This window comes from Mus caroli, unplaced genomic scaffold (assembly GCF_978045245.1).
Source record: "Mus caroli unplaced genomic scaffold, Mus_caroli_1 scaffold_6, whole genome shotgun sequence".
In the NCBI taxonomy this organism is placed as follows: Eukaryota; Metazoa; Chordata; class Mammalia; order Rodentia; family Muridae; genus Mus; species Mus caroli.
In genome coordinates, this window is record NW_028227261.1 from 8,539,040 (window position 1) to 8,827,397 (window position 288,358).

Consider the following 288,358-nt stretch of genomic DNA (forward strand, 5'->3'; position numbering starts at 1 on the left):
AAGATTAGGAACAATTACATTGTAGGGTGTTATTACACCAGAGGGTATTATAACCCCAAAGCAGAAGCAGAGAGCAAGATTAAGAGGAGGAAGAAGGACAGTAGAGTAGAACTTAGAAATTAAAAGGGAACTTAGAAATTATGAGAGTAATACACAAAGTGCAGAGAGGAGGGAAAAAGAAGAATCCATATAGAGAGTAGAGAGAGCAGGCAGGCTTCTCCTTATTATGGGTGGGAACAGGTTTGTTTGTTTGTTTGATTTTCGAGACAGGGTTTCTCTGTGCAGCCCTGGCTGTCCTGGAACTCACTTTGTAGACCAGGCTGACCTCGAACTCAGAAATCCACCTGCCTCTGCCTCTGCCTCCCGAGTGCTGGGATTAAAAGCGTGCGCCACCATAAAATACATTTTATGGATGTCTCTACTTCTTAGGGTGTTAGTGTTACGTTAGTGTAAATACAAAGAGTCAAAAGATGTTTTCCAGAACATAAATTAATGTTGTTTAGATATGCAAAGTGTGATTACATTACGTGACTGTATAGCCATAAAAAGGGGTAGTGATGCTGGTATAATCTCAGAATTCAGATCCCTGGGGCAGGTGTATTCCCTTTCATTTGAAGCCAGACTACTCTACATTAAAGTGTCATTCCACACCATGGGCGTCAGTGTCCTCTGGCTTTGCATGAACACTGCACATGTCTTGAGGTGACTTCTCCTTCACATTGTATGCAAGTGTATCTGTATTTTCTTATGTTGATTGCTATATTGTCAGAGAGCTAAATGCTAGCAGGATCTGGATATTGTCATTTTTATGTTCCATCACCAGCCTTACTTTTGTAAATACTTGTCTTCCCAAGCCTGCTCAGATACTTGAAGGTCAGGTCATTCTCTATGCCTAGAGGCAATCTAAAGATGAACTTCTCTGCCTAGAGACAATCCACAGAAGTTCTGGTGATGTCTCACACCTGGGAGATTGTAAGAAAAACGTGACATCCAATCCCTGGGACACGAATTGGAGGGTGGAACTCCTCAGCAGAGAGGGATGCAGGCAGGGGAAAGTGGGTGGAAGAGATGTCATAGGGGACAAAGAAGAGGACAGATAGGTGGGGACAGGAGCAGAGAGGTAAAGAGCTAGCCACATGGTAGGTCATAGGCTTGAATAGTCTTGTCTTTAGCAATGAGGACTTCTGTCAGTTTGTGGAGACCAACCCCTTTTTCATGGGCCTGAATTGTTTGGGTATTTTTATAAAGTCCCTTTGGCCCACAGTTCCGTTGGATGTAACCCAGGGCCTGTACGTAAAGGTTCTTTTCTGTACAAGACAGGATCATCTGGAACTCCAGCTGCTTCACCACTCAGAATTCATTAGAATCACATTAATATACTTAGAAGATAGCACTTCCCATTCCCCTGGCTGGCAGCGCCGAGGCCACACGATTTCTGGAGTTACTGTAAAAGACTTTAACCAGCAGGAGTTCGTCAGAGCTCTGGCAGCCTTCCTCAAAAAGTCCAGGAAGCTGAAAGTCCCCGAATGGGTGGACACAGTCAAGCTGGCCAAACATAAAGAGCTTGCCCCATATGATATGAACTGGTTCTACACACAAGCTGCTTCCACAGCACGGCACCTGTACCTCCGAGGTGGTGCGGGGGTTGGTTCCATAACCAAGATCTATGGAGGACGGCAGAGAAACGGTGTCAGACCCAGCCACTTCAGCAGAGGCTCTAAGAGTGTGACCCGCCGGGTCCTCCAAGCCCTGGAGGGGCTGAAAATGGTGGAAAAGGACCAAGATGGGGGCCGCAAGCTAACACCTCAGGGACAGAGAGATCTGGACAGGATCTCTGGACAGGTGGCAGCTGCCAACCAAGAAGCATTAGAACAAAGGATGCTGGGTTAATAAATTGCCTCATTCATAAAAAAAAAAAGATAGCACTTTTCAATTTTTATTTTTTATAAACATCTTACAAAGAGTAGGCAGCAGAATTCCATGGAGTCTTGCTGCATGGTGTTTTCCTATGCATTGACAGAAGTGTGGCAATGCAATATTATGCAAGTATCTTGCATTGTAAGAGACTGGGACTTTAACTGAACCTCACAGCCAGAGTTAATGCAGCTTGAGGAACTTTAAGATTTAAACATGATAACCTGCTGTGTATTCAACTTGATTGTCTTAAAATGTTTTTCAAAGAACAATGAAAAAGCAAAATTGATTTTCCTTGGATATCTCATTAACTTTCTTTTTAAAAAAGACTTATTATCTATTATATGTAAGTACACTGTACCTGTCTTCAGACACTCTGAAAGAGGGCATCAGATCTCATTACGGATGGTTGTGAGCCACCATGTGGTTGCTGGGATTTGAACTCAGGACCTTCGGAAGAGCAGTCGGTGCTCTTAACCGCTAAGCCATCTCTCCAGCCCTTATTAACTTTCAAAACCAAAACTAATGCATAGCTATAACCATAAGGTATGTAATTTTCCATGCCCCTTATCCAGAAAATGCATGTGTATCATTTGCTGAAAGCATCAAGTCCAGAAGCCTAAAACAACCTTGTAAGATGAACGTGCCTTTATGGATATTGGTTGATTAACAGTGATGGGGTTGGTTTGCCATCTTGATCACTTGGAGCCAGTGACCTAATCCTTTGTAAAACTCTGTTAAAGATTTCCCTGGCCGGGTATCCTGTCCCTTCCCCGAGTGATGCTTACCTTGCTGTCCCATGAAGACTGCAAAGCTCTTAAGGCCTGCCAGGAAGATACAAACAGACAACAGACAGACCCAGTACACAGGTACATACACAGAGAGACAGAAGGCAGGCACACAGGGAGACACACAAGACAGCCCTCCAGCAGTCACAGATTCAAACTCATGTTCTAGATAGAGACAGAAGGCACAGGGAACATGAAGTAGAGAATTCAAATTTGGACTCACTCTTAGCTAAATGCCTCCGAGGGAAAGGCTTTCTTTTCTTTCTTTAACTCGGATGCATTATTAATTGCCACTGTGTTTAATCTATTCACATATGCAGATTCTATTAACTGGTGATAAAATTTTTTGCATAAGCAAACTATGGGAAAGAATAAAACAACAATGGGAAACAAGGAGCCCTGCCATCCGAACGGTGTCCATGGGCTCGAACCCTGTGCTTTAAGGACAGACCCCTAGCTCTGGGTTTGTGTTTTTGAGCTGTCACCTCCATCCTGAGGTGGGATCTCTTTTAACCTCTCACAATAATGACAACACTTTTTGAACCTCAGACCCCACCAGAGAAACCTGGTCCTCAGTAACTACATTTCTTAGGTAGAATTTCTAAAGAAACTTGGCTAATTCTGAAGCTTTTCCCCAGTCTATGCGGATATGCATGGGTGCCTAGAAGCCTAGAGAACAATCAGGAAACCATCTAAGAACAAATGGCTGAACAGTGTAGTATCTCCCTCCCTCCCTCCCTCCCTCCCTCCCTCCCTCCCTCCCTCCCTCCCTCCCTCCCTCCCTCCCTCCCTCCCTCCCTCCTACCCCTCTCTTTCTCTCTCAGAAATCTCTAGTCAGTTTTCCAAAGGGGTTGGTCTATTTTTATTCACCCCCTACAAGGATTAAATAATACTGTGCCTTTCCTAACATTGTGAGTCATCAGTTTCTTTAACTAAGGCTCCAGCCCCTCTAACTTGCGTCCAAGCCTGTTAGTCTTTCTCCCGCAGTATCTTTTTGAGTTATTTTTTTATCCAGCTTACTACATTTTCATTTCTGTTTTTCATTTCATTTATTTTGTGGGGGGAGTGTTTCTAACCATTTACTGAACTTAATTTTCATATCCTAAATTGGCCTCATTTCCTTCAGGCATGTTATTATTTTCTTTGTTTTTTTTTTTTTTTTTTTTTTTTTGAGGAGAACTTTGAGGTTTTATTTATTTATTTATTTATTTATTTATTTATTTATTTATTTATTTTGGTTTTCCGAGACAGGGTTTCTCTGTGTAGCCCTGACTGTCCCGGAGCTCACTCTGTAGACCAGGCTGGCCTTGAACTCAGAAATCCACCTGCCCCTGCCTCCCAAGTGCTGGGACTAAAGGCGTGCGCCACCACTGCCCGGCTTTATTTATTTTTTATTGGATATTTTATTGATTTACATTTTGCCACGGACTGGGCCCAATGGGCCCTCCTCAGTCCGTGGGAATCAGGGTCTTGGACAGATGGGCATAGAGTTGGCGAAAATGGGGTGACAAACAGACAAGACACAAGGCAGTGTGCTGAATCCGAATGTAATTTGTCAAATCGAGCATCATACTTTTTTTATACAGAAGAAAATAGAGAAGTTAGTTGACACATTGGCAAGGTACAAATGAGGTTACTGGATGCTTAATGACTCTTACACAAAACAGAAAGGAATGTAAACACAAAGACTGGCAGGAACCGGGCAATAAAACAACTGACAGAAAGTCAGCTCTATCTAAGGTCAGCTATAGTCGTAGAAGCCAGGTGTGAGGTCTTTACACTCCCAGGGCAAGGGCTTTCATGCTCAAGTCATGGTTCTAATTAGGGAGTTCGACTCTAGCTAACCATCTCATAAATAATGCAATACTCTAAAACCACAGCCCGATCTACTTCCTAAACCATTGTAAATTCCTGTATATGGGAGCGACTTGGCTTTTATTCTAAGTGATAGTGGGGGGGGACTTTCTACTAATAAGTAATTGTAGTCTGCCATACATAACTATAATAAGAATTCTAAACTTACGTTGCTAAGCTTGCCCTGAGATTTCTAACTCTATGTAGTAGATAGTAATGCCTGATTTCTTTCACTAGCTCTCTTACAATACTAAAGGCAATTCTGAATGTCACTGAATAGGCAACATTCTTACTGAATTCCAAGCCCAGGGTCGGCTCAAGGACTACCTAGGGCATTGGTAGCAACGGCCAGGAAGCAAAGTTCGATTTTGTTTAGGTATTTGGCAAGTCATTGTTTGGAGGCACCTATAACAAAACAATACTGAAAGGAAGCACACAGATCCATTTGCAAGGACAAAATTGGAGCATACGTGCTATGGAATGCCACAGTTCCAGGAGACTAAATTTCTGTGAAACTCCTCGCCTCAGGACTGCATCCAGGCTTTTGGCCTGTCATGTGTGTCACTACTGGAGTGGATGTAGCAACATTTCAAATGTTATCCCCTTTCCAGTTTCTTCTCCACAAACTCCCTATCCCACCCCACCCCCTGCTTCTATGAGGGTGCTCCCTCACCCACCCACCCACTCCCACTTCACCACCCTGGCATTCCCTTACACTGAGGCATCAAGTCTTCACAGGACCAAGGGCCTCTCCTCCCATTGATGCCAGATAAGGCCATCCTCTGCCACATATGTGGCTGTCCCTTCATGTGTACTCTGGTTCGTGGTTTAGCCCCTGGGAGCTCTGGGGCAGGGGGAGGTCTGGTTGGTTGATGTTGTTGTTGTTCTTATGGGGTTGCAAATCCTTTCAGCTCCTTCAGTCCTTTCTTTAACTCCTCCGTTGGAGTCCCCGTGTTCAGTCTAGTGGTTGACTGTGAGCAACCACCTCTGTATTTGTCAGACAGTGTTGGAGCCTCTCAGAAGACAGCTATATCAGGCTCCTGTCAGCAAGCACTTCTTGGCATCTGCAATAATATGTGGGTTTGGTGTCTGTATGTGGGATGCATCCCCAGGTGGGGCAGTCTCTGGATGGCCTTGTTATATGTTGGAGCATCTTTTGGGTATATGCCCAGGAGTGGTATAACTGGGTCCTCAGTCTAATTTTCTGAGAAACCACCAGACTGATTTCCAGAGTGGTTGTACAAGCTTGCAATTCCACCAGCAATGGAGGAGTGCTCCTCTTTCTCACCATCCTCGCCAGCATCTGCTGTCACCTGAGTTTTTTATATTAACCATTCTGACTGGTGTGAGGTGGAATCTCAGGGTCATTTTGATTTTCATTTCTCTGATGACTAAGGATGTTGAACATTTCTTTAGGTGCTTCTCAGCCATTAGATATTCCTCAGTTGAGAATTCTTTGTTTAGTTCTGTACCCCATTTTTTAATAGGGTTATTTGGTTCATTGGAGTCTAATTCTTGAGTTCTTTGTGTAGATTGGATATTAGTCCTCTATCAGATATAGGATTGGTGAAGATCTTTTCCCAATCTGTTGGTTCCTATTGACAGTTTTGTCCTATTGACAGTGTCCTTTACCTTACACAAGCTTTGCAGTTTTATGAGGTCCCATTTGTCTATTGTGGATCTTAGAGCATAAACCATTGGTGTTCTGTTCAGGAAATGTTCCCCTGTGCCCATGAATTCAAGGCTCTTCCCCACTTTCTCTTCTATTAGATTCAGTGTATCTGGTTTTATGTGGAGGTCCTTGATCCATATGGATTTGAGCTTTGTACAAGGAGATAAGAATGGATTGATTTGCTTTCTTCTACATGCTGACCACCAGTTGAACCAGCACCATTTGTTGGAAATGCTGTCTTTTTTTCCACTGGATGGTTTTAGCTCCTTTGGTTTTTTTTTTTTTTGTTTTTGTTTTTTTGAAACAGGGTTTCTCTGTGTAGCCCTGGCTGTCCTGGAACTCACTTTTGTAGACCAGACTGGCCTCAAACTCAGAAATCTGCCTGCCTCTGCCTCTGCTGGGATTAAAGGCGTGCGCCACCACTGCCTGGCAAATATCCATTCTAATATGGAATCTTCCTCTGCATGAGAATTCCTGTAGGGGAATGAGTAGAAGGTAAGATAACTAAGATGCAGGCCATCTTTGGATCAGTATGATCCAGTTGTATATCCTGCAATTTTCTTTCTTTTTTTTTTTTTTTTTTTTTTTTTTTTTTAAAGAGAGCAAATTTTATTTGGTGAAGGCAAACATCATCCAAAAGAAACCAGATGGGCAAGGTGCTGTGACAGGGGGGCCTCTGGGGCCACACAGAAATCACACTGGGCAAGGAACAGGCTCGGGATACACAATGTCCTCAGCCATTCAGCACCATCCGGACAAGCTCTTCATAGTTGATGCAACCATTGCTGTCCTCATGCCCCGCCACTAGCATCTCTACTTCTTCCTCTGTCATCTTCTCACCCAGTGTGACTAGGACATGACGGATTTCAGCACCCATGACGGTGCCATTTCCTTCCTTGTCAAACACACGAAGGCCTTCAACATAATCCTCATAGGTTCCCTGGTCCTTGTTCTTGGCCACGGTCTGCAGCATGGGCAGGAAGTGCTCAAAGTCCAGCACCTTCACATTCATCTCATCACTCTTGGGGTTCCCCAGGACCTTGAGCACCTCGGCGTTGGTAGGGTTCTGGCCCAGGGCCCGCATCACATCCCCACACTGGCTGTACAGGATCTTGCCATCGCCTGTTCGGTCAAACAGCTGGAAAGCCTCCTTGAATTCTGCGGTCTGGTCCTCGGTGAAGTCACACATCTTGGCTGCTGAGCTCTGCGGGACCTTTTCCGGCAGTAATCGCAATTTTCTTTCTACCAGAAATAACTCTACAGTCTAGGCTGATAATTTTTCTCAGGCTATTTAAACTTTATCACCCTGTAAGGTTTGAAGTATATTGCTTAGCTTCTTGAGTGGCCAAGCCAATCCAAGACCACAGCCAGTTAATATCTCCTGGTAACTTCTGAAAATCGTTAGAGTCCTTAATTGGTTTCACCTGATTTCCACCTTTTGTAGCCTAACCTTTGCAGATTTATTTATTCTATATCCTAGATAATTAATAGAATACCATCTTTTTTTTTGGGGGGGGGGTTTCGAGACAGGGTTTCTCTGTGTAGTCCCGGCTGTCCTGGAATTCACTCTGTAGACCAGGCTAGCCTCGAACTCAGAAATTCGCCTGCCTCTGCCTCCCAACTGCTGGGATTAAAAGCGTGCGCCACCACGCCCTGCTTATTAGCGTTCTTTATCTTCTGTCTCTACCTGAGCATTTTCCTTAATTAAAAATTTAAACTCCTCCCTTCAGGTCTGTGACCATGCTTCATCTATCTCCTTTTGTTGCTACTCCTGATTCTTGAGTTCCTGTATTCTCTGTTCAAGGTTCTGCCTCCACATTAAAAATTTTCTTTATAGCTGGGCATGGTGCGCACGCCTTTAATCCCAGCACTCGGGAGGCAGAGGCAGGCAAATTTCTGAGTTCGAGGCCAGCCTGGTCTACAAAGTGAGTTCCAGGACAGCCAGGGCTATACAGAGAAACCCTGTCTTGAAAAACAAAAAACAAAACAAAAAATTTTTTTCTTTATATTGTAATTCTGATATTCTGTTCTCCATTTTATTTTGATTGATTAATTGTAAAAGGTTGTATTTTCTCTTTGCTGTCCAGTCTGATCTGTGAACTGTTGAATCTCTTATTCCAGCACCTTTTCCACCTCCTGTCTCCTGTCTTCATTTTCATCTTTCTATCTCTTCCTCTGAAGTATCATTTCCTGAGTCTTCAATTCTAGTGTTTCTTCTAGGCCACGTTGCCAAGTCTCAAATTTTCTTTCTATTGTTCATGCTGCTCTATAAATTCCTGTATCTTATGTTCTTGCTTCCATATTTTTAGCTTCTCTTTATGTTGTAATTCTGATATTGCAGCATCTGCCTTATTTTGATTTATTGGCTTTAGTAAATTATCCTCTAGAGTTTGCTTCCAAATTTAGCTCTATCTGTTTGCTGGTCAGTCTGATCTGTGAATTGTTGAATCCCTTTTTTTCTAGAATCTTTTCCAGCTCCTGTCTCCAGCCTTCATTCTCCTCTTTCTGTTGCTTATTTTGACCTATAAAATCCTGAACCTTCAGCTCCAGTGTTTCCTCTAAGCCATGTTGCCAAGTCTCAAGTTTATCTATCTGTTGCTCAGTCTCATATCAGAACTTCTCCAGTGCTTCCTCTAATCTCTTTTCTAAGACACATAATTTTTAAATCTAGGGCCCTGTATTTACTGTGTTTCTCATCTTTAAGTATCAAAACTACATACATGTGGTTTCTGGGATTTGAACTCAGAACCTTCAAGAAGAGCAGTCAGTGCTCCTAACAACTGAGCCATCTCTCCAGCCCCTAATGTATGATTTTTATTGCCTAATTTGGAACCCTTTGTACATTTGTCTCCCTCTGCTGTTCAGTTTAGGACACTGCAGTCCTCTTTTTTTTTTGTTTTTGTTTTTGTTTTTGTTTTTGTTTTTGTTTTGTTTTGTTTTTTATACTGCTACAGCTTTCTGCCTTAGCCTCTGTGGAGCTGAACAGAAATCTGTCTTGTTTTTCCTACTGAGTTTTCAGTAATTTTTTTTTTAAATGAAGAGAGGATCAGTGTATCTCATCACCATTCTCAGCCTCTCAACGTCAACTTTTTGTTAGCTCTGACATGCAGGTGAGACCATGGTAATGTGTCTTTTTAGGCCTGTCTTATTTCACTTAGCAAAATGTCCTTCTGCTTTGGCCATGTTGTCTCAAGTGATAAGATTCCCTCCCCCCTTTTAAGGCTCAAAAATATTCTGTTGTGTTTATAGAACATGTTTTTTAAATTCCCTCTTCTGATAATAGATACTTATTTTTTTTTATTGAATATTTTCTTTACATTTCAAGTGTTATCCCCTTTCCTGTTTTTTTCCCCTCCCACCCTTGAAAGCCCCTATCCCATCCCCATTCCCCCTGCTTCTATGAGGGCGTTCCCCCACCCTCGTGCTCTTATCTCCCTGCCCTCCTATTCCCTTATACTGAGGCATCTAGCCTTCTCAGGACCAAAGGCTTCTCCCATTGATGCCTGACAAGTCCATCCTCTGTTACATATGCAGCTGGAGCCATGGGTCCCTCCATGTGTACTCCTTGGTAGGTGGTTTAGTCCCTGGGAGCTCTGGGGGATCTGGTTGGTTGATATTGTTGTTCTTCCTATGGGGTTGCAACCGCTTCATCTCCTACAGTCCTTTCTCTAACTCCTCCACTGGGGACCCCATGTTCAGTCCAATAGTTGGCTGTGAGCATCTGCCTCTGTCTTTGTCAGACTCTGGCAGAACCTCTTAGGAGACAGCTCTATCCGACTCTTTTATTCACAGGAAGTGGCTGACTGTAGAAAGACCAGCAGCTTCTTTCCTTCTGAGCCAGCTCTCTGTCTTTTGTTTGGGTTGCAGCTGGGAGCATGTGCTTGTGTGCTGATGTCAGGCAGCCTGCAGCACAAGCAGTCGGGAGATCTGGTCTGACTGCTCCATGTCCTGTGTGAACTCATGGGATGTGAGGGGACTGAGCACAGAAATGTCCTTAGATGCCCCAATCAGCTCACTGTGTCTGCCAGATAACAACCTCCCATGCAGTTGCTGTCCAGGGCCCCTGACCTTCCCTGGGAATCCAATGTGCTGCTGCATATCTATCAGAAGATGGCCTAGTCGGCTATCAGTGGAAAGAGAGGCCCATTGGTCGTGCAAACTTTATATGCCTCAGTACAGGGGAACGCCAGAGCCAAGAAGTGGGAGTGGGTGGGTGGGGGAGTGGGTGGGGGAGCGTGTGGGGGACTTTTGAGATAGCATTGGAAATGTAAATGAAATAAATACCTAATAAAACAAAACAAAACAAAAACAAAACAACAAAAAAACCCCTGACACCCAATTCCTGGGACAAGAATTGGAGGGTGGAATTTCTGGATATTAAAAAAGATGTAGAGAGGAGAATGCAGATGTAGGAGATTTAGTGGGAGACAGAGAAGAGAACAGATAACTGAGAACAGAGCCAGGGAGAGGTTAAGAGGTATCTATGTATGAGGTCATAGGCTTGAATTGTCTAAATGATAGCTGGGAGACTGCTCCAATGAAAGTTTTATGCTTCACACTATATAGAAACCTCCTTTTCATTATTTATAACACTGGTGTGTCCACAAACACTCCCAGTACACTCATGACCAAGCACCCTTGTGTATATAGATATATAACATTTAACCAGAGTGCTTTTGGTATTTAAGTCAAATTAGACATTGATTGGTTATCCCCAGTAAATTCATGACATCATTGCCCTAAGCATATTTTGAGGGAAGGAAAAATTATAGATCAACGTCTTTCTGGTTGGTTCTGTGTATATATTTCACTTTGTGTACCTTTCAAAGCACCTTCCATAAGGTGCAATAAGAGTCAATGTTCTTGCAGGCACCCATTTGCCCTTTTCATATACAGTGTTTTATGTCAGCCCTGTCTTTAGCAATGAAGACTTATTGTCAGTTTGTGAAAAGCAACCCCTTTTGTTGTCAGTGGTCTGCATTCTTTGGATATTTTTATGAAACCACTTTGGCTAACAACTTTCTTGATGTAACACAGTGGAAAAGACAAGATCAACTGGAACTCCATCTCTTTCAGAATTCAGAACTTCATTTGAAATGCCTTCATACACTTATAAGCTGGTGCTTTAAAAAAATTTTTTTTTGCGAACATCTTACTAAGACTACATAACTCCATCATAACTCCATGGAGTCTTGCTCCATGGTGCTTTCCAATGCATTGGCAGAACCATAAGTGTGACAATGTATTATATAAAAGATCTTACCTTCTAATAGATGGGGAATTTTCCTGGACCTCACAACCAGTATTAAGGCCACTTGAAGAAATTTAAGATTTAAAGCTGTGATACTACTGTTTACTCAACTTGAGGGTTTAGCACACTTTTCAAAGAACAATGTAAAAACTCACATTATGCCGGGCGTGGTGGCGCACGCCTTTAATCCCAGCACTCGGGAGGCAGAGGCAGGCGGATTTCTGAGTTCGAGGCCAGCCTGGTCTACAAAGTGAGTGCCAGGACAGCCAGGGCTACACAGAGAAACCCTGTCTCGAAAAACCAAAAAAAAAAAAAAAAAAAAAAAAAAAAAAAAAAAACAACAACAACAACAACAAAAAAAAACTCACATTATTTTCCTTGGACTTCTCTTGATATCAACTTTTAAAACCTAACTTGATGCATAGATACAATGGTAATTTATGTACTTTTTTAAGTCCTGCTCAGAAACTGCATGAGTGTCATTTGATGAAAGCATGAAATGCAGAGGCTTAAAGCATAGTTCAAAAATGCATATACAGTTATGGGTATTGGTTGATAAAAGTCATGTTTATAAATGTTTGTTGTCTTGACCACTTGGAGCCAGTTACCTAATCCTTTATAAAAGATTATTGTTCACTATCCCATTCTTTCCCCATGTGATGGTTCCCTTGATGTTCTAGAAGCACTCCAAAGCTCTCTCTCAAGGCCAGTCAGAGAGATACAGACAACAGATTACACAGATAGACACAAACATGGAGACAAAAGGCAGACAGAAAGGGAGAGCTATACAAGCAGCCTTCAGGAAGTTACAGATTTAAACTAACTGAACAGACACACAGAGGATGGAAGCACAGGGAACATGAAGTAGAGAATTCAACTTTGGACTCACACTCAGTTTAATGCCTCTGAGGAAAAGGCTTTTATTTCTTTCCTTAACTCAGATTCATTATTAATCATTAGTATGTTTAATCTACTCACATATGAAGAATCAATTAACTTGTGACTTTTTTTTTTTTTTTTGCATAAGTACAATATGGGAAAACTAAAACTCAACTCAATGGGAAACAAGTAGCCCTTCCATCTGAAAGGTGTCCATAGGCACAGAACCCTGTTCTTTAAAGACAGAACCCCAGGTCTGGGCTTGTGCTTCTGAGCTCTCCTCCATGCTGAGCTAGAATCCATTTTAACCTCTCAGGATCATCACAACAGGTTTTGAACCCTGGAGGTTACATGAGAATCCTGGAACTCATTACAATCATGAAAAGAGTTGACTTCCTAGCAATAGTCTAATGAGACTTGGGTAAATCTCGAGTCTTATTTCCACAGCTTATACTGATATGCATGGGTGTCATAGAGTGTTACAGTGAACAATCAGGAAACCATTTATCAACAAACAGTGCAGTATGTATTGTAATTTTGTTCTAGTTTTCTTTCATCCTTTCTCTCTCTCTCTCTTTCTTTCTTCCTTCTTACTTCCTTTCCTTACTTTTTTTTTTTTTTTTGACAAAGATCAGGACAGTTTTCCAAAGGAGTTTCTCTTTATTGCCTCACCCTTCAAGCAGTAAATAATATTGTGCCTTGACCTAACATCATTTTAATTCACCATTTTCTTTGATTGAGGCATCCACCTCCTCTACTTTTTCTTTAAGTCTGATAATCTGTCTCCCACAGGTTCTCTATGTATCATTTTTATTTGCCTTACTGCATTTTCTCTTCAGGATTTTTTTTGTTTTTTTTGGCATTTCTAAGCACCTGTTGAACTCAATTTTAATATTTTATATTGTCATTTCCTTCAGGAATCTGGTATTATTTTCTTGCCCATGATTTATTTTGTTCCTCTCTGAGTGGATTTACATGGTTTACAAACTTTAATGTCCTTGATCATGATTGTGGGTTTTCTATTCTTTGTCTTGGATATCACATAAATTGTGCTCCTTATAGGATACCTATATGGTTTGCGGTTTGAGCCAAGGACATTTTATCTAAGTTATTGTTTGTTCTGGGTATCTGTTCTGAGCATCAGAATTCAAAGGGATTGCTTAATTGTGTGCATTTTTAGCCCAGAGGAAAAGACTCACAATATGAGAAGTTAGTATGCGTTGTATCTGAAGGGTTCAGAACTCAGGTGCAGTTTCCTACTACATCCCGTTCTGGTCTAGTCTGGCAGCAAACTTTTGAGGAAGCTGTGTAGAGTAGGTCCTGGGAAGTTGTGTGGAAGGCAGCCTACAACAGAGTTGGAGGAGTGGTTCCTGATGGGGAGGGTGGGCCTCCAGCCTGATTAGATGAGTTTAAGAAAAAGACAAATTAAAAGCAAAGGAACGAGCAAGCAAGCAAGCAAGCAAGCAAGCAAGCAAGCAAGCAAGCAAGCAAGCAAGCAAGCAAGCAAGCAAGCAAAAATTCAAAACACCAAACATTGCTGTGAAGAATTGGGAAGCTAATTAATTAAAAGGTCCCGAAGTAGGTAGGCTTAGAAAAATTGCAGGAAGCTGCTGAATACTGGGCGGATCCAGAAGGCGGGGCTAGGCAGAAGTGAAGGGAAGTTCCGCGGTTTCATCTTTCTTCTTGCATCTCGGCTGCCTCGTGGTCAGGAAGTTATGGAGGGAGACTAGCGCCTAGTATTTGTGGAACCTGAAAACTTTCTTATGCAGCAGTTGTTGTGCTGGCCTCCTAGGACATTGAGCAGCTGGTCCTGTCACCTTCCAGGTCAGAGGAGTTGTTGGACTGGGGAACGGGCAGGAGCTGGGCAGGGGCGTGGAGCAGGGGTGCATTTTCTGCCGTCCCTCTCACAATTCAGTGTTTGCGGAACCTGAAAACTTCCTTAAGCTGCAGTTGCTGTGCTGGCCTCCTAGGACATTGAGCAGCTGGTCCTGTCACCTTCCAGGTCAGAGGAGCTGTTGTACTAGGAAATGGGCAGGAGCAGGGCAGGTGTGTGGAGCAGGGGTGCGTTTTCTGCCGCCACTCTCCCAATTTTGTTGTGGATATCTTACCATTATCAGGAAGTTTGAGATCCTGTGAATTGGGTTCATGGTGATGTTTTAATTAATTTTATGGTTGCCAGAATTTTTTTTTTTTTTTTTTTTTTAATAACCCCGTATATCCTTGGCCGTCTCTGGAGTTTGTGTACCGGGATGGTTGTCTTTGCAAAAGCCTTAATAAAGCTCCTCGAATTCAAATTCATTCATGCTTTCTTAACTCCCTTGTTCCTCCATTTGCCATTTCATTTCCCTTTCTCCAGGGAACTGAGTAGGCATCCCGAGAGAGCTTTGTAGGTATTTGTCATATGGGGACCAGTGCAGATTTGATTGAATTCGAAAATATTCCTTATAAAGACCCGTTGAAAGACCCAAAATGTGTGAACTCTTCCACGTTCTGACTCAGGAGAGGCGACACCCCAAATCACTTGGAGAAACGGTTTTGATGCAGATTGCAAGAGGACTTGTATTTCAAGAGAGCTCTCAGGCCCAGTCATATACCATGCAGGGCTAGAGGACTGTGGTGTGCTGAGTAAGGGTAAGGGGGTATTTAATGGAAGAAACCACAAATCAAGGGGGGTGGGGAGGGCGTTGTTGGAAAATACCAAAAATACCAGTTAAGTGGAAAGTCAAGATAGTTGTCTATGAGCCTCAATAACAATAGCACATTTGCATAGTGGGTTCCAGGAGTGGTCAGGGTGAGTCAAGGTGACTTTCTTTGAATGAACACCCAGGAAGCAGGTGGGTGGAGGAATGTCACTATCTGTTTTATGATTAGAGGCTTTCATAAAAAAAAAAAAAAAAAAAAAAAAAAAAAAAAAAAAAAAAAAAAAAAAAAAACCTTGGGGGCTTTGAGTCACAAAGGTCTTATTCTTAAGCCTGGGCCTAAAGGCCTACTTTTTGTTTTTATGTTTCACTTTTTAACTGTCATGTCGCTTTACATATTAATATTAACCTAGCAAAGTTATAGTCTCCATTAGTTTAACACTGAGGTATATGCAGTCTTTGATGTAAATACAGCATTGAGAAATGTGTCTTCATAGGCTCAGTTATTAATGTTACACCTTAGGTTTGAATAAAACATGAAGACAGGATTGCAGCAAGGTACAGATGAGGAGAAGATACATAGTAGGTTCTGTCAACCCTGAGTGTCGCCAGAGAAAAACTAATTGTACCATGTGGGCAAGTTTTATAAAATAATACATCCTGACCAAGAGATGGATTTGGTCACATGCTACAGGCTGTTTAATAGGCCACTGTATTTTCCCATGAGGCTTTATTATTTTCCTAAGACATGCAACTTGCAGCAACGCACAACGATACCTGGTTCTTGTGCTGGTGGTGCAGTTAATTTTTGGCATTTCAGTCTGAGGGAGAAAGCATTCAGAGATATCTGGCTGGTTCCAAACTGTACCAGGCCGTCAGGTGGGGGGAGAGGAATTGAGGATGATATGGAGGATAGAGGGGCAGGCCAAGAAATAACCAGGAGCCAAGAAAACACCTACTCAACTATGACTTTATTGATATGTTAACAGACACCCCAGTTAGCCATTCCTCCTGAATTTCTTTGAATCCTTCCAAGGTTCTGCCCAGCATGCTGTGAGAGATTGATTTCAGGCAAAGATATTTTTATAAGTGGAAAACTTACTATGGATTAAGACAAAATTAGACAGCACCTTTTGAGTAATTGCAATTGCTCACTTACATAAGAAAAATGACTCCTTGCTTCATGAAAAGCCCATGCACACTCATGGTCTGTTGAGTTCTGCACTGTGGACTTCTTGCAGGTGTGTGAATGCTTAGACCCTGCACTCAGGGCTTTTTTTCAGAGCCCTCTTGCTGGAGAAGTCCAACTGTCTGGATTGTGTGGATCAGAATAGTTTACTTCCAGTCTTCCCTGATCCTCTTCTGTGTTGCTTGGAAAAGGACTCTGTATGTGTGTTAACTGTGTGACTGACTTGCACATTGTTAGGGTAATCTGAAATACTCAGAGAAAAAGACATTTTCATAATACCTTCTCTTTCCTTCATGATTATCCTTTTATCATGTATTGACATCTCTCATTTGTGTTCCATGAAAAGTTCCAGGTTCATTCTGAATAATATTTTCCCATTTTCAGGTATTCATACGCTCAGTCAAATGTGCATAAGTGTAAATCAACACTAAGAGCTCTGGAAGGTTAAAGGTCCAGATCCTCTCACAAAGGATCCAGGTATGTTAGAGGTATTGAACAAGGGGTGGAGTGGGGCTCACCTGTTAGTAGAAAGAGGACATGTATTTGATTTTTCCAGATTCTATTTCCTTAATGATTCTGGAAAGGAATATTATTAGATGTGATGATATGAATTTTCCATGGTGGGCAGTGCTTTCAGTCGTCACTTGATGTCAATATTTAATTGTGATGCTGGGAAATTGCTGTTTCCCATTGTAATCAAAGTTTCTTTTACCCAGATTGAAAGCAGCATTAGGCTATGGGTGTGACAAGGGCAATTTATACATAAAGCAAATGTTAGCAGTAGATGCCCTCCTAGGGCCTGTGACCTTCCTTATGAATTTTCAGGCAGATTTTCACTGTAACCTATGTATTTTTTTTCTTGTGGAGCTTGAACCAGAAAACCTTCTGTTACCCACAGATAGTAAAAACTCCCATGCCTTGTCTGGCAGATTCAGATTGCAGCAAGTAGGTTGCAAACCTGAGTAAGACATTGATAACTCTCCTTCCTGCCCCAATTTGCCTAGCAGTTTTTGTCACTATGGAAATTACCACCAGGGTGTCTAAGATGTCTGTTTAGAGTGAATGGTCTGATATGAGGTGGTTTTCTCCAGAAGGTCTACTTGCTTTCTGAATCACCTATTCTGTCCACTCTAAATGTTTTCCTGTCCTTGACCTGTGTTCTTATTGATGTTCTGTGTTGCATTAGTCCCGATTAGAGTGAAATAATTATTGTTGACCTTCTCCATACTGTTTGCTTTAGTTTTGAGTACGTTTGTCTTATTTCTTATGTATATTTCTTCTCTTATATTCTTGAGAGCTTTTATACTGAGCAGTGTCTACTTTTTACCACAGGGCTGTATAAGTAAGTTTCATTCTCCTATTGTCACTGTAATTTGGGAGGATTCCTGCCTACATCTATTAACCTAGGCCTAGTCATGTAAGCTTCTGCTCTCCATACAGTATTATCTAGGCCTGGTGTGTTTTCAGCCTCTGAAATTTGCTGCTGAATAAGCCCCCAGCCTTTCTTACTCCTTCTCAATGCTTACCTGGCTGATTCAATTCTGTTTTTCCAGCTCACACTCCTCTCCCAGCTGAGTTCTTCTTTCAGACACTGAATTGTTCCACTAGGCCTTAAATTAACTGTCGAAATCTTTTGTAATCCTCTGGCTCCTTCTCTTTCTCCTGCTCATTCTGTCTTTGCCCATGCCTAGCATGTTCTATCTTCAGTCTGACTCTGTAAAACTCTCCCAGTAAAACTGTGTCCTTCTCCCTCTCTGTGGCTCTACTCTCTCAACTGTACTGTACTGCAGCCCATGCACTTTATTGTATTCCTTTATTATTCTCTTCTTTGTGTAATGTCTTTCTCTGTCTCAAGTAGCTTCTCTTTCCTTCTCATTACAGTAAAGTTGGGCATATCCTATTCTGTCAGATCTTTCTCTAATATTCCATATTTTCTGTCATTCAATTAGACATCACTTTCAAACATGGGTGTGTTCTTCTACAAATAAACTGTAGTTTTGATATTTTGGATTAGAGTGAATACTAAGGTCTTGCCTGTACTAAAACCAGAGCGATTAATGTTGTATGTCTTGGGCTGAACTGCACCCTAAGTCACAACAGGTTCAAGTATCCCTACCCAGTGTGATGTCAGTTTAGTTCTGTACAGTTTCTTCTTCTGAAATGAAAACTAAGATCTACATATACTACTCTTCAGTATGAATATATCTGTTTCATTTTTTCTGGCTTCTACTAGAGATTTTATTATAATGTTCTTTGAAGATCCGTCAATGACATTCTGTCCTTTATGAGAGTATGTTCCTTAGGATTTTTAATCTGGGAGATTTTGCTGGCAGTGTAGGTGGCAAAGTATGTTTACTTTGTTCTCAATTCCTTGTGCGCAATAGAGCTTTACTGTGTTGTATATGAGGAGTATTTACTAGTTCTCTTGTATTTTTTCATTCTTAGCAAGAAATTTCTTATTTCCTATGATCTCAGTCCCAGTGTCTGAACACACTACCCATTACTATTATAGTTTGTCCACTTTCAAAATATTGGGATGAAAGAAGTGATAGTAAAAATGGACTGGAAGGCTGATAAGGACATAGTAAAGTCTGTTCAGAATCAGATGTGAATTTGAGGAAATGCCAGTGTCAAGTTTTAAAGTCAAAGCCCTAGTATTCCTATTGACTTCTTGGTGGATGTGAAACCATGGGTTATTCTTTCCATCCTAGAATGAGCTCTTGTTCAGTCTCCATGAGATGGAAGATGTACTTTTCCTGTTATACACATAGACTAAATAATTCCATGATATACATTCATTCCATGTTTTTACTATTGTTGAAACTAACGCCCAACATCTCTTACTGGGGCAGGAATTTAGGATCTGTTGTTGTAAAGTTGACAATACTCAGCCTGTATGTCTCAGACAAGATTCATAAAGTGACATGCTCTGCAAAAATGTCCTGATTATTCCCTGAATATTTATGAATTCATATGCCACCTTTTCTAGCCCACTTGATGTTGTCTTCAAATGCCTGGGTCGTAGAGATTTACATATTATAAATGTATTACAGCATTATATTTTTCTCCAAATCTACATTTCTGTTGTACAGAAATTCTGTTTGTTTATTTATTTATTTATTTATTTTATTTATTAATGTGTAAGTACACTGTAGCTGATGTCAGACACTCCAGAAAAGGGCGTCAGATCTCGTTACAGATGGTTGTGAGCCACCATATGGTTGCTGGGATTTGAACTCATGACCTTTAGAAGAGCAGTCAGTGCTCTTACCTGCTGAAAGATCTCACCAGCCCCAGAAATTCTTCTTGCCACTCAATTTTCCATCACATGAATTAGGGATTATCTTCATTTTTTATGCATATTACAGCTGTTAGAATATTTACAGGGAAACATTCTGGTAGAGTATTTGTATTATCTGTTTTCTTTGCTATTGCAGATATTACAAAGCTCCTAGAGTTTACTTTAATCTCTGCTATCTAATTCTCCTGGTGCTAGCATTTTCAGGTGAATGGTGTTTGTACAAAATCAGTGTGGAGGATTTGCACATCCTTGTCTCTCTAGTTAGTAGGATAGAATGATGATAGATGTCTTCAGTTTTTGTAGTGATAGGTTTAAGATGATGGCTACTATGTTTATTAGACTGAGTGATATTCTTTTTCTCTTTTTTTAAAAGATTTATTTATTTCATGTATGTGAGTACACTGTCACTATCTTCAGACACACCAGAAGAGGACATAAGATCCCATTAAAGATGGTTATGAACCACTATGTGGTTGCTGAGAATTGAACTCAGGATCTCTGAGTGATGTTCTTTCTCTTCCACATTCTTCAGAGATTTCATAGTGATCCACTGTGATATTTCGCCCTAGGCCTTTCATAGATACACTGACATGGTTGAGAGCCTTCTCTTACTGATTGTATGTACTTTGTGCCTTGAGTTATTTGGTTTGTGATTCTTGAAACAGTCTTGCATCTATGGCATGAAATCAAGTTGAGTTCATTTTCTGTATCCATTAGAGAGAATTTTTTTATTATTTTATTCATGCATATTTTTATGGTCATTTGCTTTTGGATCCCGGTACAGACAGCTTTGTGTGATGACTGCACCACATTCCCTTTCTTTCTGTATTCTGCAATATTCTCTGTGCAAGATGATTGTGGGATTTTCTAAAGAAATTTGTGAATTCAGTGCTGCACATATTTAGTTCTCAGACAGTGTTAGAAGACACTCTGCAGGTCTGGGTTTCCACACTTGCTTAATGCCTGCCTAGAGTTAGGACATAGACAGTTTTCTTGTTCACTTCTTCCTAGGATATCATTTTTTTCCCTGTTAGTTCTCATCAATTGTGTATGACTTTCTACTGCATTCCATCATCTGCTATGTCCCAGTTTTAGTATAAACTAATGAGGCACCAAGACAACAGGGCACATATAGTACATAGATACACTGTATCTGCCTGTGAGAATGAAATGGAATCTCATCATAGGGTTAGGTGTGGTATTCTAGTATGATGTCTAATGAAACACTGTTCAACTGTAGGCATCATTCATGGTAGGCACTAGCCATTTGTCCTTGACTCTAGTCCCAGGAAGATAAGTTCTCAGTAACAACCCTGATAATAGTGTTTTACAGCCTGGATGCATATGCTCTGTGTTTATGTTCAGGTGCCCTCTGAAGTCAGAAAGAGTCCTCAGATTATACTTATATTCCTTACTACACTAAATATGTCACTCCATGCTCTCATGTCTGTAGAAGTGTCGACAAGATTCCTTGTATCATCTTGCTTTTAATGTCCTTTTATGTGGTTTATTATTGTCTATTACGTTGTTGTAGTAATTTCATTTTTGTATTTTTCAAACCCTGTTGTGAAACTTCAAGAAGAGTTTCAATATTTGAAACTGGGAAAAAAGAAAAAGAATGGGTTGTTCTCTGGTAAACACTCCACAGGTCAGTGTGCTGTCCACATTTCTTTGAAAAATCCTTTTTTCATTCAAACCACTCCATAGTTCTGTTATCTATATGTGGTCATGTTATCTAAGTGGATTTTTTTCTAATGTCTTCATTTTCTTCTGGGATGAGGAGAATTTAACGGTTTGGTCTTTTCACATATATAACTCCATTATATTTTCCGTAAAATTTCCATGGACTGAAAACCTGCAAATCTCAATGGTAATATATTGTAAATGATGCTCAAAAAATATATTGATTGCGAATTTCCATTTTGGATTGAATTTTGATCTTTTATATTAGTGTGCAAGGAAGGTCTCATGTGTCACTTAATTTGCATTGGGGTTCCTGTGCTCAGTCTGATGGTTATCTGCAAGCACCACAAATGGATTTGTATTGTTTAGACTGTGGCATAGCCTCAGTGGATAGCACTACCAGGCTCCTATCAGCAAGTGCTTCTTGGCATCTGTAATAGTGTCTGGGGTTGGTGTCTGAAGATGGGATGGATCCTAGGTGGGGCAGTCTCTGGATGGCCATTTCTTCAGTTTCTGATCCATTCTTTGTCCCTGCATTTCCTTTGGAAAGGAACCATTCTGGGTCAAAAATCTTGAGATGGGTGGGTGGCCGCTTTCTTCACCTGTGGTCCTTGCCTATGCACTGGATATGGTCTCTACAGGTTCAGAACCCCCTTTGTTGGGTATTTCAGCTAATGTCATCACAGTTGGGTCCTGGGGACCTCTTGCTTTCCTGGCATCTGGGACTTTCTAGAGTCTACACCCAGTTCCACACCCTGCAGTGCTACACACCTCCATTCAATTTTCTGACTCTCTGTACTTCTCCCCTGTCTCCTCCCACTCATGATACACCCCCACCCCATTTCTCTCCCCCTCCTCTTTTCTTTCTTTCTCTCTGTCTCGTCTCTCTCTCTCTCTCTCTCTCTCTCTCTCTCTCAGGTTCCTCCCTCCCTTTACTTCCCTTTATAATTTTTCTCCTAAGTAAGACTGAAGCATCCACAGTCCTTCTTGTTAGGCTTCATATGGTTTCATATGGTCTATGAGTTGTATCTTGGGTATTCCAAGCTTTGGGGCTAATATCCACTTATCAGTGACTGCATACAATGTGTATCCTTCTTAGGATGATATTTTCTAGTTCTGTTCACTTGTCTACAAATTTAATAAAGTAATTTATTTATTAGCTGAGTGGTAACCCTTTCTGTAAATGTACCACGTTATCTGTATTAATTCCAGTGTTAAAGGACATCTGGGTTGTTTCCAGCTCTTGTCTTTTATAAATAAGTCTCCTATGAACATAATAGAGCATGCGTACTTGTCATATGTTGGATCATCTTTTGGATATATGCTCATGAATGGCATAGCTGGGTCCTCAAGTAAACTATTTTCAGTTTTCTGAGGAACCACCAGACTGTTTTCCAGAGTGGCCATACCAGCTTGCAATGCCACCAGCCATGGAGCAGCATTATCTTCCCCTTTCTCCACATCCTAACCAGCATCTGCTGTTACCTGAGTTTTTGATCTGTTTGCATTTCCCTGATGACTAAGAATGTTATTTCTTTAGGTGCTTCTCAGCCATTCAAGATTTCTCAGTTGAGAATACTTTATCTCTGTATCCTATTCTTTTTTCGTTTTTGGTTTTTTTTTTTTAAAGATTCATTTATTTATTATATGTAAGTACACTGTAGCTGTCTTCAGACACTCCAGAAGAGGGCATCAGATTTCATTACGGGTGGTTGTGAGCCACCATGTGGTTGCTGGGATTTGAACTCGGGACCTTTGGAAGAGTAGTCGGTGCTCTTAACCACTGAGCCATCTCACCAGCCCCTGTTTTTGTTTTTTTTTTTTTGGTTTTTTCGAGACAGGGTTTCTCTTTATAGCTCTGGCTGTCCTGGAGCTCACTCTGTAGACCAGGCTGGCTTCGAACTCAGAAATCCGCCTGCCTCTGCCTCCCGAGTGCTGGGATTAAAGGCGTGCGCCACCACGCCCGGCTTGTTTTTGTTTTTTTTTAAGACAGGGTTTCTCTATATAGCCCTGGCTATCCTGGAACTCACTCACTTTGTAGACCAGGCAGGCCTTGAACTCAGAAATCCACCTGCCTCTGCCTCCCTAGTGCTGGGATTAAAGGCATGCACCACCACGCCCGGCTCTATTCTTTCTTTTTTTTTCTTTTTTTTTTTACATATATATACATATACATATATATATATATATATATATATTTAGATATTTTCATTTACATTTCTTTTTTCTTTCTTCTTTTTTTTTTTTTTGTTTGTTTGTTTTTTTTGAGATAGGGTTTCTCTGTGTAGCCCTGGTTGTCCTGGAACTCACTCTGTAGACCAGGCTGGCCTTGAACTCAGAAATCCACCTGCCTCTGCCTCCAGAGTGCTGGGATTAAAGGGGTGGGCCACCTAGCCTGGCTCATTTACATTTCAAATGCTATCCCCTTTCCTAGTTTCCTCTCTGATAATCCTCTATCCTCTCAGACCTCCCTCTGCTCCCCAAACCACCCACTCCCTCTTCCTGGCCCTGGCATTCCTCTGTACTGGGGCATAGAATCTTTGCAAGACCAAGGGCCTCTCCTCACACTAAGCCATCCTCTGTTACATATGCAGCTAGAGACACAGTCCAATCATGTGTTTTCTTTGCCTGGTGGTTTACTCCAAGGGAGCACTGTTTGTACTTGTTAGTTCATATTGTTGTTCCTCCTATAAGGATGCAGACCTCTTCATCTCCTTGGGTAGTTCTGTAGCTCCTTCATTTGGGACTCTGTGCTCCATCCAATAGATGACTGTGAGCATCCACTTTCTTTCTTTCTTTCTTTCTTTCTTTCTTTCTTTCTTTCTTTCTTTCTTTCTTTCTTTCTTTCTTTCTCTCTCTCTCTCTCTCTCTCTCTTTCTTTCTTTCTTTCTCTTTCCTTCTCTTCTCTTCTCTTCTCTTCTCTTCTCTTCTCTTCTCTTCTCTTCTCTTCTCTTCTCTTCTCTTCTCTTCTCTTCTCTTCTCTTCTCTTCTCTTCTCTTCTCTTCTCTTCTCTTCCTGTTGCGTCCAACTCAGCCAGCAAGAAAAACGCAACCACCGGTTCTTCTTAAAGCAGTTTACTCAGGCAGCTTCTCTCTTCAAATCCCCCAGCCTCTCATGTTACAAGTGTTTTTTCCACTCCAGCCACAACCACGCCTCAACCAATCACCACAGGTCACATCACCTCACCAGGCAGGCTTGCTCAGCCAATCAGGGATTAAGGGCGAGCCATCCACCATATATGGGCTTGTTTACTGCCTGGTATAGATTTCCGTCGGCTGGCCAGGGAGTCCAGAATGGCTTCCCACAATTCCCCCTTTTATATTCTTTTGAAGCAAGCTCCGTGGGTGAAGATAGAGGTCTCATCCCCAGTGTGTAGAAATAGGAGCCATGTTACAGGATTGACTCTTAGGCTCACAGGTTTTTACCCAGAGCAACCCTGACCTGCTCCCGTGCCGTTTTTCCTGGGGGAAGGACACTAGGACACTCAACCCTCATGCAATCAGACATACCTCCCAGAGATTGTCAAACAGCTTCCAGACTAACCTCTGTGCAGCCTTACAGTCCTGCGGAGCGATGGCTTCATTGTTCATCCTTCATGGCAACAAGCCAAATCTGAGGTGACTGCCCTGCTTCCACTGTGGCAAAAGCTTGCACCACCATGGCAGCAGTGCAGACCTGGGCATTCTGCAACTGACACATACACCATACACACAACATGCATGTCAAAACAAGGGCCACAGCGAGGGCACCTATCCCAGCCCATTCTTTCCCGATGCCAAGCCAGGATCCACTCGGGTAGAATTCACAGTGACAATCGCCGAGCGAAGCTCATTTATCTTGCCATCAAAATTTGCAGTCCAATTTAAACACCGACAGTATCCCCCATCTGGGTTCCGCACCCATCAGGGGCAGACACATGCTCATCACCAGCAAGATCAGCTTCTTCATTTTGACAGCGTCGCTCTGGAACCCACACTGGCTCTGTGCGATTCTGTGGAAACATGCCAACAGACCCTATTGCCCAGGCCAACACAGGATCTGGACTATTCCATGATCCTGTATTAGCATGTCGTTCAGCAGCAGAGCGACCTTCCTTATCCAATTGTCTTATCTTTGGGGTATGGCCATAGCCTATTCCCCCTTTTTGTTTTATTAATAATTCTTTTAAGGTTCTATGTGCTCGTTCAATGATTCCTTGGCCTTGAGGATTATATGGCAGGCCGTGTTTAACTTGCACTTCTATCTGTTGACAAAAAGACACCAGGGTTTTGGCAGTATATGCAGGGCCATTATCTGTTTTAATTTGTTGGGGTTTACCCCAAGCTGCCCAGGCCTCCAAACAATGCTGTATAACATGGATGGCCTTTTCCCCTGCCATGGGAGATGCATAAACTATTCCTGAACATGTATCAGTGGATACATGAACGTATTTCAATTTGCCAAATTCTGAAAAATGTGTCACATCCATCTGCCACACCTGTAGAGGGAGCAATCCTCTAGGATTTACTCCATAAGAAGGTAGGTGTTGAAACTCAAGGCAACGTCCACAGGTAGTGACTACATCCCGAGCTTGTGCTCTAGAGATTCCAAATTTCCTCTGCAGAGTTTTAGCATTAACATGAAATTTATAATGAAATTGTGAGGCTAACTCCATAGGGGATGCTAAAAATATAAACTCCATACGAGTACAATTATCCACAATATCATTTCCCCTACTTAAGGGTCCTGGAAGCCCACTATGGGCACGGACATGTCCAATATATAATGGTTGGTGTCTTTCCCACAGCAACTTCTGTAATTGTAAGACCAAGGCTTGGATGGTACTACGAGCTTTTATTTGGCTTGCCACTTCTAGGGATAAAACTAAATTAACTACATATTGTGAATCTGAAATTAGATTAAAAGGAAAATCACAATCCTTAATGACCTCAATAACTATTTGTAATTCCACCATCGGCGGAGTACAGGGATAATACTGCCTGACCACAGGATCTTTCCCTTCTACCATATATACTCCACATCCGGAACAAATTAACTGCATCCTTAATGGGTGTTTTCCTTACCACTTGAGGGAAAATGACTAGGTCATTAAAGTATGTTTGGGATAATGATTATCAAATGGGCCCTCATTAATACAGGCTAAAATAGCCATCAATATTTGCTGTTAGGACCTTTTGCTGATATCCATCATAAGGGATTACAATAGAGCTGGGTTTTATACCAAAGAATTGTAAACAATGCTGAATTCCCAACAAGGCTAAAGAAGCCACTGTTGTAGGGTAATAATCTAATGTCCTCCCAGCGGATCTCTTCTCTTCTCTTCTCTTCTCTTCTCTTCTCTTCTCTTCTCTTCTCTTCTCTTCTCTTCTCTTCTCTTCTCTTCTCTTCTCTTCTCTTCTCTTTTCTCAAGACAGGGTTTCTAAGTTTTGCTCTGGCTGTCCAGGAACTCACTTTGTAGACCAGGCTGGCCTTGAACTCAGAAATCCTAATGCGTCTACCTCCCAAGTGCTGGGGTTAAAGGCATGCTCCATCACCTCCTGGCTGAGCATCTTCTTTATTTGCCAGGAACTGGTATAGGTTCAGAGAAGACAGGTATGTATATCAGGGTCCTGTCAGCAAAATCTTGTTGACAGTTGAAATAGTGTCTGGGTTTGGGGGTTGTTTATGGGATGGATCCTTGGGTAGGGCAGTCTCTGGATGACCCTTCCTTCAGTCTCAGCTCCAAACTTTGTCTCTGTATCTCCTTCCATGGAAGTGTACCCTATTTTTTTTTAATATTCATTTATTATATGTAAGTGCACTGTTGCTGTCTTCAGACACTCCAGAAGAGGGCATCAGATTTCATTACGGGTGGTTGTGAGCCACCATGTGGTTGCTGGGATTTGAACTCAGGACCTTTGGAAGAGCAGTCAGTGCTCTTAACCGCTGAGCCATCTCACCAGCCCCCGCATACCCTATTTTTAATAGGGTTATTTGGTTCTCTAGAGTCTAACTTCTTGAGTTCTTATTATATAGTGGACATTAGCCCTCTGTCAGACAGAGGAATGGTTAAGATGTTTTACCATTTTGTGGGTTGCTGTTTTGTCCTATTGACAGTGTCCTTTGCCTTACAGAAGTTTTTTAATTTTATGAGATCCCATTTGTCCATAGTTGACCTTCGAACTTGAGCCATTTCTGTTCTGTTCAGGAAAATTTACTCTTTGCAGATGTGTTGAAGGTTTTTTTTTTCCCCCTTTCTCTACTATTAGATTCAATATATATGGTTTTATGTGGAGGTTCTTGATCCACGTTGACTTGATCATTGTACAAGGCGGTAAGAGTGAATCAATTGGCATTCTTCTAAATGTGTACTGACACTTGAACCAGCACCATTTGTTGAATATGCTGTCTGTTTTTCACTGGAAGTCTTTGGCCATATATTTTCTTCTGTTTACCTGTTTGGAGTGTAGATGTACACCAACTTTGTATGATGTCTTTCTAGTGTTTCTCTTCTTTGCCTTTTACACAATATTATCCTTTTGGCATTAGTATAAGGTTTGCCTAAGGAAAGAAGAATTCCATGCTAATCTGTGCAGTCCTCAGATACTGTCAGAGGAAACTTTTCCTGCTTCAAACTGACCCATCCTTGATGTGTGTCCTACTTCTGTAATGTAGAAGGTTGATATTTTTTTCCCTTTTTTTCTAGGACTCAACATGTCTTCTTCATGCTCCGGGGTACTGGTTAGTTCATATTGTTGTTCCACCTTAGGGTTGCAGTTCTCTTTAGCTCCTTGGATATTTTCTCTAGCTCCTCCATTGGGGGCCCTGTGATCCATCCAATAGCTGACTGTGAGCATACACTTCTGTGTTTGCTAGGCCCCGGCATAGTCTCACAAGAGACAGCTTTATCAGGGTGCTTTCAGCAAAATCTTACTAGTGTATGCAATGGTGTCAGCGTTTGGAGGCTGATTATGGGATGGATCCCCGGTTATGGCAGTCTCTAGATGGCCCATCCTTTTGTCTCAGCTCCAAACTTTGCCTCTGTAACTCCTTCCATGGGTGTTTTGTTCCCAATTCTAAAAAGGGGCAAAGTGTCCACACTTTGGTCTTCATTCTTCTTGAGTTTCATGTATTTCGCAAATTGTATCTTATATCTTGGGTATGCTAAGTTTCTGGGCTAATATCCACTTATCAGTGAGAACATATCATTTGAGTTCTTTTGTGATTAGGTTACGTAACTCAGGATGATGCCCTCCAGATCCAACCATTTGCCTAGGAATTTCATAAATTCATTCTTTTTAATAGCTGAGTAGTACTCCATTGTGTAAATGTACCAAATTTTCTGTATCCATTCCTCTGTTGAGGGACATCTGGGTTTTTCCAGTTTCTGGCTATTATAAATAAGGCTGCTATGAACATAGTGGAGCATGTGTTCTTATTACCAGTTAGAACATTTTCTGGATATATGCCCAGGAGAGGTATTGCTGGATCCTCCGGTAGTACTATGTCCAATTTTCTGAGAAACTACCAGACTAATTTCCAGAGTGGTTGTATAAGCTTGCAATCCCACCAACAATGGAGGAGTGTTCCTCTTTCTCCACATCCTCTCCAGCATCTGCTGTCACCTGAATTTTTTTTTTTTTTTTTTGGTTTTTCGAGACAGGGTTTCTCTGTATAGCCCTGGCTGTCCTGGAACTCACTTTGTAGACCAGGCTGGCCTCGAACTCAGAAATCCGCCTGCCTCTGCCTCCCAAGTGCTGGGATTAAAGGCGTGCGCCACCACGCCCGGCCTGAATTTTTGATCTTGGCCATTCTGAATGGTGTGAGTGGAATCTCAGGGTTGTTTTGATTTGCATTTCCCTGATGATTAAGGATGTTGAACATTTTTCTAGGTGCTTCTCAGCCATTAGGTATTCCTCAGGTGAGAATTCTTTGTTTAGACTGAGCCCCATTTTTAAATTTTTTTTTTATTTTTTATTTTTTGGAGTCCATCTTCTTGAGTTCTTTATATATATTGGATATTGCTCCCCTATCTGATTTAGGATTGGTAAAGATCCTTTCCCAGTTTGTTGGTGGCCTTTTTGTCTTATTGATAGTATCTTTTGCCTTACAGAAGCTTTGCAATTTTATGAGGTCCTGTTTGTCAATTCTAGATCTTACAGCACAAGCCATTGCTGTTCTATTCAGGAATTTTCCCCCTGTGCCCATATCTTCAAGGCTTTTCCTAAACATAATAAAAGCAATCTACAGCAAACCAGTAGCCAACATCAAAGTAAATGGTGAGAAGCTGGAAGCAACCCCACTAAAATCAGGGACTAGACAAGGCTGCCCACTTTCTCCCCACCTATTCAATGTAGTACTTGAAGTCCTAGCCAGAGCAATTTGACAACAAAAGGAGATCAAGGTGATACAAATTGGAAAGGAAGAAGTCAAAATATTACTATTTACAGATGATATGATAGTATATATAAGTGACCCTAAACATTCCACCAGAGAACTCCTAAATCTGATAAACAACTTCAGTGAAGTAGCTGGACATAAAATTAACTCAAACAAATCAATGGCCTTTCTCTACACAAAGGATAAACAGGCTGAGAAAGAAATTAGGGAAACAACACCCTTCATAATAGTCACAAATAATATAAAATACATTGGTGTGACTCTAACTAAAGAAGTGAAAGATCTGCATGATAAGAACTTCAAGTCTCTGAAGAAAGAAATCAAAGGAGAAATCAGAAGATGGAAAGATCTCCCATGCTCATGGATTGGCAGGATCAATATAGTAAAAATGGCTATTTTGCTGAAAGCAATCAGAGTCAATGTAATCCCCATCAAAATTCCAACTCAATTCTTCAACGAGTTAGAAAAGGCAATCTGCAAATTCATCTGGAATAACAAAAACCTAGGATAGGAAAAACTCTTCTTAATGATAAAAGAATCTCTGGTGGAATCACCATGCCTGACCTAAAGCTGTACTACAGAGCAATTGTGATAAAAACTGCATGGTACTGGCATAAGGACAGACAGACCAATGGAATAGAATTGAAGACCCAGAAATGAACCCACACACCTATGGTCACTTGATCTTTGACAAGGGAGCTAAAACCAGCTTTTAAATAGAAAACTGGTTCAATGCCCAATCCCCATGGTGCCTGACAACCACCCTAAATGTCAGTTTGGGACATCTGATGCTTTTTTCTGAGTACAGTTAGCAACAGGATAGAGTGTATACACATATGCTCTGTAAAGAAGTAAACCTCCGCTAAAATTTAAAAAAAATAATTGAAAATGTATGGAAATTTTCTTCTTCATATCCTGTCTCTATAATCAATTTTGTATGAAACTATTTTAAATATTATTTTCCTATTTCAAGATTTATTTTCAAGATTTTCGTAATGACCATGTAATTGACTTTCTATATAAGAATAAATATTAGGTGGTTTATAATTTACTGAACTGTGCATATGAATGACGAGATCACCATTTTATTCATATCTCTTCGTATGTTAATAAACATAGAAATGATAATTTTAATGCATTGTAAAATTAGGACAATTCATATTTCTATACTTTTTTGGTCTGAAATATTTGGAGAATTCTTTAGACAATCATCATTTCACGTTGCAAGCAGTATATGCATATACACATGTCATGTTTCTATTTTCTGTTTTCCATGTAAATGAAGGTCTTCCTATTCTTCATGTGTATCTTTTAGATTGAAGTTATTTGTTCATATTAGATCACAATATCAGCCCTTTCTCTTCTCCCTATAACCCCTCACAGGGGTCTCCCCTCATTCTACTTGTCTATTATATGTAGAACAAGTGAAGATATTTGCCTAATCTATAGGTATCCTGATCATGCTGTCTTTTTTTTTTGAGACAGGGTTTCTCTGTATAGCCCTGGCTGTCCTGGAACTCACTTTGTAGACCAGGCTGGCCTCGAACTCAGAAATCCACCTGCCTCTGCCTCCCAAGTGCTGGGATTAAAGGCGTGCGCCACCACCGCCCGGCTCTGATCATGCTGTCTTTTGACTTACAGAAGGGTTTCACATTTATGGGGTTCCATTTCTTAATTATTGATTTTAGTGTCAGGGCTATGGGTGTTCTGTTTAGGAAGTTGTTTCCTATTCCAACGAGTTCAAGGCTATTCCCCACTTTTTGTTCTATTAGATTAAATGTGTATAGATTCATAATGAGGTCTTTGATTCATTTGGACTTGATTGATATGCAGGGTGATAAATATGGATCTATATGCATTTTACTGCATTTTACTGCATGAAGACATCCAGTTAGACCACATCATTCATAGAAGATGCTCTCCACTTTCAATGTATGGTTTTAGCTTCTTTGCCAATAATTAAGTGTCCGTAGATGAGTGGGTTTATTATGGTGTGTTCTATTGAATTCCATTGAGCCACCTATCTAGTTCTATACCAGTACCATGCAAAATTTTATTACTATTTTTTGTGCTGTAAAGCTTAAAATTACAGATATTGATGCCTCCAGAATTTCTTTGTTGTTGTTAAGAAATATTTTATCTATCCTGTGTTTTTTTGCTTTTCCATATGAAGTTGAGAATTTTTCTTTCAAAATCAGTAAAGAATTGTGCTGGAATTTTGAAGGGAATTGCACTGAATCGCTAAGTGCTTTTTGGTAAGATGGACATATTCATTATGTTTATCCTATTGATATATGAGCAAGGGAGATATTTCCAACTTCTGATATTTTCCTGTTTCTTCAGATACTTGAATTTCTTGTCATGTAGCTTTTCACTTGCTTACTTAGAGAAATGTGAATGCATTTTATTTATTTATTTATTTATTGCTAATGTGAAGTGTTCTGTTTCCCTACCTTCTTTTTTTTTTTTTTTTTTTTTTTTAGATTTATTTATTTTTATTATATGTAAGTACACTGTAGCTGACTTCAGACACTCCAGAAGAGGGCATCAGATCTCATTACGGATGGTTGTGAGCCACCATGTGGTTGCTGGGATTTGAACTTTCGACCTTCGGAAGAGCAGTCGGGTGCTCTTACCCACTGAGCCATATCACCAGCCCTTCCCTACCTTCTTTTTCAGCCTGTTTATTTGTGTGGAGCAGAATTCCTTCAAGTCAATTGTGTATGCAGACACTTGCTACATTTATCACTGTAACGTTTTGGTAGAATTTTTCTGGCTCACATATATACTATCATATCATCTGAAAATAGAAAAATCACTATTTTTTCTTTCCAAATGGTATTCCCTTAGTTTCTCTTAGTTGCCTTATTGCTTGAGCTAGAACTTCTAATACTATATAATACTATAACTTCTAATACTATATCTAATACTATAGAGACATGGGGACAATTGACAGACTTTTCTTGTGTTAGAGAATTCTTTCTTTAAACCTTTGGTATTAACATGGAATTTTTTTTATGTAATTCCAAAGCCTTCAGTACACTTCCTATCAATTAATGGTCAATTTCATTATTACTCTGTGCCAGAGAGCCTGGCAAATCTGTATGGGATCTTATATGTGTTATATGTAGTCAATTACTCTTATTTGTTGTAGTTGAATAAATAGTGAAGTCATTCAGAATCATCCTAAATAAGATCAACAGGCTCTATGTGTAAAACAAACGTTTCTGTATATTAAGAGTCAGTTACTATGTTAAGACACTTGAAAATCTGAGAACACCATAAGTATTGCACATAATTAAGATTTTTGAACTAATTTCTAGGGACTCTCAGCCACCTTAAATCTTCTGCCTTTCCTGATTTATTAGCCTCAGTGTAAAATGTAGCGGCTCCAGATATTGGAATTCCCTTTAGTGTATGAGGGAAAATCCAAGTAGTCCATTTTATGAACTGAAGTCACTTGTTTTTAGGGTATCTGTTGTTAATAACTCCCAGAAATTACTGCACGCTTTTTACCAACGTTCATGTTGTGTCCATAGTGAGGCAATCTCTGAATTAATAAATGGTACCACGATTTCAGCTGGATCCATTCCAACTAATTTTTGAAGTCTCTTTTTTTATTTTTAATAACAATTCAGAGACTATCTCCATGTAGGCTTTTAATTTCTTACCCTGTTTATGTGCTAAAAATATCCACTCTAATATACAATCTTCCATCTGCATGAGCATTCCTGTAGGGGAATGAGTAGAAGGTAAGATAACTAAGATGCAGGCCATTTTGGAACAATATGAACTAGTTGTGTATCCTGCATATTCCAGAGCTAAGACTTTCTCATTCTTGGCTGGTAATTTCCTTAGGCTATTTATATCTTTATCACCTTGTAAGGTTTGAAATAAATTGCTTAGCACTTGATTGGCCAAGCCAATTGTAGGCCACAGCCAGTTAGTATCTCCCAATAATTTCTGAAAATCATTAAGAGTCCTCAAATGGTCTTTCCTGATTTGCACCTTTTGTGACCTAACCTGTTGTAGACTTATTCTAGGTAATAGACCATTAATAGAAGCCACTCATTGTATTTTTTTCAGGGGTGATTTGCAATCTTCAGCGAGGCAAGTTATTTGGGTGTTTGTTTGTTTGTTTTTGTTTTTTGGTTTTTTTTTTCATCAAACATTCTTTCCATGATATTTAAATCTGAATTAGCAAATAGAATGTCATCTATATAATGACAGATAATGGATTGGGGAAATTGCGAATCATCTGTAGTGGTTGTACTAAATCTTGACACATGTAGGGCTATTTAACATTCCTTGTGGCAGGATATTCCAATGATATCTTTTTACTGAGCAATGTCTATTGAAGGTAGGTACTGAGAAAGCAAACTTTTTCTTATCACATTCATGTAGAGGAATTGTAAAATGGCAGTTTTTAGGTTAATCACTATGATAAGCCATTCCTTAGGCAACAAAGAAGGCAATGGGATTCCAGGCTGCAAGGAACTCATTGGCTGAATAATCTTTTTAATTGCTCTGAGATCTCTTAACAACCTCCATTTTCCAGATTTTTTAAATGACAACTACCTGAGAATTCCAAGGGATAGTAGACTCCTCTATAGGCTGAGCCTCCAGCTGCTCCTGGACTAGCTGTTCTATTGCCTGTTTGTTTTCTTTTGTCATACACCATTGATCAATCCAAATGTGTGGGTCAGTCAATCACTTTAGTGGTAAGGCTGTTGGTATCTTATCAGCAGTGGCTCCTTGATGGAGAGGTAAAATGTCAGCCTCTGCTGTGTCTTATTTATGGATAGCCTAGATAGTTTGTAAATATCTTTGATAACATTCCTTAGCTATTTTTTTTTTATCTGCCATCATGGCTAGGGACCCCTGATGTTGGATCACACTGGCAGGGGAGCATAAAAGTTTGCCCAATACCTGCAGTAAAGGAGTCTGCTTTTGCCACTTGCCTGACTCCCAGAGTCTGTGTCTTTGATTATATGACATCTTACCAGCAACCCAATGGTCTCCGTTGGGGTCGCAAGCAATAATCATACAAGTGAAATGTGTAGTTTTAAAACTATGTTGTGGTATAGCCTTTTAACTACAGAATTTGGGAAGTTTAATCAGCTAATCAGCGGGGGGGGGGGGGGGGGACGACAAAGCTATTGCCTTGGAGAACAACAGACTGTCATCAAGGTGACCTGTGTAAAGACAGCATGTCACAGAAACATTTTTGTAAGGGGCTGAAGATGCAACTGTGCCAGGTTCTCAAGGTCCCCAAAGAGACCACCAGGGACCACAACTCTGATGCATGCCAGGAGAGTTTTAATTGAAACTCCAGCTTGGGCCAAAAACATTCCTGATAAAACAGGATAGGAGAGTGGTCCCTTGGGTAATGGGATTTATAAAGGATAAAAGATAAAGGAAAAAAAAGAGGAGATTTTTCAAGCTGTAAGATTATGTGATTGGGTAAGAGGGTAAAGAATATTGGCCTAAATCAGCTTAAAAGCTGATTGGTTTATATTACCTTTATATTTATATCTAACTACAAGGAGGGACCACTCATCCAAAAGGAGCACTATGATCTGGAAATGGTTCTTGTTTCCTGAGCCCATCCCATTATTTTCAGTCAGCCATGGCTGTTATGTATATTTTCCAACTGGCAGGAATATATCATGTTTTTTCCCCCAGAACTCAAGGGTACAGGCAAGTCATTGTGAAGATAAAATCTTAAAATCAAGTCTAAATAGCAAAATGGAGTTTGTCTGCTACCTCAGTCCTTTCACATATGGACCAACAGCTTCACAATCTATTCATAGTTATTCCCAGTCCCAGCAGATTAGATTTTCATAGCTCAAAAGGCCTGCACCTCCTTACCTGTGCACATTGGCTCCTAAACTCATCAAAGCATGGCATGGAGATTTCCTCATAGCTCCCTACAACTTCATCAGAGTTCTCCTAGAAAGAACACTGAAGCAACCACACACTGGTACTCCACATTGCTAGGCCTGCTCAGAGTCCCTCATTAACTTGTACCATGAAGCTTGGCCACAGGACAGCAGTAGATCCTCTATTTGGGGGATTCAAGAAATCAAATGACTCAGACAGCTGGGGCATTACTAGCTCTGCACTGCCACCCTAGGGACAGACAGAACCCTAGTATGGGAAATACTTATTTTAGGAGAATTTTCTTGTCTCCAAGAGAACTTCCTTTTCCTCTTACAAAGCACAAGGTACTTTGTGTACATATTCTGTTACACACTCGATGTCCACTGCTGCAATCTCTACCTAAGTTGAGAAGTCCTGCAGGGTAACTTCAGTCAGCGTCAAATGGTAACAACTACTAAGGCAAAGAGTGGCCATGAATTTGAAAGCACTGTGTATTTAATGCAAGGTAAATGAAAAAGAAATGAAATAACATCTGATTGGCTCTCCCGGAAGACCCGCCCCCTTCTCATCTCGCCACCTGCCTCCCTCAGCGCGCCCACAGAGGCGGGCGGAACGGAGCGCGCAGGCGCGGTGCTGCCTCTCTCTGCTGGTTTCCCGCCCTCCCTCCTTCCCTCCCCCTCCTCTTTCCCCTCCTCAGGCCCGCGAACGCGTCTTCCTTCCTCAGGCGCCATCTTTAGCTGAGCTCTCCCCGGGGCGCGCCTTCCTTGTCCCTCCCGCAGCGGAGCTTCACGCTCGCGGTTCCGGGGGAGGAGCGTGTACCACCAGAGCACGGGGGAGCCGGCCGCCCTGCCGCCCGCGCCTCGGCGACCCCGCGGGACTGAGGCGACGCCGCACCCGGCAGCCTGAGCGCTCAGCCGGCCTTGACCCGGAGCTCGGAGCCGCGAGCGCCGCCCCCACCCATCCGGACCGCGGCCTTGGCCGAGACCGAGGAGCGGAGCCAGGACAGCTTCTTCGCCTAGAGGGACGAGGAGGAGGAGGAGGAGGAGGAGGAGGAGGAGGAGGGGAAGGGAGGAGGGAGGAGGAGGAAGAAGGAATGGAGCAGTTGGGCGGCCAACGCGGCAAGCCTCACGGGTGGGAGCAGCGCCGCAGCAGGAGCTCCGGGCTCAGGTGCCAGGTCCGGCTACGTCGGGAGCTCGGGTTCTGGTGCTAGGTCGGGTCCTAGCTGTAGGTTCATTCATTGTTTAGCCAGCTCTTGACATTCACCTTCGAAATATTTTTGGTAATAACTTGAAGACGCAGGAGAATAGCCAGTAATGTAGCATTTCTGTTGTTCGTAATTTCAATTTAACTACCTAATAGTATTTGTCTCTCAGAAGAGGTTACTGCTAAATTTCTTCCTACCTAATGAACTAGCCTCTCAGTTACCTACTCTGTCACTACATATGGTTCAGTACACATACTCTATGTTGGCATATGACTATGTGATACGATAGTACTGCCTGGGTTTCTCTCTGTAAACGAATCCCTTTGCCAAACACAGTTCAGCCTTGCTCACTACTAACAGGAGTGGAACAGGAAATGGATGTTTTCCCAGCTTGAGAGCATGTTTAATGGATTTAGGGCAGCAGTGTGGGAAGCAGGAGGTGGAGGCCAGTGTCTCCTACCAGACTGTATGCCACTTCTGGGCAATAGTGTTGGCACGATCTGAACCAGCCAGGAGGAGGTGGGGTGATTAGAGACTTGAGATTCTTAGTTAAACTGAAGACTTCATTTGGGCACCAGAAACCTTAACAAATAATCTCACACCTTGAGCCACGCTTTACCCCAGCGTGACACACAAACACACATTCTGTTTGGGGTTATGGTTTAAGATGTGAGCAGAAACATGATGAGGTTTGTTTAACGGCATACTGTACTGGAACTGCAGCAGATGTAAATTCCAAGTCCTGTTATCTATTTTTTTTTTTTTTTTCGGTTTTTCGAGACAGGGTTTCTCTGTGTAGCCCTGGTTGTCCTGGAACTCACTTTGTAGACCAGGCCTGCCTCAAACTCAGAAATCCCCTTGCCTCTACCTCCTGAGTGCTAGGATTAAAGGCGTGTGCCATAATGCCCAGCTTTTGTTATTTTTTAAGATTGTGAAATTATTAAAATGCATATGAATCAAGTTTTAATACACTGGGTGGATGAGGCTGTCCATTGCACAATTTCTATCTTTGGGTTCTCAGGCATGGTTCCGACAGTGTAAGAACTCTGTAACATTATAACTTTAAATAAACAGTAAACCTTTGAAAAAAAAAAGAAATAAAAAGGAAAGGTTATGGCTTCTCCTAAGTATGGTGAAGTAGAATGTTTCTTATCATCAAAAGAAAGAGAATAGCCGGACACAGGAATAGTCTATAATGGACAGAACCATGAGCCTCATGAGGAGAGGGAGCAGGAAAGCCAGACCAAGAGGCCAGGAAGATAAATGATCAGTAAAAAAGACCAGGTAGCCAAATGGATGCATTACATGAAGAAGAGCAGCTGGCAGGACGTTTGCCCAACATCTATGCTAGGGGTCTGGAAAGGACACCATTGCACTGTAACAGGTAGGGATAGAGGACTGTTTGGAGAACCTGGAACCAAGGACTGATTTGATTTGTTAATTAGGCACCTTGGTCTTTTGTTCCAGGGTTTAATATTCATGAGAAAAAGCAATGTCGTTGTACCAGGGGGCACAGACTGGGATCAAGGTGACTTGAGCCACCACAGCTTATCTCAGAAACATTATTGTAAACTTTTCTTTTTGTAAAAAGACTGCAGATAAAGCTGATGGAAATACTATACGTTGCCAGAGTGAAATCACTCCATATACAAGCATAAGATGAATTAAGGAAAGTTGCTTTAGTGACTGTGTGCATTCATGACAGGCTAATTATCAGACTAATCAGCCTAGCATAAATTTGAATTCAACATATGCTGTCAGTCTTTAGTTTCTTTTAGGTTGAGTTCCCAGATTATGCTTTGAACAAGTTAAATATGGACTGGAGACTGCATATCTAGGCTCTTAGGCAGATGGAAGGTTTATATAATACAGATATTGTAAGAGTCATTTCTTACATAACCATTTTCCTAAAAAAACCCCACAAAGATAGCAGTATACAATTTTCATTTGCACATGAGATTTATTCCAATTGTTTTGTTTTCCTCCATGTTGGGATGACCATATGTTTGTAAAAAAGACAATATTTTGGTATAATTCCTAACCATTTTTGAACATCTGTTAGAAGTCTAGAGTGAAATGTCTATAGGGTGCCAATCTAACAACCTGACCTTGACAAATGTCCATATTTCCTCCCTTGACTATTTTGTTACCCATCTAGGTAGGACTAAAGCATCCACACTTTGATCTTCCTTTTTCTTGAGCTTCATGTGCACTGTGAATTATATCTTGGTTATTCTGAGCTGTGGAGCAGAGAATGACAGAAAAGCAATCCAGACATTGACCCACCTGGGAATCCATCCCATGTACAAACGTCAAACCCAGATACTAATGTGGATGCCAAAAAGTGCTTGCTGAGAATAGCCTGATATAGCTCTCCCCTGAGAGGCTCTGCCAAAGCCTGACAAATACAGAGGTGGATGCTTGAAGCCACCCATTGGACTGAGCTTGGGTGCCCGATGGAGGAGCTAGAGACAAGACTCAAGGAGCTGAAGGGGTTTGCAACCCATGGGAAGAACAACAGTATCAACCAACCAGACCCCCCCAGAGCTTACAGGGACTAAACCACCATCCAAAGAGTACACATGGAAGGATCCAAGGCTCCATCGGTCTATGTAGCAGAGGATGGCCTTATTAGGCATCAATGAGAGGAGAGCCCCTTGGTCCTCTGAAGGCTCCATACCCCAGTGTAGGGGAATGTTAGGGTGGGGACGCAGGAGTAGGCGTGTATGTGGGAGCACCTATATAGCTAAGCACAGGGAGGGAGGATGGGATAGGGGGGTCCAGAGTGGAAAACCAGGAAAGGGAATTACATGAAATATAAATAAATAAAATATCAGCATCAACCAAATTTAGCCACTGTGAAAATTCTCTGGCATTCATTTGCGGTTCTGAGAATGAAACAACTATTTAGACTTAAGTATGAACTAATACACTTGAAAAAATGTATTTGAAGCATAAAAATATAATTGAAGCATTAAAAAATGTCCAAAGTAGATTCCACAAAGTTGTGTTCCAATTAGCACATATCTCTCCTGGCCGAAATCCTTGTAAAAATACACACATACACCATACACACACACACACAAACAAACATTTACTAATGAATGCATTCATTCCTGTTAAGGTTTCTTAAAGCCTATCTACAGAATTTGTCTTCAGCATGAATTTGTTCATGTAACAGATACCAAGCAACAAGGCTTCAAGTCAGAAAAGTCAATCCTTAACGAGGCGTGGTGGTGCACACCTTTAATCCCAAGCACTCAGGAGGCAGAGGCAGGCGGATTTCTGAGGTCGAGGCCAGCCTGGTGTACAGAGTGAGTTCTAGGACAGCCAGGGCTACACAGAGAAACCCTGTCTCGAAAAGCAAAAAAAAAAAAAGAAAAAAAAAAAAAAGAAAGAAAAAAAGAAAAGTCAATCCTTCCTCAAGAGTGGGATCATAATATTTGAATAGATTGTTGACCCTTACCAGACTCCTTTCTTCAGAATCAATAACCTTTGTTACTGGATATAAGTGTGTTACCTACGAATATTAGCAAATCCTTTCAAGACATGTATTCCCCTCAGTATGCATTTTTTTCAGATGCTCAATACTACAGTAATATGCAAAATATCTTAACAGGTTCATTATGCACTAAAGTTTGTACTCTTGTGTAAAGGTATCAGGAGGTACAATTCAGGTACAGGTTCGGCTCTTTATTGGAAAAGTTAACAAAAGCAGTTTAGTCAAAAAGACCAAAGCCCCTGTCATCTTCGGATTCCTCAGACTCTTCCTTCTTTTCTTCCAGTTTCTTCTCCTCAGCTAGGGCGGCAGCAATGGATGGAGCAGGACCACCAGAAGGTGCAGCTCCAGCAAGTGGAGCGGGCCCACCAGCCCCAACATTGCAGATGAGGCTACCAGTGTTGACATTGGCCAGAGCCTTTGCAAACGAGCTAGGCCAGAAAGGTTCAATGCTGACACCAGGTGCTTTAATGAGGGCATTGATCTTTACTTCTGTGACCATCACCTCGTTGTCTTGCAGGATGAGGGCGGAGTAGATGCAGGTGAGCTTGGAGAGGGACACCATATTGTGGATTGCTGGCATGGTGCTAGTTGGTGGATGAAGTGAGGGTCTCACCCCAATGCGGCATTAGAAAACTGAACACATTAACAGGATTTCTCTGTAGACATCCCAATGGCTATCTTAGGAAGCTGGCAGTGACCTATGGGGACCTGTGCTGCCCCAGGCCCATGTATGCTTCATCCGTGCAGTTCCTTCCTGGCTATGTTAAATCACCAGTGCTGTGAACTGGACTCAGTCAGCCCCTCAACTCACAGGGGCCCCTCAACTTTCAGGAGAATCAGGGTCTTGTTACCCAGGCGTGAAGGAGTCGGCGGGGTGACAAACAGATGCAAACATAAGAGAGTGTTGATCTGAATGCAATTTCTCAAAGGAAGCATCAGACTTATGATACAGAAGAAAATAAGGAAGTTAGGTGACACATCACCCAAGGTACGTTGAGGTTACCTGATGCTTAATGACTCTTTACACAAAACAGAAGAATGCATACATAAAGACTGACAGGAACTAGGCAATGTAACAACTGAGACACAGTCATCTCTATCTAAGGTCAGCTATATTCCTAAAAGCCAGGTGTGAGGTCATTATGTTCCCAGGGCAAGTCCTTTCTTGCCTAAGCCATAGTTCTAATTCCGATTTTTGTTTAGCCCACCGCTAGCCTATAGTAAATACCTAACTATGCTATGCTTCTGGGCTAGTGAAAGTATGTGCTAGGGAGTTCTGCTCTAGCTAACCTTCTCATGAATAATGCAATACTCTAGTTCCTCCTTAAACCACATCCAGACCTACTCTCTAAACCATTGTAAATTCTTGTATATGTGAGTGACTGGGCTGTTATTCTGAGTGATTTTGTCGGGGACTTCTATTAAGTAAAGTGTCTGCCATATATAACTATAAGATTTTTAAACTTACTTTGCTAAGCTTGCCCTGAGATTTTTTAACTCTATTTAGTAGATAGTAATGCTTGATTTCTTTCACTGTCTCTTTTTCAATACTAGAGGCAATTTGTCTTAATCGGTAACATTCTTATGAAATCCCAAGCCCAGGGCCGGCTCAAGGGCTGGCTAGGACATTGGTGAAGGCCAGGAAGCAAAGTTCAACCTAATTTAGGTATTTGACAAATCATTCCTTGGAGGCACTGATAATAAAACAATACTGAAAGAAAGCACACAGACCCATTCACCTATTAACAAAAGGACAAGTTTGGAACATTCATGCTATGAGATGCCAAGGCTCCAGGAGACTAAGTTTTCATGAAAGTTTTTGCCTCAGGACTTCGTCCAAGCTTGTGGACTTGCCACACAGATTTCACTGGAGTGGCTATGGCACACCAGCACCTGGATCTGTAAGGTTCTGTAAAGAAAGGCTTTCCACGTTCACTCTTCTGTCTTACCAATCTTGATTTCTGAACTTATAAATTTGACCATAAGCTACTTGTGAAGTAAAAGATATTTAATCGAACAGAAGAGTGAGGGTTGGTGATGACTCAGAAGTTAAGAGCAGGGGTGGGTGTGGGGGTGGGTTTGCAGGGGACATAGCTCAGCGGTTAAGAGTGTTGACAGCTCTTCGAAAAATCCTGAGTTCAATTCCCAGGAACCACATGGTGGCTCACCACCATCTGTAATGGGATCTGATGCCCTCTTCAGGTGTGTCTGAAGAGAACTACAGTGTACTCATATACAAAAATACAAAATTTAAAAAAAAGTTAAGAACACTGGCCTTCTTTTACAGAAGACTCAAAATTGATTCTAAGCATCAACATGGTGGCTCCCAAGCATCTGCAGGGACCAGATTCCCTCTCCTAACTTCTGAGGGCACCAGACACCAAGTGGTGTACATATATGCAGGTTGGCAAAATGTTCACATTTGACAATAGACCAGAGAAAGAAATTTGAAAATGGACAGAAACATAATAATAACACTAATATAATAAATCTTGAAAAATATATGAATAAAGGCTTATAGTTGAGTCATTGCATCAGACTCATTTATGAAGGGGGATACCTGCAGCAGATACCCTCAACAAACTCCCTGGCACATTTTCTTACATCACACCAAGAAAACACTCCAGACTTGACCATGTGTCCCCTAAGAGTTTGACATTGGGCATCAGGGACAGAATGCTCAATACCACAAATGTGTCTGCTTCAGAGCTCTGTCAAGTAAGCTCAGTCAGCATTTACCTACACACACCCCATAAGGGATGGGAACACAAAGCAGACTGTTCTCAACTTTGAAATCTCACCTCTTGGAGAGCTACAGCAAGAGAGCCTGGTTCAAAGCCAACATACTTAAAAGCTTGTGGTCTTAGACAAACTCATCTGTCCTTCCACATACATGTATGTAGTACTGGTGTGTCCCAAGCAGTGAACTAGCCAGGGCACTAGGGAGAGGAATGGACAAGATCATCATTCCCAATGGCATGCAGCTGACATGGTCTATAACAGTTTCCCCACCAAGGATGGTATGGTGAGACTAGAAACCAAGGACAGGTGGCCATAACATTACTGGATTGATTACTTTTATAGGGTTTGGCTTTAGTGTGAATTCTTTTCTTTTTGTAGTCTCTAGAGACCAGTTTTTTTTTTCCATATTGTGTCGCAGTCTAATCTTGTAGGACATTTGTCTGAGGGAAATGCAAAGGCAGATACAAATTAACACATTCTCGTTTCCTTGGAAATGTCAACTTAAAGGAAGCACAAAAGTATTATGCAAATTTCCATTAATATGCAGCATTGATAAAATGAGTTTCAATAACAACAATGACAACAAACAGACTCCTTAACAGAGGTGAATGCTCCTCATGTGCAAAATTTAATATTTGTAACCCTTGTGACTCACGCAGTTCTGTTGCAAAATCATGTTTTGCACATTAGTAATACTCACGAACCTAGTTTGAGAGGCTGAAGTATGCTCATGTCATTGTGGACACTTTCAGAACAATTACCCTTATGTACATTGATGCAAAATATTTAATACAATACTCAAATACCGAATCTAGAAAACATCACTAAGAATCTATCCAAAATGATGAAGATTGTTTTCTCATCCAATATATCTTGAAGAGTTCCCATTCCCTCTACTCTTCTCAGTTCCTCTTTTCATTTGTTCTGGATCAGACCCCTTTCTGTCTCTCAGTAAGAAAACAAACAAACAACAACAAAAATCCACAGACTCACTAATTGACAAATCTGTCCCCAAAAAGCTAAGGTAAAAGTTATAATATATTTCAAAATAACTGGTGTAGGCATTAGTATTTGTACATCACAAATTCTAGTCTCAAATTTCTTGTCTATATTTGGGCAATTTTGTGTGAAGCATTTTGCTTGATGTTGATAAAGTATATTTTCTATGGGTCGTTATAAGTGAATATATCAAAAAGCTAAAATTTCAAAGGGGAAGAAATTTCTTGGCTCAGCTCTGAGTTCATTATTCAATTAGAATGAAAGACTATGATTGATGTTTACTGGATAGGTGATATAAATGTGGGAGTCTCTGCAACCACTAGTTCTGGTAGTGTAACAATCCATGAGACAAAAAAGAAATTTCAATACCGCTCTGTAATTATTTCAGCACTGGTTGTGGGTGTGTTGTGGGTTATAGCCAATGAAATTCATACAGCACTCAGAGAAAAATCTTTCCCAGTACCTGTGTTAACATCTGAAGTAAAAAGTCTCCTGGTAGTCAGAAGGCAAGATAAACTACAAAGCCCCATGGGACAATTAACCACACACAATATAATGACTGGGAACAACACTGGATGGAGCCTGCCCCTGCTCAGGTGAGAAGCAGAAGAGAAATGAGTGGGAGGCAGGCTTTGTATAGGGTTTAGTTGTAGGTGATGGATTTTCAGGATTGGAAATATCTGCGGTTGGAGATTGCTGGTATTTTATGTTCTGAGCTTGAGCAAACTCAGGGATTTCTGAGCAGTTAAAACCTGTAAGTATGCTATCCATTCTCCCTGTAGACAATGTTGAGTGTAACTTTAGATTCTGACCCCAGAGTGGCTTATTTTAGTAATAATTAAGCACAGTATAATTTTGGAAAGAAAGTTCTTGGTAATAATTGTCTCAATCCTCTGTGCACAGTGAAGATGAAAGTGTGACTACCTCAAAAGTCTTTTGCAACGTACATGTGAGTCTTTCTTAAAGTTGGATTCTAAAATTAAAGGGCCTAGTGGAGGATCAAGCATACAGTGTAGAGGACACCAAGCTACAAGATACATGTCACATCTCCTGCAAGGCTTGTTTGTATTACCTGAGAAACAATCATCAAGGGAAGATTGTCTGGGACAATTTTATAGCTTGGGACTTTCAGGTGTTTTGTGGCACTACATCTAGCACAGCTCACCATGCCACTTGCTACCTACATTCCCTCACTTCTGGTCAGAAAAAAAGTGGACTTCTCATCCCCTGAAGAGAGAACTCTGGGGTTTTATATTCCTGGTTACCTTAGAGCTTATTTTTGACCACAAGGTCCTTTTGCTCTCTACAGAAAAAAGTATATTTTTTATGGATGTTTCTAGTTCTTAGGATGTTAATGTTGTGTTAGTGTAAATAGAAAGACAGTCAGATATTTTTAAAGAATATAAATTAAGTTGTTCAGATATACAAAGTGTGATGACATTGCTGACTCTATAGACATCAAACATGCAAGTGCTGCTGGCATAATCCCAGCAATCAGAACATTGGGGGAGGTGTATTATTCTTCATTTGAGGCCAGACTATTCTAAATCAAAGTGACTTTCCACCCTGTGGGACTCAATTTCCTCTTTTGGCCTTTCTGAACTCTCCACATGGGTCGAAGTTAATTTTCTAAACTTTTATGCAGGTGTGTCTGTGTATTTTTTTTTTTTTTCTCGAGACAGGGTTTCTCTGTATAGCCCTGGCTGTCCTGGACCTCACTTTGTAGACCAGGCTGGTCTCGAACTCAGAAATCTGCCTGCCTCTGCCTCCCTAGTGCTGGGATTAATTATAAAGGCGTGCGCCACCACTCCCGCCCCCTGTCTGTGTATTTTTAAATGTTTATTGCTATATTGGTAGAGAACTAAGTGCTAGCAGGATCTTCATATTGTCATTTCTATGGCCCATCACCAGGCTTACGTTTGTATATTCTTGTCTCCACACCTGCTGAGATATTTGAATGGCAGGCAGCTCTCTATGCCTATAGGTAATCCACAGAATTCTGGAGATGTCTCACACCTGATTGATTGTAAGAAAAAAATCTAACATCCAATCCCTGGGACAAGAATTGGAGGGTGGAATTTCTGGATGGAAAAAGTGATGTAGGGAAGAGAAAGCAGGTGGAAGAGATTTAGTGGGAGACAGAGAAGAGAAGAGATAAATGGGAACGGGGCAGAGAGGTAAAGAGCAAGCTACACATAGGTCATAGGCTTGAATAGTCTGAAATTTAAATGATCGTTTGTAGACTGCATCAGTGAAAGGCCTATGCTTTAAACTATATAGAAACCACCTTCTCATTATTTATAACACTGGTGTGTGCAGAAGTACTCCCACTACACTCACGTACATATGCAATGTGCATATATGTTTATATATATATATATATATATATATATACATATAGATACACACACACATACATATATATGTATATATACACACACACATATATATATACATGTGTATATATGCACACACACATATATATATTATATATATATATATAAATTTTAACAAGCGTGCTTTGGGTATTTAAGTCAAATTAGATATTGATTGGTTATTCACAATAAATTCATGAATCATTGACCTAGCATATTTTGGAGGAAGGACAAATTTTAGATGAATGTCTTTTTGGTTGGTTCTGTGTATATATTTCACTTTTTGTAGCTTGCAAAGCTCTTCACATAATGAGGACTGTGGAATATAAGTGCCAATGTTCTGGAGGCACCAGCTTGACCTCTTCATACACATTGAGTTGTGTAAGTCTGCTCATTAGCAGTGAAGACTTATTGTCAGTTTGTAAAAAGCAACACCTTTTGTTGTCAATGCCCTGCAGTGTTTGTTTATTTTTATGAAACCACTTTGTGGAACAACTCAGTTGATAAAACCCAGTGGAAAAGACAAGATCAACTGGAACTCCATCTCTCTCAGAATTCAGAGACTTCATTAGAATCACCTTCATACACTTAAAAGCTGGTTCTTTAAAAAAAAAAAAAATCCAAACATCTTACTAAGAATACAGCCAGCCGAACTCCATGGATTCTTGTACTATGGTGCTTTTCTATGCATTGGCTGAACCACAAGTGTGGCAATGCAGTGTACAAAAGTTCTTACCTTCTAATAGATGTGATTTTTCTTGGACCTTACAACCAGAGTTAATGCAACTTGAAGAATTTTAAGATTTAAAACTGCAGTTCTACTGTGTACTCAACTTTATGGTTTAGCATTTTTTTTTCAAAGAACAATGTAAAAACAAACATTATTTTCCTTGTATTTCTCTTGTTATCAACTTTTAAAACCTAACGTGATGCATTGGTGCAATGATAATTTATTGGTAAAATGGTTTTTTTTTTTAAAGATTTATTTATTATATGTAAGTACACTGTAGCTGTCTTCAGACACTTCAGAAGAGGGCATCAGATCTTTGTTACAGATGGTTGTGAGCCATCATGTGGTTGCTGGGATTTGAACTCCGAACCTTCAGAAGAGCAGTTGGGTGCTCTTACCCACTGAGCCATCTCACCAGTCCCAAAAATGATCTGGAAGTGTTGTGTAGGACACAAGAAACAGTACAGGAAAGAGAGTGAGAGGAAATGTGAAGCCTGGATATGTTAAAGGACAGCTGACCCTTCATATCAATATTTTACCAATTAGGAAGGATCCCTATGTATGATAAAAATATTTTGTATCCATGGAACCCAGAGCTGGGGACTCTTATGTGTTCATTGTAATGTGAGAAAAGAAGGTTTATCCTATCGATGAAGTATTTAGGTATTAACTTTTATGAGGAGGCACCCTAATTCTGAAGGAATTTATAATACCTGAAAATGCTGTTATCCAGCATCCTATCAACCAAGAAATCTGGTGCAGAAGGAAAATGAATTGTATCAGATTCCACCATTTTCCTAATGTAAGGTGTAAGCATGAGACTCAGATCTTAATCCTCACCACTGATTAGTCATGTTCCCACACTATAAAACAGTTCATGGTTATTAAACAAGAACCATTCACTAATATAAATTGGGTTATATGTTACATGTTTAGAGATGGATGAAATTTGAAGAGAAGTTGTTGCTCTTGCAGAGGAACAGGATTAGACTGTTAGCACCACATCACATTTCATAACCACTTCCAGTTTGTGGGAATCTGACTCTTCTTCTGATGTCCACTGAGAGAAAGCATGCAAGTGTGGCACACATATACACATACAGGAAGAACATTCATAAATAAGACTAAACAAAATAAAATGAACAATTTAATATTAAAATTGTCTAAAACCAGTCTAGAAGAATTGTATGGCATGCTTCTGCATGTGTATGGGAAGGTCTTTCCACAAGGCGTAGGGAATTGCAGAATTGTTTAGCCTAATCAGTTAAGAGTCCATGTGTTAGCTCATAATGGATCTGTTTGTTGGAAACTTGTAGAGAAAGCAGGAAGCAGATCTAAGAGAGGATATAGTCACAGGGACAAGCTTAAGAGGATGCTCTTTGGTGCTATAAGGTCCTGAATACTAATTTCTCTCTGGCACTCAGTAGCTGGATTGTCCTATATATCCAACAATGATTTAGCATTCACATGAAGTTTTAAGCAGATTTTTATGAGATGAATTGTAATATTCTATCTTTTAAATAGCCCAGGTAAGTTTCAATTGATAAATGACCTCACACCAAGTTTTGCATGCAAGTAAAGCAGAAACAAGTCCATCTTGAAGGAGGAGTAAGTTAGAAAGCTACACTTTTCTTCTCAACAGTGTGCATTAGACACTGATATGAGTGGTTATAAGTAAATAAGATGACAAGTTTATCATATTGAAGAAATCCATGAAATTTGCCATTTAGATTGAGTCATTGCCTGAGGTGGTTTTCTGTAAAAAAGTACAACACACTTAATAAATACATGTACTGTTTCTGCAGGTCAAATGAAATAAGGTGAATTCTAAGTATGTTCTATTAGGTAGAAATGCTCCCAGCAATTTTCAGATAGGCTTTAAGCATTCTGATTGCTATCTCTATGTTGTATCATGTGGTTTATATCAGTAAGAATTTTCTATAGATATTAATGGGATACAGTGCTGAAGACTCCTATTCAAAAGCATTTAGGAATATCCCATTTAATGACTTTGCTCTTTTATTTTGGAGTTATAAGGCTCTCCTACTCCATGTTTTTCCCCTTCCTGTAGCTATGGTTCATGTAGGTTGAGATTCTGAAGAGCAGTCATGGTGGACAGATGCAGAGAACCTGCCTTAGGTGGGAAAGAGTCCTAAGGAGCTAATGGGAGTGGTGGGAGAATGACTTGTTATTAATGATGGATGCAAGCTGACAGCTCTGTACTCTGTGGAGACAAGTCTCTAAATAGCTCTTTGCAGATGAAACCTCCTTTGCATGAGCTACTTCCTTAGGAATTATAAATCATTACAATCATTTACTCCAGGTTCTCTCTTGATTATTCTGAGTCAGCACTTTAAAACCTTAGCACCTTTACTCCTGTGGGGGGTGGGGGGGAACAGAAGTACATTTGTTTTTGTTTGTTTGTTTTGTTTTGTTTTTAAACATAGCAGCTCCTATGTATGTTGCTTGGATGCAATTTCTGGACATAGAGATTATTTTATTATTACTCTTTTCTTTCTCTTTCTTCCTTCCTTCCTGTCTTCCTTCCTCTCATTTTTTCCACACTCTAGATTTTATGGCCCTCCTGGTCCATCCTCTAACTATTCCACATCCCACATTTCCCGCCCACCTGTCTGTCTCTATAAGGATGTCCCTTCCTCCTCCCCACCTGACCAGACCTCTAAACACCCTGGAACCTCCAATCTCTCCAGGGGTTAGATGCATGCTCACTTATTGAACCCAGAACCAGCATTCTTCCACTGCATATGTGCTTGTGCTTCTGAGCTCTCACCTCCATGCTGAGCTAGAATCCATTTTAACCTCTCAGGATCATCACAACAGGTTTTGAACCCTGGAGGTTACATGAGAATCCTGGAACTCATTACAATCATGAAAAGAGTTGACTTCCTAGCAATAGTCTAATGAGACTTGGGTAAATCTCGAGTCTTCTTTCCCCAGCTTATGCTGATATGCGTGGGTGTCATAGAGTGTTACAGTGAACAATCAGGAAACCATTTATCAACAAAAAGTGCAGTATGTATTGTAATTTTGTTCTAGTTTTTCTTTCTTTCCTTCTTACTTTCTTTCTTTTATTCTTTTTTTTTTAAATTTTTTGACAAAAAACTAGACAGTTTTCCAAAGGAGTTTCTCTTAATTGCCTCACCCTTCAAGCAGTAAATAATATTGTGCCTTGACTTCACATCATTTTAATTCACCATTTTCTTTGACTGAGGCACCCACCTCCTCTACCTTTTCTTCAAGTCTGATAATCTGTTTCCCACAGGTTCTCTATGTTTTTTGTTGTTGTTGTTTTTGTTTTTTTTTTTACCTCACTGCATTTTCTTTTCAGGTTTTTGTGTGTGTGGTTTTTTTTTTTTTTTTTGGCATTCCTGAGCACCTATTGAACTCAATTTTAATATTTCATATTGTCCTCATTTCCTTCAGGCATCTGGTATTATTTTCTTGTTCATGGTTCATTTTGTTCCTGTCTGAGTGGATTTACATGGTTTACAAACTATAATCTCCCTGATCATGACTGTGTGTTTTCTATTCTTTATCTTGGATATCACGTAAATTGTGCTCCTTATAGGATACATATATGGTTTGCAGTTTGAGCCAAGGACATTTTATCATAGTTTCTGTTTGTTTTGGATGTCTGTTCTTAGCGTCAGAATTCAGAGGTATTGCTTAATTGTGTGCATTTTTAGCCTATGTTGCTAGACTCACAATATGAGAAGTTAGACAGGATTAGTTGTATCTGAAGGGTTCAGAACCCAGGTTCAGTGTCCTAGTACATCCAGCTCTGGTCTAGTCTGGCAGCAACCTTGTGGGGAAGCTGTGCAGAGTAGGTCATGGGAAGTTGTGTGAGAGGCAGCCTGCAACAGATTTGGGGGAGGGGTTCCTGATTGAGAGTGTGAGATTCCTGCATAAATTGATGAGTTTAAGGAAAAGACACCTTAAAAGCAAAGGAAAAAGCAAGCAAGTAAGCAAGCAAACAAAAATCCAAAACAACAAAAATTAGTGTGAAGAAGTGGGAAGCTAATGCCTTAGAAGAATTCCAGGAAGCTGTTGAATACTGGGCGGGTCCAGAAGGCGGGGCTAGGCAGAAGTGAGGGAAGTTCCATGGTTTCATCTTTCTCTTTGCATCTTGGTTGCCTTGTGGCCAGGAAGTCCTGGAGGGAGACTCGTGCCTAGTATCAGTGGAACATGAAACCTTCCTTAAGCAGCAGTTGCTGTGCTGGCCTCCTGGGACATTGAGTAGCTGGTCCTGTCACCGTCCAGGTCAGAGGAGCTGTTGTACTGATTAATGGGCAGGAGCAGGGCAGGCGTGTGGAGCATGGTTGCATTTTCTGCCTCCACTATCTCAATTCTGTTGTGGATATCTTACCATTATCAGGAAGTTTGAGATCCTGTGAATTGGGTTCATGGTGATGTTTTTTTTTTTTTTTTTTTGCCTATCAGAAACCTTAAGAACAGTAGTTCATTGCTGAATATTTGCTGTCCTGGAACTCACTCTGTAGACCAGGCTGGCCTCGAACTCAGAAATCTGCCTGCCTCTGCCTCCCAAGTGCTGGGATTAAAGGCGTGCACCACCACGCCCAGCGAACTTGAGCTTTGTGCAAGGTGTCAAATGTGGATCTATTTTCATTTTTCTACATGCAGACTGCCAATTAGACCAGCAGTGGTTATTGAAGATGTTTTTTTTCTATTTTCTTTTTTTTCACAATTTTTTTCATTATGTATTTTCCTCAATTACATTTCCAATGCTATCCCAAAGTCCCCCATACTTCCCCCCCCCCTTTTTTTCTATTTTCGAGTGACTCATTTTCATGCTTGTAAGCCCTCACATACATAATTATGTGAAAATGTCTTTCACAACCAGTGTCCCACTGGAAAATTTCTCAAAATATCTTTCTCACCTCACTTATGTGCAAGTGTCTTTCCTGACTGTGCTGGCACTTACCCTGACACTCTTAAGAAGGTAGCCTTCATGCTCCATGAATCCTGTCCCAATATTTATTGATTTATGTCTCCACAGCAGCTAATTGAGAATCAAAGATGTGGCTCTCCAGTTAAGGGCACTTCTTCTTGCACTATGTAGGTCCTGAATATCTTTTACCATTGTCTGGGTGCTATAGCTTCTGCATTTCTGAAGTCTACAGAGCTACATGCAGTCAAAGATCATGTTCACTAAAAAATTGAAATAAATAAACTTTATTTAAAAATTAAAAATGATCTGGAAGTGTTGTGTAGGACACAAGAAACAGTACAGGAAAGAGAGTGAGAGGAAATGTGAAGCCTGGATATGTTAAACGTCAGCTGAACCTTCATATCAATATTTTACCAATTAGGAAGGATCCCTATGTATGATAAAAATATTTTGTATACATGGAACCCAGAGCTGGAGACTCTTATGTGTTCATTGTAATGTGAGAAAAGAAGGTTTATCCTATCGATGAAGTATTTAGGTATTAACTTTTATGAGGAGGCACCCTAATTCTGAAGGAATTTATAATACCTGAAAATGCTGTTATCCAGCATCCTATCAACCAAGAAATCTGGTGCAGAAGGAAAATGAATTGTATCAGGTTCCACCATTTTCCTAATGTAAGGTATAAGCATGAGACTCAGATCTTAATCCTCACCACTGATTAGTCATGTTCCCACACTATAAAACAGTTCATGGTTATTAAACAAGAATCATTCACTAATATAAATTGGGTTATATGTTACATGTTTAGAGATGGATGAAATTTGAAGAGAAGTTGTTGCTCTTGCAAAGGAACAGGATTAGATTGTTAGCACCACATCACATTCCATGACCACCTATACTTCCAGTTTGTGGGAATCTGACCTCCTCCTCTGATGTTCACTGAGAGAAAGCATCCAAGTGTGGCACACATATACACATACAGGAAGAACATTCATAAATAAGACTAAACAAAATAAAATGAACAATTTAATATTAAAATTGTCTAAAAGCAGTCTAGAAGAATAGTATGACATGCTTCTGCATGTGTATGTGAAGGTCTTTCCACAAGGCATAGGGAATTGAAGAATTGTTTAGCCTAATCAGTTAAGAGTCCATGTGTTAGCTCATAATGGATCTGCTTGTTGGAAGCTTGTAGAGAAAGCAGGAAGCAGATCTAAGAGAGGATCTAGTCACAGGGACAAGCTTAAGAGGATGCTCTTTCGTGTTATAAGATCCTGAACACTAATTTTTCTCTGGCACTCAGTAGCTGGATTGTCCTATACATCCAACAATGATTTAGCATTCAAATGAAGTTTTAATCAGATTTTTATGAGATGAATTGTAATATTCTACCTTTTAATTAGCCCAGGTAAGTTTCAATTGATAAATGACCTCACACCAAGTTTTGCATGCGAGTAAAGCAGAAACAAGTCCATCTTGAAGGAGGAGTAAGTTAGAAAGCTACACTTTTCTTCTCAACAGTGTGCATTAGACACTGATATGAGTGGTTATAAGTAAATATGATGACAAGTTTACCATATTGAAGAAATCCATGATATTTGCCATTTAGATTGAGTCATTGCATGATGTGGTTTTCTGTAAAAAAGTACAACACAATAAATACATGTACTGTTTCTGCAGGTCAAATGAAATAACGTGAATTCTAAGCATGTTCTATGAGTTAGAAATGCTCCCAGCAATTTTCAGACAGGCTTTAAGCATTCTGATTGCTCTCTCTGTGTTGTATCATGTGGTTTATATCAGTAAGAATTTTCTATAGATGTTGATGAGATACTGTGCTGAAGACTCCTATTCAAAAGCATTAAGGAATATCCCATTTAATGACTTTGCTCTTTTATTTTGGAGTTATAAGGCTCTCCTACTCCATGTTTTTCCCCTTCCTGTAGCTATGGTTCATGTAGGTTGAGATTCTGAAGAGCAATCATGGTGGACAGATGCAGAGAACCTGCCTTGGGTGGGAAAGAGTCCTAAGGAGCTAATGGGAGTGGTGGGAGAATGACTTGTTATTAATGATGGATGCAAGCTGACAGCTCTGTACTCTGTGGAGACAAGTCTCTAAATAGCTCTTTGCAGATGAAACCTACTTTGCATGAGCTACTTCCTTAGGAATTACAAATCATTACAATCATTTACTCCAGGTTCTCTCTTGATTATTCTAAGTCAGCATTTTAAAACCTTAGAACCTTTACTCCTAGGGGGGGGAAAAAAAAAACAGAAGTACATTTGTTTTTGTTTGTTTGTTTTGTTTTGTTTTTAAACATAGTAGCTCCTATGTATGTTGCTCGGATGCACTTTCTGGACATAGAGATTATTTTATCACTACTCTTTTCTCTTCTCTTTCTTCCTTCCTTCCGGTCAAGAATCCTTCCTTCCTTTCATTTTTTCCACACGCTAGATTTTATTGTCCTCCTGGTCCATCCTCTAACTATTCCACATCCCACACTTCCTGCCCACCTGTCTGTCTCCATAAGGATGTCCCTTCCTCCTCCGCACCTGACCAGACCTCTAGACACCCTGGAGCCTCCAATCTCTCCAGGGGTTAGATGCATGCTCCCTGATTGAACCCAGAACCAGCATTCTTCCACTGCATATGTGCTAGGGGCCTCTTATCAGCAGGTGCATGCTTCCTGGTTGATGATTGAGTGTCTGAGAGATCTTGGGGGTACAGGTTAATTGAGAATGCTGGTCCTCCTACAGGGGGGCCCTTCTTCCTCAGCTTCTTTCAGCTTTCCCCTAACTCAACCACAGGGGTCAGGAGCTTCTGTCCATTTGTTGGGTGCAAACATCTGTATCCAACTGCTCTTGGGTGTTTCAGAAGACAGTCATGATTGTCTTTGTGATTGCTCCATAGCCTCAGCAATAATGTTAGGCCTAGGGGTCTCCCCTTGAAAGGTTACAAGGAAAAAAAAAAAATAAAAAGCCGGGCGTGGTAGCGCACGCCTTTAATCCCAGCACTCGGGAGGCAGAGGCAGGCGGATTTCTGAGTTCGAGGCCAACCTGGTCTACAAAGTGAGTTCCAGGACAGCCAGGGCTACACAGAGAAACCCTGTCTCGAAAAACCAAAAAAAAAAAAAAAAAAGAAAGGTTACAAGGTTGGGGGGAATCATAATCTGATATTGGGTTCGGGAAGAGGACTGAAGCCCTGAGGGCCAGTAGAAAGAATGGAAACAGGCAACTTTGGGCCTCTTTAGCAAATTTGGGATCCTACTTTGGGCCTGTTATTTGACCTTCTTTTCCTCAGGCTCTTCTCCATTTCCATCACTGTAAATCTATTTTTTTTTTTTTTTTTTTTTTTTTTTTTGGTTTTTCGAGACAGGGTTTCTCTGTATAGCCCTTGCTGTCCTGGAGCTCACTTTGTAGACCAGGCTGGCCTCGAACTCTGAAATCCGCCTGCCCCTGCCTCCCGAGTGCTGGGATTAAAGGCGTGCACCACCACGCCCGGCCATCACTGTAATTCTTTCAGACAGGAACAATTATGGGTCTGAATTTTGACTGTGGGATGGCAACCCCATCCCTCACTCAATGCCCTGTCTCTTTGCTGGAGGTGGGCCCCAAAAGTTCTTTCTTGCCACTGTAGGGCATTTAATCTAGTGTCCCTTCTTTTGGGTTCCTTGAGTACCTAACCTACCGGGTCTCTAGTACATTCTGGAGGGTCCCCCAATTCCTATTTCCCAAAGTTGCCTGTTTCCATACATTCTTCTGGCCTTCTGGGCTTCAGTTCTCTTCCCTCAACCAATATCAGATTATGATTCCCCCTAACCCTGTCACCTTTCTCTCCCTCCTCACTTTGGCCCTTCATTTTGTTGACCTGCTTGAGTTCTGTGGGCTATATCTTGGGTATTCTGGACTTTTTTAATGACTAATATCCACTCATTAGTGAGTATTTACCATGCATGTCCTTTTGGGTCTGAGTTACCTCACTCAGGATGATAATGTCTAGTTCCACCCATTTGCCTAAAAAACTTAGGATATCCTCATTCTTAATAGCTGAGTAATATTCCATTGTGTAAATGAACTACAGTTTCTGTATCTATTCTTTTGTCATGGGACATATGGATTTTTTCCCCTTCTGCTTATCACAGATAAGGCCACTATGAATATCGTGGAAAACATGCCCCTGTGACATGGTGGGGCATCTTTTGGGTATATTCCCAAGAATGGTATTGCAGGGACTTCAGATTCTGAGGAAACTCCACATTGATTTCCAGAGTAGATGTAGAGGTTTGCAATCCCACCAGCAATGGAGGAGTGTTCCTCTATCTCCGCATCCCCTCCAACATAGTTGTGACCTGAGGTTTTGATCTTAGTCATTTTGTTTCCTGTAAGGTGGAATCTCAGGGTCATTTTGATTTGCATTTCTCTTATCACTAAGGACTGAACATTTCTTTAAGTGGTTTTCAGCCATTGGGGTGTCCTTAGTTGTGAATTCTCAGTTTAGTCATACACACCATTTTTTGATTGGGTTGTTTGGTTTTTTGGTGGTTATCTTCTTAAGTTCTTAATATATTTTGGATATTAGCCCTCTATTGGATATGGTGATTTTTTTTCCCAATCTTTATGTAGGTTGTTGATTTCCGTTATTGACTATGTTGCTTGCCTTAAAGAAGCTTTCTAGTTTCAGGAGGTCGCATTTATCAACTCTTTTTTGTTTTTTTGTTTTTGTTTTTTGAGACAGGGTTTCTCTGTATAGCCCTGGCTATCCTGGAACTCACTTTGTAGACCAGGCTGGCCTCGAACTCAGAAATCCGCCTGTCTCTGCCTCCCAAGAGCTGGGATTAAAGGCGTGCACCACCACCGTCCTGCTCAATTCTTGATCTTAGAGCATGAGATATTTTAGTTCTATTTAGGAAAATATCCCCTGGTGCCTAATGAGTTCAAGGCTTTTTCCCACTTTCTCTTCTTTTAGGTTGTGTGTATTTGATTTTATGTTGAGGTCCTTGATTAAAGTGGCATTGGGCTTTGTGCAAGGTAACAAATATGGGTCTATTTCCATTTTTCTACATACAGACAGCCAAATCAGACTAGCACCATATCTTGAAGATGCTTCCTTTTTTCCATTGTATATTTTTGACTTCTTTGTCAAAAAAACACGTGTGTGTAAGTATGTGGTTTTATTTCTGGGTCTTCAATTCCATTTCATTAATCAACTTGTCTGCCTGTGTTCCAATACCATGCTGTTTTTTTAACTATTGCTATGAAGACAGAATTAGACTGTTTCCTTTCAGGAATAGCAAATACCATTTGCCCCTGAGTCATCTCTTCAGTCCAGGGATTTACATTTCTGGTACACTTTCATGATAGAGCCTGAATATAATCCTGAGTTCTGTTTTTTAGAAACTGAGTGAATTATTCTAAATGATACTTATATGCCCAACTGCTAACCATGTTAGATGGATGAGCTCAAATAATTAAGAAAAGAACAGGAGGGCCCCCAGTGGAGGAGCTAGAGAAAGTACCCAAGGAGCTAAAGGGGTCTGCAACCCTATAGGTGGAACAACAATATGAACTAACCAGTACTTCTGGAGCTCGTGTCTCTAGCTGCATATGTATCAGAAGATGGCCTAGTTGGCCATCATTGGGAAGAGAGGCCCCTTGGTCTTGCAAACTTTATATGCCGCAGTAAGGGGGAACGCCAGGGCCAAGAAGTGGGAGTGGATGGGTAGGGAGGTGGGGGGCTCTTCGGGACTTTTGGCATAGCATTTGAAATGTAAATTAAGAAAATACCTAATTTAAAACAATAAAATAAAATAAAAAATAAAAAAGAAAAGAATAGGGATGAAGTCAAAGAACCTTAGATGATTCCTTTTTTGTGTAATCTATAATCATGTTAGATCAATGACCTCAAATAATAAAGAGAAGAACATTGCTGAAGTCAAAAGTTTCATATTTTTAGTTGTGGCAGTAATAAACTCATGAGTAATAATGTATCCATAAAAAATGAAGTGTTAGTATGATTCTTATACATCTTAATATGGTCATTTCCATTATAAAAATCATTTTACTTTATCACTTTTTTCACATATATCATTTAGTTATACATGTATGTCTAACCATTCTGAAGGGAAACCACTGTGTAAGTTATGAAATTATTATCTGTATTGATTTTGTCATATAGTCACAAACATTACATTATATTAATGCTACCTATTGCTAACTATTTATATCATTAAATATTCTCAAATTAATTCTTCATTAAATAATCATTTAACTCTTCTTCATATAAAATTCTTATAAAATCATATCACAAGGTATTTGATTGTATGTCTTGTTTGTAATTTTGTTTGTATACACTGACTTTACACTTCCTAACTGCTACAATAGAAAGAAACGTATTTCTTTTAAGTCATTCTTGTATTTGGTCTTCTAACTCTCTTTCTTTCTTCTAGAAAGGATGCTCCATTGTATATAGGTCTTATAATCCAAACTGAGCATCTTAGACTAGCTGTTGACACCCAACTTCAGACAAGAGAGATACAGGGTTCCTATCTGAGCAAAACTGGCAGTTGTAGAATTTGGAAGCACAGTTTTATTCACCGTCACTTTACTATCTGTAAACTAGATGTAACACTGGGATTGTTCTTTTTATCAAAAAAGTGTCCATAAACATATATTCCTGGATGTAGACCTCAAATATATACATTACATTGTCTAAATGTATGCTGTAAGTCTGAGTCCATTAACTCATCTACCTTTTACTGAGAGAAGACAACACAATATGAGTATGAAAATTTTAGATGATACCATTTCTTAAAATGGCCTCATAGTTCCCATGACCTAACATACTTCCTGTTCTTGATTAGATTTCAGAATATGACATGAATTCTCTCTCTGAAAGGCAACCTTAAATCCAATCAGAATATCTTTTACTGTAATTGGTTTTTGTCTGCTGCTTTCATAAAGCACCATGTTCAAGGAAACTAATAGAAGAAAAAGACTACTTTGGGTAAGGCTTCCAGAGGATAGCCATCAACCATGGCAGGGAGGACTGATAGAACATAGCTATGTTGTTGAAGTAGAAAGGTGAAAGATCACATCCTCAACCCCAGTCACTAAAGAGGAAGAGAGAATTAAGATGCCTTGGATCTATCTATTCTTTTTTCGCATAGCCAACCCCCAGTGTCATACTTTATTCACTAATGTTCCAACAACTAAATTCCTCAAAACATTGTGACCCACTGAGGATCCAACATTAAAAGCATTATTCAATAGGAGATTTATTCATTCATACCTAGTAATCAGTCTTCTAATATCCTTGTACTTTTTAAATTGATTTTGATATCAATGTAGAAGACAAAGCTCTAATTTTTTGTATGGGTTTCCTGTTTTGTTTGTTTGTGTGTTTGTTTGTTTGTTTGTAAAACAGGGTCCCACACTCTATTCCTGACTTTCACATGTCCTGATATAGAGACCAGAATGGCTTTTAGGTCACATCCCTGACAGCTAGGATGAAAGACCTTTCGTTGACGAGCTGATTTTTTTTTTTTTTTTGTTTGTTTGTTTGTTTGAATGCTGTATCTTCACATATTGGCCACTGAGTTACCACCAGGCTTACAGAGTTCATTTCTTGTTTCATTTCAGAGTGAGCATTCCTTAGATTTTTATATCTCTGGATAAGATGTTCACTTCCTGCATATGTATAATTATTCTCTTACCCACTTGTAGGAATTCTCTGGAATTTCATTAAGTTTGTTTCTGCCTTCTTTGAATTCCTGTGCTTGTTCCCTCTTTATGTCATTTGTCCACATTGAATGATGTTCAGATTATATTTTGACTTTTGCCTCTTGAGTTTGTTTCATAATTCATTTTGTCATGAGAATTGGTATTGCATTAGTGATTTGGGGTAGGGAAATTTTATTAACATTGTCAAATTGCTGTAGCTACAGCCTCTCAATTTTCTTTTGCTGTGTGTCATTTAGGTCAGATGACAGGGATTTCCATATCAGGTGTTGTGAATAAACTTTGAGACTCTAGGGTGGTGGGAGGAACTAGGTTACAGTTACAGTCTAAATATATCATTACTTACTTTCAAGACTGCACATTGTCAAGATTCCTAGTATCATTTTGCTTTTAATGTTTATATATATAAATGTGGTTTAGCATTGTCTATAATGGTGTTGTATTTATTTTATCTCTGAATCATTCGGACCTTGATGTGAAATTTCAAGAAGAATTCAATCTTTGTTCTTCACAGAGACCCTGGGAGAAGGACAACAAGAAGAATGAGTGAGTCTCTGGTAAATACACCACAGGTCAGTGTCCTTTCCACATTTCTTTCTTTTTTTTTTTTTTTTTTTTTTTTGGTTTTTCGAGACAGGGTTTCTCTGTATAGCCCTGGCTGTCCTGGAACTCACTTTGTAGACCAGGCTGGCCTCGAACTCAGAAATCCGCCTGCCTCTGCCTCCCGAGTGCTGGGATTAAAGGCGTACGCCACCACGCCCGGCTTCCACATTTCTTTTTTAAAAAATCTTTTTTTATTCAAGTCATCCAAAACTTTTAATCTCTATATGTGGAATGGTATCTAAAGGGCTTATTTTCTATGATATATATCTTTTGTAATAATGAGAATTTAATGTTTTCCCTTTCATGCATATAATGGCTTTATATTTTAGCTTGATTTTTATATTGTGAGGATATATAATTCCCTTGGACTAGAGACCTGCATGTCTCAAATAGGATCTATTACAATGATGGTCAAAGAACAGATTGATAGGTATTTTCTATGTTGAATAAGTTCTGTCCTTTTGTATTAGTGTGAAGTAAGGTCTCTTGTGCCACATAAATTGCATTTTAGGGATGGTCAGGTTTCTAAACACAAGCTTGTGAATGAGGGTATAGAAATAAGTATAAATTTATATCACTAAAGAACATATAAAAGAGTAGAATTTGTAGAAGGTAAAAGTATAAGAGATCCACTGTCTTGAATCCTAATAGTAAATATATTATTAGCTCCCAAGGGTCACAGATAATGGAAGGAAAATATCTTTCTTTACCATTAGTGTGATTGTGAGCTGATATAGATTTCAGTATTCTGAAAACAATTTTTTCACACCTCATGTCACACAGTAATCACAATTGACACCTGAAATCTATTTATCTCAAGAGAGATACTATCCCTGTGGAAAATTCACAATATATAGATATTTATCCCTCCTTTTGGTTTCAGAAATAATTTTAAGTACTGTTTTCTTCACCTTTGTATTTCATCACATGAACTATATTAGTAAAATTTTTCTAGAGAGGATAGCTGTGGTGTTGTGCATAAACCATCAATTTTCAAAAATAAATGGATTTCCTTTCTTATTTTTTTGTCTCTTTTTCTTTAGAAGGGAAAGGCTTGAATCAGTCTATGCTAATCCTCTTCAGCCAAGCTGTGCATTACATAGGGAAAACTGAAGGGTTGTGGCAATGTTTCTATATTTCATTACGATACTGTTTTCTTTAAGTACATAAGTGTATATCTGAAGGTTTTTATGTACACTGAATGATACATTATGCACCTAAAACCATGAGTACAGCACCAAGCCCTGGGACTGAATTCAGACATAATAGTGAGCTGCAATATATTTAGAGAGAATTAGATTAGTTTTTAAAGTAGAAACAACAAGTACCTTTACCCTTTAATCATTTGTTCATGGAGCAGGTTTACATTTTTTGAGGCATATTTGAAATAAAGACAATATATAGTCTGTATATTATAATTTTTGATAAACAAAGGAAGAATGATAGATCACACTTCTATGAAAAGTGCATTTCTGATATACATATGGTCAAATTCTGAAGAAAAAAGTTAAAATTAGAATACTGAAATTTTCAGTTAGGTTAATACAATGAGGAATAATTTATTAGATTTTAATGAATATTTAGTATAATTCTCCCTCAATTTAAAAACACAATTTGATCAAAAATTATCATACTTCATTGGAATGCATTGCCACATATGATATTTGCTTAAACATACATATCTAATCATTTTATAGTGAAAGACCATATGGTATTAGAGAAATTGTTATTAAGCATATTTATTTATGTCTTCACAGGAGCTAATTAAGAGTCAAATATGTGGCTCTGCAGTTAAGGTGTCTTCTTCTTGCAGTATTCAGATTCAGTTTTCTGTACCTGCCTGGAGACTTCTTTTCCTTCCAGAACTCTTTTTTTTTTTTTTCGAGAATATCTTTTACCATTGCTTGCGTTTCTCATGTGCACAGAGTTACATGCCAGCAAAAATAACATTCCATATGAAATTAAAGTCAATAAACATTATTTAAAAATTATAAATGATCTGGAAAGATTACATAGGACACAAGAAACATCCAGGAAAGAGAATGAGAGGAAATGTGTAGCCTGAATGAGTTTCAGGACAGCTGACCTCTCATATCAACATTTTATCAATTAGGAATGATCCCTATGTATGATAAAAATGTGTTGTATTCGTGGAACCCAGAGCTGGAGACTCTTATGTGTTCATTGTAATGTGGGAAAAGATTTATCCCATCAATGCTGTATTTCTGTATCAACTTTTATGAGGAGGCACCGTAATTGTGAAGGAATTTATGATACAGGAATACGTTGTTATCCAGCATCCCATCAACCAAGAAATCTGTTCCAGAAGGAAAGTGAATTGTATCAGATTCCACCATTTTTTAAAATATTTTATTTATTTATTATATGTAAGTGCACTGTAGCTGTCTTCAGACACTCCAGAAGAAGGCATCTGATTTCATTATGGATGGTTGTGAACCACCATGTGGTTAAATAATTTTAAAGCTCTCTAAAACTGTTTATTTCTATTTTATGGTTTTGAATACATTCTCATAAATAATTTCCAAAAGCATTTGATTTTCTGTGTCATATGGAAAGTTCAGTGTATGATGCCCTGATGTTGCAGTTCTAATGTGTTTAAAGAAAAAACTTAGTCATTTAGTCCATCCATTATTTCTGCATTTAGTATTCTGTCTGTTTCTTCTAGAACGTGTGTAGCATTGAACTTAGGCCTCAGATTGTCAAATGTTGCAATACAAATGTAAGACACAGCTACACATAAGACTAAGCTAGTGTCCATACTTGAACAAAGTGGACTTTGTAAAATTTGAAAGCATATTTTTTATCATAACTTTACTATCTTTAATGGGTCAGTGGGATTCTGTTTGATATCAACCCATATTTCATAAAGGTACATTACTGTATCTAGACATCAAAAGTACATGTTATATACTATAAATGTTTACTGCTTTTGAAATTACATCATGCATTCTCAGTAAAAAAGAAATATAAGGAAGTCTATTAGTAGTTTAGAAAGTTTCTTTGAATAAAGTCAAAGTTCATTTTTCTTCAATATATGTTGCTTACATTTGCCTGAATGTATGCCTATGTGCTATGTATTCTTTTCCTTTTTTTTTTTTTATTTAGAGAGACTTTCTAAATGTGAGCATTATAGTAAGTCATTCTATAGATTGACAGTGGAAGAGCAGCAATTCGTATCTTCAGACACATCTCAATCACACTTTCAGAAAACATTTATCCTTCAATATTTTCCTTCCTCATTTGCATCAAAAAAGGATATCTTTTTGTTGTTGTTCTTGTTTGTTGTTGTTGTTGTTGTTTTCAAGACAGAATTTCTCTGTGCAGCCCTGCCTGTCCTATCCTGGAACTCACTCTGTAGACCAGGCCTGAAACTCAGAAATCTGCCTGCCTCTGCTTCCCAAGTGCTGGGATTAAAGGCGTTCGCCACCATGCCCAGCAAAAAAGGATATCTTAATTACTTCTTTTTTTAAAGTAGAAAATTATTTGTTTTTTTGGTTTTTTTGTTTTTTTTTTTGTTTTTTTGAGACAGGGTTTCTCTGTATAGCCTGGCTGTCCTGGAACTCACTTTGTAGACCAGGCTGGCCTCGAACTCAGAAATCCGCCTGCCTCTGCCTCCCGAGTGCTGGGATTAAAGGCGTGCGCCACCACGCCCGGCAAAGTAGAAAATTATTTTTGTCCAGTATTAAGTAGGTAGTTTTCCATTCCAGGGTCCGTTAACCTTCAAGGACGTGGCCTTGGACTTCTCACTGGAGGAATGGGAATGTCTCAGTTTTGCTCAGAGGTCATTGTACATGGATGTGATGTTGGAGAATTACAACAATCTGTTGTTTGTGGGTAAGAATGAACTTCTTGTTGAATTCCTGTTTCTTTCTTTCTTTCTTTCTTTCTTTCTTTCTTTCTTTCTTTCTTTCTTTCAGTTTTCCTACTATGTGTTTATTTAAATTCTCTGAGATATCCAGAGACCCCTGAATGAGGGAAATTCTAGTTAAAATCATAACTTTTTCATTGTGTTTCCTTCACATATCTCTGCTTTCTTTGGAAAAGTAATCAGTGCTATATTCTCTGAGATCACTCCTTATCTCTTATCTAGCTTCAGTCAAGTTAAAAAAGCTCAAGTAAAAATTTAAATATCCAGAACAAGAAATTATATTTCTATACATATAATAGTTGCAATTGTAAAAATCTTACTATTGCTATAAAATGTTCCCTTATTTATGAATCTAAAAATATACAAGATTTCAAGTGGATATAGAGCTGTTGGTTTGGGCAATTTTTTTTATTTAACTTTTTGACATTTGATCTCTGTGTTTAGATCTGGGACAGCATAATCATTATCCTAGCATTTTAGATGTTGAAACAAATCTATTCAGTGATTTCCCTGACACTATTGGCTATATCATAAATTTATACCTGACCAAATTTATACCTGATTCAGTGTCACTCTGAATCGAACTGTAACCATAGAATTAGAGATCTATTGTTTAGAGTTCTACTTTCGGGAAATACTACAGATGGATCCTTTATTTGTCCCAGCTTATGCAAAGTACAATTTTGTTTTTTATTTATTGGTCTTTTATTTATCTACATGTCAAATGTTATGCCCCTTCTTCATTTCCTGTCTGGAAACTCTATATCCCACCCCTCCCTCTGGCTTTTATGATGATGCTCCCACCACAGATCCACTTACTTCCACCTCATGCCCCTAGGATACTCCTATGCTGGGATACTGAACCTTCACAGTACCAAGGGACTCCCCTCCTGTTGATGCCACATAAGGCAATCCTCTGCTATGTATAAAGGTGGAGCCATCTGTACTTCCATGTGTACACTTTGTTTGGTGATTTGACCCTTGGGAGCTTTGTGGGTCTTGATATTGATGTTACTCCTATACAGTTGCAAAGCCCTTCAGCTTCTTCAGGCCTTCCCTTAACTCCTTCATTGTGGTCCCCTTGCTCAGTCCAATGGTTGGCTGCAAGTATCTGCATCTCTTTGGTCCAGTCTCTTCAGCCTGGATGGCCTTCCCTTCAGCCTCTTTTCCATTCGTTGTCCCTCTTTTTCTTAAGACAGGAGCAATTCTGGGTTAATATATTTGAGGTGGGTATGATGTCTAATTTGAAAATAAAATTTAGCAGGCTATTATCATTTTCAATCACTTGATATAGATCATATTTGAGGTTCTTTGAGGACACATGTAATAATTCCAAAAAAAAAAAAAAAAAAAAAGGAAAGAGAGAGAAACCTCTCTTGAGAGTACGAATCCATAAGCTCACTGGTTATTGTGTCCCTTGTTCCTTATATAAGTAATTCATGTCGCCTCTAATTGCCCCATTTTGTTTTTGTTTTTTTTTGTTTTTTTGTTTTTTTTTTTTTTTCAGAAAATCATTGCCTACGTGGAAAGTATAGGAAGGTCTTGGATCAAGACAGCCAGTACATTGTCCATGAACACATGAATATTCAAGAGAAGTCTTCTAAATGGGACAAGCTTAGCAAGGTGATTCTTGAATCCCCCCAATGTACATCTTACAAAACTAATCACAGCTCTGATGCTCTTCAATTCTCGAACCAAAAAAGACTTAAGCCCAGGAACACTAAAGAAGTTTGCAAATACAATGACACTGTAAACAGTGTGAGTTTGTTTTCTACCATTAGTCTCAATCAAGGAATCCACATGCAGAAGAAAAAACACAACCGAAATGCAGACTCTGAGAAGGTTTTTGTTTCTAAACATAAAGTCAATGTGAAACAAAACAATACTGGAGTGAACCCTTACAAATGTAGTGAATTTGACAAATATCTTACCCAGAGAGAAAAATTACAAAGTCTGCAGAGAATTTATCATGGAAAGAAACCTTACAAAAGTAGTAAAAGTGACAAATGCTTTACCCATCAGATCCATCTTAGTATTCATCAGCGAATTCATACAAAAGAGAAAGTTTACAAATGTAGAGAATGTGACAAATGCTTTACCCACAAATCCCATCTTAATATTCATCAGAGAATTCATACAGGAGAGAAACCTTACAAATGTAGTGAATGTGACAAATGCTTTACCCGAAAATTCCATCTTAGTATTCATCAGAAAATTCATACAGGAGAGAAACCTTACAAGTGTAGTGAATGTGACAAATGCTTCACTCAAAAATCGCAACTTAATATTCATCAGAGAATTCATACAGGAGAGAACCCTTACAAATGCAGTGAATGTGACAAATGCTTTACCCACAAATCTAATCTTAATAATCATCAGAAAATTCATACAGGAGAGAAGAAACCTCACAAATGTAGTGAATGTGACAAATGTTTTAAACACAAATTCAGTTTTAGTATGCATCAGAGAATTCATACAGGAGAGAAACCTTACAAATGTAGTGAATGTGACAAATGCTTTACCCACAAATCTCATCTTAGCATTCATCAGAGAATTCATACAGGAGAAAAACCTCACAAATGCAGTGAATGTGACAAATGCTTTACCCACAAATCCCATCTTAATAGTCATCAGAGAATTCATACAGGAGAGAAACCTTACAAATGCAGTGAATGTGACAAATGCTTTACTAAAAACGTCAGTCTGAGAATTCATCAGAGAATTCATACAGGAGAGAACCCTTACAAATGCAGTGAATGTGACAAATGCTTTACCCACAAATCCAATCTTATTATTCATCAGAGAATTCATACAGGAGAGAAACCTTACAAATGTAGTGAATGTGACAAATGCTTTACCCACAAATCCCATCTTAATATTCATCAAAGAATTCATACAGGAGAGAAACCTTACAAATGCAGTGAATGTGACAAATGCTTTACCCGAAAATTCCATCTTAGTATTCATCAGAGAATTCATACAGGAGAGAACCCTTACAAATGCAGCGAATGTGACAAATGCTTTACCCAAAAATCCAATCTTAATATTCATCAGAGAATTCATACTGGAGAGAAACCTTATAAATGCAGTGAATGTGACAAATGCTTTACTGAAAAAGGCAGTCTGAGAATTCATCAGAGAATTCATACAGGAGAGAAACCTTACAAATGCAGTGAATGTGACAAATGCTTTACCCGAAAATTCCATCTTAGGATTCATCAGAAAATTCATACAGGAGAGAAACCTTACAAATAGTTTACATGTGACAAATACAATACTGACAATGTCAGTCTGAGAAATCATCAGTTACTTCATACAGTAGAGAATCTTTATAAATGAAGTGAACAAGACAATCCTTTACCAAGATATATCATCTTAAAATTCATTAGAGAATACTTAGAGAAGACAAACTTCAAATATATTGTAGGTATGAATCCTTTCCTTTTGGCCTATGTCCTAGAATGTAACAGTGAATACTTACAGGCTAGAAACTTAACGCATGCATTGTATGAAGAAATATCTTTGACTTCATTTCAGGTCAGAGAAAACATCTAAGAACTTTTTAAGGGAAAGTATTTCTGTTGGGGAAAATGTGGCATATGTTTTATTCACGGTGTATTCTTGACAACACTTGAGGCTCCACACTAGAGAATTAGTATGATTATGAAAATCTTGTGAAAATTTTCATGCAATGTTCAAATCTTGGGTAATGTCAACTATTTATGCTGGAGGACCTCTGTACATGTGAAAATGTAGAAAGCCTTTCATGACAACGTTTACTTGTTCACCCTCAAATGTTACAACATGAAGAAAAGCGGGGAAATCAGAAGATCGTATTGTGTAACACATTGAGAAAGAAATAATCCATTTGAAAGAAAACTTATTAAGGTCTTTAATACAATTCTCACAATATCTTATAAAACTGGTAACATTCTGTATATTTAATTCACATGAGCTAATTCAGAAAAATTTTACTTAAAAGAGTATCTGGCAAACTGAGCCACCCAGAAAGCATATTCTTTTTCCTATAAGTATGCTTACAGATGTTAAGTGTGCTTCGAGTATCCAGTAATCATAGTTCTTCTCAATTGCTTGTTTCACATTATAGGATAACAACTGAGTATGAGTCTCTTGTGATCTGATCAGCCACTTCTTTCCTGTTGTCCTGTAACTAATTCCAATAAAGCTGAAAGATTCAACAAGTTTGCTTTGGTTGTTTTCAATTTGCACTTGGGATACTCAGATAAATATATGTTGCATCTTCCCAGAAATGCCTCACATAAAACATACACGGAAGTCATAAATATTTTTGCAAGGCTGTATCATAAAGTTAATAGTTATTTTCAAGTGATAGATAACAATCCCTTTGGGGTGTAAAGACCCTTTCACAGTGGTTGCTTAAAAGCATAGGAAAACATATTTCCAATTGTCTTAAAACTGAGAAATCATTCATTGAACTGCAGGGTAGTCTGCCCACCTAAGAATAATTTGAATTCAATGTCAGTGTTTAGCATTACAAAAGTTAGAAACACTGTTTTACATATGGTGATTTGTGTTAATTAAAATAGGGAAGATTCAGTTCAATGTTCCAGGCAAGTATTACTAGGTTAAGATAAAAAGACTCAAGAAAGCAAATATGTAGAAGCTTTCAGAGCCTCAGCAGTAAGTCTGCTCTCTCTTGAATTCAAGCATGAGAGAAAAATCTACAAAAATAAATGAAAACATGGCTTCATAGATTTCAAGGATAGCTAGCCAGACTTTGCTGTGTCTCTGCATGGTTCAGAAGTCATTAATACCCATTTATTGAACAAAAGTCTTAAACTCTCAGAAAAATGCTGCCCATTGACACATATTATAAAACATTTTGGTGTCTGGTCCTGTTGTTACTTAATACTCCACTCTACCATAAGGAATGAAATAGATTTCCATTCTTTTTTAAATCATCTACAGAATGTTAATATTTTGCACATCTCAGAATATACATTCTGAACAAAACCTCAACAACTCACTATTAGGGTATTATCTTCATCTTAATTTCATGTATGAGTTCATTCATACAAATATCATGAATCTGTAAATCTCAGAGAAAAATCCTTTTTAGAGTAGATGAGGTGCATACTCATGCACAGTTTAGAAATCCAACCATCCTGGAAATACATTGGGAAGTACTGGGAAAAGTACTTTTACTCCAAGTTCAAGTATATTAGAATATTTATCCTAAATTCAGGAAGTCTCAGAAAATTAGGATCTAAGAAAAAACATTAAATGCTACAATGAACAAATCCATATCACTACATGTATTTTCCTTGATTTAAAAAAAAAAAACAAGGAAATTGTTCAACTTGTGTAAAAGTACTGAATGATAACATTTCATTGGTCTCAATACTGGAATTTGATGAAACAGGATTTCCTCATTAGTAGAATCTAAGTATGAGTAGAAGCAGTAGTGGCCCTTGATTTCAAATGATCCTAGGTAGATTCTTCCAATTGCTCCATCAGGGATGTTGAAACTCACACACCAGCCATATGAAAATTATGGGGCTTGAGTAGCTTTTATCAGTCTGGAAATTGCAACCAGCTAGACAGTCTCTCTTGATTCTCATTGCACATGATCAGTGGATTTATGTCTCACTTCTTAATGACTTAGAGATCATTAACTAAATCTGAAGTGACTTCCAGGTTCATGGAAACATTTCTAGAAGTGCATAAACATTAATACACACACTACTTGTCTGTGGTACAGCAAGCATATGGTGATGGTTGACAAAATAGGTCCAGGTAGACTGACTGACTGAGTTTTGTGGAAGACAACATGTGTAGATTTAGAAAGATGCAAGTCATAGGCTCAGGAAAATTACCATATCATGTTTGAAGAACATGGAGACTGAAGATCAGTGGATTTGGAACATTATCTATTTGTGGAAGAGCATTGTAAGATACGTAATAAGAGCCACACTATAGGAGTCTGATGGGCATTTTTAGAAGACCTTCCAGTGGCTAGATTTTAAGGAACCCACTAGGTCTATGTCAGTACCTTGCAGGGAAAGGAAACTTCTCTTCGGCTTCAGGACAACTGATGGAACATTCTGGGGATGGGAAACACATGGAGCAGGTGGAAAGTGATATTCCTTGGTTGTAATTGATTTTGTTACAGGAGAACTCAGAAGAGGAACTGAGGGCCTGAAGGAAGAGTGGGATCAGCAGCCCATCCTTGTCAGTAGGAATCTGGAGCTGCATGGTGTGGAACTAGGACTAGAGAATACTGCCTTGGGTCTCACAGCCATGTAAAAATTCCCTTCCTCTGCAGTTGTCCCCAAGTTAAGCCTTGTGGAAATTTTCAGTAACCAGAGCAGTGGCAGGAACTGCAAACCAGAAGACTTGGACACTCCAAGGTCACAGAATCTGCTAGGCTAGTGGACAGACAGGCACTGGACCATTATTGAAACCCATTACTCTACTGCTCATAATAACACTGATCCTCAAATTCTAGTGTGCATTTCATAACTGTGTTGTTAAATTGCTGACTATGTAAATGTAACTAATCCTGATTTTTTTTTATTCATTTTATTGTTGCCTGATACTTACATAATAATTTCTGATAGAATGGTCTTGTCGGTTGCAAACATGATTATATTTTTCTGGTGGCAGGTAAAGCTGGTACAATTCACATCCATCCATGTTTTTTTTTTTTTTTTTTTGGTTTTTCGAGACAGGGTTTCTCTTTATATCTCTGGCTGTCCTGGAGCTCACTTTGTAGACCAGGCTGGCCTCAAACTCAGAAATCCACCTGCCTCTGCCTCCCGAGTGCTGGGATCAAAGCCGTGTGCCACCACGCCTGGCTCATCCATGGTTTTTAACGCTGCTATTTAATCACTGTGCTAGTCAAGATCTTTTCCATTGGAGATTATACATCCACTGGAAGGTTTAAATATTAGTCCCATAAGGATCCCTGGAGTTTTCATTGAATCTTAAGCAATATTTTAGCAATTTTTTAAAAGTGAGCTGTCTTTATGTTTATCATTATATAAACAATTATTTTATTTTTTTTTCCAATTTTTATTAGGTATGTTCTTCATTTACATTTCAAATGCTATCCTGAAAGTCCCCTATACCCTCTCTCCCCACCCCCCCTGCTCCCCTATCCACACACTCCCACTTCTTGATCTTGGTGTTCTGCTGTACTGGGGCATATAAAGTTTGCCTCTCTTCCCAATGATGGCCAACTAGACCATCTTCTGATACATATGCAGCTAGAGACACAGCTCTGGGGGTAGTGTTTCGTTCATATTGTTGTTCCACCTATAGGGTTGCAGACCCCTTCAGCTCCTTGGGTACTTTCTCTAGCGCCTACGTTGGGGGCCCTGTGTTCCATCCAATAGCTGACTATGAGCATCCACTTCTGTGTTTCCAGGCACCGACATAGCCTCACAGGAGAGAGCTATATCAGGGTCCTTTCAGCAAAATCTTGCTAGTGTGTGCAATAGTTTGTGTTTGGTGGCTGATTATGGGATGGATCCCCAGGTGCGGCAGTCTCTTGATGGTCCATCCTTTCATCTCAGCACCAAACTTTGTCTCTGTATCTCCTTCCATGGGTGTTTTGTTCCCAATTCCAAGAAGGGGAGAAGTGTCTACACTTTGGTCTTCGTTCTTGAGTTTCATGTGTTTTGTAAATTGTATCTTGGATATTCTAAGTTTTTGGGCTAATATCCACTTATCAGTGAGTACATATCATGTTAGTTCTTTTGTGATTGGGTTACCTCACTAAGGATGATACCCTCCAGATACATCCATTAGCCTAGGAATTTCATAAATTCATTGTTTTTGATAGCTGAGAAGTACTCCATTGTGTAAAAGTACCACATTTTCTGTATCCATTCCTCTGTTGAGGTACATCTGGGTTCTTTCCAATTTCTGACTATTATAAATAAGGCTGCTATGAACGTAGTGGAGCATGTGTCCTTATTACCAGTTAGAATGTCTTCTGGATATATATATGCCCAGGAGTGGTATTGCTGGATCCTCCGGTAGTACCATGTCCACTTTTCTGAGGAACCTCCAGACTGATTTCCAGAATGGTTGTACAAGCTTGTAATCCCACCAACAATGGAGGAGTGTTCCTCTTTCTCCACATCCTCATCAGCATCTGCTGTCACCTGAATTTTTGATCTTACCCATTCTGACTGGTGTGAGGTAGAATCTCAGGGTTGTTTTGTTTTTTTTTTTTGCTTTGCTTTCTAGACAGGCTTTCTCTGTAGCCCTGGCTGTCCTGGAACTCACTCTGTAGACCAGGCTGGCCTTGAACTCAGAAATCTGCCTGCCTCTGCCTCCCAAGTGCTGGGATTAAAGGCGTGTGCCACCACTCAGGGATGCTCAGCGTCATTTGATTTGCATTCCGCTGATGATTAAGAATGGTGAGCATTGTTTTAGGTGATTCTCAGCCATTTGATATTCCTCAGTTGAGAATTTTTTGTTTAGTTCTGTGCCCCATATTTGAATGAGGTTATTTGATTTTCTGGAGTCCACCTTCCTGAGTTCTTTATATATATTGGATATTAGTCCCCTATCTGAATTACGGTTGGTAAAGATCCTTTCCCAGTCTGTTGGTGGCCTTTTTGTCAAGACATTGACAGTGTCTTTTGCCTTACAGAAGCTTTGCAATTTTACGATGTCCCGTTTGTCAATTCTTGATCTTACAGCACAAGCCATTGCTGTTCAATTCAGGAATTTTCCCCCGTGCTCATATTTTCGAGGCTTTTCCTAAACATAATAAAAGCAATCTACAGCAAACCAGTAACCAACATCAAAGTAAATGGAGAGAAGCTGGAAGCAATCCCATTAAAATCAGGGACTAGACAAGGCTGTCCACTCTCTCCCTACCTATTCAGTATAGTACTTGTCCCATTCAGAGCAATTAGACAACAAAAGGAGGTCAAGGGGATACAATTTGGAAGGAAGACGTCAAAGTTTCACTATTTACAGATGATATGATAGTATATATAAGTGACCCTAAACATTCCACCAGAGAATTCCAGACCTTATAAACCGCTTCAGTGAAGTAGCTGGATATAAAATTAACTCAAAGAAATCAATGGCCTTTCTCTACACAAAGGATAAACAGACTGAGATAGAAATTAAGGAAACAATACCCTTCACAATAGTCACAAATAATAGAAAATACCTTGGTGTGACTCTAAGGAAGTGAAAGATCTGTATGATCAGAACTTCAAGTCCCTTAAGAAAGAAACCAAAGAAGATCTCAGAAGTTGGAAAGATCTCCCATGCTCATGGATTGGCAGGATCAATGTAGTAAAAATGGCTGTCTTGCTGAAAGCAATCAGAGTCAATGCAATCCCCAGCAAAATTCTGACTCAATTCGTCAACGAATTAGAAATGGCAATTTGCAAATTCATCTGGAATAACAAAAAACCTAGCATAGCAAAAACTCTTCTAAATGATAAAAGAATCTCTGATGGAATCACCATGCCTGACCTAAAGCTGTACTACAGAGCAAGAGGAAAGAGTCATGAGGACAGTCGACAGCCTTTTCTTGTGATAGAGAATTCTTTCTTGAAAACTTTGCGGTTAAAATGGTGTTTTTTTTAAAAAATGAAATTCCGAAGCCCTTAGTACACTTCCTATCAATAACTGGTCAATTTCATTATTACCCTGTGCCAGAGAGCTTGGCAAACCTGTATGGGTTCTTATATGTCTTATATATAGTCAATTACTCTTATTTCTGATTATTTGAATAAATAGTGAAGTAGTTGAATAAATAGTGAAGTCAATTCAGAATCATCCTAAATAAGATCAGCAGTCTCTATTTGTAAAACAACACTTTCTGTATATTGAGAGTTAGCTACTATATTAAGACTCTTGACAATCTGAGAACATCATGAGTATTGCACATAATTAAGATTTTTTTAACTCATTTCTAGGGACTGTCAGCCACCTTACTTAAATCTTCTGCCTTTCCTGATTTATTAGCCTCAGTGTAAAATGTAGCGGCTCCAGATATTGGAATTCCCTTTAGTATATGAGGGAAAATCCATGTAGTTCATTTTATGAACTGAAGTCACTTGCTTTTAGGCTATCTGTTTTTATCCAAGAAATTACTGCAAGCTTGTTTATCAACATTCACGTTGTGTCCATAGTGAGTCAATCTCTGCATTAATAAATGGTATCACGATTTCAGCTGGATCCATTCCAACTAATTCTTGAAGTCTCTTTTTTCCTTTTAGTAACAATTCAGAGACCATATCCATGTAGGTTTTTAATTTCTTACCCTGTTTATGTGCTAAAAATATCCACTCTAATATACAATTTTCCCTCTAAATGAGAATTCCTGTAGGGGAATGAGTAGAAGGTAAGATTAAGATGCAGGCCATTGTGGAACAATACAAACTAGTTGTATATCCTGCAATTTCCTTTCTACCAAAGCTAAGTCTTTCTCAGCTGTTTCTGGTAATTTCCTCAGACTATTTATATATTTATCACCCTCTATCTTTTGAAATAAATTGCTTAGCACTTCAGTGGCCAAGCCAATTGTAGACCACAGCCAGTTAGTATCTCCTAATAATTTCTGAAAATCATTAAGAGTCTTTAATTTGTCTTTCCTGATTTGCAACTTTTGTGGCTTAACCTTTTGCAGACTTATTCTATACCCTCGATAATTAATAGAGTCCACTCTTTATATTTTTTCAGGCGCGATTTGCAATCCCCAGCAAGGCAAGATTTTTTTTCAACTTCATCAAACATTCTTTCTAGGGTATTTATATCTGAATCAGCCAATAGAATATCATCTATATAATGACAGATAATGGATTGGGGAAATTGTTTGCAAATCATCAATAATGGCTGTTGTACAAAATATTGACACATGTAGGGCTATTTAACATTCCTTGTGGCAGGATATTTCAGTGATACCCTTTTATTGGGCAAGCCTCTATTGAAGGTAGGTATTGAGAAAGCAAACTTTTTCTTTTCACATTCATGTAGAGGAATTGTGTAAAAGCAATCGTATAGATTAATCACTATTATAGGCCATTCCTTCAGCAACAAAGGTGGCAATGGGATTCCAGGCTGCAAGGAACTCATTGGCTAAATAATCTTTGTAATTGCTCTGAGATCTCTCAACAACCTCCATTTTACATATTTTTTTAATGACAAGTACGGGAGAATTCCAAGGACTGGTGGACTCCTCTATAGGCTGAGTGTCCTAGACTAGTTGTTCTATTGCCTGTTTGTTTTCTCTTGTCATACATCATTGATCAATCCAAGTGGGTGGGTCAGTCAATCACCTTAGTGGTAAGGCTGTTGTTGTCTTATCAGTGGCTGCTTCATGTAGAGCTAAATTGTTAGCCTCTGCTGTATCTTGTTTATGGATAGCCTAGATAGTCTCTAAATGCCTTTGATAACATTCCTTAGCTAATTTTTTTTATCTGCCAGCATGGCTAGAGACCCCGATGTTGGATCAGGCTGGGATGGGAGTATACAATTTTGCCCAGTACCTGCATTAAAGGAGTCTGCTTTTACCACTTGCCTGACTTCCAGAGTCCGTGTCTTTGATTCTGCACCTTTTTCCCCTCCATCCCAAGGGTCTCTGTTGGGGTCACAACCAACAATTACACAACTCAAATGTGCAGTTTTAAATTTTTGTTGTGAAGTAGCCTTTTAACTAAAGATTTTGAGAAGTTTAATCGAGAAAAAAATCAAAGCCGTTGCCTTGGGGAACAACAGACTGTCATCAAGGTAACCTATGTGAAGACAGCACGTCAGAGAAACATTTTCTACAAGGCTGAAGATGCAACTGTGCCCAGGTCTCATTACATGTTGCCAGAGAGAAATCACTTTATACACAAGCATAAAATGAATCAAGAAAATTTGCTTTAGGGACTGTGTGCATTCATGACAGGCTAATTATCAGACTATACAGTCTAGCATACATTTGAATTCACCATATGCTGCCAGCCTTAAGTTTCTTTTTTTCTTTTTTTTTTTTGTCTCTTTTTTTTTTTTTAAAGATTTATTTATTATATGTAAGTACACTGTAGCTGACTTCAGACACTCCAGAAGAGGGCGCCAGATCTCATTGCGGATGGTTGTGAGCCACCATGTGGTTGCTGGGATTTGAACTCTGGACCTTCGGAAGAGCAGTCGGGTGCTCTTACCCACTGAGCCATCTCACCAGCCCCTTAAGTTTCTTTTAGGTTGAGTTCCCAGATTATGCTTTGAACAATTTAAATATGGACTGGAGACTGAAAATCTAGGCATTTAGGCAGATGGATGATTTACATAGTATAGACATTGTGAGAGTCATTTCTTACATAACCATTTTCCTAACAAAACCCACAAAGGTATCAGTATATAATTTTCATTTGCACATAAGTTTTATTATTCAAACTGCTTTGTTTTCCTCCATGTTGGTATGAAAATATGTTTGGAAAAAAGACAATATTTTGGTGTAGTTCCTAACCATTTTTGAACATGTGATAGAAGACTCAGTGTGAAATGTCTGTAGGGTGCAATTCTAACAACATGACCTTGATCATCATGTAAAAACTGTCTATATTTCCTCCCTTGAATATTTTGTTCCCCCTTCTAGGAAGGACTGAAGCATCCACACTTTGATCTTCCTTCTTCTTGAGCTTTATCTGCACTGTGAATTATATTTTGGGTATTCTTAGCTGTGGAACAGAGACTGACAGAAAAGCCATCTAGAGACTGCCCCACCTTGGGATTCATCCCATATACAGACATCAAACATAGATACTAATGTGGATGCCAAGAAGTGCTTGCTGACAGGAGCCTGCTATAGATGTTTGCTGAGAGGCTCTGCCAGAGCCTGGCAAATACAGAGGTGGATGCTTGCAGTCAACCATTGGACTGAGCTTGGGTTCCCGATGGAGGAGCAAGAGACAAGACTCAAGGAGCTGAAGGTATTTGCAACCTTTAGGAAGAAAAACAATATCAACCAACCAGACCCCCCCCCCCCCAGAGCTTACAGGGACTAAACCACCAACCAAAGGGTACACATGGAAGGATCCAAGGCTCCATCCACCTATGTAGCAGAGGATGGCCTTATTGGGCATCAGTGGGAGGAGAGGCCCTTGGTCCTGTTAAGTCTCCATGCCCGAGTGGAGGGGAATGCCAGGGTGGCGAGGCAGGAGTAGGTTGTGTGTGGGAGCACCTGTACAGAAAAGCACAGGGAGGGAGGATGGGATAGGGGGCTTCCAGAGGGGAAAGCCAGGAAAGGGGATTACATGAAATATAAATAAATAAAATATCAGCATCAACCAACTTTAGCCACTGTGAAAACTCTCTGGCATTCATTTGCGGCTCTGAGAATGAAACAACTATTTAGTCTTAAGTATGAACTAATACACTTGAGAAAAATACATTTGAAGAATAAAAATATAATTGAAGCATAAAAAAAATCTTCAAAGTAGATTCCACAAAGTTGTGTTCCAATTTGCACATATCTGTCCTGGCCTAAATCCTTGTAAACACACACACACACACACACACACACACACACACACACACACACACATTTGTTCTTGTAACAGATTCCAAGCAACAAAGCTTCAAGTCACAAAATGTCCTGCGCTATTGTTTTTCACCCACGAAAAACATGCACGAAACAAAAGACCTTTCCATAGTTAACCTTTATTTCATAATGATGAGGTAGACAAAAAAGGCTCAGAAACGTGTGTGGCTTAAATACCCCATGGTGTGACGTGTCTAAATACCACTGGCAGTTTTATCCAAGATCTCATATGCCCCGGGGATGAGCTAGTGACTTTGGCGGGCTTTTGCTCCCTGCACATTCACACAACATAGCTTGATCAAAACAAATAGATCGGTTTGGCACAATGGAGGTTTAGCACCATCTAGTGACAGCAAATGATATCACGGCTTCCCACATCTCCCCCTTTTAGTTTTATTAAAACAAGGCTGGTCTAGGCCTCTGCAGTTACGTCCATCTGCTGTGGCTCCTTGTTTTAGGTCGTTCCTCTAATATCACAGCCTTACCTGTCATAGGGAAACCTTATCGCCACCGGGCCCTGTGTCTTAGGTTGGTCTGTGCATGAGGAAAGTTGCCCGTCTTTGGATACCACAGTACTGTGTGACTGTAACTGCTAAATGACCTAGGGCGATCTCTACAAAAGAGGCCAGCCAAAAATGAATTAGTGGAGAAATCATGCTCATCCCATCTCGTGCAATGAGGAGACCTCAGCGATGTATAATGGCTGATCAATGATCATTGAGTCTCTCTCATTCCAGTGGAATGGTTCCGCCGATCCGTGGAATGTAAGAGCAGAGAACTCAGATGCCAATCAAGTCCTGAGCATGGATAGCCAAATTTCAGGGGAGGTGCCTTGCTCTATGGCAGCAAGTGCTTGAGCAATTACCACCTTGTCACGTCTCTGTTGAGATCTGAGTTTGCAAACCAGCCATAGTATAAACACTAATCCACAACACAGGGCTGCGCCAAACAGGCCCACTCCCACCCATTCCTTAAAATATGAGAATGCAGAGGACATCCAGGAAGTAAGTCCTTTGAATCCATTAATCAACGATGGGTCCACACCCGTGGAATTAATCACCATCACTGCTACACATAGCGCCTCAAGCTTTTCATCAAATCCTTCGGACCAGTTACCTGTAAGAAACAAAGACAATTCTTTAGATAGATTAGCTGCATGCGTCCAATTTTCATATTGGACACTAGTAATACATAAGGCTCCTGATTTCTTATCACAGCCAAGCTGGGCCAATTGTAGCAGAATTTCCAGCCTCTCCTCCACCAGATCAATGTGCTGGTTCACTATCATTAGCCCACCTTTTAATTGGGCACTGAGCACTGAATGTTGATCAATCGCATCTGCCACAGAGGAGGACAACTGCTCGATAGTCGTGCTTGACTGGACTGATGTTGCCATAGCAAATCCAGCAGCCGTAGCTGCCGCTGCACTGGCAGCCATTGCCACCACAACGGCTGCAGTGATACCAAAGTCTCGCTTTTGCCTGAGCAAAGATACGGTGGAAGGGGTCTCCATGGGGACAGGAATCCATCGTGGAATCTTGGCAAGCATCGCATGGCTGGCCCAATCAAGGTTCCAGCATTGTGACATCCAGCAGGTTTCATTAGTACAGGATTCAAAGGAACCGTTAGAAAGAATAAACAAGAAAGGGGTGTACACACAAACTGGAGTAGGTGAATTACTAGTCTGATTTTCCAGGGTCTTATTAAATCCAGTGATTTCAGTAGTAGAATTTTGATAAGTGGTTCTATCAGGTAACTGAACTAGATGATACTGAGCGAATTTTGAAACACCATTAAAAATCGCTTTTCCAGCAGCTCCTCCTTGGAGGAAAACCAAGGGATTAAGATCTGTACAGCTACCATTAATAAAGTACCCATTTATGAATAGGATGCATTCTAAAATCCTGTAGGAAGAGTCCTCTTTTCATAGTGTATATCGCCCCTGGATCTACCAACATATTGAGAGAAAAGGTAAAAGTCTTTCCCTGATCAGCCCAACGAGTGATGGAGGATTGACAATCAGACCAAGGCAGGATCAGCCCTTCATCTTCCAAGCTACAATGAGGGGCTATTTTTGGTTGGTGGGGACATTCTTTGTCTGAAAAGTTAGGTGGTAGAAATGTACCATTAACCCAAATTGCCTCCTGCCAGAAGGTCCGATTTGTAAAGGTTATATCTGCGTTGGAAATATCTTTGGTTGTGCTCACCCAACCTCCTCGGTGCTTATTAAACCTCCCCAAAGCTTGGCTGGTGAGTCTGATACAATCTCCCAATTCATTAATTTGGAAACAGAGAGAACCTCGTTCCCTTAGAGAGCGTTTTTCCCCCAGTGGTGCCCAGATAGGATCATATGGTAGGTATGGCAGGCCTAAAGTTTTATTGGTCGTAAAAACCTTGGGGAAAACAGCTGTATTATGACGGACAGGCATGGGCTTAGGGAAGGCATACAGGATTGCCCATCTATACTCTCCAAATATACTAGGAACCCAAATCCACAGAGGCAGCATGAGGGCTAGAGGTAGTTTCCAAGGGATTCACCGGGGAGTCATTTTCAGGTGTCAGAATTCTTCGTGTCAGTCGTTCCGGTAGCCAGAATGGGTTGTCTTCTTCCTGCAGGAAAACACAAACAGCTCCCCTGGATCTTATTAATATAGGATCCGGGCCTTTCCAGAGACCAGTCAAAATATCTTTCCATTTTACCATCTCTTTTGGCCTGTCAGGCTCTGAACAGTGACGTTCGGCCACAGTATGGCCTTGGGCATCAAGATTTAAAAAATTAAGAGTGAAGAGTGCCATAGAAACAGCTACTCTTGGTACTGGGGGTAGAGCCTCCTCAACTCCCCCCTTTTGTTTAATTAAGTAGGACTTGAGAGTGCGATGGGCACGTTCTAAAATGCCCTGCCCTTGAGGATTATACGAGTCACCTCCATCTGGCAACAGAACTGTTGAAATTTTTGAGAGGTATAAGCTGATCCATTGTCTGTTTGGGTTTTCCCCAAGCACTCCATGCCTCGAGGCAATGTTGGATTACATTCGAGGCCTTTTCTCCTGTTAGAGGTGTAGCAAACATGATGCCAGAGCATGTATCAATGGAAACACGTAAATACTGAAGTCTTCCAAAGGATGAGATGTGAGTAACATCTATTTGCCAGACCTGTAAAGGCCTTATGCCATGTGGGTTTATTCCCACATGAAGAACAGGTAAGAATTCACAGCAATTCTGGCATTGAGTAACAATTTCTCTAGCTTCTTTTCTAGTTAATGCAAAGCGGCGATGTAAAGTTTCAGCCGTCACATGAAAGAGCTTATGAAATTATTTTGCAGCTTTTGCCTGGGAAGACAGAGCAACAGCCATAACCTTAGTGGCTTTGTCTGCCAAATCATTTCCCAGAGACATAGGGCCAGGGAGGCCCGAATGTGCCCTGACATGAGTAATATAAACAGGGAATCTTCTATTTAATAAGACAAATTGTATTTGTTGAAAAATGTTGGCAACTCTGCTGGAGGGTTTTATTACCCCAGCTGTCTCAAGAATGTTAACTGTGTTAACTACGTAGGAAGAATCTGATACAATGTTAAGCGGCCCTGGGAATGCCTTAAGAACCTCCAGTACCACTAAACACTCCACAACTTGAGGTGAGGTTTCATTATATTGCTTAGATACTATCTCATTATTGACCACATAAGCACCTATACCGGTTTTTGATCCATCAGTGTACACCACAATCCCATCTGTAAGCGGGTCCTTAGCTGTTACTTGTGGAAACACTATAGCCTGATTCAGGGCAAACTGTAAAATTGGATGTTTTGGATAATGATTGTCAATCTGTCCTGAAAAGGAGGTGACTAAAACTGCCCAATCATCAGATGTAGCTGCCAAGGTCTGAACTTGTGCAGCGGTATAAGGCACAATCAAGGAATTAGGGTCTTGTCCGAAATAAGTAATAGCTGCTTTTATTCCTCGAAGCGCAAGTTGTGCAACTGCATTAGGATACCAATCTATTATTTTAGCAGGAGATGCATTTGGATGAACCCATAATAAAGGTCCATTTTGCCACAAGACTGCGGTTGGCAACTGGGCTGTCTTAAAGACACACAAAGCCGGGCGTGGTGGCGCACGCCTTTAGTCCCAGCACTCGGGAGGCAGAGGCAGGCTGATTTCTTAGTTCGAGGCCAGCCTGGTCTACAAAGTGAGTGCCAGGACAGCCAGGGCTACACAGAGAAACCCTGTCTCGAAAAAAAAAGAAAAAAAGAAAAAAACAAAACCAAAAAAAAAAAACCAAAAAAAAAAAAAAAGACACACAAATCAAAAGGTTGTGACTCATCAATGTGCTGTAGTTGAGCCTTTTGCAAAGCTTTTTCTACTGTCTGCAAGGCCTGATTGGCAGCAGGAGTAAGGGCCCTAGGGGAGGAGATATGAGAATCCCCTTCCAAAATATCAAATAAAGGTTTTAACTCAGCAGAGGAAATCTTCAAAAATGGTCTCAGCCAATTTATATCTCCCAATAATTTTTGGAAATCATTTAAGGTGTGTAAATAATCTCTGTGAATCTCTAATTTTTGAGGAACAATTTTGTCAGGATAAATGAGTGACCCTAAGAAGGCTCCTCTTCAAGCAACTTGCACCTTTTCGGTGGCCACCTGCAGTCCCCATTGCCCTAACGTTTTTATTAATATAGGGTATGCTTCTTGCAATAACTGTAAATTTTTATGACAAATTAGAATGTCATCCATATAAATTATTACAAGTAACGATGGGAAATGATTTCTAACTGACTTAAGTGCCAATTGCACATACAGTTGACACATAGTGGGGCTATTTGCCATCCCCTGAGGTAGGACCTTCCATTGGTATCTATGATCAGGCTCTAAATGATTAATGGCTGGGATGGTAAATGCAAATCTTTGCCTATCTTGAGGGCATAAAGGTATAGAGAAAAAAACAATCTTTAATATCTATAATTATAATTTCCCAATTTTTAGGTAGGGTGGAGAGCAATGGAAGCCCTCGTTGAACTGACCCAAACAAGCGCATTTGTGCATTAATTGCTCTAAGATCATGTAATAAGCGCCATTTGCCAGATTTTTTTCTTAATTACGAAAATAGGTGTATTCCAGGGTGAGGTAGAGGGCTCTAAATGACCTAAGCGTAGCTGTTCAGAGACCAGTTTTGTGGCTGCTTCTAGTTTTTCAGAGAGAGAGGCCATTGAGGAACCCATACAACTTCCTCCGTAAGCCATGGTATGGGCATAGACCCCCCAACGGCCCCTAGAAAAAACCCAAGCCTTGTCTCCCATTATTACCTTCTTGAGGAATAGGTTCAAGCCTACCCTGCTCTCCTTTCCCTAATCCCTTTTCCTCTTTATAGCCCATTTTCTTCATCATTTGAACAGCTTGCGGTGAGTATTCATTAGTCAAGGTCATTCCTATTGCCTGTAAGATGTCTCTCCCCCAAAGATTAACTGGGAGTGGTAAGACATAGGGAGTGAATCGTCCTGTTTGACCTTCAGGTGCCTGCCAGCTCAAGGAACGGCAGCTGATAGTGGGGCAGGACTGATAGCCTAACCCTTGTAATGAATGTGATGACTGAGTAATGGGCCAAGCTTTTGGCCACCAGTGGGAGGAGATGATACTTTTATCTGCTCCTGTATCCAAAATCCCTTTAAATTGTTTCCCTTCTATAACTAACTCTAGGGATGGCCTGGAGTCAAGAGGCATTATTAAATAAGCAGAATCATTTCCAGTAGAGCCAATCCCTCTAGCAGCTTGAGGGACACCAGAGGAGGGGGAGTAGCCATGTAGGCTTGGCAAGATTATTAGCTGAGCTATTCTATCCTCTTGTGAGATAGAAAAAACACCCTGAGGGCAGGAACAAAGAACTTGAAGTTCCCCCTCATAATCTTGATTTACGACTCCAGGGTGAACAGTGAGGCCTTGTAAAGTAAGGGAGGCCCGGCCCAGTATTAGGCCGACACTTCCGGATGGCAGAGGCCCTTTGTAGTCAGTGGGAACGGGCTGCACCCCCATTTGGGGCATCATCATGAATTGGGTGGTGGAATGGAGATCCACTCCTGCTGAGACTTCTGCAGCTCTGTGGACCGTAGTGTCAGTCTGTTATGAGCTGGGGTCCCATATGTTTTGGGGCCCTGAGACCTGGGGCCCAGAAACTCGTTTTTTGAATTGTCTTCACTTCTTTCTGCCTGGGGAGGTCCAGACTGAATAAGTCTGCCTCTGATGTCTTTAAGTGAGCGACACTCACTGGCTCGATGATAACCTTTCCCACACCTAGTACACGGTCCTAGCACTTCCCTTTTTGCGAGGGCCTGGCAGTCCCTTCTTATATGCCCAGGTTTGCCACAGTTATAGCAGACCTTGTGATTACTTGTATTTGAACGCCTTTGGCTCTGCAGGATGGCAGCTGCTAACCCTGCATTAGTTAAGGGGCCTCCAACCTCACGACATACCCTTAACCAGTCCTGCAGTCCTTTACTCTTTCTGGGTGTAATTGCTGCTCTGCATTCTTGTGTGGCTTGCTCATAAATCAACTGTTCCACTAAAGGCATTGCCTGTTCAGGGTCTCCAAAGATTCTGCCTGCTGCCTCTGTCATCCTAGCTACAAAGTCTGAGAATGGCTCCTGGGGATTTTGTATAATTTTTGTCAAGTATCCTCCAGCCTCTCCCTTTTTGGAAAGTGCTTTCCACACCTTAATGGCAGCAGCGGAGATTTGAGTGTATGCTCCCCAATCATAATTTGTCTGATTATTAACATACTGCCCTTGTCCTGTTAACAATTCAAATGTCCAATTTCTCTGATCGCCTTCAGCAGTGGCATTGACTTTGGCCTGCACCTGAGAAGTATCCCAAGCTTTTGTCCCCGCCGGCAAGAACACACTCAGGACAACCAGGGCAAAGCTTTATTGCTTACTTCTCAGGAAGACCCCGACCCCAGAAAATGGAGTCCCTTATATAGCGCTCAGCCATGACGTTTCAGCACCTGATGTGGCGTGACAGCTCCTGATTCGTTGCTCGCCCATCACCCCACTATTACACCCCGAGAATGGGCAGTGACTAGGATTGAGTTCATTCTCGCACTTGCGCACAGGCTTGTTTACTAGTTAGTCACAGCAGAGGCCAGCGCCATCTTATAATGGCGATTGCTTGCGGCATGCGCACGGCTCTCCACAGCGATTGCTGGCGGCATGGCTCTCCACAGAGAAGCATCATACCACAACGCTTTCCACTCCATATATTGCCCCATATTAGGGAGTGCAGCCTTCACTGTTGTCTGCCAGTCTCCTGGAGTCATGGCCAAGGTTATAAATCTTTCAATCTGAGATATGGTAAAATTGGCACTAACTCTGTAATTACGTACAGACTCAGCAAGTTCTTTTATCTGAATATACTCCACAGGCGTGTACGCGCCCTCCCTCAGCAACTTCAAAGACAGGAAATGCCTGATATAGTTTTTTCTTTTCCTCCCTAGAGAGGAAAGAATCAGAATAAAATTTCTCCACATAAGGTGGAGGAGCATTGAGACCAGAAGGCCTAGAGGTGGCCTGCTCTGTGTCCCCAGTAACTTTTAGTTTTTTCTCTGATTTCTTCACTCGCCTTTCATCTGGATGGTATCTTTCTTCTTCATAGTGAGCTGCCTCATATTCTAACTCCTCTTCCTCAGAGGGGCTAAGCTCATCTGTTTTTAAACTATCAAGCCTCAAAGCCTCTAGTTCCTTTACCGGATAAAGGCTTTTCTTTCTCTGAACTTTTTCCTTTTCCTTTTCCTCTCCCTGGGGATTTATCCCCAAATCTTTCACTTCCTCGGACCCAAGGTCTTTGGAAGGGCCTTGCTTCTTATGTGCACTTTTCCTTTTTTGAGCTCTTTACCTTTGACCCCGCTCTGTTTCCGGCATACTGTCTTGTAATTCTTCTAATATCCCCTGTCCTGTTATTATAACTGGGCGACGTCTCTCATCCTCCAGGCATGATTTCACCAGTTTCCATAATGCCATGGTCCCTACCTTTAATTTCCCATTCTGTTGTTCCTTAACTAAGTCTCCCCTTAATTTCTCCCAAGAGGTAAGAGTTAACGACCCTGAACACGCGTACCAAGGTGCCACGTGATCAACTTCCTTGATGAATGTTTCTAAGGTTTTTGTAGAAACTTTTATTTCACGTTGCTTTAAGACAGACTGCAGCGCTGTGATCACAGAATGTGAAGTTCCCATACTGCTCCTTTATCTACAGGAGAGGCTTAAGTATGGGACAGGCACCGCGGCTTATATACGTCCGTCTGACCGTGCCTAGTAGCAGTCAAAATTCAGCACCACCTCTGGTGAGTGCAGGATAAAACCAGGATGAATAGGGTTAACACAGCCAACACGAAAACAAAACCTTTCACTACTGCCTTCCAGTTAAGGGGAGGGATTAAAGGGATTAAAGCCAGACATGTCTCTCTGAGCTTACCTTTCTCCACTACAGTTCAGGTCCTTTCTCTGCTTGGTCCGAGGGTCCCTCTCTGGCGCTGCGTGGTGGTGAGGCATTCCTGGGATTTCAGCACCAATTGTCCTGCACTATTGTTTTTTGCCCGCAAAAAACATGCACAGAACAAAAGACCTTTCCGTAGTTAACCTTTATTTCATAATGATGAGGTAGACAAAAAAGGCTCAGAAACGTGTGTGGCTTAAATACCCCATGGTGTGACGTGTCTAAATACCACTGGCAGCTTTATCCACGATCTCATATGCCCCGGGGATGGGCTAGTGACTTTGGCGGGCTTTAGGTCCCTGCACATTCGCACAACATAGCTTGATCTAAACAAAGAGATCGGTTTGGCACAATGGAGGTTTAGCGCCATTTAGTGATGGCAAATGTTATCACGGCTTCCCACAACAAAAGTCAATCCTTCCTCCAGAGTGGGATCATAATATTTGAATAGATTGTTAACCCTTATCAGACTCTTTTGTTCAGAATCAATAATCTTGTGTGACTGGATGTAAGTGTTTTACCTAAGAATATTAGCAAATCTTTATAGACATATATTCCCCTCACTATGCATTTTTTTCAGATGCTCAATACTACAGTAATATGCAAAATATCTAACAGGTTCTTTATACACTAAAGTTTGTACCCTTGTGTAAAGATATCAGGGGGTACAATTCAGGTACAGGTTTAGCTCTGTATTGGACATGTTAACAAAAGCAGTTTAGTCAAAAAGACCAAAGCCCATGTCATCTTCGGATTCCTTGTACTCTTCCTTCTTTGCTTCCACTTTCCTCTCCACAGCAGAGGCGGCAGCAGTGGATGGAGCAGGACCAGCAGAAGGTGCAGCTCCAGGAGTTGGAGCGGGCCCACCAGCCCCGACATTGCAGATGAGGCTACCAATGTTGACATTGGCCAGAGCCTTTGCAAACAAGCCAGGCCAGAAAGGTTCAACGCTGACACCAGCTGCTTTAATGAGGGCATTGAACTTAACTCCCGTGACCATCACCTCATTGTCATGCAGGATGAGGGCTGAGTAGATACAGGCGAGCTCAGAGACTGATGCCATGTTGTGGACTGTTGGCACGGTGCTAGTCACCGGATGAAGTGAGGGCCTTACCCCAACGCGGCATTAACAAACTGAACACATTAACAGGGTTTCTCTGTAGACATCTCAATGGCTATCTTAGGAAGCTGACAGTGACCTATGGGGACCTGTGCTGCCCATGCCCATGTATGCTTCACCCGTGCAGTGCCTTCCTGGCTGCATTAAATCACCAGTGCTGTGGACTGGACTCAGTCAGCCCCTCAACTCGCAGGGGCCCCTCAACTCGCAGGGGCCCCTCAACTCTCAGGAGAATCAAGGTCCTGGGACCCAGGCATGAAGGAGTTGGCAGGGTGAAAAACAGATGCTAACATAAGAGAGCGTTGATCTGAATGGAATTTCTCAAAGCAAGCATCAGACTTATGATACAGAAGAAAATAAAGAAGTTAGGTAACACATCACCCAAGGTATGTTGAGGTTACTTGATGCTTAATGACACAAAACAGAAGAATGCATACATAAAGACTGACAGGAACTAGGCAATGTAACAACTGAGACAAAGTCATATCTATCTAAGGTCAGTTATATTCCTAAAAGCCAGGTGTGAGGTCGTTATGTTCCCAGGACAAGTACTTTCTTGTCCAAGTCATAGTTCTAATTCTGATTTATTGTTTAGTCAGCCACCAGCCAGCTCTTAGTAAATACCTAACTATGTTATGCTTCTGGGCTAGTGAAAGTATGTGCTAGGGAGTTCTGCTCTAGGTAACCTTCTCATGAATAATGCAATACTCTAGTTCCTCCTTAAACCACATCCTGACCTACTTCCTAAACCATTGTAAATTCCTGTATATATGAATGACTGGGCTGTTATTCTAAGTGATTTTTGTCAGGGACTTTCGTCTATTAAGTAATGTAGTCTGCCATATATAAGTATAATAAGAATTCTAAATTACTTTGCTAAGTTTGCCCTGAGATTTCTAACTCTATATAGTAGATAGTAATGCTTGATTTCTTTCACTATCTCTTTTTCAATACTGGAGGCAATTCCTCTTAATCGGCTACATTCTTATGAAATTCCAAGCCCAGGGCCTGCTCAAGGGCTGGCTAGGACATTGGTGAAGGCTAGGAAGCAAAGTTCAAGCTAATTTAGGTATTTGACAAATCGTTCCTTGGAGGCACTGATAATAAAGCAATACTGAAAGAAAGCACACAGGCCCATTCACCTACTAACACAAGGACAAGTTTGGAACATTCATGCTATGGGATACCAAGGCTCCAGGAAACTAAGTTTCCATGAAACTGTTTGCCTCAGGACTTTTGGGTCTGCCACAGAGACTTTACTGGAGTGGCTATGGCACACCAGCATCTAGATCTGTTAGGCTTTGAAAGAAAGGCTTTCCACATTCCCTCTTCTGCCTCACCAGCCATGACTTCTGAACTTATAAATTTGACCATAAGCTACTTGTGAAGTAAAGATGTTTAATTGAACAGAAGAATGTGGGCTGGCAATGACTTGGAAGTTAAGAGCGGGGGTGGGGTGCTGGGGAGATAGCTCAGCAGTTAAGAGTGTTGACTGCTCTTCCAGAGATCCTGAGTTTAATTCCCAGCAACCACATGGTGGCTCACAACCATCTGTAATGGGATCCGATGCCCTTTTCTGGTGTGTCTGAAGAGAGCTACAATGTACTCATATACATAAATACAAAATTAAAAAAAAAAAGTTAAGACCACTGGCCTGCTCTTGCAGAAGACTCAAAATTGATTCCAAGCATCAACATGGTGGCTCCCAAGCATCTGCAGGGACCTGATACCCTCTCCTAACGACTGAGGGCACCAGACACCAAATGGTGTTCATATATGCAGATAGGCAAAATGTTCACACTTGAAAATAGACCAGAGAAAGAGATTTGAAAGCAGCCAGAAACATAATAATAAAACTAATAATAATAAATCTTGAAATATGTAAGAATAAAGGCTGAGAGGGGAGTCATTGCTTCAGGCTCATCTATGAAGGGGGATACCTGCAGCAGATAACCTCAACAAACTCCCTGGCACATTTTCTTACATCGCACCAAGAAAACAATCCAGACTTGGCCATGTGTCCCCTAAGAGTTTGACATTGGGCATCAGGGACAGAATGCTCAATACCACAAATGTGTCTGCTTCAGAGCTCTGTCAAGTGAGCTCGGTCAGTGCTTACCTACACACACATCCCATGAGGGATGGGAACACAAACCAGACTGTTCTCAACTTTCAGATGTCACCTCTTGGAGAACTGCAGCCAGAGAGCCTGGTTCAACGGCAACATACTTAGTAAAGCTTGTGGTCTTAGACAAACTCATCTGTCCTTCTGCATCCATGTATGTAGTACTGGTGTTTCCCAAGCACTGAATTAGCCAGGGCACTAGGGAGAGAAGTGGACAAGATCACCATTCCTCACAGCAGGCAGCTGACATGTTCTGAACTAGTTTCCCCACCAGGGATGTTATGGTGAGACCAGAAGCCAAGGACAGGTGGCCATAAAGAGCCCAGGACAAGTTGGGACACTGTCAGTTCACTGAGAGTGAGCTACTGCCACCTCACAAGGCATCTCCAATCTTGTCACCACAGCAGACTCAGTACCATTGCAAAAACAACCTCAGAATATGTCTCCAGAATTAGACTTGCTCAACACAAAAATAATCTGAAGTGTGAGGGAATTGAATAACAACTTATGTAAGTAGATACATATTTCCCACAGAATATTAAATTTAAGGACATACAATAACATTTTTTAAAATTTTATTTATTTATTTATTTATTTATTTATTATTATTATTATTATTTTTTTTTTTTTGGTTTTTCGAGACAGGGTTTCTCTGTGTAGCCCTGGCTGTCCTGGCACTCACTTTGTAGACCAGGCTGGCCCTGAACTCAGAAATTCGCCTGCCTCTGCCTCCCGAGTGCTGGGATTAAAGGCGTGCGCCACCACGCCCGGCATACATTAACATTTTTAAAAATTGCATTTATTGTTGGGTATAGTGGCTAATGTCTTTAATTCCAGCCTGCAAGAGGCAGAGGCAGGTGGATTTCTGAGTTTGAGGCCGGTCTGGTCTATAGAGTTCTAGGACAACCAGAGCTAAGTCGTAAGACCCTGTCTTGAAAAAAAGTCAAAACGAAACAAACCTAAACTGAATTTTTAAAAATCTATTTGTGGAGGGGGGACACAGCTTACAGGAGGCCATTTTTCCTTCCTCCAGGGATCAGGGATCCAGCTGGGGAGTAGGTGCCTTTACCCACCAAACCATCTTGCTGGGTCAGGAAAACATATTTTTAAACATGCTACATATAATTCCAGTGTTTACTTGGAAACAGCAGACATTCCATACAAGACTCTGAACCAAGCACTGCTTTACTCCTTTGGATGATGTTTTTATTTTGTTTTTATTTTAATTTTTATTACTCAGGGTGGGGCTTGGGGTGTAGCTTGCAACCCACAGCCTTATGCATGGTAGACAGGTGCTCTACCACTGAGCAACATCCCCAGTCTTCAGGAGTAAACTTAAGCTCTTCAACTCATAGACAAACAAATATGCCCAAGCCTTAGGAAGGGCATTGAAATTCTTGTGTTTACAGATGATGACACTGAGGAGTAAATCTGGCCGTGGGGGTGCACGCCTTTAATCCTAGTGCTCATGTGGCAGGTGAATCTCTGAGTTCAAGGCAAGCCTGGTCTACAGAGTGAGTGCTGGGACAGTCAGGGCTACACAGGGTTTTTGAAACCCTGTCTCAAAAAAGAAAATGAAAAAACTTCTTTATTTTTATTTATGTGTGATGTTTCTTTGCACATATATCAGTGTACCATATGCGTGCCTGGTACTCACAGAGGCTGAAAGAGAGCATCAGATCCCTGGAAACTGCAGTTATAGTTGGTGGTCATGAGACACTATGTGTGTACCTGAGAACAAACTTTTGTCCCCTGAAGAGCAGCCAGTGCTCTTTTTTTTTTTTTTTTCAAAAGAGGTCGTATTTTAATTGTAATGTTTTTTTTTGGTATTTATTTCATTTACATTTCCAATGCTATCCCAAAAGTCCCCCACGCGCTCCCCTACCCACTCCCCCACCCACCCACTCCCACTTCTTGGCCCTGGCGTTCCCCTGTACTGAGGCAGATAAAGTTTGCATGACCAATGGGCCTCTCTTTCCACTGATGGCCGACTAGGCCATCTTCTGATTCATATGCAGCTAGAGACACGAGCTCCGAGGGGGTACTGGTTAGTTCATATTGTTGTTCCACTTACAGGATTGCAGATCCCTTTAGCTCCTTGGGTACTTTCTCTAGCTCCTCCACTGGGGGCCCTGTGATTCATCTAATAGCTTACTGTGAGCAACCACTTCTGTGTTTGCTAGGCCCCAGCATAGTCTCACAAGAGACAGCTATATCTGGGTTCTTTCAGCAAAATCTTGCTAGTGTATCCATCCCATAATCAGCTTCCAAACGCTGACACCATTGCATACACCAGCCAGTGCTCTTAACCACCAAGGCATCACTCCAGTTCCTGGTTCCTCTCTTTAAAATGGGGCTAGCAGAAAGCTTCCTTACTTTGAGTGGTGGGGAATTAAATACAAATTTTTATTTCTAAAGCATTTGGAAAAGTACCTGGCGTCTCTTCTTGATGCTCAGGAGCAAATGCATTATTAGCTGTGAGGTGGGTTCTGAGCACCACAGACTGCACACACCTAGTGCTTTGTAAATCAAGGCTGGGGGCAGTGATCCCAGAATCCTGGACCAGTCATTTTTGGCCTCCTCGTGTTTTAAGAGAGGGTCTCATGTAGCTCAGGCTGGTTTTCCTCAAACTGACTATGTTACAGAGGATGAGCCTGACTGTTTAATCCCTCTGCTTCCACCTCACAAATGCTGAAGGGACTAAAAGCGTGACATGGCTCTGAGCTCTGAACACAAGGTTTGTGGTGACAGACTAGCACATTCCCAGCCTGAGTTACTACTCTCCTTTTAAGGGTTTGTTCTTAATTTATTCAAAACATTTTATTTTTATGTACACGGGTGTTTTTGCCTACATGTGTGTTTGTGCCCCACCGCATGCATGCCTGGTGCCCACAGAGGTCAGAAGAGGGCATTGTACTTCCTAGAACTAGAGTTTCAGTTCTGATCTACCCTATGTGTCCTGGGAGTTGAACCCTGGTCCTCCACAAGGGCAGCAGTGTGTTTTTAATTACTGAGCTATCTCCCCAAGCCTCTAAATCACTTCTTAAAATGCAGGAATGTATATAAACCCACTGGCAGCATATCCTTGGCAATCTCACTAAAACTGTGATGTAGCTCTAAATGTCACACAGGAGGAGCAATGATAAATACTTACAAAAAAAAAAAAGTCTGGAGCTGGACACTTAGAGCTAGCTTCAAAGCAAAAGGTACTCTTCTGGCTTCTGCAGCTACCTGCACTTGTGTGTGTGTGTGTGTGGCATGCATACTGTGTATGCATGTTCGTATGTGTGTGGCATATGTGTGTGCACTTTCATGTGTATGTGCAGTGTGTACAGTGTATGTATGCATGTGTATTAGCAGTGTGGTGTGCATGTGTGCATGTATGTTTCTGTGTGTATGTATATTATGCGCAGGTTGTGTGTCTGTATGCGTACACACGTGTATGTGCCCCTGTGTGTATAACAAAGGTAACAAAAATAAATCTTTTTAAACAATAAGTTGGGCTGGAGATATGGCTCAGTGGGTGGGAGCTCTGACAGTTCTTCAAGAGGTTCTGAATTCAAGTCCCAGCAACCGCATGGTGGCTCATAACCATCTGTAATGGGACCTGATATCTTCTTATGGTGTATCTGAAGAGAGTGACAGTATACACACATACATAAAATAAATAAATCTTTAAAAAACTGAGTCAACATAAATCCTATCTCAAAACTAAAAAGTTGTTTTGGGCTGGGGAATGGCTCTATTGGTAAAGAGGCTGGCAAAACCTAACTGCCTGAGGTTCAGATTCCCAGAACCTACATAAAAGGCTGAACCCAGGCTGGAGGGATGGCCCAAGGGTTAAGAGCACCTGTTGCTCCTGCAGAGAACCTGGGTGGACTCTCTGCACTCACATGACTTCAGAACAGGGGATCTGATGGTCTCTTCTGACCTCCTAACACACCTGCACACGTACAGGTAAAACACATTCATAAACTTTAAAAACCAAAAGAAAAAAATTAAAGAAAAATTTAAAACCTGGACACAGCCACACGCATGTGTGTGTTTTATCCCAGTGTTTACTTTCACTCTGGGACTGAGAAAGCACAGCCTTCCAGCAGTCAGGGCAGATCTGTATGGCAAACACCACTAAATTTCAGTGATGTAGGAAAATCACCACATGATCAAAATCTATGACACTCTCCTAAAGGGATTTTCTCTGCAAAGACATAGGGTGCAAGTTTATAAAATAACTCATATCAAACTTTTAATAACTTTATTAAGAAGGCTGAGGCAAGAGGATAACAAGTGTGATGCCAGCTAGCATTAACATAGCAAAAACTTTTACTTAAAAAACAAGGGTCTGCCTGATATAGCTGTCTCTTGTGAGACTAAGCTGGGGCCTAGCAAACACAGAAGTGGATGCTCACAGTCAGCTATTGGATGGATCACAGGGCCCCCAATGGAGAAGCTAGAGAAAGTATCCAAGGAGCTAAAGAGATCTGCAACCCTGTAGGTGCAACAATATTATGAACTAACCAATACCCTAGAGCTCATGACTCCTGCTGCATATGTACCAAAAGATGGCCTAATCAGCCATCACTGGAAAGAGAGGCCCATTGGACACACAAACTTTATATGCCCCAGTACAGGGGAACACCAGGGCCAAAAAATGGGAATGGGTGGGTAGGGAAGTAGGGGGGAGGGTATGGGGGACTTTTGGGATAGCATTGGAAATGTAATTGAGGAAAATACATAATAATAATAAAAAAAAAAACCAAGGGTCTGAGGATATGACTCTGGTTAGAGCACTGGATGATTTCCCAGAGGACCTGGGTTTGGTTCCTACTACCCACAAGGTCATGCACAGTTCCAGGGAATCTGGTGCCCTCTTCTTGTCTATGTGGGTACTGCATGCACATGGTGCACAGGCACATGCAGGCAAAACACCCATACACACAAAAAGGAAAATAAAAAGTAAATTCATTAAATTGGGCATGGTGGTACATGCCTGTAAAAATAAACAAATACAAATTGACAATGTGTTCAGCAATGTATACTTCTTACATAACGCAACACCATACAAGATTTTAAACCACAGAATGAAAGACTTGGAGAGACAGCACAATGTTTAAGAGCACTCGCTGCCTTTGCAAAGGACCTGGGTTTGAACTCCCAGTATCCACACAGCTCTGGCTCCAAGGGATATGATGCTCTCTTCTGAGCTCTGTGGACATCAGATATTCACATGGTGCACATATGCAAAATAAAACTATAGAAAAAGATTCAGCTGAATAAAATTTAGAGATTTTAAAAAAAGTAAATCTAGGCCAAAAGTTATTGCCCCACAAAGACTGCTCAATGTTTCTAAAGTCTGTGCAGGTGAACGGAAGAACTAAGAGTTGCCGGAGTGATGTGAAACAGGCATTTGAATACCCGGACGTAAGTGAACAGGCAGATCCCGGGTCCCCAAGCCCACCACCCCTCTCTGTCCTGAGCAGTGTTCATGTAGTCTATGTGTGCTCAGTCTGTGCTGTGTGTGTCTAGACAGTATCTGCCTATCCACACAAGGCAGAGCACATAATGATGCAATTAGGTTAAGCATTTCTCCCTTTGACCAACAACATGGCTTACTGTCAGCTACCTCAACTACTACAAGAAGAACATGTGGTGCCTGGAGCCACAACAGCTCTAGGCTACCAGAACACTTCCTGAGAGGTTCAGTCATCCAGTCAGACTTAAGTTGTTTCCTGTCCAGGCCAGGCTTGTGGACAGTGCAGAGCTTGGTCTGAGTATCTGCAAACCACAGCAGTGAAACTTTATCCAGTGCGATGGTGTGTGTGTGGTGGTGGTGGTGGGAGGTCCACCAGCACCATGTTATCATTCTCGGTGACTATCCCTTGGTAGGTGGGCTCGGAACATGGCTTGTGCTTGTTAACTGCATTGGGAGAAAAAGGGAAAAAACAGTAAGATTCAGATCGCTGCTTCAGCATTCTGCTGCCTTTGAAGATGATCATGTGTTATCTGGCTTCTGCACAAGTGCACACACTTACAGGAAAGCAAAGCCAGGCACATAAATCGAGGAGAGCAAAGAGACTGATCATCTGAAAAGGGCAAACTGTGGTTTGATTATGGGAGTGAATCATGTAAAATCTAACCCAGATCATGAAGACAGAAATTGACTCCTTCCCTCCACAAGAGACTCCTAGGACATGAGCTCTGACAGAGTGGCCTCAGGAGGGTCATCATTCGCACCCTTAGTCCCCAAAGCTGCAGCATGGGATGCCTGTGGGCATTGACAGAATCTGGTCAAGCTCACAGCAGCAAGGGCCGGTCTTCATCAAAGGGTTCATGGAACAGAAGGCACCTCAACTATGGAATGGGAGATGGACAACTCACTCACTGCTGAGACCCCAGTATATTTTATATGAACCACACTAGGAAGGAAGCTGGGACAACTCAGGGGATTAACCCGAGGCAAACTGCTCACAAACAATGAAGACTCAGACACATCTCACCATGCTCTAGTTTTAGGGTTCTCTCTGTCTCTCTCTGTCTCTCTCTGTCTGTCTCTGTCTCTTTCTCTGTCTCTCTCTCTCTCCCTAAGGTAAAAATCCTAGTCTGGCTTCAAATTTAACTTTTCTGCTTCTGCCTCCCAAACTGCTGGGATCACAGCTGCACATCACTGAATCCCACTCCAATCATTCATTTTACAAGGCAAACTATTAATTTGGCTTGAAACTAATAGCAACATTTGATACAAACTTGTATCGATGCTTTGTTTTGATAATAAAATTACAAGTATAATAAAATAAAATTGAATTTTATTCCAACATTTGAGTCCACAAGACTCTTAGTTTTAACATGATATCACCTTGTTTTTTCCAGAACCACAGAGATATAAAAATAGTAAGCATAGTGAAGTGTGGGGCACCTGCACTGTCCTAATACAGAATGGGTAAGCTCACTGTAACAGAGAGGCTACAGCTGAAAATGGTTAACAAATTTCAGAGGAGAAAATAACGTTATGGCGATTCATTTCACCACCATTCTGGGAATCCAATTTTGTAATTCACAATTTCTCAATTTTTCCTTTAAGTTGGAAGTATAAGGAGACATATCGCCATTTCCAGAGGCTGAACTTTTCAATAATTAATGAATGATGTTTTTAATATTTCATCACATTCAGTTTACATTATTCTCTTAGTCAGGGTTTCTATTCCTGCACAAACATTATGACCAAGAAGCAGTTGGGGAGGAAAGGGTTTATTCAGCTTAAATTCCCACATTGATGTTCATCACTGAAAGAAGTCAGGACTGGAACTCAAGCAGGTCAGGGAGCAGGAGCTGATGCAGAGGCCATGGAGGGATGTTCTTTACTGGCTTACTCAGCCTGCTCTCATAGAACCAAGACTACCAGCCCAGAGATGGTCCCACCCACAAGGGGCCTGAAACCCTTGATCACTAATTGAGACAATGCCCCACAACTGGATCTCATGGAGACATTTCCTCAACTGAAGCTCCTTTCTCTGTGATAACTCCAGCTGTGTCAAGTTGACACCAAACTAGCCAGTACAATTATGAAACATTTATAGAAACAAGTGACTGATATTTCTGTAACCATCCTCTCTCCAACCACCAGAAGATTATGGGCTGAAAGTCAAGGACCCCATTGGTCATCTCAAAGCCCTAGGGCCTCACTCCACTGCATGCCAGAACATCAAAGCCAGCTACATTCCTAACAGCAAACCTAGCAATCACACCTGTTAGAGTGTGGGTTTTCTGGGTTTACTCTCAGGCAAAAATGATCTTTGTGACTACAGTTCTTTTTTTTTTTTTTGTACTTTTTTTTAGATTTATTTATTTATTATATGTAAGTACACTGTAGCTGTCTTCAGACACTCCAGAAGACAGAGTCAGTCAGATTTCGGATGGTTGTGAGCCACCATGTGGTTGCTGGGATTTGAACTCAGGACCCTTGGAAGAGCAGTCAGTGCTTTTACCTGCTGAGCCATCTCACCAGCCCGTGACTACAGTTCTTAATGACTAGAAACCTGAATTTAGAATCTAGGAATGCCAGGCGGCAGTGGTGCATGCCTTAATCCCAATAGTTGTAGCCTGGTCTACAGAGCAAGTTCACTCAAGAAAACCTTGTCTCAGAAAAAAAAAAAAAAAATCAGTAAGAACAGTGAACCTCAGGGTTAACTTCAAATAAGAAAGTTTATCCCAGCACATCCTAATTTTGTGAGCTAAAGAAGGCTGCCCAAGTCTTCTTCTGCCCAAGTCACATGACCAAGAGATTCTGCCAGGTTATTTTCAGGTCCACTATGTGCCACAGAGCCCCTGACACCAATCACTCAGGACATGTCTTCCTTCTTCTTTCCCTTTATACCTTTTATGTGTAGGAATCCATCGGCTGAAATAAAGACATTGACAATGCTTCCTGTATCAGAATACCTATGCTGACCATTCTGTAAGTTTCAACCATCTTTAATGCATTTTGACTATAAGTGAACCTATAAAATCCAAGACAAACTGAATCTTGGTCCATCAAAAGGCTCTGCAATCCTGGGATACTGCCACCAGGGGGCAGCAGGTGCTTGTGTGTGCATGCTTGATATTATGCTTTGATTAAAAAATAACCTCTAGCCCACCCCCTGGCTCCTAAAGGAGTATCAGCAGCCCCAGTTGAGATGCTAAGGGTGGAAAAGTACCAGTGAATATGTTCTAAATTCCTATTTAGGCATAGCGTCACATGCCCACAGTCTTCTGCAAACTCAGGAGGCAGAGGCAAGAGGATCACAAGTTTCAGGGCAGCAAGGACTTTGAAGCAAGTCTAGTCAAAAACAAGTGAGTACATGTAAGGTCTCTAGCTGACTCTTTATTGCCCAAAATACACTGGAACAGGGCAGGGGCTGGAGAGTCAGCTCAGTGGTTAGGAGCATTTGCTGTTCTTGCAGAGGACCTAGGTTTAGTTAGTTCTCAGCACCCACATGGTGGCTCATCCTCTGCGTGGGCACCAGGCACACACATGGTGTGCAGAATGCATGCAGGCAGCACACACACAAACAAACACACACACACAAACACACACAAATATATAAATCCAAAAACAAAGCTGAACACTAAAACAGGTTGGTACTGTTTGGAGAGCGAGTATCCCCTTAAGGTCTGGATGCTCTAACTTGCTCATCAGCCTGTGGTATCATTGGGAGGTGGCAAAACCTTCAGGAGTTGGGACTGGATGGTAATTTGGGGGTGTGTTCTCGAACAGAATGGTGGCCCCACTCCCTCTGTGTCCTCACTGTTTCCTCTCTGTTTTCCAACCCGTGTGTGAGGGGGGGTCACTTCAGATATGCTGCTGATGTATCAGTTATTTACAGTAAGGTTCATAACAAACAGTAAAATTACAGTTATGAGGGAGCAACTGAAGTTTTATGGCTGTAAGTCACCAAACCATGAGGAACTGTATTAAAGGGTGACAGCATTAAGAAGATTGAAAACCACAGCCCTAGAAGGTCAACAGCCTCCAGGACAGGCCCTAGGCAGTGATATAATCAGCAAGGCTCAGAAAGAAGAGCCAATGGACGGCAGACCGCAACTCTGAACCTATATGCCAGTGCACCTTTCCTCATTTAGGGTGATTTTCTCACACACTTTTCACAGCAACAGAAACCTGACAGAAGTGGGGCTGGAGAGATGGCTTAGCAGTTAAGAGCACTGATTGCTCTTCCAAATGTACTGAGTTCAAATCCCAGCAACCACATGATGGCTCACAACCGTCCATAATGAGATCTGCCTCTCTCTTCTCAAGTGTCTGAAGACAGCTACGGTGTACTTACATATAATGAATAAATAAATCTTTTTAAAAATTAAAAAAAAAAATAAAGAAAGCTGACAGAAGGATGTCTGCAGAGATCCAAACTGGAAAGGCCCACTCTTGGGGCTGGAGATGGCTCAGCCATAAAGTTCAAATATTGCTTTTGCAGAGGACCCAAGTTTGATTTGAAGCATTTTCTGTCCCAACACATACCCACATACAAACACACACAGAGACATAGTTTAAAATAATAAAAAACAAACCTTTATAAAGAAGAGACATTCTCAGGGCAACACAGTTTAGTAGATAGAAGCACTTGCTGCCAAGCCTGACAGCCTGAGTCTCACCCCAGGAACCCACAGTGGAAGAGGGGACCAACCCCAGCCAGCTATCCTTTGACCTTCACATTCACACTGGGGTGCGTACTCCCATACACTTGCACACACACACACCAATAATAACCTTAAGTATAAAATGTAAAAATAAAAAAGACACTGGGCTGGAGAGATAGCTCAGCAGTTAAGAGCACTGACTGCTCTTCCAGAGCTCCTGATGTCAATTCCATTATCTGTAATGGGGTACGATGCCCTCTTCTGGAGTGTCTGAAGACCGCAACAGTGTACTCATACATATAAAAATAAATAATTTTTTTTAAAAAAAAATAAAAAGTAAGAAAAAATTAAAAGACACACTTTCAGGCTTAATACTGTCTTTATGTATAAATTCTGTCCAGTTCAGACCTTGTGATCCTCCTAGCCAGCTGAGTGTCAAAAGTCCTTAACTTCTCATAGCTGTGTGTCACAGGCAATTTTCCACCTCCTGTGCAGAAGGAAAGCTACTAGGTTCTGGGCTCTCAGAACACCCGGGTAGAACCCAAACATCAACTCCAAATGCACTCCAATCTATGTGAGCTCTGCTCATCTGTGCCTATGCCACCAGTGTGGTAGTGAGCCTGCACCCAGTGAGGGCTACTTCACAGTGAGGACCAACACACACAGGCAGCTGCCAACACAAATGTGACCACTCTAATGCCAAGGTCAAGCAGAGCAAAGCAAGATCTCTCTCTCTAGAGAAGCACTTGCTGTGGGTTTGTGGCTAGCCTGATCTGATCATGAGCTCCAGGCCAGCCAGAATGGCACAGTGAATGCTGGGATTAAAGGCAAATACTGCCACGCCAGAACTAAAACATTAGAAAGAGCAGGAGGTCAGAAGAAGCAGGTGCCTTGGGGTAGGAATGGATGGGGTAGTGACAGCATTCTGCTCAGCCTGGTGGTACTGCATGGATAGGAGTGCACAGGAAAGGGTGCCAGCTCTTTATCTTATTTTTCTTTCTGTAGTTTGGTACTCAGGGTCTCATGGATGCTAGGCAGTGCTGGGAGTGAGTGATGCGGTGGTTACTGAGGTAACCACTATAGACCTGAGGGCCGGCAGCCCTAAGACACACATGAATAAAAAAATAAACATCAAGAAGACTTAAGCCAAGTGGTTCTCATGATGATATTTTAAATCCATGTATTTATGCATGGCTCATGTAATACTTTTTAAATAAACAAATGTAGAGATTGTTGGTAATGTCACCTGAGATCTCTAATACTGGAAGGAGGGAGATAGCTCAGTAGGTAATGCCACTGCTGTACAAGTGAAAGACCCACAACGTGAGGACTCCCCCACGTTCTGACTCAGGATAGGCGACACCCCAAATCACTCATGAGAAACGTTTTTGATGCAAACTGCAAGAGGTTTATTAGAAAGACAAAACCTGCAAACACCTGGCAAAAACTGCAAACACTTGGCAGCCTGGAACAATGGGGCAAGTTCTACTCCCTGCCATTAGTGAGGCCTATTTTGGACACAGTTCTAGGGGCTTAAATAATTTTTCACTCTCTCTCAGGATCTTTCAATCCCCACTCTTTCTAGTAAATAGTTCTAATCTTAGAACTAGACACAATTTTCTAACACACATGGAAAAGCAGAAGCATAATACAAGATAAGGGCCTTTCCACCGAATCTCAAGGTTTTCTGTGCGGTGGTGTCTAATGTAGACCAAATCTCTAACTTGGAAGCAGTGTGGGGCTTTCAGGTCTCCTTTCAGAGCAGCATTTACAATTAGCTCCTAGCAGGACTTCTCAAGCCACACTAGACTTCTAACTATAGGTGCAGGGCTCCAAAGACCAGTTGGTACTGTCTGTTTTTTCTCTTTCACCAAATTATCCCCAGATAGTCGGAGAGTACTGCTTTTTCAAACCCGTTCTCTCATGTGTAAATCATCTCTAGTCAGGGATTAAAGCACCTATGAGAATTACCTTTGCTTCTCTAGATTTTCACATAGCTCTAAACATATACACAAAACAGCCGGGCGTGGTGGCGCACGCCTTTAATCCCAGCACTTGGGAGGCAGAGGCAGGCAGATTTCTGAGTTCGAGGCTAGCCTGGTCTACAAAGTGAGTTCCAGGACAGCCAGGGCTATATAGAGAAACCCTGTCTCAAAAAACAAACAAACAAACAAAAAACCAAAACACACACACACACACACACACACACACACACACAAACATAAAACAGAAACCAACAGATCTAGACACACACGACCCTTTTGCGTCCTCCACAAGCAGACCAGCTTCAACAACAGAACTCGGTCCCTCTGACCGATCTCTGGAAACTACCAGACATCCCTGGCTCTCCCCACCTCCCAGGGCATCCCCCAGGGTGGCAGCCTGTGGTCCTCCTAGCAAGTTTGCTGAACACAGTCCTCCGGTCCTTAAGGCCTGAGAGGACAGCTGCAAACAGAAAGCACGCGTTTCAGAAAACACCATCATCTACAAACACAAAGGCATCTTTTTCCACTTCCACTGGGACAACCAAAACCAGAGAAATGACCCAGAGGGTCTCTGAATCACATGGGTGGTTCACGACAAGAGGGTTACAATATCACTACCGACCAACAGATGGGACGAAGGTCCCAACATATGGTACAAAGGTCCCTACAGATGGGCCCTACAGATGGGCCCTACAGATGGGACAAAGGTCCCTATAGATGGGACAAAGGTCTCTACATATGCGGCATCCCCCAGGTCAATTTTTAAACCAAACTCAGGTGGATCCAAAATCAGGCTGATTAGTATAAACTCAGGCAGTGCTGTGATACAGAAACAAAAGACGATACACAAACAAACCAACACAAAAAGCACAGAAAACAGAAAACAAACACTCAGAACAGAGACACCGACCAGTACGAACACATTCCAGAGGGGATCCCCATATCTCCAAGTCTATTCTCCGGTGTGAGGGATGGTCGTGTTTCCCAGCCCATGCACCAAATGAAAGACCCACAACATGAGGACCCCCCCATTCTGACTCAGGATAGGCGACACCCCAAATCATTCACGGGAAATGATCTTGATGCAAACTGCAAGAGGTTTATTAGAAAGGCAAAAACTGCAAATGCCTGGAATCCTGGAACAATGGGGCAAGTTCTACTCCCTGTCATTAGTGAGGCTTATTTTGGACACAGGTCTAGGGGCTTAAATAATTTTTCACTCTCTCTCTCTCAGGATCTTTCACAAGCACAAGGATCTGAGGAAAATAGCTATGTATGGTGGGGTGCACCTGCTTCCCCCTCACCCCAGTACACTGGGAATCCATGGAGATTATTGACCAACTAACTGAACTGTCTCCAGATTCAGAGAAGGACCCTGTCACATAAGGAGGAGAGTGATAGGGAAAGGCATCTGACATCAGCATCTGGCCTCCCTCAGCCACACATAGCTGCCCATGTGCACATGCTACACACAGAGGTGGGAGATCTCAAGTGCTCAAGTGAGTGTATTGCAGATGATGGCCATGGGGTTGATCACTGAGGATATTGAGAATAATGCCAGACATGGGCATTATTCATTATCTCTAGGATAAAGCCTACATGATCTAAGTATTAACATGAGAAGCTCATGGAAGTCTAAGGCTCACCTAATAACCCTGCATAGATCATGAGAGGGTTTAGAGACTTTATAGGGACTAAACTTAGCATAAGCCCAGTCTGGAGTCCAGACGCCTGGGGCATGGTCTGTGCCAGACAAACACATCACCAGTCTTGGACAGGTTGATGTAACTTTTCATGACCCACCTTTACAATGATTTTGCTCTCCTTTAAAAATAAGATTAATTTCAACGAGATGTTTACATTATGTGGAATCCATTCATTAAGGGAGAAGAGGCAAGTTCATGGCAGGAGGTGGTGGGAAGGAGACCTGACTCTCAGGGAAGCTTCCAGACTCCCAACTTTCACTACTCTGCTTGGTAAAAGAAAAAGATTCCCCCAAAAATTCATCCAAATTTGCCTGGATCTGAGTTTTAACATACAGATAAGTTTGTTTAAACAGACATGAAGGCCACTCAAGGGAAATGAATGGCTTATTTCCTTCTCCAGTGCCATGAAGTCATCACTGCTACTGGGTGACTCCCAGGGAGAGGTGAACAATGTCTAGACAGCCCACAGAGAGTTCCACCACATACCAAAGACACCATCCCACCCAGGTAAGACTCAGTGGATCAGGGAGTGTGTGGGGTTACTTGGCAGAGCACAGTGACTTAAAAGATGCTTCAGCATAGAAAACCCCACCCCAGGGCAAGTGAGGATTCCTAAAGGCTACATGCCTGGAGCTTTCTTCTGGACTTGCAGGAGGCTCAGCACAGCATGAAGGCTAATTCTGATTGTCTAGTTGGTTGTATCTGAAATTAACTATGAGACAAATCTCTGTGTCGGTCTATACAGGTGTTTCTACGGTGGATGAGGATTCCCAGAGGAGACAGAAGTTCAAGGAAAGTACACTGCTATTTGTTTGCCTACCTTCATTCCTTGCTGGTAAGTGTGCCTATCTCATTTCTTTGAGAATCCCAGTTTCTTCAGCCTTTCAATATGGGCTGAAGCCCAGAGACTCTCCAGGAGTGCCCAAGGCCTTCAACACCATATTGGAACTGCTAAGGCATCCAGCATCATGGATAGAGGAACCACTGGGTCCATATCATGGAAGTCAATGCAACCTGTCTTCCTTATCATATGTATTCTGTCTCAGATCCTCTCCTAAAGAACCCTGACTAACACATGTGTTATTGTGTGAACTCCTGGAGGGCAGGTGTTCCTGTCTCTGTCTCCCATGTAGGGAGTGGTTATGACTGGCTAGAACCTCCATCTCTGAACTTCTTTGATGCTCCCTTATGGAGCAACAAATGCCACTATCCTTGAATCAGACAAGACAGTATGACATGACAGAGTAGGCAGCTGCCCTTTAAGATGCAATTTCAGCTACTGCAGAAGGAACACAAGTCCACTTCCCACAGCTCCCATACCTACACCTCCCACACCAAAACCTCCCACAACTTCTACTCCTATATCTCCCATGTCTTTACCTCCCACACCTTGGTGACCTCCTACAGTCACTTTGGTTCCAGAGCAAGAGGTCTAGTTCCATTTGCAAATCTGACCTGCTTGCTGAGGTGCTCTCCACCTTACTGTCCCCAGACTGGAAATGCTGGTGACAGCTGCTCTAACTCACTCTCTGTAATATGAGAAGGTGGTACACAGAGTCCCTGCTCCTTGCCTACAACCTCCTCCTCCTCCTCCCTTCCTCTTCCTCCTCTTTTTCCTTCTCCTCTCCTACCTCCTCCTCCCCATGTTTCTCCATCCTCCTTTTAACCTAAAAGAGGTGGATGACTTACAAAGGACAAATGAGTCAGAGATAGGGAAGCAGAAAAAGAGAACAATTTTACTAAGTTATTATTCAGAGATGCTTTCTGAGACAGAGAACAAGAGCAACCCCACAATTCACACAGCAGATGCCTGGGCAGGAGATCTGTGGTGTCAGCCAACAGCCATTGCATAAGCAAGTAGGCCAGGAGACTCAGGCTACCAGCTAGCCACTACAGAGGAAGGAGACTGCTGTGTATGCACAAAAAAGGGGCATTTAGCGCAGAGGTTAGAGAGGACACTGAGGTGGGATGGAAGCATGACCTCATGTGAGAGGATGGAGCCCTAAAACTCTGCATCCCAGCTGTGGCTCTGCAAGGCGAGTGCATCCTAGATGGGTGGATATAAGATTGGGAGAGCATGTGAGATTTTTTTTCTGCTTATATTTTTATTTCATACTTTAAACTTTACTATCATAATTTTGATCTATAGGTTATCGATGAATATTAAGTTGTGATTTTAATCTCCTTGAGGACAAGTTGTTCTTCATGTACATACAAATTCTTTGCAGAGTCCTGTAAATATACAAACAGAGCTTCTCCCAGAAAAACATCAGTCATTTTTATTATCCAGTTATTAGGTCTTTATATTATTAGGGGCTAGAAAAGTTAAAAAAATGGACTTATTTATTGTTCTATAAAGTATTATAAGGAGATCAATAATTATAATTTTACTTTGTAATTTATATGTCTATATCTCTTAAGGTTTGATGAGCTCATTCTACAATAACCTGTCCCTGTGAATTATACGGTATGTCAGTGGGATATGAGAAACTGAGTCAAACACCAATTTTAATATGACTTTTAAGTTTAAACAAGGATATATACAGGAGCTGAGCATGGTGGCACACACCTTTAATCCCAGCACTCGAGAGGCAGAGGCAGGCGGATTTCTGAGTTTGAGGCCAGCCTGGTCTACAAAGTGAGTTCCAGGGCAGCCAGGGCTCTACAGAGAAACCCTGTCTCGAGAAACCAAAAAAACAAAAACAAAAACAAAAACAAAAACAAAACAACAACAACAACAACAAAAAACCATACAGGAATAAGAGCAAACTTTCCAAAGACGGGACATGTATAACTTTTGTCTGTTTTAAATCACAAGGATATAGGCTCATCAGGGGTTAAATACTAAAAGCTAACAGCTTTGCAGGAATGCAGGAGTAGTTTCTCTGAGAAAAATGGTGATTTGTAATGCAAGATCTTGCTAAGTTACCTTCATAGGAAAAGCAACAAGCTTTTGTTAAGAAATTAAACTAATCCTTACCTTCGTGTATATGATCAGAAAGCATAGAATAAACTTGAACATATCCAGTAGAGAAAAGACAATTTCTAAACTGAAGCAAGACTTCTAATTCTGAAAGTTGGGGTTCTGAAAATTGTAAAATATCTGTTCCACAGTTTTTAAGAGGGGTATTCAAGGGTATTGAGAGTATTCAAGTGATGCTTGAATTAATTTTATACTTGCTAGAATATTTTTCTAAATAACCTCTTAGACCCTTGGCAGAATCTGTAGTTTGTACACAGGCATTTTCTTTGCTAAAGCCTCAATAAAGCTCCTAGAACTCAAATTCTCCCATGTTTCCTAACTCCCCTGTTTCTCTGATTGCTACTTAATTTTCCTTTTAACAGGGAACTGAATAGATATTCCAAGAGAGCTTTGTAGATATTAGTCATAGGAGGGACCATTGCAGATTTCACTGAATTAGAAAATGTAGGTTATAAAGCACCACCAAATGGCTGTAAATATACCATTTACTGAGTATCATTACAGTCTCCATTAATTTTACACTGAGGTATATGCAGGCTTTGTTGTAAATACACCATTCAGAATGTGTCTTCATAGGCTTAGTTATTAATGTTACACCTTAGGTTTGTGTAGTGGCTATTCCTGGTTGTCAGCTTGACCATATTTGGAATGAACGACAATCCAGATTGGAAGGCTCACCAGTGACCCTTATCTGGAGGCTTGGAGATAGAAGTTTAAGATTAAATCTCCGAGTTCAAGGTCATCTGGGATTAAAGGTGTGGTGGAACAGACCTTTAAACTGGACTACACCTTTCATCTGGGGTTAAAGGTGTGGTGGAACATACCTTTAATCTGGGCTACAACTTCTGCTGGAGATAATATGAGAACATTGGAAGAAGGGAGTCTTGCTCTTGCTCCCTTGCCTGCTTGCCTTGTGGGACTGAGTAACTGCTAGATCCTTGGACTTCCATTCACAGCTACTACTGAACCATTGCTGGGAATTGTACTGCAGACTGTAAGTCACCAATAAATTCCTTTACTATATAGAGACTATCCATAAGTTCTGTGACTCTAGAGAACCCTAACTAATACAGTTTGAATGGAAAACAAAGACAAGATTGCTGCACAGTATGGCTGAGGAGAAGATATATTGTTGGTTCTGTTAAACCAGAGAATCTACAGAGAAAAAACAATTGCACCATGTGGGCAAGCTTTATTAAATATCACATCCTGACTAAGAGATGGACTTTGGTCACATGCTACAGGGGGTTGTATAGGCTATGAGGATTTATTATTTTCTTAAGACTTGTAACCTGCAGCATTCCAAAAAGATACCTGGCCAGGCGTGATGGCACACACCTTTAATCCCAGCACTTGGGAGTCAGAGGCAGGCAGATTTCTGAGTTTGAGGCCAGCCTGGTCTACAGAGTGAGTTCCAGGACAGCCAGGACTATACAAAGAAACCCTGTCTCGAAAAAAAAAAAAAAAAAAGAAGATACCTGTTTCTTGGGCTGGTGTTGCTTAGAGGTTAGTTTTTGGTGTTTCAGTTTGAAGGAGAAAGCAGTCAGAGTTCTCTGGTTGGGGCCAGACTGAACCAAACCATGAGATGTGGGTGAGGGGTATTGAGGATGAAAAGGGAGGATAGAAGGACTGGCCAAAGGAGAATCAGGAGCCAAGAAAGCACCTAGCCAACAATGTCTACATTGATATGTTAATAGGCACCCCAGTTATCCATTCCTCCTGAATTTTTTTGAATCCTTCCAAAATTAAACCCAGCTGTTCAGGCTCAAACTCCTCTCTAATGATGGAATTCAAATTGGCTTCTCAGCTTTGATTTCCATCTCTCTGCTTGGTCTCATAAGATCTCTGGCAATATGTTCCAAACTTCTATTGACTTATCATTCTCTGGGTTGTTCTGTTTTCACCTATGTCTAGCTTGTCCCCTCTTCTACCTGTCTCTGTAATACTCTCCTGGGAAAACTGCCCCTTTCTCTGTACTGTTCTCCATGAAGTAATTTTCCTTTCCTCTGTCTTTTCTGGACAGTTGAGCATATCCAATTCTGTAAAATCTCTCTCTGATTTGTCACTATATCTGCCACTAAATTAAACATCACTTTCAAACTTGGGTGCTTCCTTTTCCAAACTAACTTGACATTCCTTGTGTACAAAGGGAATATCTATAATCCAGGCAGAAGGACTGAAGGCATGTGCTAAGGGCTGAGCCACACTAGATCATAATCGCTAGTTTCCCTATGTGATCAAATATCCTGCAACCAAGCTCTATTTTATTGTCAATACATTGGGCCCTTAGTGAGTGCCCATAAGGCTTAGGCCCCATGCTGCTACTAGCTCAGCCAGGCATATTCTTGGGTTTAAAATGAGCTATGTCATTCTTCATGTGTGAGGTCCTCACGGAAAGCCTTATTTGATCAGGCTAGACCTCAACTGGATGGTGTTTTTCATTTGCAAAGAGTTGACAATGAAGTGTGGAAAATTACTAACTGCCTATAGGAACATGAACTCTTCACCCTCGAGCCTCAGTCCCCTGCTGAATGACTGTACCCAGAACATTCTTAAGAAAAACATTTCCTGGAACAACCACAGAATGTTCCAACGCCCTCTGCAACCACAGAATGTTCCAACGCCCTCTGTGGAATGTTCCAACGCCCCAGGTGTGTTGCTTAGTGTAGCATATGACCTAACTGTTGAGCAAATTTATGGTTTTGGACTTCCCCTATTTCCTCCCCAATCCTCCCCCTCTTTTGTGTTTTTTGCCTTTATAAGCCTGTAGAGAGTTTGGGTCGGGGTCGAACTCCTCTACCACTGCGTGGTGTATGAGTCTCGACCTCAGCATGCTGGTCTGAGCTCTCATCCCATTTTGCTTCCAATAAACTTCCTCATGTGATGGCAGCAAGTTCGGTCTCAGTGCCTCACTGGGTGCGTGCTATTCCCGAGACTTGAGTGAGGGTCTCCCTTCGGGGGTCTTTCAACAACAGCATACTTTCGCTCTTGTGGCAGACTATGATTTTCTTAAGAGGAAAACTGGACCATTATGGCACAGCAGGCTTAATGTTGGGTGTGACCCTGTATTACCCCTTGAGCAGCTATTTAGAGGCCTGGTTTTTGATATGGTGATGGCCCTAGTGTCTGGATATAAATCAAGGCTGTCTCATTTGTTATTGGTTGGAGTCAAATTTTGTGACAATTCTGGTAAATCAATGTGTATTTCAGCATTCTAATTTCTACCAGCCCTGATTAGCATACTATTTATCTGTGTGGTGTTTTATAGGTAGTACTCCCTCTACTACATTCTACTTGCTGTCACTATTTGTTGAGCCCCATTTTGGCCCTGGTTTCAGCCCCTGCAGGACCAGGACCTCTCTCTTCTCCTTGGAACTGCTGACAAGGAGCCAGCAATTATTATCTAAGCATTTGTAAAACCTTTACAAATCAATTGTATTCTTGAACAACACACTTATTATTTGAGTGTTACCCAACTCATGAGATACTTTTTTGCAACCTCCACCAAATTATGTCCAAAAGGATCTTACTCCTAAATATACAATGCTAGGGTTCCAACTTGTAGAAGACAGTTAGAAATACCACGGCTCTCTAAATTTTGCATCCTACCAAGGAATTTTCTACAAAACCCATCTGCACCAAATGCTCTGTGCCTATGCCGCCCTGCAGAGCCTACCTTTGATTCCAGGGAATAACCAGATTAGACCAGAACAAAACAAAACATCTCTTAGGAGACCACATCCGGCTTCCACTTACCACCCAGACCCAGGGCAGACCCAATACACCAGCTCCAGCTCTTAAGCTGCCTACTGTGAGCAGTCACCCTGGGCTCAACATGTTGCTTGCTACTTCTGAACTTGTCTGAGCTCTACTCACTGCACTCAGTAGGCACTTCTGCTTCTTCCTCCTGAAATCAAAATAGAGAAGTTGTATATGTAATTCCAAAAATTACCTTGTATAGCTCAGATCCCCAGGAACCAGGTTAGTCCTGGGAATGTTGGGTTTTGTAGTTCTGTGGAAATAAGAAAGCCTAATGGGAAAATATGGTGACCTAATTCATTTTTCATATAAGCCCCTGGAATATGTGACTGGTCCCTTCTAACTGGAAATTCTCGGGAATTTTCCTGATGAGGTTCCATCTCTTGGTCTGTATTTGATTACTTTATATATGGCCCAAATTGGTCAAATTGGTTTTCTGGCAAAAATCAGGATTGACAGATAGGGACCCTTACCCATATATTTCTACCCTAAATTTGCTGTTCAAGCCAAATACTGGAGAAGTGACTTGAGCTGCCAGGTCCATGATTGTCCAGTGGACCATTTTTTCCCACCAGGCAGCTGAAGTGAGGTCCTTACAGAAGCAAGTAGTTTCTAATAGAAGCTAAGATAAGCAGTTAGCCACATGATGGCTCATAATCATCTGTACTGAGATCTGCTGCCCTTTTTCTGTCCATGCATTTGTAACTGCTGCAGTCAGAACATTGTATACATAAAAAATGTGTGAAATAATTAAAAAACAAAAAAATTAAAAGTGTTTGAACTGTTTATATGCCTGTGCCATCCTGTGTATGTGGCAGTGAGAGAAATACTCATTGGTGTCTATTGTCTGCCTATACTATGTGAGTTCTAGAGATGAAAACCATGGCATGTTTAGTTTCAAGTGAAATAATTTGGCCATATTTGGGTTAAAAAATTTTTATTTATGTGCTGGAGTGTGAGTATCCACATGCCACAGCCCAAGTGTCAATATAAGAGAAAAGTTTGAGTCGGGCGTGGTGGCGCACGCCTTTAATCCCAGCACTCTGGAGGCAGAGGCAGGCAGATTTCTGAGTTCAAGGCCAGCCTGGTCTACAAAGTGAGTTCCAGGACAGCCAGGGCTATACAGAGAAACCCTGTCTCGAAAAACCAAAAAAAAAAAAAAAAAAAAAAAAAAAAAAGAGAGAGAGAGAGAGAGAGAGAGAAAAGTTTGAAGGAGTAATGTGGGTCTCAACGATTCTGAACTGAGCCCATCAGACTCAGCAACAACCAAGTCTAATCACAGAAAGAATTTACTTTCAAGAACAACTACACAACAGCCTTCACAAAAACTCTTACTTGAAAAGTATGAGTTTATACAGTCTGATATTTAAATAAACAATGGACTACATAGATGATCAGCATCCATGCTATACTTTGCAACAAAAAATAGATCTCCAAGTGAAAATGCAAAAGAAGATAACCAGAATTTATAGAATGCATATAATGACCTAATAAAGTTTTGTGAATAGATTATCTTCATATACATTAAATTTTAATATCTAGTTCAAATATTTCAAAATAAAAACTCCCACAACAAATTGTGATCACCTTCACTACACTGAGTGAACATGGTAAATCATATTCTTCCTTCAAAGCCATGTTGACAAAGAGAAGGAGCAAGATATTTCTCTGGAAACTGTAGACAACTGTGATTTTTTTTTTTTGTTTTTTTTTTTTGTTTTTTTTTTTTTTGGTTTTTCGAGACAGGGTTTCTCTGTATAGCCCAGGCTGTCCTGGAACTCACTTTGTAGACCAGGCTGGCCTCGAACTCAGAAATCCGCCTGCCTCTGCCTCCCGAGTGCTGGGATTAAAGGCGTGCGCCACCACGCCCGGCTAACTGTGATTTTTAAACTCTGTATCAAAAGGTCACATGAATAGTGTTTTTCTCTTGTGTGAGCTCTTTCCTACATTTACTTGTTTGAATATGTTCTTTCCTGTTAAGACATCAAAGGGTCCACCTATATAATTCTTCTTCATCATGAATTTGTTCATGTAACAGAAACCAAGCATGTAGGCTTCAAGTCAGAAAAGTCAATCCTTCCTTCTTGGTAGTATCATTTGGTAAGATTTAGGAAATACTGTCTTGCTGGATGCAATATATCACTTGGAGTGGGCTTGAGGTTTTATATCCATACACCATTTCTAGGTCCCACTCTCTGCTTCATTTTTTAGGTTTGCATATCATCTCTGACGATCCTGTTTTAGCTGCTATATGACACTTGTTGTGATGTGACCTTCTTGGTAACTATATATTCCTCTCAACACTAAGCCAAGGATTTGGTAATATCTTAAGGTAACATAGTTAAATCCAGTTACACAAAATTATTGATTCTGGAGAAACAAAGTCTATAAGAGACAGCAATCTATTTAAATATTATGATCTCATTCTTGATTTTGTTTGCACTTGCAAACTCATATGGAAAAACACCCTAGGAATTTCAGCAAGAATGTAAACACTATTATATGTTGCCTTAGACATTGAGTTTTATCACTGCAACAGAAATGGCTCTGATTCACACCCATAAAGCTTCACACTTGGATGAGTTATTTCATGTAATTGAAGACTATTGTAAAACCTAAAAGGGTTACCTTCTTGTTTAAATTCCTAGGGCGTTTTTTTTTTTATATGAGTTTGCAAGTGCAAACAAAATCTAGAGTAAGATCATAATATTTGAATAGATTTTGACACTTATCAGACATTTTTTTCTCCAGAATCAATAATTTTGTGTGACTGGATGTAACTATTTTACCTGAAGATATTACCTAATCCTTTATAGACATTTCTTTGCTACAGTATGAATTTTTTTCAGATCCTCCATACTCCAGGAATATGCAAAATCTCTAACATATTCATTACACATTACAGTTTGTACTTTTGTATAAAGGTACCAGGAAGTGCAATACATTACCAAACTGGATACATTAACAGGACTTCTCTGCAGTATTGCTTTTCTCATGATTTCTAACATTTGAAGGCTTTATAACATTGCTGATTCATACGGTAAAAGTTATAATATATGCCAGAGGACCAGGCACAAACCTATACAAACCTATACAGACCCTGTGTTTATTGCTTTATTCTCTGTAAATTCACATGAACCTGGTTCATTTGATTCAGATAGTCTTTTCTCCTTGGGTCCTCTATCACATCTGGCTATTTCATTCTTTCTCACATGCAGTTGCCTGATCTATTTTGGGGGAGGTTTGATTTAAAGGTCTGTGACAAGGACTCTTGTCTTTACTTAACATCTGTGGGTAGGTTTCTGCATCTCTTCCTGTCTGACACAGGAGGAAGCTTCTTGGATGGTGACAGAATAAGACACTGGTCTTGAGTATAACAAAATATCATCGGGGATCACATTTTTGATATTTTTCCTTGAGTGGTAGTGTTTGTTTTTTCCCTGGGTGTTTATTTTATCTACTGTGTAGTTCCTAGCTACTCATGCAGAATTGGGTATGAGTTTCAGCTTGCAGAGTAGGATTTAAGTCAAAATGACATTGATATAGCTTTTTTTTTTTTTTTTTTTTTTTTTTTTTTTTTTTTTTTTTTTTTTTGGTTTTTCGAGACAGGGTTTCTCTGTATAGCCCTGGCTGTCCTGGAACTCACTTTGTAGACCAGGCTGGCCTCGAACTCAGAAATCCGCCTGCCTCTGCCTCCCGAGTGCTGGGATTAAAGGCGTGCGCCACCACGCCCGGCTTGATATAGCTTTTCTTATGTGGTTTGTGCTATCATTCCCCTAGCATATCTGGCAGGTAGCCAAGATTTTAGCCAAAGGTTTTGAGGCTAGGTTGCTTTTCACGTTTCTCTTTGTTAGCCTGGTTAATAACTTCTCATAGCAAAGACAACATTATATAGGCGGGAAGGTTCAACTTCTCCATGTCCACTGAGTTCTCTGGATGATATGCATGGTAATGGAGAACTGCTCTCAATTTTAACAGAGCAAAGAGTTATCTTAGCAAGCACCTAGGTTGCTTAGGAATCCAAGGGACCCACTTAGCCAACAACTCAATTGAATAAAACTCAGGTAGTGTACTAGAAAGCTCACTTGAAGCAAATACCAGGTCAGTTGGGACTTCCTTACCCCCATTAGTAGGTCACTGAATTTTGATTGTCTTTATAGCATTTAGGAAGTATATACCACTGTAGGTTTCCATATCATCACTCAAATGCTCCTCTCAATTCCAAGTGTCTCTCAGCATTTTCTCCTTCAACCTTAACTTCCTTCCCACTTTCTACCTCATTCTACCATTCACATCCCCATCTGCCTCCGGTCCATCCATGAAATCTATTTTACTTACTTCCACCAGGGAATCTGGGTGCCACTGTGTGCTCTGAAGTCAACTCTTCTATACTTAATATCTCTGAATAAAATGGGCCTATGAATATCAAGTTCATTGTTTTAGCAGTGGCTAATATCCACACATAAGTGAATATATTCCATATTTCTCCACCTGTGTCTGGCTTATCTCACTAGATAATTTTTTCTAGGTATATCTATTTGCCTGAACATTTTGTTTTGTTTTGTTTTGTCTTTTGAGACAGGTTTTCTCTGTATAGTCCTGACTGCCCTGGAACTCACTTTGTAGACCAAGCTGGCCTCGAACTCAGAAATCTGCCTGCCTCTCCCTCCCAAGTGCTGGGATTAAAGGCATGCGCCACCACTCCCCGGCACCCTGAACATTTTTAATGTGAATATCTATCTATCTATCTATCTATCTATCTATCTATCTATCTATCTATCTATCATCTATCTATCTATCTATCTATCTATCTATCTATCTACCTACCTACCTATCTATCTATCTTTCATCAAGATAATGAACAACTGCTATTAATTAGTAGCTGTCTTTCTAAAAACAGAGAAGTCAGAACTGAGTTCCACATCTAGAGTAAGTTGCCTCAGTTGCTGTGGGAATGCTAGGACAAAAACTTCAGGGCTTTCCTTGTGTCTCAGATTCTTCACTCTCTTCAGGTATCCAATGGTATCTATGAAAGGGAAAAGGAAATTGCTAAACTCCCTAAGCACAGAAAGGTCACAACAACCTTACCACTACTGATGTTAGCTGCTGTACATCACAGCCTCTAATACTAGCAAGAAAAGAAAACCAGTTCTCAAACACCTGTTTCCATTGACCCTTCCTGTCCTGACTGGCTAGCATACAGCCTGTGCTTGACTGAAATCATGTAGATATGAAACAGGAATCCATTCTTCATTAAATTGAGCTTTCAAAAGCAATCATGTACTTTCTTAGCAAGTGTCATGTGATGGTGCTGGAGGATCCTGGTTTTCATGTTCTGCACAGGAAGCTGACATAGATTATTTTTTTCTGGGCTGCCACGATCTTATGGGTTCCTTTCTATGGGTGCCCTGAAGATGTTTAGTTTGTGGTCCACCACCTGAGAATTAATCCTCTCCCTTCCTGCTTCTAACTTAACTGTCTGAACCATGTTCTTTCTCACACCATTTCATAACTATTTCTTTTTCTTTCTTCTTGGATGGTGACAGAATAAGACACTGGTCTTGAGTATAACAAAATATCATCGGGGATCACATTTTTGATATTTTTCCTTGAGTGGTAGTGTTTGTTTTTTCCCTGGGTGTTTATTTTATCTACTGTGTAGTTCCTAGCTACTCATGCAGAATTGGGTATGAGTTTCAGCTTGCAGAGTAGGATTTAAGTCAAAATGACATTGATATAGCTTTTTTTTTTTTTTTTTTTTTTTTTTTTGGTTTTTCGAGACAGGGTTTCTCTGTATAGCCCTGGCTGTCCTGGAACTCACTTTGTAGACCAGGCTGGCCTCGAACTCAGAAATCCGCCTGCCTCTGCCTCCCGAGTGCTGGGATTAAAGGCGTGCGCCACCACGCCCGGCCTATTTCTTTTTCATTGCAAGGTTACACTTCTGTATGTCCAGATGTCCTGACACAAAATTATCCACTTTCTGCCCCAGCTTCTTGTGAGCTGGCTTGGTATATTGACAAGTTTTGGCAAAACTTGTCATACAGGCCATAGATCTTCAGGTGTTCTACTGTGAGAGCAATGAGCTATTGGTCTTCCAGAGTCAGTAGAACTGTGATTGACTGGGAGGCATACCCTACTCAGTTGTCCAGAATGCTCAAAGAAGCATTCTTTTTCTAGCAACATTAATAACATATCTTAGTTTTTAATCAATGAATGTGATGGGCACTTTGAATTAGAATTGTTGCTGTTCCACAGTGACTTGTGTTCCATCCTCAGCTGTAAAGGATGTGGATGTTGCATAGCGTTTCCCACCTATGTCTGAAGTCACCTATGACCTGTGATTGTGGAAGCTGCAATGATGATACTTTCTTCTCCATCACATATGTATTAGTGACTGGCACACCATCACAAAGCATAGATTACTACTGTGTCCATATACTTGTGACATCTCTGGCCTATGGAGACCCTTTGAGAATGGCGCTTGACTGTGTGCATCCTAAGTTTCCCTGCCTTCAGAGATCTGATTCTTGGGATTTTTGTGAATCACCCAGCACCTTCCATTTGGAAAGCCAGTAACCACCCTCTCACCTACATTCTGGGCATTTTCCTCAACTTCTGTTTCCTCGGCTACTTGACATTCACAAGCCATTCAATCTTAGTCACTTTTATTGTGAGCCAAAGCATGTTTGTAGGTGCATAGACTGGGTTTATTTTTTCTAAAGGTTTGGCCAAATTGACCGTGTTTATAGATTTCAGAGTGTTCTTTTACTGATATTTATTCACATTATGAACATCATAATTAATATTTCATGTGTAGGCATTAGTATTTGTATCTCAAAAATTCTAGTCTCTAATTTCTGGTCTTTTCTTTTTTGTATTTTTCTGTGAAACATTTTGCTGACTGCTGATAAAGTATGTTCTCTATGGGTCATTATAAATGAAAAACTTCAAAAAGCTAAAATTTCAAAGGGAAAGAAATTTTGTGCTCAAAACTGAGTTTATTAGTCAGAATGAAAGACTATGATTGATGTTTATTGGTTAGGTGATAAAAGTATGGGGGTCTCTACAGACACTAGGACTGGTAGAGTAATAATCCACAAAACCAAAAGAAATCTAGTTCAATACCGCTCTGTAAGTATTTCAGCACTGGTTTCGGGGTGTTGTGGGTTATTGCCAAGGACATTCTTGCAGCACTCAGGGAAAATCTTTCCCGGTGAATATGTGAACAGCTCTGTAGTAAAAAGGTCTCCTGGCAGTCAGAAGTCATGCTCTACCACAATGCCCCATGGAACAATTAACCACACACAAGAGATTTAATGGGGAAAACTTTGGAGGGAGGCTGCCTCTGCTTGGGTGAGAAGCAGAAGAAATCTGTGTGGAAAGCTGCAAACGCCATTACAAAATGGCGCTGGTTTCAATAAGCCGATGCCCATGAATATGGGTAAACAACCAATGTGTGCATGTGCCATAGAGTTTTTTGCTGGGTCACTGCCTGAACCCGAGGCACGTGAATGAGGTGCCGAGGGCACAACCAATCAGGTGTGGACATGTCACTCCTAGGCCTATATAAGCAGCGCCAGTTCTGGGGCTCAGGGTCTTTCGCCTACACAGTCAATGCTCTCCCAATAAATGTGTTGCAGAAGGATCCTGCTTTGGCATCTTTCTTGCTGGCGAGTCAGGCATCTCACAAATCTGAAAGGGAGGCATGCTTTGCTTAGGCATTTTGTGTGTGTGTGGGGGGGAAGGGGTGCGGAGGGCAGGAGACAGGGTAGGATTTTCAAGATTGGAAATATCTCTGCTTGGAGATTGCTGGGATTTTATGTTCTGAGTTTGAGTAAAATAAGAAATTTTTTGAGCCGGGCGTGGTGGCGCACGCCTTTAATCCCAGCACTCGGGAGGCAGAGGCAGGCGGATTTCTGAGTTCGAGGCCAGCCTGGTCTACAAAGTGAGTGCCAGGACAGCCAGGGCTACACAGAGAAACCCTGTCTCGAAAAACAAAAAACAAACAAACAAACAAACAAACAAACAAACAAAAAACTGGGAAGTAAACTCTAAATTTTCCCTGTGACTCAGTGGTTGAGGCTGAGGGAAACTTCAAGATTCTGATCCCAGGGTTGTTTATTTTAGGATTAATTAAGTATAATTTTGGAAAGAAATTTCTTGGTAATAATTGTCTCAGTCCTCTGTGCACAATGAAGATGAAGATGTGACTACCTCAAAAGTCTTTTGCAAAGTACATGTGTTTCTTTCTTAAAGTTGGATTCTAAAAATAAGGGCCTAGAGGAGGATCAAACATACAGTGTAGAGGACACCAAGCTGTAAGGTACATGTCATGTATCCCCCAAGGATGGTTTCTACTGATGGAGAAACAATGACCTAGGATTGTTGTCTGGGACAATTTCATAGTCTGGGACTTTCAGGTGTGGTCTGGCACTACATCTACCACAGGTCACCAAGCTGCTTACTACTGAAAGATCCACAACGTGAGGTCTCCCCCACGTTCTGACTCAGGAGAGGCGATACCCCAAATCACACAAGAAACGGTCTTGCTGCAAGTGCAAGAGGATTTTTATTCAAGAGCGCTCTCGGGCCCACGGTCATACACCACGCAGGGGTAGAGGACCGTGGCGCCCTGAGTAGCTGAGTAAGGGGGTATTTAAAGGAAGAAACCACAAATCAAGGAGGTGGGGAGGGCGTTGTCGGAAAATACCAAAAATATCAGTTAAGAGTCACAAGGAAGTGTAAAGTCACAAATGTCACAAGGAATACCTGGTAATTGTGAGGGTTATTTCTCAAGACAGTTTCTAAGAGCCCCTAACGATAGCACATTTGTATTGCAGGTTCCAGTAAAGGTCAGGGTGCCATTCTTTGAATGAACACTCTTTGAACCCAGAAAGTGGGTGGGTGGAGGAAGGAATGTCACTATCTGTTTTATGACCAGCACCTGGAGCACTAAGCCACAAAGACCACACTCCCAAGCCTGGGCCTAAAAGCCTCGAATTTTGCTATACTTCTTCACTACATCCATTCCTTCACTTCTGGTAAAAAAAATCAGTACACTGTGGCAGGTGTATTTCTCTTCATTTGAGGTCAGACTACTCTACATCAAAGTGACATTCCAACCTGTGGGCCCCAATTTCCTCTTCTGGCCTGCTTGGATTCTCCACATGTATTGAGGTGAATTTCCTAATCTTTTCAATGGGTGTGTCTATATTTTCAAATTTTTATTGGCAGAGAACTAAGTGCTAGCAGGATCTTGAAATTGTCATTTCTATGGCCCATCACCAGCTTTACATTTGTAAATACTCCTCTCACCCCTGCTGAGATACTTGAATGGCAAGCAGCTCTCTAAGCGTTGAGGCAATCCAGAGAAGTTCTGGTGATGTTTTACACCTGATTGCTTCTAAGAAAAAAACCTGACATCCAATTCCTGGGACAAGAATTGGAGGGCCGAATTTCTGGATATTAAAAGAGATATAGAGAGGAGAATGCAGATGTAGGAGACTTAGTGGGAGACAGAGAAGAGAACAGCTAGATGAGAACAGAGCAGGAGAGAGGTTAAGTGGTATCTATGTATGAGGTCATAGGCTTGAATTGTCTTAAATCTAAATGATAGCTGGGAGACTGCTCCAATGAAAGTTTTATGCTTTACACTATATAGAAACCTTGTAATTATTTATAACACTGGTGTGTCCACAAACACTCCCAATATACTCATGTCCACACACACTTGTGTATATAGATATATAACATTTAACCAGAGTGCTTTTGGTATTTAAGTCAAATTAGACATTGATTGGTTATTCCCAGTAAATTCATGACATCATTGCCCTAAGCATATTTTGCTGGAAGGAAAAATTATAGATCAACGTCTTTTTGGTTGGTTCTGTGTATATATTTCACTTTGTGTACCATTCAAAGCACCTTCCATAAGGAGGACACTGGAACATAAGAGTCAATGTTCTTGCAGGCACCCGGTTGCCCTTTTCATATACAGTGTTTTGTGTCAGCCCTGTCTTCAGCAATGAAGACTTATTGTTATTTTGTGAAAAGCAACCCCTTTTGTTGTCAGTGGCCTGCACTCTTTGTTTTTGCTTGTTTTTGTTTATGTTTTTTTTTTTTTTGTTTTGTTTTGTTTTTTTGAGACAGGGTTTCTCTGTATAGTCCTGGCTGTTCTGGAACTCACTTTGTAGACCAGGCTGGGCTCAAACTCAGAAATCTGACTGCCTCTGCCTCCCGAGTGCTCGGATTAAAGGCGTGCGCCACCTTGCTTGGCTAAACTTGAGGGTTTAGCACACTTTTCAAAGAACAACGTAAAAACTAACATTATTTTCCTTGGACTTCTCTTTATATCAACTTTTAAAACCCAACTTGATGCATAGATACAATGGTAATTTATGTACTTTTTCAAGTCCTGCTCAGAAACTGCATGAGTGTCATTTGATGAAAGCATAAAATACAGAGGCTTAATGCATAGTTCAAAAATGCATATACAGTTACGGGTATTGGTTGATAAAAGTCATGTTTATAAATGTTTGTTGGCTTGACCACTTGAGCACTTGGAGCCAGTTACCTAATCCTTTATAAAAGATTACTGTTCACTGTCCCATTCTTTCCCCATGTGATGGTTCCCTTGATGTTCTAGAAGCACTCCAAAGCTCTCTCTTAACGCCAGTCAGAGAGATTCAAACAGACAACAGATTACACAGATAGACACCAACATGGAGACAAAAGGCAGACAGAAAGGGAGAGCTATACAAGCAGCCTTCAGGAAGTTACAGATTTAAACTAATTGAACAGACACACAGAGGATGGAAGGCACAGGGAACATGAAGTAGATAATTCAACTTTGAACTCACACTTAAATGCTCTCAGGGAAAGGCTTTAATTTCTTTCCTTAACTCAAAACAGATGCATTATTAATCACCAATATGTTTAATCTATTCACATATGAGGAATCAATTAACTTGTGACATATTTTTTGCATAAGTACAATATGGGAAAAACTAAAAGTCACCACAATGGGTAACAAGTAGCCCTGCCATCTGAAAGGTGTCCATGGGCACAGCACCCTGTTCTTTAAAGTCAGACCCCCAGGTCTGGGCTTGTGCTTCTGAGCTCTCACCTCTATGCTGAGCTAGAATCCATTTTAACCTTTCATAATCATCAGAACAGGTTTTGAACCTAAGAGGTCACATGAGAATTTTGGAACTCATTATAATCATGAAAAGAGTTGACTTCCTCGCAATAGTCTAATGAGACTTGTGTAAATCTTGAGTCACCTTTCCCCAACTTATGCTGACATGCATGGGTGTCATAGAGTGTTACAGGGAACAATCAGGAAACCATTTATCAACAAACAGTGCAGTATGTATTGTAATTTTGCTCTAGTTTTTCTTTCTTTCTTTCTTTCTTTCTTTCTTTCTTTCTTTCTTTCTTTCTTTCTTTCTTTCTCTCTCTCTCTTTCTTTCTTTCTTTCTTAATTTCTTTCTTTCTTTCTTTCTTTCTCTCTCTTTCTTTCTTTCTTTCTTAATTTCTATCTTTCTTTCTTTCTTTCTTAATTTCTATCTTTCTTTCCTTCTTACTTCCTTTTCTTACTTTTTTTTTTGACAAAGATCAAGACAGTTTTCCAAAGGAGTTTCTCTTTATTGCCTCATCCTTCAAGCAGTAAATAATATTGTGCCTTGATCTAACATCATTATAATTCATCATTTTCTTTGATTGAGGCATCCACCTCCTCTACTTTTTCTTTGTCTGATAATCTGTCTCCCACAGGTTCTCTATGTATCATTTTTATTTGCCTTACTGCATTTTCTCTTCAGGATTTTTTTTTTTGACATTTTTAAGCACCTATTGAACTCAATTTTAATATTTTATATTGTCCTCATTTCCTTCAGGCATCTGGTATTATTTTCTTGCCCATGATTCATTTTGTTCCTGTCTGAGTGGATTTACATGGTTTACAAACTTTAATGTCCTTGATCATGACTGTGGGTTTTCAATTTTTTTGTCTTGGATATCACATAAATTGTGCTCCTTATAGGATACCTATACAGTTTGCAGTTTGAGCCAAGGACATTTTATCTTAGTTTTCGTTTGTTTTGGGTATCTGTTCTGAGCATCAGAATTCAGAGGGATTGCTTAATTTTGTGCATTTTTAGCCCAGAGGGCTAGCCTCACAATATGAGAAGTTAGACAGGATCCGTTGTATCTGAAGGGTTCAGAACCCAGGTGCAGTGTCCTACTACATCCAGCTCTGGTCTAGTCTGGCAGCAACTTTGTGAAGAAGCTGTGCAGAGTAGGCCCTGGGAAGTTGTGTGGAAGACAGCCTGCAACAGAGTTGGAGGAGTGGTTCCTGATGGGGAGTGTGTGATTCCTGCACGATTAGATGAGTTTAAGAAAAAGAAAAATTAAAAGCAAAGGAACAAGCAAGCAAGCAAGCAAGCAAGCAAGCAAGCAAGCAAGCAAGAAGCAAGCAAGCAAACAAAAATCCAAAGCAACAAAAATTGCTGTGAAGAAGTGGGAAGCTAATTAAAAGGTCCCGAAGTAGGTGGGCTTAGAAGAATTGCAGGAAGCTGCTGAATATTGGGCGGGTCCAGAAGGCGGGGCTAGGCAGAAAGAAGGGAAGTTCCGCGGTTTCATCTTTTTTCTTGCATCTCGGCTGCCTCATGGTCAAGAAGTCCTGGAGGGAGACTAGTGCCTAGTATTTGCGGAACCTGAAAACTTTCTTAAGCAGCAGTTGTTGCCTCCTAGGACTTTGAGCAGCTGGTCCAGTCACCTTCCAGGTCAGAGGAGCTTTTGAACTGGGAAACGGGCAGGAGTTCGGCAGGGGTGCATTTTCTGCCGCCATTCTCAAAATTTAGTATTTTCGGAACCTGGAAACTTCCTTAAGCTGCAGTTGCCTCTCCTAGGACATTGAGCAGCTGGTTCTGTCACCTTCCAGGTCAGAGAAGCTGTTGTACTGGGAAATGGGCAGGAGCAGGGCAGGCGTGTGGAGGAGGAGTACTTGTGGATATCTTACCATTGTCAGGAAGTTTGAGATCCTGTGAATTGGGTTCATGGTGATGTTTTAATCAATTTTATGGTTGCCAGAATATTTTTCTAAAATATCCTTGTAGGTCCTTGGCTGCATCTGGAGTTTGTATACCGGGAGGTTTGCCTTTGCAAAAGCCTTTATAAAGGTCCTGTAATTCAAATTCGTTCATGCTTTCTTAACTCCCCTGTTCCTCCATTTGCCATTTCATTTCCCTTTCTCCAGGGAATTGAGTAGGCATCCCGAGAGAGCTTTGTAGGTATTTGTCATATGGTGATCGGTGGAGATTTGATTGATTTCGAAAATATTCGTTATAAAGTATTGTTGAAAGACCCAAAACGTGAGGACTCTCCCACGTTCTGACTCAGGAGAGGCGACACCCTAAATCACTTGCTAGAAAGGGTCTTGATGCAAATTGCAAGAGGACTTTTATTTCAAGAGAGCTCTCAGGTCCACAGTCCTACACCATGCAGGGCTAGAGGACTGTGGTGTGCAGAGTAGCTGGGTAAGGGGGTATTTAAAGGAAGAAACCATAAGTCAAGGGGATGGGGAGGGCATTGTTGGAAAATACCAAAAATATGAGTTAAGTGGAAAGTCAAGACAATTGTCAACCAGTCTCAATAACAATAGCACATTTGCATAGTGAGTTCTGGAGTGGTCAGGGTGGGTCAAGGTGACTTTCTTTGAAAGCACACCTTAGAAGTGGGTGCTATCTGTTTTATGATTAGCATACCTTGGGGGCATTGAGTCACAAAGGTCTTATTCTTAAGCCTGGCCCTAAAGGCCTACTTTTGTTTTTATGTTTCAATTTTTAACCGTCATGTGGCTGTAAATATTAATATTAACCTAGCAAAGTTATAGTCTCCGTTAGTTTAACACTGAGGTATATGCAGTCTTTGATGTAAATACAGCATTGAGAAATGTGTCTTCATAGGCTTAGTTATTAATGTTACACCTTAGGTTTGAATAAAACATGAAGACAGGATTGCAGCAAGGTACAGATGAGGAGAAGATACATAGTAGGTTCTGTCAACCCTGAGTGTCGCCAGAGAAAAACTAATTGTACCATGTGGGCAAGTTTTATAAAATAATACATCCTGACCAAGAGATGGATTTGGTCACATGCTACAGGCAGTTTTATAGGCCACTGTAGTTTCCTATGAGGCTTTATTATTTTCCTAAGACATGCAACTTGCAGCAATGCACGAAGATACCTGGTTCTTGTGCTGGTGGGGAGGTTAATTTTTGGCATTTCAGTCTGAGGGAGAAAGCACAACTCTAGGGTAAACTGAAATACTCAGAGAAAAAGAGACATTTTCATAATTTCTTCTCTTTCCCTCATGTTTATCCTTTTATCAGGTATTGACATCTCTCATTTGTGTTCCATGAAAAGTTCCAGGTTCATTCTGAATAATATTTTCCCATTTTCAGGTATTCATATGCTCCGCTAAATGTGCATAAGTGTAAATCAACACTAAGAGCACCGGATGGTTAAGGTCAAGGAGATTCTCACAAAGGATCCAGGTATGTTAGAGGTATTGAACAAGGGGTGGAGTGGGGCTCACCTGTGAGTAGAAAGAGGACATGAATTTGATTTTGCCAGATTCTATTTCCTTAATGATTCTGGAAAAGAATAATATTAGATGTGATGATATGGATTTCCCATGGTAGGCAGTGCAGTCAGTTGTCACTTGATGTCAATATTTAATTAATTTTGATGCTGGGAAATTGCTGTTTCCCATTGTAATCAAAGTTTCTTTTACCCAGATTGAAAGCATCATCAGGCTATGGTGTGACAAGGGCAATTTATACATACAGCAAATGTCAGCAGTAGATTCTCTCCTAGGGCCTGTGACCTTCCTTATGCATTTTCAAGCAGATTTCCACTGTAACCTATGTATTTTTTTTTTCTTGTGGAGCTTGAACCTTCTGTTACCCACAGATAGTCTTGCCAGTATCATAAAAGTTTCCATGCCTTGTCTACAGATTCAGATTTTAGCAAGCAGGTTGCAAACCTGAGTATGATATTGATAACTCTGTTTCCTGCCCCAATTTTCCTAGCAGTTTTTGTCACTATGGAAATTACCACCAGGGTGTGTAAGATGTCTGCTGAGAGTGAATGGTCTGATATGAGGTGATTTTCTCCAGAAGGTCTACTTGCTTTCTGAATCAACTATTCTGTCCACTCTAAATGTTTTCCTATCCTTGACCTGTGTTCTTATTGATGCTCTGTGTTGCATTAGTCCCAATTAGAGTGGAATAATTATTTTTGACCTTCTCTGTACTGTTTGCTTTAGTTTTGAGTCTGCTTGCCTTATTTCTGAGGTATGTTTCTTCTCTTATATCCTTGAGAGCTTTTATACTGAGCAGTGTCTACTTTTTACCACAGGGCTGTATAAGTAAGTTTCATTCTCCTATTGTCACTGTAATTTGGGAGGATTCTTGCCTACATCTATTAACCTAGGCCTAGTCATGTAAGCATCTACTCTCCATACAGTATTATCTAGGCCTGGTGTGTTTTCAGCCTCTGAAATTTGCTGCTGAATCAGCCCCCACCCTTTCTTATTCCTTCTCAATGCTTACCTGGATGATTCAATTCAGTTTTTTCCAGCTCACACTCCTCTCCCAGCTGAGTTCTTCTCTCAGACCCAGAATTGTTCCACTAGGCCTTAAATTAACTGTTGAAAATTTTTGTAATCCTTTAGCTCCTTCTCTTTCTCCTGCTCATTCTGTCTTTGCCCATGCCTAGCATGTTCTATCTTCAATCTGACTCTGTAAAACTCTCCCAGTAAAACTGTGTCCTTCTCCCTCTCTGTGGCTCTAATTTCTCAACTGTACTGTACTGCAGCCCATGCACTCTACTGTATTCCTTTATTATTCTCTTCTTCCTGTACTGTCTTTCTCTGTCTCAAGTAACTTCTCTTTGTACTCTCATTACAGCAAAGTTGGGCATATCCTATTCTGTCAGATCTTTCTCTGATACTCCATATTTTCTGTCATTCAATTAGACATTGCTTTCAAACATGGGTGTGTTTGTTCTTCTATATATAAACTGTACTTTTGTTATTTTGGATTAAAGTGAATACTAAGGTCTTGCCTGTACTAAAACCAGAGTGATTAATGTTGTGTGCCTATGGCTGAACCACACCCTAAGTCACAACAGGTTCAAGTACCCCTATCCAGTGTGATGTCAGTTTAGTTCTGTACAATTTCTTCTTTCTTAAATGAAAACCAAGATCCACATATACTACTCTTCAGTATGAATATATCTGTTTCATTTTTTTCTGACTTCTACTAGGGACTTTATTATAATGTCCTTTGAAGATCAGTCGATGACATTCTCTTCTTTGAGATTTTTAATCTGGAAGATTTTGCTGGCAGTGTAGGTGGTAAAGCATGGTTCACTTTGTTCTCCATTTCCGTGTGTGGGATAGAGCTTTACTGTGTTGTATATGAAGAATCCTTACTAGTTCCCTTGTATTTATTCATTCTTAGCCAAAAATTTCTTATTTCCTATGACCTCATGAAAAATGTCTGCATTATTCTTTTTTTTTTTTTTTTTGTATTGTTTTGTTATGTTTTTGGTTTTTTTTTTTTTTTTTTTTTTTTTTTTTTTTTTTTTTTTTGAGACAGTGTTTTTCTGCGTAGCCCTGGCTGTCCTGGGAAGACCAGGCTGACCTCGAACTTAGAAATCCGCCTGTCTCTGCCTCCCAAGGGCTGAGATTAACAGTGAGTGCCACCACGCCTGGATGACTTATTCTTTTCTGCATAATTTTTCTTTTTTTCTAATTTTTCATCAGTTCATTTTCTAAGTAGGTTTTTTGTTTGTTTGTTTGTTTGGTTTCTTTTTGGTGTTGTTGTTTGGTTTTATGAGACAGGGTTTCTCTGCAGTCCTGGCTGTCCTGTAACTCACTCCATAGACCAGGCTGGCCTCAGACTCAGAAATCCACCTGCCTCTGCCTCCCAAGTGCTGGGATTAAAGGCGTGCTCCACCACTGCCCGGCTCTAAGTAGGTTTTTGACTAAAAAACATGTCCTAATGAATTACTACATTCAAATTTACTTTATATACTGTCAATACTAGTAGTCACTTACTTTGGATTGCTAGTTATTTTCTCTCAGGGCTTGAAAAATATTATTCCATTCACTCTTGGTTCTAATCTATGTGTAAATATTTATTAGTATTGTATGCTACTGTAATATTGCCACATTAATTGTAACTGACAGGACAAGACAATAGGAAAAGAAATGTACATTGTTATACCACTTAGATGTGACAAAAGCCAGAAACATCTGGGAGTAGAGAAAGCCAATCTGTAATAGCCTTCCCTAGGGAATGCTAAGCTAGAATGCTATGTTCTTGTACTCAAGAGTCCCAGGGTCTGAACACACTACACATTACTATTATAGTTTGTCCACTTTCAAAATATTGGGATGAAAGAAGTGATAGTAAAAATGGACTGGAAGGCTGATAAGGACAGAGTAAAGTCTGTTCAGAATCAGATGTGAATTTGAGGAAATGCCAGTGTCAAGTTTTAAAGTCAAAGCCTTAGTGTTTCTATTGACTTCTTGGTGGATGTGAAACCATGGGTTATTCTTTCCATCCTAGAATGAGCTCTTGTTCAGTCTCCATGAGATGGAAGATGTACTTTTCCTGTTATACACATAGACTAAATAATTCCATGATATACATTCATTCCATGTTTTTACTATTGTTGAAACTAAAGACCAACATCTCTCACTGGGGCAGGAATTTAGGATCTGTTGCTGTAAAGTTGACAATACTCAGCCTGTATGTCACAGGCAAGATTCATAAAGTGACATTCTCTGCAAAAATGTCCTGATGATTCTCTGATTATTTATGCATTCCTATGCCTAGTTTTTCTAGCCCACTTGATGTTGTCTTCAAATGCCTGGGTCGTAGAGATTTACATATTGTGAATTTAGGACAGCATTATATTTTTCTCCGTATCTACATTTCTGTTGTACATAAATTCTTCTTACCACTCAATTTTCCATCACATGAATTAGGGATTATCTTCATTTTTTATGCATATTACAGCTGTTAGAATATTTACAGGGAAACATTCTGGTAGAGTATTTGTATTATCTGGTTTCTTTGCTATTGCAGATAGTACAGAGCTCCTAAAGTTTTCTTTAATCTCTGCTATCTAATTCTCCTGGTGCTAGCATTTTCAGGTGAATGGTGTTTGTACAAAATTAGTGTGGAGGATTTGCACATCCTTGTCTCTCTAGTAGGATAGAATGATGATAGATGTCTTCAGTTTCTGTAATGATAGAATTAGGATGATGGCTATGATGTTCATTAGACTCAGTGATTTTCTTGCTCTTTTTTTAAAAAAAGATTTATTTATTTCATGTATGTGTGTGCACTGTCACTGTCTTCAGACACACCAAAAGAGGACATCAGATCCCATTAAAGATGGTTATGAACCACCATGTGGTTGCTGGGAATTGAACTCAGGAACTCTGAGTGATGTTCTTTCTCTTCCACATTCTTCAGAGCTTTCATAGTGATCCACTATGATATTTTGTAGGCCTTTTGTAGATATAATGACATGATTGAGAGCCTTCTCTCACTGATTGTATGTACTTTGTGCCTTGAGTTATTTGGTTTGTGCTTCTTGAAACAGTATTGCATGTATGGCATGAAATCAAGTGGAGTTCATTTTCTATATCCATTATAGAGAATTTTATTATTTTATTCATGCATATTTCTATGGTCATTTGCTTTTGCATCCCGGTACAGACAGCTTTGTGTGATGACTGCACCACATTCCCTTTCTTTCTGTATTCTGCAATATTCTCTGTGTAAGATGATTGTGGGATTTTCTAACAAAATTTGTGAATTCAGTGCTGCACCTATTTAGTTCTCAGACAGTGTTAGAAGACACTCTGCAGGTCTGGGTTTCCACACTTGCTTAATGCCTGCCTAGTGTTAGGACATAGACAGTTTTCTTGTTCACTTCTTCCTAGGATATCATTGTTTTCCCTGTTAGTTCCCATTAATTGTGTATGACTTTCTACAGCATTCCATCATCTGCTATGCCCCAGTTTCAATGTAAACTAATGAGGCACCAAGACAACAGGACACACATAGAACATAGATATACTGTATCTGCCTGGGAGAATGAAATGTAATCTCCTCAAAGGATTAGGTATTGTATTCTAGTATGATGTCTAATGAAACACCATTCAACTCTAGGCATCATTCATGGTAGGAACTAGCCATTTGTCCTCGACTCTAGTCCCAGGAAGATAAGTTCTCAGTAACAACCCTGATAATAGTGTTTTACAGCCTGGATGCATATGCTCTGTGTTTATGTCAGGTGCCCACTGAAGTCAGAAAGAGTCCTCAGATTATACTTATATTCCTTACTACACTAAATATGACACTCCATGCTCTCATGTCTGTAGAAGTGTCGACAAGATTTTTTGTATCATCTTGCATTTAATGTCCTTTTATGTGGTTTATTATTGTCTATTACGTAGTTGTAGTAATTTCATTTTTGTATTTTTCAAACCCTGTTGTGAAACTTCAAGAAGAGTTCCAATATTTGAAACTGGGAGAGGAAAAAGAAAAAGAATGAGTTCTCTCGTAAACACTCCACAGGTCAGTGTGCTGTCCACATTTCTTTGAAAACTCCGTTTTCATTCAAACCATTCCATAGTTCTGTAATCTACATGTGGTCATGTTATCTATAAGGATTTTTTTCTATGCTCTTCATTTTCTTCTGGGATGAGGAGTATTTAACAGTTTGGTCTTTTCACATATATAATACCATTATATTTTCTGTGCAATTTCCATGGACTGAAGACCTGCAAATCTCAAAGGTAATCTATTGTAAATGATGCTCAAAAAATATATCGATTACGAATTTCCACTTTGGATTGAGTTTTGTCCTTTTATATTACTGTGGAAGGAAGGTCTCATGTGTCACTTAATTTGCTTTGGGGTTCCTGTGCTCAGTCTGATGGTTATTTGCAAGCACCACAAATGCATTTGTATTGGTCAGACTGTGGCATAGCCTCAGGGGATAGCTCTACCAGGCTCCTATCAGCAAGTGCGTCTTGGCATCTGTAATAGTGTCTGGGGTTGGTGTCTGAAGATTGGATGGATCCATAGGTGGGGCAGTCTCTTGATGGCCATTTCTTCAGTTTGTGATCCATTCTTTGTCCCTGCATTTCCTTTAGAAAGGAACCATTCTGGGTTAAAAATCTTGAGATGGGTGGATGGCCCCTTTCTTCAACTGTGGTCCTTGCCTATGCATTGGATATGGTCTCTACAGGTTCAGAACCCCCTTTGTTGGGTATTTCAGCTAATGTCATCACACTTGGGTCCTGGGGAACTCTTGCTTTCCTGGCATCTGGGACTTTCTAGTGGTTACACCCAGTTCCACACCCCGCAGTGCTACACACCTCCATTCAATTTTCTGACTCTCTGTACTTCTCGCCTGTCTCCTCCCACTCCTGATACTCCCTCCACCCCATTTCTCTCCCCTCCTCCCCGTCCCCGTCCCTCCCTCCCTTTACTTCCCTTTATAATTTTTCTCCTAAGTAAGACTGAAGCATCCAAGTCCTTCTTGTTAAGTTTCATATGGTTTCATATGGTCTGTGAGTTGTATCTTGGGTATTCCAAGCTTTGGGGCTAATATCCACTTATCAGTGACTGCATACAATGTGAATCCTTCTTAGGATGATATTTTCTAGTTACGTCCACCTGCCTACAAATTTAATGAAATCATTTTTTTTTTAAATAGCTGAGTGGTACCCCTTTCTGTAAATGTACCACATTATCTGTATCAATTCCCGTGTAAAGGACATCTGGGTTGTTTCCAGGTCTTGGCTATTATAAAGAAGTCTCCTTTGAACATATTGGAGCATGCATACTTGTCATATGTTGGATCATCTTTTGGATATATGCTTATGATTGGTATAGCTGGATCCTCATGTAGACTATTTCCAATTTTCTGAGGAACCACCAGACTGTTTTCCAGAGTGGTCATACCAGCTTGCAACAAATCCCACCAGCAATGGAGCAGCATTATCTTCCCCTTTCTCCACGTCCTAACCAGCATCTGCTGTTACCTGAGTTTTTGATCTATTTGCATTTCCCTGATGACTAAGAACGTCATTTCTTTAGGTGCTTCTCAGCCATTCAAGATTCCTCAGTTGAGAATACTTTGTCTCTGTATCCTATTCTTTTTTTGTTGTTGGTTTTTGTTTTGTTTTGTTTTTTTTTTCTTTTAAAGACAGTGTTTCTCTGTATAGGCCTGGCTGTCCTGGAACTCACTCTGTAGACCAGGCTGGCCTTGAACTTAGAAATCTGCCTGCCTCTGCCTCCCAAGTGCTAGAGGATTAAAGGGCCGTGCCACTACTTTTGGCCTTTAAGTCATTCTTGTATTTGGTCTCCCATACTCTATTTCTTTGTTCTAGAATGGTAGAAACATTACAATCCCAACTGAGTATTTTAGACTAGAGTCAGGCTGTTGACACCCAACTGTAGACAATATAGTTACAGGGTTCATATTTGTGCAAATTCCTGTAGAATTTGGAAGCATAGTTTTACTAAACATGACTTTACTATCTGAGATGTGTCACTTGGATCATTCTTGTTATCAAAAAACTGTTCTTAAAAATATATTCCTGCTGGGCATGGTGCCACACACCTTTAATCCCAGGACTTGGGAGGCAGAGGGAGATAGATTTCTGAGTTCGAGGCCAGCCTCTTCTATAGAGTGAGTTGCAGGACAGCCAAGGCTACACAGAGAAACCCTGTCTCGAAAAACAAAAGGAAAAAAAATTCCTGCATCTAGACCTCAAATGTATACATTACAATAACTAAATGTATGCTGTGAGACCATTATGTCATGTACTTTTACTGAGAGGAGAGACACAATATAGACTATGATGATTTTAGATGATATCATTTCTTAAAATGGCCTCATAGTTCCCATGACCTAACATACATCCTGTTCTTGATTAGGTTTCAGAATATGACATGAATTCTCTCTCTGAAAGGCAACCTTAAATCCAGTCAGAATATCTTTTACTGTAATTGGTTCTTGTCGCCTGCTTTCATAAAGCACCATGTTCAAGGAAACTAATAGAAGAAAAAAACTACTTTGGGTAAGGCTTCCAGAGGATAGCCATCAACCATGGCAGAGAGGACAGATAGAACATTGCCATGTTGTTGAAATAGAAAGGTGAAAGATCACATCCTCAACCCCAGTCACTAAAGAGGAAGAGAGAATTAAGATGGCTTGGATCTATTCTCTTTTCTCATAGCCAACCCCCAGTGTTATACTTTTTTCAGCAATGTTCCAACAACTAAATTCCTCTAAACATTGTGACCAACTGAGGATTCGACTTTAAAAATATTATCCAATAGGAGATTTATTCATTCATACCTATATAATCAGTCTTCTAATATCCTTGTACTTGTTAAATTGATTTTGATATGAATGTAGAAAACAAAGTTCTCATTTTTTGTTTGGGTTTCCTGTTTGTTTGTAAAACAGGGTCCCACACTCTAGTCCTAACTTTCATGTGTCCTGATATAGAGACCAGAATGGCTTTTAGGTCACATAAATCTGATTGCTCGAGCCCCCTGACAGCTAGGATGAAAGACCTACCCCACTGTATCAGGCTTGAATTAAACTTATTTTTCAATATCTCTGCTGACATGCAACAAGTATTTTGTTCCTCTCTGTGATGTATGACTTCCTCGACTGAGCCAGCTCCTTCAGTTTCATTGACAGGCTGATTTTTTGTTTGTTTGTTTGAATGCTGTATCTTCATATATTGGCCCTCTACTGAGTTACCATTAGGCTTACAGAGTTCATTTCCTGTTTCATTTCAGATTGAGCATGCCTTAGATTTTTATACCTCTGGATACAATGTTCACATCCTGCATTATCATAATTATTCCTTTAGCCACTCATAGGAGTTCTCTGGTCTTTCATTAAGTTTGTTTCTGCCTTCTTTGAGTTCCTGTGCTTGGTCCCTCTTTATGTCATTTGACCACACTGAATGGTGTTCAGAGTATATTTTGACTTCTGTCTCTTGAGTTTGTTTCATAATTCATTTTGTCATGAGTATTGCTATTGTATTAGTGATTTGGGTAGGGAAATTTTATTAACATTGTCATATTGCTTTAGCTACAGGCTCTCAATTTTCTTTTACTATGTGTCATTTAGGTCAGGTGGCAGGGATTTCCATATTAGGTGCTATGAATAAGCTTTGAGAATCTAGGTTGGTGGGCAGGAACTAGGTTACAGGTACACTCTAAATATATCATTACTTGCTTTCATGGCTGTACAAACGTTGTCAAGATTCCTGGTATCATTTTGCATTTAATTTTTTAAAAATATGGTTTAGCATTTTCTGTAATGGAGTTGTATTTATTTCATCTTTGAATCGTTCAATTCTTGATATGAAATTTCAAGAAGAATTCAATCTTTGTTCTTCAGACAGAACCTGGGAGAAGTTCAACAAAAAGAATGAGTGTGTCTCTGCTAAACATGCCACAGGTCAGTGTCCTTTCCACATTTCTTTTAAAAAAAAAAAAAACAACTTTTTATTCAAATCATCGAAATGTTTTATTCTCCACATATGGAATATTATCTAAAGGGCTTATTTTTTACGATCTTTATTTTCTTCTGTAATAGTGAAAATTTAATGTTCTGGTCTTTCATGTATACATCATCTTTATATTTTAACTTGATTTTATATTGTGAGGACATATAATTCCCTTGGACTAGATACCTGCATGTTTCAAAAAGGATCTATTGGAATGATGCTCAAAGAACATATTGATGGATATTTTCTATGTTGATTAAGTTCTGTCCTTTTGTATTAGTGTGAAGTAAGGTCTCTTGTGCTACATAAATGGCATTTCAGGGAAGGTCAGGTTTCTAGCTTGTGAATGAGGATATAGAAATTCACATCACTAAAGAAGATATGAAAGAGTAGAATTTGTAGAAGGTAAAATTATAAGAGATCCACTGTTTTGAATCCTAATAGTAAATATATTATTAGCTCCCTAGGGTCACAGATGATGGAAGGAAAATGTCTTTCTTTTACCATTACTGTGATTGTGAGCTGATACAGACTTCAGTATTCTCACAACTCTTTTTTCACACCTCATGTCACTCAGTAATCACACTTGACACCTGAAATCTATTTGTCTCAAGAGAGACACTGTCCCTGTGGAAAATTCTCAATATAGAAATTGTTATTTTCCTTTCTTTTTGGTTTCAGAAATAACTTTAAGTCCCATTTTCTTCACCTTTGTATTTCATCACATGAACTATATTAGTAAAATTTTCTAGAGAGGATAGCTATGGTGCTGTACATAAACCATCAATTTACAAACATAAATGAATGTCCTTTCTTTTTTTTTTTTTCTTTTTTTTTTCGAGACAGGGTTTCCCTGTGTAGCCTTGGCTGTCTTGGAACTCACTCTGTAGACCAGGCTGGCCTCGAACTCAGAAATCCGCCTGCCTGGGTACCTCCGGAGTGCTGAGATTAAAGGCGCGTGCCACCATGCCGGGTAGGAATGTCCTTTCTTATTTTTTGTCTATTTTTCTTTAGAAGTGAAAGGCTTGATATAATCTATGCTAATCTGCTTCAGCCAAGCTGTGCATTACATAGGGAAAACTGAAGGGTTGTGGCAATGTTTCGATTTTTCATTACAATACTATCTTCTTTAAGTACATAAGTGTATATCTGAATGTTTTTTATTTACACTGAATGATACATTATGCCCCTAAAACCATGAGTACAGCCCCAAACGCTTTGGGACTGAATTAAGGCATAATAGTGAGCTGCAATATATTTAGAGAGAATTAGATTAGTTTTTAAAGTAGAAACAGCAAGTACCCTTTACCCTTTAATTATTTGTTCATGTCGCAGGCTTACATTTTTCTCAAAAAAAAAAGGTATATTTGCAATAAAGACAATATATAGTCTGTATATTATAATTTTTGATAAACAAAGGTAGAATTACAAATCATACTTCTCTATGAAAGATGCAATTCTTATATACATATGGCTAAATTCTGAAGAAAAAAATATAATTAGAAGATTGAAATTTTCAGTTAAGTTAATACAGTGATGAATAAGTCATTAAATTTTAATGAATATTTAGTATAATTCTCCCTGAATTTAAAAACACAATTTGATCAAGAAATGATTATACTTCATTGGAATGCATTGTCACATATGTTATGTGCTTATACATACATATCTAATCATTTTATAGTGAAAGACCATATGGTATTATTGAAATTGTTATTATGCATATTGATTATGCCAACATATGTAAAATGTTAAATAATTTTAAAGCTCCCTAATACTGTTTTTTTTTCTATTTTATGATTTTGAATATATTTTCATAAAATAATTTCCAAAACCATTTGATTTTCTGTGTCATGGAACGTTCAGTGTATGATGCAGTTCTATTGTGCTTAATGAAAAAGCTTAGTCATTTAGTCCATCCATTATTTCTGCATTTTGTATTCTACCTGTTTCTTCTAGAACTTGTGTAGCATTGAACTCAGACCTCAGATTGTCAAATGGACATATAGTAATACAGATGTGAGATACAGCTGCACATAAGACTAAGCTGGTGTCCATATTTGAATAAAGTGGACATTGTAAAATTTGAAAGCATATTTTTTTTATCATAACTTGACTATCTCTAATGGGACACTGAGATTCTGTTTAATATCAATCCATATATCATAAAGCTACATTACTGCATCTAGACATCAAAAGTACAGGTTATATTCTATAAATGTTTACTGCTTTTGAAATTATATCATTCATTCTCAGAGATAAAGAAATATAAGGAAGTTTATTAGTAGTCTAGAAAGTTTCTTTGAATAAAGTTAATTTCTCTTCAATATACGTTGCTTACATTTGCCTGAATGTATGCATATGTGCTATGTATTTCTCCTGTCAGTAGTGTTCAGAAAAGATCATTGGATTTTTAACAAACTGGGTTTAACAATCTACTGCTTAGTGCCACGTGGTGCTGGGAGTCAAATTTCATAATAGATGACATTAAAAGACAGTATATCATCCAAACTGCACATCAAAAGTTTTGAAAAGAATGATGGTGGCAAATCTTTCATGTGCTGTGAAGGTCTCAGTAAATCACAGAAAATTCATGAAGACAAGAGCCTTTCTTTTTTTTTTTTTTTTTTTTCTTTTCTTAATTAGAGAGCCTTTCTAAATGTGAGCATTTTAGTAAGTCATTCTATAGATTGTCTGTGGAAGAGCAGCAATTCGTATCTATAGACACATTTCCATAGCACTTTTAGAAAACATTTGTTCTTCATATTTTCCTTCCTAATCTGCATCAAAAAGGATATCTTTTTATAAATTTATTTATTATTATATCTAAATACACTGTAGCTTTATTCAGATGCACCAGACGAGGGCATAGGATCTCATTATGGATGGTTGTGAGCCACCATGTGTTTGCTGAGATTTGAACTCAGGACCTTTGTAAGAGCAGGCGGGACTCTTAACCACTGAGCCATCTCTCCAGCCCCAAAAAGGATATCTTTTCTTTTCTTTTCTTTTCTTTTCTTTTCTTTTCTTTTCTTTTCTTTTCTTTTCTTTTCTTTTCTTTTCTTTTCCTTTCTTAAGATTTATTTATTTATTATATGTAAGTACACTGTAGCTGTCTTCAGACACTCCAGAAGAGGGTGTTAGATCTAGTTACAGATGGTAGTGAGCCACCATGTGGTTACAGGGATTTGAACTCATGACCTTTGGAAAAGCAGTCAGTGCTCTTAACCGCTGAGCCATCTCACCAGCCCCCCAAAAGGGTATCTTAATTAGTTTTTTTGTAAAGTAAAAAAGTATTTTTGTCCAGTATCAGATAGGTAGTTTTCTATTCCAGGGTCTGTTAACCTTCAAGGACGTGGCCTTGGACTTCTCACTGGAGGAATGGGAATGTCTCAGTTTTGCTCAGAGGTCATTGTACATGGATGTGATGTTGGAGAATTACAACAATCTGTTGTTTGTGGGTAAGAATGAACTTCTTGTAGAATTCCCGTTTCTTTCTTTGAGTTTTCCTACTATGTGTTTATGTAAATGCTCTGAGATATCCAGATGGCCTTACCTTCAGTCTCTTTTCCATTCTTTGTCCCTCTTTTTCCTTAAGACAGGAGCAATTCTGGGTCATTATATTTGAGGAGGGTATGCTGTCCAATTTGAAAATAACATTTAGCAGGCTATTATCATTTCCAGACATTTGATATAAATCATATTTGGGGTTCTTCTTAGGATACATGTAATGATTCGAGAGAGAGAGAGAGAATGGAAAACCTCTCTTGAGAGTAGGAATCCATGAGATCACTGATTATTGAGTCCCTTACTCCTCATATAAGTAATTCATGTCACCTCTAATTGCCTTTATTTTTCATTCGTTGTTTTTTTTTTTTTTTTTTCAGAAAATCATTGCATACATGGAAAGTATGAGAAGGTCATGGATCAAGACAGCCAGTACATTGTTCTTGAACACATGAATATTCAAGAGAAGTCTTCTAAATGGAACAAGCTTAGCAGTGTGATTCTAGAATCCTCCTATTATACACCTCACAAATGTACTGAATGGGACAAATGCTTTTCCCAAAAATCCCATCTTAATATTCATCAGAAAATTCATGCAGGAGAGAAACCTTACAAATGCAGTGAATGTGACAAATGCTTTACCGAAAAAGGCAGTCTGAGAATTCATCAGAGAATTCATACAGGAGAGAAACCTTACAAATGCAGTGAATGTGACAAATGCTTTACCGAAAAAGGCCGTCTGAGAATTCATCAGAGAATTCATAAAGGAGAGAAACCTTACAAATGTAGTGAATGTGACAAATGCTTTACTCAAATATCCCATCTTAATATTCATCAGAGAATTCATACAGGAGAGAAACCTTATAAATGCAGTGAATGTGACAAATGCTTTACTGAAAAAGGCAAACTGAGAAGGCATCAGAGAATTCATACAGGAGAGAAACCTTACAAATGCAGTGAATGTGACAAATGCTTTACCGAAAAAGGCAGTCTGAGAATTCATCAGAGAATTCATACAGGAGAGAAACCTTACCAATGCAGTGAATGTGACAAATGCTTTACCCAAAAATGTATTTTGAGATCTCATCAGAGAATTCATACAGAAGAGAAACCTTACCAATGCAGTGAATGTGACAAATGCTTCACTGAAAAAGGCCATCTGAGAATTCATCAGCGAATTCATACAGGAGAGAAACCTTACAAATGCAGTGAATGTGACAAATGCTTCACTGAAAAAGGCCATCAGAGAATTCATCAGAGAATTCATACAGGAGAGAAACCTTACAAATGCAGTGAGTGTGACAAATGCTTTACTGTAAAAGGCAATCTGAGAATTCATCAGAGAATTCATACAGGAGAAAAACCTTACAAATGCAGTGAGTGTGACAAATGCTTTACCCAGAAATTTATTTTGAGATGTCATCAGAGAATTCATACAGGAGAGAAACCTTACAAATGTAGTGAATGTGACAAATGCTTTACCCACAAATCCCATCTTAATATTCATCAGAGAATTCATAAAGGAGAGAAACCTTACAAATGCAGTGAATGTGACAAATGCTTTACTGAAAAAGGCAGTCTGAGAATTCATCAGAGAATTCATACAGGAGAGAAACCTTACAAATGCAGTGAATGTGACAAATGCTTTACTGTAAAAGGCAATCTGAGAATTCATCAGAGAATTCATACAGGAGAGAAACCTTACAAATGCAGTGAATGTGACAAATGCTTTACCCAGAAATTTATTTTGAGATCTCATCAGAGAATTCATACAGGAGAGAAACCTTATAAATGCAGTGAATGTGACAAATCCTTTACTTTGAAAGGCAGTCTGAGGATTCATCAGAGAATTCATACAGGAGAGAAACCTTATAAATGCAGTGAATGTGACAAATGCTTTACCAAAAAATCCCATCTTAAATATCATCAGAAAATTCATACAGGAGAGAAACCTTACAAATAGTTTGTATGTGACAAATACAATACTCACAATGTCAGTCTGAGAAATCATGAATTTTTTCATACAGTAGAGAATATTTATAAATGAAGAGAACGAGACAATCCTTTACCAAGATACATCATCTTAAAATTCATTAGAGAATACTTAGAGAAGACAAACTTTTCAAATATATTGTAGGTATGAATCCTTTCCTTTTGGCCTAGTTCCTAGACTGTAACAGTGAATACTTACAGGCTAGAAACTTAACGCATGCATTGTATGAAGAAATATCTTTGACTTCACTTCAGGATAGAGAGAACATCTAAGAACTTTTTAGGGGAAAGTATTTCTGTTGGGGAAAATGTGGCATATGTTTTATTCACGGTGTATTCTTGACAACACTTGAGGCTCCACACTAGAGAATTAGTATGATTATGAAAATCTTATGAAAATTTTCATGCAATGTTCAAATCTTAGATAATGTCAACTATTTATGCAGGGAGAAACTCTGAACATGTGAAAATGTAGAAAGCTTTTCATGACACAAGTTTTTTTTTACTTGTTCACCCTCAAATATTACAAGATGAAGACAAGTTGGAAGTCAGAAGATAGTATTGTGTAACACTTTCATTGAGACAGAAATAATCCATTTCAAAAAGGAAACTATGTAAGGTCTTTAATGCAATCCTCAAAATATCTAGTAAAACTGATAACATTCTGTATATTTAATTTAAATGATCCAATTAAGAAAAGTTATACTTAAAAGAGTATCTGGCAAACTGAGCCACTCAGACTGCATATTCTTTATCCTATAAATATGCTTATAGATGTGAAGTGTGCTTCGAGTATCCAGTAATCATAATTCTTCTCAAATGCTTGTTAGGATTACAAGTGACTCTGAGTTTCTTGTGATCTGGTCAACAACTCCTTTCCTATTGTCCTGTAACTAACTCCAATAAAGCTGAAAGAATCGACAAGTTTGCTTTGGTTGTTTTTAACTTGCACTTGGGATACTCAGATGAATATATGTAGCATCTTCCCAGGAAATGCCTCACATAAAACATACGCAGAAGTCATGAATATTTTTGCAAACCTATATCATAAAGTTAATAGTAATGATTTTCAACTGGTGGATAACAATCTCTTTGGGATGTAATGACCCTGTCATAGTGGTTGCTTAAAAGCATAGGAAAACACATTTTTCCAATTGTCTTAAAACTGAGAAATCATTGAACTGCAGGGTAGTCTGCCCACCTAAAAATAATTTGAATTCAATGTCCGTGTTTAGCATTAAAAGAGTTAGAAACACTGTTTTACATATGGTGATTTGTGTTAACTGAAATAGGTAAAATTCAGTTCAATGTTCCAGGCAAGTATTACTAGGTTAAGATAAAAAGGCTCAAAAAAGGAAATATGTAGATGCCTTCAGAGCCTCAGAAATAACTCTTGAATTTAAGGAAGTATGAGAGAAAAATATAGAAAAATACATGAAAGCATGGCTTCATAGATTTCAAGGATACTGGCCCTTGATTTCAGATGATAATTAGTATTTTCTGCCAATTGCTTCTTTAGGGATGTTGAAACTCACATACCAGGCAAATTAAAATTAGGTGGCTTGAGTAGCTCTTACTAGTCTGGAAATTGCAACCAGTTGGACAGTCTCTTGATTCGCATTGCACATGTTCAGTGGATTTCGGCCTCACTGCTTAATGACTGAGTGATCATTACCCAGATCTGAAGTGACTTCCAGGTTCATGGAAAAATTTCTAGAAGTACACAATGAAGACACATCTTACCTTGTACCCCTCACACAATATTCATTGTATAACCATTTATACACACACTTCTTATCTATGGTACTGCAAGCATATGGTGATGGTTGACAAAATAGGTCCAGGTAGACTCTGTTTGAGTTGTGTGGAAGCTAGCATGTGTATATTGATAAAGATGCAAGTCCTTGGCTTGGTATAATTAGCCATACCATGTTTGAAGAACATGGAGACAGAAGCTCACTGGATTTGGAACATTAACTATTTGTGGAAGAGCATTGTAAGGTAAATAATAAGAGCCACACTATAGGAGCCTGATGGGCATTTCTAGAACTTCCAGCGTCTAGATTTTAAGGAACCCACTAGGTCTATGTCAGTACCTTGCAGGGAAAGGAAACTTCTCTTCAGCTTCAGGACAACTGATGGGACAGCCTGGGGATGGGAAACAAATGGAGCAGGTAGAGTTATTCCTGGGTTGAAATTGATTTTGTTACAGGAGAACTCAGAAGAGGGACTGAGGGCCAGAAGGAAGAGAGTGGGATCATCAGCCCATCCCTGTCAGTAGGAGTTTGGAGCTGCATGGTGTGGAACTAGGACTAGAGAATACTTCCTGGGGTCTACACAGCCATGTGAAAATTCCCTTCCTCTGCAGTTGTCCCCAAGTTACGCCTTGGGGAAAATTTCAGTCACCAGAGCAGTGGCAGGAACTGCAAACCAGAAGACTTGGACACTCCAAGGTCACAGAAGCTGCTAGGCTAGTGGACGGACAGAAACTGGAGAATGATTGAAATCCCTTACTCTGCTGCTCATAAGAGCACTGATCCTCAAATCCTAGTGTGCATTTCATAACTGTGTTGTTAAATTGCTGACCATGTAAGTGTGGCGTATCCTGATTTTTTTTTTTTATTCATCTTATTGTTGCCTGGATTCTTATGTAATACTTTCTTAGAGGATGGACTGGTCAGTTGCAAACATGGTTATATTTCTTTGGTGGCAGGTTCAAAGCTGATAGAATTCACATCCACCCATGGTTTTTAACTCTGCTATTTAATCACTGTGCTAGTCAGATTCTTTGCCATTGGAGATTATACATCCACTGGGAGCTTTTTAGATATTCGTCCCATACGGACTACTGGAGTTTTGATTGAATCTTAAATAATATTTTAGCAATTTTTTTTAAGTTTTAGCTGTCTTTATATTTATCATTATATAAATATTTATTAACCAACAAAACACTCTGTATTAATATTGAACCTGAAATATATGAACTGTCTGATATAAATACAGCATTCATTAATTTGTTCTCATATTCTGATTTATTAATGTTATACCTTAGCTTGTGAAAAAAAAATACCCTAGGTATGATCCTGTGTGATGATAATAGGTCAGAATGTTTTATAGTTTGAAAAAACATTATAATTAATATAACAATACATGTGAATTTTTAAATAATACTAATCAGGTAACTATTTGAAAAATTCTGTCTTTTGTCTCCATCCAAAAATGCATTGTTCTCATGCATGTTGGGGCTGGCCTGTGACTCTCTGATGTCCAGGTTCAAGCCTGGGAGGCAACCTGGAGCTGAAAGAGAAGAGGCAACCTAGGCGGGTCGAGAAATAATGGAACCAAGACATGCTAGTCTGCTCAAGGTTCGAATGTTTAATAAAAAAGTCTGCGCTTATAAAGAGAGAAACCCATCCCCAGTCATGCCAAGTTTCTTGATGTAGAGATGTGAAGTTGTCAAAACAGCCTTTTAGCAGAAATTCACCAATTTCACAGTTTGCAGTTAACTCCAGAAAATCTTGGAGAACCGGTTCAGCCTCACAGTGTCACATCAAAGGAAACTAGTAGAGTGGAGAAGCAGCACAGCAGGTGGCCCTGCCTCAGTGGTAAACAGTCTGAACCAGCCTGCCTAGGCTGAAGGAGGTTACACATGCACACATGGCTAAGGTGGTGTGTTGTTGATTGGGGTTTTTTTTTTTGTTTTTGGTTTTTTGTTGTTGTTGTTTATTTTATTTAATTATTTTTACTTTTCTTCGAGACAGGGTTTCTCTGTATAGGCCTAGCTGTCCTAGAAATCACTTTGTATACCAGGCTGGCCTTGAACTCAGAAATCTGACTGCCTCTGCCTCTCAAGTGCTGGGATTAAAGGCGTGCACCACCACCGCCTGGCTTGTTGATTGGTTTTGGTTTGTTTTATTGAATAAGAACCTTGGCAGGTGCAGTGAAAGGAGACTATCACAAAGTTCCAGGTATTCTTCAGGTTTTGAGAAAGGGATGATCAGGCTCCAGGAGACTAGGATTGACATGGGCACATTCTCTTGGAGGGCTGTTGTGATGATGTACCAGTTAATAGAGTTGCTTTCTTTTAAATAGAAAACTGGTTCAATACCCAACCCCCATGGTGGCTGACAATCACCCTAAATGTCAGTTTGGGACATCTGATGCCTGTATCTGAGTCCAGTTAGCAACAGCACAGAGTGTATACACATATGCTCTGTAAAGAGGTAAACCTCAGCTAAAATTAAAAAAAAAAATCGTTGAAAATATATGGAAAAAATATGGCACTTTTTTTTCTGTCTCTATAATCAATTCTGTATGAAACTAATTTAAATATTATTTTCCTATTCAACATTTATTATTTTCAAGATTTTCCTAATGACCATGTAATTGACTTTCTATATAAGAATAAATATTAGCCTGATGGGCCACCCGGTCTTCTGCCGCACGTGCCTTTGCCGCGATGCCCAAATCCAAGCGAGACAAGAAAGTTTCCTTAACAAAAACTGCCAAGAAAGGCTTGGAACTGAAGCAGAACCTGATAGAAGAGCTTCGGAAATGTGTGGACACCTACAAGTACCTTTTCATCTTCTCTGTGGCCAACATGAGGAACAGCAAGCTGAAGGACATCCGGAACGCCTGGAAGCACAGCCGGATGTTCTTTGGCAAAAACAAGGTGATGATGGTGGCCTTGGGTCGAAGCCCATCTGATGAATACAAAGACAACCTACATCAGGTCAGCAAGAAGTTGAGAGGTGAAGTTGGGCTGCTTTTTACCAACAGCACGAAGGAGGAGGTGAATGAGTGGTTCACAAAGTATACAGAAATGGATTTTGCTCGAGCGGTAAACAAAGCAACGCTAACTGTGAGCCTGGATCCAGGGCCCCTGAAGCAATTCCCTCACTCCATGGAGCCACAGCTGAGGCAGCTTGGGCTGCCCACTGCCCTCAAGAAAGGTGTGGTGACCCTGCTGTCTGACTATGAAGTATGCAAAGAGGGTGACGTGCTGACCCCAGAGTAGGCCCGTATCCTGAAGCTGTTTGGGTATGAGATGGCTGAATTCAAAGTGATCATCAAATATATGTGGGACGCCCAGTCGGGACGATTCCAGCAGATGGGCGATGACCTGCCTGAGAGCGCGCCTGAGTCTGAGGGAGAGTCTGAGGAGGAGGATGACAGCTGACTCTGAGAGCCAGGACTAAGGCCTTCCATCGAGTTCTTCATCTCTGCTGGACACCCCACCCCCGGACAGCTGTCACCACTCTAGAGGGAACAGCTATTTATTTTGCTGTGGACAAAGACAAGGGAGGGTGCTAGGGAATGACTTTGTTTCTATAAAGAATAAAATTGTGTCTGCGGGGTGTTCCCGGGAGACAACAAGAAAAAAAAAAAGAATAAATATTAGGTGGTTTATAATTTACTGAACTGTGCATATGAATGACGAGATCACCATTTTATTCATATCTCTATGTATGTTAATAAACATACTACACGCTATTTGCTATAATTGTAATTTATTGTAAAAGTAAGACAATTCATCTTTCTTTTTTTTTAGACACTCCTCATTCCATGTTGCAAGTAGTATGTGCATATTCACATGTCATGTTTCTATTCTGTTTTCCATGTCAATGAATGTCTTCCTATTCTTCATGTGTATCTTTTAGATTGAAGTTATTTATTCACATTAGATTACAATATCAGCCCTTCCTCTTCTCTCAGTAACCTCTAACACAAGTCTCCCCTCATTCTACTTAGTAGCAGGAATCCTTATCTATTTGATGTAGAAGTAGTGAAGATCTTTGCCTAATCTATAGGGATCCTGAAGATGGTGTCTTTCGACTTACAGAAGCGTTTCACATTCATGAGGTTCCTTTTATTAAAAATTCTTGACGTTAGTTTCAGAGCCATGAGTGTTCTGTTTAGGAAGTTGTTTCCTATTCCAATGAGTTCAAGGCTATTCCCCACTTTTTGTTCTATTAGATTGTGTATAGATTTATAATGAGGTCTTTGATTCATTTGGACTTGAGTGATATGCAGGGGGATAAATATGGATCTATATGCATTTCCAACATGAAAACATCCAGTTAGACCAGAATCATTCATAGAAGATGCTCTCCACTTTCATTGTATGGTTTTAGCTTCTTTGTCAAAATTTAAGTACCTGTAGGTGACTGTGTTTATTATTGGGTGTTCTATTGAATTCCATTGGTTCACCTATCTAGTTCTATACCAGTACTGTACAAATTTTTATTACTATTTTTCTGCTGTACAGCTTAAAGATACAGATATTGATACCTCCAGAAGTTTTGTTGTTGTTGTTGTTGTTGAGGAATATTTTATCTATCCTGTGTTTTGTTTTGTTTTTTTTCTTTTCCATATGAAGTTGAGAATTTTTTCTTTAAAGTTCTGTGAAATTTTTTTCTGGAATTTTGATGGGAATTGCCCTGAATCTCTATATTGCTTTTTGGTAAGATGGACATATTCATGTGCCTATTCCATTTATACATGAGCAAGGGTGATTTTTCCACCTTCTGGTAGCTTTCTGTTTCTTTCTTAAGATACTTGAATTTCTTGTCTTTCACTTTTTTACTTGCTTAGTTAGAGGTAGATGAATGTATTTTATTTTGTTTGTGGCTAATATAATGTGTTCTGTTTCCCTAACTTCTTTTCAGCCTGTTTATCACTTTGTGTGGAGCAGAGCTAATGATTTCTTCAAGTCAATTGTGTATGCAGACACTTTGCTACAAAGTTTATCAATGTAATTTCTGGAAGGATTTTTTTGGCTCACTTATATATACTATCATATTAGCCAAAAATAGAAAACTCACTATTTCTTTCTTTCCAAATTGTATCCCCTTGATTTCTTTTAGTTGCCTTATTGCTTGAGCTAGAACTTCTAATACAATATGAAAGAGACACAGAAGCAGAGACTGCCTTTTCTTTTTTTCTTTTTTTATATTTTTATTAGGTATTTTCCTCATTTACATTTCCAATGCTATCCCAAAAGTCCCCCATACACTCCCCCCCACTCCCCTACCCACCCACTCCCACTTTTTGGCCCTGGCATTCCCCTGTACTGAGGCATATAAAGTTTGCATGACCAATGGGCCTCTCTTTCCAGTGATGGCCGACTAGGCCATCTTTTGATACATATGCAGCTAGAGTCAAGAGCTCAGGGGTACTGGTTAGTTCATAATGTTTTTCCACCTATAGGGTTGCAGATCCCTTTAGCTCCTTGGGTACTTTCTCTAGCTCCTCCATTGGGGGCCCTGTGATCCATCCAATAGCTGACTGTGAGCATCCACTTCTGTGTTTGCTAGGCCCCGGCATAGTCTCACAAGAAAGAGCTCTATCTGGGTCCTTTCAGCAAAATCTTGCTAGTGTGTGCAATGGCATCAGCGTTTGGAAGAGACAGCCTTTTCTTGTGATAGAGAATACTTTCTTGAAACCTTTGCTGTTAAAATGGTATTGTTGTTGTTGTTTAATGAAATTCCAAAGCCCTGAGTACACTTCCTATAAATAACTGGTCAATTTCATTATTACCCTGTGCCAGAGAGCCTGGCAGACCTGTATGGGATCTTATATGTCTTATATATAGTCAATTACTCTTATTTCTGATTATTTATTGTAGTTGAATAAATAGTGAAGTCAATTCAGAATCATCCTAAATAAGATCAGCAGTCTCTGTGTAAAATAACCCTTTCTGTATATTGAGAGTCAGTTACTATATTAAGACTCTTGAAAATCTGAGAACACCATGAATATTTCACATAATTAAGATTTTTGAACTGATTTCTAGGAACAATCAGCCACCTTACTTAAATCTTCTGCCTTTTCTTATTAGCCTCAGTGTAAAATGTAGCGGCTCCAGATGTTGGAATTGCTTTTACAATATGAGGAAAAATCCAAGTAGTTCATTTTATAAAAGTCACTTGCTTTTAGGGTTCTCCAAGAAATTACTGCATACTTTTTACCAACGTTCATGTTTTATCCATAATGAGTCATCTCTGCATTAAAAAAAGGTACCACGATTTCAGTTGGATTCATCCCAACTAATTTTTGAAGTCTCGTTTTACTTTTAGTGACAATTCAGAAACCATCTCCTTGTAGGTTTTTAATTTCCTACTCTGTTTATGTGCTAAGAATTTCCACTCTAATACATAATCTTCCCTCTGCATGAAAATTCCTGTAGGGGAATGAGTAGAAGGTAAGATAACTAAGATGCAGGCCATTTTGGAACAATACAAACTAGTTGTATATCCTGCAATTTCCTTTCTACCTGAGCTAAGTCCTTCTCATCCTTGGCTGTTAATTTCTTCAGGCTATTTATATCTCTATCACCTTGTAATAAATTTGAAACAAATTGCTTAGATCTTGAGTGGCCAAGCCAATTGGAAGCCACAGCCAGTTAATATCTCCTAATAACTTCTGAAAATCATTAAGAGTCCTCAACTGGTTTTTCCTGATTTGCACCTTTTGTGGCCTAACCTTTTGCAGACTTATTCTGTATCCTAGATAATTAATAGAATCCACTCTTTGTATCTTTTTCGGGGGCGATTTGCAATCCCCAGCAAGGCAAGATTTTTTTTTTTTTAATTTCATCAAACATTCTTTCCAGGAGAATGCAATGGGATTCCTGGCTGCAAGGATCTCATTGGCTTAATAACCTTTTTAATTGCTCTGAGACCTCTCAACAACCTCCATTTTTCCAGATATTTTTAAATGACAACTGCCTGAGAATTCCAAGGTCTGGTGGATTACTCTATAGGCTGAGCAACCAGCTGCTCTTGGATTAGCTGTTCTAATGCCTGTTGGTTTTCAGTTGTCATATACAATCAATCCAAATGGGTGGGTCATTCAACCACCTCCATGGTAAGGTTGTTGGTGTCTTATCAGCAGTGGCTCTTTGATGTAGAGCTAAATTGTCAACCTCTGCTGTATCTTGTTTATAGATAGCCTAGATAGTTTCTAAATGCCTTTGATAACAACATTCATTAGCTAATTTTTTTAACTGCCATCACGGCTCAAGACCCCCGATGTTTGATCAGGCTTAGATGGGAGTATAATAGTTTGTGCAGTATTTGCAATAAAGAAGTCTGCATTTGCCACTTGCCTGATTCCCAGAATCTGTTTCTTTGATTCTGTGCCTTCTTTCCACCACCCCAAGGGTCTCAGTAGGGTGCAGGCAACAATTACACAAGTGTAATGTGCAGTTTTAAAACTATGTTGTAGTATAGCCTTTTAACTAAAGAATTTGGGAAGTTTAATCAGGAAAAAAATCAAAACCATTACCTTGGGGAACAACAGACTGTCATCAAGGTGACCTGTGTGAAGACAGAATGTCACAGAAACATTTTTGTAAAAGGCTGAATGTGCAACTGTGCCCAGATCTCAAATTCCCCAAAGAGACCACCAGGAATCACAACTCTGATGCTTGAGAGTTTTTTATTGAAGCTCCAGCTTAGGCCACAAACCTACCTGATACAACCAGATAGGAGAGTGATCCCTTGGGTAATGGCATTTATAAAGGAGAAAAAAGAAAAAGACAAAAAGAAAAACATAAGGGGGATTTTCTAAGCTTTAACATTATGTGATTGGGTAAGAGTGTAAAGGAATATTGGCCTTTAAGCTGATTGGTTTATAGCAAGTGGTCTAACTACAAGGAAGGAACACCCATCCAAAAGGAGCACCATGACCTGGGAATGGTTCATGTTTCCTGAGCCCAGCCCATTATTTTCAGTTGGCCATGGCTGTTATGTATATTTTCGACTGCCAAGCATTTTTCCCCCAGAACTCAAGGGAGCAGGCAAGTCACCAAACTGAATACATTTAACAGGATTTTTCTGCAGTATTGTTGTTCTCATGACTTATAACATTGGATGGCTTTATCACATGGCTTATTCATAGGGTTTCTCTCCTATATTCAATTTTTATATATTCTGAGATATTATTTGTGTGAAAGAAAGGGCTTCTTCATATTTTTTAGAGAAGGCAGGCAAACTCCCGGACAAATCACACTAAGCCTCAGGTCTCACGGGGGAGGTTTTATTGGCAGAAGCAGCCTCTGAGAGGGGGTGAGAGGTAAGAAGAAGAAGGGCTGTGGGACAGGGGAAGACTCTTTTATTCAGTACATGAGGATGGGAAGCATGTAAAAGGGGAGTGATTCCATGGTGTGTGTCATGACAACAGATGCAGGAACAGTGCTGTTGCCTAGAGATGAGGAGCCTCTTCACTGGGTCGAAAAGTGTAAAGACACTTCTAGCTGTCCACAGATGCACCTGGTGCTAACAACATTGCTTATATTTGTAGTACTTCTCTTCAATAAAAATTCTTTTTTGAGCCAGGCAGTGGTGACACATGCTTTTTTTTTTTTTTTTTTTTTTGGAATGTATCAAAGCCCCGTATTTTGAGAAAGACCCAAGGCTTAAATGCACAAGCAAAAGGGGAAGTACAGATACTTATCAGTGGGAGGGGTAGGGCAATACAAGCAAAAGGAGAAGTACTTATGGGAGGGGGGCAATAGAAATTCTTTCTTTTGGCAGCTACATGGGGAAGCAGGAACTTGGTGGTATCAGGGTGTGGTCAGGACCTTGGCGATGGCTTAGGGCTGGAACATTCTCGGAATCGGTAGGGCTGGAACATTCTTGGAATTGGTGTGTCGGTCCCGCTTTTGACCCCTTTTTCTTCTTGGGGGGAGAGGCCCAATTTAGAGATCAAGAGTTGTCTTAATAGCTCCCAACATCTCCCCCGTTTTAATATTTTTTTTTTAATATTTTTGCCGTTTTAATATTTTTATAAAGGCATATTGTATAATAAATTTGTAGCCACGTTTTTAACGATCGCCTAAAAGTCTGTTTGCTCACCGGGTGATTCTCTTAAAACCACGAAGGACACAAGGACAAGTCATCTATGAGGCTTGAATTAATGGTCCCAGTCTGTTGGGTATAACCTGGGCCAGCCAAGGGATTTAGGAACAAAGCAAGCTCCGTGGGTAGAGGTAGAGGTCTGATCCCCAGTGTGCAATGTTAGGGGCCATGTACAGGATTGACTCTTAGGCCCACAGACTTTTACCCAGAGTAACCCTGACCTGCTCTCGTGCCGTTTTTCCTGGGGGAAGGACCCTAGGGCACTCAACCTTCATGCAATCAGACATGCCTCTCAGAGACTGTCTAACAGCTTCTAGACTAATCTCTGTGTAGTACTTAGTCTTACAACTCTCAGGGGCGACGGCTTCAAGTTCCAATTTTTCGATGTGTCTAGCCTGGGATGACTGTTTAGTTTCCAATGTGGCGAGAACATATATTACCATGTCGGAAGCACAGACTAAGGCAATCTATAAATGATTCGTGGCATGAGACTGATGGCCGAATTTGGGGGAGGGGAATGATCTTACTTAAGCATTTTATGGAAATTGAGTCTCTCTCCCCGAGAAGAGGGTGATGAAGCGGTATCCATGTCTGCCTCTTCTCCAGTAACCTGCTTGTTATCACCAACGTCCAGCTGATGGTAATGAACTGAAACAAATGTGCTTGAAAGAGATGAATCAATTTGAGATTTAACAAATCTGGTCAATTTCTGAAATGCCCAAGGACCGAAGGAAATCAATATTAGGAGTCCCAATAGGGGCCCCACAAGGGAGGACAACAAGGTCGAGAGCCAGGGGGAGGTTGAAAACCAGTTTTAGTAGTCCACCTTTCCCCTAGGCCATTGTAAATATGTGTGCATGGGTGTAACTCAGCTATCTATAGTTCTAAGTATCTACTCTGGTTCCTCTTTAGGTCTTAAACTTCCTTAACAAAATGGGCAGTACATAGCTGCTGATCTAAAGCTGTGGTAGATACCTTTTTAAAGTTTGCATTTCTAGATTTTTAAACCAAGGATCATTTCCTAACTCTAATAGGCAGCAAAACATAAGCAGGTCTCTTACAAAAACATAACAATAGATTCCTTATCTAAATTAGGATCTACACAATTAGTTAATTGACAAGAATTACAATGAATATAAAAAGACTTGCCAAGATTGGCGATCTTAACTCTTAAAATTATCTAACAATAAGCATATAGGTAAGATACACAAACTTTCATAGCTATAAGGGGCTGGCCTGAATGGCAAAAAAACCGTGTCTCTGACGAAAGCATCTTGTACATTTTCTGTACCAGTCGTTTTGCTTCACAAGTCAGCTTTTTAAGTTGTTTTTGTTTTAAGTTGGCACCAGGTTGGTACTCCTTGCTGCAGCCCATGGTGGAGATAGGAAGTTTCTTTATCTGTTTGTAAGTGGCTGCTCTCCGATTTTTCCTCTCTTGTGCACTCAACACAGCTTTCTGGTCACCACTGTCAGGGCACTCACAGGTCACAGGTCAGCCTCTCACATTGGAAGCTAGCATGCTCTTGTAGCATTCTGTGGAAAAAGCAGAAACCTTCCCTCTTCCCCCCATATTAAGTATCTGAACAGGATGTGACACATGCTTTTAATCCCAGCACTTGGAAGGCAGCTAAGTTGATTTTCACATTTCTATTTTGTTAGCCTGTTTAGTAACTTCTCATAACAAAGACAATATTATATAGTCAGGAAGGTTCAACTTCTCCACGTCCAATGAGTTCTCTGGATGGCATGCGTGGTAATGGAGAACTGCTCTCAATTTCTACAGAACAAAGAGTTATCTTAGCAAGTGTCTAGATTGCTTATGGATCCAAGGGACCCACTTAGCCAAAAACTCAATTAAATAAAACTCAGGTAGTGTACTAGAAAGCTCATTTGAAGCAAATACCAGGTCAGTTGGGACTTCTTCACCCCCATTAGTAGGTTACTGAATTTTGATTGTCTTTATAGCATTTAAGAAGTATGTACCACTGTAGTTTTCCATATCATCACTCAAATGCCCCTCTCAATTCCAACTGTCTCTCAGCATTGTCTCCTTCAACCTTAACTTCCCTCCCACTCTCTACCTCATTTTCCCTTTCACATCCCCATCTGCCTCCAGTCCATCCATGGAATCTATTTTACTTACTTCCACCAGGGAATCTGGGTGCCACTGTGTGCTCTGAAGTCAACTTTTCTATACTTAATATCTCTGAATAAAATGGGCCTATGAATATCAAGTTCATTGTCTTAGCATTGGCTAATATCCACACATAAGTGAATATATTCCATATTTCTCCACCTGTGTCTGGTTTACCTCAGTAGATAATTTTTTTCTAGGTACATCTATTTGCCTGAACATTTTAATGTGAATATCTATCTATCTATCTATCTATCTATCTATCTATCTATCTTTCATCAAAATAATGAACAACTACTATAAATTAGCAGCTGTCTCTCTAAAAAACAGAGAAGTCAGAACTGAGTTCCACATCCAGAGTAAGTTGCCTCAGTTGCTATGGGAATGCTAGGACAACAACTGCAGAGCTTTCCTTGTGTCTCAGATTCTTCTCTCCTTCCAGGTATGCAATGGTACCTATGGAAGGGGAAAGGAAATTGTTAAACTCCCTAACCACAGAAAGGTCACAACAACCTTACCACTACTGATGTTAGCTGCTGTACATCACAGCCTCTAATACTAGCAACAGTATCAAGACCAGTTCTCAAACACCTGTTCCCATTGATCCTTCCTGTCCCAACTGGCTAGCATACAGCCTGTGCTCCACTGAAATTATATGGATAGGAAATAGGAATCCATTCTTCATTAAACTGAGCCTTCTAAAGCAGTCACACACCTTCTTAGCAAGTGTCTTGTGATGGTGCTGGAGGATCCTGGCTTTCATGTTCTGCACAGGAAGCTGACATAGATTATTTTTCCTGGGCTGCCAGGATCTTATGGATTCTTTTCTATGGGTGCTCTGAATTAGTTTGTGGTCCACCACCCAACAAGTAATCCTCCCTCTTCCTGCTTTCAACCTGTCTATCTGAACCATGCTCTGCCTCACCCCATTTCACAACTAATTTTTGTTTATTGCAAGATTACACTTCTGGCCGGGCGTGGTGGCACACGCCTTTAATCCCAGCACTCGGGAGGCAGAGGCAGGCGGATTTCTGAGTTCGAGGCCAGCCTGGTCTACAAAGTGAGTTCCAGGACAGCCAGGGCTATACAGAGAAACCCTGTCTCGAAAAACAAAAAACAAAAAAAACAAAAACAAAAAAAATTACACTTCTGTATGTCCAGATGTCCTGGCACAAAAGTATCCACTTTCTGCCCCAGCTTCTCGTGAGCTGGCTTGGTATATTGACCAGACAGTTTTGTCAAAACTTTTCGAACAGGCCATAGATCTTCAGGTGTTCTACTTTGACAGCAATGAGCTATTCGTCTTCCAGAGTCAGTAGAACTGTGATTGACTGAAAGGCATACCCCATTCAATTATCCAAAATATTCAAAGAAATGTGTTTTTCTAGCAACATTAATAACATAGCAACATTTACACATAGGTAAATAAAATTTAAACATATACATCTCTTAGTTTTTAATCAGTGAAGAGGATGGACATTTTGAATTAGAGTTGTTGCTGTACCACAGTGACTTCAGTTACATCCTCAGCTGCAGAGGATGTGGATGTTGCAAAGCATCTCCCACCTGTGTCTGAAAGTGTCCTGTGATTGTGGAAGCTACAATGATGATACTTTCCTCCTCCTCCTCCTCCTCCTCCTCCTCCTCCTCCTCCTCCTCCTCCTCCTCCACCTCCACCTTCTGCTGCTGCTCTTTCGCCTCCTCCTCCTGCTCTTGCTCCTCCTCCTTTTTTTCTGTTTTGGTTTTGGTTTTTGTTGTTGTTGTTTGTTTGTTTTTTTTTTTTTTTGAGATAGGGTTTCTCTATGTAGCCTTGGCAATTCTGGAACTCACTCTGTAGACCAGGTTGACTTTGAACTCAGAAATTCGCCTACCTCTGCCTCCCAAGTGTTGGGATTACAGGCGTGGGCCACCACTCCCTGTGATGATACTTTCTTTTCTCTATCACGTGAGTATTAGTGTGTGAAGTGTCCAGAGGCCTGGTACATCATCACAGAGCATAGATTACTACTGCGTCCATACACCTGTGACATCTCTGGCCTATGGAGACCATTTGAGAATGGCTATTACCTGTGAAATCTGTTTCCCTGCCTTCAGAGGTCTGATTCTTGGGATTTTTGTGAATCACCCAGCACCTTCCATTTGGAAAACCAGTAACCACACTCTCACCTACATTCTGTGCATTTCCCTCATCTTCTCTTTCTTTGGCTCCATGATATTCACAGGCCATTCACACTCAGTTTTATAGCAAAGCAAACCATGTTTGTAGGTGCATAGACTAGGATACTTTTTTTCCCAAACTTTTGGCCAAATTGAGCATGGTTCTCAATTTCAGAGTGTTCTTTTACTTAAATTTATTCACACTATGAACATCATCATTAATAGTTCATGTGTAGGCATTAGTATTTGTATCTCCCAAATTCTATTCTCAAATTTCTGGTCTTTTCTGCATTTTTCTGTGACACATTTTGCTGGCTGCTGATAAAGTATATTCTCTATGGGTCATTATAAATGAAAAACATCAAAAAGCTAAAATTTCAAAGGGGAAGAAATTTTGTGCTCAAAACTGAGTTCACTAGTCAGAATGAAAGACTATGATTGATGTTTACTGGTTAAGTGATACAAGCATGGCAGTCTCTGCAAACCCTAAGCCTGGTAGAACAACAATCCATGAGACCAAAAGAAATCTAGTTCAATACCACTCTATAAGTATTTCAGCACTGGTTGTGGGTGTGTTGTGGGTTATTGTCAATGAAATTCTTGCAGCACTCAGGGAAAATCTATCCCAGTGAATATGTGAATAGCTCTGAAGTAAAAGGCCTCCTGGCAGTCAGAAGTCATGATATACCACAATGCCCCATGGCACATTTAACCACACACAGAGGTTTAATGGGATAACACTGGAGGGAGACTGCCTCTGCTCAGGTGAGAAGCAGAAGAGAAATGAGTGGGACGCATTTGGGGAAGGGGGATGGGGAGTAAGGATTTTCAGGATTGGAAATATCTCTGGTTGGATATTGCTGGGGTTTTATGTTCTGAGTTTGAGTAAACTAAAGAGTTTCTGAATTATTAAAACTGGGAAGTAAAGTATAAAATTTCCCTGTAGACTCAGTGGCCAATGCTGACTGAAGCTTCAAGATTCTGATCCCAGGATGGTTTATTTTAGGAACAAGTAAGCACAGTATAATTTCGAAATGAAATTTCTTGGTAATAATTGTCTCAATCATCTGTGCACAGTGAAGATGAAGGTGTGGCTACCTCAAAAGTCTTTTGCAAAGTACAGGTGTTTCTTTCTTAAAGTTGGATTCTAAAAGTAAGGGCCTAGAGGAGGATCAAGCATACAGTGTAGAGGACACCAAGCTGTAAGGTACATGTCCCATGTCCCCCAAGGATGGTTTGTACTGATGGAGAAACAATGACCTAGGATTGTTGTCTGGGACAATTTCATAGTCTGGGACTTTCAGGTGTGGTCTGGCACTACATTTATCACAGGTCACCAAGCTGCTTACTATATCCATTCCTTCACTTCTGGTAAAAAAAAAAAAAAAAAGTGTACTTTTTCTTGCACTATAGAGAAAACCCTGTGGTTTTACATTCCTGGTTACCATAGAGCTTATTTTTCACCATAATTTCCTTTTGCCCTCTACAGAAAAAATATATTTTATGGTTGTTTCTAGTTCTTAGGATGTTAATGTTGTGTTAGTGTAAATGGAAAGACAATCAAAAGATGTTTTCTAGAATATAAATTATGTTGTTGAGATATACAGAGTGTGATTACATTGTTTGACTTCATAGACATAAAACATGCAAGTGTTGCTGACATAATCCCAGCAATCAGAACACTGTGGCAGGTGTATTCCTCTACATTTGAGGTCAGACTACTCTACATCAGTGACATTCCAACCTTTGGGTCACAATTTCCTCTTCTGGCCTACATAGATTCTCCACAGGTATTGAGGTTCTCAAGACTTTAAGTTCTGTGGTCAGTCAGGTCCTGGAACAAGATCACTGAACCGGCTTATGTAATTACCTGTTCTGAGGTCAGCCATTCTCGGGAACAGGGTACTTCAGGGACCACCTATTTTTCTTTCTTGGCTCCAACTTGGTCTAGGGGGTCAAACTTAAATTTTCTACCTTACACATGGAGACAAAAGGCAGATAGAAAGGGAGAGATGCATGAGGCAGCCTTCAGGAAGTTAAAGGTTTAAACTAACTGAACAGACACACAAAGGATAGAAGGCACAGGGAACATGAAGTAGCGAATTCAACTTTGGACTCACACTTAGTTAAATGCTCTGAGGGAAAGGCTTTAATTTCTTTCCTTAACTCAGCTCAGATGCTTTATTAATCACCAGTATGCTTATTTAATCTAGTCACATATGAAGGATCAATTAACTTGTGACATATTTTTTTGCATAAGTACAATATGGGAAAAACTAAAAGTCACCACAACGGTAAACAAGTAGCCCTGCCATTTGAAAGGTGTCCATGAGCCCAGAACCCTGTTCTTTAAAGACAGACCCCCAGGTCTGGACTTGTGCTTCTGAGCTCTCACCTCCATGCTTAGCTAGAATCCATTTTAACCTCTCACAGTCATCACAACCCTGGAGGTTACATGAGAATCCTGGAACACATTTTAATCATAAAAAGAGTTGACTTCCTAGCCTTCCTAGATCTAATGAGACCTGGGTAAATCTCAAGTCTTCTTTCCCCAGCTTATGCTGATATGCATGGGTTTACATAGAGTATTAATTACAGTGAACAATCAGGAAATCATTTATGAACAAACAGTACAGTATGCATTGTAATTTTGTTCTAGTTTTCTTTCCTTCTTTCCTTCATATTTTCTTTCTTTTCTTTTCTTTTTCTTTTTTTTTTTGACAAAAATCTAGACAGTTTTCCAAGGGAGTTTCTCTTTAGTGCCTGACCCTTCAAGCAGTAAGTAATATTGTGCCTTGACCTAACATCACGTTAATTTTCTGCAAGACTTATAATTTGTATCCCACAGGTTCTCTCTGTATTATTTTTATTGCCTTACTGCATTTTATTTTCAGTGTTTTTTTTTTTTTTTTTTTGAGACAGGGTTTCTCTGTATAGCCCTGGCTTTCGGGAACTCACTCAGTAGACCAGTAGACCAGGTTGGCCTCAAACTCAGAAATCCCCCTCCCTCTGCCTCCCAAGTGCTGGGAATAAAGGCATGCGCCACCACACCCAGCTTTTTTTTTGGGGGGGGGCATTTCTAAGCACCTATTGAACTCAATTTTAATATTTTATAGTGTCCTCATTTCCTTCAGGCATCTGGTGTTATTTTCTTGCCCATGATTCATTTTGTTCCTGTCTGAGTGGATTTACATGTTTAAAAACTTTAATCTCCTTGGTCATTACTATAGGTTTTCAATTTTTATCTTAGATATCATGTAAACTGTGCTCCTTATAGGATACATATATGGTTTGTGGTTTGAGCCAAGGACATTTTATCATAGTTTCTGTTTGTTTTGGGTATCTGTTCTGAGCATCAGAATTCAGAAGGATTGCTTAATTGTGTGCATTTTTAGCTCAGATTGCTAGACTCACAATATGAGAAGTTAGACAGGATTAGTTGTATCTGAAGGGTTCAGATCTCAGGTGCAGTGTCCTACAACATCCAGTTCTTGTCTAGTCTAGCAGCAACCTTGTGGGGAAGCTGTGCAGAGTAGGTTCTGGGAAGTTGTGTGGAAGACAGGCTGCAACAGAGTTGGAGGAGTGGTTCCTGATTGGGGAGTGTGGGATTCCTGCATGATTTGATGATTTTAAGGAAAAGACAAATTAAAAGCACACGAACAAGAAAGCAAGCAAGCAAGCAAAAATCCAAAACAACAAAAATTGCTGTGAAGAATTGGGAAGCTAATTAATTGAAAGATCCCCAAGTAGGTAGGCTTAGAAGTATTGCAGGAAGCTGCTGAATATTGGGCAGGTCCAGAAGGAGGGGCTAGGCAGAAGTGAAGGGAAGTTCCACCATTTCAGCATTCTCCTTGTATCTCTGCTGTCTTGTGCCTTGAATTCCTGATCTTTCCAAGACTTTTATCATGAAGGGGTGTTGGATTTTTAAAATGCATTCTCAGCATCTAACGAGATGATCATGTGGTTTTTGTCTTTGGGTTTGTTTATATAGTGGATTACATTGATGGATTTCCATATATTAAACCATCCCTGCATTCCTGGGTTGAAGCCTACTTGGTCATGTTGGATGATTGTTTTGATGTGTTCTTGGATTCCGTTTGGGAGGATTTTATTGAGTATTTTTGCATCGATATTCATAAGGGAAATTGCTCTGAAGTTCTCTTTCTTTGTTGGATCTTTGTGTGGTTTAGGTATCAGAGTAATTGTGGATTTATAGAATGAATTGGGTAGAGTACCTTCTGTTTCTATTTTGTGGAACAGTTTGAGGAGAGTTGGAATTAGGTCTTCTTTGAAGGTCTGATAGAACTCTACACTAAACCCATCTGGTCCTGGGCTTTTTTTGGTTGGGAGAATATTGATGACTGCTTCTATTTCTTTAGGGGAAATTGGGACTGTTTAGATCATTAATCTGATCCTGGTTTAACTTTAGTACCTGGTATCTGTCTAGGAAGTTGTCCATTTCATCCAGGTTTTCTAGTTTTGTTGAGTATATCCTTTTGTAGTAGGATCTGATGATGTTTTGGATTTTCTCAGGTTCTGTTGTTATGTCTCCTTTTTCATTTTTGATTTTGTTAATTAGGATATGGTCTCTGTGGCCTCTAGTTAGTCTGGCTAAGGGTTTATCTATCTTGTTGATTTTCTCAAAGAACCAGCTCCTGGTTTGGTTGATTCTTTGAATAGTTCTTCTTGTTTCCACTTGGTTGATTTCAGCCCTGAGTTTGATTATTTCCAGCCGTCTACTCCTTTTGGGTGAATTTGTTTCCTTTAGTTCTAGAGCTTCTAGATGTGCTGTCAGGCTGCTAGTGTATGCTCTCTCTAGTTTCTTTTTGGAGGCACTCAGGGCTATGCGTTTTCCTCTTAGGACTGCCTTCATTGTGTCCCATAAGTTTGGGTATGTTGTGACTTCATTTTCATTAAACTCTAAAAAGTCTTTAATTTCTTTCTTTATTTCATCCTTGACCAAGGAATCATTGAGTAGAGTGTTGTTCAGTTTCCACGTGAATGTTGGCTTTCTATTATTTATGTTGTTATTGAAGATCAGATGGGATGCATGGGATAATTTCAATATTTTTGTATCTGTGGAGGCCTGTTTTGTGACCAACTATATGGTCAATTTTGGAGGAGGTACCATGTGTTGCTGAGAAGAAGGTGTATCCTTTTGTTTTAGGATAAAATGTTCTGTAGATATCTATTAAATCCATTTGTTTCATAACTTCTGTTAGTGTCCATGTGTCTCTGTTTAATTTCTGTTTCCAGGATCTGTCCATTGGTGAGAGTGGGGTGTTGAAGTCTCCCACTATTATTGTGTGAGGTGCAATGTATGCTTTGAACTTCACTAAAGTTTCTTTAATGAATGTGGCTGCCCTTGTCTTTGGAGCATAGATATTCAGAATTGAGAGTTCATCTTGGTAGATTTTACCTTTGATGAGTATGAAGTGCCCCTCCTTGTCTTTTTTGATAACTTTGGGTTGGAAGTCAATTTTATCCGATATTAGAATGGCTACTCCAACTTGTTTCTTTGGACCATTTGCTTGGAAAATTGTTTTCCAGCCTTTCACTCTGAGGTAGTAGTGTCTGTCTTTTTCCCTGAGGTGGGTTTCCTGTAAGTAGTAAAATGTTGTGTCCTGTTTGTGTAGCCAGTCTATTAGTCTGTGTCTTTTTATTGGGGAATTGAGTCCATTGATCTGATTTTATACTTTTTATTTGCTTAGATACAAAGAAAATTATTTCTTTTAAGTAATCCTTGAATTTTGACTCCATACTGTATTTCTTTGGTCTAGAAAGGATGCAGCATTATACATCGTCCTTAGGATCTCAACTGAGCATTTTAGACTAGAGTCTGCCTGTTGACACCCAACTGAATACAAGATAGATACAGGGTCCACATTTGATCAAAGCTGACTTTTGTAGTTTTTTTTAGTCACCATCATTTATAATCTGATGTGTGGTACTGTGATCAATATTGTTATTAAAAAAGTGTTCTTAAAGATATATTACTGCATCCAGACCTCAAATATATACTTTATTATGTCTCAATATTTCCTGACTGTGAGGCCATTATGTCACCTACTTTTTTAAAAATATTTTTATTAGATATTTTCCTCATTTACATTTCCAATGCTATCCCAACAGTCCCCCATACACTCCCCCCCACTCCCCTACCCACCCCTCCCACTTTTTGGCCCTGGTGTTCCCCTGTACTGGGGCATATAAAGTTTGCAAGTCCAATGGGCCTTTCTTTCCAGTGATGGCCGACTAGGCCATCTTTTGATACATATGCAGCTAGAGTCAAGAGCTCAGGGGTACTGGTTAGTTCATAATGTTGTTCCACCTATAGGGTTGCGGGTCTCTTTAGCTCCTTGGGTACTTTCTCTAGCTCCTCCATTGGGGGCCCTGTGATCCATCCAATAGCTGACTGTGAGCATCCACTTCTGTGTTTGCTAGGCCCCGGCATTGTCTCACAAGAGACAGCTATATCTGGGTCCTTTCAGCAAAATCCTGCTAGTGTATGCAATGGTGTCAGCGTTTGGAAGGTCACCTACTTTTTACTGAAAGAAGAAGACACAATAAATGCTACGATGATTTTAGATGATATCATTTTTTAAAATGGCCTCATAATTCTTATGATCTAACATATATTCTGTTCTTGATTAGCTTTCAGAATATGACATGAATTTTTTTCTCTGAAAGGGAACCTTAAATCCAATCATATGTTTTTCTATATTGTCGTCTGCTGCTTTCCTAAAGCACCATGATCAAGGAAAGTAATCGAAGAAAAAGACCACGTTGGGTAATGCTTCCAGAGGATAACTATCCACCATGGTAAGGAGGCCTGACAGCAAATAGCCATGTTATTGAAATAGAAAGCTGAGAGATCACATCCTCACCTCCAGTCCCTAAGGAGGAAGAGAGAATTAAGGTGCCGTTGGTCTACTCTTTTCCTCAGAGCCTATCACCAGTGTCATTCTTTATTCAGTAAGGTTCCACAGCTAAATTTTTTAAAACATTGTGACCAACTGGGGATCCAACTTCAAAAGTATAAGCCAATGTGAGACATATTCATTCAGAGCTATATAGGCAGTCTTCTAATATCCTTTCACGTTTTAGCCAGTTTTGATATCAACGTAGTAAATATATATTTAATTTCTTGTTTGTGTTTTCTGTTTGTTTGTTTGTGTGTTTGTTTGTTTGTTTGTTTGTGAGACAGAGTCTCACTCTGCATACTTGACTCTCATGTATCCTGATATAGAGACTAGAATGGCTTCTAGCTCATAAATTTGCCTGCCTGTGCACCCCGAGTGCTAGGATGAAAGACCTTACCCACTGTATTAGGCATGAATCAAACATTTATATTTTAATATTTCTGCTAACATGCAACAAGAATTTGTTCATTTGTGTCACCTATAACTTACTTGATTGACTGAGGCAGCTCCTTCATTTTGCACTGAAACACTAATGTTTGTCTTCTGCATGCTCTATCTTTGTGAATTGGCTCTCCATTGAGTTACCATCAGGCTTACAGAGTTCATTTCTCATTTCATTCACATTGAGGATTCTTTAGATGTTTATATCTCTGGATGCAATGTCAACATCCTGCATTATCATAATTATTTCCTAAGCCACTTGCAGGAGTTCTCTTGTATTTCATTCAGGTAGTTCCTGTCCTCTTTGAGTTCCTGTGCTTGTTTCCTCTTTATGTCCTTTGACTTCATTGGATGGTGTTCAAGTTGTGTTTTGAGTTCTATCTCTTGCGTTTGTTTCATCATTCATCTTGTCATGAGCATTGGTATTGCATTAGTGATTTGGTGTAGGGAAATTCTATCAACATTGTCAAACTACTTTAATTCCAGCCTCTCAATTTTCTTTTGCTTTGTGGCGTTCAGTCAGCTGGCAGAGATTTCCTTATAAGATGTTATGGTTAATCTTTGAGAATCTAAGATGGTGGACAGGAACTTGGTTACAGCTTCTTACTAAGTCCAGTTTCGTTCTAGGCAAGTAGCAAACATGTGGGGTGTTGGGGTGTGCAGTGTAAAATTGGTTTGTTGAATTTCCTAGTCTGGGCAGAGTTAGAGATGAAACATAACCTTAAGCACAGACATTTCAGGTTTTGCTTGTGGCATTCCCATACCCTCAAAGTCTTGAGGGACTTAAAAAAGAGTCTCTCCTAAGGAACCTCCAGTATCCACAAGCTGTGCCTCTGTCTCCAGAGTGCAGGGAATAAAACCCAGAGTCTCTATGCCCAGTTTTGTATTCACTGCCAGGATTCCTTATCAAACTTTGCTCATATGTGCAGGCTGTCTGTGAATGAATTTTGTGTTAGAGAGCTTACAGTGAAATGCTGAAAATATAAAGAACACATCAAAGAGAAAGCGAGAGCCTGATGGGCACTGGGCGACTCTGTGCCTTGCGGAAGAAAATCAACTAAACATGGGCAAAAGAGATCCTAAGAAGTTGAGAGAGAAAATGTCTTCATATGCTTTATTTTTGCAAACCTGCTGGGAGGAACACAAGAAGAAGCACCTGGATGCTTCTGTCAACTTCTCAGAGTTCTCCAAGAAGTGCTCAGAGAGGTGGACGACCATGGCTGCTAAAAAAAGGGGGAAATTTGAAGTTATGCCGAAGACTGACAAGGCTCATTATGAAAGAGAAATGAAAACCTACATCCCCCCCCCAAAGGGGAGACCAAAAAGAAGTTCAAGGACCCCAATGCACCCAAGAGGACTCCCTCGGCTTTCTTCTTGTTCAGGTCTGAGTACTACCCCAAAATCAAAGGCGAGTGTATCCTGGCTTATCTATTGGTGATGTTGCAAAACAATGAGGAGAGATGTGGAACAACACTGCAGTGTATGACAAGCAGCCCTATGAGAAGGCTGCCAAACTGAAGGAGAAGTACAAGAAGGATATTGCTGCCTACAGAGCTAAAGGAAAATGTGATGCAGTGAAAAGGGGGTGGAAAAGAGCAAGAAAAGAAGGAGGAGGAAGATGATGAGGAGGATAAAGAGGATGAGGAAGAGGAGGAAGAAGAATTAGATGAAGATGAAGAAGATAATAATGATGAATAAGTTGGTTCTGGCACAGTTTTATTTTCTTATCTATAAAGCACTTAACCTCCTTGTACACAACTCACTTCTTTTAAAGAAAAATTTGAAATGTAAAGCTGTCTAAGATTTGATTTTAAATTGTACAGTGTCAGGGTTGGGGATTTAGCTCAGTGGTAGAACGCTTGCTTCGCAAGCACAAGGCCCTGGGTTCAGTCTTCAGCTCTGGGGGAAAAAAAAGACAAAATAACAATAAACTGTACAATGTCTTTTTTCTGTATAGTTAACACACTACCGACTGTGTCTTTTTTTTTTTTTTTTTTTTTCTCCCCGAGACAGGGTTTCTCTGTGTAGTCCTGGCTGTCCTGGAACTCACTTTGTAGACCAGGCTGGGGGGCTGGTGAGATGGCTCAGTGGGTAAGAGCACCCGACTGCTCTTCCGAAGGTCCAGAGTTCAAATCCCAGCAACCACATGGTGGCTCACAACCATCTGTAACGAGATCTGGCGCCCTCTTCCTGAGTGTCTGAAGACAGCTACAGTGTACTTACATGTAGACCAGGCTGGCCTCAAACTCAGAAATCCACCTGCCTCTGCCTCCCAAGTGCTGGGATTAAAGGCGTGTACCACCACCACCCGGCCGAATGTGTCTTTAGATAGCCCTGTCCTGGTAGTATTTTCAATAGCCACTAACCTTGCCTGGTACAGTCTGGGGGTTGTAAATTGGCATGAAAATTTAAAGCAGGTTCTTGTTGGTGCACAGCACATATTAGTTATATATGGGGACAGTAGTTTGGTTTTGTTCCTTTGGTTTTTTTTTTCTTTTGGTTTTATTTTTGGGTTTTTCTTTTTCATCTTCAGGTGTCTCTCTTGCAGCTTATACAAAGATAACTGTTGTTCTGTTAACTGAATACCACTCTGTAATTGAAAAAAAAAATCACAGCTGTTTTGTTGACATTCTGAATGCTTTTAAGTAAACACATTTTTAAAATTAGTATTGTCCTTTTCATAGGTCTGAAAGTTTTCTTTGGGGGGGCGGGGGCAGGTAGTCTTTTGCTTTTGCCCATTTTGGGTCACATGGATTACCACAGTGTGTATCTTTTCATCTAGTTAGCTGGAAGAGAGCTTTTGTCTACAAACCCTGCTATTGTGGTAGGGGTAACATTTTCATCCATAGTTGAAGAATCTCCTAAATCGTCATCAGTTGGATAAGAGATTGGAGGCCCGAAGAATTTATAGGTCAGGTGGGGTGGGAGATGGGGGGGTGGGGACATCCTTGTGGAGATGGGGGTGGGAAAGAGGTAATGGATGTGGAACAGTTAAGAGTTGGAAGGTGGATGACGGGGGAGGGGGTTGGCTATAAAATTTGGAGTGTAAAAATAAATTAATAAATAAATTTTAAAAAGAAAGAAAATACATTAAAGACAAGGCAAAACAAAACAAAAACCCAAAATTACCTTGAAGTCATTATGAGCTAAGTACAGCAAGACAGGAAAAAAAAAAAAAAAAGCAAAACAATGTATCATGGTAATTTTCTTTCTTTCTTTTGTTTCTATTTTATTATTAGATATTTTCTTTATTTACATTTAAAATGCTATCCCAAAAGTTCCCTATACCCTCCCCCCACCTTGCTCCCCTACCCACGCACTTCCACTTCTTGGCCCTGGCATTCCCCTGTACTGGGGCGTATAAAGTTTGCAAGACCAAGGGGCCTCTCTTTCCAATGATGGCTGACTAGGCCATCTTCTGCTACATATACAGCTAGAGACACGAGCTCTGGGGGTACTGGTTAGTTCATATTGTTGTTCCACCTATAGGGTTGCAGACCCCTTCAGCTCCTTGGGTGCTTTCTCTAGCTTCTCCATTCGAGGCCCTGTGTTCCATCCTATATATGACTTGTAGCATCCACTTCTGTATTTGCCAGGCACTTGCACGCCTCACATGAGACAGCTATATCAGGGACCCTTCAGAAAAATCTTGCTGACATGTTCAACATCTTTAATCATCAGGGAAATGCAAATCAAAACAACCTTGAGATTCCACCTCATATCAGTGAGGATGGCTAAGATCAAAAATTCAGGTAACAGCAGAAGCTGGTGAGGATGTGGAGAAAGAGGAACACTCCTCCATTGCTGGTGGGATTGCAAGCTTGTACAACCACTCTGGAAGTCAGTCTAGAAGTTCCTCAGAAAATTGGACATAGTACAACCGGAAGATCCAGCAATACCTCTCCTGGGCATATACGCAGAAGATGTTCCAACTGGTAATAAGAACTCATGGTAAGTTTCTAATGCTCCAATTTAGTTTCACTAAGGTTTACCTTGTATTTCAGTTATGGTTAGTAGAGCCTCATTTACTGCCTTGGGAAGGCTTAGTCTTTGCTGGATTATGTATGAGTATAAAAGAAAACAAGAATTTAGACTAAAATACCACCTGTTCTAGAATTTAGCCCATCATTGCCTATATGAAAGAAAAATAAGGTTTTAGGTTCACTTCCCAGCCCCATAAACAAACAACTAGACAAACAAAAACCCAGTTTTAGACATACTTCATACTTAGAAATTATGAACTGTTACGTCAGCAACCTTATCTTTCCTTCCTTGACATACTTTTCTACCTTTAAACTCCACCTAAACTTATGTTCCACCACACCAGATTTAGCAGCATGTGTAGACACCTGATCCACTGAGGATGAAGCAACACTAGTTTAGGAAATCTAGTTCCTAAAGAAAAGTGATTTCAGGGATAATGTGCTGCGTATGAAGTTCCCTTAACTGTGGAAAATACCATATTCCTAGAGAGGAGGTTAGGAGTTAGGGTTCTAAATTAGAATTAGAATAATTAATCTCAGTTTAAAATAATTTATTATTTAGAATTCATGAACAGAGCCAGCAGATCTGCAGTCCCTTTCATATGTTGACATAATTGAAGGAAGTGAGATGGAAGGGATCTTGTTGGCTGTAGGAAGCATGAAATGGGGGGAATGGGAAAATCGCCTTAATTACAATTCAAATCTTATTCTGATCTGGTATGTATTTCCTCCAATGAAAAGTTTTTATGTGAGAATCCACCATATTTTATTTTGCAATATGGGAGCTGGGCAGATATCTAAAAGTTCATCCTGATAGGGAATTGGCGTTTGGAACTGAGTGTTTATTGGCTCATTGATTAAATTTTCCTCCACTAAAATGAAAAAAGAGTTTGCTAGATATGACCTGAATGTCTTTTTACCCCACTCCAAAAACCTGAACAGTTTTGTTGGCTTTACAGAAAATGCATTGATATATGAAATTGGGGTTTTTTTTTATTAGGTATTTTCCTCAATTACATTTCCAATGCTATCCAAAAAGTCCCCAATACACTCCCCCCCCAGTCCCCTACTCACCCACTCCCACTTTTTGGCCCTGGCATTCCCCTGTACTGGGGCATATAAAGTTGGCAAATCCAATGGGCCTCTCTTTCCAGTGATGGCCGACTAGGCCATCTTTTGATACAAATGCAGCTAGAGTCAAGAGCTCTGGGGTACTGGTTAGTTCATAATAATGTTCCACCTATGGGGTTGCAGTTCCCTTTAGCTCCTTGGGTACTTTCTCTAGCTCCTCCATTGGGGGCCCTGTGATCCATCCAATAGCTGACTGTGAGCATCCACTTCTGTGTTTGCTAGACCCCGACATTGTCTCACAAGAGACAGCTATATCTGGGTCCTTTCAGCAAAATCCTGCTAGTGTATGCAATGGTGTCAGCGTTTGGAAGCTGATTATGGGATGGATCCCTGGATATGGCAGTCTTTAGATGGTCCATCCTTTCTTCACAGCTCCAAACTTTATCTCTGTAACTTTTTCCATGGGTGTTTTGTTCCCAATTCCAAGAAGGGGCACAGTGTCCACACTTTGGTCTTTGTTCTTCTTGAGTTTCATGCGTTTAACAAATTGTATCTTATATCTTGGGTATCCTAAGTTTTTGGGCTAATATCCACTTATCAGTGAGTACATATTGTGTGAGTTCCTTTGTGAATATGTTACCTCATTCAGGATGATGCCCCCCAGATCCATCCATTTGCTTAGGAATTTCATAAATTCATTCCTTTTAATAGCTGAGTAGTACTCCATTGTGTGAAATTGGGGTTTTTAATTATCATTTTTATTAACTATCTAATTTTGTTTTGCAGTTTCTTTCGTTTTCTAGAACTGCATGTTGAACCCTGAGAACCATGAGCAACTACAATGTGTCATTGGTCGGCCCAGCTCCTTGGGGTTTCCGGTTCCAAAGTGGCAAGGATTTCAACATACCTCTGACAATCTCTAGTCTAAGCAATCTCGACAGATGTTATTACAAATGCTCATTCACTGTCTGGCCCTGGGAACCGCAGGAGTGGATCCTTGAATTCTCTTTTGACCTGTGTTAGCTTGTTAATGAAAGAACCTAGTGGGGAAACCCCCACTCAATTCCCGATTCAGCGTGCACCCAAGAATCACGAACAGACGACCATCTTGATGTAAAAACACGAGTTAGTTTAATGGTGGAGCTCCGGATCGAAATGTATCTCATGCAGGAGACAGTGGTTTCAACCCCAAGGCTTGGAAGCTAGGGGTTTTTATAGAAAAGTGGTGGGGTTGGGGGAGGAATTGTCGAGGTTTCACATGATTGGTTCATTTAAACTTCAGCAGGGAGGAATTGGCGTGGTTTCACATGATTGGTCCATTTAAACATTAGCAGCCTGTTAACATTTAACTTAGGTCAGAAGGGTGGGAGATAGGGAGGTGCTGGGCCAGTCAGGCATGTCTGGCATGTCATTCTCTTTATCTTTAAGGCTAAGTAGCCTCAGGAATGTCTTAACGACAGGCCTGCCCGGGCATGTCCTGGCCTGTTCTGCTATGTTCTCAGCCCCAGGTTTCAAAGCTCACAAACAACTCTTTGGGCTATTTGACATAAATTACATGATCACAGGTCTCAAGTTGTATTTTCTTTCATTACCATGTGGGGTTCTTGTTTTTCTCCTCTTACCAGGTTTGGCTGTCTAATAAAGATGTAGAGGGAAGGCACTTGACAAGGACAGCTTGTTTAGTTCAGCTTGTTTTCAGTTTCTCCAGTAATGACAGAGTAAAATAGAAAACATCTAACTGAGGAGCCAGTTCTACGGTTTTGAATAGCCCCTAGTATGAGAAAATCTCTGAGGTATAATTTCTTCGAAAGTATTTTCATGGCATTGTTCTATCATGTTTTAATGACCCTTTATTTTTTTCAGTTCCAAAAACTGTTAACACTAGTGACCATGAGTAAGATGGGAAAAAGCTACTTAGGTCTGTGGAGAGGAGAAGGGTGAGGCTCTGCAGCTAGATGGTCAGCCTCTGAGTAATTGAGATTTGACTTTTTACTAGGTTGGGGATTTAGTTGAATATTGTGTGTGTGTGTGTGTGTGTGTGTGTGTGTGTGTAGACACAGAGAGAGGGAGAATGAAAAGGAGAGAGGGGAGTCGGGCAAGACTGACACTGTGTAGCTCTGGATGATCTGAAACTTGCTATGTAAACCAGACTGGCTTTGAACTCACAGAGACATCCTGCTTCTACCTCCCCAGTGCTGAGAGTAGAGGTGTGTATCATCATGTCTGGGCTTAGGATGTCTTGATGATTTTGAGAAGGGGATAATTGTGATCAGGCCCAGTTTCACTCACCAAGAGGTGATTATTACTATTATTTATTTGTATGACTTCCTCTGTCTCTCTGTGTGTGTGTGTGTGTATGTGTGTGTGTCCTTGCAGACGGTCTGAGGTGCTAGTCTTGGGTTGTGATTCTGATAAGAGGGAACACTGTGTACACACATGCATGCCCTTCCCAGGCACAGAGAAATGCTTTCTTTCCTTGTGTAGACAGAGTGCTAATTAAAGCATTTTGAACATACTGATTAAAAGCAGCCATCCTAACTAAGCTGCTCAGTTATTTCTCTTCTCTTACAAATGTGTCTACCATCTCCTGTGATCTTTTTTGGGCCTGTCCAGTAGGGCATGCAATTCATTCTGGACTGGACAGGATTGGGAGGGGAGAAGAGAAGGGAATGGTGGCTCAATTGGGCAGCTAGGATCTTGGCCTGTTAGTAGCCTTATTTTTAACCCCTTAACTGGTATAGTTTAAACTTGTCCAATAACAGTGTCCAATGAAAATTTGTGCCTCAAAATATTTATATTATGTCAAGATTATTGTTTCCAATGCCATGCTTATTTTAATTACCTCTATGATCATGTGTATTCTGCTTTTTATATAGAATGGTTGGAATAATTTTCAGTGATCATCAGGTTCTTTAATTAGTAGTATTAAGAAGCAGTTAAAACCTGATGTGTGCCTTAAAATGTGTAATTAACTGGTTGTCTTATGTAATGATACCTGTGAAAATTCTATCAAAGTTTGGTACATTAAAATCTCTCAATTATTTATTATCTTTTGTAATAATATATAATAAAAAAGAAAGGCTTGAAACATTTAGTCCCTCAGTTTTAGGGAATATGGCAATCATTATTATATTGTTAAAGGGCCTAGAGGAGGATCCAGCATACAGTGTAGAAGACATCAAGCTGTAAGGTACATGTCATGTATCCCCCAAGGACGGTTTGTACTGATGGAGAAACAATGACCTAGGGAAGATTGTCTGGGACAATTTAATAGTCTGGGACTTTCAGGTGTGGTCTGGCACTACATTTATCACAGGTCACCAAGCTGCTTACTACATCCATTCCTTCACTTCTGGTTAAAAAAAAAATGTACTTTTTCTTGTACTGAAGAGAAACCCTGTGGTTTTACATTCCTGGTTACCACAGAGCTCATTTTTGACCATAGTTTCCTTTTGCCCTCTACAGAAAAAATATTTTTTATGGATGTATCTAGTTCTTAGGATGTTAATGTCGTGTTAGTGTAAATGGAAAGATAGTCAAAAGATGTTTTCTAGAATATAAATTATGTTGTTGAGATATACAAAGTGTGACTACATTGCTGACTCTATAGACATAAAACATGCATGTGCTGATGGCAGAATCCCAGCAATCAGAACACCGTGGCAAGAATAGTCCTCTTCATTTGAGGTCAGACTCTACATCAAAGTGACATTCCAACCCGTGAGCCCCAATTTCTGCTTCTGGCCTGCATGGATTCTCCACATGTATTGAGTTGAATTTCTTACCCTTTTCTGCAGCTGTGTCTGTGTATTTTCAAATTTTTATTGCTATATTGTCAGAGAACTAAGTGCCATCAGGATCTTGATATTGTCATTTCTTTTTTTTCTTTTTTTCTTTTTTTTTTTTTTTTTTTGGTTTTTCGAGACAGGGTTTCTCTATATAGCTCTGGCTGTCCTGGAACTCACTTTGTAGACCAGGCTGGCCTCGAACTCATAAATCCTCCTGCCTCTGCCTCCCAAGTGCTGGGATTAAAGGCGTGAGCCACCACGCTCAGCGATATTGTCATTTCTATGGCCCATCACCAGCCTTATATTTGTAAATAGTTGTCCTTCAACACAGGCTGAGATGCTTGAAGTGCAGGCAGCTCTCTATGCCTAAAGGCAATCCACAGAAATTCTGGTGATGTCTCACACCTGATTGCTTGTAAGAAAAAAACCTGACATCCAATTCCTGGGACAAGAACTGGAGGGTGGAATTTCTAGATATAAAAAGAGATGTAGGAGCCGGGCGTGGTGGCACACACCTTTAATTCCAGCACTTGGGAGGCAGAGGCAGGCGAATTTGTGAGTTTGAGGCCAGCCTGGTCTACAGAGTGAGTTCCAGGACAGCCAGGGCTATACAGAGAAACCCTGTCTCGAAAAACCAAAAAAAAAAAGAGAGAGAGATGTAGGGAGGAGAATGCAGATGTAGGAGATTTAGTGGGAGATAGAGAAGATAACAGATAGATGGGAACAGAGCCACTGAGAGGTTAAGAGGTATCTATGTATGAGGTCATAGGTTTGAATTGTCTTAAATTTAAATGATAGCTAGGAGACCGCTCCCATGAAAGTTTTATGCTTTACACTATATAGAAACCTCCTTCTCATTATTTATAACACTGGTGTGTCCACAAACTCTCCCAGTAGTCATGTCCATACACCCTTGTTTATCATAGATATATAACATTTAACCAGAGTGCTATTGGTATTTAAGTCAAATTAGACTTTGATTGGTTATTCCCAATAAATTCATGATATCGTTGACCTAGCATATTTTGGAAGAAGGAGAAAATATAGATCAAAGACTTTTTGGTTGGTTCTGTGTATATATTTCACTTTGTGTAGCTTGCAAAGCACCTTCCCATAACGAGGACACTGGAATATAAGAGTCAATGTTCTTGGAGGCACCAGTTTGACCGCTTCATATACAATGAGTTGTGTCAGTCCTGTCTTTAGCAATGAACACTTATTGTCAGTTTATAAAAAGCAAGCCCTTTCTTTTGTTGTCAGTGTCCTGCAATCTTTGGGTATTTTTATGAAACCACTTTGGCTAGCAGCTCACTTTATGTAACACAGTGAAAAATACAAGATCAACTGGAACTCCATCTGCTTCAGTATTCAAAGACTTCATTTGAATCATCTTCATACACTTATAAAGTCGTACTTTTCAAAAAAAATTTTTTTTTTGCAAACATCTTACTAAGAATACATCGAGCAGAACTCCATGAAGTCTTGCTCCATGGTGCTTTCCTATGCATTGGCAGAACCATAAGTGTGACAATGTATTATATAAGAGATCTAACTTGATGTGTTGATAAATGGTAATTTATGTACTTTTTCATGTCGTGCCCAGAAACTGCATGTGAGTCATTTGCTGAAAGCATAAAATACAGAGGCTTAAAGCACATTTCAAAATGCATATACAGTTATGGGTATGGTTGATAAAAGTCATGTTTATAAATGTTTGTTGTCTTGATCATGTGGACCCAGTTACCTAATCCTTTATAAAACTCTGTTAAAGATTATTGTTCACTATCCCATTCTTTCCCTCATGTGATGGTTCCCTTGATGTTCTAGAAACACTCCAAAGCTCTCTATTAAGGTCAGTCAGAGAGATACAAACAGACAACAGATTACACAGATAGACACAAAAATGGAGACAAAAGGCAGACAGAAAAGGAGAGCTATACAAGCAGCATTCAGGAAGTTACAGATTTAAACTAACTGAACAGACACACAGAGGATGGAAGGCACAGGGAACATGAAGTAGAGAATTCAACTTTGGACTCACACTTAGTTAAATGCTCTGAGGGAAAAGCTTTAATTTCTTTCCTTATCTCAACTCAAATGCATTATTAATCACCAGTATGCTTAATCTATTCACTTATGAAGAATCAATTAACTTGTGACTTTTTTGTTCTGCATAAGTACAATATGGGAGAAACTAAAAGTCACCATAATGGGAAACAAGTAGCCCTGCCATTTGAAAGGTGTTCATGGGCTTCGAACCCTGTTCTTTAAAGACAGTCACCAAGGTCTGAGTTTGTGCTTCTGAGCTCTCACCTCCATGCTTAGCTAGAATCCATTTTAACCTCTCACAGTCATCAAAACAGATTTTAAACCCTGGAGGTTACCTGAGAATCCTGGAACTCATTAAAATCTTGAAAAGAGTTGACTTCCTAACAATAGTCTAATGAGACTTGGGTAAATCTCGAGTCTTCTTTCCCCAGCTTATACTGATATGCATGGATGTACATACAGTGTTACAGTGAACAATCAGGAAACCATTTATGAACAAACAGTGCAGAATGTATTGTAATTTTACTAGTTTTTTCTTTCTTTCCTTTTTACTTTCTTTTCTTTTCTTTTTTTTTCTATTTTGACAAAAGTCTAGACAATTTTTCAAAGGAGTTTCTCTTTATTGTCTCACCCTTCAAGCAGTAAATAATATTGTGCCTTGACCTAACATTTTAATTCATCATTTTCTTTGACTGAGGGAGGCATCCATCTCGTCTACCTTTTCTTTAAGTCTGATAATCTGTCTCCCACAGGTTCTCTAAGTATTATTTTTATTTGCCTTACTGCATTTTCTTTTCAGGGTCTTTTGGGGAGGACATTTCTAAGCACCTATTGAACTCAATTTAAATATTTTATATTGTCGACATTTCCTTCAGGAATCTTGTATTATTTTCTTGTTCATCATTCATTTTATTCCTCTCTGAGTGGATTTTCATGGTTTACAAACTTTAATCTCCTTGATCATGACTGTGGCTTTTCAATTCTTTATCTTGGATATCATGTAAATTGTGCTCCTTATAGAGTACATATATGGTTTGCAGTTTGAGACAAGGACATTTTATCATAGTTTCTGTTTGTTTTGGGTTCTGAGCATCAGAATGTAGAGGAATTGCTTAATTGTGTGTATTTTTAGTCCAGAGGGCTAGACTCAAAATATGAGAAGTTAGGCAGGATCCGTTGTATCTGAAGGGTTCAGAACCCAGGTGCAGTGTCCTACTACATCCAGCTCTGGTCTAGTCTGGCAGCAACTTTGTGGAGAAGCTGTGCAGAGTAGGTCCAGGGAAGTTGTGTGGAAGGCAGCCTGCAACAGAGTTGGGGGAGGGGTTCCTGATGGAGAGTGTGTGATTCCTGTGAAAGACCCATAACGTGAGGACTCCCCCACGTTCTGACTCAGGAGAGGCGACACCCCAAAATCACCCACAAGAAACGATCTTGCTGCAAATTGCAAGAGGATTTTTATTCAAGAGCGCTCTCGGGCCCATGGCCATATACCACGCAGGGGTAGAGGACCATGGCGCCCCGAGTAGCTGAGAAAGAGGGTATTTAAAGGAAGAAACCACAACTCAAGGAGGTGGGGAGGGCGTTGTTGGAAAATACCAAAAATACCAGTTAAGAGTCACAAGGAAGTATAAAGTCACAAGTGTCAGGTTATCTCTCAAGACAGTTTCTAAGAGCCCCTAACAATCTAAGAGCCCCTAAAGATAGCACATTTGCATTGCAGGTTCCAGTAATGGTCAGGGTGCCATTCTTTGAAAGAATACTCTTTGAACCCAGGAAGCAGGTGGGTGGAGGAAGGAATGTCGCTATCTGTTTTATGACCAGCACCTGGAGCACTAAGCCACAACTGACACACTCCCAAGCCTGAGCCCAAAAGCCTCGAATTTTGTTACTTCTTCACCTGCATGAATTGATGAGTTTAAGGAAAAGACAAATTAAAAGCAAAGGAAAAACAAGCAAGCAAGCAAACAAGCAGAAATCCAAAACAAGAAAAATTGCTGTGAATAACTGGGAAGCTAATGAAATAAAAGGCCCGGAAGTAGGTGGGCCTAGAAGAATTTCAGGAAGGTGTTGAATATTGGGAGGGTCCAGAAGGAGGGGCTAGGCAGAAGTGAAGGGAAGTTCGGCCATTTCATCATTCTCTTTGTTTCTCGGCTGCCTCATGGTAAGGAATTCCTGGAGGGAGACTCATGGCCAGTATTTGCAGCACCTGAAAACTTCCTTAAGCAGCAGTAGTTGTGCTGGCCTCCTAGGATATTCAGCAGCTGGTCCTGTCACCTTCCAGGTCAGAGGAGCTACTGGGCTGGGAAATGGGCAGGAGCAAGGCCAGCATGTGGAGCAATGGTGCATTTTCTGCTGCCACTCTTACAATTTTGTTGTGGATATCTTACCATTGTCAGGAAGTTTGAGACCCTGTGAATTGGGTTCATGGTGATGTTTTAATAAATTTTATGATTGCCAGAATATTTTTTTTTAATAACCCCATAGATCCTTGGCCATCTCCGTAGTTTTAAATAGGGATGTAAATGTATATAGGGAAATGTAAATGAGGAAAATACCTAATAAAAAATATTAAAAAAAAAAAAGAAAGTTACCGTGAGGGTGTCTTAAGGTGTTTGTTGAGAGTGAATTATCTGATATGAGGTGGTTTTCTCCAGAAGGTCTACTTGCTTTCTGAATCACCTATTCTGTCCACTCTAAATGTTTTCCTGTCCTTGACCTGTGTTCTTATTGATGCTCTGTGTTGCATTAGTCCCCATTAGAGTGGAATAATTATTTTTGACCTTTTCTGTACTGTTTGCTTTAGTTTTGAGTCTGATTGCCATATTTCTGAGGTATGTTTCTTCTCTTCTATCCTTGAGAGCTTTTATACTGAGCAGTGTCTACTTTTTTACCACAGGGCTGTATAAGTAAGTTTCATTCTCCTACTGTCACTGTAATTTGGGAGGATTCTTGCCTACATCTATTAACCTAGGCTTAGTCATGTAAGCTTCTAGTCTCCATACAGTATTATCTAAGGCCTAGTGTGTTTTCAGCCTCTGAAATTTGCTGCTGAATAAGCTCCCCCCTTTTTATTCCTTCTCAATGCTTACCTGGCTGATTCAAATCAGTTTTTCCAGCTCTAACTCCTCTTCCAGCTGAGTTCTTCTCTCAGACACTGAATTGTTCCACTAGGCCTTAAATTAACTGTCGAAATCTTTTCTAAGCTTCTGACTCCTTCTCTTTCTCCTGTTCATTCTGTCTTTACCTATGCCTAACATGTTCTATCTTCAATTTGACTCTGTAAAACTCTCCCAGTAAAACTGTGTCCTTCTCCCTCTCTGTGGCTCTACTCTCTCAACTGTACTGTACTCTAGCTCATGCACTCTACTGTATTCCTTTATTATTCTCTTCTTTGTGTAATGTCTTTCTCTGTCTCAAGTAGCTTCCCTGTCCTCTCATTACAGCAAAGTTGGGCATATCCCATTCTGTCAGATCTTCCTCTAATATTCCATATTTTCTCTCATTCAATTAGACACCGCTTACAAACACGGGTGTGTTCTTCTACATATAAACTGTAGTTTTGATATTTTGGATTAAAGTGAATACTAAGATCTTGCCTGTACTAAAACTAGAGCGATTAATGTTGTGTGCCTTGGGCTGAACTGTACCCTAAGTCACAACAGGTTCAAGTATCCCTACCCAGTGTGATGTCAGTTTACTTCTGTACAATTTCTTCTTCCTGAAATGAAAACCAAGATCCACATATGCTACTCTTCATTATGTTGATATCTGTTTCTTTTTTTCTGACTTCTACTAGGGACTTTATTATAATATTCTTTGAAGATTGGTAGATGACATTCTGTTCTTTATGAGATTATGTTCCTTAGGATTTTTAATTTGGAAGATTTTGCTGGCAGTGTAGGTGGCAAAGTATGGTTCACTTTGTTCTCAATTCCTTGTGTGCAATAGAGCTTTACTGTGTTGTATATGAGGAATACTTACTAGTTCTCTTGTATTTATTCATTCTTAGTAAGAAATTTCTTATTTCCTATGACCTCATGAAAAATGTCTGCCTTATTCTTTTTTTTGTTTTGTTTTTGTTTTTTCGAGACAGGGTTTCTCTGTATAGTCCTGGAACTCATTTTGAAGATGAGGCTGGCCTTGAACTCAGATATGCCCCTGCCTCTGCCTCCCAAGTGCTGGGATTAAGGGCGTACACCACCACGCCCATCTGTCTTATTCTTTTGTGCATACTTTCATCAGTTCATTTTCTAAGTAGGTTTCTTTGTTTGTTTTTTCGTTTGGGTTATTTTTGTTCTTGTTTGGTTTTATGAGACAGGGTTTCTCTGCAGTCCTGGTTCTCCTGGAACTCACTCCATAGACCAGGCTGACCTCAAACTCAGAAATCTACCTGCCTCTGCCTCCCAAGTGCTGGGATTAAAGGCCTGCTCCACCACTGCCTGGATCTAAGTAGGTTTTTGACTAAAAAACATGTCCTAATGAATTACTACATTCAAGTTTACTTTATATACTGTCAATACTAGTAGCCTCTTACTGTGGGTTGCCAGTTATTGTCTCTCAGGGCTTGAAAAATATTATTCCATTCACTCCTGATTCTAATCTATGTATAACTATTTATTACTAATGTATGCTACTGTAATGTCACCACACTGATGGTAAGGGACAGGACAAGACAATAGGAAAAGAGATGTACATTGTTATAGCACTTAGATGTGACAAAAGCCAGATACATCTGGGAGTAGATAGAGCCAATCTGTAATAGCCTTCCCGAGGGAATGCTAAGCTAGAATGCTATGTTCTTGTACTCAAGAGTCCCAGTGTCTGAACACACTACCCATTAATATTATAGTTTGTCCACTTTCAAAATATTGGGATAAAAGAAGTGATAATAAAAATGGACTGGAAGGCTGATAAGGACAGAATAAAGTCTGTTCAGAATTAGATGTGAATTTGAGGAAATGCCAGTGTCAAGTTTTAAAGTCAAAGCCCTAGTCTTCCTATTGACTTCTTGGTGGCTGTGAAACCATGGGTTATTCTTTCGATCCTAGAATGAGCTCTTTTTCAGTCTCCATGAAATGGAAGATGTACTTTTCCTGTTATACACATAGACTAAAAAATTCCCTGATATAATTCATTCCATGTATTTACTATTGTTGAAACTAAAGCCCAACATCTCTCACTGGTGCAGGAATTTAGGATCTGTTGCTGTAAAGTTGACAATACTCAGCCTGTATGTCTTAGGCAAGATTTATAAAGTGACATGCTCTGCAAAAATGTCCTGATTATTCCATGAATATTTATGCATTCCTATTTTTAGTTTTTCTAGCCCACATAATGTTGTCTTCAAATGCCTGGGTTGTAGAGATTTACAATTATAAATTTATGACAGCATTATATTTTTCTCCAAATCTACATTTCTGTTGTACAGAAATTCTTTTTTTTTCTTTTTTTGATTTATGTATTTATTAATATGTAAGTACATTGTAGCTGACTTCAGACACTCCAGAAAAGGGCGTCAGATCTCGTTACGGATGGTTGTGAGCCACCATATGGTTGCTGGGATTTGAACTCATGACATTAAAGAGCAGTCAGTGCTCTTACCTGCTGAAAGATCTCACCAGCCCCAGAAATTCTTCTTGCCACTTAATTTTCCATCACATGAATTAGGGATTATCTTCATTTTTTATGCATATTACAGCTGTTAGAATATTTACAGGGAAACATTCTGGTAGAGTATTTGTATTATCTGTTTTCTTTGCTATTGCAGATATTACAAAGCTCCTAAAGTTTTCTTTAATCTGTGCTATCTAATTCTCCTGGTGCTAGCATTTTCAGGTGAATGGTGTTTGTACAAAATCAGTGTGGAGGCTTTGCACATCCTTGTCTCTCTTTACTTAGTAGGATAGAATGATGACAGATGTCTTCAGTTTTTGTAGTGATAGGTTTAAGATGATGGCTACTATGTTTATTAGACTGAGTGATATTCTTTTTCTCTCTTTTTAAAAGATTTATTTATTTCATGTATGTGAGTACACTGTCACTGTCTTCAGACACACCAGAAGAGGACATCAGATCCCATTAAAGATGGTTATGAACCACTATGTGGTTGCTGAGAATTGAACTCAGGATCTCTGAGTGATGTTCTTTCTCTTCCACATTCTTCAGAGATTTCATAGTGATCCACTGTGATATTTCGCCCTAGGCCTTTCATAGATACACTGACATGGTTGAGAGCCTTCTCTTACTGATTGTATGTACTTTGTGCCTTGAGTTATTTGGTTTGTGATTCTTGAAACAGTCTTGCATCTATGGCATGAAATCAAGTTGAGTTCATTTTCTGTATCCATTAGAGAGAATTTTTTTATTATTTTATTCATGCATATTTTTATGGTCATTTGCTTTTGCATCCAGGTACAGACAGCTTTGTGTGATGACTGCACCACATTCCTTTTCTTTTTGTATTCTGCAATATTCTCTGTGCAAGATGATTGTGGGATTTTCTAATGAAATTTGTGAATACAGTGCTGCATCTATTTAGTTCTCAGACAGTGTTAGAAGACACTCTGCAGGCCTGGGTTTCCACACTTGCTTAATGCCTGGCCTAGTGTTAGCACATAGAAAGTTTTCTTGTTCACTTCTTCCTAGGATATCATTGTTTTCCCTGTTAGTTCTCATTAATTGTGTATGACTTTCTACTGCATTCCATCATCTGCTATGTCCCAGTTTCAATGTAAACCAATGAGGCATCATTACAACAGGACACAAATAGAACATAGATACACTCTATCTGCCTGGGAGAATGAAATGGAATCTCATCAAAGGGTTAGGTATTGTATTCTAGTATGATGTCTAACACCATTCAACTCTAGGCATCATTCATAGGTAGGCACTAGCCATTTGTCCTTGGCTTTAGTCCCAGGAAGATAAGTGCTCAATAACAACCCTGATAATAGTGTTTTACAGCCTGGATGCATATGCTGTGTGTTTATGCCAGGTGCCCACTGAAGTCAGAAAGAGTCCTCAGATTATACTTATATTCCTTACTACACTAAATATGTAACTGCATGCTCTCATGTCTGTAGAAGTGTTGACAGGGTTCCTTGTATCATTTTGCTTTTAATGTCCTTTTATGTGGTTTATCATTGTTTATTACATAGTTGTAGTAATTTCGTTTTTGTATTTTTCAAACCGTGTTGTGAAACTTCAAGAAGAGGTCCAATATTTGAAACTGGGAGAAAAGGAATAAAAAAAATAGGATGAGTTCTTCTCTGGCAAACACTCCACAGTTTAGTGTGCTGTCCATATTTCTTTGAAAAATCCTTGTTTCATCCAAACCATTCCATAGTTCTGTTATCTATATGTGGTCATATTATCTAAAGGGATTTTTTTCTATGCTCTTCATTTTCTTCTGGGATGAGGAGTATTTAATGGTTAGGTCTTTTCACATATATAATACCATTATATTTTCTGTGCAATTTCCATGGACTGAAAACCTGCAAATCTCAAAGGTAATCTATTGTAAATGATGCTCAAAAAGTATATCGATTGGGAATTTCCACTTTGGATTGAGTTTTGTCCTTTTATATTAGTGTGCAAGGAAGGTCTCATGTGTCACTTAATTTGCATTGGGGTTCCTGTACTCAGTCTGATGGTTATCTGCAAGCACCACAAATGCATTTGTATTGGTCAGTCTCTGGCATAGCCTCAGGATAGCTATACCAGGCTCCTATCAGCAAGTGCTTCTTGGCATCTGTAATAGTGTCTGGGGTTGGTGTCTGAAGATGAGATGGATCCCTAGGTGGGGCAGTCTCTGGATGGCCATTTACAGAAGCTTTACAATTTTATGAGGTCCCATTTGTTGATTCTTGATCTTACAGCACAAGTCATTGCTGTTCTCTTCAGGAATTTTTCATGTGTGCCCATATCTTCGAGGCTTTTCTACACTTTCTCCTCTATAAGTTTCACTGTCTCTGGTTTTATGTGGAGTTCCTTGATCCACTTAGATTTGACCTTAGTACAAGGAGATAGGAATAGATCAATTCACATTCTTCTACATGATAACCGCCAGTTGTGCCAGCACCATTTGTTGAAAATGCTGTCTTTTTTCCACTGGATGATTTTAGCTCCCTTGTCAAAGATCAAGTGACCATAGGTGTGTGGGTTCATCTCTGGGTCTTCAATTCTATTCCATTGGTCTACTTGTCTGTCACTCTACCAGTACCATGCAGTTTTTATCACAATTGCTCTGTAGTACAGCTTTAGGTCAGGCATGGTGATTCCACCAGAGGGTCTTTTATCCTTGAGAAGAGTTTTTGCTATCCTAGTTCAAAGGCAGCCACATTCATTAAAGAAACTTTAGTAAAGCTCAAAGCACACATTGCACCTCACACATTAATAGTGAGAGACTTCAACACACCACTTTCATCAATGGGCAGATTGTGGAAACAGAAACTAAACAGAGACACAGTGAAACTAACAGAAGTTATGAAACAAATGGATTTAACAGATATCTACAGAACATTTTATCCTAAAACAAAAGGATATACCTTCTTCTCAGCACCTCTCCTCACACTAAGCCATCCTCTGTTACATATGTAGCTAGAGACACAGTCCAACCATGTGTTTTCGTTGACTGGTGGTTTAGTCCAAGGGAGCACTGTTTGTACTGGTTTGTTCATATTGTTGTTTCTCCTATAAGGCTGTAGACCCCTTCATCTCCTTGGGTAGATTCCATAGCTCCTTCATTTGGGACTCTGTACTCCATCCAATAGATTTCTTTCTTTCTTTCTTTCTTTCTTTCTTTCTTTCTTTCTGTCTGTCTGTCTGTCTGTCTGTCTGTCTGTCTGTCTGTCTTTCTCTTCTCTTCTCTTCTCTTCTCTTCTCTTCTCTTCTCTTCTCTTCTCTTCTCTTCTCTTCTCTTCTCTTCTCTTCTCTTCTCTCCTCTCCTCTCCTCTCCTCTCCTCTCCTCTCCTCTCCTCTCATTGACACAAGAAGCAGTCCAGGAAAAAGAATGAGAGGATATGTGAAGCCTGAATATGTTACAGGTTATCTGACCCTTCATATCAATATTTTAACAATTAGGAATGACCCCTATGTATGATAAATGATATGTGTACATGGAGCCCAGTGCTGGAGACTCTTATTTGTTAATTGTAATGTGAGAAAAGAAGATTTATCCTATCGATGATGTATTTAGGTATTAACTTTTATGAGGAGGCACCCTAATTGTGAAGGAATTTATAATACAGGAAAATGCTGTTATCCAGCATCCCATCAACCAAGAAATCTGCTCCAGAAGGAAAGTTAATTGTATCAGATTCCACCATTTTCTTACTGTAATGTGTAACCATGGGACCTAGATCTAAATCCTCATTACTGATCATTCAGGTGTGATGTAGAAAGGACATGATCCCACTCTAAATAGTTCATGGTCAGTAAACAAGACTCATTCATTAGTAAAAGAAGTTGGATTACATGTGCAGAGATGTCTGAGATATGAAGAGAAGTTGTTGCTCTTGCAGAGGAACAGGATTAGATTGCTAGCACCACATCATGTTCCATAACTACTTATACTTACAGTTTGTGGGTATCTGACCCCCTCTTCTGATCTCCATTGATACTAAGCATGCAAGTGAGGCACATACATACACATGCAGGAAGAACAGTCACAAATAAAGCAAAACTGTAGCCTCCCCTCCCCAGCCTGAAACCTGCTTGCTCAGGGGTGGAGCTTGCCACTCAATCGTTCTGCCAGGCCCACTGCTGGAGCCTGCAGCTTTGCTGTTCTGAAGCCATCACATGTTCACCTGCAACCTTATTCCAAGATTATTTGGTGTGAATCGGGCCCCTCCCCCTTTTTCATAACGGAGTGTCAGAATAGTAAAATTGAACCTTGAGCAGAGCCTTGTCTTGGTTCTGTCTTTATCTCCTGCCACCTAGCCCCTCTTCTCTTGCAGGTTTCTAAGATGCCTTTCCAGACTAGAACCCAGACATGTGAGCTGATGGCCGGACACAACACAAAACAAACTAAAATAAAAGGAGTGAATTTAATTTTAAAATTGTCTAAATACAGTTTAAAAGAATAGTATGACATGCTTCTGCATATATATGGGAAGGTCTTTCTACAAGGCATAGGGAATTGAAGCTTTTTTTTTTTCCTAATCAGCTAAGAGTCCATTTATTTGCTCATAATGGTTCTGTTTGTTGGAAGATTGTAGAGGAATCAGGAAGAAAGCAGATCTAAGAGAGGATATAATCACTAGGACATGATTAACAGGATGCTTTTTGGTGCTATGAGGTCCTGAACATTATTTTCTCTCTGGCACGCAGTAGTAGGATTCTCCTATACTTCCAACATGATCAGTATGTATTAATGTTGTCTACAATGGTTTAGCACTCAAATGAAGTATTAAACAGATTTTTATTATCTGAGTTGTAACATTCTACCTTTTAAATTGGTTCAAGTAAGTTTCAATTGATAAATGATCTCACACAAAGTTTTTGCTGTGTGACAGAATTAGACTATGTTTCCTTTTAGGAATAACAAGTGCCCTTTTCCTCTGAGTCATCGCCTCACTCCAGGGGTTTACATTTCTGGTGCACTTTTATGATAGAACCTAAATATAACACTGAGTTCTGTTTTTTTTGAAAAAAAAAAGGGGGGTGAATTCCTAAATAATACTTATCTGTGCAGCCTCCAACCATGTTAGATGGATGAGCTCAAACAATAAAGAAAATAATAGTGATGAAGTCAGTGAATCATAGATGGTTCTTATCTGTGTAGATATAATCATGTTAGATCATTGAGCTCAATAAAGAAAAGAATATTGCTGAAATCAAAAGTTTCATATTTTCATTTAGGCCAGTAATAGATTCATGAGCAATAATGTATCCATAAATAATGAAGAGTTAGTATAATTCTCATATGTCTTAATATGGTCGTTTCCATTATTAAAAATCATTCTACTTTATCACTGTTTTCTCATATGACATTTATACATGTGCTTCTAAGCAGTCTGAAGGGAAACCATGGTCTAATTTATGAAACCATTATCTGTAGTAGTTTGTCACGTAGCAGAAAATGTTACATGATATTAATGCTATCTAAAGCTAACTTCCTTATTTATTTCATTAAATATTCTCAAATTAATTCTTCATTACGTATTATTAATTCTTCTTTATGAAAATATCTTATAAAATCACATCACAATGTATTTGATTCTATGTCTTGTTTTTAATTTTGGATGTAGACACTGATTTTACACTTCTTAACTGGTACAATAGAAAGAAAACTATTTCTTTTGAGTCATTCTTTTTTTTTTTTTTGATTTTTTTTTTTGTTTTTTTTTTTTTTGAGACAGGGTTTCTCTGTGTAGCCATGGCTGTCCTGTAACTCACTCTGTAGAACAGTCTGGCCTCGAAATCAGAAATCTGCCTGCTTCTGCCTCCCAAGTGCTAGAGGATTAAAGGGCTGTGCCACCACTTTTGGCCTTTAAGTCATTCTTGTATTTGGTCTTCCATACTCAATTTCTTTGTTCTAGAATGGTAGAAACATTGTATATAGACCTTACAATCCCAACTGGGTATTTTAGACTATATTCAGGCTGTTGACAGCCAACTGCAGACAATATAGGTACAGGGTTCATATTTGAGCAAAACTGACCCCTGTAGAATTTGGAAGGATAGTTTTACTAAACATGACTTTACCATCTGAGATGTGTCACTTGGATCATTCTTGTTATCAAAAAACTGTTCTTAAAAATATTTTCCTGCTGGGCATGGTGGCACACACCTTTAATCCCAGCACTTGGGAGGCAGAGGCAGGTGGATTTCTGAGTTCGAGGCCAGCCTGGTCTACAGAGTGAGTTCCAGGACAGCCAAGGCTACACAGAGAAACCCTGTCTCGAAAAACCAAAAAAAAAAAAAAAAAAATCAAAAAATACATTCCTGCATCTAGACCTCAAATATATACATTACAATATCTAAATGTATGCTGTGAGACCATTATGTCATGTACTTTTACTGAGAGGAGAGAACACAATATAGACTATGATGATTTTAGATGATATTATTTCTTAAAATGGCTTCATAGTTCCCATGACCTAACATACATCCTGTTCTTGATTAGGTTTCAGAATATGACATGAATTCTTTCTCTGAAAGGGAACCTTAAATCCAATCAGAATTTGTTTTACTATATTTGGTCTGTATTTTTGTCTATTTCTTTCCTTAAGCATCATGTTCTAGGAAGCTAATTGAAGAAAAAGACTACTTTGGGTCATGCTTCCAGTGGAATACCATCAACCATGGCAGGGAGTACTGATAGAACATAGCCATGTTGTTGAAATAGAAAGGTGAAAGATCACACCCTCAACCCCAGTCATGAAAGAGGAAGAGAGAATTAAGATGGCTTGGATCTATTCTATTTTCTCATAGCCAACCCCCAGTGTCATATTTTATTCAGTAATGTTCCAACAACTAAATTCCTGAAAACATTGTGACCAACTGAGGATATGACTTTAAAAATATTATCCAATAGAAGAGTTATTCATTCATACCTATATAATCAGTCTTCTAATATCCTTGTATGTTGTGTCTGACCAGCGGCTCACATGTCTGGGTTCTGTTCTGGGAAGGCATCTTGGAATCTGGAAGAGAAAAGGGAGCTAGGCAGACGAGAGAAAGATGAAGCTAAGACAAAAATTCTGATCAAAGTTCAATTTTACTAATTCGTGCACCGAGTTATGAAGGAGGGGAAGGGGGCCAATTCCCGCCAAATCATCTTGGAGTAAGGTTTCAGGTGAACACCAGATAGCTCCAGAACAGCTAGTTGGCAGGCAGTGGCAGTGGGAGTGGCAGGACGATAGGGCAGCAAGCTCCGCCCTGATGCTCTCTAACAGTGAAACCTGAGCAAACAGGTTTCAGGCTGGGGAGGGGAGGTTACACTTGTACTTGTTAAATTGATTTTGATATCAATGTAGAAAACAAACCTCTCGGTTTTTTGTTTAGGTTTCCTGTTTGTTTGTAAAACAGGGTCCCACACTCTAGTCCTAACTTTCATGTTCTGAGATAGAGACCAGAATGGCTTTTAGGTCACATAAATCTGCCTGCCTGAGCCCCGTGACAGCTAGTCTTGCGCGCGCCTGACTGGGCGCCTGACTGGCCAGCAAGAACGACGCTGCAACAGGATCCTTTTGCACACGGTTTATTGGGAGAGCTTGATTGCAGAGGCGAAAAGACCCCAAGCCCAGAACTGGTGCTGCTTATATAGGCCTAGAAGAGGCATGTCTCACACCCGGATTGGTTGTGCTTGGGTTATGCTTATCACCTCATTTGCATGCCTACATCTGATTGGTTAACTTCTCTCTCATTTTGGCAAAAGATCCTTTACTGCCTATGTATGTGTGGTGGCCAGCAGTAGCCAACTGCCACTCTGTAACTGCCACTCTGCATCGGCTTCCCACAAGCTAGGTTGAAAGACCTACCCCACTGTATCAGGCTTGAATTAAACTTTTATCTTTCAATATCTCTACTGACATGCAACAAGTATTTTGTTCCTCTCTGTCAGCTAGGACTTCCTCGACTGAGCCAGCTCCTTCAGTTTCATTGACAGGCTGATTTTTTTGTTTGTTTGTTTGAATGCCTTATCTTCATATATTGGCCCTCCATTGAGTTACCATTAGGTTTACAGAGTTCATTTCTTGTTTCATTTCAGATTGAGCAATCCTTAGATTTTTATACCTCTGGATACAATGTTCACATCCTGTATTATCATAATTATTCCTTTAGCCACTCATAGGAGTTCTCTGGTCTTTCATTAAGTTTGTTTCTGCCTTCTTTGAATTCCTGTGCTTGGTCCCTCTTTATGTCATTTGACCACATTGAATGGTGTTCAGAGTATATTTTGACTTCTGTCTCTTGAGTTTGTTTCATAATTCATTTTGTCATGAGTATTGCTATTGTATTAGTGATTTGGGTAGGGAAATTTTATTAACATTGTCATATTGCTTTAGCTCCTGGCTCTCAAATTTCTTTTACTATGTGTCATTTAGGTCAGGCGGCAGGGATTTCCATATTAGGTGTTATGAATAAACTTTGAGAATCTAGGTTGGTGGGCAGGATTAAATATATCATTACTTGCTTTCATGGCTGTACAAACGTCATTATTCCTGGTATCATTTTGCATTTAATTTTTTTAAAATATGGTTTAGCATTGTCTGTAATGGAGTTGTATTCATTTAATATTTGAATCGTTCAATTCTTGATGTGAAATTTCAAGAAGAATTCAATCTTTGTTCTTCACATAGAACCTGGGAGAAGTTCAACAAAAAGAATGAGTGTGTCTCTGCTAAACATGCCACAGGTCAGTGTCCTTTCCACATTTCTTTTTAAAAAAAAAAAACCTTTTTATTCAAATCATCCAAATGTTTTATTCTCTATATATGGAATGTTATCTAAAGGGCTTATTTTCTATGATCTTTATTTTCTTCTGTAATAATGAAAATTTAATGTTTTGGTCTTTCATGTATATTACATCTTTATATTTTTACTTGATTTTATATTGTGAGGACATATAATTCCCTTGGACTAGCTACCTGCATGTCTCAAAAAGGATCTATTGGAATGATGCTCAAAGAACATATTGATGGATATTTTCTATGTTGAATAAATTCTGTTCTTTTTTTTTAAGATTTATTTATTGATTATATGTAAGTACACTGTAGCTGTCTTCAGACACTCCAGAAGAGGGAGTCAGATCTCGTTACAGATGGTTGTGAGCCACCATGTGGTTGCTGGGATTTGAACTCTGGACCTTCGGAAGAGCAGTTGGGTGCTCTTACCCACTGAGCCATCTCACCAGCCCTAAATTCTGTTCTTTTATATTTGTGTAAAATAAGGACTCTTGTGCCATATAAATTGCATTTCAGGGATGTTCAGGTTTCTAAACACAAGCTTGTGAATGAGGATATAGAAATAAGTATAAATTCACATCACTAAAGAAGATATGAAAGAGTAGAATTTGTAGAAGCTAAAATTATATGAAATCCACTGTTTTGAATCCTAATAGTAAATATATTATTAGCTCCCTAGGGTCACAGATGATGGAAGGAAAATGTCTTTCTTTTACCATTATTGTGATTGTGAGCTGATACAGATTTCAGTATTCTGACAACATTTTTATCACGCCTCGTGTCACACAGTAATCACTGTTGACACCTGAAATCTATTTGTCTCAAGAGAGACACTGTCCCTGTGGTAAATTCTCAATATAGAAATTGTTATTTTCCTCTTTTTTTGGTTTCAGTCCTGTTTTCTTCACCTTTGCATTTCATCACATGAACTATATTAGTAAAAATTTTCTAGAGATGATAGCTATGGTGCTGTGCATAAACCATCAATTTACAAACATAAATGAATGTCCTATCTTTTCTTTTTTTGTTTTTTCGAGACAGGGGTTCTCTGTGTAGCCTTGGCTGTTTGGAATTCACTCTGTATGCCAGGCTGGCCTCAAACTCAGGAAAACGCCTGCCTGTACCTCCCGAGTGCTGGAATTAAAGGCATTTGCCACCACGCCCGGCCATGAATGTCCTTTCTTATTTTTTGTCTATTTTTCTTTAGAAGTGAAAGTCTTGATATAATCTATGCTAATCTGCTTCAGCCAAGGTGTGCATTACATAGGGAAAACTGAAGGGTTGTGGCAATGTTTTGATTTTTCATCACAATAATATTTTCTTTAACTACATAAGTGTATATCTGAATGTTTTTTATGTACACTGAATGATACATTATGCCCGTAAAACCATGAGTACAGCCCCAAACCCTTTGGGACTGAATATAGACATAATAGTGAGCTGCAATATATTTAGACAGAATTAGATTAGTTTTTAAAGTAGAAAGAGCAAGTACCTTTACTCTTTTGTCATTTGTTCATGGTGCAGGTTTACATTTCTGAGCCATATTTGCAATAAAGACAATATATAATTCTTGTTGAATTCCTATTTGTTTCTCTGAGTTTTCCTACTATGTGTTTATGTAAATGCTCTGAGATATCCAGAGACTCCTGAATGAGGGAAATTCTAGTTAAAATCATAACTATTTCATTGTGTTTCCTTTACATTTCTCTGCTTTTTTTTGGAAAAGTAACCAGTGCTATATTCTCTGAGATCACTCCTTATCACTTATTAAGCTTCAGTCAAGATAAAAAAGTTCAAGTAAAAATTTAAATATCCAGAACAAGAAATTATATTTCTATACATATAATAGTTGTAATTTTAAAATCTTACTATTGCTTTAAAATGTTCCCTTATTTATGAATCTAAAAATATACAAGGTTTCAAGTGGATATAGAGCTGTTGGTTTGGCCATTTTTTTTTTTATTTAACTTTTTGAGATTTGATCTCTGTTTAGATCTTGGACAATGTGATCTTTATCCTAGCATTTTGGATGTTGAAACAAATCTATTGAGTGATTTCCCTGACACTATCAGTTATATCATAAATTTATACCTGACCAAATTTATACCTCATTCAGTGTCACTCTGAATCAAATTGTAACCATAAAATTAGAGATGTATTGTTTAGAGTTCTACTTTCTGAAAATTCACTACAGATAGATCATTTATTTGTCCCAACTTATGCAAAGTACAATTTTCTTTTTTATTGGTCATTTTATTTATTTACATGTCAAATGTTAATGCCCCTTCTCCATTCCCTGTCTGGAATCTCTATATCCTACCCTCCCCCCGGGCTTTTATGATGATTCCCCTCTCACCGATCCACCTATTCCCACCTCATGCCCCTAGGATTCTCCCATGCTGGGATATTGAACCTTCATGGTACCTAGGGACTCCCCTCCTGTTGATGCCACATAAGGAAATCCTCTGCTATATATATAAAGCTGCAGACATTTGTACTTCCATGTGTACACTTTGGTTGCTGATTTAACCCTTGGGAGCTTTGTGTGGTCTTGTTGTTAGATATTGTTGTTCCTCCTCCACAGTTGCAAAGCCCTCAGCTTCTTCAGGCCTTCCCTTAACTCCTTCATTGTGGTCCCCTTGCTCAGTCCAATGGTTGGTTGCAAGGATCTGCATCTCTTTGGACGCGTCTCAGGATGGCCTTCCCTTCAGCCCCATTTCCATATTTTGTCCCTCTTATCTTAAGAGAGGAGCAATTCCAGGTTATTATATTTGAGGTGGGTATGATGTCCAATTTGAAAATAGAATTTAGCAGGCTTTTATTATTTCCAGTCTTCTGATATAAATCATATTTGAGGTTCTTCTGAGGATACATGTAATGATTCAAAAAGAGAAAAAAAGAGAGAAACCTCTCTTGAGAGTACAAATCCATGAGCTCATTGATTATTGAATCCCTTACTCCTTATATAAATAATTGATGTCACCTATAATTACCTTTTTTTTCTTTTTTTTTTTCAGAAAATCATTGCATATGTGGAATGTATGGGAAGGTCATGGATAAAGCAGCCAGTACATTGTTCTTGAACACATAAATATTCAAGAGAAGTCTTCTAAATGGAACAAGCTTAGCAATGTTATTCTTGAAACCCCCCATTATGTACCTCACAAATGTAGTGAATGGGACAAATGCTTTTCCCAAAAATCACATCTTAATATTCATCAGAAAATTCATGCAGGAGGGAAACCTTACAAATGCAGTGAATGTGACAAATGCTTTACTGATAAAGGCCATCTGAGAATTCATCAGAAAATTCATACAGGAGAGAAACCTTACAAATGCAGTGAATGTGACAAATGCATTACCCAAAAATTTGATTTGAGATCTCGTCAGAGAATTCATACAGGAGAGAAACCTTACAAATGTAGTGAATGTGACAAATGCTTTACTGATAAAGGCAATCTGAGAAGGCATCAGAGAATTCATACAGGAGAGAAACCTTACAAATGTCATGAATGTGACAAGTGCTTTTCCCAAAAATCCCATTTGAGTATTCATCACAGAATTCATAAAGGAGAGAAACCTTACAAATGTAGTGAATGTTACAAATGCTTTACTGAAAAAGATATACTGAGAACTCATCAGAGAATTCATACAAGAGAGAAACCTTACAAATGTAGTGAATGTGACAAATGCTTTAACCAAAAATCCCATCTTAGTATTCATTGGAGAATTCATACAGGAGAGAAGCTTTACAAATGTAGGGAGTGTGACAAATGCTTTATTGACAAAGGCTGTCTGAGAATTCATCATAGAATTTATACAGTAGAGAAACCTTACAAATAGTTAGTATGTGCCAAATACAATCCTCACAATGTCAGGCTGAGAAATCATCAGTTATTTCATACAGTAGAGAATCTTTATAAATGAAGTGAATGAGACAATCCTTTACCAAGATATATCATTTTAAAATTTATTAGAGAATACTTACAGAAGAGAAACTTTTTAAATATGTTGAAGGTATGAATCCTTTACTCTTGGCCTATTTCCTTGAATGTAAGAGTTAATACTTACAGGCTAGAAACTTAACGCATGCATTATGTGAAAAAATATTCTTGACTTCATTTCAGATCAGACAAAACATCTAAGAACTTTTTAAGGGAAAGTATTTCTGTTGGGAAAAATGTGGCATATATTTTATTCACGGTGTATTCTTGGCAACACGACTCCACACTAGAGAATTAGTATGATTATGAAAATCCTGTGAAATTTTTCATGCAATGTTCAAATCTTAGGTAATGTCAACTATTTATGCTGTGAGAAACTCTGAACATGAGGAAATGTAGAAAGCTTTTCATGACACCTTTTTACTTGTTCATCCTCAAATGTTACAAGATGAAGACAAGTTGGGAAGTCAGAAGATAGTATTGTGTAACACTTTCATTGAGACAGAAATAATCCATTTCAAAAGGGAACTATTTAAGGTCTTTAATACAACCCTCAAAATATCTAATAAAACTGATAACACTCTGTGTATTTAATTCAAATGAGCCAATTCAGAAAAATTATACTGAAAAGAGTTTCTGGCAAACTGAGCCACCCAGAGAGCATATTCTTTATCCTATAAGTATGCTTACAGATGTTGAGTGTGCTTCGAGTATCCAGTAATCATAATTCTTCTCAAATGTTTGTTTACCATTATAGGATAGCAACTGACTATGATTCTCTTGTGATCTGGTCAACAAGTCCTTTCCTATTGTCCTGTAACTAACTCCAATAAAGCTGAAAAAATCTACAAGTTTGCTTTGGTTGTTTTCAACTTACACTTGGGATAATATTTTTGCAAGGTTGTGACATGAAGTTAATAGTTATTTTCAACTGATTGATAACAATTCCTTTGGGGTGTAAAGACCCTTTCACAGTGGTTGCTTAAAAGCATAGGAAAGCTCGTATTTCCTATTGTCTTAGAACTGAGAAATCATTCATTGAACTGCAGGATAGTCTGTCCACCTAAGAATAGTTTGAATTCAATGTCAGTGTTAAAAAAGTTAGAAACACTGTTTTAGATATGGTGATTTGTGTTAACTAAAATAGGGAAGTTTCAACTAGGCTAAGATAAAAACGCTCAAAAAAGGAAATATGTAGACACTTTCAGAGCCTCAGCAAGAAGTCTGCTCTCTTTTGAATTCAAGGATATATGAGAGAAAAATACATGAAAGTATGGCTTCATAGATTTCAGGCATAACTATCCAGACTTTGCTGTGTCTCTGCATGGTTCTGAAGTCATTAATACCCACCTACTGAATAAAAGTCCTATAAGTCTCAGAAAAATGCTGCCCATTGACAGATATTAAAAAACATTGTGGTGACCATAAGGAATGAATTAGATTTCCATTCTTTTCTTCACTTGATCTTAGCCAAAAGACCGCGAAGCAGAATTTAGGAATTTATCTTAAATAGAGGAAGTTTCAGTAAATTAAGATTTAAGAAAAAAATCAAATGGTACAATGAACAAATCCATATCACTCCATATATTTTCCTTGATTTAAAAAAAAGGAAAGCCGGGCGTGGTGGCGCACGCCTTTAATCCCAGCACTCGGGAGGCAGAGGCAGGTGGATTTCTGAGTTCGAGGCCAGCCTGGTCTACAAAGTGAGTTCCAGGACAGCCAGAGCTATACAGAGAAACCCTGTCTCAAAAAACCAAAAAAAAAAAAAAAAAAAAAAAAAAAAAGGAAATTGTTCAGCTTGTGTCAAACTATTGAATGATAACATTTCATTGGTGTCAACATTGGAATTTGATGAAACAGGACCTCCTCATTGGTAGAATCTAAGTACGAGTAGAAGCAATAGTGGCCCTTGATTTCAAATGATCATAGGCATTTTCTGCCGATTGCTTCATCAGGGATGTTGAAACTCACACATCAGGCAAATGAAAGTTAGGTGGCTTGAGTAGCTCTTATCAGTCTGGAAATTGCAACCAGTTGGACAGTCTCTCTTGATTCTCATTGCACATGATCAGTGGATTTACACCTCAGTGCTTAATGACTTCAAGATCATTACCCAAATCTGAAGTGACTTCAAGGTTCATGAAAAAATTTTCTAGAATTACACAATGAAGACACATTTTACCTTGTACCCCTCACACAATGATTGTATTCATTCTATAACCATTTATACACACACTTCTTGTCTATGGTACAGCAATCATATGGCGATGGTTGACAAAATATGTCCAGGTAGACTCACTGAGTTATGTGGAAGACAGCATGTGTATATTGATAAAGATGCAAGTCCTTGGCTCAGGAGAATTAACCATATCATGTTTGAAGAACATGGAGACTGAAGCTCCACTATTTGTGGAAGAGCATTGTAAAATGCTTAATAAGAGCCACACTATAGAGCCTGGTGGGCATTTCTAGAAGAACTTCCAGTGGCTAGATTTTAAGGTACCCACTTGGTCTATGTCAGTACCTTGCAGGGAAAGGAAACTTCTCTTCAGCTTTAGGACAACTGATGGGACAGCCTGTGGATGGGAAACACATGGAGCAGGTGGAAAGTGTTATTCCTTGGTTGTAATTGATTTTGTTACAGGAGAACTCTGAAGAGGAACTGAGGACCTGAAGGAAGAGAGTGGGATCAGCAGCCCATCCTTGTCAATGGCTGCAAGGAGTCTGGAGCTGCATGGGGTGGAACTAGGACTAGAGAATACTGCCTGGAGTCTCACAGCCATGTAAAAATTCCCTTCCTCTGCAGTTGTCCCCAAGTTAAACCTTGTGGAAATTTTCAGTCACTAGAGCAGTGGCAGGAACTGCAAACAAGAAGACTTGGACACTCGTAGGTCATAGTCGCTACTAGGCTAGTGGACAGACAGGCAATGGACCATGACTGAAGCCCCTTACTCTGCTGCTCATAAGAACACTGATCTTCAAATTCTATTGTGCATTTCATAACTGTGTTGTTAAATTGCTGACTATGTAAATATGACTTATCCTGATTTTTTTTTATTCATCTTATTGTTGTCTGATACTTACATAATAATTTCTGAGAGGATGGGCTTGTTGGATGCAAACATGGTTATATTTCTCTGGTGGCAGGTTCAAGCTGGTACAATTCACATCCATCCATGGTTTTTAACTCTGCTATTTAATCACTGTGCTAGTCAGATTCTTTGCCATTGGAGATTATACATCCACTGGGAGCTTTTTAGATATTCGTCCCATACGGACCACTGGAGTTTTGATTGACTCTTAAACAATATTTTAGCAATTTTTTTTAAGTTTTAGCTGTCTTTAGATTTATCATTATATAAATATTTATTAAGCAACAAAACACTCTGTATTAATTTGTACCTGACATAAATGAACTGTCTGATATAAATACAGCATTCATTAATTTGTCCTCATATACTGATTTATTAATGTTATACCTTAGCTTCTGAAAAAATACCTTATGTAGGATCTTGTGTGATAATAGGTCACAATATTTTATAGTTTGAAAATACATTATAGATTAATATAACAATAGATATCAATTTTTAAATAATACTCATCAGGTAACTATGAGAAAAATTCTGTCTTTTGTCTCCATCCAAAGAAGTGCATTGTTCTCATGCACACATGGCTAAGGTGCTGCGCTGTTGATTGTTTTTGTTTGTTTCTTTTGTTTCTTGTTTTTTGAGACAGGGTTTCTCTGTATAGTCCTAACTGTTCTGGAACTACTTTGTAGACCAGGCTGGCCTCGAACTCAGAAATCTGAGTGCCTCTGCCTCCCAAGTGCTGGGATTAAAAGCATGGTCCACCACCGCCTGGCTTGTTGATTGGTTTTGGTTTGTTTTATTGAATAAGAACCTTGGCAGGTGCAGTGAAAGGAGACTATAACAAAGTACCAGGTATTCTTCAGGTTTTGAGGAAGGGACGATCAGGCTTCAGGAAGCTAGGATTGAAATTGGCATATTCCCTTGGTGGGCTGTTGTGATGATGTACCAGTTAATAGAGTTGCTTTCTTTTAAATAGAAAACTGGTTCAATACCCAAACCCCATGGTGGCTGACAATCACCCTAAGTGTCAGTTTTGGGACATCTGATGCCTTTATCTGAGTCCAGTTAGCAACAGTACCGAGCGGATATACGTATGCTCTGTAAAGAGGTAAACCTCAGCTAAAATTAAAAAAAAAAATCATTGAAAATGTATGGAAAAAATATGGCACAATTTTTTTCTTCTATTCTCTATAATCAATTCTGTATGAAACTATTTTAAATATTATTTTCCTATTCTACATTTATTATTTTCAAGATTTTCCTAATGACCATGTAATTGACTTTCTATATAAGAATAAATATTAGGGACTTTATAATTTACTGAACTGTGCATATGAATGATAAGATCACCATTTTATTCATATTTCTATGTATGTTAATAAACATCAAACACTAATTGTTATAATTGTAATATATTGTAAAATAGGACAATTCATTTTTCTATATTTTTTTGGTCTCAAATATTTGGAGAATTCTTTAGATGCTCCTCATTTCAAGGTGCAAGCAGTATATACATATTCACATATCATGTTTCTACTTTCTGTTTTCCATGTATATGAATGTCTTCCTATTCTTCATATGTATCTTTTTAACGGAAGTTATTTATTCATATTAGATCCCAATATCAGCCCTTCCTTTTCTCTCAGTTACCCCTCACTCAAGTCTCCCCTCATTACACTTAGAAGCAGGAATCCTTGTCTATTGGATGGAGAACTAGTGAAGATTGTTGCCTAATCTATAGGTATGCTGAAGATGATGTCTTTTGACTTACAAAAGGGTTTCACATTTATGAGGTTCCATTTATTAATTCTTGACCTTATTGTCAGAGCCATGGGTGTCCTGTTTAGGAAGTTGTTTCCTATTCCAACAAGTTCAAGGTTATTTCCCACTTTTTGTTCTATTAGATAAAGTGTGTATAGATTTATAATGAGGGTTTGGATTCATTTGGACTTAAGTGATATGCAGGGTGATAAATATTGATCTATATGAATTTTTCTACATGAAGATGTCCAGTTAAACTATCATCATTTGTAGAAGATGCTCTCACCTTTCAGTGTACAGCTTTAGCTTCTTTGCCAAAAATTAAGTGTCTGTAGGTGAGTGGGTTTATTATTGGGTGTTCTATTGAATTCCGTTGATCCACCTATCTAATTCTATACCAGTTCCATGCAAATTTTTATTACTTATTTTTCTGCTGTACAGGTTAAAGTTACAGATATTGATACCTCCAGAAGTTCTTTTAGTTGTTCAGGAATATTTTATCTATCCTGTGTGTTTTTGCTTTTCCATATGAAGTTGAGAATTTTTCTTTCAAGATCTGTGAAGAATTGTACTAGAATTTTGATGGGAATTGCACTGAATCTTTAGATTTTTTTTTAGTAAGATGGACATATTCATATGCTTATCCCATTGATACATGAGCAAGGGAAATCTTTCCACCTTCTGATATCTTCCTGTTTCTTTCTTCAGATACTTGAATTTCTTGTCATGCAGTTTTCCACTTTCTGAGTTAGAAGAAATTGAATGTATTTTATTTTGTTTGTGGCAAATATAAACTGTCTGTTTCCCTGCCTTTCGCATTCGCAGTAAATGCTCTCCCAATAAACGTGTTGCAGAAGGATCCTGTTGTGGTGTCTTTCTTGCTGGTGAGTCAGGCGTCTACAAAGTGGTGCTGAAACCCGGGAAAATAAACATCGTCAGGCACAAGCGAAGACTCCCTGTTACAGGGAGGATTCAGAAGTGTATCACTGGGATTGAGCAGTTAATGAAGTGTTCCCATAAAGCAAACTGTTGAGAAGGATTCAACTGTGTGGATTCAGTATTCTTTAGCTGGGGAACAGTGGTACCGGTAAGCAAAATTAATTAATGTAAGTCTCTGAGAGGTATGCTTTCTTATGGAATAGATCCGGTAATTGTTGCTGGGGTTGTGTTGCTTGCTTTCTTTCTTGCCTTGATATTATGACATTGCCTTAATTGCCATCGCCCTGGACACGAGTGTATCTGCTGGGAATAGCTAGGCAGATACAAAAGATCATAAAACAAGTGTAGATAAACTCATGAGTCGACCTTGGGGCTAAGAACCTCACATAGATAAGTGAGTATCTCAACGATGCTTCAGTCCAGGACGAGTATGGGTACCGGCCAGTCTATGCCGTTAGTGGGGCTGGTGCAAGCCTTGCTCAAAGAATGAGGTTTAAAGATTTCTGAAAGTACAGTGAGAGGATTCTTAAAAGAGATAGACAGACTCGCTCCTTGGTTTACCCCCACTGGGTCACTGACGCTACCTAGTTGGGAAAAGCTAGGGAGAGATATAATGAGAGAGGAGGCAGAAGGGAAAGTGAAAGCAGGAACAAGGCCATTATGGAAGCTGATTAAGGCTTGTATCCAGGTCAAGAAATGTGAGCCAGCTGTTAAGGAAGGGCAGTGACTTTTGCAGGAGCACCAGGAAAGTATGTCAGAAACAGAGAGACATGAAAAAGAAGGCAAGCACAGAAAAATAAGTAAAATAAGAGATATAAAAAGAAAAAAAAAGAAAAGAACCTAAAATATAAAGATACAAAAGATAATATAAAGAATGAAGACCAAAAAATTAAGTCAATTTACCCTCCTCTTGAGGACTTTGAGTTACTAGAATTATCTAGCTCTGAGGACTCGGAATTATCAGCAGGGGAGGAGGAAGATTTGGAGGAGGCTGCTGCAGAGTATGAGGCAGAAAGATATGGTCCAATAGGGAGGAGTCTCAGTGTTCCCCCACCGCCTCCGCCTTATACAGAAAAGAAAACAATTGGCAGTGGCCACTCCTTTTGCACTCCTAAAGGATTGCATAAAATATGTCAGGCTTTTCCTGTTTTTCAGGATCAAGCTCAACAGTGATATTATGAGTCAATATCGCATAAACAAGTGAAAGATTAAGCAGAATCAGTAAGGACTTATGGAGTCAATGCCTCGTTTACTCAGTCTCAAATTAATAGACTGGCTCACCATGCCATGACTCCTTCTGATTAGATGAGTGTGGTAAAGGCATGTCTTACGATGGGACAGTATCTAGACTGGAAGTCTATATGGCATGATCTGTGTTTGAGTCAGGCCCGTGCTAATGCTACTGCAGGGCAACAAGCATGGAGCTTTGAGATGCTTACAGATCAGGGTATATGGACAAACAATCAATTAGGATACCCAGTGCAGGTCTATGATCAAATCAATCAGGCAGCAGTGAAAGCTTGGAAAGCATTGCCTAATCGAGGAGAGGTATCTGGTAATCTGACAAAAATTATTCAGGGAGCTAATGAGCCGTTCTCTGAATTTGTGGCTCGCATGATGGAAGCAGTAGGACGCATATTTGGTGATTCTGAGGCCGTAATGCCGCTAATTGAACAATTAGTTTATGAGCAATGTACCAAAGAATGCAGAAATGCTATTACACCTTGGAAAGGGAAAGGACTTCAGGCATGGATGAAGGCCTGTAGAGAAATAGGAGGACCCCTTTCAAATGCAGGGCTGGCTGCCGCAGTTTTGATGACGCAAACAAAAGGAATAACCTGCTATAATTGTGGACAAACAGGTCATATACAAAAGCAATGTACAAAGAATGGAAAGAATAGGTTTAAAAAGAAACTGCCAGGCATTTGCTCAAAATGTGGGAAAGGAAGACATTGGGCAAATGAATGCAGATCAACCAGAGATGTAACAGGAAGGCCAATACCTCAGTTTAAAGTGAAACAGCCAAAAAATGGAGTGAGGGGCCCCCGTCCCCAGGGCCCCCAAATGTGTGGGGCACTCCAGACCACAGTGTCCATGAGGCCACCCAAAGACCGAGGAGAGCCACTCCAGGTTCAGCAGGATTGAACATCTGTGCCACCTCCAGAGTAATTCTTACACCTCAAATGGGGTGCCAACCTATTTCCTCAGATTTTAGAGGTCCCTTACCAAAGGATACAGTGGGCCTTCTGTTGGGTAGGTCCTCTTCTGCCTTGAAAGGATTGGTAATACATCCTGGAGTTATAGACTCAGATTATGAGGGACACGTTAAAATTATGTGTTCTGCACCCTGAGGTATCATGGCCATTTCTCCTGGAGATCACATTGCTCAATTGCTGATTCTTCCTAGTTTGCATAACATGTTCTCTAGTGGCCAGGATCCCCAAAGGGATAAGGGACTTGGTTCTACAGGAACTAATGTGGCGTACATATCTTTAGATTTGGATAATCGTCCCACTTTACAATTACAAATAGAAGGAAAAACCTTTCAAGGAATAATGGATACAGGAACGGATAAAAGCATTGTATCCAGTAACTGGTGGCCTGCTTCTTAGCCTGTTAATCAATCATCACATAGCCTACAAGGATTAGGATACCCCAGCTATAAGTGCAAAATCCTTACAATGGAAGGATAAAGAAGGAAGGACAGGGCTTTTTCAACCTTATATACTCCCTTTACCTGTAAATCTATGGGAAAGAGATGTATTGTCAGCTATGAACTTTATACTGACTAATGATTACTCTCAGAAAAGCAAGGAAATGATGAAAGGAATGGGATATATACCTTGACTAGGTCTTGGAAAAAATTTACAAGGCAGAGTTTCACCAGTTAAAGCCACTGAAAAAGCAGATAAGAAAGGGCTGGGTTTTTTCTAGGGGCCGCTGGGGAGCCTTTGCCCATTCCATGGTGTACGGAGGACATGGTGTGGGTGCCTCAGTGGCCTTTACCCTCTGAGAAGTTAAAAGCAGCTAAAGAATTAGTTCAAGAACAATTAGACCTTGGGCATGTGGAACCCACGCAGTCACCCTGGAATACCCCTATTTTTGTTGTAAAGAAGAAGTCAGGTAAATGGAGATTGTTGCATGACCTAAGAGTCATTAATGCACAAATGCAAGTTATGGGTCCTGTACAAAGAGAACTCCCCCTACTCTCAGCTCTACCTAAGGACTGGAAAATTATAGTAGTGGATATTAAGGATTGTTTCTTTTCCATCCCATTAAATAAAAGAGATAAACCTAGATTTGCATTTACCTTGCCTTCTATTAATCATATGGAGCCTGATAAAAGGTATCAATGGCGGGTATTACCCCAAGGAATGGCAAATAGCCCTACCATATATCAGTTATATGTAGGAAAAGCTTTTCAACCAGTTAGAGATGGTTTCCCCTCCTTAAAAATCTGTCACTATATGGATGACATTTTGACTTGTGGACCTATAGAAGAAAGTATACAGCAAGCCTATGGCTTGCTTAATGAAACTTTAAAAAATAATGGCTTGATTATTGCACCAGAAAAGGTACAGAAGTCTAGTGTTAGTCATTTTTTGGGAGCCACTATTACTTTACGGTGTGTTACCCCACAAAAGACATTATATGATTTTCAAAAATTATTAGGAGATATAAATTGGATTAGACCTTATTTAAGGATCCCTACTTCAGAATTAAAACCTTTATTTCAAATTTTAGAAGAAGAATCACATATTACCTCATTGAGACAATTAACACCTGAGGCTTCTGATGTTCTTAGGAAGGTAGAAAAAGGCACAGTTAAATCGTATAAATGAGCAAGAACCTTTGTGCCTATGCATATTACGAACCATAAATTTGCCAACTGCTGTGTTATGGCAAGATGGCCCTTTGGTATGGATACATCCACATATATCCCCTAATAAGACTATAGAGCATTATCCCACCATGGTGGCAAATATGGCCCATAAAGGTATAAAAAGTTCAATTACTCACTTTGGAAAAATGCCTGATAGCATAATTATTACATATACTGCCGCACAAATGCAAATATTGTATGCTACCATAGATGAATGGGCCATTCTAAGATGTAGTTATTCTGGTTTAATTGATAATCATTATCCTAAACATCCTTTATTACATTTTATGTTATTGCATCCAGTGATATTTCCAAAGTTGACGGCTAATACCCTTATAAAGGGAGCCATTGATATTTATACAGATGGATCCAAAACAGGAATTGGAAGTTATGTGATTAATGAATAGGCTGTACGGTTGCAATTTACACCAGGAGCCCCTCAATTGGTGGAATGTTTGGTGGTTTTAGAAGTTTTTAAAAGATTCCTTATGCCCATAAATATTATCTCTGATTCTGTTTATGTAGTTAATGCTGTACTAGCATTAGAGACTGCTGGAAATTTTAAGCAGTCTAGTCCAGTATCTGAAATTTTGATGAAAATACAAGATTGTATTTTGATGTGTGAGCATCCCTTTTATATTCAACATATTAGAGCACATACATCATTACCTGGACCTATGGTTAAGGGAAATTTAATTGCTGATTCAGCCACCAGAGATATGGTTTTGCTATCACAAAGTTCTATTGAAGATGCTAAGAATTTTCATCAACTTTATCATGTCCCTGCTTCTACACTGCAACAGAAGTTTAAGCTCACATGAACAGAAGCTCCAGATATGGTCTTACAGTGTGGTAAATGTGTAGAATTTATTAATGCACCTTCAGTGGGCATTAATCCTCGCGGATTGAGACCCCTAGATGTTTGGCAGATGGATGTCACACATATCCCAGCTTTTGGTAAATTACAATATATACATGTGTCCATTGATAACAGTTCTGGTGTCCTACATGCCTCTCCCTTTACAGGGGAAAAGGCAGTTCATTTCATATCCCACTGCTTAGAGGCTTGGGCTGCATGGGGCAAGCCCCTGGTACTAAAGACAGATAATGGTCCTGCATATACTTCTTCTAAATTTAGTCAATTTTGCAAACAAATGCAAGTGAAACATATTACTGGATTGCCCTATAATCCACAGGGCCAAGGCATTATTGAAAGAGCCCATTGTACTTTGAAACAATATTTACAAAAACAAAAAGGCAGAATAGAGGCTATTACGCCAAAGATGGCTCTATCCCTTGCAATTTTTACTCTTAATTTTTTAAAATTGGATGATGCTGGAAGATCACCTGCCGAAAGGCACGGAGAATGGCCTCAACTGCCCAATGAAATGGTTAAGTGGAAAAATGTCCTTGATAACAAATGGTATGGCCCAGATCCCATATTAATCAGATCCAGGGGAGCTGTTTGTGTTTTTCCACAGAGTGAAGATAATCCACTTTGGGTTCTGACGCGACTGACAAGGACTGTGAAAGATCAAGATGAACCCCAAGATGATCCTGTTATTCTTACTCCTGATGATTAAGACGGGGATAAGTATACCAGATACAGATCCTGAACCTTAATGGAACCAGAGTGGAACCAGTGACCCTTGGAGACTTTACCTCTTGGCTTACCTCTGCATTTTCTTACTTTAAGGAATGGGTGGGAGTGATTTTGTTTTGAGCTGCCATATGCTGTGGACTGGCATTCATGCTTTGGTTGGTTTGCAAATTCAGAACCCAACAAAAACCTGACAAGGTGATTATAACTCAGGCACTTTTAGCCATTGAAAACGGCACCTCCCCTGAAGTTTGGATATCTATGCTCAAGAATTAGTCGGCATCTGAGTTCTCTGCTCTTGCACCCCACAGATTTAAGGATCCATTGCACTGGGATGAGAGAGACTCAACAATCATTGATCAGCCCTTACACATCTCTGAGGTTTCCTCATTCCATGCGGTAGGGTGATCATGATTTCCCTGCTAATTCATTTCCTTAAAACTTGGCTGGCCTCTTTTGTAGAGTTCGCCCTAGGTCATTTAGCAGTTACTGTCACACAGCACTGCGGTATCCAAAGACGGGTACCTCATGCACAGACCAACCTAAGACACGGGGCCTGGTGGCAATAGGGTTACCCTATGACGGGTAAAGCTGTGACACAGAGGAACGACCTAAAACAGGAGCCGTGGTGGATGGCCATAATTGCACAGGCCTAGTCCAGCATCATCTTATTAAAACAAAAAGGGGGAGATGTGGGAAGCCACATATGCCATTACAAGATGACACTGGCTACTGCTGGCCACCACCCATGAATATGGGTAAACAACCAATGTGCACATGTGCAAAAGAGTTTTTTGCTGAGTCACTGCCTGGCCCGAGGCATGTTAATGAGGTACTGAAAGCATAACCAATCAGGTGTAGACATGCCTCCCCTAGGCCTATATAAGCAGCACCAGTTCTGGGGCTCGGGGTCTTTCGCATTCGCAGTAAATGCTCTCCCAATAAATGTGTTGCAGAAGGATCCTGTTGTGGCGTCTTTCTTGCTAGCAAGTCAGGCGTCTACACTGTATGGGATCATATATGTCTTATATATAGTCAATTACTCTTATTTCTGATTATTTATTGTAGTTGAATAAATAGTGAAGTCAATTCAGAATCATCCTAAATAAGATCAGCAGTCTCTATGTGTAAAACAACCCTTTCTGTATATTGAGAGTCAGTTACTATATTAAGACTCTTGAAAATCTGAGAACATCATGAGTATTGCACATAATTAAGATTTTTGAACTGTTTTCTAGGGACTCTCAGCCACCTTACTTAAATCTTCTGCCTTGGCTGATTTATTAGCCTCAGTGTAAAATGTAGCGGATCCAGACTGGAAGTCCCTCTAGTGTATGAGGGAAAATTCAAGTTGTTCATTTTATGAACTGAAGTCACTTGCTTTCAGGGTATCTGTTGTTAATAACTCCAAGAAACTACTGCATGCTTTTTTTTTTTTACCAACAGTCATGTTGTGTCCATAGTGAGTCAGTATCTGCATTAATAGAGGCACTACGATTTCAACTGGATCCATTCCAACTAATTTTTGAAGTCGCCTTTTTCTTTTTCGTAACAATTCAGAGTCTATCTCCATGTAGGATTTTAATTTCTTACTCTGTTTATGTTTTTAAAATATCAACTCTAATATATAATCTTCCTTCTGCATGAGAATGCCTGTAGGGGAATGAGTAGAAAGTAAGGTAACTAAGATGCAGGCCATTTTGGAACAATACGAACTAGTTGTATATCCTGCAATTTCCTTTCTACCAGAGCTAAGTCCTTCTCAGCCTTGGTGGCGGGCTCCAGGCTGGGCGATGGCGGAAGCTTGGGCTCCGGTGCCAGGTCCAGAGACGGAGGGAGCACGGGCCCGGAGGGCAAGGCCATAAAGAAGGATGAAAATGAGTGGAAAGAATGGATCACAGGGCCCCCAATGGAGGAGCTAGAGAAAGTACCCAAGGAGCTAAAGGGATCTACAATCCTATAGGTAGAACAACAATATAAACTAACCAGTAACACCCCCCCCCCCCAGCTCGTGTCTCTAGCTGCATATGAATAAGATGGCCTGGTCGTGCAAACTTTATATGCCTCAGTACAGGGGAACGACAGGGCCAAGAAGTGGGAGTGGGTGGGTTAGCGTGTGGGGGACTTTTGGGGATAGCATTGGAAATGTAAATGAAATAAATACCCAATTTAAAAAAAAAGAATTTGAGCAAGGAGAGGTTGATTACAGCAGATTAAGAGTTCAGGCAATGCAAATAAGTGAAAAGGAAGATGATGATAAATAGAAGAGAGTAGATCCAGGAGATAATTGGGAGGAAGGTGGAGGTGGCAGTGGAGCAGAAAAATCTTCAGGTCTCTGGAATAAAACGGTTCAGGTACAAGTGCCTCCTGCTCCAGTAACAGGTACAGAAACCCCGGAGCCAGCAATGCCCAGTGGTGTATTTAGGCCTCCTGGGGCAAGGCTAACCACAACAAGAAAAATGCCACATGGACCACCGGAAATATACAGTGACACACAGTTCCCATCCCTGCAGTCCACTGCCAAGCATGTAGAGAGCCGGATGATAAAGAAATGGAGAAGAGCTTTGAAGTAGTAAGACACAAAAATAGAGATAGGGAGGAGGTTTCAAAAAACGAGGCCAGCCGGGCGTGGTGGCGCACGCCTTTAATCCCAGCACTCGGGAGGCAGAGGCAGGCGGATTTCTGAGTTCGAGGCCAGCCTGGTCTACAAAGTGAGTGCCAGGACAGCCAGGACTACACAGAGAAAACCTGTCTCAAAAAACCAAAAAAAAAAAAAAAAAAAAAAAAAAAAACCGAGGCCCTTAAACTTCAGCTAGACAACCAGTATGCTGTACTTGAGAATCAGAAGTACAGCCACACACAGTACAGCTAAGGAATGGTCTTTGCTAAGCCTTCCAAGGTAACTAGAGCACAGCTAACCACCCAGAACAGCCATTTGTCGTTTTGATTTCTGGATCTACAGTGACTGACTGAAGACCTCAAGTCCAGTGACTGTCCCTGTTGCACTATGGAAGTTCAAGAGTCACGACTGATCTTGATGCGTGTTGGATTTAGGGGTGTTTCATTGTCTTAAATATTTGTGAATTAGATTCAACAGTGTTTCCACAGTTGCTCTGCGTATAAAACCAAACCTGCAGCCAGTGGTCATTCAAACATCTTTTTGTTCAGATACTGAGCCTTTTAAAGGTTGACTACCTCAGATTTGCTGCCCTTAGTTGTGTATTTCATGTGGATCACATCTTCTACATAAGGTCACAGCTACTAGTGCCTGTGTGAACCTTGAACCAACTCTACTGGATTCCTGTCAGAAAGCCTTTAGAAGTCAGCCATCTGGGTTCTGATCCACTATAAAAATTGTAGAGTTAAGTGACCTTAATTAACCTGTTCTGTGCCCCATCCTAAGGCATACTCTGTAGGCTGTGGCTATGTTACACTCCCTGGAACAAGCCACTGTCAGAAATGATTTAAGTTTTTAGTTGTATGAGGTAACTCTCAATTTAATTCAACCAAACTTGGGTACACCAAATGGGGAGTGAGTGGGGTGTAGTCTTATTTCTTTGAATAATTTTTCATTCAGATAGTGCTTGCTCGGTTCCACATTAAGGCCTTGCTTTGACATGGAGTAAGTTTTTTAAGGGCATATTGTGTGGAGAAATAGCCTGAAAGAAGCATTGGAATTGTGAAATGCCCTATAATTTGCCAATCCTTAGGTGGAACCAGATAGCCTTTGATGCATATAAAGGACAGTGGATCCGCTGCACTCCAGGTGCTGCTCAAGTCTCCTAATCAGGTCTGATTGAACTGCTGTGGACAGAGTATGGTGTCTGCACACTGCTGTTGACAGAGTGTGGCATCTGCTCAGGAGGAGAGGGTTTCACTGACCTGGCTTTTAACAGTTCAAAGTAACAGGAGCAAAACACCCATGTTGCACAAGAATCTGCCATGGTGTCTGATAAATCCTTGTGTGTGCCCCAAATGTGAAGGTCTATTCTGTAGATCCATTCATTGTTTAGCCAGCTCTTGACATTCACCTTGGGAATATGTTTGGTAATCACTTGGAGACGCAGAGGAATAGCCAGTAATGTAGCATTTCTGTTGTTAGTAATTTCAATTTAACTATCTAGTAGTACTTGGCTCTCAGAAGAGGTTACTGCTAAATTTCTTTCTACCTAATGAAATAGCCTGTCAGTTACCTACAGATGGTTCAGTACACATACTCTGTTGACATATGACTATGTGATATGATAGTAGTGCCTGGGTTTCTCTCTGTAAATGAATCCCTTTGCCAAACACAGTTCATACTTCCTTACTACTGACAAGATCGAACAGGAAATGTATGTTTTCCCAGCTTGAGAGCATGTTTAGTGGATTTAGGGCAGCAGTGTGGGAAGCAGGAGGTGGAGGCCAGTGTCTCCTACCAGTCTGTATTCCACTTCTGGGCAATAATGTTGGCATGATCTGAACCAGCCAGGAGGAGGTGGGGTGATTAGAGACTTGAGATTCTTAGTTAAACTGAAGAGTTCATTTGGGCACCAGAAACCTTAACAAATAATCTAACACCTTGAGCCACAAACTTCCCTTAAAGTATGCTTTACCCCAGTGTGACACACAAACACACATTCTGTTTGGGTTTATGGTTTAAGACGTGAACAGAAAGAAGATAAAGTTTGTTTAATGGCATACTGTACTGGAACACTGAAGACCTGCAGCAGATGTAAATTCCAAGTCTTGTTATTTTTTAAGATTGTGAAATTATCAAAATGCATATGAATCAAGTTTTAATACACTGTCTGGGTGGATGAGGCTGTCCATTGCACCATTTCTTTCTTTGGGTTCTCAGGCATGGTTCCTACAGTGTAAGAACTCTGTAACATTTAACAATGAATAAACAGTAAACCTATGGGGGGAAAAAAAAAGAAATGAAATAAAAAGGAAAGGATATGGCTTCTCCTAAGTATGGTGAAGTAGAATGTTTCTTATCAAAAGAAAGAGAATAGCCAGACACAGGAACAGTCTACAATGGGCAGAACTATGAGCCTCATGAGGAGAAGGAGGAGGAAAAGCCAGATCAAGAGGCCAGGAGGGTAAATGATCAGTAAAAAAGACCAGGTAGCCAAATGCATGCATTACATGAGGAAGAGCAGCTGGGAGGACATTTGCCCAGCCTCTGTGCTAGGGGTCTGGAAAGGACAGCAATGCACTGTATGTAACAGATAGGGATAGAGGATTCTTTGGAGAACCTGGAACCAAGGACTGATTTGATTTGTTAATTAGGCACGTTGGCCTTTTGTTCCAGGGTTTAATATTCAACATTAGGGAGGACTGAAGAGATTGAAATGATTTAATCATAATCTCAAAAGTTATTTTTTTAAAAAAATGAACTAGTTCTTTTATTTCTTCTCTGCCTAAGGAGGGACTTAGGTGGGAGAAGTGAGAGGGAGGGAAAAAGGGGAGCAGGATGATTTATGGGTGGGAGACAAGAGAGAGCCCAGAGGGCCAGAAGAATGAATGGAAATATGGAGCAGTAGAATTTGGAGATTGGAGAGAAACCTCTAGAAAGTCTTGTAGACCTGGGGTGTGAGAGGCTTCCTAGATCCTGCCATGTCCCCATATTGATGATAATGGACTGAACCTCTGAACCTGTTAGCCATCCCCATTGAAATGTTCTTTTGTCCTCATAAGAGTTGCCTTGGTTACCTTTGTATTCACAACAGTAAAACCTATGACAGCAATTCTTAATTATAGAGCTTGATGAAAGGCTGAGCTACAGGAGATGTTGCTCTAAACAGACACATGTATGAAAGTAGCTGATCAAAGGAATGAAAAGTCTCATGACTGGGAAACATTAGGGATAGAAACAATTAAGAGGTCAGATCAGAGATGCATAAAGGTAACAAAATTGAAAGATCAATACCAAGACAATATAATTGAAAAATCCCCAAGGTACAACAACTTAGTTTTGGTAGGACCTTTTCCCTCAAGAATTTGAGAAGAAATTGAGAAGTTGCTGTTTCATGTGAAAACTCGCCATCATTTATCTGCCTTCATCTGCTGCCATTGTAACAGGGCAGCGCGTCTTCTGCCTTAACTTGAACTTGACAAACACCGAACTCTCTAAACGAAGCCAACTGAAGGAGCGAACACGCAGACTTTTTAATTCTGAGGTGATTTTTCCTCTCAGAAGTCCAACGTCACTTAACGTCACGTCCGTGAGTGAAGGCAGCAGGACAACGAAGGCCAGCCCAGGCCTTTGCTCCTTGCCATTCCCAAGAGGGAGCCCTAGCGCGGCGGGAGACAGCGAGCCGAGCGGTTAACGGAGCGGTGAAGACCCAGCTCCAGTCACTTGGAGGAGCGAAGGCGCAAAGCACCGCTGTCGCGCTTCCTCGAGACCCCGCCCACTCGGCTCCACAGCCTGCTAGAGGCCTGGAGGAGGCGGGGCCAAAGAGGAGCATGCGCACGCGCCCTCGCGAGCCGGCCTTCTAAGGGGGAATGAGCGATCTCGCGAGGGTTGAGAGCGGGTGGCGTAGGTAGCTGTCCTGGTTGGATGGAGAAGAGAATCCACTCCCGGAGAGGAGAAGACGCCGTGAGGCCTCTGAGAACCTTCCGTTTTCCTTTCCCTTTCCTTCGGCCCTCCGCCTCCTCAGAGTCAGCCCGCCTTCCCTGACCTCCGTGACCCCACTGGCCCTGCCCACTCCCGTCGACGTGATTCCCGCCGTGAGGTAGACGCCAGTGGAGCAGAGTCCCGCGGAAGAGGACGGCGAGGCGAGCGAGCCGGGGTGGCGGAGCCCTCGCGCGTGAGAGCTTCCGGGCGCGTCTCGCTCCTCCAGTGGCCCGGACGCCAGTGTCGCGCAGGCCCAAGCCGCTTCCCTCGGCGCCGCGCCTGCCCGTGGCCGTGGCGGGCAACGCAGCCGGAACACGTCGTCCGCAGTGGAGCCTCCGCCGCTCCCGCCTCCCGAGAGCGCGCCTTCCAAGGAGCAGCAGCGGCAACAAAGGCAGCCCCGAGGGCTGCGCGGCGCCCGCGGCTCCGTGTGCTGCGGGCTCGGGCCCCGGCCCCGCGGACACCGAGATGGAGGAAGTATTTGATCACGGATCACCTGGAAAGCAAAAAGAAATCCAAGAACCAGATCCTACATATGAAGAAAAAATGCAAACTGACCGAGCAAATAGATTTGAGTATTTATTAAAGCAGACAGAGCTGTTCGCACATTTCATTCAGCCTGCTGCTCAGAAGACTCCAACCTCACCCTTGAAAATGAAACCAGGGCGCCCACGGGTAAAAAAGGATGAAAAACAGAATTTGCTTTCAGTTGGAGATTACTGACACCGTAGAACAGAGCAAGAGGAGGATGAAGAGCTATTAACAGCAAGTTCCAAAGCAACTAATGTTTGTACTCGATTTGACGATTCTCCATCATATATAAAATGGGGTAAACTGAGATTATCAGGTGCGAGGATTGAATTGGCTCATCTCTCTGTATGAGAATGGCATCAGTGGGATCCTTGCAGATGAAATGGGTTTGGGAAAGACACTTCAAACAATTTCTCTTCTTGGATACATGAAACACTATAGAAATATTCCTGGCCCTCATATGGTTTTGGTTCCCAAGTCTACATTGCACAACTGGATGAGTGAATTCAAGAGATGGATACCAACACTTAGGTCTGTTTGCTTGATAGGAGATAAAGAGAAAGCTGCATTTGTCAGGGATGTTTTATTACCAGGATAGTGGAATGTGTGTGTCACATCTTATGAAATGCTTATTAAAGAGAAGTCTGTGCTCTTCAGAACAACTTGCATGAGTTCTGGTCACTTCTAAACTTTTTGTTACCAGATGTGTTTAATTCAGCTGATGACTTTGACTCCTGGTCTGATACAAATAATTGCCTTGGGGATCAAAAGCTAGTTGAGAGGCTTCATATGGTTTTGAGTCCATTCCTCTTTCGTCGAATTAAAGCTGATGTTGAAAAGAGTTTGCCTCCAAAAAAAAGTAAAAATCTATGTGGGTCTTAGCAAAATGCAAAGAGAATGGTATACTCGGATATTAATGAAAGATGTAGACATATTAAACTCAACAGGGAAGATGGACAAAATGAGGCTATTGAACATTTTGATGCAGTTGAGGAAATGCTGCAATCATCCGTATCTCTTCGATGGAGCTGAACCTGCTCCACTGTACACAACAGATATGCATCTAGTTACCAACAGTGGCAAGATGGTGGTGTTAGACAAGCTACTCCCTAAACTGAAAGAACAAGGTTCAAGAGTACTAATCTTTAGTCAGATGACAAGAGTATTAGACATCTTGGAAGATTATTGCATGTGGAGAAATTATGAGTACTGCAGGTTGGATGAACAGACACCCCATGATGAGAGACAAGACTCCATCAATCCATACAATGAACCAAATAGCACAAAGTTTGTATTTATGCTAAGCACACTTTCAGGTGGTCTGGGCATCAATCTTGCAACTGCTGATGTAGTAATTTTATATGATTCAGATTGGAATCCTCAAGTTGATCTTCAGGCTATGGACCATGCCCATAGAATTGGACAAAGGAAGACTGTCCGAGTGTTTTGCTTTATAACTGATAATACTGTGGAAGAAAGAATAGTGGAACGTGCTGAGATGAAACTTAGACTGGATTCGATAGTAATTCAACAAGGGAGGCTTGTAGATCAGAACCTGAACTAAACTGGGAAAGATGAAATGCTTCAAATGATTCGACGTGGTGCCACACATGTGTTTGCTTCAAAAGAAAGTGAAATCACTGATGAGGATATTGATGGTATTTTAGAAAGAGGTGCAAAGAAGACTGCAGAAATGAATGAAAAGCTCTCTCCAAGATGGGTGAAAGTTCACTTAGAAACTTTACGATGGATACAGAGTCCAGCGTTTATAACTTTGAAGGAGAAGACTATAGAGAAAAACAAAAGATTGCATTCACAGAGTGGATTGAACCACCAAAAAGAGAAAGAAAAGCCAACTATGCTGTTGATGTATATTTCAGGGAAGCTCTCCGTGTTAGCCTAAAGCACCCAAGGCACCTCGACCTCCAAAACAACCAAATGTTCAGGATTTCCAGTTCTTTCCTCCGGGTTTATGTGAATTACTGGAAAAAGAAATTCTATATTACAGGAAAACTATTGGGTATAAGGTACCTCGGAGTCCTGATCTACCTAATGCAGCACAGGCACAGAAAGAACAGCTAAAAATTGATGAAGCAGAGCCCCTCAATGATGAGGAGTTAGAGGAAAAAGAGAAGCTTCTGACACAGGGGTTTACAAATTGGAATAAGAGAGATTTTAACCAGTTTATCAAGGCTAATGAGAAGTGGGGTCGTGATGATATTGAAAATATAGCCAGAAAAGTAGAAGGAAAAACTCCAGAAGAAGTCATTGAATACTCAGCTGTGTTCTGGGAAAGAAGCAATGAGCTTTAGGACATAGAGAAGATTATGGCTCAGATTGAAAGGGGAGAGGCAAGAATTCAAAGAAGAATAAGTATCAAGAAAGCACTAGATACAAAGATTGGACGGTACAAAGCACCCTTTCATCAGCTAAGAATATCATATGGTACTAACAAAAGAAAAACTATATTGAAGAAGAGGATCATTTTCTCATTTGTATGCTGCACAAGCTTGGCTTCGACAAGGAAAATGTGTATGATGAATTACGACAATGCATCCGAAACTCCCCTCAGTTTAGATTTCATTGGTTTCTCAAGTCCAGAACTGCGATGGAGCTCCAGAGGAGGTGTAATACCTTAATTACTTTGATTGAAAGAGAAAATATGGAACTAGAAGAAAAGGAGAAGGCAGAGAAAAAGAAAAGAGGACCAAAACCTTCCACACAGAAATGTAATATGGACAGTGCCCTTGATGGCCGTGGAAGAAGAAAGAAGCTGAAACTATGAATGCATTTTGTCTTATAATCACTAACTAGTAGTTCTTTAATTTACGGGTCTTCATAAGATGTGCTGGCATCACATCCATCAGGTCCATCTGCTTACTGAGCTAGAAACATGGTATGTAGTTTCACTTTTTTAAAATGCAACAGCTCTGCTGAAATTTTTTTATCATTAACAATTGAAGTAATAAAACAGGCTTCATTTATTAAAAAAAAAGAATTTGAGAAGTTTAATTATGAGAAAAACCAATGTCATTGTAACAGGGGGCACAGACTGGGATCAAGGTGACCTGAGCCACAGCTTATCTCAGAAACATTATTGTAAATATTTCTTTTTGTAAAAAGACTGCAGATAAAGCTGATGGAAATAATATACGTTGCCAGAGTGAAATCACTCCATACACAAGCAGAAGATGAATTAAGAAAAGTTGCTTTAGTGACTGATTGCATTCATGACAGGCTAATTATCAGACTAATCAGCCTAGCATAAATTTGAATTCAACATATGCTGTCAGTCTTAAGTTTCTTTTAGGTTGAGTTCCCAGATTATGCTTTGAACCAGTTAAATATGGACTGGAGACTGCATATCTAGGCTCTTAGGTAGATGGAAGGTTTACATAGTACAGATATTGTAAGACTCATTTCTTACATAACCATTTTCCTAAAAAAACCCCACAAAGATAGCAGTATATAATTTTCGTTTGTACCTAAGATTTATTATTCAAATAGTTTTGTTTTCCTCCATGTTGGGATGACCATATGTTTGTAAAAAAGACTATATTTTGATGTAATTCCTAACCATTTTTGAACATCTGTTAGAAGGCTCAGAGTGAAATGTCTATAGGGTGCAAATCGAACAACCTGACCTTGATCACTATATAAAAAATGTCCATATTTCCTCCCTTGAATATTTTGTTCCCCAATCTAGGTAGGACTAAAGCATCCACACTTTGATCTTCCTTATTCTTGAGCTTCATATGTACTGTAAATTATATCTTGGTTATTCTGAGCTGTGGAGCAGAGAATGACAGAAAAGCCATCCAGACACTGACCCACCTGGGAATCCATCCCATATACAGACATCAAACCCAGATACTAATGTGGATGCCAAGAAGTGCTTGCTGAGAGGAGCCTGATGTATCTCTCTCCTGAGAGGCTCTGCCAAAGCCTGACAAATACAGAGGTGGATGCTTGAAGCCACCCATTGGACTGAGCTTGGGTTCCTGATGGAGGAGATAGAGACAAGACTCAAGGAGCTGAAGGGGTTTGCAACCCATAGGAAGAACAACAATATCAACCAATCAAACCCTCCAGAGCTTACAGGGACTAAACCACCATCCAAAGAGTACACATGGAAGGATCCAAGGCTCCATCTGCCTATGTAGCAAATGGAAGGCCTTATCAGGCACCAATGAGAGGAGAGGCCCTTGGTCCTGTGAAGGCTCCATACCCCAGTGTAGGGGAATGTCAAGGTGGGGAGGCAGGAGTCGGTGTGTGGGGGAGCACTTGTACAGAAGCACAGGGAGGGAGGATGGGATAGGGGGCTTCCAGAAGGGAAAATCAGGAAAGGGGATTACATGAAATATAAATAAATAAAATATCAGCATCAACCAACATTAACCACTGTGAAAATTCTCTGGCAAACATTTGCGGTTCTGAGAATGAAACATCTATTTAGAATTAAGTATGAACTAATACACTTGAAAAAAATATATATTTGAAGCATAAAAATATAATTGAAGCTTAAAAAAATATCCAAAGTAGATTCCACAAACTTGTGTTCCAATTTGCACATATCTCTCCTGGCCTAAATCCTTGTAAAACTACACACACACACACACACACACACACACACACACACACACACACACTTACTCATGAATGCATTCACTTCTGTTAAGGTTTCTTAAAGCCTATCTGCAGAATTTCTCTGCAGGATGAACTTGTTCATGTAACAGATACCAAGCAACAAGGCTTCAAGTCAGAAAAGTCAATCCTTCCTCAAGAGTGGCATAATATTTGAATAGATTGTTGACCCTTATCAGACTCTTTTCTTCAGAATCAATAATCTTGTGTTACTGGATATAAGTGTGTTACCTAAGAATATGTGCAAATTCTTTATAGACATATATTCCCCTCAGTATGCATTTTTACAGATGCTCAATACTACAGTAATATGCAAAATATCTAACAGGTACATTATGCACTAAAGTTTGTACTCTTGTGTAAAGGTATCAGGAGGTACAATTCAGGTACAGGTTCAGCTCTTTATTGGACAAGTTAACAAAAGCAGTTTAGTCAAAAATACCAAAGCCCCTGTCATCTTCGGACTCCTCAGCCTCTTCCTTCTTTGCTTCCACTTTCTTCTCCTCAGCTGGGGTGGCAGCAGTGGATAGAGCAGGACCACCAGAAGGTGCAGCTCCAGCAAGTGGAGCGGGCCCAGCAGCCCAATCATTGCAGATGAGGCTACCAGTGTTGACATTGGCCAGAGCCTTTGCAAAGGAGCCAGAAAAGAAAGGTTCAATGCTGACACCAGCTGCTTTAATGAGGGCATTGATCTTAACTTCTGTGACCATCACCTCGTTGTCTTGCACGATGAGGGCAGAGTAGATGCAGGCGAGCTCGGAGACAGACACCATGTTGTGGACTGCTGACATGGTGCTAGTCCTTGGATGAAGTGAGGGCCTCACCCCAGTGGCATTAGCAAACTGAACACATTAACAGGGTTTGTCTGTAGACATCCCAATGGCTATCTTAGGAAGCTGACAGTGACCTATGGGGACCTGTGCTGCCCCATGCCTATGTATTCTTCACCTGTGCAGTGCCTTCCTGGCTGTGTTAAATCACGAGTGCTGACTGGACTCAGCCCCTCAACTCGCAGGGGCCCCTTAAGTGTCGGGAGAATCAGGGTCCTGGTACACAGGCATGAAGGAGTCAGCAGGGAGACAAACAGATGCAAACATAAAAGAGTGTTGATCTGAATGTAATTTCTCAAAGGAAGCATCAGACTTATGATACAGAAGAAAATAAGGAAGTTAGGTGACACATCACCCAAGGTACGTTGAGGTTACCCGATGCTTAATGACTCTTTACACAAAACAGAAGAATGCATACATAAAGACTGACAGGAACTAAGTAATATAACAACTGAGACAAAGTCATCTCTATCTAAGGTCAGCTATATTCCTAAAAGCCAGATGTGAGGTCATTATGTTCCCAGTGCAAGTCCTTTCTTGCCCAAGCCATAGTTCTCATTCTGATTTATTGTTTAGCCCACCACCAGCCAGCTCTTAGTAAATACCTAACTATGCTATGCTTCTGGGCTAGTGAAAGTATGTGCTAGGGAGTTCTGCTCTAGGTAACCTTCTCATGAATAATGCAATACTCTAGTTCCTCCTTAAACCACATTCCTACCTACTTCCTAAACCATTGTAAATTCTTGTATATGTAAGTGACTGGGCCATTATTCTGAGTGATTTTGTTGGGGACTTTCTTCTATTAAGTAATGTAGTCTGCCATATATAACTATAATAAGAATTATAATCTTACTTTGCTAAGATTGTCCTGAGAATTCTAACTCTATTTAGTAGATGATAATGCCTGCTTTCTTTTACTATCTCTTTTTTTTTTTTTTTTTTTTTTGGTTTTTCGAGACAGGGTTTCTCTGTGTAGCCCTGGCTGTCCTGGCACTCACTTTGTAGACCAGGCTGGCCTCGAACTCAGAAATCCGCCTGCCTCTGCCTCCCGAGTGCTGGGATTAAAGGCGTGCGCCACCACGCCCGGCTGCAATCTGTCTTAATTTGTAACATTCTTATGAAATCCCAAGTCCAGGGCTGGCTCAAGGGCTGGCTAGGACATTGGTGAAGGCCAGGAAGCAAAGTTCAACCTAATTTAGGTATTTGACAAACCATTCCTTGGAGGCACTGATAATAAAACAATACTGAAAGAAAGCACACAGACCCATTCACCTATTAACCAACTTTATAGGAACATCATGGTATGGGATGCGAAGGATCCAGGAGACTAAGTTTCCATGAAAGTTTATGACTCAGGACTTTTCCCAAGCTTTTGGGCTTGCTACACAGATTTCACTGGAGTGGCTATGACGCACCAGCACCTGGATCTGTAAGGTTCTGCAAAGAAAGGCTTTCCACAGTCACTCTTCTGCCTCGCCAGTCTTGATTTTTGAACTTATAAATTTGACCATAAGCTACTTGTGAAGTAAAAGATGTTTAATGGAACAGAAGAATGAGGGCTGGTGATGACTTAAAAGTTAATAGCAGGGTTGGGTGTGGGGGGTGGGTGTGCAAGGGACATAGCTCAGCGGTTAAGAGCGCTCACTGCTCTTCCAAAAATCCTGAGTTCAATTCCCAGAAACCACATGGTGGCTCACCACCATCTGTAATGGGATCCAATGCCCTCTTCAGGTGTGTCTGAAGAGAGCTACAGTGTACTCATACACATAAATATAAAATAAAAAAGTTATGAGCACTGGCCTGCTCTTGCAGAAGACTCAAAATTGATTCCAAGCATCAACATGGTGGCTCCCAAACATCTGCAGGGACCTGACTCCCTCTCCTAACTTCTGAGTGCACCAGGCACTAAGTGGTGTACATATATGCAGGTTGGCAAAATGTTCATACTTGACAATAGACCAGAGAAAGAAATTTGAAAATGGCCAGAAACATAATAATAACACTAATATAATAAATCTTGAAAAATAATAAAGGCTGAGAGGGGAGTCATTCCTTCAGGCTCATTTATGAAGGGGGATACCTGCAGCAGATACCCTCAACAAACTCCCTGGCACATTTTCTTACATCACACCAAGAAAACAATCCAGACTTGGCCATGTGTCCCCTAAGAGTTTGACATTGGGCATCAGAGACAGAATGCTCAATACCACAAATGTGTCTGCTTCAGAGCTCTGTCAAGAAAGCTCAGTCAGTGCTTACCTACACACACATCCCATGAGGGATGGGAACACAAAACAGACTGTTCTCAACTTTGAACTGTCATGTCTTGGAGAGCTGCAGCCGAAGAGCCTGGTTCAAAGGCAATATACTTAGTAAAGCTTGTGGTCTTAGACAAACTCATCTGTCCTTCCACATACATGTATGGAGTACTGGTGTGTCCCAATCACTGAACTAGCCAGGGCACTAGGGAGAGAAATGGACAAGATCACTGTTCCCAACTGCATGCAGCTGACATGCTCTGAAATAGTTTCCCCACCAAGGATGATATGGTGAGACTAGAAGCCAAGGACAGGTGGCCATAAAGAGCCCAGGAGAAGTTGAGACACTGTCAGTTCACTGACAGTGAGCTACTGCCACCTCACAAGACATCTCCAATCTTGTCAACACAGCAGACTCAGTACTATTGCAAAAACAACCTCAGCATAAGTCTCCAGAATAAGCCTTGCTCAACCCCAAAATAATCTGAAGTGTGAGGGAATTGAATAACAACTTATGTAAGTAGACATATATTTCACTTATGTAAGTAGACATATATTTCACACAGAATATTAAACTTAAGGACATACATTGACATTTTTAAAAATTACATTTATTGTTGGGTATAGTGGCTCATGTCTTTAATGCCAGCACGCAAGAGGCAGAGGCAAGTGGATTTCTGAGTTCCAGGCCAGCCTGGTCCATAGAGTTCTAGGAAAGCCAGGGCTAAGTAGTAAGATGCTGTCTTGAAAAAAATAATCAAAACAGAACAAAACAAAAATAACTGAATTTTTAAAAATCTATTTGTGGAGGGGGAACACAGCTTACAGGAGGCCATTTTTTCCTTCCTCCTGGGATCAGGAATCCAGCTGGGGAGTAGGTGCCTTTACCCAGCGAACCATCTTGCTGGGTCAGGAAAACATATTTTTAAACATGCTACATATAATTCCACTGTTTACATGGATACAGCAGACATTCCATACAAGACTCTGAACCAAGCACTGCTTTAATCCTTTGGATGATGTTTTTATTTTAATTATTATTATTGAGGGTGGGGCTTGGGGTGGAGCTTGCAACCCACAGCCTTATGCATGGTAGACAGGTGCTCTACCACTGAGCAAACATCCCCAGTCTTCAGGAGTGAACTTAAGCTCTTCAACTCATATAGACAAACAAATATGCCCAAGCCTTAGGAAGGGCATTGGAATTCTTCTCTTTACAGATGAAGAAACTGAGGGGTAAAGCTGACCTTGGTGGTGCACGTCTTTAATCCCAGTGCTCAGGTGGAGGGTGCATCTTTGAGTTCAAGGCCAGCCTGGTATACAGGGTGAATTCCTGGACAGTCAGGACAACACAGAGAAATCATGTCTCAAAAAACAAAACAAAATTACTTCGTTTTTATTTATGTGTGATGTTTCTTTGCATATAAGTCAGTGTACCATATGCATGCCTGGGACTCACAGAGGCTGAAAGAGAGCATCAGTTCCCTAGGAACTGCAGTCATAGTTGGTGGTCATGAGCCACTATGTGGGTAACTGAGAACAACCTTTGGTCCCCTGAAGAGCAGCCAGTGCTCTTAACCACCAAGCCATCTATCCAGATCCTAGTTCTTCTCTTTAAAATGTGGCTGGCAAAAAGCATCATTACTTCAAGTGGTGGAGAATTAAATACATATTTTTATTTTTAAAGCATTTGGAAAAGTGCCTGGCCTTTCTTCTTGATGCACAGGAGCAAATGCATTATTAGCTGTGAGGTGGGTTCTGATCACTGCATACTGTACAGAGCTGGTGCTTTGTAAATCAAAGCTGGGGGCAGTGACCCCAGAATCCTGGACCATAGTCATTCTTTGCCTCCTTTGTGTTTCAAGAGAGGGTCTCATGTAGCTCACACTGGTCTTCCTCAAACTGACTATGTCACAGAGGATGTGCCTGACTCTTTAATCCTTTGGCTTCCACCTCACAAATTCTGAGGGGACTAAAAGCGTGTACCTCCTCAACATGTGACATGGATCTGAGCTCTGAATGCACGGTTTGTGGTACCAGGCTAGCACATTCCCAGCCTGAGTTACTACTTTCCTTTTAAACATTTTTCTCATTTTATTGAAAACATATTATTTTTTTGTATAATGGTGTTTTCGCCTACATGTGTATCTGTGCCCCACCACATACATGCCTGGTGCCCTCAGAGGTCAGAAGAGGGCATTGTACTTCCTGGAATTGGAGTTTCAGTTCTGATCCACCATGTGCATCCTGGGAGTTGAACCCTGGTCCTCCACAAGGGCAGCAGAGTGTTTTTAATTACTGAGCTGCCTCCCCAAGCCTCTAAATCACTTCTTAATATGCAGGAATGTATATAAACCCACTGGCAACATATCCTTGGCAACTTCACTAAAACTGTGATATAGTTCCAAATGTCACACAGGATGAGCAATGATAAATACAAAGTTTTAAAAAAAAAGAAAAAGAAAAAGACTGGAGCTGGACACTTAGAGCTAGCTTCAAAGCACAAGGCCCTCTCCTGTCCTCTGCAGCTACCTGCACTTGTGTGAGTGTGTGTGTGTGTGTGTGTGTGTGTGTGTGTGGCCTTCGTACTGTGTATGCATGTTCGTATGTTTGGTATATGTGTGTGCACTTTCATGTGTATGTGCATGTTTGCATGTGTATTAGTGGTGTGGTGTGCATGTGTGCAGTGTATGTTTCTGTGTATGTGAATAATATGTGCAGCATGTATGTGTGTATGTGTACACACATGTATTTGTCTCTAGGTGTGTGACAAAGGTAACAAAAATAAATCTTTTTAAAAAATGAGTTGGGCTGGAAATATGGCTTAGCAGGTGGGAGCACTGACTGTTCTTCCAGAGCTTCTGAGTTTAATTCTCAGCAACCACATGGTGGATTACAACTATTTCTTTTGGGATCTGACATCCTCTTATCATGTGTCTAAAGAGAGTGACTTTGTACACACATACATAAAAGAAATAAATTTTTAAAAAATTAGTCAAAATATGTCCTATCTCAAAACTAAAAAGTTGTTTTGGGATGGGGAATGATTGCGTTGGTAAAGAACCTGACAAAACCTGACTGCCTGAGGTTTGTATTCTTAGAACCTGCATAAAAGGCTGGATCCAGGCTAGAGGGATGGCCCACTGGTTATGAGTACCTGTTTCTCCTGCAGAGAACCTGGGTCGACTGTCTGCACTCACATGACTGTTCACAACAGAGGATCTGATGGCCTCTTCTGACCTCCTAACACACTTGCACACATGCAGGTAAAACACATTAATAAACTTAAAAACCTAAAAAAAAAAAAAAAGAAAGAAAGACAGAAAAATTTAAAACCTGGACACAGCCACATGCATGTGTGTGTGTTATCCCAGTGTTTACTCTCATTCTGGGACTGAGAAAGCACAACCCTCCAGCAGTCAGGGCAGATCTGACTGGCAAACACCACTAAATGTCAGTGATGTAGGAAAATCACCACATGATCAAAATCTATGACACTGTTCTAAAGGGTTTTTCTTTTTAAAGACCCAGGGTTCACTCATAAAATAACTCATATCAAACATTTAATAACTTTATTAAGCCAGACATTGTGGTGCATGTCTGTCGCCTCAGCCCTCAGAAACCTGAAGCAGGAGGATGACAAGTTTCATGCCAGCAAGTATTAACATAGCAAAAACTTTCTCTAACAAACAAGGGTCTGAAGAGATGACTCAGTGGTTAGAGCACTGGCTGATTTCCCAGAGGACCTGAGTTTGGTTCCCAGCACCCACAAATTCATGCATAACTATTAACTCCAGTTCCAGGGAATCTACTGCCCTCTTCTGGTCTCTGTAGGTACTGCATGCACAAGGTACACAGGGCACATGCAGGCAAAACACCCAAACCCACAAAAAGAGGGGGGGGGGAGTAAATTCATTAAATTGGGCATGGGGGTATGTGCCTGTTAAAAATAAACAAATACAAATCGACAATATGTTCAGCATGCAAAGTATACTCCTTAAATAACATAACACCATACATGATTTTAAAACAAAGAGAGACTGGAGAGACAGCTCAGTGTTTAAGAGCACTTGCTGACTTTCCAAAGGACCTGGGCTCGGTTCCCAGTATCCACACAGCTCTGGCTACAAGGGATATGGTGCTCTATTCTGACCTTTGTGGACACCAGAGATTGTCATGGGGCACGTACGCAAAATAAAGCTATAGAAAAATATTCAGCTAAATAAAGTTTGAACATTGAAAAAAAAAAGTATATCAAGGCCAAAAGTTATTCCTCCACAAAGACTTAAGTTGCTCCCTCTCCAGGCCAGGCTTGTGGACAGTGCACAGCTTGGCCTGCGCACCTGCAAACCACAGCAGTGAAACTTTATCCAGTGCGATGGTGTGTGGTGGTGGTGGTGGTGGGAGGTCCACCAGCACCGTGTTATCCTTCTTGGTGACTCTCCCGTGGTAGGTGGGCTCGAGCCATGGCTTGTGCTTGTTAACTGGTGGGAGAAAAAGGGAAGCAACAGTAAGATGCAGATCACTGCTTCAGCGTCCTGCTGCCTTTGAAGATGAACATGTGTCGTATAGCTTCCACACAAGTGCACATGCACACAGGAAAGCAAAGCCAGAGGCACATAAATCAAAGAGAGCAAAGAGACTGATCATCTGAAAAGGGTGAACTGTGGTTTGATTATGGGAGTGCTCCATGTAAAATCTAACCCAGATCATGAAGACAGAAACTGACTCCTTCCCTCCACAAGAGACTCCTGAAACATGAGCTCTGACAGAGAGACCTCAGGAGGGTATTCATTCCCACCCTCTGTCCCCATGGGGGCAGAATGGGATGGCACAGTAGCAGGGATGCCTGAGGGCATTGACAGAATCAAGTAAAGCTTACAGCAGCACGGGCCAACCTTCATCAAAGGGTTCATGGAACAGAAGACACCTCTACTATGCAATTGGAGATGGGCAAGTCACCCACTGCTGAGACCCCAGTATATTTTATATGAACCACATTAAGAAGGAATTGGGGACAACTCTGGGGATCAGCTCCTGGCAAACTGCTCACAAAAAATGAAGACTCAGACATATCTCACCATGCTCTAGTTTTAGGGTTCTCTCTGTCTCTCTCTTTGTCTCTGTCTCTGTCTTTTTCTCTATCTCTGTCTGTCTCTTTCCAAGCTAAAAAGTCTAGGCTGGTTTTAAATTTAACCTTCCTGCTTCTGCCTCCCAAACTTCTGGAATCACAGCTGCACACCACTGAACCCCACTTCATCTTTCATTTTACAAGGCAAACTATTAATTCAGCTTGTAATTAATAGCAACATTTGATTCAAACTTGTATTAATGCTTTGTTTTGCTAATAAAATTACAAGTATAATAAAATAAAATTGAATTTTATTCCTACATTTGAATCCACAAGACTCTTAGTTTAACAAGATGTCACCTTGTTTTTTCCAGAACCACAGGGATATAAAAATAGTAAGCATAGTGAAGTGTGGGGCAGCTGCACTGTCCTAACACAGAATGGGCAGGCTCACTATAACAGAAAAGCTACATCTGAAAATGGTTAACATATTTCAGAAGAGAAAATAACTTCATGGCGATTATTTCTACCACCATTCCAGGATTCTAATTTTATAATTCACAGTTTCTCAATTGCTCCTTTAAGCTAGCAGTATAAGGAGAGATATCGACATTTCCAGAGGCTGAACTTTTCAATAATTAATGAATGATATTTTTAGTATTTCTTCACATTGCCGGACGTGGTGGCGCACACCTTTAATCCCAGCACTCAGGTGGCAGAGGCAGGCGGATTTCTGAGTTCAAGGCCAGCCTGGTCTACAAAGTGAGTTCCAGGACAGCCAGGGCTATACAGAGAAACCCTGTCTCGAAAAACCACATAAAAAAATTCTTCACATTCTATTTGCATTATGAAACATTTATAGAAAGAAGCGACTGATGTTTCTGTAATCATCCTCTCTCAAACCACCGGAAGATTATGGGCGGAAAGTCAAGGACTCCATCGGGCATCTTGAAGCCCTAGTGCAGCACTCCATTGCATGCCAGAACATCAAAGCCAGCTACATATGTAACAGAAACGTCGGGATCACACCTGTTAGAGTGTGGGTTTTCTGGGGTTACTTTCAGGCAAAAATGTTCTTTGTGACTGCAGATCGTAATGATTAGCAACTTTTAGAATCTATGAATGCCAGGCAGCAGTGTTCCATGACTTAATTCCAATGCTGTGAGGCAGAGGCAGGTGGATTTCTTAGTTTGAAGCCAGCCTGGTCTTCTGAGCAAGTTCTAATATAGCCAGGGCCATTCAAGAAAAGCTTGTCTTAGAAAAACAAGAACAATCAGTAAGAACAGTGAAGCTCAGGGTTACCTTCAAATAGGAAAGTTTATCCCAGCACATCCTAATTCTGTGGGTAAAGAAGGCTGTTCTTCTGCCCAAGTCACATGACCAAGAGATTCTGCCTGGTTATTTTCAGATCCACTATGTGCCACAGAGCCCGACACCAATCATACTCGACAAGTCTTCTGCTGTTTTATATCTTTTACGTGAAGAATTCCACCGGCTGAAAGAGAGAATTTGACATATGCTTCCTATATCAGAATACGTATGGTGGCCATACTGTAAGTTTCAACCATCTTTTTTTTTTTTTAAGGTTTATGTAAGTACACTGTAGCTGTTCTCAGACACTCCAGAAGAGGGCATCAGATTTCATTACGGATGGTTGTAAGCCACCATGTGGTTGCTGGGATTTGAACTCGGGACCTTCAGAAGAGCAGTCGGTACTCTTAACGACTGAGCCATCTCGCCAGCCCAAGTTTCAACCATCTCTAAGGCATTTCAAATATAAATGAACCTATAAAATCCCAAGACAAACTGAATCTTGGTCCATCAAAATGCTCTGCAATCCTGAGATACTGCCACGATGGGGCAGCAGGTGCTCGGGTTGGCATATGTGAAATTATGTTTTGATTAAAAAATAACCTCTAGCCCACCCCCTGGCTACTAAAGGTATATCAGCAGCCCACATTGAGATGCTCGGGGTGGAAAAGTACCTGCGACTATGTTCAATGTCACATGCCCACAGACTTCTGCAAATTCAGGAGGCAGAGGCAAGAAGATCACAAGTTCCAGGGCAGTGAGGGCTTTGTAGTAAGACTAGTAAAAAATAAGTGAGTACATGTAAAGTCTCTAGCTGACTCTTTCTTTCCCCCAAATACACTGGAACAGGGCAGGGGCTGGAGAGTCAGCTCAGCGGTTAGGAGCATTTGCTGTTCTTGCAGAGGACCTAGGTTTAGTTCTCAGCACCCACATTGTGGCTCATCCTCTGCGTGGGCACCAGGCACACACATGGTGTGCAGAGTGCATGCAGGCAGCACACACACACACACACACACATATATATATAAATCCAAAAACAAAGCTGAACACTAAAATAGTTGGTACAGTTTAGAGAGCTCGTGTCCCTTTAAGGCCTGGACGCTCTAACTTGATCACCAGCCTGTGGTATCATTGGGAGGTGGCAGATCCTTCAGGAGTTGGGACTGGATGGTAATTTGGGGGTGTGTTCTCAAACAGAATGGTGACCCCACTCGCTCTGTGTTCTCACTGTTTCCTCTCTGCTTCCCAACCCGAGTGTGTGAGGGGTCACTTCAAATATCCTGCTGATATATCAGTTATTTACAGTAAAATTCATAACAAACAGTAAATTACAGTTATGAGGGAGTAACTAAAGTTTTATGGCTGTAAGTCACCACACCATAAGGAACTGTATTAAAAGGTGACAGCATTAGGAAGATTGAAACTTGTCCTTGTAATGTCTCTCCAGCAAAACACACTCGGACAACCGGATCCTTCTACGGCAAAGCTTTTATTGCTTCATCATAAGGAAGACCCGATCCCGGAAAATGGAGCTGCTTAAATACCCCTCCGTGTGACGTGTCAGCTCCTGATTAGCTGCTCACTCATCACCCCACTGCTATGCCCTGAGATGGGCAGTGACTTGGCACGAATTTACTCCTGCACCTGAGCACATTACTTGTTTACCAGTTAGGCACTGCGGAAGCCAGCTCCATCTTGTAATGGTGATTGCTCACCGCTCTCCACATCTCCCCCTTTTTATTTAATTAAAACGCAAGCCACTCTTTAATGGATGAAGATAGAAGTCGAATCCCTAGTGTGCAGAAATAGGGGCCATGTACAGGATTGGCTCTTAGGCTCACAGGTTTTTACCCAGAGCAACCCTGACCTGCTCCCATGCCGTTTTTCCTAGGGGAGGGACACTTGGACACTCAACCCTCATGCAAATCGACTTGTCTTCTAGGAGTGCCCAAACCTCTGAGCGACTCCTATGTGGTGCTTAGCCCAACAATCCATAAGAGTTAAAGACCTACTCACTTGTTCCTGTGCAATGAGTCTAGCTTCTAGGGGTGCAAGAGCTGAGTATGGCCTAGGGCGAGCTTTAATTGTTGAGTCTCTCATTTTCCGCAGAACCGAGGAGTGCAAGAGCAGAGAACTCAGATGCCAATTAAGTCTTAAGCATGGATAGCCAAATTTCAGGGGAGGCCCCTTGTTCAATGGCTGCAAGTGCTTGAGCAATAACGACCTTGTCACGGTTTTGTTGGGTTCTGAGATTACAAACCAACCAGAGCATGAACACAAGCCCACAGCAGATGGCAGCAGCAAATAAAACTACCCCCACCCATTCCTTAAAATAAGAAAATGCAGATGAAATCCAGGAGGAGAGACCCTCTGTCAATGACAGATCCACTCGCGTCGAGTTGATCCTTAGAACGGCCTCTCTCAGGGCCTCAAGGGTCTCATCGAACCCTTCGGACCAAATTCCTGCAAGATATAAAGAAAGCTATCTAGACAGATTAGCTACATGAGTAAATTTTTCATATTGAACACTGGAAATGCACAGAGCACCCAATTTTCTTTCACAGCCCAACTGGGCCAACTGGTATAGAACACTTATTTGTTCCTCAACCAGATCAAGGCGCTGATTCAAAATCATCAGCCCTCCCTTCAGCTGGGCACTAGCACCTGCCTCATTACTTAGAATCCATTGATAATATGGCCAAATATTTTCTTTTTCTGTAGCATCTCCTTTATCATTCATTACAGCAAAATCTAATGGAGGTGACAAAACAAAACCCTTTGCTATTTCTTTCCAAGGAAAAAATTTTTGATTGATAAGGTGAAAAAACTATAGGAAATGCAAGGTCCAGATGACACCAAGGCATGCTGCATATAGCAGTAGTATTGTCAACAGGCCATTGTGATCTTTTGGGAATAGTCACATTTCCCTTTATCATGATAGTGGTGATGTTTATAGGTGAAGTTATATTATTTCCAACATCACTTGAGCCTGATTGTGCTCCTTGAGCAATTTGCGTTAAAGCATTAAATAACACTCCAGAGCTCACTTTATTTTGGCTAATGAAATCTGTCCAATTAGAGATAATCTTTTTCTTTAAAAATATTCAGTTGTCAAAAACAAAGGCAAGGTAGAAGAATTGGAATGTGCTGGTAAAGGTACCGGCCATGATCTTATTATGGCCCACAAAGGTATACTTATCCCTGTCTCAATCACCAGGAGTAAGAATAACAGGATCGGGCTGGTGAGATGGCTCAGTGAGTAAGAGCACCCGACTGCTCTTCCGAAGGTCCAGAGTTCAAATCCCAGCAACCACATGGTGGCTCACAACCATCCGTAACCAAGATCTGGTGCCCTCTTCTGGAGTGTCTGAGGACAGCTACAGTGTACTTACATATAATAAATAAATAAATCTTAAAAAAAAAAAAAAAAGAATAACAGGATCATCTTGAGATTCATCTTGCTCTTTCACGGTCCTTGTGAGTCGCGTCAGAACCCAAAGTGGATTATCTTCACCCTGTGGAAAAAACACAAATAGCTCCCCGGGATCTGATTAAGATAGGATCCGGGCCATACCATTTATTATCAAGGACATTCTTCCACTTGACCATTTCATTGAGCGGTTGAGGCCATTGTCCGTGCCTTTCAGCTGGGGATCTCCCAGCATTATCCAGTTTTAGGAAATTAAGAGTAAATATTATAAGGGATAGAGCCATCTTTGGCGTCATAGCCTCTATCCCCCCTTTTTGTTTTTGTTTTTTAAAGAAGTTTTAATTCTCCTCATTACCTAATGACCGGTTTGAGATAGAGGCCTTCATATACATTCCGTGTCCTCCCCAGGACATAGCCTGTGGGAGTCGGTTGCCGTGATGCCAGGTGTAGGTCATGAATGTTTCTGACTAACAAGAACAGAACATTTGTTTCTAGGGTGGCTTTTCAGCTCAGTCATATATACTATTTAGATTTACAAAATAAACAGCTAGGACTTATCTGTTTAGTCTTTCTTGCCAGTGGCTAATGTCAGCTTAGGAATTTCTCCCTTGAATAGGAGCCAGGTAATGATGTATGTGCTCTAATATGTTGAATATAAAAAGGGTGTTCACGCATCAAAATACAATCTTGTATTTTTATCAAAATTTTAGATACTGAACTGTTAGTCAGTTTTAATATAACATGAACAGTGACTAATTACCTTTCAATTGTTTCTCTTGAAGAGAGATTGTAACTAGAATGCTTGAAAAGTCATTATAGTCACTTGTGTATAATTTATTTATTTATTAATCAGAAATTAGAGAAAATCTTTAAGTTGTCTCTGCAAATAACTATCTTCTAAAACCCAAATAAATATAAGAATCCTGAGTTTGTATCTTTTCAGGAGCTATCTGTAATCTTTATCAGTTAAAGCTTTATGTAAACCTCTATAACACAAAATCAAATCCTGGGGGTCATTTCCAGGCAACCCAGGACAAGTTCTTCACTGCCCCAAAACAATTTTCTTAAAGAAACAGTATTTTTTCTTATAAGTTGCATAAGTAATTGCAAGCTCTGAGATATAATATTGACTATTAATATACAACTTAAAGTTTAATTGTTCAACATTTTAAACACCATCTCAGCACACAATTTAATTATTTGTGCTGAAACAGGAAGAAACTCAAAAGAATAATCATGTGATTTAATTCACATATACTTTTTTCTCATATAAAGGCTATTTTTTAAACACAGTAAATGGGATGCATGCATGCATGCATGAATTTATAGAAGATATACAAGCATGCATGAAATAATTTTTTAACTATCTTAGGATAATGATTATCAATTTTACTTCATATGATGGTATGTAATAGATCAAACATCAATATTCTGCAATAGCCAAATTAATGGCTGTTTGGAACAAGGAAAGGACACTTATACATGTACGCAAACTCTGTACACTATAACTTTATATAAAGTAGGCAAGTCAAATCGCAATGTATTGATAAATTCCACAGCCTGATTGACCTTTTATAAACTTTGAATTTAAATTTTATTTAGAACAACATCTGGCTAGGTCTGTAATAAGGCTCTAAGAAGTGCCACACAAGCTGAGCTGAGGCTGCTCCCCTCTGAGCTCAGCCTTAACCCAAATGCAAACCTTTTTCAATCTGAACACTCTGCCAGAGTCTTGGCTCAAAGATTATCCCTATGTTGAAGTATCCTTAAAGACCTGTTTTCTTGTGTTTGTTTATGTTGTTTAGAAAGACTCCAACCTTGAGTTCCCAATTTTAAGCTAACTTTCTGTTACAAGCAAAAGGCTGTCTGCCCCTTTAAGAGCTCCATTTGCAATTGGCCCTCAGCAAGGCTTTTTCAGCTGTACTTGGCTCCCAGCCACAGTGCAGCTAACTTATAAACAAGTTAACGGATGGACAGCCAGCAGATAAAGTTTTAAACATTTATATTTTTCAACATGAAACACAGAACAATAATCATTCAAACAACAAAACAAAAACAAACATGAATTGGCAGACATATGAACAATTTGTTTTGGTGCACCAAAAACAGACAATAGCCAGAAAGGGAATAGAACTTGGTGTCTCAAAGGGACACAGATATCCTAACCACAGCTAAGAATATCTCCATAGGAACCAGAGAGGAAGTAGGACGTCTCCCGTTTTCCTTCTGTTTCCAGGAGAGCTCTGAAATAGCTTATTTTCATTTTTTTCTCTTTTTTGCTAAAAGATCCCAAACAGGGGAATAACTGCTTTTCTAAAACTTATTTTCTCTCACTCATGTTCAGACTCTACTTCCTTATCTCCTTCTTCTGGGAATACTGCCAGAGAATGAGAGGAGGCACAGTGACCCTGAGAGCTACCTTTAAGCCTTTAATGAAGGCTGCCTCTTTAGTCAAAGTCCTCGAGAGGAGGGTAAATTGACTTAATTTATATTAACCTTTGTATCTTTATATTTTATATTATCTTTTGTTTTTCTCTTTTCTCCTTTTCTAAACTCTCCCCGGGCATTCTTTCCCGACATTATCTTTTCCTCGGGCTCAAGGCCTGTGGAAAGGCCTGTATGCTTGATTGGTGCACCATGTTTCCTTTTAGCTCCTTCTCTCTCTCCCCGCTCTGCCTCTGATAGACTGTCTTGAATTTCATCCATAATTCTCTGTCCCGCATCACCAGCTTCCACAACGGCATGGTCCCTGCTTTAAGTTTGCCATCCTGCTGTTCCCTAACTAGATCTCCTTTCAGTTTCTCCCAAGAGGCAATAAAACAAACAAAAAGGCCTCTAACGCTGGAGAAAGTTCAAGACCGAACATACCTTGCAGAGCTGTAAAGTGTCCCATAGTTCTGAACCCGCCCCGAGAAACGCAGGGTCTCCTTTCAGCGCCTGGTGATGATATATTCCCGGGTTATCAGTGCCACTTTGTCCTTGTAATGTCTCGCTAGCAAAATACACTCGGACAACCGGATCCTTCTATGGCAAAGCTTTTATTGCTTCATCATAAGGAAGACCCTGAATCTGGAAAATGGAGCTGCTTAAATACCCCTCCATGTGACGTGTCAGCTCCTGATTAGCTGCTCACTCATCGCCCCACTGCTACACCCCGAGATGGTCAGTGACTTGGCACAAATTTACTCCTGCACCTGCGCACATTACTTGTTTACCAGTTAGGCACTGCAGAAGCCAGCGCCATCTTGTAATGGCGATTGCTCACGGCTCTCCACAGAAACCACAGCCCTAGAAGGTCAATGGCCTCCAGGACATGCCCCAGGCAGTGATATACTCAGCAAGGCCCAGAAACAAGAGTCAATGGACTGCGGACCTGCAACTCTGAACCTATATGCCAGCGCACTTTTCCTTATTTAGGGTGATTTTCTCACACACTTTCCACAGCAATAGAAAGCTGACAGAAGTGGGGCTGGAGAGATCCAAACTGGAAATGCAGAAGGTGCACTCTTGGGGTTGGAGATGGCTCAGCCATAAGGGATCAGGTATTGCTTTTGCAGAGGACCCAAGTTTGGTTTGAAGCATTTTCTAACCCAACACATACCCACATACAAACACACACAGAGACATAATTTATAATAATAAAATAAAACCTTTAAAAAGAAGACACATTCTCAGACCACCAACATAGTTTAGCAGATAGAAGCACTTGCTGCCAAGCTTGACAGCCTGAGTCTCAGCCCAGGAACCCACAGTGGAGGAGGGGACCAATCCCAGCAAGCTATCCTTTGAACTCCACATGCACACTGGGGTGCGTACTCCCATGCACTTGCACACACGCACACCAATAATAACGTTAAGTATAAAATGTAAAAATAAAAAGACACTGGGCTGGAGAGATAACTCAGCAGTTAAGAGGACTGACTGCTCTTCCAGAGGTCCTGATTTCAATTCCATTATCTGTAATGGTATCTGATGCCTTCTTCTGGAGTGTCTGAAGACAGCAACAGTGTACTCATGTACATAAAAATAAATAAATAATTCTTTTTTAAAAAGTGAAAAGTAAGGAAAAATTAAAAGACACACTCTCAGACTGAGTACTATTTCCATGAATTAATTCTGTCCAGTTCAGAACTTGTGGTCTTCTAGCAAGCTGAGTGTCAAAGGTTCTTAATTTCTCATAGCTGTGTGCTGCAGGCAATCTTTCACCTCCTGTCCCGAAGGAAAGCTACTAGGTGTTGGGCTCTCAGAACACCTGGGCAGAACCCAAACATCAACTCCAAATGAGCTCCAAACCACATGAGCTCTGCTCATCAGTACCTCTGCCACCAGTGTGGTAGTGAGCCTGGACCCAGTGAGGGTTACTTTACAGTGAGGACCAACACACACAGGCAGCTGCCAACACAAATGTGCCTGCTCCAACGCCAAGGCCAAGCAGAGCAAAGCAAGATCTCCCTCTCTAGAGAAGCACTTGCTGTGGGTTTGTGGCTACCCTGATCTGATGGTGAGCTCCAGGCCAGCCAGAATGGCACAGTGAATGCTGGGATTAAAGGCAAATACTGCCACACCAGAACTAAAACACTAGAAAGAGCAGGAGGTCAGAAGAAGCAGGAGCCCTGGGGTAGAAATGGATAGGGTAGTAACAGAATTCTGCTCAGCCTGGTGGAACTGCATGGAGTGGGGTGCACAGGAAAGGGTGCCAGCTCTTTTCCTTCTTTTTCTTTTGGCAGAGGTGGTTTGGTACCTGGGGACTCATGGATGCTAGGCAGTGCTGGGAGTGAGTGATGAGGTGGTTACTGAGGTAACCATCACAGACCTGAGGGCTGGCAGCCCTAAGACACACATGAATAAAAAAATAAACATTAAGAAGACTTAAGCCAAAAAAAAAAAAAAAGACTTAAGCCAGGTGTTACTCATGATGATATTTCAAATCCATGTATTTATATGCATGGCTCATGTAATGTTTTTAATTAAACAAATGTAGAGATGGTTGATAATGTCACCTGAGGTCTCTAATACTGGAAGGAGGCAGATAGTTCAGTAGGTAACACCACTGCTCTACAAGCACAAGGTCCTGAGGAAAATAGCTGTGTATGGTGGAGAGCACCTGGCTCCACAGCAATAGGAATCCCTGTAGCTTATTAACCAACTCTCTGAACTATCTCCAGATTCAGAGAAGGACCCTGTCACATAAGGAGGAGAGTGATAGGGAAAGGCATCTGACATCAGCATCTGGCCTCCCTCAGCCACACATAGCTGCCCATGTGCACATGCTACACACAGAGGTGGGAGATCTCAAGTGCTCAAGTGAGTGTATTGCAGATGATGGCCATGGTGTTGGCCACTGAGGATATTGAGAATAATGCCAGACATGGGCATTATTCATTGTCTCTAGGATAAAGCCTAAATGATCTAATTATTAACATGAGAAGCTCATGGAAGTCTAAGGCTCACCTAAAAAGCCTGCATAGATCATGAGAAGGTTTAGAGACCTCATAGAGGCTACGCTTAACATAAGCCCAGTCTGGAGTCCAGACGCCTGGGGCATGATCTGTGCCAGACAAACACATCACAAGTCTTGGACAGGTTGATGTAATTTTTCATAACCCACCTTTATAGTGATCTTGCTCTCCTTTAAAAATAAGGTTAATTTCAATATGACATTTACTTTATGATGGAATCCATTCCTTAAGGAAGAAGAGGCAAGTTCTTCTCAGGAGGTGGTGGGAAGGAGATCTGCCTCTCAGGAAGGTTATAGACTCTCAACTTCCACCACTCTGCTTGGTAAAAGAAAAAGTTCCCCCCCAAAATCATCCAAATTTGCCATGGATCTGGGTTTTAACACACAGATAAGTGTGTCTAAACACACTTGAAGGCCGCTCAAGGGAAATGAATGGCTTATTTCCCTCTCCAGTGGCATGAGTGACACCGGGGTGAGGTGAACAACATCTAGACAGCCCAGAGTGAGTAAAGACACCCTCCCACCCATGTATGACTCAGTGGACCAGGGAGTCTGTGGAGTTACTCATGGGAGCACGGTGACTCAAAAGCAGCTTCAGCATAGAAAACCCCACCTCAGGGCCAGTGAGGATTCCTAAAGGCTACATGCCTGGAGCTCTCTTCTGGACTTTCATGGGGCTCAGCACAGCATGAAGGCTAATTCTGATTGTCTAGCTGATTGGATCTGGAATTAACTATGAAACACAGAAGTGTTTCTAGGGTGGATGAAGATTCCAGGAGCAGACAGAAGTTCAAGGCAAATATACTGCTGTTTGTTTGCCTAACTTCATTCCTTCCTGGTGAGTGTGCCTATCCCATTTCTTTGAGAAGCCCAGTTTTTCAGCCTTTCAGAATGGGCTGAAGTCAGATACTCTCCAGGAATGCCCAAGGCCTTCCACACCAGACTGGAACTGCTAAGGCATCCAGAATCATGGATAGAGGAGCCACTGGGTCCACATCATGGAAGTCAATGCAACCTGTCTTCCTTATCATATATATTATCTCTCAGATCCTCTCCTAAAGAACCCTGACTAACACATGTGTTATTGTGTGAACTCCTGGAGTGCGGGTGTTCCTGTCCCTGTCTCCCATGTAGGGAGCTGGTATGACTGGCTGGAACCTCCATCTCTCAACTTCTCTGATGCTCCCTTCTGGAGCAACAAATGCCACTATCCTTGAATCAGACAAGAAAGTATGACATGACAGAGTAGGCAGCTGCCCTTTAAGATGCAATTTCAGCTACCCCAGAAAAAACACACCTCCACTTCCCACAGCTCCCATACCTACACCTCCAACATCAAAACCTCCCACAACTTCTACTCCTATCTATCCCGTGTCTCTACCACCCACACCTCCACCTCCCACACCTTGGTGACCTCCTACAGTCACTTTGGTTCCGGAGCAAGAGGTCAGGTTCCATTTGCAAATCTGACCTGCTTGTAGAGGTGCTCTCCACCTTAGTGTCCCCAGACTGGAAATGCTGGTGACATCTACTCTAACTCCCTTTCTGGAAAATGAGATGGTGGTACTCAGGGTCCCTGCTCCTGGGTTACAACCTCCTCCTTCACCTCTTCCTCCTCCTCTACCTCCTCCTCTTCCTCATGTTTTTCTGTCCTCCTTTTAGCTCAAAAGAGATGGAAGACTGACAAGGAGCAAATGAGTCAGAAATAAGGAAGCAGAAAAAGAGAATGATGTTGCCAACTTATCATTCAGAGGTGCTCTCTGAGACGGAGAATCAGAGCAACACCATCAATCACACAGCAGACGCCCTTGCAGGCGACCTGTGGTGTCAGCCATTGCATGAGCAATTGGACCAGTAGCCTAGGGCTACCTGCTAGCCACCACAGAGGAAGGAGGCTGTGTAGACACAAAAAAAGGGACAATTAGCCCAGAGGTTAGAGAGGACACTGAGAACCTGCTTTGTTGCACAGGTTGGACTCCCTGTGAGTCCTACTTGGGCCAGACTCAAATCAGGAGAGAGATGAGGCCAGTAGGCACTCAGTGTGGAACCTGTACCCCTTTTCCACACTGAGGGTGTGAGGGAAACATGAGCTCATCTGACTGGATGGAACCCTAACACACAGCATCTCAGCCAAGGCTCTGCAAGGCGAGTGCATCCTACATGGATGGATATAAGATTGGGAGAGCATGTGAGACGTTTTTCCCCTCATATTTTAATTTTTTTTTCCTTTTTTTTTTTTTTTTTTTTTTGGTTTTTGGTTTTTCAAGACAAGGTTTCTCTGTATAGTCCTGGCTGTCCTGGAACTCACTCTGTAGAACAGGCATGCCTCGAAGTCAGAAATCTGCCTACCCCTGCCTCCCAAGTGCTGGGATTAAAAGCGTGTGCCAGCACTGCCTAGCCTATATTTCTATTTCATACTTTAAACTTTATCATAATTTTGATGTATAGATTATCACTGCACATTAAGTTGTGATTTTTTAATCTCCTTGGGGGTTGGTTTTTCTTCATGTACACATAAATTCTTTGCAGAATCCTGTAAGTATATGAACAGAGCTTCTTCCAGAAAAACATCCCGTCATTTTTATTATCCAGTTAGTAGGTCTGTATTTTATTAGGGGCTAGAAAAGTTTAAAAAATGTACTCATTTATTGGTCTATAAAGTATTATAAGAAAATGAATAATTATAATTTTATTTTGTAATTTGATGTCTATATCTGTTAAGGTTTGATGAGCTCATTCTACAATAGGATGTACCTGTGTATTATAGGGGATGTCAGTGGAATATGAGAAACTAAGAGTCAAACATAAAATTTATACGCCTTTTAAGTTTAAACAACGGTATTTTCTGATTTTGAGCCCTTGGCATTATAAACTAATGAAACAAATACTGTATCATATCTTTGAAAGTTTCCCCACGTTAGGCCAAGGCATAAATAACAATGAGAATTAAGCATACATACATACAGGCATAAAGGCAAACTTTCAAAAAGACAGGACATGTGTAACATTTGTCTGTTTTAAATCCCAGGGATATAGGCTCATCAGGGGTTAACTACCCAAGCTGAGCTAACAGCTTTGCAGGAATGCAGGAGCAGTTTTCTGAGTGCAATGGTGATTTGTAATGTAAGATCTTGCTAAGTTACCTTCATAGGAAAATCAACAAGCTTTTGTTAAGAAATTAAACTAATCCTTACCTTCATGTATATGACCAAGAAGCATAGAATGAACTTGAACATGTCCATTAGAGGAAAGGCAATTTCTAAATTGAAGCAAGACTTGTAATTCTGAAAGTTGGAGCTAAAATAGTAAAATACCTGTTATATAGTTTAAAAAAGGGGGCTTGTCCTTCATATATAAAAGACAATGTATCTCAGCTGCATCATGGTCAGGAAGTGGTAGTGGGAGAGTAGTCTGGAGTATTTGTGGTACCTCCTTAAGCTGCAGTTGCTGTGCCTTACTCACAGAACATTCAGCAGCTGGTCCTTTTAACTTCAAGGTGAGAGCAGCTGTTGGGCTGGGAAATGGGCAGGAGAAGAACAGGGGTGTGGGCAGGGGTGTATTTTCTCCTGCCACTCTCACAATTCTGTCATGAATATCTTACAATTTTGGGGAAGTTTGAGATACTATGAACCTGGGGTTTTTGGTGATGTTTTAATTAATTTTATAATTTCCAGAATATTTTTCTAAAATAACCTCTTAGATCCTTAGCAGTATCTGTATTTGTACACAGGAATTCTCTATGCTAAAGCCTCAATAAAGCTCCTTGAACTCAAATTCTCCCATCTTTCTTATCTCCCCGTTTTTCTGTTTGCTATTTCATTTCCCTTTCTCCAGGGGACTGAATAGGCATCCCAAGAGAGCTTTTTAGATATTAGTCATATGAGGGACCATTGCAGATTTGATTGAATTAAAAAATGTAGGTTATAAAGCACCATCATATGACTGTAAATATTAACATTTACTGGATAAAGTTACACTCTCCATTAATTTCTCCATTAATATACTGAGGTATATGCAGGCTTTGATCTAAATACACCATTCAGAATATGTCTTCACAGGCTTAGATATTAATATTACATCTTAGGTTTGAATGAAAATGAAAACAAGATTGCTGCAAATTATGACTGAGAAGAACATATATTGTAGGTTCTGTTAACCCAGGGTATCACCAGAGAAAAACCAATTCCACCATGTGGGAAGCTTTATTAATATTTATATCGTGACTAAGATATGGACTTTCATCACATGATACAGGGGGCTGCATAGGGCATTGTAATTTCCTATGAGGCTTTATTAGTTTCCTAAGACTTGCAGCCTGCAGAATTCCAAGAAGTTTCCTGTTCTTCTGCTGGTGGTGCTTAGAGGTTAATTTTTGGCATTTCAGTCTGAGGGAGAAAGCAGTCTGAGCTCTCTGGTTGGATCCAGAATCAGGAGCCAAGAAAGCACCTAGGCAACAATGTCTGCATTGATATGTTCATAGGCACCCCAGTTAGCTTTTCCTCTTGAATTTCTTTGAATACTTCCAAAGTTCAGCCCAGCATGTTTGAGAGAATGATATCAGGCTAAAATATTTTTACATGTAGACAACTTCCTGTAGATTAAGACAGAATTAGATAGCATTTTTGAATACTTTTGATTGCTCAGTTACATGAGAAAAATGGCTCCGTAGTTCATGAAAAGCACTCTGCCTATGCACATTCATGTTTTGTTGAATTCTGCAATGTGGACTTCTTGCAGGTGTGGGAATGCTTAGACCCTGCACTCAGGGCCTTTTTCAGAGACCTCTTGTTGGAAAAGATCTACTGTCTGCATTCTTTTTTTTTTTCAATTTTTATTAGATATTTTCTTCATTTACATTTCAAATGCTATCCTGAAAGTCCCTTATACCCTCCCCCTGCCCTGCTCCCCTACCTGCCCATTCCCACTTCTTGGCCCTGGTGTTCCCCTGTACTGGGGCATATAAAGTTTGCAAGACCAAGGCGCCTCTCTTCCCACTGATGGCAGACTGGGCCATCTTCTGCTACATATGCAGCTAGAGACAAGAGCTCTGGGGGTACTGGTTAGTTCATGTTGTTGTTCCACCTATAGGGTTGCAGACCCCTTCAGTGCCTTGGGTACTTTCTCTCGCTCCTCCATTGGGGGCCCTGTGTTCCATTCAATAGATGACTGTGAGCATCTGCTTCTGTATTTGCCAGGCACTGCCATAGCCTCACAAGAGACAGCTATATCAGGGTCCTTTCAGCAAAATCTTGCTGGTGTATGCAATACAGTCTGTGTTTGGTGCCTGATTATGGGATGGATCCCCAGGTAGGGCAGTCTCTGGATGATCCATCCTTTAGTCTCAGCTCCAAACTCTTTCTCTTTAACTCCTTCCACGGTTATTTTGTTCCCTATTCTAAGAAGGAATGAAGCATCCACACATTGGTCTTTCTTCTTCTTGATTTTCTTGTGTTTTGCAAATTGTATCTTGGGTATTCTAAGTTTCTGGGCTAATATTGACTTATCAGTGAGTAGATATCAAGTGAGTTCTTTGTGATGGGGTTACCTCATTCAGGATGATGTCCTCCAGATTCATCCATTTACCTAAGTATTTCATAGTCATTGTTTTTTATAGCTGAGTATCACTCCATTGTGTAAATGTACCACATTTTCTGTATCCATTCCTCTGTCGAGGAACATCTGGGTTCTTTCCAGCTTCTGGCTATAAAAAATTAGGCTGGTATGAGCATAGTGGAGCATGTGTCCTTTTTACCAGTTGGAACATCTTCTGGGTATATGCCCAGGAGAGGTATTGCTGGATCTTCTGGTAGTACTATGTACAATTTTCTGAGGAACCGCTAGACTAATTTCCAGGGTGGTTGTACAAGCTTGCAATTTCACAAGCAATGGAGGAGTGTTCCTCTTTCTCTACATTCTCTCCAGTATCTGCTGTCACCTGAATTTTTGATCTTAGCCATTCTGACCGGTGTGAGGTGGAATCTCTGGGTTGTTTTGATTTGCATTTCCCTGATGATTAAGGGTGTTGAATAGTTTTTCATGTGCTTCTCAACCATTCAGGTTAGGAAGTTGTTCCCTGATCCAAAAAGTTCAAACCTATTCTCCACTTTTTGTTCCATTAGATTAAGTATGTCTGGATTTATAATGAGGTCTTTGCTTCACTTGGACTTGAGTATTGTGCAGAGTGTTAAATATGAATCTATATGCTTTTTTCTACATGATGACATCCAGTTAGACCAGCATCATTCATAGAAGATGTTCTCCCCTTTCCATTGTATAGTTTTAGCTTCTTTGCCAAAATTTAAGTGTCGATAGGTGTGTGGGTCTATTTTTGGAATTCCATTAATCCACCTACTTATTTCTATAATAGTACCATACAAATTTTTATTACTATTTTCCTGCCATACATCTTTAAGTTACAGAAATTGATAGCTCCAGAATTTCTTTTTTGTTGTTCAAGAATATTTTATCTATCCTGTGGGGTTGTTTTGTCTTGTTTTGTTTTGTTTTGTTTTGTTTTGTTTTGTTTTTGCTGTTCCATACAACGTTGAGAATATTTCAAGACCTGTGAAGATTTGTGCTAAAATTTTGATGAGAATTGTACTGAATGTCTAGATTGCTTTTTGGTAAGATGGACATATTCATTATGTTAATCCTATTGATACATGAACAAGGGAGATCTTTCCACGTTCTGATATCTTCCTGTTTCTTTCTTAAGATACTTTAAGTTCTTCTCATACAGGTTTTCACTTGCTTATTTAGAGGTAACTGAAGGTATTTTCTTTTGTTTGTGGCTAAAGTGGAGGGTTCTGTTTCCATAACTTCTTTTTCAACCCTTTTCATCAATTGTGAATAGGAGGGCTAAGGCTTTCTTTAAGTCAATTGTGTATGCAGACACTTTGCTAAAATGTTTATCAACTGTAATTTTCTGGTAGAATTTTTTGGTTCACTTATATACATTATCATATCATCTGAATTTCTTCTTTTCCAAATTGTAACCCTTGATCTCTTAATCTGCTTTATTGCTTGCACTAATATTTCTAGTACTCTACTGAAGAGATGAGGGGGGAGTGGATAGCCTTTTCTTGTCCCTGATTTTAATGGAAATGCTTAAAATTTCTGTCTATTTAGTTTGATTTGGGGTATTAGATTGCTGAACATTTCCTATATTTTGTTTAGGTATACCCCTTGCATTCTGTCCCTCCAAACTTATCATAAAGGGGTGTTGAATTAAATAAACACATTTTTGGCGTCTGGTGAGATATTTATGTGGGGCTTTTCTTTGACTTTTTATTTCCTATGGTGCATTATTGTGATTGCTTATCCTGGTTGTCAACTTGACTAAACCTGGAATGCACTACCATCCATAAATAGAGGGACTACCTGTGATCTAGATCTGTGGCTTTAAGAAACCAGCTTCTGCCTTCCATCTGGACATCCTTGAGGCCATAGAGGCCATGAGATGGTTAGGCATAGATAACATTGTATATATCTTAATTTCAGGAGACTAAGGCAAACAGAACTCTGAGATCAAGGCCAGTCCGGGACCGATCAAATTCCAAAGCAAGTCATGGTTGTATACACCATTAATGTAGAGCATACCATCTACTGGAGGCCTGCATAAAGCTGATGAAAGAAGGATGTCTCACTCTTCTTCACCTGCTTGCACTTACTTGCCAGCACCTCTGTTGGAACTTACTTCTTCAGGAATCCTGGCTATACAGAAGACCAAGCAAGACATGTAGCATCATGGGACTGCGCTAGATTCTTGGACTTCTTGTTCACTGGTTTCCATTGTTGGGCTTGTTGGACTGTAGACTGCAAGTTATTAGTATAAAGTCTCTTAATATGTAGAGATATTCCATAAGTTCTGTGACTCCAGAAAACCATGAGTAATACAATTATGTTGGTATATTTTTTAAAAGATTAACTTACTTATTGTGTATAATTTTCGGCCTGCATATATGTCTACACACCACAAGAGGATGAGAAAACACATTATAGATGGTTATGAGCCACCATGTGTTTCTTGGGCATTGAACTGAGGATCTCTGGGAGATCAGTCAGTCCTCTTAACCCTCTGAGACATCTCTAGAGCCCTGTGGATTTTTATATATTGACCCATCCCTGAATTCCTGGAAATATTGGCATTAGTTCTTCTTTGACATTCAGTTAGAATTGTGCACTAAAATCATCTAGCCCAGGACATTTCTCTTTTGTTTCGGAGTCAATTAATGACTACTTCCATTCCATTCTATTCCATTAGGGGTTATAAGAAAATTCAGATGTTTTTCCTTTTCTTGATTAAACTTTGGTAATTGTTGATGTCTAGAAAGTCATCCATTTCCTTCCCAATTTTGTGGAGTATAGGTTTTTCAAGAAAGACATAATTATTTTTGAACTTCCTCACTGTCCATAGTTACTTCTCTTTTTCAATTTCCAATTTTCTTAATTTGGATACTTTTTTTTTATTTGACTTTTAGTTAGTTTGGCTAAGGGTTTGTGTAAGTTGTTGATTTTTTTTCAAAGAACCATCTCATGGTTTCCTTGATTCTATCTGTTGTTCTTTGTTTCTTTCTCACTACTTTTTTTTTGCTTTCATTCATTTTATTAATTAACTATTTCATGTATTTTTATTCCAAATATTGGCCCCTATTCTTAGTCGCCCTTCCATGAATTCTACACTACATAAGCCCTAGCCTTTGCATCTGAGAGTGCTCACCCACCGATCCACCCACTCCTACCTCACACTACTAGCATGCTACATCACTGGGGCATCAAGTATGGAGCCCTCCTTCTTATTTCTTAGTTAGTTTTACAGGCATTTTATAGGCCATTGTAGTTTCCTATGAGGCTTTATTATTTTCCTAAGACATGCAACCTGCAGCACTTCAAGAAGATACCTGGTTCTTGTGCTGGTGGTGAGGTTAATTTTTGTCATTTCAGTCTGAGGGAGAAAGCATTCAGAGATATCTGGTTGGGTCCAGACTGAACCAGGCTATCAGGTGGTGGGAGAGGAATTGAGGATGTGATGGAGGATAGTGGGGCAGGTCAAGAGATAACCAGCAGCCCAGAAAGCACCTATCCAACTCTGACTTCATTGATATGTTAACTGGTACCCCAGGTAGCCATTCTTCCTGAATTTCTTTGAATTTTTCCAAGGTTCAGCCCAGCATGCTGTGCGGTGATGCTTTCAGGAATAGATATTTTAATAAGTGGAAAATTTACTATGGATTTTTTGTTGTTGGTGTTTTTGTTTGTTTTTTTGTTTTTTGATTTTTTTTTTTTTTTTTTTTTTGAGACAGGGTTTTCTGTGTAGCCCTGGCTGTCCTGGAACTCACTTTGTAGACCAGGCTGGCCTCGAACTCAGAAATCTGCCTGCCTCTGCCTCCCAAGTGCTGTGATTAAAGGCGTGCACCACCACTGCCCAGCTTTTACTATGGATTAAGACAAAATTAGACAGCATCTTTTGAATAATTTTGAGCGCTGATTTACTGGACTACTGTCTGGATTCTGGATCAGAATAATTTTCTTCCAGTCTTCCCTCCTCCTCTTCTGTGTTGCTTGGAAAAAGACTCTGTTTGTGTGTTAACTGTGTGGCTGACTCTCACATCTGTGGGTAACAGAAGGTTTTCTGTTTCAAGCTCCACAGGAAAAAAATCCATAGATTACAGTGAAAATCTGCCTAAAAATCCAGTAAGCAAGGTCACAGGCCCTAGGAGGGAATCTACTGCTGACATTTGCTTTATGTATAAATTGCCCTTGTCACACCCATAGCCTGATGCTGCTTTCAATCTGGATAAAAGAAATTTTGATTTCAATGGGCAACAGCAATTTCAGAAAAATAATAATAAAAATTTGTATGGTACTGGTATAGAAAGAAATAAGTAGGGCTGGCGAGATGGCTCAGTGGGTAAGAGCACCCGACTGTTCTTCCGAAGGTCCAGAGTTCAAATCCCAGCAACCACATGGTGGCTCACAACCATCCGTAACGAGATCTGACGCCCTCTTCTGGTGCATCTGAAGACAGCTACAGTGAATTTACATATAATCAATAAATAAATCTTAAAAAAAAAAAAAGAAAGAAGTAGGTAGATTAATGGAATTCAATTGGAGACCCAAAAATAGACCCACACACCTACGGACACTTAAATTTTGGCAAAGAAGCGAAAACTATACAATGGAAAGGGGAGAACATCTTCTATGAATGATGCTGGTCTAACTGGATGTCATCATGTAGAAAAAAGCATATAGATCCATATTTAACACTCTGCATAATACTCAAGTTCAAATGAAGCAAAGACCTCATTATAAATCCAGACATACTTAATCTAATGGAACAAAAAGTGGAGAATAGCTTTGAACGTGTTGGATCAGGAAACAACTTCCTAACTGAATGGTTGAGAAGCATCTGAAAAAATGTTCAACATCCTTAATCATCAGGGAAATGCAAATCAAAACAACCCTGAAATTCTACCTCACACTAGTCAGAATGGCTAAGATCAAAAATTCAGGTGGCAGCAGATGCTGGAGAGAATGTAGAGAAAGAGGAACACTCCTCAATTGCTGGTGAAATTGCAAGCCTGTACAACCACCCTGGAAATTAGTCTGGCGGTTCCTCAGAAAATTGTACATAGTACTACCAGAAGATCCAGCAATACCTCTCCTGGGCATATACCCAGAAGATGTTCCAACTGGTAAAAAGGACACATGCTCCACTATGTTCATAGAAGCCTAATTTTTAATAGCCAGAAGCTGGAAAGAACCCAGATGTCCCTCAACAGAGAAATGGATACAGAAAATGTGGTACATTTACACAATGGAGTGCTACTCAGCTATTAAAAACAATGAATTTATGAAATTCTTAGGTAAATGGATGTATCTGGAGGACATCATCCTGAGCGTGGTAACCCAATCACAAAAGAACTCACTTGCTATGCACTCACTGATAAGTCAATATTAGCCCAGAAACTTAGAATACCCAGATACAATTTGCAAAACACAAGAAAATCAAGAAGAAGAAAGACCAATGTGTGGATACTTTATTCCTTCTTAGAATAGGGAACAAAATACCCGTAGAAGGAGTTAAAGAGAAAGAGTTTGGAGCTGAGACTAAAGGATGGACCATTCAGAGATTGCCCCATCCAGGGATCCATCCCATAATCAGCCACCAAATGCAGACACTATTGCATACACCAGCAAGATTTTGCTGAAAGGACCCTGATATAGCTGTCTCTTGTGAGGCTATGGCAGTGCCTGGCAAATACAGAAGTGGATGCTCACAGTCATCTATTGGATGGAACACAGGGCCCCCAATGGAGGAGGTAGAGAAAGTACCCAAGGAGCTGAAGGGGTCTGCAAAGCTATACGTGGAACAACGGCATGAACTAACCAGTACCTCCAGAGCTCGTGTCTCTAGCTGCATATGTAGCAGAAGATGGCCCAGTCAGCCATCACTGGGAAGAGAGGCCCCTTGGTCTTGCAAACTTTATATGCCCCAGTACAGAGGAACACCAGGGCCAAGAAGTGGGAATGGGTGGGTAGGGGAGCACGGCGGGGGTGGGGGGAGGGTATAAGGGAATTTCAGGATAGCATTTGAAATGTAAATGGAGAAAATATCTAATAAAAATTGAAAAAATAAAGATACAGACAGTTGATCTTCTCCAACAAGAGGTCTCTGAAAAAGGCCCTGAGTGCAGGGTCTAAGCATTCCCACACCTGCAAGAAGTCCACAGTGCAGAACTCAACAAAACATGAATGTGCATAGGCAGAGTGCTTTTCATGAACTAAGGAGCCATTTTTCTCATGTAAGTGAGCAATCAAAATTATTCCAAAATGCTATCTAATTCTGTCTTAATCTACAGGAAGTTGTCTACATATAATAATATTTTAGCCTGATATCATTCTCTCAAAGCATGCTGGGCTGAACTTTGGAAGTATTCAAAGAAATTCAGGAGGAAAAGTTAACTGGGGTGCCTATTAACATCAATGCAGACATTGTTGCCTAGGTGCTTTCTTGGGTCCTGATTCTCCTTTGGCCAGCCCCTCTATCCTCCTTTCTTATTGTCAATACCCCTCACTCACATACCATGGCCTGGTTCAGTCTGGATCCAACCAGAGAACTCAGACTGCTTTCTCCCTCAGACTGAAATGCCAAAAATTAACCTCTAAGCACCACCAGCCTAAGAAACAAGAAACTTCTTGGAATGCTGCAGGCTGCAAGTCTTAGGAAACTAATAAAGCCTCATAGGAAATTACAATGCCCTATACAGCCCCTGTATCATGTGAGGAAAGTCCATCTCTTAGTCAGGATATAAATACTTAATAAAGCTTGCCACATGGTGGAATTGGATTTTCTCTGGTGATACTCTGTGTTAACAGAACTATAATATATGTTCTCCTCAGTCATAATTTGCAGCAATCTTGTTTTCATTTTCATTCAAACCTAAGGTATAACATTAATGCCAAAACCTGTGAAGACACATCCTGAATGGTGTATTTACATCAAAGCCTGCATATGACTCAGTGTAAAATTAATGGAGAGTGTAACTTTATTCAGTAAATGTTAATATTTACAGCCATATGATGGTGCTTTATAACCTACATGTTCTAATTCAATCAAATCTGCAATGGTCCCTCATATGACTAATATCTAAAAAGCTTGCTTGCTTTCTTATTCCTGTGCTTTTAATTAGTCTTTTCTTTAAACTCATCAAATTATGCAGGGATCCCACACTCCCCAATCAGGAACCACTCCTCCAACTCTGTTGCAGCCTGTCTTCCACACAACTTCCCAGGACCTACTCTGCACAGCTTCCCCACAAGGTTCCTGCTAGACTAGACAAGAACTGGATATACTAGGACACTGAGATCTGAACCCTTCAGATACAACTAATCCTATCTAACTTCTCATATTGGTGAGTCTAGCAATCTGGGCTAAAAATGCACACAATTAATCCTTCTGAATTCTGATGCTCAGAACAGATATCCAAAACAAACAGAAACTATGATAAAATGTCCTTGGCTCAAACCACAAACCATATATGTATTCTATAAGGAACACAGTTTACATGATATCCAAGATAAAAATTGAAAATCCATAGTAATGACCAAGGAGATTAAAGTTTGTAAACCATGTAAATCCACTCAGACAGGAACAAAATGAATCATGGGCAAGAAAATAACACCAGATGCCTGAAGGAAATGAGGATACTATAAAATATTAAAATTGAGTTCAATAGGTGCTTAGAAATGCCCCCCCCCCCAAAAAAAAAGCTGTGTATGGTGTCACATGCAAGGGGATTTCTGAGTTCGAGGCCAACCTGGTCTACTGAGTGAGTTCCCAAAAGCCAGGGCTATACAGAGCAACCCTGTCTCAAAAGACCAAAAAAAAAAAAAAAAAAAAAAAAATAGAACCTGAAAATAAAATGCAGTAAGGCAAATAAAAATAATACAGAGAGAACCTGTGGGAGACAAATTATAAGTCTTGGACAAAATTAACATGATGTTAGGTCAAGGCACAGTATTATTTACTGCTTGAAGGATCAGGCACTAAAGAGAAACTCCTTTGGAAAATTGTCTAGATTTTTGTCAAAAAAGAAAAAGAAAAGAAAAGAAAAGAAAAGAAAAGAAAAGAAAAGAAAAGAAAAGAAAGAATGAAGGAAAGAAGGAAAGAAAACTAGAACAAAATCACAATACATACTGCACTTTGTTCATAAATGGTTTCCTTATTGTTCACTGTAACACTCTATGTACACCCATGCATGTCAGCATAAGCTGGCAAAAGAAGACTCGAGATTTACCCAGGTCTCATTAGACTATTGCTAGGAAGTCAGCTCTTTTTATGATTATAATGAGTTCCAGGATTCTCATGTAACCTCCAGGGTTTAAAATCTGTTGTAATGATTGTGAGAGGTTAAAATGGATTCTAGCTAAGCATGGAAGTGAGAGCTCAGAAGCACAAGTCCAGATCTGCGGGTCTGTCTTTAAAGAACAGGGTTCTGTGCTCATGGACACGTTTCAAATGGCAGGGCTCCTTGTTTCCCATTGTGGTGACTTTTAGTTTTTCCCATATTGTACTTATGCAAAAAAAAATTTTACAAGTTAATTGATCCTTCATATGTGACTAGATTAAATAAGCATACTGGTGATTAATAATGCATCTGAGTTGAGTTAAGGAAAGAAATTAAAGCCTTTCCCTCAGAGCATTTAACTAAGTGTGAGTCCAAAGTTGAATTCTCTACTTCATGTTCCCTGTGCCTTCCATCCTCTGTGTCTGTTCAGTTAGTTTAAACCTTTAACTTCCTGAAGGCTGCTTCATGCATCTCTCCCTTTCTATTTGCCTTTTGTCTCCATGTGTAAGGTAGAAAATTTAAGTTTGACCCCCTAGACCAAGTTGGAGCCAAGAAAGAAAAATAGGTGGTCCCTGAAGCACCCTGTTCCGAGAATGGCTGACCACAGAACACAAGCCGGTTCAGTGATTTTGTTCCAGGACCTGACTGATCACAAAAGTTAGATTAAAATCTTGAGAACCTCAATACCTGTGGAGAATCCAAGCAGGCCAGAAGAGGAAATTGGGGCTCACAGGTTGGAATGTCACTTTGATGTAGAGTAGTCTGACTTCAAATGTAGAGGAATACACCTGCCACAGTGTTCTGATTGCTGGGATTATGTCAGCAACACTTGCATGTTTTATGTCTATGAAGTCAAGCAATGTAATCACACTCTGTATATCTCAACAACATAATTTATATTCTAGAAAACATCTTTTGATTGTCTTTCCATTTACAGTAACACAACATTAACATCCTAAGAACTAGAAACATCCATAAAATATATTTTTTCTGTAGAGGGCAAAAGGAAATTGTGGTCAAAAATAAGCTCTAGGGTAACCAGGAATGTAAAACCACAGGGTTTTCTCTACAGTGCAAGAAAAAGTACACATTTTTTTTTAACGAGAAGTGAAGGAATAGATATAGTAAGCAGCTTGGTGACCTGTAGTAGATGTAGTGCCAGACCACACCTGAAAGTCCCAGACTATTAAATTGTCCCAGACAACAATCCTAGGTCATTGTTTCTCCATCAGTACAAACCATCCTTGGGGGATATAGGACATGTACCTTACAGCTTGGTGTCCTCTACACTGTATGCTTGATCCTCCTCTAGGCCCTTACTTTTAGAATCCAACTTTAAGAAAGAAACACCTGTACTTTGCAAAAGACTTTTGAGGTAGCCACACCTTCATCTTCACTGTGCACAGATGATTGAGACAATTATTACCAAGAAATTTCATTTCGAATTATACTGTGCTTACTTCTTCCTAAAATAAACCATCCTGGGATCAGAATCATGAAGCTTCCGTCAGCATTGGCCACTGAGTCTACAGGGAAAATGTATAGTTTACTTCCCAGTTTTAATAATTCAGAAACTCCTTAGTTTACTCAAACTCAGAACATAAAACCCCAGCAATATCCAACCAGAGATATTTCCAATCCTGAAAATCCTTACTCCCCATCCCCCTTCCCCAAATGCCTCCCACTCATTTTTCTTCTGCTTCTCACCTGAGCAGAGGCAGTCTCCCTCCGGTGTTATCCCATTAAATCTCTGTGTGTGGTTAAATGTTCCATGGGGCATTGTGGTATATCATGACTTCTGACTGCCAGGAGGCCTTTTACTTCAGAGCTACTCACATATTCACTGGGATAGATTTTCCCTGAGTGCTGCAAGAATTTCATTGACAATAACCCACAACACACCCACAACCAGTGCTGAAATACTTATAGAGTGGTATTGAACTAGATTTCTTTTGGTCTCAGGGATTGTTATTCTACCAGGCTTAGGGTTTGCAGAGACTGCCAGGCTTGTATCACCTAACCAGTAAACATCAATCATAGTCTTTCATTCTGACTAATGAACTCAGTTTTGAGCACAAAATTTCTTCCCCTTTGAAATTTTAGCTTTTTGATGTTTTTCATTTGTAATGACCCATAGAGAATATACTTTACCAGAAGCCAGCAAAATGTTTCACAGAAAAATGCAGAAAAAACCAGAAATTTGAGAATAGAATTTGGGAGATACAAGTACTAATGCCTACACATGAAATATTAATGATGATGTTCATAGTGTGAATAAATTTAAGTAAAAGAACACTCTGAAATTGAGAACCATGGTCAATTTTGCCAAAAGTTTGGGAAAAAATATCCTAGTCTATGCACCTACAAACATGGTTTGCTTCGCTATAAAACTGACTGAGTGTGAATGGCCTGTGAATATCATGGAGCCAAAGAAAGAGAAGATGAGGGAAATGCACAGAATGTAGGTGAGAGTGTGGTTACTGGTTTTCCAAATGGAAGGTGCTGGGTGATTCACAAAAATCCCAAGAATCAGACCTCTGAAGGCAGGGAAACAGATTTCACAGGTAATAGCCATTCTCAAATGGTCTCCATAGGCCAGAGATGTCACAGGTGTATGGACGCAGTAGTAATCTATGCTCTGTGATGGTGTACCAGGCCTCTGGACACTTCACACACTAATACTCATGTGATTGAGAAAAGAAAGTATCATCACAGGGAGTGGTGGCCCACGCCTGTAATCCCAACACTTGGGAGGCAAAGGCAGGCATATCTCTGAGTTCAAGGCCAACCTGGTCAACAGAGTGAGTTCCAGGATTGCCAAGGCTACATAGAGAAACCCTATCTCAAAAAAAAAAAAAAAAACAAAAAAAGAAAACAAACAACAACAACAAAAAAACCAAAACCAAAACAGAAAAAAAGGAGGAGGAGCAAAAGCAGGAGGAGGAGGCGAAAGAGCAGCAGCAGAAGGAGGAGGAGGAGGAGGAGGAGGAAGAGGAAGAGGAGGAGGAGGAGGAGAAGGAAAGTATCATCATTGTAGCTTCCACAATCACAGGACACTTTCAGACAAAGGTGGGAGATGCTTTGCAACATCCACATCCTCTGCAGCTGAGTATGTAACTGAAGTCACTGTGGTACAGCAACAATTCTAATTCAAAATGTCCATCCTCTTCACTGATTAAAAACTAAGAGATGTATATGTTTAAATTTTATTTACCTATGTGTAAATGTTGCTATGTTATTAATGTTGCTAGAAAAACACATTTCTTTGAATATTTTGGATAATTGAATGGGGTATGCCTTTCAGTCAATCACAGTTCTACTGACTCTGGAAGACGAATAGCTCATTGCTGTCAAAGTAGAACACCTGAAGATCTATGGACTGTTTGAAAAGTTTTGACAAAACTGTTTGGTCAATATACCAAGCCAGCTCACAAGAAGCTGGGGCAGAAAGTGGATACTTTTGTGCCAGGACATCTGGACATACAGAAGTGTAATCTTGCAATAAACAAAAATTAGTTGTGAAATGGGGTGAGGCAGAGCATGGTTCAGATAGACAGGTTGAAAGCAGGAAGAGGGAGGATTACTTGTTGGGTGGTGGACCACAAACTAATTCAGAGCACCCATAGAAAAGAATCCATAAGATCCTGGCAGCCCAGGAAAAATAATCTATGTCAGCTTCCTGTGCAGAACATGAAAGCCAGGATCCTCCAGCACCATCACAAGACACTTGCTAAGAAGGTGTGTGACTGCTTTAGAAGGCTCAGTTTAATGAAGAATGGATTGCTATTTCCTATCCATATAATTTCAGTGGAGCACAGGCTGTATGCTAGCCAGTCGGGACAGGAAGGATCAATGGGAACAGGTGTTTGAGAACTGGTCTTGATACTGTTACTAGTATTAGAGGCTGTGATGTACAGCAGCTAACATCAATAGTGGTAAGGTTGTTGTGACCTTTCTGTGGTTAGGGAGTTTAACAATTTCCTTTCCCCTTCCATAGGTACCATTGCATACCTGGAATGAGTGAAGAATCTGAGACACAAGGAAAGCTCTGCAGTTGTTATCCTAGCATTCCCACAGCAACTGAGGCAACTTACTCTGGATGTGGAACTCAGTTCTGACTTCTCTGTTTTTAAAGAGACAGCTGCTAATTTATAGTAGTTGTTCATTATTTTGATGAAAGATAGATAGATAGATAGATAGATAGATAGATAGATAGATAGTTAGATATTCACATTAAAATGTTCAGGCAAATAGATGTACCTAGAAAAAAAATATCTACTGAGGTAAACCAGACACAGGTGGAGAAATATGGAATATATTCACTTATGTGTGGATATTAGCCACTGCTAAAACAATGAACTTGATATTCATAGGCCCATTTTATTCAGAGATATTAAGTATAGAAGAGTTGACTTCAGAGCACACAGTGGCACCCAGATTCCCTGGTGGAAGTAAGTAAAATAGATTCCATGGATGGACTGGAGGCAGATGGGGATGTGAATGGGAAAATGAGGTAGAGAGTGGGAGAGAAGTTAAGGTTGAAGGAGAAAATGCTGAGAGACAGTTGGAATTGAGAGGGGCATTTGAGTGATGATATGGAAAACTACAGTGGTACATACTTCTTAAATGCTATAAAGACAATCAAAATTCAGTAACCTACTAATGGGGGTGAAGAAGTCCCAACTGACCTGGTATTTGCTTCAAATGAGCTTTCTAGTACACTACCTGAGTTTTATTTAATTGAGTTTTTGGCTAAGTGGGTCCCTTGGATCCATAAGCAATCTAGACACTTGATAAGATAACTCTTTTTTCTGTAGAAATTAAGAGCACTTCTCCATTACCACGCATGCCATCCAGAAAACTCACTGGACGTGGAGAAGTTGAACCTTCCTGACTATATAATATTGTCTTTGTTATGAGAAGTTACTAAACAGGGTAACAAAAGAGAAATGTGAAAATCAACTTAGCTGCCTTCCAAGTGCTGGGATTAAAGGCATGTGTCACCACTGCCTGGCTCAAAAAAGAATTTTTATTGAAGAGAAGTACTACAAATATAAGCAATGTTGTTAGCACCAGGTGCATCTGTGGACAGCTAGAAGTGTCTTTATAGTCAGGTTTTCGACCCAGTGAAGAGGCTCCTCATCTCTAGGCAACAGCACTGCTCCTGCATCTGTTGTCATGACACACACCATGGAATCACTCCCCTTTTACATGCTTCCCATCCTCATGTACTGAATAAAAGAGTCTTCCCCTGTCCCACAGCCCTTCTTCTTCTTACCTCTCACTCCCTCTCAGAGGCTGCTTCTGCCAATAAAACCTCCCCCGTGAGACCTGAGGCTTGGTGTGATTTGTCCGGGAGTTTGCCTGCCTTCTCTAAAAAATTGAAGAAGCCCTTTCTTTCATACAAATAATATCTCAGAATATATAAAAATTGAATATAGGAGAGAAACCCTATGAATAAGCCATGTGATAAAGCCATCCAATGTTATAAGTCATGAGAACAACAATACTGCAGAGAAATCCTGTTAAATGTATTCAGTTTGGTGACTTGCCTGCTCCCTTGAGTTCTGGGGGAAAAAATGCTTGGCAGTCAGAAAATATACATAACAGCCATGGCCAACTGAAAATAATGGGATGGGCTCAGGAAACATGAACCATTTCCAGCTCATGGTGCTCCTTTTGGATGGGTGTTCCTTCCTTGTAGTTAGACCAGTTGCTATAAACCAATCAGCTTAAAGGCCAATATTCCTTTACACTCTTACCCAATCACATAATGTTAAAGCTTGGAAAATCCCCCTTATGTTTTTCTTTTTGTCTTTTTCTTTTTTCTCCTTTATAAATGCCATTACCCAAGGGATCACTCTCCTATCTGGTTGTATCAGGTAGGTTTGTGGCCTAAGCTTGAGCTTCAATAAAAAACTCTCATGCATCAGAGTTGTGATTCCTGGTGGTCTCTTTGGGGAATTTGAGATCTGGGAACAGTTGCACATTCAGCCTTTTACAAAAATGTTTCTGTGACATTCTGTCTTCACACAGGTCACCTTGATGACAGTCTGTTGTTCCCCAAGGTAATGGTTTTGATTTTTTTCCTGATTAAACTAATTCTTTAGTTAAAAGGCTATACCACAACATAGTTTTAAAACTGCACATTACAGTTGTGTAATTGTTGCCTGCACCCTACTGAGACCCTTGGGGTGGTGGAAAGAAGGCACAGAATCAAAGAAACAGATTCTGGGAATCAGGCAAGTGGCAAATACAGACTCCTTTATTGCAAGTACTGCACAAACTATTATACTCCCATCTAAGCCTGATCAAACATCGGGGGGTCTTGAGCCGTGATGGCAGTTAAAAAAATTAGCTAATGAATGTTGTTATCAAAGGCATTTAGAAACTATCTAGGCTATCTATAAACAAGATACAGCAGAGGTTGACAATTTAGCTCTACATCAAGGAGACACTACTGATAAGACACCAACAGCCTTACCATGGAGGTGGTTGAATGACCCACCCATTTGGATTGATTGTATATGACAACTGAAAACCAACAGGCATTAGAACAGCTAGTCCAAGAGCAGCTGGTTGCTCAGCCTATAGAGTAATCCACCAGACCTTGGAATTCTCAGGCAGTTGTCATTTAAAAATATCTGGAAAATGGAGGTTGTTGAGAGGTCTCAGAGCAATTAAAAAGGTTATTCAGCCAATGAGATCCTTGCAGCCAGGAATCCCATTGCATTCTCCTGGAAAGAATGTTTGATGAAATTAAAAAAAAAAAAAATCTAGCCTTGCTGGGGATTGCAAATCGCCCCCGAAAAAGATACAAAGAGTGGATTCTATTAATTATCTAGGATACAGAATAAGTCTGCAAAAGGTTAGGCCACAAAAGGTGCAAATCAGGAAAAACCAATTGAGGACTCTTAATGATTTTCAGAAGTTATTAGGAGATATTAACTGGCTGTGGCTTCCAATTGGCTTGGCCACTCAAGATCTAAGCAATTTGTTTCAAATTTATTACAAGGTGATAGAGATATAAATAGCCTGGAGAAATTAACAGCCAAGGATGAGAAGGACTTAGCTCAGGTAGAAAGGAAATTGCAGGATACACAACTAATTTGTATTGTTCCAAAATGGCCTGCATCTTAGTTATCTTACCTTCTACTCATTCCCCTACAGGAATTTTCATGCAGAGGGAAGATTATGTATTAGAGTGGACATTCTTAGCACATAAACAGAGTAGGAAATTAAAAAACTACAGGGAGATGGTTTCTGAATTATCACTAAAAGTAAAACGAGACTTAAAAAATTAGTTGGGATGAATCCAACTGAATCGTGGTACCTTTTTTTAATGCAGAGATGACTCATTATGGATAAAACATGAACGTTGGTAAAAAGTATGCAGTAATTTCTTGGAGAAATTAACAACAGACACCCTAAAAGCAAGTGACTTTTATAAAATGAAATACTTGGATTTTCCCTCATATTGTTAAAGCAATTCCAATATCTGGAGCCGCTACATTTTACACTGAGGCTAATAAATAAGAAAAGGCAGAAGATTTAAGTAAGGTGACTGATTGTTCCTAGAAATCAGTTCAAAAATCTTAATTATGTGCAATACTCATGGTGTTCTCAGATTTTCAAGGGTCTTAATATAGTAACTGACTCTCAGTATACAGAAAGGGTTGTTTTACACGTAGATACTGCTGATCTTATATAAGATGATTCTGAATTGACTTCACTATTTATTCAACTACAATAAATAATCAGAAATAAGAGTAATTGACTATATATAACACATATAAGAACCCATACAGGTCTGCCAGGCTCTCTGGCACAGGGTAATAATGAAATTGACCAGTTATTTATAGGAAGTGTACTCAGGGCTTTGGAATTTCATTAAACAACAACAACAACAATACCATTTTAACAGCAAAGGTTTCAAGAAAGTATTCTCTATCACAAGAAAAGGCTGTCTCTTCCAAACGCTGATACCATTGCACACACTAGCAAGATTTTGCTGAAAGGACCCAGATAGAGCTCTCTCTTGTGAGACTATGCCGGGGCCTAGCAAACACAGAAGTTGGATGCTCACAGTCAGCTATTGGATGGATCACAGGGCCCCCAATGGAGGAGCTAGAGAAAGTACCCAAGGAGCTAAAGGGATCTGCAACCCTATAGGTAGAACAACATTATGAACTAACCAGTACCCCTGAGCTCTTGACTCTAGCTGCATATGTATCAAAAGATGGCCTAGTCGGCCATCACTGGAAAGAAAGGCCCATTGGTCATGCAAACTTTATATGCCCCAGTACAGGGGAATGCCAGGGCCAAAAAGTGGGAGTGGGTGGGTAGGGGAGTGGGGGGGAGTGTATGGGGGACTTTTGGGATAGCATTGGAAATGTAAATGAGGAAAATACCTAATAAAAATATGGGAAAAAAAGTAAAAAGAAAAAAAGAAAAGGCAGTCTCTGCTTCTGTGTCTCTTTCATGTTGTATTAGAAGTTCTAGCTCAAGCAATAAGGCAACTAAAAGAAATCAAGGGGATACAATTTGGAAAGAAAGAAATAGTGAGTTTTCTATTTTTGGCTAATATGATAGTATATATATGAGTGCCCAAAAAATCCTTCCAGAAATTACATTGATAAACTTTGTAGCAAAGTGTCTGCATACACAATTGACTTGAAGAAATCATTAGCTCTGCCCTACACAAAGTGATAAACAAGCTGAAAAGAAGTTAGGGAAACAGAACACATTATATTAGCCACAAACAAAATAAAATACATTCATCTACCTCTAAGCAAGTAAAAAAGTGAAAGACAAGAAATTCAAGTATCTTAAGAAAGAAACAGAAAGCTACCAGAAGGTGGAAAAATCACCCTTGCTCATGTATAAATGGAATAGGCACATGAATATGTCCATCTTACCAAAAAGCAATATAGAGATTCAGGGCAATTCCCATCAAAATTCCAGAAAAAAATTTCACAGAACTTTAAAGAAAAAATTCTCAACTTCATATGGAAAAGAAAAAAAAAAAAACACAGGATAGATAAAATATTCATCATCAACAACAACAACAAAACTTCTGGAGGTATCAATATCTGTAACTTTAAGCTGTACAGCAGAAAAATAGTAATAAAAATTTGTACAGTACTGGTATAGAACTAGATAGGTGAACCAATGGAATTCAATAGAACACCCAATAATAAACACAGTCACCTACAGGTACTTAAATTTTGACAAAGAAGCTAAAACCATACAATGAAAGTGGAGAGCATCTTCTATGAATGATTCTGGTCTAACTGAATGTCTTCATGTTGGAAATGCATATAGATCCATATTTATCCCCCTGCATATCACTCAAGTCCAAATGAATCAAAGACCTCATTATAAATCTATACACAATCTAATAGAACAAAAAGTGGGGAATAGCCTTGAACTCATTGGAATAGGAAACAACTTCCTAAACAGAACACTCATGGCTCTGAAACTAACGTCAAGAATTTTTAATAAAAGGAACCTCATGAATGTGAAACGCTTCTGTAAGTCGAAAGACACCATCTTCAGGATCCCTATAGATTAGGCAAAGATCTTCACTACTTCTACATCGATTAGATAAGGATTCCTGCTACTAAGTAGAATGAGGGGAGACTTGTGTTAGAGGTTACTGAGAGAAGAGGAAGGGCTGATATTGTAATCTAATGTGAATAAATAACTTCAATCTAAAAGATACACATGAAGAATAGGAAGACATTCATTGACATGGAAAACAGAATAGAAACATGACATGTGAATATGCACATACTACTTGCAACATGGAATGAGGAGTGTCTAAAAAAAAAAAAAGAAAGATGAATTGTCCTACTTTTACAATAAATTACAATTATAACAAATAGCGTGTAGTATGTTTATTAACATACATAGAGATATGAATAAAATGGTGATATCGTCATTCATATGCACAGTTCAGTAAATTATAAACCACCTAATATTTATTCTTATATAGAAAGTCAATTACATGGTCATTAGGAAAATCTTGAAAATAATAAATGTTGAATAGGAAAGTAATATTTAAAATAGTTTCATACAGAATTGATTATAGGGACAGAAAAAAAATGTGCCATATTTTTTCCATATATTTTCAACGATTTTTTTTTTTTAATTTTAGCTGAGGTTTACCTCTTTACAGAGCATACGTATATACGCTCAGTACTGTTGCTATCTGGACTCAGATAAAGGCATCAGATGTCCCAAACTGACATTTAGGGTGATTGTCAGTTACCATGGGGGTTAGGTATTGAACCAGTTTTCTATTTAAAAGAAAGCAACTCTATTAACTGGTACATCATCACAACAGCCCTCCAAGAGAATATGCCCATGTCAATCCTAGTCTCCTGGAGCCTGATCGTCCCTTTCTCAAAACCTGAAGAATACCTGGAACTTTGTGATAGTCTCCTTTCACTGCACCTGCCAAGGTTCTTATTCAATAAAACAAACCAAAACCAATCAACAAGCCGGGCGGTGGTGGTGCATGACTTTAATCCCAGCACTTGAGAGGCAGAGGCAGTCAGATTTCTGAGTTCAAGGACAGCCTGGTCTACAAAGTGATTTCTAGGACAGCTAGGCCTATACAGAGAAACCCTGTCTCGAAGAAAAGTAAAAATAAATAAATAAATAAATAAATAAATAAATAAAATAAACAACAACAACAAACAAAAAACAAAACCCCAATCAACAACACACCACCTTAGCCATGTGTGCATGTGTAACCTCCTTCAGCCTAGGCAGGCTGGTTCAGACTGTTTACCACTGAGGCAGGGCCACCTGCTGTGCTGCTTCTCCACTCTACTAGTTTCCTTTGATGTGACACTGTGAGGCTGAACCGGTTCTCCAAGATTTTCTGGAGTTAACTGCAAACTGTGAAATTGGTGAATTTCTGCTAAAAGGCTGTTTTGACAACTTCACATCTCTACATCAAGAAACTTGGCATGACTGGGGATGGGTTTCTCTCTTTATAAGCGCAGACTTTTTTATTAAACTTTTGAACCTTGAGCAGACTAGCATGTCTTGGTTCCATTATTTCTCAACCCGCCTAGGTTGCCTCTTCTCTTTCAGCTCCAGGTTGCCTCCCAGGCTTGAACCTGGACATCAGAGAGTCACAGGCCAGCCCCAACATGCATGAGAACAATGCATTTTTGGATGGAGACAAAAGACAGAATTTTTCAAATAGTTACCTGATTAGTATTATTTAAAAATTCACATGTATTGTTATATTAATTATAATGTTTTTTCAAACTATAAAACATTCTGACCTATTATCATCACACAGGATCATACCTAGGGTATTTTTTTTTTCACAAGCTAAGGTATAACATTAATAAATCAGTATATGAGAACAAATTAATGAATGCTGTATTTATATCAGACAGTTCATATATTTCAGGTTCAATATTAATACAGAGTGTTTTGTTGGTTAATAAATATTTATATAATGATAAATATGAAGACAGCTAAAACTTCTCTGATGAGTTCTCAGACTGCCTTTTTCAGTAAAGCATTTGTCACATTCACGGCATTTGTAAGGTTTCTCTCCTGTATGAATTCTCTGATGAATCCTCAGATTGCGTTTTACAGTAACGCATTTCTCACTCACTGCATTTGTAAGGCTTCTCTCCTGTATGAATTCTCTGATGAATTCTCAGATTGCCTTTTACAGTAAAGCATTTGTCACACTCACTGCATTTGTAAGGTTTCTCTCCTGTATGAATTCTCTGATGAATATGAAGATGTGATTGTTGGTTAAAGCATTTGTCACATTCACTACATTTGTAAGGCTTCTCTCCTGTATGAATTCTCTGATGCCTTCTCAGACTGTATTTGTCAATAAAGCATTTGTCACATTCACTACATTTGTAAGGTTTCTCTCCTGTATGAATTCTCTGATGAATTCTCAGATGGCCTTTTACAGTAAAGCATTTGTCACATTCACTGCATTTATAAGGTTTCTCTCCTGTATGAATTCTCTGATGCCTTCTCAGACTGTATTTGTCAATAAAGCATTTGTCACATTCACTACATTTGTAAGGTTTCTCTCCTGTATGAATTCTCTGATGCCTTCTCAGATTGCCTTTATCAGTAAAGCATTTGTCACATTCACTACATTTGTAAGGTTTCTCTCCTGTATGAATTCTCTGATGAGATCTCAAATCAAATTTTTGGGTAATGCATTTGTCACATTCACTGCATTTGTAAGGTTTCTCTCCTGCATGAATTTTCTGATGAACATTAAGATGGGATTTTTGGGAAAAGCATTTGTCCCATTCAGTACATTTGTGAGGTGTATAATAGGAGGATTCTAGAATCACATTGCTAAGCTTGTTCCATTTAGAAGACTTCTCTTGAATATTCATGTGTTCAAGAACAATGTACTGGCTGTCTTGATCCATGACCTTCTCATACTTTCCATGTATGCAATGATTTTCTGAAAAAAAAAAAAACAACGAATAAAAAATAAGGGCAATTAGAGGTAACATGAATTACTTATATGAGGAGAAGGGACTCAATAATCAGTGATCTCATGGATTCCTACTCTCAAGAGAGGTTTTCCTCTCTCTCTCTCTCTCTCTCTCTGTATCTCTCTCTCTTTTGAATCATTACATGTATCCTAAGAAGAACCCCAAATATGATTTATATCAAATGTCTGGAAATGATAATAGCCTGCTAAATGTTATTTTCAAATTGGACAGCATACCCACCTCAAATATAATGACCCAGAATTGCTCCTGTCTTAAGGAAAAAGAGGGACAAAGAATGGAAAAGAGACTGAAGGGAAGGCCATCTGGATATCTCAGAGCATTTACATAAACACATAGTAGGAAAACTCAAAGAAAGAAACAGGAATTCTACAAGAAGTTCATTCTTACCCACAAACAACAGATTGTGGTAATTCTCCAACATCACATCCATGTACAATGACCTCTGAGCAAAACTGAGACATTCCCATTCCTCCAGTGAGAAGTCCAAGGCCACGTCCTTGAAGGTTAACAGACCCTGTAATGGAAAACTACCTATTTGATACTGGACAAAAATACTTTTTTTACTTTACAAAAAAACTAATTAAGATATCCTTTTGGGGGGCTGGTGAGATGGCTCAGCGGTTAAGAGCACTGACTGCTTTTCCAAAGGTCATGAGTTCAAATCCCAGTAACCACATGGTGGCTCACTACCATCTGTAACTAGATCTAACACCCTCTTCTGGAGTGTCTGAAGACAGCTACAGTGTACTTACATATAATAAATAAATAAATCTTAAGAAAGGAAAAGAAAAGAAAAGAAAAGAAAAGAAAAGAAAAGAAAAGAAAAGAAAAGAAAAGAAAAGAAAAGAAAGGATATTCTTTTTGGGGCTGGAGAGATGGCTCAGTGGTTAAGAGTCCCGCCTGCTCTTACAAAGGTCCTGAGTTCAAATCTCAGCAAACACATGGTGGCTCACAACCATCCATAATGAGATCCTATGCCCTCTTCTGGTGCATCTGAATAAAGCTACAGTGTATTTAGATATAATAATAAATAAATTTATAAAAAGATATCCTTTTTGATGCAGATTAGGAAGGAAAATATGAAGAACAAATGTTTTCTAAAAGTGCTATGGAAATGTGTCTATAGATACGAATTGCTGCTCTTCCACAGACAGTCTATAGAATGACTTACTAAAATGCTCACATTTAGAAAGGCTCTCTAATTAAGAAAAGAAAAAAAAAAAAGAAAAAAAGAAAAAAGAAAGGCTCTTGTCTTCATGAATTTTCTGTGATTTACTGAGACCTTCACAGCACATGAAAGATTTGCCACCATCATTCTTTTCAAAACTTTTGGTGTGCAGTTTGGATGGTATACTGTCTTTTAATGTCATCTATTATGAAATTTGACTCCCAGCACCACGTGGCACTAAACAGTAGATTGTTAAACCCAGTTTGTTAAAAATCCAATGATCTCTTCTGAACACTACTGACAGGAGTAATACATAGCACATATGCATACATTCAGGCAAATGTAAGCAACGTATATTGAAGAGAAATTAACTTTATTCAAAGAAACTTTCTAGACTACTAATAGACTTCCTTATATTTCTTTTTCTCTGAGAATGCATGATATATTTTCAAAAGCAGTAAACATTTATAGAATATAACATGTACTTTTGATGTCTAGATGCAGTAATGTAGCTTTATGATATATGGGTTGATATTAAACAGAATCTCAGTGTCCCATTAGAGATAGTCAAGTTATGATAAAAAGATATGCTTTCAAATTTTACAATGTCCACTTTGTTCAAATATGGACACCAGCTTAGTCTTATGTGCAGCTGTATCTCACGTCTGTATTACAACATGTCCATTTGACAATCTGAGGCCTAAGTTCAATGCTACACACGTTCTAGAAGAAACAGGTAGAATACAAAATGCAGAAATAATGGATGGACTAAATGACTAAGCTTTTTCATTAAGCACAATAGAACTGCATCATACACTGAACGTTCCATGACACAGAAAATCAAATGGTTTTGGAAATTATTTTATGAAAATATATTCAAAATCATAAAATAGAAAAAAAAAACAGTATTAGGGAGCTTTAAAATTATTTAACATTTTACATATATTGGCATAATCAATATGCATAATAACAATTTCAGTAATACCATATGGTCTTTCACTATAAAATGATTAGATATGTATGTATAAGCACATAACATATGTGACAATGCATTCCAATGAAGTATAATCATTTCTTGATCAAATTGTGTTTTTAAATTCAGGGAGAATTATACTAAATATTCATTAAAATTTAATGACTTATTCATCACTGTATTAACTTAACTGAAAATTTCAATCTTCTAATTATATTTTTTTCTTCAGAATTTAGCCATATGTATATAAGAATTGCATCTTTCATAGAGAAGTATGATTTGTAATTCTACCTTTGTTTATCAAAAATTATAATATTCAGACTATATATTGTCTTTATTGCAAATATGCCTCAAAAAATGTAAGCCTGCGACATGAACAAATAATTAAAGGGTAAAGGGTACTTGCTGTTTCTACATTAAAAACTAATCTAATTCTCTCTAAATATATTGCAGCTCACTATTATGCCTTAATTCAGTCCCAAAGCGTTTGGGGCTGTACTCATGGTTTTAGGGGCATAATGTATCATTCAGTGTAAATAAAAAACATTCAGATATACACTTATGTACTTAAAGAAGATAGTATTGTAATGAAAAATCGAAACATTGCCACAACCCTTCAGTTTTCCCATGTAATGCACAGTTTGGCTGAAGCAGATTAGCATAGATTATATCAAGCCTTTCACTTCTAAAGAAAAATAGACAAAAAATAAGAAAGGACATTCCTACCCGGCATGGTGGCACGCGCCTTTAATCTCAGCACTCGGGAGGTACCCAGGCAGGCAGATTTCTGAGATCGAGGCCAGCCTGGTCTACAGAGTGAGTTCCAAGACAGCCAAGGCTACACAGAGAAACCCTGTCTCGAAAAAAAAAAGAAAAAAAAAAAGAAAGGACATTCATTTATGTTTGTAAATTGATGGTTTATGTACAGCACCATAGCTATCCTCTCTAGAAAATTTTACTAATATAGTTCATGTGATGAAATACAAAGGTGAAGAAAATGGGACTTAAAGTTATTTCTGAAACCAAAAAGAAAGGAAAATAACAATTTCTATATTGAGAATTTTCCACAGGGACAGTGTCTCTCTTGAGACAAATAGATTTCAGGTGTCAAGTGTGATTACTGAGTGACATGAGGTGTGAAAAAAGAGTTGTGAGAATACTGAAGTCTGTATCAGCTCACAATCACACCAATGGTAAAAGAAAGACATTTTCCTTCCATCACCTGTGACCCTAGGGAGCTAATAATATATTTACTATTAGGATTCAAAACAGTGGATCTCTTATAATTTTACCTTCTACAAATTCTACTCTTTCATATCTTCTTTAGTGATGTGAATTTCTATATCCTCATTCACAAGCTAGAAACCTGACCTTCCCTGAAATGCCATTTATGTAGCACAAGAGACCTTACTTCACACTAATACAAAAGGACAGAACTTATTCAACATAGAAAATATCCATCAATATGTTCTTTGAGCATCATTCCAATAGATCCTTTTTGAAACATGCAGGTATCTAGTCCAAGGGAATTATATGTCCTCACAATATAAAATCAAGTTAAAATATAAAGATGATGTATACATGAAAGACCAGAACATTAAATTTTCACTATTACAGAAGAAAATAAAGATCGTAAAAAATAAGCCCTTTAGATAATATTCCATATGTGGAGAATAAAACATTTCGATGATTTGAATAAAAAGTTGTTTTTTTTTTTTTTTTTAAAGAAATGTGGAAAGGACACTGACCTGTGGCATGTTTAGCAGAGACACACTCATTCTTTTTGTTGAACTTCTCCCAGGTTCTGTCTGAAGAACAAAGATTGAATTCTTCTTGAAATTTCATATCAAGAATTGAACGATTCAAAGATGAAATAAATACAACTCCATTACAGAAAATGCTAAACCATATTTTTAAAAAATTAAATGCAAAATGATACCAGGAATCTTGACAACGTTTGTACAGCCATGAAAGCAAGTAATGATATATTTAGAGTGTACCTGTAACCTAGTTCCTGCCCACCAACCTAGATTCTCAAAGCTTATTCATAACACCTAATATGGAAATCCCTGCCACCTGACCTAAATGACACATAGTAAAAGAAAATTGAGAGCCTGTAGCTAAAGCAATATGACAATGTTAATAAAATTTCCCTACCCAAATCACTAATACAATAGCAATACTCATGACAAAATGAATTATGAAACAAACTCAAGAGACAGAAGTCAAAATATACTCTGAACACCATTCAGTGTGGTCAAATGACATAAAGAGGGACCAAGCACAGGAACTCAAAGAAGGCAGAAACAAACTTAATGAAAGACCAGAGAACTCCTATGAGTGGCTAAAGGAATAATTATGATAATGCAGGATGTGAACATTGTATCCAGAGGTATAAAAATCTAAGGCATGCTCAATCTGAAATGAAACAGGAAATGAACTCTGTAAGCCTAATGGTAACTCAGTAGAGGGCCAATATATGAAGATACAGCATTCAAACAAACAAACAAAAAATCAGCCTGTCAATGAAACTGAAGGAGCTGGCTCAGTCGAGGAAGTCATACATCACAGAGAGGAACAAAATACTTGTTGCATGTCAGCAGAGATATTGAAAAATAAGTTTAATTCAAGCCTGATACAGTGGGGTAGGTCTTTCATCCTAGCTGTCAGGAGGCTCGAGCAATCAGATTTATGTGACCTAAAAGCCATTCTGGTCTCTATATCAGGACACATGAAAGTTAGGACTAGAGTGTGGGACCCTGTTTTACAAACAAACAGGAAACCCAAACAAAAAATGAGAACTTTGTTTTCTACATTCATATCAAAATCAATTTAACAAGTACAAGGATATTAGAAGACTGATTATATAGGTATGAATGAATAAATCTCCTATTGGATAATATTTTTAAAGTCGAATCCTCAGTTGGTCACAATGTTTAGAGGAATTTAGTTGTTGGAACATTGCTGAAAAAAGTATAACACTGGGGGTTGGCTATGAGAAAAGAGAATAGATCCAAGCCATCTTAATTCTCTCTTCCTCTTTAGTGACTGGGGTTGAGGATGTGATCTTTCACCTTTCTATTTCAACAACATGGAAATGTTCTATCTGTCCTCCCTGCCATGGTTGATGGCTATCCTCTGGAAGCCTTACCCAAAGTAGTCTTTTTCTTCTATTAGTTTCCTTGAACATGGTGCTTAATGAAAGCAGGCGACAAGAACCAATTACAGTAAAAGATATTCTGACTGGATTTAAGGTTGCCTTTCAGAGAGAGAATTCATGTCATATTCTGAAACCTAATCAAGAACAGGATGTATGTTAGGTCATGGGAACTATGAGGCCATTTTAAGAAATGATATCATCTAAAATCATCATAGTCTATATTGTGTTCTCTCCTCTCAGTAAAAGTACATGACATAATGGTCTCACAGCATACATTTAGTTATTGTAATGTATACATTTGAGGTCTAGATGCAGGAATATTTTTTTCCTTTTGTTTTTCGAGACAGGGTTTCTCTGTGTAGCCTTGGCTGTCCTGGAACTCACTCTATAGAACAGGCTGGCCTCGAACTCAGAAATCTACCTGCCTCTGCCTCCCAAGTCCTGGGATTAAAGGTTTTTGGCACCATGCCCAGCAGGAATATATTTTTAAGAACAGTTTTTTGATAACAAGAATGATCCAAGTGACACATCTCAGATAGTAAAGTCATATTTAGTAAAACTATGCTTCCAAATTCTACAGGGGTCAGTTTTGCTCAAATATGAACCCTGTAACTATATTGTCTACAGTTGGGTGTCAACAGCCTGACTCTAGTCTAAAATACTCAGTTGGGATTGTAATGTTTCTACCATTCTAGAACAAAGAAATAGAGTATGGAAGACCAAATTCAAGAATGACTTAAAGGCCAAAAGTAGTGGCACAGCCCTTTAATCCTCTAGCACTTGGGAGGCAGAGGCAGGCAGATTTCTGATATCGAGGCCAGACTGTTCTACAGAGTGAGTTCTAGGACAGCCATGGCTACACAGAGAAACCTTGTCTCAAAAAAACAAAAATCAAAAAAAAAAAAAAGAATGACTCAAAAGAAATAGTTTTCTTTCTATTGTACCAGTAAAGAAGTGTAAAATCAGTGTCTACACCCAAAATTAAAAACAAGACATAGAATCAAATACATTGTGATGTGATTTCATAAGATATTTTCATAAAGAAGAATTAATAATACTTAATGAAGAATTAATTTGAGAATATTTAATGAAATAATAAGGAAGTTAGCTTTAGATAGCATTGATATCATGGGTCAGATTGAAGCAGGAAGAGTTTCCTCTGACAGTATCTGAGGACTGCACAGATTAGCATGGAATTCTTCTTTCCTTAGGCAAACCTTATACTAATGCCAAAAGGATAATATTGTGTAAAAGGCAAAGAAGAGAAACACTAGAAAGACATCATACAAAGTTGGTGTACATCTACACTACAAACAGATAAACAGAAGAAAATATATGGCCAAAGACTTCCAGTGAAAAACAGACAGCATATTCAACAAATGGTGCTGGTTCAAGTGTCAGTACACATTTAGAAGAATGCCAATTGATTCACTCTTACCGCCTTGTACAATGATCAAGTCAACGTGGATCAAGAACCTCCACATAAAACCATATATATTGAATCTAATAGTAGAGAAAGGGGAAAAAAAAAAAAACCTTCAACACATCTGCAAAGGGTAAATTTTCCTGAATAGAACAGAAATGGCTCAAGTTCAAAGGTCAACTATGGACAAATGGAATCTCATAAAATTGAAAAACTTCTGTAAGGCACAAAAAAAAAAAACCACTGTCAATAGGACAAAATAGCAACCTACGGAATGGTAAAAGATCTTAACCATTCCTCTGTCTGACAGAGGGCTAATGTCCACTCTATACAAAGAACTCAAGAAGTTAGACTCGGGACTGGTGAGATGGCTCAGTGGGTAAGAGCACCCGACTGCTCTTCTGAAGGTCCGGAGTTCAAATCCCAGCAACCACATGGTGGCTCACAACCATCTGTAACAAAGATCTGGCGCCCTCTTCTGGAGTGTCTGAAGACAGCTACAGTGTACTTACATATAATAAATAAATAAATCTTTAAAAAAAAAAAAAGAAGTTAGACTCTAGAGAACCAAATAACCCTATTAAAAATAGGGTATGCAGCCATGGAAGGAGTTACAGAGATAAAGTTTGGAGCTGAGACTGAAGGAAGGGCCATCCACAGACTACCCCACCCAGGGATCCATCCCATAAATAACCCCCAAACCCAGACACTATTTCAACTGTCAACAAGATTTTGCTGACAGGATCCTGATATGCTTGGCTCCTCTGAAGCTACGCGAGTTCCTGGCAAATAAACTGGATTTTCAACCAGGAGGTGATGGAGCATGCCTTTAACCCCAGCACTTGGGAGGTAGACGCATTAGGATTTCTGAGTTTGAGACCAGCCTGGTCTACAAAGTGAGTTCCAGGACAGCCAGGGGTATACCGAGAAACCCTGTCTAGAAAAGAAGAGAAGAGAAGAGAAGAGAAGAGAAGAGAAGAGAAGAGAAGAGAAGAGAAGAGAAGAGAAGAAGAAAGAAAAAGAGAGAAAGAAAGAGAGAAAGAAAGAGAGAAAGAGAGAAAGAAGGAAAGAAAGAAAGAAAGAAAGAAAGAAAGAAAGAAAGAAAGAAAGAAAGAAAGAAAGAAAGAAAGAGGATGTTCACAGTCATCTATTGGATGGAGCACAGAGTCCCAAATGAAGGAACTACAGAAAGTACCCAAGGAGATGAAGAGGTCTGCAGCCTCATAGGAGGTACACCAATATGAAGTAACCAGTACAAACAGTGCTCCCTTGGACTAAACCACCAGTCAAAGAAAACACATGGTTGGACCATGTCTCTAGCTGAATATGTAACAGAGGATGGCTTAGTGTGAGGAGAGGCCCTTGGTCTTGCAAAGATTCTATGCCCCAGTATAGAGGAATGCCAGGGCCAGGAAGAGGGAGTGGGTGGTTTGGGGAGCAGAGGGAGGTCTGAGAGGATAGAGGATTATCAGAGAGGAAACTAGGAAAGGGGATAGCATTTGAAATGTAAATGAGCCAGGCTAGGTGGCCCACCCGCTTAATCCCAGCACTCTGGAGGCAGAGGCAGGCAGATTTCTAAGTTAAAGGCCAGCCTGGTCTACAGACTGAGTTCCAGGACAGCCAGGCCTATACAAAGAAACACTGTCTTTAAAAGGAAAAAAAAAAAAAAAACAAAAACAAAAACCAACAACAAAAAAAGAATAGGATACAGAGACAAAGCTTTCTCAACTGAGGAATCTTGAATGGCTGAGAAGCACCTAAAGAAATGACATTCTTAGTCATCAGGGAAATGCAAATAGATCAAAACTCAGGTAACAGCAGATGCTGGTTAGGACGTGGAGAAAGGGGAAGATAATGCTGCTCCATTGCTGGTGGGATTTGTTGCAAGCTGGTATGACCACTCTGGAAAACAGTCTGGTGGTTCCTCAGAAAATTGGAAATAGTCTACTTGAGGACCCAGCTATACCAATCATGAGCATATATCCAAAAGATGATCCAACATATGACAAATATGCATGCTCCAATATGTTCAAAGGAGACTTCTTTATAATAGCCAGGAACTGGAAACAACCCAGATGTCCTTTAACACGGGAATTGATACAGATAATGTGGTACATTTACACAAAGGGGTACCACACAGCTATTTAAAAAAAATGACTTCATTAAATTTGTAGGCAGGTGGACGGAACTAGAAAATGTCATCCTAAGAAGGATACACATTGTATGCAGTCACTGATAAGTGGATATTAGCCCCAAAGCTTGGAATACCCAAGATACAACTCACAGACCGTATGAAACCATATGAAACTTAACAAGGACTGTGGATGCTTCAGTCTTACTTAGGAGAAAAATTATAAAGGGAAGTAAAGGGAGGGAGGGACGGGGACAGGGAGGAGGGGAGAGAAATGGGGTGGAAAAGCAAGATGATACAAAGAATCTTGTCAACACTTCTACAGACATGAGAGCATGGAGTGACATATTTAGTGTAGTAAGGAATATACGTATAATCTGAGGACTCTTTCTGACTTCAGTGGGCACCTGACATAAACACAGAGCATATGCATCCAGACTGTAAAACACTATTATCAGGGTTGTTATTGAGAACTTATCTTCCTGGGACTAGAGTCGAGGACAAATGGCTAGTTCCTACCATGAATGATGCCTAGAGTTGAATGGTGTTTCATTAGACATCATACTAGAATACAATACCTAATCCTTTGAGGAGATTACATTTCATTCTCCCAGGCAGATACAGTATATCTATGTTCTATGTGTGTCCTGTTGTCTTGGTGCCTCATTAGTTTACATTGAAACAGGGGCATAGCAGATGATGGAATGCTGTAGAAAGTCATACACAATTAATGGGAACTAACAGGGAAAACAATGATATCCTAGGAAGAAGTGAACAAGAAAACTGTCTATGTCCTAACACTAGGCAGGCATTAAGCAAGTGTGGAAACCCAGACCTGCAGAGTGTCTTCTAACACTGTCTGAGAACTAAATAGGTGCAGCACTGAATTCACAAATTTTGTTAGAAAATCCCACAATCATCTTACACAGAGAATATTGCAGAATACAGAAAGAAAGGGAATGTGGTGCAGTCATCACACAAAGCTGTCTGTACCGGGATGCAAAAGCAAATGACCATAGAAATATGCATGAATAAAATAATAAAATAATTCTCTCTAATGGATATAGAAAATGAACTCCACTTGATTTCATGCCATAGATGCAATACTGTTTCAAGAAGCACAAACCAAATAACTCAAGGCACAAAGTACATACAATCAGTGAGAGAAGGCTCTCAATCATGTCATTATATCTACAAAAGGCCTACAAAATATCATAGTGGATCACTATGAAAGCTCTGAAGAATGTGGAAGAGAAAGAACATCACTCAGAGGTCCTGAGTTCAATTCCCAACAACCACATGGTGGTTCATAACCATCTTTAATGGGATCTGATGTCCTCTTTTGGTGTGTCTGAAGACAGTGACAGTGCACACACATACATGAAATAAATAAATCTTTTTTTAAAAAAAGAGCAAGAAAATCACTGAGTCTAATGAACATCATAGCCAGCATCCTAATTCTATCACTACAGAAACTGAAGACATCTATCATCATTCTATCCTACTAACTAGAGAGACAAGGATGTGCAAATCCTCCACACTAATTTTGTACAAACACCATTCACCTGAAAATGCTAGCACCAGGAGAATTAGATAGCAGAGATTAAAGAAAACTTTAGGAGCTTTGTAATATCTGCAATAGCAAAGAAAACAGATAATACAAATACTCTACCAGAATGTTTCCCTGTAAATATTCTAACAGCTGTAATATGCATAAAAAATGAAGATAATCCCTAATTCATGTGATGGAAAATTGAGTGGTAAGAAGAATTTATGTACAACAGAAATGTAGATACGGAGAAAAATATAATGCTGTCCTAAATTCACAATATGTAAATCTCTACGACCCAGGCATTTGAAGACAACATCAAGTGGGCTAGAAAAAGTAGGCATAGGAATGCATAAATATTCAGGGAATAATCAGGACATTTTTGCAGAGCATGTCACTTTATGAATCCTGCCTGTGACATACAGGCTGAGTATTGTCAACTTTACAGCAACAGATCCTAAATTTCTGCCCCAGTAAGAGATGTTGGGCGTTAGTTTCAACAATAGTAAAAACATGGAATGAATGTATATCATGGAATTATTTAGTCTATGTGTATAACAGGAAAAGTACATCTTCCATCTCATGGAGACTGAACAAGAGCTCATTCTAGGATGGAAAGAATAACCCATGGTTTCACAGCCACCAAGAAGTTGATAGGAAGACTAGGGCTTTGACTTTAAAACTTGACACTGGCATTTCCTCAAATTCACATCTGATTCTGAACAGACTTTATTGTGTCCTTTTCAGCCTTCCAGTCCATTTTTACTATCACTTTTTTCATCCCAATAATTTGAAAGTGGACAAACTATAATAGTAATGTGTAGTGTGTTCAGACCCTGGGACTCTTGAGTACAAGAACATAGCATTCTAGCTTAGCATTCCCTAGGGAAGGCTATTACAGATTGGCTTTCTCTACTCCCAGATGTTTCTGGCTTTTGTCACATCGAAGTGCTATAACAATGTACATCTCTTTTCCTATCGTCTTGTCCTGTTCCTTACAATCAATGTGGCAATATTACAATAGCATACAATACTAATAAATATTCACACATAGATTAGAATCAAGAGTGAATGGAATAATATTTTTCAAGCCCTGAGAGAAAATAACTGGCAATCCAAAGTAAGTGACTACTAGTATTGACAGTATATAAAGTAAATTTGAATGTAGTAATTCATTAGGACATGTTTTTTAGTCAAAAACCTACTTAGAGCCGGGCAGTGGTGGAGCACGCCTTTAATCCCAGCACTTGGGAGGTAGAGGCAGGTGGATTTCTGAGTTTGAGTCCAGCCTGGTCTATGGAGTGAGTTCCAGGATAGCCAGGACTGCAGAGAAACCCTGTCTCATAAAACCAAACAACAACAGCAAAAAGAAACCAACCAAACAAACAAACAAAAAACCTACTTAGAAAATGAACTGATGAAATTATGCACAAAAGTATAAGTCATCCAGGCGTGGTGGCACTCACTGTTAATCTCAGCCCTTGGGAGGCAGAGGCAGGCGGATTTCTAAATTCCAGGTCAGCCTGGTCTTCCCAGGACAGCCAGGGCTACGCAGAAAAACACTGTCTCAAAAAAAAAAAAAAAACAAAAAAAAAAAACAAAAAACAAAAAAAACAAAAACATAACAAAACAATACAAAAAAAAAAAAGAATAATGCAGACATTTTTCATGAGGTCATAGGAAATAAGAAATTTCTTGGTAAGAATGAATAAATACAAGGGAACGAGTAAGTATTCCTCATATACAACACAGTAAAGCTCTATCCCACACACGGAATTGAGAACAAAGTGAAACATGCTTTACCACCTACACTGCCAGCAAAATCTCCCAGATTAAAAATCCTAAGGAATATAATCTCATAAAGAACAGAATGTCATCGACCGATCTTCAAAGGACATTATAATAAAGTCCCTAGTAGAAGTCAGAAAAAATGAAACAGATATATTCATACTGAAGAGTAGTATATGTGGATCTTGGTTTTCATTTAAGAAAGAAGAAATTGTACAGAACTAAACTGACATCACACTGGATAGGGGTACTTGAACCTGTTGTGACTTAGGGTGTGGTTCAGCCATAGGCACACAACATTAATCACTCTGGTTTTAGTACGGGCAAGACCTTAATATTCACTTTAATCCAAAATAACAAAAGTACAGTTTATATATAGAAGAACAAACACACCCATGTTTGAAAGCAATGTCTAATTGAATGACAGAAAATATGGAATATCAGAGAAAGATCTGACAGAATAGGATATGCCCAACTTTGCTGTAATGAGAGTGCAAAGAGAAGTTACTTGAGACAGAGAAGGACAGTACAGGAAGAAGAGAATAATAAAGGAATACAGTAGAGGGCTGCAGTACAGTACAGTTGAGAGAGTAGAGCCACAGAGAGGGAGAAGGACACAGTTTTACTGGGAGAGTTTTACAGAGTCAGATTGAAGATAGAACATGCTAGGCATGGGCAAAGACAGAATGAGTAGGAGAAAGAGAAGGAGCCAAAGGATTACAAAAATTTTCGACAGTTAATTTAAGGCCTAGTGGAACAATTCTGGGTCTGAGAGAAGAACTCAGCTGGGAAAGGAGTGCGAGCTGGAAAAACTGAATTGAATCAGCCAGGTAAGCATTGAGAAGGAATAAGAAAGGGGGAGCTTATTCAGCAGAAAATTTCAGGGGCTGAAAACACACCAGGCCTAGATAATACTGTATGGAGAGTAGAAGCTTACATGACTAGGCCTAGGTTAATAGATGTAGGCAAGAATCCTCCAAAATTACAGTGACAATAGGAGAATGAAACTTACTTATACAGCCCTGTGGTAAAAAGTAGACACTGCTCAGTATAAAACTCTCAAGAATATAAGAGAAGAAGCATACCTCAAAAATAAGGCAAACAGACTCAAAACTAAAGCAAAGAGTACGGAGAAGGTCAACAATAATTATTCCACTCTAATCAGGACTAATGCAACACAGAGCATCAATAAGAACACAGGTCAAGGACAGGAAAACATTTAGAGTGGACAGAATAGGTGATTCAGAAAGCAAGTAGACGTTCTGGAGAAAACCACCTCATATCAGACCATTCACTCTCAGCAGACATCTTAGACACACTGGCGGTAACTTTCATAGTGACAAAAACTGGGAGGGAAATTGGGGCAAGAAGCAGAGTTATCAATGTCTTACTCAGGTTTGCAACCTGCTTGCTACAATCTGAATCTGTCAGACAAGGCATGGAAATTTTTATGATACTGGCAAGACTATCTGCGGGTAACAGAAGGTTCAAGCTCCACAAGAAAATAAAAATACATAGGTTACAGTGGAAATCTGCTTGAAAAATCATAAGGAAGGTCACAGGCCCTAGGAGAGAATCTACTGCTAATATTTGCTTTATGTATAAATTGCCCTTGTCACACCCATAGCCTGAATCTGCTTTCAATCTGGGTAAAAGCAACTTTGATTACAATGGGGCAACAGCAATTTCCCAGCATCAAAATTAATTAAATATTGACATCAAGTGAAGCCTGACAGCACTGCCTACCATGGGAAATCCGTATCATCCCATCTAATATTATTCTTTTCCAGAATCATTAAGGAAATAGAATCTGTCAAAATCAAATACAAGTCCTCTTTCTACTCACAGGTGAGCCCCACTCCACCCCTTGTTCAATACCTCTAACATACCTGGATCCTTTGTGAGAGTCTCCTTGACCTTAACCATCCGGTGCTCTTAGTGTTGATTTACAGTTATGCACATTTGGATGAGCATATGAATACCTGAAAATGGGAAAATATTATTCAGAATGAACCTGGAACTTTTCATGGAACACAAATGAGAGATGTCAATACATGATAAAAGGATAAACATGGCCTAGCAAACACAGAAGTGGATGCTCAGTCACCTATTGGATAGATCACAGGGCCCCCAATGGAGGAGCTAGAGAAAGTACCCAAGGAGCTAAAGGGAACTGCAACCCCATAGGTGGATCATTATTATGAATTAACCAGTACCCCAGAGCTCGTGACTCTAGCTGCATTTGTATCAAAAGATGGCCTAGTTGGCCATCACTGGAAAGAGAGGCCCATTGGACTTGCCAACTTTATATGCCCCAGTACAGGGGAATGCCAGGGCCAAGGGGTGGGGGTGGGGTCGGTGGGGGACTGGCAGGGGGGAGTGTATTGGGGACTTTTTGGATAGCATTGGAAATGTAATTGAGGAAAATACCTAATTAAAAATATATATATATATAAAAAAAAGGATAAACATGAAGGAAAGAGAAGAAATTATGAAATTGTCTTTTTTTCTCTGAGTATTTCAGTTTACCCTAGAGATGTGCAAGTCAGTCACACAGTTAACACACATACAGAGTCATTTTCCAAGTAACAAGGAAGAAGAGCAGGGAAGACTGGAAGAAAATTATTCTGATCCACACAATGCAGACAGTTGGACTTCACCAACAAGAGGTCTGTGAAAAAAAAAAGCCCTGAGTGCAGGGTCTAAGCATTCCCACACCTGCAAGAAGTCCACAGTGCAGAACTCAACAGACCAAGAATGTGCATGGGCTTTTCATGAAGCAAGGAGTCATTTTTCTTATGTAAGTGAGCAACCATAATTACTCAAAAGGTGCTGTCTAATTTTGTCTTAATCCATAATAAGTTTTCCACTTATAAAATTTTCTGCCGGGCGTGATGGTGCACGCCTTTAATCCCAGCACTTGGGAGGCAGAGGCAGGTGGATTTCTGAGTTTGAGGCCAGCCTGGTCTACAAAGTGAGTTCCAGGACAGCCAGGGCTGTACAAAGAAACCCTGTCTCAAAAAAATTTTTTTTAAAATAAAATAAAATTTAAAAAAATATCTTTGCCTGAAATCATCCTCTCACAGCATGCTGGGCAGAACCTTGGAAGGATTCAAAAAAATTCAGGAGGAATGGCTAACTGGGGTGTCTGTTAACATATCAATAAAGTCATAGTTGGGTAGGTGCTTTCTTGGCTCCTGCTTATCTCTTGGCCTGCCCCTCTATCCTCCATCTCATCCTCAATTCCCCTCAACTCCACCTGATGGCCTTGTTAAGTTTGGAACCAACCAGATATCTCTGAATACTTTCTCCCTCAGACTGAAATGCCAAAAATTAACCCAACCACCAGCACAAGAACCAGGTATCTTCATGCATTGCTGCAGGTTTATGTCTTAGGAAAATAATAAAGCCTCATAGGAAACTACAATGGCCTATAAAATGCCTGTAGCATGTGACCAAATCCATCTCTTGGTCAGGATGTATTATTTAATAAAACTTGCCCACATGGTACAATTAGTTTTTCTCTGGCGACACTCAGGGTTGACAGAATCTACAATATATCTTCTCCTCAGCTGTACCTTGCTGTAATCCTGTCTTCATGTTTTATTCAAACCTAAGGTGTAACATTAATAAGTAAGCCTATGAAGACACATTTCTCAATGTTGTATTTACATCAAAGACTGCATATACCTCAGTGTTAAACTAACGGAGACTATAACTTTGCTAGGTTAATATTAATATTTACAGCCACAAGACAGTTAAAAATTGAAACATAAAAACAAAAAGAAAGCCTTTAGGGCCAGGCTTAAGTGCCCCCAAGGTATGGTAATCATAATACAGAGAGCAACATTCCTCCACCCACCCATTTCTAAGGTCAAAGAAAGTCACCTTGACTCACCCTGACCACTCCAGAACTCACTATGCAAATGTGCTATTGTTATTGAGACTTGTTGACAACTGTCTTGACTTTCCACTTAACTGGTACTTTTGGTATTTTCCAACAATGCCCTCCCCACCCCCTTGACTTGTGGTTTCTTCCTTTAAATACCCTCTTACCCACCTACTCTGCACACCACAGTCCTCTAGCCATGCATGGTGTATGACTATGGACCTGAGAGCTCTCTTGAAATAAAAATCCTCTTGCAATTTGCATCAAGACCCTGTTTTGCAAATGATTTGGGGTGTCGCCTCTCCGGAGTCCGAACTCGGGAGAGTCCTGACGTTTTGGGTCTTTCAACAATACTTTATAACAAATATTTTCGAATTCAATCAAATCTGCACTGGTCCCCATATGACAAATACCTACAAAGCTCTCTGCGGATGCCTACTCAGTTCCCTGGAGAAAGGAAAATGAAATGGCAAATGGAGGAAAAGGGGAGTTAAGAAAGCATGAACGAATTTGAATTACAGGAGCTTTATAAAGGCTTTTGCAAAGGCAAACCTCCGGGTATACAAACTCCAGATGCAGCCAAGGATCTCCGAGGATATTTTAGAATAATATTCTGGCAACCATAAAACTGATTAAAGCATCACCATGAACCCAATTCACAGGATCTCAAACTTCCTGACAATGGTAAGATATCCATAACAGAATTGTGAGAGTAGCGACAGAAAATGCACCCCTGCTCCACACCCCTGCCCAACTCCTGCCCATTTCCCAGTCCAACAGCTCCTCTGACCTGGAAGGTGACAGGACCAGCTGCTCAATGTCCTAGGAGGGGCAACTGCAGCTTAAGGAAGTTTTCAGGTTCAGCAAATACTGAATTGTGAGAATGGCCGCAGAAAATGCACCCCGCCCAGCTCCTGCCCATTTCCCAGTCCAAAAGATCTTCTGACCTGGAAGGTGACTGGACCAGCTGCTCAATGTCCTAGGAGGCCAGCACAACAACTGCTGCTTTGAAAGTTTTCAGGTTCCGCAAATACTAGGCACTAGTATCCCCCCAGGACTTCCTGACCATGAGGCAACATAGAAGCAAGAAGAAAGGTGAAACCGCGGAACTTCCCTTCATTCTGCCTAACCCCGCCTTCTGGACCCGCCCAATATTCAGCAGCTTCCTGCAGTTCTTCTAAGCCCACCTACTTCTGACCTTTTAATTAATTAGCTTCCCACTTCTTCACAGCAATTTTTGTTGTTTTGGACTTTTGCTTGCTTGCTTGCTTGCTTGCTTGCTTGCTTGCTTGCTTGCTTGTTCCTTTGCTTTTAGTTTTTCTTTTTCTTAAACTCATCTAATCGTGCAGGAATCACACACTCCCCATCAGGAACCACTCCTCCAACTCTGTTGCAGGCTGCCTTCCACACAACTTCCCAGGACCTACTCTGCACAGCTTCTCCACAAAGTTGCTGCCAGACTAGACCAGAGCTGGATGTAGTAGGACACTGAACCTGGGTTCTGAGAGTTTTACAGAATCAGACTGAGGAAAGAACATGCTAGGAAAAGGTAAAGACAGTCATCTCTATCTAAGGTCAGTTATAATCCTAAAAGCCAGGTGTGAGGTCATTTTGTTCCCAGGGCAAGTCCTTTCTTGCCCAAGCCATAGTTCTCATTCTGATTTATTGTTTAGCCCACCACCAGCCAGCTCTTAGTAAATACCTAACTATGCTCTGCTTCTGGGCTAGTGAAAGTATGTGCTAGGGAGTTCTGCTCTAGCTAACCTTCTCATGAATAATGCAATACTCTAGTTCCTCCTTAAACCACATCCAGACCTACTCTCTAAACCATTGTAAATTCTTGTATATGAGAGTGACTGGGCTGTTATTCTAAGTGATTTTGTCGGGGACTTTCATCTATTAAGTAAAGTGTCTGACATATATAACTATAAGATTTCTAAACTTACTTTGCTAAGCTTGTCCTGAGATTTTTAAACTCTATTTAGTAGATAGTAATGCCTGATTTTTTTCACTATCTCTTTTTCAATACTCGAGGCAATTCGTCTTAATCGATAACATTCTTATGAGATCCCAAGCCCAGGGCCTGCTCAAGGGCTGGCTAGGACATTGGTGAAGGCCAGGAAGCAAAGTCCAACCTAATTTAGGTATTTGACAAATCATTCCTTGGAGGCACTGATAATAAAACAATACGGAAAGAAACCACAGAGACCCATTCACCTATTAACAAAAGGACAAGTTTGGAACATTCATGCTATGGGATGCCAAGGCTCCAGGAAACTAAGTTTCCATGAAAGTTTTTGCCTCAGGACTTCATCCAAGCTTTTGGACTTGCCACACAGATTTCACTGGAGTGGCTATGGCACACTAGAACCTGGATCTGTACGGTTCTGTAAAGAAAGGCTTTCCACGTTCACTCTTCTGCCTTACCAATCTTGATTTCTGAACTTATAAATTTGACCATTAGCTACTTGTGAAGTAAAAAGTATTTAATCGAACAGAAGAATGAGGGCTGGTGATGACTCAGAAGTTAAGAACAGGGGTGGGTGTGCAGGGGACATAGCTCAGTGGTTAAGAGTGCTGACTGCTCTTCCAAAAATCCTGAGTTCAATTCCCAGGAACCACATGGTGGCTCACCGCCATCTGTAATGAGATCTGATGCCCTCTTCAGGTGTGTCTGATGAAAACTACAGTATTCTCATATACATAAATACAAATTTTTTTAAAAAGTTAAGAACACTGGCCTTCTCTTGCAGAAGACTCAAAATTGATTCTAAGCATCAACATGGTGGCTCCCAAGCACCTGCAGGGACCAGATTCCCTCTCCTAACTCCTGAGGGCACCAGACACCAAGTGGTGTACATATATGCAGGTTGGCAAAATGTTCACACTTGACAATAGACCAGAGAAAGAAACTTGAAAATGGACAGAAACATAATAATAACACTAATATAATAAATCTTGAAAAATATAAGAATAAAGGCTGAGAGGGGAGTCATCACTTCAGGCTCATTTATGAAGAGATATACCTACAGCAGATACCCTCAACAAACTCCCTGGTACATTTTCTTACATCACACCAAGAAAACACTCCAGACTTGGCCATGTGTCCAACAAGAGTTTGACATGGGGCATCAGGGACAGAATGCTCAATACCACAAATGTGTCTGCTTCAGCGCTCTGTCAAGTAAACTCAGTCAGCACTTACCTACACACACACACCATGAGGGATGGGAACAAAACACAGACTGTTCTCAACTTTGAAATCTCACCTCTTGGAGAGCTACAGCAAGAGAGCCTGGTTCAAAGCCAACATACGTTAAAGCTTGTGGTCTTAGACAAACTCATCTGTCCTTCCACATGCATGCATGTAGTACTGGTGTGTCCCAAGCACAGAACTAGCCAGAGCACTAGGGAGAGGAATGGACAAGATCACCATTCCCAATGGCATGCAGCTGACATGGTCTGTAATAGTTTCCCCACCAAGGATGGTATGGTGAGACTAGAAACCAAGGACAGGTGGCCATAACATTACTGGATTGATTACTTTTATAGGGTTTGGCTTTAGAGTGAATCCTTTTCTTTTGTAGTCTCTAGAGACCAGTTTTTTTTTTCCATATTGTGTCCCAGTCTAATCTTGTAGAACATTTGTCTGAGGGAAATGCAAAGGCAGATACAAATTAACACATTCTCATTTCCTTGGAAATGTCGACTTAAAAGGAAGCACAAAAGTATTATGCAAACTTAAATTAATATGCAGCCTTGATAAAATGAGTTTCAATAACAACAATCACAACAAACAGACTCCTTAACAGAGGTGAATGCTCCTCATGTGCAAAATTTAATATTTGTAACCCTTGTGACTCACGCATTTCTTTTGCAAAATCATGTTTTGCACATTAGTAATACTCACGAACCTAGTTTGAGAGGCTGAAGTATGCTCATGTCATTGTGGACACTTTCAGAACAATTACCCTTATGTACATTGATGCAAAATATTTAATAAAATACTCAAATACTGAATCTAGAAAACATCACTAAGAATCTATCCAAAATGATGAAGATTGTTTTCTCATCCAATATATCTTGAAGAGTTTCCATTCCCTCTACTCTTCTCAGTTCCTGTCCACTTTTCCTTTGTTCTGGATCAAACCCCTTTCTGTCTCTCAGTAAGAAAACAAACAAACAAACAAAAATATAAAAAATAAAAAATCCACAGACTTACTAATTGACAAATCTGCCCCCAAAAAGCCAAGGTAAAAGTTATAATATATTTCAAAGGAACTGGTGCAGGCATTAGTATTTGTACATCACAAATTCTAGTCTCAAATTTCTGGTATATATTTGGGCAATTGTGTGTGAAGCATTTTGCTGGGTGCTGATAAAGTATATTTTCTATGGGTCATTATAAGTGAAGATATCAAAAAGCTAAAATTTCAAAGGGGAAGAAATTTTTTGGCTCAGCTCTGAGTTCATTAGTCAGAATGAAAGACTATGATTGATGTTTACTGGTTAGGTGATATAAATGTGGGAGTCTCTGCAAACACTAGTTCTGGTAGAGTAACAATCCATGAGACAAAAAAAGAAATCTAGTTCAATACCTCTCTATAATTATTTCAGCACTAGTTGTGGGTGTGTTGTGGGTTATAGTCAATGAAATTCCTACAGCACTCAGAGAAAATCTTTCCCAGTGCCTGTGTTAACATCTGAAGTAAAAAGTCTCCTGTTAGTCAGAAGTCAAGTTAAACTACAAAGCCCCATGGGACAATTAACCACACACAATATAATGACTGGGAACAACACTGGATGGATCCTGCCTCTGCTCAGGTGAGAAGCAGAAGAGAAATGAGTGGGAGGCAGGCTTTCTATAGGGATTAGTTGTGGGTGATGGATTTTCAGGATTGGAAATATCTGCGGTTGGAGATTGCTGGTATTTTGTGTCCTGAGCTTGAGCAAACTCAGGAATTTCTGAGCAGTTAAAACCTGTAAGTATGCTATCCATTTTCCCTGTAGACAATGTTGAGTCTAACTTTAGATTCTGACCCCAGGGTGGCTTATTTTAGTAATAATTAAGCACAGTATAATTTTGGAAAGAAAGTTCTTGGTAATAATTGTCTCAATCCTCTGTGCACAGTGAAGATGAAAGTGTGACTACCTCAAAAGTCTTTTGCAAAGTACGTGTGAGTCTTTCGTAAGTTGGATGCTAAAACTAAAGGGCCTAGAGGAGAATCAAGCATACAGTGTACAGGACACCAAACTACAAGATACATATCACATCTCCTGCAAGGCTGGTTTGTATTACCTGAGAAACAATGATCAAGGGAAGATTGTCTGGGACAATTTTATAGCTTGGGACTTTCAGGTGTTTTGTGGCACTACATCTAGCACAGCTCACCATGCCACTTGCTACCTACATTCCCTCACTTCTGGTCAGAAAAAAAGTGTACTTCTCTTCCCCTGAAGAGAGAACTCTGGGGTTTTATATTCCTGGTTACCTTAGAGCTTATTTTTGACCACAAGGTCCTTTTGCTCTCTACAGAAAAATATATTTTATGGATGTTTCTAGTTTTTAGGATATTAATCTGTGTTAGTGTAAATAGAAAGACAGATATCTTTAAAGAATATAAATTATGTTGATCAGATATACAAAGTGTGATGACATTGCTGACTCTATAGACATCAAACATGCAAGTGCTGCTGGCATAATCCCAGCAATCAGAACATTGTGGCACGTGTATTCATTTGAGGCCAGACTATTCTAAATCAAAGTGACTTTCCACCCTGTGGGCCCGAATTTCCTCTTTTGGCCTTTCTGAACTCTCCACATGGGTTGAAGTTAATTTTCGAAACTTTTATGCAGGTGTGTCTGTGTATTTTTAAATGTTTATTGCTATATTGGTAGAGAACTAAGTGCTAGCAGGATCTTGATATTGTCATTTCTATGGCCCATCACCAGGCTTACATTTGTAAATACTTGTCTCCACACCTGCTGAGATATTTGAATGGCAGGCAGCTCTCTATGCCTAGAGGCAATCCACAGAATTCTGGAGATGTCTCACACCTGATTGCTTCTAAGAAAAAGACCTAACATCCAATCCCTGGGGCAAGAATTGGAGGGTGGAATTTCTGGATGGAAAAAGTGATGTAGGGAAGAGAAAGCAGGTGGAAGAGATTTAGTGGGAGACAGAGAAGAGAACAGATAAATGGGAACAGTTGCAGAGAGGTAAAGAGCAAGCTACACATGAGGTCATAGGCTTGAATAGTCTGAAATTTAAATGATCGTTGGTAGACTGCTCCAATGAAAGGCCTATGTTTTAAACTATATAGAAACCTTCTTCTCATTATTTATAACACTGGTGTTTGCACAAGTACTCCCACTATACTCAGAAAACAGGTATATATATATATGCATATTGTGTACATATATATATGTACACACACAGATATATACATGTGTATATATATGCACACATATATATGTGAGTATATATATACATATATATATATATATATATATATATATGTGTATATATATAGCTTTTAACAAGGGTACTTTGGGTATTTAAGTCAAATTAGATATTGATTGGTTATTCACAATATATTCATGAATCATTGACCTAGCATATTTTGGAGGAAGCACAAATTTTAGATCAATGTCTTTTTGGTTGGTTCTGTGTATAATTTTCACTTTTTGTAGCTTGCAAAGCCCTTCACATAATGAGGACTGTGGAAAATCAGAGCCAATGTTCTTGGAGGCACCAGCTTGACCTCTTCATACATAGTGAGTTGTGTAAGTCTGCTCATTAGCAGTGAAGACTTATTGTCAGTTTGTAAAAAGCAACACCTTTTGTTGTCAATGCCCTGCAGTGTTTGCTTATTTTTATGAAACCACTTTGTGGAACAACTCAGTTGATAAAACCCAGTGGAAAAGACAAGATCAACTGGAACTCCATCTCTCTCAGAATTCAGAGACTTCATTAGAATCACCTTCATACACTTATAAGCTGGTTTGCTTTTAAAAAAAATCCAAACATCTTACTAAGAATACAGCCAGCCGAAGTCCATGGAGTCTTGTACCATGGTGCTTTTCTATGCATTGGCAGAACCACAAATGTGACATTGCAGTATACAAAAGTTATTACCTTCCAATAGATGGTGATTTTTCTTGGACCTTACAACCAGACTTAATGCAACTTGAAGAAATTTAAGATTTAATATTGCAGTTCTACTGTGTACTCAACTTTATGGTTTAGCATTTTTTTTCAAAGAACAAGGTAAAAACAAACATTATTTTCCTTGTATTTCTCTTGTTATCAACTTTTAAAACTTAATGTGAAGCATTGGTGCAATGATAATTTATTGATACAATGGTAATTTATGTACTTTTTCAAGGCATGTCCAGAAACTGCCTGAGTGTCATTTGTTGAAAGCATGAAATGCAGAGGCTTAGCACAACCTTCCAAAATGAATATACCATTATGTGTACTGATTGATAAACAGTGATGTCTGTAATCACTTGGAGCCAGTTACCTCATCCTTTTAAAAACTCTGTTAAAGATTTCTGTATACTATACCATTCCTTCCTCATGTAATGGGTTTTTTTTGATGTTCTTGAGAATATTGCAAAGGTCTTTCTTAAGACTGGCAATGGAGATACAAAAGTCAACAGACATACAGAGAGTACACAGATAGACACAAACACGGAGACAGAAGGCAGACACACAGGAAGAGAGAGATACACAAGGCAGTATTCAACAAGTTCCAGATTTAAATTAACTGAATAGACACAGAGAATACAACTTTGGATTCACAGTTAGTTAAATTACCTTTGAGGGAAAGGCTATTGATTCTTTTCTTAACTCAGATGCATTATTAATCACCAGTATGTTTAATCTATTCACATATGCAGAATCAATTAACTTTTGACATAGTTTTTCTTTTTCTGTTTCTTTTTTTTTTTTTTTTGCATAAGCACAATATGAAAAATATAAAACTCACCACAATTGGTAACAAGTAGCCCTGCATTCTGGAAGGTGTCCACGGGCTCAGAACCCTGTTCTCTAAAGACAGACCCTCAGGTCTGGGCTTGTGCTTCTGAGCTTTCACTTCCATGCTGGCCTAGAATCCATTTTAACCTCTCACAGTCATCACAACAGGTTTTGAACCTCAGAGGTCACAAGAGAATCCTGGAACTCGTTACTTTCATGAAAAGAGTTGACTTCCAGCCATATTCTCTAAGGGGAATTGGGTAATTCTCGGGTCTCCTTTCGCCAGCCTATGAAGATATGCATGGGTGTACATAGAGTATTATAGAGCACAATCAGGGAATCTTCTATGAACAAATGGCTAAACAGTGCAGTATGTATTGTATTGAAGGTCTCTTTCTATTTCCTTCCTTCCTTCCTTCCTTCCTTCCTTCCTTCCTTCCTTCCTTCCTTCCTTCCTTCCTTCCTTCCTTCCTCCTTCTCTTCCTTCTTTCATTTCTTTGTTCTTTCTTTTGACAAAAATCTCGATACTTTTATAAGGAATTTTTCTTTATTGCCTCACCCTTCAAGCAGTAAATAATATTGTGCCTAAACCTAACATCATTTTAATTCATCATTTTCTTTGACTAAGGTATCCAGCTACTCTAACTTTTGTCCAAGTCTAATGATCTGTCTCCCACACGTTCTCTATGAGTTATTATTATTTGCCTTACTGCCTTTTCTTTTCAGTCTCTTGTTTATTTCTAAGCACATATTGAACTCAATTTTCATATCCTATGTTGTCCTCCTTTCCTTCAGGCATTTGCTATTATTCTCTTGCCCATGAATCATTTTGTTCCTGTCCTCTTTCAGTTGATATATGTGGCTTACACACTTTGATCTCTTTGATCATGACTCTGGGTTTTCAATTCTTTACCTAGGATATCATGTGAATTGCTCTCTTTCTAAGATACATACACAGTTGATTGTTTGAGCCAAAGACATTTTATCAGTTTACTTTGTTTTGAGGTATTGAGCATCAGAATTCAGAGGGACTTTTTTTTTTTTTTTTTTGGTTATTCGAGACAGGGTTTCTCTGTATAGCCCTGGCTGTCCTGGGACTCACTTTGTAGACCAGGCTGTCCTCGAACTCAGAAATCTGCCTGCCTTTGCCTCCCGAGTGCTGGGATTAAAGACCACCACGACCGGACAGAGGAACTTCTTAATTGTGTGCATTTTTAGCACAGGAGTCTAGACTCCCAATGCGAGAAGTTAGGCAGGATCCGTTGTACCTGCAGGGTTCAGAACCCAGGTGCAGTGTCCTACTACATTCAGTTCTGGTCTAGTCTGGCAGCAACCTTGTGGGAAGTTGAGTAGAGTAGGTCCTGAGAAGTTGTGTTTTCACAACAGAGTTGGAGGAGTGGTTCCTGATGGGGAGGGTGGGCCTCCTGCATGATTAGATAAGTTTAAGAAAAAGACAAAATAAAACGAAGAATCAATCAATCAATCAAAAAATCAATCAATGAATTAAGTAAGGAAGCAAGCAAGCAAGCAAGCAATAATACAAACCAAGAAAAATTGCTCTGAAGAACTGGGAAGCTAATTAATTAAAAAGTCCTGAAGGAGGTGCTCTTAGAAGAATGGCAGGAAGCTGCTGAGTATTGGGCAGGTCCAGAAGGAGTGGCTCTGAGGAACCAGGAGGAAGTGACAGGAAGTTCCGCGATTCCAGCCTTCTCCATGTATCTTTGCTGCCTCATGGTCAGGAAGTCATGGAGCGAGACTAGTGCCTAGTGTTTGCAGAACCTGAAAACTTCCTTAAGGTGCAGTTGCTGTGCTGGCCTCCTAGGATATTCAGCAGCTGGTCCTGTCACCTGCCAGGTCAGAGGAGCTCTTGGGCTGGGAAATGGGTAGGATCCTGACAGGCGTGTGGAGCAGGGGTGCATTTTCTGTCGCCACTCTTACAATTCTGTTGTGGATATGAAAGACCCACAACGTGAGGACTCCCCCACGTTCTGACTCAGGAGAGGCGACACCCCAAATCACACAAGAAACGTTCTTGCTGCAACTGCAAGAGGATTTTTATTCGAGAGCGTTCTCGGGCCCATGGTCATACACCACGCAGGGGTAGAGGACCATGGCGCCCCGAGTAGCTGAGTAAGGGGGTATTTAAAGGAAGAAACCACAACTCAAGGAAGTGGGGAGGGCGTTGTTGGAAAAATACCAAAGATACCAGTTAAGAGTCACAAGGAAGTGCAAAGTCACAAGAGTCACAAAGAATACCTGGTAATTGTTCTGGTTAACTCTCAGTTTCTAAGAGCCCCTAACAATAGCACATTTGCATGGCAGTTTCCATTGTTGGTCAGGGTGACTTTCTTTGAATGAACACTCTTTGAACCCAGGAAGCAGGTAGGTGGAGGAAGGAATGTCGCTATCAAGGTATGATTAGCATACCTTGGAGCAATGAGTCACAAAGGTCACATTCCCAAGCCTCGTCCTAAAGGCCTAGAATTTTGTTACTTCTTCAGATATCTTACCATTATCAGGAAGTTTGAGGTCCTAAAATTGAGTTTATGGTGATGTTTGAATTGATTTTATGTTTGCCAGAATATTTTTCTAAAACAATCCTGTAGATCTTGGCCCTCTCTGGAGTTTGTATACCGGGAGTGTTGTCTTTGCAAAGGCTTAATAAAGCTCCTCGAATTCAAATTCATTCATGCTTTCTTAACTCGCCTGTTCCTCCATTTGCCATTTTACTTCCCTTTCTCCAGGGAACTGAGTAGGCATCCCTAGAGAGCTTTGTAGGTATTTGTCATATGGGACCAGTGCAGATTTGATTGAATTAGAAAATATTCCTTATAAAGCACCATCATATGGCTGTAAATATTAATATTAAACAAGCAAAGTTATAGTCTCCATTAGCTGAACACAGAGGTATATGCAGACTTTGATGTAAATACATCATTGAGAAATGTGTCTACATATGCTTTGTTATTAATGTCACACCTTAGGTTTGAATAAAACATGAAGACAGGATTGCAGCAAGGTACTTGTGAAGAGAAATTTCCTTAAGGAAATGAGGACAACATAGGATATGAAAATTGAATTCAATAGGTGGTTATAAATTAAAAAAAAAAAAAAGAAAGAAAGAAAGAAAAAGAAAAGAAGAAAAAAACCCTGAAAAGAAAATGCAGTAAGGTAAATAATAATCATTCATACAGAATGTGTGTGAGACAGATTATCAGACTTGAAGATATATAGTAGGTTCCGTTAACCCTGAGTGTCACCAGAGAAAAACCAATTCCACCATGTGGGCCAGCTTTATCAAATAATACATCCTGACCAAGAGATAGACTTTGGTCACATGCTACAGGCATTTTATAGGCCATTGTAGTTTCCTATGAGGCTTTATTATTTTCCTAAGACATGCAACCCGCAGCACTTCAAGAAGATACCTGGTTCTTGGGCTGATGGTGAGGTTAATTTTTGTCATTTCAGTCTGAGGGAGAAAGCATTCAGAGATATCTGGTTGGGTCCAGACTGAACCAGGCCATCAGGTGGTGGGAGAGGAATTGAGGATGTGATGGAGGATAGTGGGGCAGGTCAAGAGATAACCAGCAGCCCAGAAAGCACCTATCCATCTGTGACTTCATTGATATGTTAACAGATACCCCAGGTAGCCATTCTTCCTGAATTTCTTTGAATTTTTCCAAGGTTCAGCCCAGCATGCTGTGTGGTGATGCTTTCAGGAATAGATATTTTAATAAGTGGAAAATTTACTATGGAATTTTTTTTTGTTGTTTTTTTGTTTTTTGATTTTTTTTTTTTTTTTTTTTTGAGACAGGGTTTTCTGTGTAGCCCTGGCTGTCCTGGAACTCACTTTGTAGACCAGGCTGGCCTCAAACTCAGAAATCTGCCTGCCTCTGCCTCCCAACTGCTGTGATTAAAGGCGTGCACCACCACTGCCCAGCTTTTACTATGGATTAAGACAAAATTAGACAGCATCTTTTGAATAATTTTGATTGCCGATTTACTGGATTACTGTCTGGATTCTGGATCAGAATAATTTTCTTCCAGTCTTCCCTCCTCCTCTTCTGTGTTGCTTGGAAAAAGACTCTGTAAGTGTGTTAACTGTGTGGCTGACTCTCACATCTTTAGGGTAAACTGGAATACTCAGAGAAAAATAGGCATTCTCATGATATCTTCTCTTTCCTTCATGTTTATCCTTTTCTCAGGTATTGATATCTTTCATTTTTGCTCAATGAATAGTACCTTTTTCATTCTATACAATATTTACCCATTTTCAGGTCTCCATATGCTCAGTCAAATCTCCATAACTGTAAACCAACACTAAGAGCACTGGATTGTTAAGGTCAAGGAGACTCTCACAAAGGATCCAGGTATGTTAGAAGTATTGAACAAGGGGTAGAGTGAGGATCACCTGTTAGTAGAAAGAGGACATGAATTTGATTTTGCCAGATTCTATTTCCTTAATGATTCTGGAAAAGAATAATATTAGATGTGATGATATGGATTTACCATGGAAGGCAGTGCTGTCAGCTGTTACTTGAGGTCAATATTTAATTAATTTTGATCCTGGGAAATTGCTGTTGCCCATTGAAATCAAAATTTCTTTTATCCAGATTGAAAGCAGCATCAGGCTATGGGTGTGACAGGGCAATTTATACATAAAGCAAATGTCAGCAGTAGATTCCCTCCTAGGGCCTGTGACCTTGCTTACTGGATTTTTAGGCAGATTTTCACTGTAATCTATGGATTTTTTTTCCTGTGGAGCTTGAAACAGAAAACCTTCTGTTACCCACAGATATTCTTGCCAGTATCATAAAAATTTCCATGTCTTGTCTGGCAGATTCAGCTTGCAGCAAGCAGGTTGCAAACCTGAGTATATTCATTGATAACTCTGCTTCCTGCCCCAATTTGCCTAGCAGTTTTTGTCACTATGGAAATTACCGTGAGGGTGTGTAAGATGTCTGTTGAGAGTGAATGGTCTGATAGGAGGTGGTTTCCTCCAGAAGGTCTACTTGCTTTCTGAATCACCTATTCTGTCCACTCTAAATGTTTTCCTGTCCTTGACCTGTGTTCTTATTGATGCTCTGTGTTGCATTAATCCCCATTAGAGTGGAATAATTATTTTTGACCTTCTCTGTACTGTTTGCTTTAGTTTTGAGTCTGGTTGTCTTATTTCTGAGGTATGTTTCTTCTCTTCTATCCTTGAGAGCTTTTATACTGAGCAGTGTCTACTTTTTACCACAGGGCTGTATAAGTAAGTTTCATTCTCCTATTGTCAGTGTAATTTGGGAGGATTCCTGCCTACATCTATTAACCTAGGCCTAGTCATGTAAGCTTCTAGTCTCCATACAGTATTATCTAAGGCCTAGTGTGTTTTCAGCCCCTGAAATTTGCTGCTGAATAAGCTCCCCCCTTTTCTTTTCTTTTCTTTTCTTTTCTTTTCTTTTCTTTTCTTTTCTTTTCTTTTCTTTTCTTTTCTTCTCTTCTCTTCTCTTCTCTTCTCTTCTCTTCTCTTCTCTTCTCTTCTCTTCTCTTCTCTCTCGCTCGCTCGCTCGCTCGCTCTCTTCGTCTTCTTCTTTTTTCTTTTTTCTTTCTTTCTTTTTTTTTTTTGGTTTTTTGAGACAGGGT

The 288,358-nt window shown here is 39.9% G+C and overlaps 4 protein-coding genes and 7 pseudogenes across 11 annotated transcripts; 6 read left to right on the forward strand and 5 right to left on the reverse strand.

Moving 5' to 3' along the window:
* The first annotated feature begins 1,210 nt into the window (after positions 1 to 1,210).
* Positions 1,211 to 1,918, forward strand: LOC110293453 (small ribosomal subunit protein eS19 pseudogene; annotated as a pseudogene).
* Positions 1,919 to 6,808: 4,890 nt separating this feature from the next.
* Positions 6,809 to 7,454, reverse strand: LOC147004054 (myosin light polypeptide 6). Its single transcript, XM_085838609.1, has one exon. It carries the CDS (start codon positions 7,415 to 7,417, stop codon positions 6,962 to 6,964), a length of 456 nt encoding a protein of 151 aa, XP_085694735.1. The 5' UTR covers positions 7,418 to 7,454; the 3' UTR covers positions 6,809 to 6,961.
* A 6,599-nt stretch (positions 7,455 to 14,053) lies between these two features.
* On the forward strand, positions 14,054 to 139,086 carry LOC110288391 (uncharacterized). Of its 4 annotated transcripts, XM_085838604.1 has the most exons (7): positions 14,054 to 14,182; positions 16,571 to 16,663; positions 60,169 to 60,226; positions 63,986 to 64,112; positions 65,654 to 67,318; positions 128,852 to 128,862; positions 137,671 to 139,086. In XM_085838604.1, exons 3-7 carry the CDS (start codon positions 60,197 to 60,199, stop codon positions 139,084 to 139,086), a joined length of 3,249 nt encoding a protein of 1,082 aa, XP_085694730.1. In that variant the 5' UTR covers positions 14,054 to 14,182; positions 16,571 to 16,663; positions 60,169 to 60,196. The 4 variants fall into 4 exon arrangements, with proteins under 4 accessions (XP_085694730.1, XP_085694733.1, XP_085694731.1 ...); XM_085838607.1 differs by lacking the exons at positions 14,054 to 14,182; positions 16,571 to 16,663; positions 60,169 to 60,226; ... (1 more) ...; positions 65,654 to 67,318; positions 128,852 to 128,862 and adding exons at positions 133,538 to 133,567; positions 136,951 to 137,077 and having other exon boundaries at positions 137,504 to 137,773; positions 137,858 to 138,503; positions 138,652 to 138,706; XM_085838605.1 differs by lacking the exons at positions 14,054 to 14,182; positions 16,571 to 16,663; positions 60,169 to 60,226; ... (1 more) ...; positions 65,654 to 67,318; positions 128,852 to 128,862 and adding exons at positions 133,538 to 133,567; positions 136,951 to 137,077 and having other exon boundaries at positions 137,504 to 139,086.
* LOC110288281 (large ribosomal subunit protein P1 pseudogene) lies at positions 40,356 to 40,718 on the reverse strand (annotated as a pseudogene).
* On the reverse strand, positions 86,892 to 87,248 carry LOC147004055 (large ribosomal subunit protein P1-like). Of its 3 annotated transcripts, none has more exons than XM_085838611.1 (2): positions 87,162 to 87,236; positions 86,892 to 87,089 (listed from the first exon to the last, which is right to left on the reverse strand). In XM_085838611.1, exons 1-2 carry the CDS (start codon positions 87,234 to 87,236, stop codon positions 86,892 to 86,894), a joined length of 273 nt encoding a protein of 90 aa, XP_085694737.1. The 3 variants fall into 3 exon arrangements, with proteins under 3 accessions (XP_085694737.1, XP_085694736.1, XP_085694738.1); XM_085838610.1 differs by having other exon boundaries at positions 86,892 to 86,995; positions 87,062 to 87,236; XM_085838612.1 differs by having other exon boundaries at positions 86,892 to 87,248.
* Positions 139,087 to 143,536: 4,450 nt separating the features above from the next.
* On the forward strand, positions 143,537 to 144,348 carry LOC147004056 (mRNA turnover protein 4 homolog pseudogene; annotated as a pseudogene).
* Positions 144,349 to 162,695: 18,347 nt separating this feature from the next.
* Positions 162,696 to 163,330, forward strand: LOC147004057 (high mobility group protein B1 pseudogene; annotated as a pseudogene).
* A 41,051-nt stretch (positions 163,331 to 204,381) lies between these two features.
* On the forward strand, positions 204,382 to 205,025 carry LOC147004058 (protein CDV3-like; annotated as a pseudogene).
* Positions 205,026 to 209,184: 4,159 nt separating this feature from the next.
* Positions 209,185 to 212,105, forward strand: LOC147004059 (SWI/SNF-related matrix-associated actin-dependent regulator of chromatin subfamily A member 5 pseudogene; annotated as a pseudogene).
* A 2,249-nt stretch (positions 212,106 to 214,354) lies between these two features.
* On the reverse strand, positions 214,355 to 214,717 carry LOC147004060 (large ribosomal subunit protein P1-like). 3 transcript variants are annotated; one of them, XM_085838615.1, is made up of 2 exons: positions 214,625 to 214,699; positions 214,355 to 214,552 (listed from the first exon to the last, which is right to left on the reverse strand). In XM_085838615.1, exons 1-2 carry the CDS (start codon positions 214,697 to 214,699, stop codon positions 214,355 to 214,357), a joined length of 273 nt encoding a protein of 90 aa, XP_085694741.1. The 3 variants fall into 3 exon arrangements, with proteins under 3 accessions (XP_085694741.1, XP_085694740.1, XP_085694739.1); XM_085838614.1 differs by having other exon boundaries at positions 214,355 to 214,458; positions 214,525 to 214,699; XM_085838613.1 differs by having other exon boundaries at positions 214,355 to 214,717.
* A 42,940-nt stretch (positions 214,718 to 257,657) lies between these two features.
* On the reverse strand, positions 257,658 to 262,580 carry LOC147004061 (uncharacterized; annotated as a pseudogene).
* Between the last annotated feature and the right edge of the window lie 25,778 nt (positions 262,581 to 288,358).

What these genes read in the sequence shown, in the direction of transcription:
- LOC147004054 (XM_085838609.1), bottom strand. Translation starts at nt 7,417, where the DNA reads ATGTGTGACTTCACCGAGGACCAGACCGCAGAATTCAAGGAGGCTTTC.
- LOC110288391 (XM_085838604.1), top strand. Translation starts at nt 60,197, where the DNA reads ATGAGTGAGTCTCTGGTAAATACACCACAG. An exon ending in CTCTGGTAAATACACCACAG is followed by an intron (nt 60,227 to 63,985) that starts GTCAGTGTCCTT and finishes TTTCCATTCCAG; the next exon opens with GGTCCGTTAACCTTCAAGGA. An exon ending in CAACAATCTGTTGTTTGTGG is followed by an intron (nt 64,113 to 65,653) that starts GTAAGAATGAAC and finishes TTTTTTTTTCAG; the next exon opens with AAAATCATTGCCTACGTGGA.
- LOC147004055 (XM_085838612.1), bottom strand. Translation starts at nt 87,236, where the DNA reads ATGGCATCAGTCTCTGAGCTCGCCTGTATCTACTCAGCCCTCATCCTG.
- LOC147004060 (XM_085838613.1), bottom strand. Translation starts at nt 214,717, where the DNA reads ATGTCAGCAGTCCACAACATGGTGTCTGTCTCCGAGCTCGCCTGCATC.